Raw genomic sequence first — 288,358 nt, forward strand, 5'->3', positions numbered from 1 at the left:
CAAACTTGAAAATATATGACTTCAACTTGCAGCCATTGAATGGGGAAATGTTATGGCCTAAAACAAATTGTCAGAAGTTCTTACCTCCAGCACTAAGAAGAATGCCTGGAAGGCCCAAGAAAGCAAGAAGGAAAGAGGTACATGAAGTAGAAGGAGTTAGCTCACAAGTAAGCAGAAAGGGAAGAATCATGTCTTGTACACTATGCAAGAAAGTTGGGCATAACAAGAGGACATGTCCAGAGAAGGTAAATTGTTGTTTCTACATGAATTATTATAAACTGTTGTTATTTTGTTAATGCATCATTGTTTCTGCATGAAGGTAAATTGTTATTTTGTTTCTGCATCATTGTTTCAGGTAGACATTGTTGCTGAGGATGGAAATGGAGTTGAGAATGCTGGTGAGGATGGAAATGGAGTTGAGAATGTTAGTGAGGGTGTTGCTGCCAATGCCCATGCTTCAGAGGGTGCCAATTCCAATATTGTTGCCAATGTTAATGCTACTGGCAATGCCAATGCCAATGCAGGAGGGAGGACTAATAGGAAATCAAAAGGAAAAGAAAAAATATCCAATCAAACAACACTTACTGTAAGTAATTTTTTATGTATGATTGTATAAATTCATTTTTGTGTATGTTGTGTTTGATTCATTTTTGTGTATGATTGTATAAATATTTCTTAGGCTCAGAGGGCCCCAATTGATGAAACACACCAAAAAGACAAAATACCACAAGGTTTTGGTGTATTTGTATCCCCTACTAGTGGAGAATCTTATGTCATGGTTAGTTAGCTATTTTGCTAAATTTCAATTGAATTGGTTACCATTTAAGTTTATTTTTAAATTGAATTGGTTATATTCAAACAGCTACAGAGAGGTGCACCTATTAGTTTGAATGATTACGGTGTACCACCAAAGAAGGATGGATCTGCAGAAACTTCAAAGAAAGTGGGAAGCCCAACAAGAACTAAAGCTGCAACAAAGAATTTGGGAGTTGCTACTAGGTCACTGAAAGTGGGAAGGCAAACAAGAACTGAAGTTGGAACAAGAAGAGTTGCTACTAGGTCACAGAAAGTGGGAAGCCCAACAAAAACTGAAGCTGCAACAAGAAGAGTTGCTACTAGGTCACAGAAAGTGGAAAGCCCAACAAAAATTAAACCTGCAACAAGAACTGAAGCTGTTGCAACAAGAACTGAAGTTGCTGCAACAAAGGATTTGGGAGTTAGACCACCAGTGGCAGCAGGAAGAGTTGCTACTAGGTCACAGAAAGTTTCAAGCCCAACAAAAACTAAAGCTACAACAAGAACTGAAGCTGCTGCAACAAGAACTAAAGCTGTTGCAACAAGAACTGAAGCTGCTGCAACAAGAACTACTACTGCAACAAGAACTGAAGCTGCTACAACAAGAACTGAAGCTACTGCAACAAAGGATTTGGAAGTTAAACCAGTGGCAACAGGAAGAGTTGATACTAGGTCACAGAAAGTGGGAAGCCCAACAAAAATAAAAGTTTCAACAAATGCTATGGAAGTTAAACCAGTGGCAGCAGGAAGAGTTTCTACTAGGTCATCATGTGCACCAGTGGCAAGTCAGACTAGGTCTAAGACCAATAATAATGGGGGTTGTCAGAAATGATTGGAAGGATTTTGGTCTTATGTAATTTTGTTTTGGTTTTTTCTGTCAGATGCTATTGTTTTTTTGTTCATGTTCATGTCAGAAATCCTATGTCTTGCAATCCAAATGCTATTGTTTCTTGCAGTTAAAACTTAAATTCAATTGTTTCTTGTACTTAAATTGTTTGTTATTGCACTTGTGTATGTTATGTCCTAATGTAGGTAACATTGCAGTCCAAATACAAAAGAATTCAGGTGCACTCTAAATGCACAACAAATTCAGTTGAAATCAACGTGCACTTTAAATGCAACTATAATGCACACAATTAGAAAACCCAAATTCAGACAAAAATCCAACCAAGCAAAATACACAACAAGAAATTTAATTAACATTACCAAATTCACATTACACATTCTTCAGTAGCTTACAAGAAATTTTGAAACACAACAAGTAACAAATACACAACAGTAACAGTCAAGAAGAAGCTCTTCTTCGCATTAGTCTTCTGATGGTTCTTCTTTAACTCCTTAAACTTCTTATTCAACTCACCCAATTCCATTTTCAGTTCCAAGTTCTCATCTTTCAACAATTTATTCACCATTCGCAACTCATGTTCTTCAATTTCGTCAGCCCAAATAAAATAACCACAATGATTAGGACCAGGAAAATAGGGACAACCAATATATTTTCTCCCTAGATTTTTGACACTCCTAGAAACTTTCATGATAGCAGGATGTCCACAAAAACAAGTGTATGACGTCACTGAATATGAAGAATTTGGAGAAGAAGTTAAAGCACACTTTGAAGAAGACATTTAATTTTGAACCCTAATCAAAAATTTGATTTTGATTAATAAATGCACAAATTTGATTTTGAACCCTAATTTGAGAAATGAGAAAGAGTGGGAAATGCACAAATGTAGGGGATTAAATTGTTTCAAATTGGAGAAGGTTTTGTTTATATGGGTCACGTGTTTTAGGGTGTGCAAAGCTGAGGTGGTTAAAAATGCTGAGTTGGTCGAAAATGCTGGGGTGGAAATGCTGAGGTGGTATGCCTAGTGGAAAATACAAATAAAACGAAATTGAAAAAACAATGACACATCATCACTTAACTGACAGAACCTAACAGATTGCTATTTTTGTGAAATTGGGCATAGTACATTGTTACGTTTGTGAAAAAAAATTCTATGTTGATACAAGTGTTAATAGGACCTAAGTACGTTGCATATTTCTGTATTTAGACCTATCTGTTGTTAATAGTTGTTTAGCAAGTTGGGCATGTTAGTATAGGTTGTAGTTGATATTTAGAATTTGTTTGGAGTTGAATTGTGATCAAATACAAGTTATCTGTGTAGTGGGGAAATCGATTGGTATTGGTATAAACCCCAACAGGTACTACCTCGCATGTGGCCTTGATGGGAATCGAACTAGTGACCATTGGGGAGCTAATGTAATACTAAGTGTGTTAGCTCACAAACAATCAAAAGAATCGCTCTTTAACCAAGAAACGATGAAATAACTTTATAAAATCAATAAATAGTCTTATCACAACCCTCCTAAGCCTTTAAATAGGCATCCTAACCCTAAACTAAACAAGCGGTGACTTTCCAAAACCAATCCTACCAAAATAAGTAAAACAATAACTTTATTTGTGTAAAACCCACGATAAAGCCCACAGCGCAACCCGCGCCTATGGCCAGACAAAACTGAGCGCGACCCATGCTGATTCTACTATAACATTCACTCGCCTTGAGCGCGACTTGTGCTTGGATCAAGGCAAACTGAGCGCGCCCCGCGCTCGTACTCCTCAGAGCCAATATTCATACGTTGACGACCGTATCATATTCATCAAGGTATTCTTCCGCAAGCATCTGTACTGCATCATTCCCTCCTGGTTGGAAGGAATTCGTCCTCGAATTTAAAGCATCCTTATCATCAAACGAATCACCACAAAATGGAATGAGATGTCGAACATTAAAGACATCCGAAGTCCGGATATAACTAGGCAAACGAAGGTGATAGGCATTCGCGTTAATCTTTTCAATCACCTCCACAAGACCAATCTTGCGATGTTTCAACTTATTATAGTCACCAATGGAAAAACGGTCTTTAGTAAGGACAGCCCAGACAAAATCACCCACCTCAAAATGAACATCATGACGGTGGCGATCAACAGTATCCTTGTACTTTGCATTGGACTCTAGTAACTTCTGACGGACAGTAGCATGAGTATCCTGAAGGTCTTGAAAGCAATCTCGAAGCGAGAGCATGAATAGGTCAGTAAACCGGGGAATAGGTGCCAGATCAGCCGCAATGCGAGGATTAAACCCATAGAGAACCTGGAAGGGACTATACCCCGAACTCCGATTAACCGAACGGTTAAAGGCAAACTCGGCTTGGGCAAGATGAGAATCCCACTACTTGATCTTAGTACCCACCAAAGAACGTAACAGATTACCTAAGGACCGGTTAACAACCTCAGTCTGGCCATCCGTCTGTGGATTATAGGCTGTACTAAATTTCAACTCAGTGTGCATCATTTTCCATAAACAACGCCAAAAATGACTAAGGAAACGAGTATTCCGATCAGAAACAATAGAGGTAGGCAAACCATGTAACCAATAAACATCGTGAAAGAATAACTGGGCAACACTGACAGCATCGGTAGTTTTCTTGCACTCAATGAAGTGCGCCATCTTAGAGAACTGATCTACCACCATAAAAATAGAGTCGTGACCCCGTTGAGTACGAGGAAAACCAAGAACAAAATCCATACTGATATCACACCATGGACGACTCAGAACAGGTAAAGGCATATAAAGTAGCATGGCCCTTTGAGACCTCGCAAATATGACAACGAGCAACAAATTTGTGAACATCTGTGCTAAGACCTGGCCAAAAATAAGACTCAGAGACGAGCCGTAGTGTCTTGTCACACCCAAAGTGACCCTCATTATGCAATTCAGTGATGAGGCGAAAACGCAGGCTGCAGGCAGGAACACAGAGACGCTTACCCTTAAACAAAAACCCCTCCTGTAGAGAAAACTCAGATAACTGGCCCTCCTGTATAGCAGTCAGAATGGGTGAAAAATAGGGATCACAAGTGTACATCTCGGGAAAAGAGTCAAACCCAAAAACCGAAGTACGCAAGGACACCAACAACAAAGAACGCCTGCTAAGAGCATCCGCCACACGATTTTGAACCTCAGATTTGTGGCGCAAGACAATGGTAAAATCCTGCAAATAACTAGACCAGCGCAGTTGTCGGGCACTGACGTTATCTTGGTTACCAATATGCTTGAGTGCTTCATGGTCAGTATAAAGGAGAAATTCGGAGTGAATCAAATAATGACGCCAATGTTTAAGTGTATGAACGACGGCATAAAATTCTAACTCATAAGCACTGTAGTTCTGTTTCGCACCTGAGAGTTTCTCACTAAAATAAGCGATAGGGTGAGTATGCTAACTATGAAGAACCCCAATACCAACCTTAGAAGCATCAGTACACACTTCAAAGGGAGATGAAAAATCTGGCAGTTTAAGAATTGGTGCCGAAATAAGCTTAGTCTTGAAAAATTGAAAACTCTCTTCAGCTACCTGAGACCAAAGAAACTTACTACCACGCCAACAGTTAGTAATTGGAGCAGTGATAGTACTAAAATGAGGAACAAAGCGGCGATAAAAAGAAGCAAACCCATGAAAACTACGGGCTTCAGTTAATGTCGACGGGCTAGGCCAGGAGCGAACCGCCCCGACCTTAGACATATCCACAGAGATACCTTTTGCCGAAACCACATAACCCAAAAATAGAACTGAGTCAGTACATAAAATGCATTTGGCAACAGCAGCAAATAGCTGAGCTTGGCGTAAGACAGACAACACCGCCTGGAGATCCTGGAGATGAGACGCGGTATCCTTGCTGTGAATTAGGATGTCATCGAAGTAAACCACCACACACTTGCCCATAAATGGCTTCAACACCTGGTTCATGACTCGCATGAAAGTACTGGGTGCATTAGAGAGGCCGAATGGCATGACCAACCACTCATAGAGGCCCTCCTTTTTCTTAAAGGCGGTCTTCCACTCATCACCAATTCAGATGCGAATCTGATAATAACTAGATTTTAAGTCAAGCTTGGTAAAGACGACCGCACCATGTAACTGATCTAGAAGATCATCTAACCGGGGAATAGGAAATATGTATTTGGTAATGATCTTATTAATAGCCCGACTGTCAACACACATACGCCAAGATCCATCCTTCTTGGGAACTAACAAAGTCGGAACTGCACATGGGCTTAAAGTTTCCCGAATAAATCCTTTAGTAAGCAAATTGGTAACATGTCACTGTAACTCAGCATGCTCTTTCGGACTCATCCGATAATGCGGACAATTTGGGATTTTAAAACCATGAACCAAATCAATTTGGTGATGGATATCCCTCATAGGAGGCAAACCAACCGGTAACTCATCAGGAAAAAGGTCTGCGAACTCCTGTAACAATCCCTGCACACAAGCGGGCACTGCAATCTTCGGCGTGTTAGGTTCACACATTAAAATAAACACTTTACTAGCACCAAGCATTTCGGTCTCAAAACTACGCAAAGCCAAACAAGAAGACTTTGGCTCGACTGAGGCTATGGGCACAAGCTCCCGAGTAGGTACTAACATAATTTTAATACCCTCAAACTAAAAACTATGAGTATTCTTCCAACCATCATGAGCAACTTGCCGATCAAATTACCAGGGGCGACCCAATAACAAATGGCAAGCATCCATAGTAACAACATCACACCAGACTTTATCAACATACTTGTAACCAATAAAAAAAGAAACCAAACAACGTTTAGTCACTGTTACCTCTGTGCCACTACAAGAGATGGGACCTTTTGCGACCATATTATTACCGACGCTTTCAAACTGTTGTTGATATACAGCATCTGCGATGAATTTAAGGGTGGCAAATAAATTTTGGTAGTGTACATTGTGGGGCACTAATTGCTACGCTTTTAACAGTTGGTAAAGATATTCCATGTTTTATTTTCTAAAGAAAATAGTTTATATTTTGTTAAAGTTCAATAGCTACGTTTTTAAGCGTCGATAATGATAATATTTATCAGCAACCCTATAAAGGGTAGCAACAGCTATAACATCGGCTACGCTTTCTATTACATCGGCCACACTTCCGTATACGTCGCTGGTCTTCTTTAGGGTAAGTGCGCGCTGATAAATTTTGTCGTTTTTTTTCCCCCCATTTTAGTTATTTGGCCAAAATTTTCACTAAATGCTCCAAAATTTTCAGATATTTCGCGGGCTTATGTTTTAAGGAAAGTTGAAAAATAAATCAACACAAAACCAAAACTTCATCAGTTTGTCTGACGCCGCCGATACAAAAACCAAAAGCAAAAAAAAAGGTTGCAACTTGCGATTTCCTGTCTGTCTCACACCACCAGTAAGTCTCTCTCTCTCTCGCTCTATATATATATCTCTCTCTCTCTCTCTCTCAATTGAGAATATTTATTCTCATCTTCCCCGATGGCGGTATCCAAATTCGATATTGTTGCTCGGGTATCTCACAATTTCTTAAGTTTTTATCTCGGAATTCCTATTGGCAGGTATTTTAATTATTTGATTATAACTTAAATTGTTACTAATTTTGGGTTTTGTTATAGTGCAAATTATGACTACTGGGGTTTGGTATAGTGCAAATTATGCTTCGTGTGTTTTCAGTTTTGGGGTTTGGGGTTTGGGGTGTTTAAATTTTTTATTTTTTTTTGTTCTCTTAGTGTTGGTTATATGATCTATGAAGGGTAGTGAAAATTTAGACCTTTCTAATGTGAATTGTTTGCTTCATTTTGCTATAATGTGGGGTTTGTTTTAATGGAGTTTGTTTAGATGGGGTTTGGTTAATTTTGGGTTTTTTCTTCTTCAATACTCTAAAAATCAAAACTTTCAAGTTTATACTTCAATTGCTCTCTTTGTCTACCTAATACTACTTTGTTTAGATACTTTAGGTAGAAAAGTTAAGGCTTTGTTGCAACCCGAAAATTCAAAAAACAGTTCTTTAGCGGAAAAGCTAAGGTATTTTTGGGGTTTTGTTCTAATCACGCTAGAATTTATTTTTGGGTTTTAAAAAATCCAGAGTAAAAGTTGCTTTTGTGGAGGATAAATCCAGATAATTGGCCTCAACCGGACACTTATCTTTGTACCTATGAAGTGTATATTAGTTTGCACTTTGCTCATACTTTAAACGTTGATGTCTAATGAGTCGATGAAAGGTACCAACACCGGTTGATTCCGACTGAAGTTAGTAAAATACATATAGCTAATGAATAAATCTTTATGAAAGTGGCTTTCACTAACTATGAGTGGTTTATCGATCATAACTAGAAGTCATGTAGCCTTTGCCCGCGCAGGTTTGAGTCCTGCCGTCCACGACCTCCTCAATAGAGTCAATTGTTCTTTCCTTTTATTTAAAGTATAAGTGGTGTAGTACATAGCTTCGAAAATCCCATGCCCATATTTTATTTGATAAGGAATTGTTCTTATATTTTTTTTTCAATTTTTTTTTCTCAGTGTCCATGGATATATATGGTTAGACCATTCACACATATATTGATGTATTGGTAACACATTGCAATATCAAGTCTCAAGAGTGGAAGATTTGATATTTTAAGCCTTAAGATGTTTACAAAACCGAAAATTCAATTCATGATACCTCAAATCTTCTAACAATCTAATGCGCCACGTGGGTCGTCTCTGTCTCGTTCTAATTAATATGCCATTATCAGTCATCTAATCTGTATTTTGAGATAAAGACAGATAAGCATCATTAGATTTATGCTTGTAATCCCAGAATCATTAAAAGAACTTGTTAATATATGTTCCTTTGTCAAATTCTGCACATGCCCACTTTCTATCACACTCTCTTTTTTGTTCCATTATTACTTCTCCCACTCTCTCCCCCTATCTGTTACATTCTTCTCCTTATTCCTATCAACAAAACTACTATTTGGACTATTTACTTCTCTAGATAAATTCCCTTGATAAGTTTTATCCACAACCATTACTGTTATATTTTTCTCATTTCCAAGAAAATTCTCACTGGGACTTGTTTGAAACTAAATTCCCATCATTAAAAGCAAGAAAAGCTAGAATTTTTACTCACTTCTTTGAAAATTCCTTCTTGGGCAGTTTTATTCATACTTGAAAACTGGAATGGCCAAGAAACAAGAGGAGATTTAGTACTACTAAAGCCTTGAACAACAGGGTATAAAAGAGAAGCCTTTAAAGGATGGTTAAGAAACAAAATAGTTAACAAAAGAACAGAAGCTATAACTCCTAAACCAAAACCAGAAAACACTCTACTTTTTGTAGTTATAAACTGTTCTGATAAACCAAGTGACCTTAGAAACTTTTTCAACTCCATTGTACTACACTAGTATGTATAAGCATGTATGTGTTATGTATATAACTCTTTGTATATAACAATGTAGATAAAAATACGGAGATTACTAAGATGGGTTTGGAGTTTGAGAATAGTTAAGTGGTTGGGTTTCGAGAAAAGCAAAGAATGAGTGCGAAGAAACAGAGGTGAATGGAGAAGAAGAAGAAGGTGAAGAAAAAGCCATATATCTCATAAATTATGAGATATATGACTTTTGAACAATTGTTATCATTAGAAAAAAAAATGTAGTGCGGTGATTAACTTGAGTTCGTGCACCCTTGAATGTTGGTAGTAGTGTGCTGGCTTGGTCAATTAGAATGCCCAACATCTTTTCCAACTCTGCGTTTGTTCTAATTGAATATGTATGCCCTCTTTCCTGTTCATGTGTCCCTCACACCCTTATTTTAGAACTGGATTAGATACTAGAATATAAAAGAAGAAGAAAAAATGTACTCATAGGGGTGATGAAATGGTCTCGCGGGTACTCGACTTGGGTCTTTGTATAACTTGCGTACTATATACTACAAGTGGTTCAAGTAAGAGATTCTCTATAGAAAAAAAAAAGTTCAAGTAGGTGATCCAACTAGATTGCAAATAAACTTAAATTGTTTAAGCTTTGAAATCTGGATCATCGTCTTGTATTCTTCGTTTGTTACTTTAAGTGTTCAATTTTATAAATTTAGTCTGTTTGATATATGTCAAAGGGGCTACAAGATATTTTCATTAAATTAGTAATATATACCTTTTCTGATGCACCCATTATGTCTCAGGTTTCAAATATTTGATACAAATTGAGCCTTCACCTATAAGACATAGCATTCAAGATGAGCTTTAAGATACAAATTGTAAATACTATTCTAGATGAGCTTTAAGATACAAATTTAGAATACTAAGATTGCTCATTCTCACATGAAGCACTTTGAGATGGTAGCTTTGCATCTATTCGGCCCATGCTTTTAGTTCTCTTGTTTAGCTAACATGACTAGGTGTTGAAAATGTGAAAAGTTTAAATAATTGCAGTTATGATTTTGACTAAATTTTCTATTAATTTTCTATAATTCTTAGTGTAATTATAGTTGGGTTCAGCCTAGTATTATAGAAAAATTATAGGCACTTAATTAGGAAATTTAGTGCATACTTTATTGACAACCTTTTTTGAGTGTATAATTGTATGTGCATATTGTATCGATAAATTGGAATATATAGCAATAATAAGAAGTGAATGTTAGTGTTTTCTTTTAAAATATTGTTTAAATTGGTGGACAAAAACTAGATTTGTAATTTGACATTGCTACTTTTTTTGTCCATTTTGCAAGTGTAGAAGTAATCTAAGTATTTGATTATGAACTTAAGTTTGGTCCACTTTATAATTTTTTTTCTTCCTTTTTACCATGTTTACAATAAGATCGAAAGCATTCTTTTTTGACAAACTCATGAATGTTAATTGATCTAGGATTATTATATTCTTAGCACCCTCAAACTTGATAACGTCTGATAGTATCATCTATATGGCTAACACGTGATAATGGGATAAGCTTATAAATATTTTGTATGATTTGTTGGTCTGTTTGAACCCTTTGGCTTGTTTGGTTGAGTTTTGTTTAGCTAGTTTTGGATATGGCTAACACGCGATAATGGGATAAGCTTATAAATACTTTGTATGATTTGTTGGTCCGTTTGAACCCTTTGGCTTGTTTGGTTGAGTTTTGGTTAGCTAGTTTTGGATGCGAACACCTTTTGAATTCAAATTGATTTTGTTCAATGTGGGTCAGTGTACCTTAGTGCCTTTAGAGAGCGGGGCGGGGGGGCTCCTTAGTACCTTTACAAGTAGTCTTTTTCAATTCAAGGTTCTTGAGAGAAGCCACTTACATGTGTGTACTGCTATTAACATATTGTTTTCACTTACAATGTATAGCAATTGCACGTAAATATGGACAAGAGTTGGATGAATCTGCCAGATCGGTTTGACACTCAATTTATTGAAGGCGTTGAGGCATTCATTGTGGTTGCTACTGATCATGCATGCATATAGGACTCTTGATGGGGGCTCCTTAGTACCTTTACAAGTAGTCTTTTTCAATTCAAGGTTCTTGAGAGAAGCCACTTACATGTGTGTACTGCTATTAACATATTGTTTTCACTTACAATGTATAGCAATTGCAACGTAAATATGGACAAGAGTTGGATGAATCTGCCGATCGGTTTGACACTCAATTTATTGAAGGCGTTGAGGCATTCATTGTGGTTGCTCTTGATCATGCACAAAACTCTTTGCCCTTGTAAAATCTGCAATAATAGGTACTACAAGCAAATCAGTGAAGTAAGAGATCATTTGCTTGAACATGGAATGGACAAGCATTACACTCGTTGGCTCCATCATGGTGAAGGTTATGAAGAGCACCTTGCTGATGACAATAATGATTATGATGATGTTGGTAGTGATGAAGGAGTTCGTTTTGATGGGTTGGAAGACTTGCTTCACGATTTAAGAGGACCGACTCCTATGGATAATTCTGTACCAGACATGCAATATGGGGGTGGAGATAATTATACTGCCACAACACAACATGCAGATACCTCTTCTGGTCTTAATAGGGGTAATGGCGATGGGGGTAATGGTGTCGATCCGAATTTGTTTGATAAACTTTTGAGTGAAGCGCGACAGCCTTTGTAACCAGGTTGCCAAAAGTTTTCCAAATTAGATTATCTCATGAAGTTGTTCCATCCGGGTGATTTAATCGTTGAGTAACAAATCATTTGATATGATTCTTGAATTGATTAAAGCTGCATTGCCTGCGGGTGAGACGCTGCCAAAGTCTTATCACGAGGCTAAGACATTAATGCGAGAACTAGGACTTAGGTATATTGCTATACATGCATGCAAATACGATTGTGCTCTTTTCTGGGACAAATACAAAGATCTTCAAAGTTTTCCAGTATGTGGTGAACCGAGGTATAAAGCTTCTGAAGGCAAGTGTAAGAAAATACCACATAAGGTTTTGCGCTATTTCCCACTTAAACCAAGGCTTCAAAGGTTGTTTAAGTCAAAGATGACTGCTATAGATATGAGGTGGCACAAAGAAAAATGAGTCCCGGAAGAGAATGTATTCAAGCACCCAGCAGATTCTAAAACATGGAAAGATTTCGACAAGGAGTATGAGTGGTTTTCCAATGATCCTCGCAATGTCCGCCTCGGCCTTGCAAGTGATGGGTTCAACCCTTTTGGTGACATGAGTACCTCTTATAGCATGTGGCCGGTAATGCTTGTGCCTTATAATTTGCCTCCTTGGAAATGTATGAAAGATCCTTTCCTTTTCATGTCGCTTCTTATTCCTGGTCCCAAATCCCCAGGAAATGACATTGATGTATATTTACAGCCTCTAGTAGATTAATTGAGAGATTTGTGGGACAATGGCGTGGAGACATACGATGTTGTGACCAAGCAAACATTTAAGTTGCATGTTGCGTTATTGTGGACCATAAATGACTTTCCTGCATTTGGGAACTTGTCTGGTTGGAGCACCAAAGGCAAAATGGCCTGCCCAAATTGTAACAAAGACACGGTCTCTATGTATTTAAAAAATGGCCACAAATTATGCTATATGGCCCATCGTCGTTTTTTGCCACCACGACATTCTTGGCGAAGACGTGGTAAAAATCTATTTGACGGGAAGGTTGAAAACATACCAAAACCAAAGGATTTGGATGGGGCTGATGTGTTATCACAAGTTGATTTGGTCGAGGAACAAAAACTTGGAAAGAATCCGATTAACAAGAAAAGGAAGCGTACCGAGTTTAAGTTAAATTGGACAAAGAAGAGTGTATTTTTTTATTTACCATATTGGCCATCCCTTGAGTTGCGTCATAATGTTGATGTGATGCATGTTGAAAAGAACGTTTGTGAGAATGTGTTGGGAACATTGTTGAATATTGATGATAAAACAAAAGATTCATTTAAAGCTCGACTAGATTTGGCTGAATTGGGTATTAGAAAGGAGTTGCATCTAATTCCGAATGGTAATAAGTATATCATGTCGGCTGCATCCTATACAATGTCATCTACCGATAAAAAGGCATTCTGCGAATGGCTGAAATCTGTGAAATTTCCAGATGCTTATGCATCAAATATATCTCGATGTGTGAATGCCAATGAGGGTAAAGTATCAGGAATGAAAAGCCATGACTGCCATGTGCTTTTACAACATCTTCTTCCACCGCGGCATGCGTGGTTTCTTGTGTAGTGATGTAGCAATTGCATTGATTGAGTTGGGTGTGTTTTTCCAAGAGTTGTGTTGCAAGACACTGAGGTTAGAAGTGCTCGAGAATATGGAGAAGGATATTGCCGTGATACTTTGTAAACTCGAACAAATATTTCCACCGACATTTTTTGATGTAATGGTTCACTTGGCTGTTCACTTACCACACGAGGGCAATCGCTTGGGACCCTGTGATGATCGGTGGATGTATCCCATTGAAAGATAACATGTATATCATTTGTAACTTTTAATATATACTTTGTTTTGCTTTCAATTAATATAATTTGTTAAACAGGTTTTTACACACTTTAAAACAAGATGTTCCAAAACAAGGCGCTGGCCCGTCGAAGGTTCAATTCAAGGAAGCATACATCGATAACGAATGCCTCACTTTCTGTTCCATGTATCTCCAAGATATTGAAACACGCTTCAACCGTGAAGAACGGAATTTTGATGGTGGCCAAGAGAAACAACCCACGGGGCTGCTTGTTTTCTCACAGAATGTGCGACCATTGGGGGCTTTTAAAGTTATCAGCCTAAGCTTAAAAGATTATGACAAGGCCCGTTATTACGTGTTAAATAATTCTGAAGAAGTATTATCATACCTTAAGTAAGTACAGCTTTTAGTAAGACACAATATATACACATTATTATCATGTTTTCTTATATATACAACATTTTCTATATGTAGTGAACATAGGGCAGAGCTTATTAGGCAAAGTCCACATAATTTGGAAGAGAGGCAGGAACTATATTTTCCTGAATGGTTTGAACGACGAGTAAGTTTTCACAGGAAATACCCCTTGCTGTTTTTCATTATTATTATATTTTCTATTGATTGTTGTTCATTTTGTTGATAGATGCATGAATTGCGATCTCAGAATTCCCCAGAAGCTACTGATGAGTTATATTCATTAGCTTGTTGACCTGATCCTCGTGCAATTTGATATAGTGGCTGCATTGTGAATTGGATCAGATTTCACACGAAGGATAGAGAAGTAAATCTTCGAACACAAAATAGTGGTGTTGTTGTCGAGGGGTGTCACCAATCAAAAGAGATTGATTTCTATGGTGTTTTAACTGATGTCATAGTTTTAAACTATTTATCTTCCAAGAAAGTTTATCTTTTCCAAGCAGTGATTGGTGGGATGTCGGCAACGGAAGGAGTGGAATACAAACAGATGGCCATGTTACTAGTGTTAATGTCTCACGAACTTGGTACAAAGACGACTGATTTGTGCTAGCTACCCAAGCAGGTCAAGTCTTTTATGTGAGTGATACTAAACTGCGTGGTAGTTGGCAAGTTGTCCAGAAGATAAAGCCTAGAATGTGTATGACGTTGCTGAGAGAGAGGAAGAGATTGTAACAAGGCATGGCGTCGCATTTCAAGAAGAGGAGCAGGATGCAGTGGATGGCATTGTCCAACACGATCAAACACTTGAAGAAAGTAATAATGATAATATTCAAACGGAAGAACTTGCACCTGTACTTTTGAATAGGGATGATTTGATCCCAACCGGTTGATTGATGGATGTGGTCTTGACCAATATAAATAGAACCCAGATGGATGATCATTTCATTGTTGATGACGAATCTGATGAAGAAGATGATATGCTCATAAACTATTGTAGTTCTGAAGAAGAGAAAGTCATATCAAATGATAATGATACTGACATAGATTAAGTTTAAATGTGTTCTCTAAAGTGTTCTCTATGTTTTGAATTCCTTGTTAGTAATGTCAGTAGCGACTTCCTATCTACTTGTTTGTATTTGGTTTTTTGTTTTTTTCAGTTTTAGTGTCAGGCCACACTTAGGAGAATTGAATGCAGCTTTACACTTGAAAAATGATTTCTGCTAATTTTCTGCTGGTAAGTATATATTTCTTTTACAGTCATGGGCCCAGGTAGAAGAACCACTAGAAGCTCTAATGCACAGCCTCAGCCTCAGCCTCAGCCTATGCCAAGCTCCCAATCAGCAGATGCTTCTCTTGGTGGTATGATATCAATTTTTAGTCCATCTAAATTATAGGTTATATTGAGTTAAAGACTTCCAACTTTTCTCTCCATGTATATTTTTTTGTAGTCATGGAATCTGGCGGTCGTACTGCAAGTTCTAGTACACTGCCTCAGTCTAGGCCCAATGTTTCTGTAGGATCGTCTAGCGGGTTAGGTGCTGGTAAGACAATTTTTTTTCCATACAAACAGCACAAATGGAAGAGGTAAAGCAAATAAGAAGTAAAACTTTTTTTGCTTTTAGACGGTGAGTTTTTTTTTTTTTTTTTTTTTATAAACAGATTTTCGACACCATTACTCCCCACTAAAAAAAGAGGTAAAGCAATGAACACAACTCTAATCAATCATAAAGCAAGGACAGCTAAGAAACCGAGAATTGAGATTCCACCAGGGAGGTCAAAACCTGTAGGGAGTTGGAGTGAACAATTTGCTTATGAAATTGGCATAATTTGCCGCAAGTATGCACCTCTAACAGTTCAGAACTAGAGAACGGTGAAGGAGGAGTTCAAGTCAAAAGTTAATACGATGCACGAACATATAATGGTAATAAAATATCATTACTAGTTATATTGTTTTTTTATTTATTTATTTTAACATTGTATTGCATGCATAACTTGTTTGCAGAAGAGCTTTGACATTGATATCCATCTGCTGCATGTAGAAAGGGCTGTTAATAAGTATCTAGGATAGCGCCTCAAAGAGTACAGGTGTAGGCTGCACAAATATTACAAGGGTCTCCCAAATGACCAACGTAGATGGAAGCCATATGAGGGGATGGTCACGCAATGGGATTGGGAATTGCTTTGTGATTGGTTTGAAACAGAAAAGTTCAAAGTAATTTATATGATTTTTTGTAATTATCTTTTATTGTATTTCTAACTAAATATTTCCTATGGTAGAAACTCAGCACAAAAAACAAGGCAAATCGTGGGCAGAAGAAGGTTAATCACCGTGGTGGTTCGAGGTCCTTTCTAAATCACCGAGCATATAAGGTAGTATAAATTGTTTATTATTTTTTAGTAGCCTTCTTTTCATCTGTTACTTTTTCTACTTCAAGATTTTGTATCAACATATTGATGTATCTTTCTAAGCTTGTTACAGGTTAATGCAGAGACTCAACAAGAGCCCGGAAGAATTGAATTTTATCGCATGATGTACTATAACCCAGGCAAAGGCTGGTCTGGCCCTGTGGCTCAAGAAAATTATGTAATGACCAAGTTCGGTTTTTCTTATTTGTGTGCAATTTTAGTTTTATGAAGAGCATATTCATTTAATACTTGTGCCATATTTCAAATCATAGGATAAAATGCTGGAGATGCAGACTCAGTCCCTACAAGAAGGCTCTACCTCTATGACTGAAGATGAAATTGCTGACAAAGTATTAGGTACAAAACCTGGTTATGTCATGGGTCTTGGACACGACGTGGATCCACCGGCCATCCTCCGCCATAATAATCCAGAGGTTGAAGACCTTAGGAGGAGAGCTGAGGCAGCTGAGAGACAGGCTGAGGAGTATGAGAGACAAGCGCAAGAGCTCACAACTCGCTTGCATGAAAATGAGGGTAGAGTTGAGGAGCTACAAAATTGGAAAACGGCTTCTGAAGCTAAATTGGAGTTTCTCATGGCGCACATTGGGGCCTGTTTTTCTGTGGTATGAATTTACATACAAGTGTGGTGATCTTTATCTTTGTCTACGCTATGAAAGTGTATTGAGGTCTAATAGTGGTCCTAGCTTTTAAGAAAGCGGAGCGGGGCCAATTTCTCGTACTTGCTCAGTGTAGTGTGCCCTCCTTTTGTCGAGTGCCCCCCGCCTCCATCGGGTCATTGGCCTACCAAGCACTTGCCTGCTGCTTCCCGCCTGAGCCCGCCAAGCCGGGCGGAGCTCGTTATCCCATCGTTCTCTCTCAGGCCCCCTCCCATTGCTCTAGCCATAAGCTATGGCAGCTCCAGCCCGCACCCATGGGGATGCCCCCGCAAAGCCGAGAGCGGGCTCGATGGTCAGCCCTTATTCAATTCCGTTCACGGGGTCTTTCGCTTTTGCCGATCTAGAGAGATACTACGAGTCTTCCGTCCCCAGATTCCATCGCCGCGGGCTATCCGGGTTCACCGGTACTACCAAAAAGTCTCATGCTTACGCTATCATATCGATGTAAGTATTATCTCGACCATGAAGACCCCGGTCATGCTTCTAGTTTCCATTCCCATCATCATATTGATGATAAATCTCCGGTGCTCGCCATAAGAATTTGGAGTCCTTATCATGGTGAAGGTTAGGTAACGCTGTGATTCTTGCTCAAAACAGACCAACGCTGCTCGAAGTTATTGGCTCATCCGACCCGCAGCATTCATGAGTCGCCGTTCAACCGTCCCTCGAAGCCGTGGTCGAAGTGCCATGCATGGTCCCCCCCGCCCTTTCTTTCTCTCGGTCCCAAGAAAAATAGAAGTGCGCCCCCTACGCCCGGGGGCGTAACAACCCATAAACGTAGGGCGCTTAGATGTTAGTTCCATCAAGGCCAAGAGCAAACGTAGCCCCGATGGAACTACATTCCACTGTGACGGTACAGAATTCTATCTAAGTCACTACACCCAACAAGTCTTCGGCCCCCGGGTATCTTCTTCTCAGGTAGTGTACCGTAGTTTGCTCCCTAAAGACTAAAGAAAGAATGGATAAAAGTGGTTGTAACACTCATTCGAACTGGTACAATGAGCACCATCGCAAGAATCTACAATGTCATGATCACATTGGTTACCCTTTTTTCTTTGGTAGTTCAATGGACGGTCGCCCTTCCAACAAGAAAAGGTATAAATATGGAAACTTCTGCCATTTGGATCGGAGAATTTATGGAGGAAATAGGGTTTTAAATTTCCAGAAACCGCACGATTATATAGCCAAAGGGAATACGCCGCTCCTAAAATCATCCCAAGCGCTGCAAATGTGGCTACTAAGCTATTTCTTTGGGAAGCTCCTACTAAGATGAGAAATTCCCCGATAAAGCTGCTAGTACCAGGTGAACTCATATTGGCCAGTGGAAAAGAAGGATATGGTAGAGAGATTCGGCATGGTGCTCACTGAACCTCCGTAATATCTAGCAAGTCCAGTTTTATGTCGGTCATATATAACACCAACACATAGAAAAAGGGCTGGAGGAACTGGTCCATGACTTGACATCGGTGGAATGCCACCTCCAATTCCCTGTATGTTCGATAGAGCCAAAGATTCTCCCCCGATCGAGTACGCCGATTACCCCCCGAACCGTTCAAGATAGTTACCACCTATCATACGGCTTTCTAACTTCACTTCTTTTTCTTTTAGCTAGATAACACTCAGTCCTAGCCTCTTAGCTAGGTAACACTCAGTCTTACAGCCTCAAGCAATTCATGAAGACACAAACTCACAGAATTATACGTAAAAGTATATACAAAGTTCAAGAGTTTACCTGGTGTTAAGCCTCGACATATAAAATTTTAATATGCTCTTTTTCTCAAGTGCAATATGGTTGTTGCAATAGTTCCTTAGCAGTTCTAGCATTACTAGTTGGAAACTTTGAAATGCTTGGGAAAAACATTTCATGTGTGCCATGCTTTTTAATATATATGGCCTCTAGCATTCTTACTAGGTAGTAGTGCTCTTTACTTTAGTTCTTCTTTTGTAGAGTAACACCCACTCTATACTTAATTTCTTATATTGTTTCAACCTAATTTTTGGTTTGATGAGTTGAGTCGTTGAAGTCTCCATTGAATAGTGTCTGACATGTTTCTTTATAACATTGGCTAAGAAAGCAATCGGGCCTTTTAGAACCGTTCTACGACAGATGGAACTTTTTCGTTGACCTAACTTTCCAAAGGAGCGCACCTACTTGAAGGAAGGACAAAGAAGGGGTTGGGGGTGCTTCTATCTAATCTCTAATCCGGTCTTACCCCGCTTTGCTACAAATTGATTGGATGCCACTTATCACTATAAGGCCAAGGACGTCTTCAGTTGGGTTAACCACCCCGATGGCTTGGAGGCTTGGAAACCTCGTGGTTATGAGCTTGAGTTAGTTGAATAATTAAGTTTGCCTGTTGCCAGACTTCCACTCGGCGTTACTGCGGTTCTCGACCGTGATGGTCGTAAGATATGTCGGTTATTACCAACATCGACCCTCGAGCAAGGTTAGCTCGGGGCTAGATGCCTTGTGTTCCAACCAAGTGCCTTCCCAGGGCCAGACAAGATCTCGGTCCTCTAGGTGAGGTTTGGTGGCCCTTCTGGACGCTGCTGAAGAAGGAACAAAGGCAGTGGATGCCACCGGGCCAATTCAACACGATCACCGATGAAGCTAGAAAGGCATAGCCAAAGTTCACTAGGATGAGCATAGCGAAGTCGTGTTGTCAATGGATTTCCTTTCGCTAGAAAAGCAGGATGGGGGCTGTAGAATGCCTTTCCCTGTCTGAGGAAAACGTGAAGAATTGCCGTTCCGCCCCCTGTCCCCAAAGATGGGTAATATGTTCTCATACAATGTTGCTCCAATCTGACCTAGTCGGCGAAGCGATCCCATTATGCGAGAACCGGGAGGGGGCTTTCGATTGGGTTGGTGTTCGTCGGTGAGATTTGAACATCGGTCAGTCCAACTCAAAACCCCGTTGGGTAATTCTTCCCCAGCCCCTTCCATTAAGGGTGTTAACCGGCTTCTCTCCTTTCAGTCGAGCCTCTCCTCGATTCATTTTAGTAAATAGCGGAACCAAGAAAACTGGAAACAAGCTTTTTCTTTCAATAGCCGGCCAAATGACTACAGGATCATCGGTCTACTCTACCTCAATTCACCATAACCTTTATGTGAGATAAGGGTCTATGGTGGTTGGTGAGTACGTAGTTGTATATGCTTGATTGATGTGTAAGTACATAGGACTAAAAGATAATTGTGTGGATGGTGTGGTGCTGTTTTTTAGCTTTTGAAGGAAGTAATATACATACTTAGCAAATAGCGTGTCAGAGAACTCAAGAAAGAATGGTCTGCAGTGGCCTAGGACTTTTCTTTTGATAATTGGCGGTTGGGTATATTTTGCACCATTCTAGAAATATTAATTGGAACCATACAAACTTTGGAAACTTTGGAACCATACAAACTCAGGTATCACTCGACCAAGAGTGGTGATGAGTTGACTAGTTTGAAGGATTATGTGACTAGGATGAAGGAAGGCCGAATGACATCTATTACATCACCGGGTGAAAGCAAGAAGGTCATGGAGAACTCTCCTTTCCTTGAGAAGCTCAAGAAGAAGGGTATTGAGGTCTTGTACATGGTTGATGCTATTAATGAGTATGATGTGGGTCAGTTGAAGGAATTTGAAGGCAAAAAGCTTGTCTCTCGCCCACAAAGGAGGGTCCGAAGCTAGATGAGAGTAAGGACGAGAAAAAAGAAGAAAGAGGAACTGAAGGAAAAGTTTGAGGGTCTCGCAAGGTGATCAAGGATGTTCTAGGTGACAAGGTCGAGAAGGTGATTGTCTCGACCGTGTTGTGGATTCTCCCCGCCGTTTGGTCATCGGTGAGTATGGGTGGACAGCCTAACATGGAGAGGATCATGAAGGCTCGTGCACTCGTCGATTCAAGCATGGCTAGCTACATGTCTAGTAAGAAGACCATGGAGATCAACCCTGAAAACTCTATCATGGAAGAGCCGAGGAAGAGGGCTGATGCTTTGATAAGAATGACAAGTCGATTAAAGATTTGGTTCTGTTCTTTGTTTGAAACTGCCCTTCTCACTTCGGTTCGGTCTTGATGAGCCCAATACTTTCGCAACCGGATTCACAGGGATGCTAAAGTTGGGTCCGAGCATTGACGAGGGCAAGGTTGATCTTTGGTTTACACCGACATGCCACCATTGGAGGATGTTGATGCCGAGGGAAGCAAGATGGAGGAAGTTGATTAAGTCTTCACCTATCTCATTCTTGTACTTGACATTTAGTATTTTTGGATATTTGGTAGTTTTCTTTCTTTACATTGGAGTGTTGAAACAATAGTCTCAATGTCGTTGATTTTGGATGGTCTCATTAGTGAAAAAAAAAAAAAAAAAAACTTTGGAAGCTAGTTTCATAGTTAGAAATCAACACAGGTTCTTAGCGAGTTTTTCTCGAAATGACTAAATAGAATATTGGTTATTAGTTATTAGTTGTGTGGAATTGAAAATCATTTTTAAGCGTATATTTTGTCACTTAAACTCTACTTGCCATTTCTTGGTGCCCTCATATATAACTAATTTTCTTTTTTGGAATTGCAGAATGGTTCAACTTCGTGAGTACTTTGCAAAGATGGACTGTTGGGGTTGAAAAGGATCGAAGACGATCATAAATGCAATACTTATCCCCAGAATTTTGAATGATATATTTTTTTTTTTTTTGCAAGCTTAGGAAGGATATGTGATTATTGTAAACATACTAGCGAGGCTATGTGGAAATTATTTTGGATATTGTGACACTTTTCTACATTTGGAGCTTATGAAATTAAATATTTTGTTAGTTAAATGTTTTTGAGTGTGTAAAGTTTTCTTTAGGCCCTGTATGAAAATTGTAAATTAGGAAATCATATCCAGAGAAAAGATCTCTCCAACACATGCAAATGGTTGCAAATATAAAAGTGTAATTGCTACGCTTTTGAAAAGTGTTGTAAATACATAACTCATTTTACATGCAAATGGTCCTTTTACAACCCTTACAAGCGTTGCTAATACTATCTAAAGAATAATATCAGCGTATGCAAATAGTACAAAAAATAGTTATTCACCAACGGTACTAAAGCGTAGCAAATAGGAACCCATCACCAACGCTTGTAAACCGTAGCCAAAATAGACAATCAACAACGGTTATGAAAACGTTGCAGATATGGAACCTTTTGCAACCCTTAAAAGCGTCGGGAAAAATTAATTAATACAAATCATCAAAATAAGAAAAGAAAATAATCAGCGACGCTTTTATTACATTAGCAACGCTTCAATACGTAGTTGAAGCATATTCTTTTTGCTACGCTTTTATTCGTCGTTGGTTATCATCTGCGTCGGCATCAATTGCAACTACACATCGATGCTTTATAAACCGTTGCTAATAAGCTTTTGCAACGCTTTGGGTTTCTATTGCTACGCTTATAAACGTCGCAAAAAGACTCATTTGTTGTAGTGTGCCTTTCTTCAGCCAAGAGAGAGAATAAGGCGTCTGATGTTTCTCAGTGGCCAAGTTAAGCTTACGAACAGCTTCAGAAGAGATGACATTCTCACAGCTACCTGAATCAATAACCAGCTTACATACCTTCCCTAGAATGGTACAAGTCGACTGGAAAATATGATTGCAGAGCCAACCATCACCCTCAGTTTCCTTAGGAGTAAAACACAGTCGGCGCACCACCAGAAGTTCACCCCTGTCACTAGTGACTATTTCTTCCGGACTGTCATCCGAACCCACATCAAAGATGGGAGCCCCAAGAAAACCACCCACGGGATCCTCATCAATATCCTCATTCTCGGCAAACAAAATCTTGCCAGGAGCAGGTGGTTTGGAACATCGGTTAGCATAGTGACCCATTTTACCACAACAAAAACACTTAACTGCATTAGCGCCACGACCTATAACTTCAGGACCCTGCGGCCTAGTGATAGGAACATTAGGAGTACGGGGAACAAAACCACTACTCCTGCGGTTCTGTTGTTTTTCCAGAATTAAGGCACGTTGATGAGCCTTAGAGACCGAAAAAATATCAAACAAGTTCAAGGCATCCTGCAGGTTAGAACGGAAACCCCCAATATAACAGACCACTAACTGATCATCAGACTCTGTCAAATCTACACGAGACAATAACTGATAAAATTTTTTGGTATAGTCATCCACAGATTTTGCACCTTGATGCAAGTTTTGAAAGCGTTGATATAGTTCACGCGTATAATTGAAGGGTAAAAAATCGGCACGGAGATATTTTTTAAGTTTTCCCCAATCAACAATTTTAGATTTACCTCTTCGGTGACGAGTCGCTTTCAACTGTTGCCACCAAGCCATAGCACGACCACGAAAACGAGTTGCCACAAACACCACCTGTTTGTCGTCTGGCACATCTTTGAACTCCATAACCTCCTCCACAGTCCCGAGCCAATCAATCAGATTGTCCGGCTATAAGCTGCCATGAAACTCAGGCAAATCAATTTTCAAACCCGATTCCTAGCATCTATTCTCCCTGTGTTGCAGAACACGGGGAAAATTATCATCCTCTTCCAAAACGGCAAAGGGGTTATTATCCTCTGCCTCCAGATCGTCCTCCACATGCGGTGGTGCACAGTCTTGTGGTTGGTCGGGTTGCCGATTAAGGGCCTCGACCTGGCGGGTTAGCGCTGCTACCTGCCTTGAAAGTTCGGCCATGCGGTCACAAGCATACACATCGTCCAGAAAAGCTTCTCTCTGAGGTCTACCACGTCTTCTTGCTGCTTGACGAGGCATATTTAGATCGTAGCTGAATCTGATACCAACTAATGTAATACTAAGTGCGTTAGCTCACAAACAATCAAAAGAATCGCTCTTTAACTAAGAAACGATGAAATAACTTTATAAAATCAATAAATAGTCTTATCACAACCCTCCTAAGCCTTTAAATAGGCATCATAACCCTAAACTAAACAAGCAGTGACTTTCCAAAACCAATCCTACCAAAATAAACAAAACAATAACTTTATTCGTGTAAAGCCCACGATAAGGCCCGAGGCGCGACCAGCCTATGGCCGAACAAAACCGGCGTGACCTCGCGACCGATTCTATCAGAACATTCACTTTCGCCTTGAAGCAACTTGAGCTTTGATCAAGGTAAACCGAAAGCCACCAAGGCCATACTCCTCAGAGCCAATATTCATACGTTGACGACCCTATCATATTCATCAAGGTACTCTTCCGCAAGCATCTGTACTGCATCAGGAGCAAACCCAAGGCCAGACCAGTTGTGCTACCCCTCAAGGTTAATTGAACGGTGTTTTTTATGATTTTTTTATAGGGGTGCAATACGAGGACTTTCCATGAGGTCACATATCCTAGTACTATTCTCACCCAAACACACTTAACGACTAATCTGCATAAAACAGTATGTGCCGACTAGCAAAGTCGGTAAAACCTTTGGGTGAAAATACTAGAGGTCTGGAGTTCGAACTCTGTAAACATTAAAAACTTACTGATCTCATTTAAAATAGACTTACCAATAAAATAAATAATAAAATAAAATATGCTTAAAACACTATCTATAGTTTGCCCCCACAATTTATGAAGCGAATTGCCCCACAATCGAGATTGAAGCGAATTGCCTTATTACTAGATATATGTGTCGTAAAGAGTTCACATGCATGGTCACAACTTTCCTTTTGTTATTTAATAGAAGATGTAAACTCGAACGCAAGCTTATGCTTTGGATCTAAGCAATAGCATTCTAAGAAGGTTCACAAATCATAAACTTAAACGAAAAACACGAACGATTCTCTTTCTAAAGTAGATGCCTCCAATATTATGAAAAAGAAGTAAATTGACAACTTTGAGACGGGCTGTACAAATGTCACCCACAAAAAACTCTTTGCTTTTGTGAGTGTTGTTGGTTTCTTTTTTTTTGTGAGCTTGTTGGTTTCTAATAAGTACATTTCATTCAAAGAGGAACGTGCACAACTTTATAGTTGTCACCCACATTCTTCTAATGCACCACTAAAAGCATATACTATATAACACAAGTTTAAACATTGAAACTATTTTAAACGGAAAGCTTGTGTAGTTGTGTAACAGTGGTTGTAAAGCTGTATTTAAACATTTTAATTTCAGCTGACGTTAAACATAATCTTGAACCCTAAGATATCCTTTAGGACCAAGATCTTCCACTGTTCCACATAATATCACATATGCACATTAAATATCTTTTTATTTACTGCTTTGAATTTCGTCCGCAAGGTTGCGCGCTTTAAGAAACTTTTTCTTACAGGCATAGTACAAATGCTGTGAAATATTGCAAAACTTGAGAAACGGGCATTTTATCTGTTTAGCTTACAAGTATCTTTCTTCTTCAATCTCCTCATGTCGCATATCCAGATCTTCTTCCGGACAATATATTAACACCTAGACAATAGACCTCCTAGCTAGGACAGCCTGTAATAAGAATTGAAACAAAAGTCCATAAACTCAGAATTGATATATATATATATATATAATACACAAAAAAATTAGGTTTGAATTTGTTTTATAAGTGAAGTTTTATTTACTTATTTATTTTAAGTTAATTTAAGTAACTATTTTTTTAGAAAAGGATATATATATATATATATATATATATATATATCCTTTTCTAAAAAAATAGTTACTTAAATTAACTTAAAATAAATAAGTAAATAAAACTTCACTTATAAAACAAATTCAAACCTAATTTTTTTGTGGTTATGAAGCACTCACCATAAAGATCATTTCTACAAAATTTCAATTAATTTGGAAATCCCTAACATAAATAAAAATTGTTGTCATCTTTAAAAAGAAATCTAACGGTCCAGAAATGTTAAATTTTTGGAATAATTCTTTACCAATTAAAGATTTTCAAATGAGCTGAAATTTTATAGAGGTGATCTTTATAGTGAGTATATCATATCAACAAAACATTGGGGTTGAATTCATTTTCTAGATGAAATTTTACCTACGTACTTATTTTAAGTTAACTTTTAAGTAGCTACTTTTTAGATAATATATGACTATATATATGTGCGTGGGTGTGTAAGTGTGTGTGTGATGATTTTTCCTAATCTAAAAATACAAATATTTTGTTGATGATCAAAGAATAATGTGAAGTATTGGATCAAGAAGAAAAAGAGATCTAGAAGATGATGAGTTGAACCACATTCTTTAATTGCTGCCTACGTATCCTATGAAGAGGAATCAAACTCAAAACGTAGTTCAACTATTCTATTTATAAGAATATATTAAGTTTTCTTATAATTACTTGTGAATTAAGTAATTAGTGTTTAACTAGGAAACAATCTCTTGTTAAGTCTTATCCAGATTCTTCTAGAAGCTCATGTTTCCTAAGTCAATAAGATAAGTCTCCTTTATATTGACATGAACAACAAGGAAACATGTTCAGGTTCGGATTGGGAGTTGGAGTTCCAAACTTAGTAGTTTTGGATTTGGTGTTCCTACTCAGGAGTTGGTTCTCCGAGCCTACAACTCCAACTAGTTCCGAACCTCCAGTTTTCCAAGCCTACTACTCCAACCAATTCCGAACCTCCAGTTCTCCGAGCCTACTACTCCAACAAGTTCCGAACCTCCTCTTCTTATTTCACTCCTGAACCTAGAAGGTGAGTTAGTCAGAACCTGGACTTAAAATGTGTTATGGTACTTCCTACCTACATTAAGACTATACCCGAGCGTTAAGAAGATGTTGTCATGTGTCACATATTCATTTGCTAAAATATGTACACACAATATATATACAGCAAGTCAGTAACAAATATTCTCCGTTGTACATAACATTATGCCTAGCATTTTTGTGCACTGAAGCATATATAATACAAGCATTTTGTTCAACATATATGCATCGAGCTCACGAGAGCCTATATGCCAGTGTAAAGCTGGTTGTTCCATGAGTACTTATCCGCTTTCTTGAATAAATGGCAAACATATACTTAGATAACAAGTTGAAATTGATATGTAAACTGAAAGCATATGTGGTGCCATTGTTCTGAATTATCCAAAACTCCATCTATCATCCATAAATGGACTCCCAAGCAAAAAAGAATAAGTGTAAATGCGCCGATTGAATGATTTTCTAAATTAAACACATTGTAGTTTGCAAAGAAGCTTCACAAAGATCAGCAATCAAGAAACTAAACAAGAATAAGAACAAAGATCGAATTGAAATGTCTTTTTATTAATTGGTAACAATGGTTACAAGTTTTCTCTCTTTCTCTCTGCTCTGGTTTTGTTGGTTTTTCTTAAATGAAATTGGAATGAATCTTTCTTCCTCTTTCCAGTCTTTATATAGTGCTGTGATAATAACTTTATCCAATCATGTAATGCCACGTGTCCATTCTCTTCTCTTCCTCCTTTTCCCGCTTTTCCTGCAACATACAAACTATAATGTGAAATATCGACAGTCACATTGATATTTCTTATTAATCACCATATTTGGGCTGGAATATTGGGGTGACGATATTTGCCCACGACATCGCCCCCTCTCGAAACTTTTAAATTTCGACCACGAAAAATTTGAATGTTTCGAGAACCAGAACCAATTTACCAATTTTGAAATTCAAAAAAAATCAAGTGGTTACAGCTGGAAACAAATCAGTTACATCGAAATTATAAAAACCTTATTTTGTTTTCTCTCTCTTCACTTATTTGCGAAAAACGTAAGAGAAAACCCAAACCCCACCACCATTAACATCACCTGTAAAGCTTAATCTTGGTTGTATTTGCTGTCATCGTCACCAAATCTTTCTGTACATTCATCAGGTTAGTAAAAAAAGTAACTTAATAAGCTACACACCAATCAAACTTTACCGTTATCTTTAAATTTGTTGAATAATCTCACCTGTTTCTCTTTCCCAATTATTATACTTAAGGCTTAGCCTTTGAGCACTCACATATTATCTGTGTATCTCTATACTAATTAGACCTTGAATTATAATTTTTGACAATATGGCTAGGAGAAAAACTTGTGTTAACTTTATACGCACCCTCTCGGAACAATCCTGGCTTCGACGTTAAGAACGTATGCGTTTGAGACACAGTTCTTCACTTCGAATCCCGACATTATCATCCAGAGATCTCGATACGTGTTTAATAAATAATATATTATATAATTATAATAACTATAGTGATAGTAGCTCAGATAAAGGATATAATTCTAATAAAAAATTTATTGTTTCTAGTGATACCGACATGTCGAACGAAAGTATTGAATCTGCAACTCGAATCATCTAGTCTTCCTCGGCTTCGTCATCACAAAGAACTGAGACTGACGAACCAGAGTGGCGTCCCACGTATTTGGCTGATGGCTTAGCATGCCATCCTTTTGAGACTGTGATCTCGGATTCTGAGCACGAAGTCATGGGCGATAATAGCATATGGAGTAGTGGTTTGAACCCTTGTTTTCCAAAAAGACCCAACTTAGACATAGTTAAAGCTGCCTACCAGATACCAGACACTGTCCACCTTCGACATTATGCTGGAAGTATTAGAGGAACTAGATGCCAAAGTGGCGATCTTCAAACAATCATTATTACTGTTGGGCAATTGGCTGCTGGTTTGCGCCTTCCCTTATCTGACCTCGATAGAGAGGTATTGAACTATCTGACCATCTCTCCTGGCCAAGGCATAGGCAATTTTTGGAGACTGCTGCACATTTGCAATTACTATAATTCTCACCTTGCATCCGATGTACAAAGATCCCAAAGAATCCGTCTTATCAACATTCAAAAACATTATACCTTTGTTGAACGTATGGAAAAGAATAAAAATGGTATATCAGAGCCTAGTGTCTATTTTTACCCCAAAAAATGAATAAATCGCGTAGGCATCATAAGGACAAATCGAGACAGTGATTTCAGATGGCCATTATATCCTATCATTATATCTAGGCAATGGGAGTCATTTGCTTCTATTGTTGTTCCATCCTTGGCACATCCTGTCTTTAACATTAAAGGTACATTACTTTACGATGCCCCATCCCTTAAACCCATCTTTCAACCCTCTATTTCAGACCTGTTATCTGACTGGTCTATCATTGTGACCTTGTTTTAGTACCAAGACCAGCCCCGATGAGAAGTTTTGGAGAATCCACTAGAGTAATGGAGCTTTTAAAAGGCACTGATGAAGAAATCACTGCTCGAACTGGTGCTGATAAATATGGCAATCCAAAATTGAATATCGATTTTCCAGATATCAACAATTATGTCGCTCCTCTATATTTATTAAAAAGTACCATCTTTCGAGGTCAAGATTCTTTTTCTCCCCAATCTATTATGTCATGCAAAACTATTCCATGTCCCTTACAACCTTGTTCATCTGAAAAAGTATTAAGAAAAACTTTTGATTCTGCTGAATTGCCTACTAACACTCCTCGATGTTATTTTGATTATATGCTTAATGGTTTTAAAATGACTGAAGATATTTTTCACCAAATCAAACAAGAAATTCCCGATTTCTATAATTATCCACTTTTGCAAGATGTATTTGATCATTACTGCTTATTGTACACAGATATGGGCTCTCGTATTCCTCATGCTCAAGACAAATCAACCAAACACCTGAAAAGGTTTCTGCTAAAAACAACAATTGGCAGCTCCTCCCAAGCTCCTACTCTTTCTCAAGAACAACCTATCGATACCAATCTTCATCAAAAGAAAAGAAAAGAACCTGGTTCTACTGATGCACCATGAACCTCGAAGGTACCAAAAACTGCCAAAACTACCACTACAGAACCAACTGTTCCTGTGCTTGCCAAATCATCCACTTTACTAACCACTCATAAACCAACTGTTCCACCCACAGCTTCAGGTTCCTCTTCTTCTCCTCCTGAAGTATTTGTCGCTGATTTCATCCTTCGAAATAAGCAAAAAGTTCTTAAATCTGCTTTTGTATTCTCTGATCCCCCGACCCTTGGCCTCAGAAAAGCACTTGTCATGAATACTATACTCCCTCGAGATAGATCATCGATGGCTGAAATTGGCACCACCAAACGCTTTCAAATATTGTGCTCCTCCCTCGAAAAGGTAAGGAAACACCTTTGGTCGTATTCATGTCCCAATTTGCTCATTATGTATAATGTGTTCATGAATCATATCCTTATTTCAGGTTAAAGTTGCTACTGTTAGCCAATTTGAGCATGATATGAGTACCTTCCACCTTCTCCGGGAAGATAATGATAGACTGAAACAAGAGAAGGAGAGAATACAACATTCGTTGGAAGAGGAAAAGAAAAAACATGCTTTCACTTTCTCCCAGCTCAACTCTGCGAACGCCGAGATGAAGAAATTTATCGATGAGAATACCACATTGGTTTCAAAGTTTAAGAAAGCTTATGAGGACCATGTTGTAAGCCTCGAACAAGAAAAAATCAAAACAGCTAATCTCGAAGCAAAAACAGCTAATCTCGAAGCAAAGACAGCTAGTCTTGAGGCAGAAGTTCAGAAGGCTAAACTTGATTTGGTTACTGCTGATACTCATATGAAATACTGTGTTACCATAATGAGGAGTTTCAGACCATATCTTCCTGCTAATGTTATCATTGAATACAACCTTGATTCTGATGATGAGAGCGAGATGCCTTCTGACATTGCTGCCCCTGACCTAGAAAAAGACATTGTGGACTCTGCTACCCCTATTATTGAAACTGTTGATACAACAATGAGTACCCCACCTTTCAATCCATAATCGCTTATCAGTACACCCAGCTGTTTGGATGGAGTCGAAGTGCGGACTACCCTCAACACCCTTCTTGAAAGCAAGTGCCTTGATGCAAAGCTCACCCATAACTAGTCTTATTTCTCTGATACCTCTTGATTGTAATATTGATACAATGAACTAACTGTCTCTCTAGATCTCTTTAAACTCCTTTTGAATTATGGAAATAGATCTTTTTGCTTGTTATAAACTCATTTTGTATGCAATACATTTGATATTTATCATTCATGAAAAAAGAAAAAATATAATTTTCGATACCACTCCTAACCAAAATAATATTGATACATAATGTATATTGTGAAAACTACTCAAGTTTCGATACCACTCCAACCAAAAATAGTATCGATACTTAGTATATACTTTGAAAATTAAAAATCAAATTTCGATACCACTCCAACTAAAAGCAGCATCGATACTTAATATATATTTTGAAAATTAAAAATCGAGTTTCGATACCACTCCCACTAAAAGCAGTATCGATACTTAATATATATTTTGAAAATTAAAATCGAGTTTCGATACCACTCCAACTAAAAACAGTATCAATACTCAATATATATTTTGAAAATTAAAATCGAGTTTCGATACCACTCCCACTAAAACCAGTATCGATACTTAATATATATTTTGAAAATTAAAAATTGAGTTTCGATACCACTCCCACTAAAAGCAGTATCGATACTTAATATATACTTTGAAAATTAAAATCGAGTTTCGATACCACTCCCACTAAAAGCAATTTCGATACTTAATATATACTTTGAAAATTAAAATCGAGTTTCGATACCACTCCCACTAAAAGCAGTATCGATACTTAATATAGACTTTGAAAATTAAAATCGAGTTTCAATACCACTCCAACTAAAAGCAGTATCGATACTTAATATATACTTTGAAAATTAAAATCGAGTTTCGATACCACTCCCACTAAAAGCAGTATCGATACTTAATATATATTTTGAAAATTAAAAATCGAGTTTCGATACCACTCCCACTAAAAGCAGTATCGATACTTAATATATACTTTAAAAATTAAAATCGAATTTCGATACCACTCCAACTAAAAGCAGTATCAATACTTAATATATGTTTAACATCGATATACCTCCATATATACCTTTGCTTTTGAATCATAATTTTCTGACCTGGTATCGAGATGAGAATCTACAGATCACCAGCCTTTTTTGCTTACCTTTGCACCCTTTGCCATGCTTTAGATAAAAGAAATAAATATTTATATTTTGACAAATAATAACTCTAACCAACTGGCTCAAAAACCAATATCTGTTGAATTAAACCATGTCATTAAGCCTTATTTAATTATCATTCAAACTTTAACTGTTCTGCGCACAAACAACGAAGAGTTACTTTTTCATTACTGTTCCTCGTTTTCATGCTCACATACCACTAATATTCCTCGTTTTCTTGCTAATCACCATTAAATTATCTAATTTGTATAAACTTTTATCACTATAAAAACCCTTTAAACATCTAACTTTGAATCATCTCTTACATTCCCTACTGATCAATCCACAATAGCTTAACTGACTAAAAACCATGTCTCTCATCTCCCTCTTCCTTATTATCTTAGCCATTTTTATGGTTTTGCCTGATTGGCCTCCTCACTGGTTTGACTGTCCTACTACAGATTACTCTGATGACGAAGAAAAAACAAAAGAAGAAACAGAAGAAGAAAAAACAAATGAAGAAGAAGAAAAAAAAAAGAATGTGATGATGAATGGTTGAGAGATCCATACTGCTATGATTATGTTAAAGATGACGATGGGTCTTCTATCACCTATGATGATGAGGATGATGGTGAAGATGGTGATGATGAAGATGAAAATGAAGATGAGGATAATGATGACGATGAAGATGATGATTAGCCTTGTTTTCTATATTTTAAGTTTTTATTTCAATTTGTAATAGGTTGTTTAGCCTACGCTTTTTTCCCCTTTTAATAAAATATTATTGCACTATCTCGTCCACTGGCATCCTTAATTATTAATAAATGCTTCGACTTTCAACCTTGTATCCATAATTAAAAATCAACGTCAACATTCGACCCTGACATCGACATCGTATTAAAATATCACTTATAAAGACATACCTTACTTTCTCCTTATTCTGTAATTTGGTATCGACCACTCAATACCACACATTCCATACTTTTTGTCACCCCGATCTTGGTCTGAGTTCGCATTGCTGCTCATAAATGGATTTTTTTACCTGAACTCGCCTTGCTGCCCATAATAGTAATTTTTTACCCAAACTCGACATTGCTGCTAAGAACTGGATTTTATTGACCTGAACTCGCATTGCTGCCAAGAACAGGATTTTTTTACCCGAACTCGACATTGCTGCCAAGAACTAGATTTTTTAACCCGAACTCGACATTGTTGCAAAGAACTGGATTTTATTGACCTGAACTCGTATTGCTACCAAGAACAGGATTTTTACCCAAACTCGACATTGCTGCCAAGAACTAGATTTTTTTACCCGAACTCGACATTGCTGCCAAGAACTGGATTTTATTAACCTGAACTCGCATTGCTGCCAAGAATAGGATTTTGTTTGACCTGGTATCGAGATGAGAATCTACAGATCACCAGGATTTTGTTTGACCTGGTATCGAGATGAGGATCTACAAATCACCAGGATTTTTGTTGAACCTGTTATCAATCATATGATTCTAGAGATACAGAGATCTTATATATTTGTATAAATTTTGATTTTGAGAATGACTATATCTTTATTGAATGTATAACCTTGATTAAAAACAATACATCATGATACTTGAAAAAGTCTTTATTGATAAAATGCTTTCAAATTGCTTACATTTTAAGGCTTTGGTAATATTACACCTTCAGCCGTTTTTAAGTAGTATGCTCCATTGATCTCGACCTTGTGAATGATGTAAGGCCCATCCCAGCTTGCTGCTAGTTTTCCAGCCCCTTTTTCTTTGGTAGCTTGGGCGACCACTTTCAAGACCAAATCCCCTTCTTAAAAATGCATTTCTCTTACTTTCTTGTTGAAGCTTTTCTGAGTTGCCTATGATAGGTGTCGAGCCTTACCCTTGCTTGATCCCTTGTTTCCTCGAGATTGAGAACTTCTAAAGCCATTCCTTCATCATTTTGACCATTTACTAAGATTTTGGTTCTGGATGTCGACACCACCAGTTCAGATGGAGTTACTGCTTCCATGCCATTGGCCAAAGTAAAAGGTGATTCCCCTGTCGCCGTTCGAGGTGTCGTTCTATAAGCCCATAAAACGTTGTTTAGCTCGTCCACCCAAAGACCTTTCTTGTCTTCTAACCTTTTCTTGATATTGTCCATAATTGTTTTATTTGTTGCCTCGGCTTGCCCGTTACCCTGAGCATAGTATGGCGCAAATGTGAAATGCTTTATCTTGTAAGATTCCAAGAAAGCTTTCACCTTCCCACCCTCGAACTGTGGCCCATTATCTGATATAATAGCATAGGGCAACCCATATCGACATATGACTCTTTCAATAAGGAAATTTATGACATCCTGCTCTTTGATGTGCTGCAAAGCGATGGCTTCTACCCACTTTGTGAAATAGTCTGTGATTGCCAACATGAACCTTCTTTTGCCTCTTCCTGGCGTTAGTGGACCAACAATATCCATACCCCATAGAGCAAAAGGCCAAGGGTTTGAGACACAATGTAACTCTTCAACTGGCACATGTATTGCTTTCCCATGAATTTGGCACTGTACACATTTTTTCGCATATCGAAGACAGTCTCTTCACATCTGAGGCCAGAAATATCCCTGCCTCGTGATTTTATTTGCCAGTGACCTACCCGCTGTGTGGTTTCCACATTTGCCTTCGTGAAGCTCGGCAATGATTAGTTGCGCTTCCTCAGGCGATATGCATTTCAAATGTGGACCTCCCGGATTCTTTCGATATAACTCAAACTATAATGCCACGTGTCCATTCTCTTTATATAGTCTTTATATAGTGCTGTGATAATAGCTTTATCCAATTATGTAATGCCACGTGTCCATTCTCTTCTTCTTCCTCCTTTTCCCGCTTTTCCTCCAACATACAAACTATAATGCGAAATATCGACAGTCACATCGATATTTCTTATTAATCACCATATTTGGGCTGGAATATCGGGGTGACGATATTTGCCCACGACACACATGTATTTGACTGATTTCCCATAAAAAATGTTTTCAGAGAACCGAATTCCTGCAACTAACATTACAGTTACTGCAACCGTCGATATAAAACAGATCACGCACCCAAATCCTGAAAAAAAGTTCATAACTATGAAGATGTCAGGACTATTAGCTAAAAATGTGGCCTAATCGACCACTGTAAGGAACATTTTGCACAAGGGGCAGGCTCAAAGTTTATGGAAACCATTGAGTGTTTTTGCAACTACCACCAGGTCCACCATCTTCTCTGTGATGTTCAAGTTTAACTTATAAACCAGCTTCGGACCAATTTTAAATTGGTGGCATGGACCTTTGAAACTTTTATACAGTATAACTGCGTTTTGTGAACTAGGATATACATGTTCACCACTGATGAGCAATAACTCTGGAACGATCTTTAGTTTTATAAAAGTGAGCTTCAACGTCGAGTCCTACTGCCCAATTTCCGAAACATCATTAGTTGCATATGAACTTGACTAGAACACTTGAAGCAGAAAACAATACAGAAGTATATATACATCAGTATTATAGGCTATGAACTTCAATACAGTGGAGGAGTGGTTGTCGGGTCCATTTGAAAAAGTTGGTGCCAAGGGATCCACCATCCTTCCCTTCCACACAAAGCCTTTTTGGTTTACCAATTATTTTTTATGTCTTGACGAGCTTTCTATCTATAAATCTCCTTCAGTTCAGTTCCCAATTCCTCTCATTGGGTTTTCTTTCCTTTTGCGAGGTTATTATACCTCGCAGAGGATAAGAAAACCCATTTTTGCAGGTTTATGCTACTTTATTCTTCCACGTTGTCCGAGTGAGTTCATCACCCTCTTCTTAATGCATCTACTTTTATGTTTCATTGTCGAGAAAAACTATGATCCAGGTGTGTAAGTATATATAAATTTGTTTGTACTAATTGTTTACCTTGTGTGGTCATTGAGTTTTTTGCACAAAAATGCATTCGCGTGTAAATTCAGTTTTAGCAAAGAGGGTATGGAATTACTTCAGGGTCGCATATTTTATGATGCGAAAGGGTCTCATCTCAAAGAGGAAGTTGATCATGGATATCAATTTGATGATGAAGAGAGGGAAACTCCTAAGGAAGACCATAGGCAATCTCAAGTTCCATCATCATCATGAACACCACTCCAGAAATGCAACACGTGGTCGCTTTGGCCTACAGGAATACGAGTTTTCTTGCAGTGATAGCCCCAATCCTGTTTTTTACCACGTGGCAAAACGCAAACACCATTTCTTCCCTTGCATCAATCCTCCTCCTACTGATCTTGAAGAGCATCCAAAGACAGTTGTTACGTTACCAAAGATAGAATACTCCCCAGAGCCAGAGTACTCCTACAACTTGCCATTTAACGTCGCCCATGGAGAGAAGTCTGTGCCATCCCCATTCTCCATTAGAATTTCGAATTACTCCTCTGAAGAAGATGAAAACGAAAATGAGGAAGAAAGTAACCAAATAGACAATGATGCCGAGGAATTCATCAGGAGGTTTTACGAACAACTACGGGTCCAAAGTCGTACACAGTTACTACAATATCAAGAGATGCAGTACCAGCAGATGCTTACAAGAGGAACTCTACCCTAGTCCTCATTAATCATGCACCAAAGAACTCTTTCTTTTTACAGTGGAAGAGAATAATTATGGTTTTCCACTTTTTATTTCCTTGTGAAGTGTATCATTTGTATAATCCATCATTGTAATTCTTTTGATTTCAAAAAGTTTTCTTCCTGTTTGAACTCTACCCTTCCCCCACGCATTGTACTGATTGTTTAGTTTGAAAATTGAAACTGCGTAACAAACGTCTCTTTGAATTTAATGGTTCGTGTTGGTAACCTTCACAGCTGCTAAAGTGGTATCAAGGCCCACGAAGAACCCTTATTAGAATCTACACACTCCTACTGTCCTACAGACTACAGTCCTACTTTCATTTTGTTGTAAGCAATAAGCATCAAGGTTCCTTTTGCCGTTGAGACATGATAACATCATTGTTGCCAAACTGAACATCCAATGCCCGGTTGTAAAAATAATATATCATTTGCTCAAGACTTGCCGAATGTGTGAGCAACAAAGCTTTAGACTCGAGCATCTAATGGAAGAACTTGTAAAACTAGGACAGTATCTTCAGGGTTTGAGCAGTAGCTTCGAACTTCATCTAGCTCCTTGCCAAGAATATAGCACCGCAAAGGATTGTTATCTCACCAATGTTTTGCTCTCCACAACGGCTTCCAACTATTTCAAGCCCAGTTTATTTAACTAGTTAGTCCTACTGCATTTATACCTGGATCAGTCAACGAATATATATATGCCAAGTGATTTTGAGTCCCAAGCAGCCATGGTTCTTCTTCATATGTTGGAACTGTCAGGGCATTGATCTTGACCCAGCAGTCCAGGACCTTAAAAGGGAAAGTCATTGTAAAAGACCTTCCTTAGTATATACACGTGCCTGAAACGAATAATACTATACGGAAATCAAATAGAATAGTTCATAGTATAGGTCATTACCATACTCTACTTTTAATATTCTCTGCAATGGTAGAGTAGGTCTAATGGTTTTATCGAAAAAAAAAAAGAGTAGGTCTAATGGTTCTTGTGATCAAGTGCTTTGGATGTGTATGTATGGTACTATGATTACTGGGTTGTGCATTGCACTAGCTGGGAACTCTAAGCATTTAGGAAATGCTGATGACGCGATTCAATATTCAGAATGCGATTTTCTTCCTCAACTAAAACCAAATGAAGATGGCACGTATTTCAAGTACATACGAAGTGCTTCATAAAACAGGGGGAACCAGACTATTCACATTGCAGAAGCAGAGATTTATTGAAATGGTCAATAATTTTGAAAAACGGATTTAGGATATTGATTGGATAAAGATTTTCAAGGGGACCTCATATAATCATGTATAAAACATTTGATAAACCCATCGTCGATGCTTATTGGAGATTATTGTTCCCTCACACAATTGTATCATGAGGTGGCTAAAGAATCTGCTCATTGGTTTATCAGTAATGAATCCAGGCGCAAGCAGAAACAACATCCAAGGTTGTTTGGATTTGAAGCCACGAGGAAATATGCACACATCTCTGTTACCACGTCTATTCAACCCGGCTTGCCCATGCATTCTGTTCCAGCGGATGCTTGGCTGCCTTGATCACAAACTAATGTTTGGTATTCGTCCAACGTAAGCATCTGCATCCACCATTCTTAATAGTTCTCGAACACCTTGTGTGTCAAAACCTCTTAATTCCTTTGAGACAAACTATCTCCTTCCACTTAACCTATTTTTTACTGCACCCGTACTTGTTATGGGCATTAATGCACACAGCACATTGTTGATCCTTCATATTGCGATGATAGGAAATCAATCATTACAAGAGACTCGCTACGACTTGCTTTTTGTCAGAATACGCAACTACCACATGCAACGTCATCATGGTATACCTTTTCCCAAGTTCAATAGAGTTGATCCAGCCAACTTTGTGTCTGACTCGGTGCTATTCAGCCCTCACTTTCCAGTGAAGTTTATATTTCTAAAACTTTGAAGGCATTGATCATGGAGAGACACAACTACTGTTTTTAAAGACAGAAATGGTGATGGAGAAATATAGAAAATAAGCAGGTAACAGCTGTGTATGGTTAGAAACTGATTTTCAACTCTTGGTGCATTTTTGGTGTTTTTTTTTCTCCGTCTTCTCGACTTAGTAGGATAGTTAGCTGTTTCACTTTTGTTCTAAGTAGTTGTAGTAACAAAACCACCTTTCAAAAGCTTCTTTTAACAATCCTTACATTTTAATGTCCTAGTTCTTCTTTGGTTGCTTGCCAACTCTTTCCACCTCCAGAGTAGCGACCTTATACTTTGTTGGAAATAAGGTTGGATAGACGCCCACCAAGATAAGGATAAACCACTGAGTATAGGACTCTATCCTATCAGATATTAGATGAGTATAGGACTCTATCCTATCTGATATTAGATGAGTATAGGACTCTATCCTATCAGATATTAGATGAGTATATAACTCTATCCTATCGATATTAGATGAAAGATAGGACTCTATCCTATCCATATTATTGAGGAGGTGGGAACCTCTATAAATAGACCCCCACCTCTCACATATAAATGATCCGAACAACAAGAAAAAAGCTCTCTCCTTTAATGGCGACCTCCAACATTTTCTAAAGTAGAAGCCGGTAATTTGTGGAGATTCCATAGGTGGTATCCTCCCTAGCCATTGTCGGTTCTTGGTTCTTGGTTCAGTGAAAAAAAAAGGTTGCTTCCCCGTTCGTGGTTGGAACTTGACTCAAGCAAAGTTAAGAAGAAGAAGATCTTGAGTGTGTCAAGAACATCTTCTCCTGTAGATCAAAAGCTTGGAACTTCAAATTGAAAGCTGTGACCAAGGTACGATCTTATGTTTCATTTAGCGGCTATTTTATGTATGTGGTATAACGTAATTGTATATATCATAGGAATCATGCATGAGATATCGATAAAAATCCTACATTGGCATCGAGCCAGTTTTCCATGGTTTGCATGCTTTTGTTTGGTTTTTGATCTTGTGATCTACAATTTTTGAAAAAAAATCGCTTTTTTCAAAATATTTTAATTAATTTTAAATAATTAGGTTGTTTAAAATTAATTAGATATTGCTTAATTTTTTTGCAAAATAAATTATTTATGGGAAATAATTAGTGGAAATTTTTTTCTAGGAAATTTTTTTTCTTAGAAATTTTTACATGGAAATTTATTTCTGAGATTATTTCTCTAGAAATTTTAGGATTTTTTCACATGTATTTTTCCATGATTAAAAATTGACATTAGGATGTTTATTTTTACCATGCAGTAATTATTTGAATCTGGATTTTTACTATTGCATGTATATAAAATTGTTTGTTTTCTATCAACGGTCATATGAAAACTAAGGCACAATGCCTAAGTCACATAGACCCGAAACTTGTAGGAAAACTTAACTAGATCTTGGGAGACGGGCTTCCAAGAAACGCATGACTGCAAAGCAATATAGGAGAGCTTTGAAGCGTACTGTCTTGAAATCTGATAAGATAGAGACAGAGCCACCATCACCGAAATATACACCAAAAAGAGCCCCCAAATCTATTCAGATAGGAATGAGGCTCGACCACTAAATCTCTCCTACATCGATTATGGGGCGATGCTAAGGAACCAAATCCATATGATGTGTCATCGGGTTTTTATTTTCCCACCCTCACGGGAAACAGAGGAAGTGGCTAATAATTTTCGAATGGTGATAGTGACTGAGGATGAGGATGACTCCCACGGCACCCGGAAGCTTCTATGTTCATGGTTGACTAGCTCTGTTTAGTTCTACATTGTTTTTGAAAGATAGGAAACTCTTTTTTTGTAGAAACAATTTTATGAAATGGAAATTTAAGTAGTAGATTTTTGCATATTCTATGTTATTGATAGTCAAATGCATTGATTTTATTTAATGGCTAGAATCATGCTAGTAGATTATCATGATCATCTCATATGTGAAAATGTGGATTACTTAGATTTAATTTAAGAGATGATTCTTATTCAGTAGTATCTTATTTTTGGAATCCAAACTTGATAGAATGGCACCCGATGGAAAATCCCCGTTCACGATGCTACGAAAAAGGACTTGTTAAACGATAAAATTACGAACTTTGGTCTAGGAAAGTTAGGCTAATTCGCGATAGGAAGGTCATTGATGTAATAACGAGACGATGCGTAACCTACCGGTGAAGGATTAACACAAGCCGCTTATATTTTTGCTTTGTACTTAAAAAGTACAATGAGTATACAAGCAAAGATAATGTTGCCCGAATTGCCATACTTGGCACCATGAGGAATGACTTCATGATGCGGTATGATGGCCTTGGATCGGCAAAAGAGCTATGGGAAGCGATAAAAACGGACCTTGGGGTGCGACTACTCATCGCGGTGAGGAGGCTACAAATGAGCTTTGACAAATTTATCAAAGTCTGCCCCATACCTCTATGACCTGACATTGCACGCGGTGATGAGAAACATGGTTCTTTGAGTTAGCCCAAGCGGGGCCGAGTCTGTCAAATGAACAACAAATTCAAGCGTCATTAGGTCTTTACCTAAAACTTGGGAACAATTTCGCCTTATCTTGACGATGACTACAAGATATCACAAACTTTGCACAGTGCAAAGGAAATGTGAGCTTGAGGAACAAAGGCTTCTCAATGAAAAGCCCGTTGTTCAAACCGAAGCAAATGTTGTCAACTCCAAAAAGAGGAAGGCTCCTTGGAACAAGAAAAGTGGAAAAGGGAAAGGCAAGGAAAAGGCCAAGCCTAACCCACGACAAAAGAAACCTAGGAAGTCGATAGACATGACTAGTGTTGAATGCTTCCGTTGTCATCGGATGGGACACTATGCTAGGGCATGTCCTTCTCCCCGAGGTGAGTTTTACTTTAAGAATGCTTGTCAATGTGATAAGTATCTTGTCATCTTTGTCCCGATTCATCACAATATTGGATTGTAGATTCAAAGAAATGACGACACCACATAAGCCTGATAGGTCCCTATTTGAAGATTTCCTGAAACTTCCACAAGGAACTTCGGAGAGTCCACATGGGAAACCAAAGTGTTCTTGATGTTTTGGGCACGTGGCACTTGTAGGTTGGATTTTGCGAGTGGGAGATCCATCCTTATTGAAGAAGTACTCTTTGTACCCTCAATTAGGAGAAATCTTTTATCGGTTTTGAAATTACTTCAAGAATCCTATGTGTTTAATTTTTCCCGAAACTTCGCTTGAGATATCTTTAAATAACAGTTTGATAGGTCATGCTTATTTAATGAATTCTTTTATGACATTACACTTAGCACAAACTGAAGTTTTATGTCTAAAATGGTTGGTTGCCAATTGTGGCATGCTAGACTAGGACATATTGGACCTGATAGGATAGACCGCTTAGCAAGGGGAGGGTTATTAGGTAACTTAACCTCTGTTAAAATGGAAACCTGTGAAAGTTGTCTTCTTTGGAAAAGCCACCAAGAAACCTTTTGGGAAAGCCCAAAGGGCAACTTATCCTTTACAACTTATTCACTCGGACATCGTGGACAAATGAATGTAACGACAAGGCATGGGGCTTTGTATTTCATTACCTTCACGGATGACTATACACGCGCATGGGACCGTGTACTTGATGTCTCACAAATCGGGCCTTGGACTATTTTAAAAGTACAAGAACTTAGTTGAGAATCAACTTGATAGGACAATAAAGGCCTTAAGAACCCACCGCGGGCGTGAATATCTTTCACGATGAGTTTAAGGAACTCGTGAAAATAAGGGTATAGCTAGACGACTAACTATTCCTTATACCCCTCGCCAGAATGGTGTCTCTCGAGAGAAGGAATAGAACCCCTTTGGACATGGTTAGATCTATGATGGCTCGGCTAACTTGCCTATCTCATTTTGGGGTGATGCATTGTTAACGGCGGCTTTGCATACATACTTAACCTAGTTCCTTCAAAAACTGTTGACAAAACACCTATGAACTATGGACCGTAGACAACCCGTTTTGAACTACCTTAGACCATGGGGTGTCGGCCTTTTTGTCACTTCTCAAAATCGAGAATTTGGAAAGTTGAGTGCTCTGGAAAGAAGTGTATCTTTATAAGATACGATTGAGACTTCTAAGGGTATGTCTTCGTGGGGAGGATACTCGAGGGGCATGTCACGAAATAGAAGCACGTAACGCCGATTCTTAGAGGATCAATACCCAATGAGGGTGAGGGTTGATAAGGATATACAACTTTACGAAGTTGATAACCTTATAATGGCGATGAACAAAGCGAAGATGAAACTTTCATCAACCCCGATTCTAGTAACAATGGCATTGGTCAAATGATTGATCAATCCCAACCTCGTAAAGAGTGTTAGAGGCCATATCCCCAAACGTCGGTTTGAGATTGAAGGGGAGATAAATATGACCAATGCACTTACGAAAATATCGATGAACCTAAAACGTTCAAGGAGGCTATTTAAGGTCCAATACAAGTAAGTGGATGGAAGCTATGAAGGAAGAATTGGAGTCGATGAAGAAAAACAAAGTATGGGACTTAGTTGATCTACCTCCAAACAGGAGATCTATTGGGAACAAGTGGGTTCTCAAGATCAAGAAAAAAATGCGGAAGGAACATAGACAAATTCAAAGCTAGGCTTGTTGCAAAAGGTTACACCCAAAAGAAGGAATAGACTATGAGGACACCTTCTCACCAAAGGTAAGATTTGCCTCCATACGTCTCCTCTTGTCAATGGTTGCCCATTTAGATTTAGAGCTTTACCGGATGGATGTCAAAACCTGCTTTTCTCAATGGAGAATTACAAGAGGAAATCTATATGGATCAACCCAATGGTTTTTTCAATCAAAGGGTCGAGAACACAAAGTGTGTAAACCGAACAGATCCATATATGGTTTAAAACAGGCCTCTAGGACGGTGGAATCGAGATTCCATGAAGCAATGCTTCAAGACAAATTCGAAATGGTAAATGAGGACCATTGCGTATATGTCAAGACATCTAAAAAATGGTTTTGTGATTCTATCTCTATATGTGGATGACATTTTGTTAGCGGTAACAATAAGGCATTGATAAATTCCACTAAGGAGTGGTTGTCATTAAACTTGAAATGAAGGACATGGGTGAAGCAAGTTATGTCTTAGGAGTTAAAATAACTTCGTGATCGGCCCAAACGCTTGTTATCTTTGTCTCGGGGAGACATATATCAAGAAGGTTTTGGAAAGATTCAACATGACCGATTGTAAGCAAGTGGATCTCCCAAGAAGTCTACGAGAGTCTTTGAGTTCTAAAATGTCTCCCAAGAATCCCTTGAAAACTCGGGGCTATGAAAAATGTACCATACTCAAGCCTTGATCGGAAGCCTTATGTATGCAATGTTGTGTACAAGGCCGGACATCCGCTATCTTGATTGGGTTAGTATCAAGGTTCCAAACAAATCCACGGGGTAATTAATTTGGAAGGTCAGTCAAGAAGATAATGAGGTATCTAAAAGGCACCGTGGACTACTCACTTGTCTACCAAGGGAAAGATCTTAAAAGGCGATTGGGTACTCCGATGCCGACCGGGTGGAGACCTTGATGAGAGGAAGTCAACTTCGGGATATACCTACATAATGAATGGAGGTGCTATATCCCTGGAGCGAAGAAAGCAAACTTCCATAGCACTTTCAACTATGGAAGCCGAAAGTATATTGCATGTTGCTCTGCCACACAGGAGGTTGTGTGGCTCAGACGATTCATCAAACACTTGTCAGTGTTCTCAAGAGCTGCTGAACCAGTTCACATCTGGACTGACAGCATGGTTGCTCTTGCATATGCTAAAGATCCAAAGTACCATGGAAGAACCAAGCATATAGAGTTAAAATACCACTACGTACGACAAATGATATGAAAAAGAAAGTGGTTCTACAACATATATCCACCGATCGGATGGTTCATGGATCCACCGACCAAACCTATTCCAAAGGAACTCTTCCTTTGCACATGTAAAAATGCTTGGGTTAAAGAGGATGTGATTATGTTAAGAACACTTTGATGGTTTAATGAATAAAAGTGCATTCTTTCCGGATCGATTGCATTCTCATTATATCGCTTTATCATCTCATATGTATGTCGGTAGGGTTGGTGGTTCACTCACATGAGCAATCAACTTCCATTTTAAACGATTGGGAGTTTAGCTTGACAAGTCACTAAACCTTATAGGAAGGGTGGACCTAGTCTTGAGAGTCATGCCCCTTCTTATAATTGGATAAGAAGAAACAACAGCTTCATAGGGAAGATTACGTCTAAACCTACAAACGGGTTGTTGCCAGTGGGAGCATAGTATCCTTGGAATTGTCATTAGGGATGACAACACTTGCATGGTATGAGTGGACATCTGAGATATCTATTGTTGAGTAAACAAATTAGATACTCTTGCCATGACATGTTTTCACACAACATGTGTATAGTTGACCACTTTGAGCAAGAAAAGAAATATCCCTAAAATTCTTGCTATGTGAGCTCTATTGATATATTTTTTGTTTAAAACATATCGAATGGTACCCTCCTTGAACTTTTGACCTTGTCAAGAAAATAAGAGGACTACTCGTAACTTTGGTTTGCTCCCCACAAGCTCTTTTACTAAAAGGTATTTGGATGCATCTTGGGAAGTTGGTAGAACTCGGCGACAATGATGACTTCATGTGCAAAAGGGTAAAAAACTGAAGGTTTATCACACAATCACTGGGATTCTACGGCGCCGGACAATTGATGATAATTGTGAATCATGTGATACGTTTTTGACTTTATGGTGTGGACTCATGGGATGAGTGCTATTTGTCAAAGTGATGAAACAAAATGCAGATCTTGGGGTATACACACACTCTCCGGATATTAGGTTTTGGATTCATCTTCTTTAAGATCACTTTCATGGTAGATCAACGTGGTCGCTGCTTTTCATTGCGACTTGCTACTTCACGAGATATCATGATACGTGTCTTTAGGGTCACACGAACCATTTGCCGTGTGAGACACACAAATGGCTAAGCATTCTACTTAAATGCTTCTCTTAGAAACCTTCTTCGCCGTTGTTGGCGAGTGGGAGATGTTGGATAGGCGCCACCAAGATAAGGATAAACCATCGAGTATAGGACTCATCCTATCCGATATTAGATGAGTATAGGACTCCATCCTATCGATATTAGATGAGTATATAACTCTATCCTATCGATATTAGATGAGTATAGGACTCATCCTATCGGATATTAGATGAGTATATAACTCTATCCTATCGATATTAGATGAGTATAGGACTATCATCCTATCCATATTGAGGAGGTGGGAACCTCTATAAATAGACCCCCACCTCTCACATATAAATGATCCGAACAACAAGAAAAGCTCTCTCTCCTTTAATGGCGACCTCCAACATTTTCTAAAGTAGAAGCCCGGTAATTTGTGGAGATTCCATAGGTGGTATCCTCCTAGCCATTGTCGGTTCTTGGTTCTTGGTTAGTGAAAAAAGGTTGCTTCCGTTAAGTGGTTGGAACTTGACTCGAAACAAAGTTAAGAAGAAGAAGATCTTGAGTGTGTCAAGAACATCTTCTCTCGTAGATCAAAAAAGCTTGGAACTTCAAATTGAAAGTCGTGACCAAGGTACGATCTTCTGTTTCCGCTGCGCTATTTTATGCATGTGGTATAACGTAATTGTATATATCATAGGAATCATGCATGAGATATCGATAAAAATCCTACATACTTAGTCAAGTTGAATTGAGGATTGCAAGATATTTCGGTTTAAGCACCAAATGACCCTTCAGACCTGATTTGAAGTGAATTTTGAGCCCGCATCAGACGACTCATATTAAACCCTCTCGCAGCCCTCCCAGCGAAACCCGTCCCCATAAGAAGTTTCTCCTGAGACACTCTACGATGGTGGGGATGAAGAAACTCTATGACGGTGTGAAGCACCTGCTTATATAAGATTGACTTGCTCTTATGAATTTTTTTGATGTGCTAAATGTATTTATTATTCATCTCAATAACCAAAAACCGATTCGGTTGGTATTAGTTTTGAAGCTCTATCTCTCTTATTGGACTATGTTTCGTAGTATTGGAGTCCCTCTTAATCAAACAAATGATGAATGTGGAAAAAATATGTGTTCATTAAATCGATGAGATTCATGAAAGCAACAACACGGTAACACCTAGTTTCTCTTCAAGTAATTTGATACTAAGTTAACATTATTAGGAGAACATGATAGATTTGCCAAAAAATAAAGGGAAAAATGGTAACAGAAAATTAGAAATCAGGGTACTGAATTCGTATGAACTCCATGGTGCTACCAAACTAAAATTAAATCCATAGATATTACTTAAAGTTGAAACTTGATATATTGAATTGAAGTAGACTAACATGTACAATGCAATGCTTAAGCAATAGATACAAAATAGCCAACCATACAATAAACAATACAAACAAGGAGAAGCTCACCTACCTCCTGCCACTAGCATTTCAAGAACCACCAAATTCCTCTCTACTTCATAATTCCCTCCTCCATGACTCATCCCGTGGCCAAAATCCATCATTGGTGGGATATCCACAAACAGGATAACTATAATTCCCTACCGGATAACCATACGGCCCTGTCGGTGCACCATAAACCAAAGGAGCCGAAGGAGGGTAATAAAACTCCGCCTGCACAAAATGAGGAGTTTCTGGCAAAGGCTGTGGGTAAAATACACCTGGTGACGGACAGTAAACTTCAGGAGGAGTTGGCAGTGGCGGAGGATAAATAAGTGGCTGATGAAATGCAATACTTTCGATCTCCGGATATAAACTCCCAATCTTATTAAACTGATCATCAATTACCTTGTAGGAGAAATCCAAAACGCCATTGGGTTTTCCATCTGTAGTCATGACCTGATAACTAACGTACCTAACAGTTCCATTGCATTCTTCTATCAACTCCTTAATAGGAACTCTAACTTGTCCAATACTTTTATCTCCAAATATTGCAGAATCGCAAAGCATATCGAATTCAAGAAAAAGATCATGCTGATTATCTAGGTGTAAGGCAGACAGGTCGAGTTGAATAAGGTGGTTCCATTCAGGATTTTCTTTTCCTTCTCTATCGATGGGCGTTTTATGTCGTTGTGGAGGAGTTTGAGTTTTACTTGTTTCTTTTCTGGTGCTAACAATTGACACTGATGAGTAGATTGAGAGCTTTTGGAAGAAATTGAATGCTTTGATATCTTTGCAACACATCACCTTTACTTCCATGGACGTAGGTGCCATGATTGTACTATTTCTCTCTTGCTGAGATGTGAACGTCAAGATGAGGGAAGGTATATCAGTTACTTAAGACTTATCAACTTAAATAAATACTCGTTTTTTTAAGAGTGGAACTTTGTTGTTTGGCGTGTGGATAGTTAGATACTAGATCAAATCAAAGTCACGTTCCTGGTTCTTACTGGTGAAGGTTCCATATTGGTGAAGGTCATACTCCACGTCAAATGGAGAACAAGTACTCTCTCGGAAATTCCACGCCAAAATAATGGAAATATTCATTGAAATTTGGAAGTGCTAGTGACATTTCAAACCGAATTGGTGTTGAGAATTGTCAGCGTGGCTTTTTAAAGGACTTCATGGATGAGACTCGAGAGTCGAGATTCTACCGGATGCAGATAGGTCGCTTCAATTGTCCACCTGTCCAAGTGATCGCCGCATACGCGTTTTATAGACCTACTGGATGTACACAACTTAGAATGTCGTCATGAGAAAACACGCATGGCTTTCTTTGTCTACAGAGGTGATAGAGTTCAAACACATCTACGGGCAGACCACTTGGGTTCTCTGTATAGTACTAGTATGGATCTTACGGATCCTTGTGTAATGTTGTTTTATCCTCTTGACCGGTGAAACACATTCAAAACATGTAATGGAGGATAGAGGAACTATAGATCTTTAAATTTATGGAAGCAGGGGAGGCCATAATCCAAACTAACTTCAACTTCCAATTAAAAAAAAATGCTCTCTCGCTTTTCTAACAACCTGCGAAATGCCAATATCTAGGCTGTATATGTGGCGGCATCTAATATCACCTGATTCTAAAAAAACTGACACACTAAATTACCCTAGTGCATATATATTATTTTTTATAGGACCCTAGTGCATATATAAAGTAAGACGAACCATAACAACCCTTGTTCATGTCCTGGGACATGACAGAGAGATGCACAACCTAAATAGGTATCTCATCTGAAATTCTCTTGTTGGGCTCTTTAAGATCCAAGTATAATAAAGAAATTATAAACAGCGTAAAAGTTACGATACTCCACCCTAAACTAAACACCACATTAACACTAGAGCACTAGTTTCCAATTCTACATATTACGCCAAGTAATTATCATCGAGCCTTCAATAATCAGAAAATCTAATCATTGTCCTGTTATGAGAACAAGCAACCTTCTTCCTCAGGGAACAAGTCCATTGGGTGCTTATTTCTGCTTCCTGGAGTTTGGATCGTTTTCCTTATTTTGGCTACAAAGTTCCGCAGCACATTTGGCTGCCTTATTAAGTACAGTCGATACCCATAAAGCACTAGCAGAGAAATGTTCATTGTTTACAATCACCTCGCCGACACGCCCCACTGTTTGCTCAGTAGCAGAGATGGCCATTCTTGTTTGCTCAGTAACTGCTCTACCCTTCTCTGACATCTTGTATTTCTGGTCGAGGACTTCCTTGGCCTTGCTCAAATTTTCACAACCTTTTGAAGTCATTGTTTGTACAATAGAATGCGCTATTGGAATGAAGCCCTGCTTCTCATTTTTCTGTACATGTATGCCATGATTTGTAATCTTAAAATACTACATACTACATTGAATCTTTCATGTGAATCTACAACTATTCCAGCCTACGGCTCTAAGAAAGTACAGAATAAAATCAAGTGGAGAGGACTAATAAATTGCAGTAAACCAAAATGCAGGTTGGTTTCAATATAAAATTTGTGTTGATCTCACTAATTGTCAGACAAAAGGGAACGTGTGTACCAACTAAATAAGGTGGTCGCAAACCCGTACTTACTTATCAGTAATAGATGGTGACATCCATATTGAACTGTAAGACTACTAGAACAAACTTTGATGGGGTCTTTCCACTTGCAGAGAAAAACGATTTTGAAGTTCAGTCTTTTTCGACAAGAAATATGCAGTAAGAGGATTTCCCCATCATGAGTGGTTAGTGTTTACAGCAAATCAGTTGTCACTTTTCACACCGACCTCAAACTTTCCACTAGCCTAGCACATAAGCATCAAATGTGAAAGCAAGGGATGGCGCTGCTATTCTTAAGAAGAGAATATGGGTGCATACCATCCTAACTACATCTGAACTCCCCAACCTTAGACCTATGACCCTGTATTCAGCCGAAAAACTGAAAGAAGTAAATGGACACAGTTTGCAAACATCAACTGAGCTGCGTTGCAAGTAAGATTACTGTCAAGCTAACTCTGTTTAGATATGTAGCTGATAAGTTACTTTTCCTACTTTTACAAAAGGTGGAATAGGTTTTGTTTGGATCTTAAACTAAATTTATTTTAAGAAAGACAAGGTGTGTAGAAAGTTGCTACATTTTTTTCTTTTTAAATGACTATATTAGAATGTTCCACTCTCTACTTTCATGAAATAAAATGTACAACGTGAGTAGTCTCCAGGAAGTACAAAACTAATAGACTTGTTAAAATTTCAAGAAACAAAGATTTTTTGGGTAATTTTAGACCTGCACTCCCACCTGAAATAGACTTGCTCCCCCCCCCACCCCACCCCCCCCCCCACCCACCCCAAAAAAAATAAAAATAAAAAAATAAAATGACAAGACCCACAGATGAACACGCCATCAAAGTCAACTTGCCGTGACTGATATCTAGTGGTCAAGGCAGTTGAAATGTCTTCAATACCCTTTTTGAAATTACCCAATGACCACTTGACCTAGCATGATCTACAACTAAAAACTTGATATCAGAAAGCCATGTGTTTTAATCTCATTAATCCCATCCAACGGCCAATAACACCCCTTGGGAAATGACAACCACTACCCTTCCTAACCAAACGTTAAACTACCACAACATATTCCTACTTGAATCAAAACAATAATCACACGTGTCGCAATGTAATAAGTTTTGAAAGAGTTGTCGCACAGTCAAAAGGTCATTTGGGTAATTTTACAATGAAAAGGTCATTCATGACATCTCAACTGCCTTGACCAAAGTTAAAGGTCAATGCAGGTTGACTTGGATGGGGCGCTAGTCTAGGGGGTTTGTCAAATTTCTCTGAAATTAAGAGGGAGGGGGGAGAGAGGGGGGTGAGTATGTCTATCTCTGGTTATTAATGGGTGTACAGGTCAAAATCCCTTTGTGTTTTTTTATAGTTAGAACTTTATTTCCTTAAACCTTAACTTTCCCTTTATCACCGGTAAAGGTGGGAATCGAGCCCAAGACCATGGGCCCAACTTCCCAGGTCTTGACACTAGGCGACCGGACACCTTCCAAACATAAAGATTTTGAAAAAAGTTGATTCCTTGAAAAACACATCTAAACCAACTTGCATGACTTTGTTTTCGTGCAAGTTGCAGCAAAAAATTCAAGGCAAAAAGCAGGCATAGAGAAATGAAAAGAGTAAACACAATACCTTCGTCCTATCATGCATGTTATAAGAGACAGGAGGAGACTCTATACTTCGTAATGGCAATATACGAACACGATTGTCCATAATGAAAGCACCCTGCATATAGGTGGAGTGTTTGCTCAAACAAGTTGATCAATCTTGAAGAACCAAAAAAATTCATAACTAATGGCATATGAAAACATCAAGCCTTTATGAAGACAAATCAAATTTTACTTTACATTATCAGAAAAGAAAGCTGAATATAAAACTGAAGGCTGGAGGGAAAAGGTTTCAAATGGCTAGCAGAGTATGTTCAGCAGTACATGTCATTGTTTTGTTCATGTATCATCAAAAGTTCTTGAGTCTCACCAAAGGATGTTAGGCATCACATGACTTTATGGATGAGACCAGTTTATGAAGAGAATATCCTCCTCATATAAGTATTCCAAACTATGTGGAATTGACAACATGAATCCTGTATAGACTGATCCTGCTAAGATTTATCATTTCACCATCAACTTTACTGTACCATGAAGCTAGAAACTTCAGAAGGAACAGTACTTCTGCGCAGGAAATTCTCCAACTTTAAAAGATTCTTACCCCCCAAAATTAGCATTCAGACCACATTTTGGTGGTTTCACTTTATGAGTCAGGTTGTGCATCAGCCATTCAAAATTGGTACAAACACTTGCACTTATGCGCACTCCAGGCCTAGGTTTTGGTATACACAGTTTACACTCGCTTATTTGGTTATTATTGAAAATCCCATCACGAGGCAGTACACTTTGTCTTGACGCTTCACCACGAGGTTTAAGCCTTGATGAGTCCAAACTTATGTCTCGCCTATTCTATACACTCTTTGCCTACTTCGTTCTATGCCTGCTAAAATATTCAGACTAACTTATCCTGTGTATCAATATGCAGATGGGATTGTAACCCACAACTTGACAACCCCGAGATAGTCTAGCCTGTTCTAGACACTCTTTGCCTACTTCCATCTACGCCTGCTAATTCAATTTAACTTATCCTGCATATCAATATGCAGATGGGATTGTAACCCACAACTTGACAACCCCGAGATAGTCTCGCCTATTCTAGACAATCTTTGCCTACTTCCTTCTGCGTCTGCTAAAATATTCAAACTAACTTATCTTGCGTATCAATATGCAGATGGTATTGTAACCCACAACTTGACAACCCCGAGATAAAATGCATTACAATACAAAGAATTAATTGAACCCCCCCCCCCCCAACACACACACAATCTTAGCGACCATTAAAAGAAAAGAAATTATAACAAAACAACATGGAGCTGGATGGAATGAACAAAACCATAGCCGTCATGTTTTATTACACATGTTTTCTGCATCATATTCCAAATTTATCAGATCAGTAAACCTAAAATCAAACAATTTCTAGTTCCAGCTAGCTTAATTGGTAAAGTCTATAGGAGCTGTTAGCAGACCGTGAATTTAAAACCCATCATCAACACCCATTACCCATTAAGATATTCAAAAGATACTAAGTGAACTCTCCAACATGTGAGCCAGTGCGCATTCATCATTACTACCAATCAGAAAAGTGAGCATTCATAATCACTGCCCCGTTTAATAACAAGCAAGCATCACTATTTTATTAACTACATAAGAAATATAAGGATTCAAAATAATAAAATAAATATGTTACAGAAAATCATGGAATTTAGGGTGGGTCGGTGGGGGTGGAGGAAGTACAGAACATTATTAACTTCACAGACATCACAAATTCACAATATAAGAAATGCTGGCTATAGTAACTTTTCGGAAACAGAAAATGCAAACAAGTGCTTTGATCTTCTGAATGATATCTTCTGAAGTAACTTTGGAATGATATTGGAACTAATGGTTAATTCTTTATTTAGAGCAATTCCAACTTACATTAAGAAGAAGAGCTGTTTGCAGAGCAAAAGGTTGCCTGAAAGTCACATAAGCCAACTGTGACTGATCTTCTTTTCTGCCCATAATCAAAAGAATAATCATTAAAATAGAGAAACGACATAAACAAACTGAAGATAAAAGAAAAGGTAAAGAATATAGCCAACCTCTCTAGTAGGATCTTCTCTACTGTGCCACAGTATAAGAAGAAGGAATTCAGATCACCGAGGGTCACCTTGGGGGAAAGGTCAAGTACCTGTACAGTTTGATCCAAAACAGCCATAAAGGGTCACAGCTCCTACTGCACCTTACTTGGACCTTCACTTTCAATGAAGAAGCATTTATAGCAGAACAGGTGAGAATCCTTTGATAAGAAGATTCTGAGAACCAGTTAAAGCTGGAGAATAAAGTGGTTTCAAAGATTATTCTTGTCTATCCTCTTGAAAGTCATTGACATAAGGCATAAAGCCAACTTAGTTTAGCTCAACAACAATTTCCTTACATACAGCATATCAAATATCCAAATATGTTGTTGTTTTTCGGTCACCTACATAAATTTGCAAATTGTATTTTTCCTATGATATCTGCCAACCCAAATGAAACCCTGCTTACAGTAAATTCTAATCTCGAATTTGTGTGTGCTACCAACTAAGCTAGCATTACCAAGTTACTGATCTCCTTAAAAAAGCAAAAAATAAATAAAAGTGTGTGTGGTCTCATACATGAGGGGCACATAAAAAATTCTTATCAAAATAGACACATGTTCAAATTCCACAATATACATTATTACGTAATTTAATAAGCTCACACCCAGACACCAAAAGTAGCTGATGTAAGAGGATCCAAAGAAGCTACAGCATTGTCGTAAAAGTCCGAAAACATTTCATAAGCTTTTGCTGTATCAATATAAAAAATTGAGGCATATATAAAAAAAATTGAGGCATATATAAAAAAAAATTGAGGCATATCACATACAGTATGTGTTCATGTCGTGTCGTGTCCGACACGTGGATGGGCATCCGACACGGATTATTTCTAAAATACGGTGTCCTGTAACATAATTGCATGTATCCTAACATTTCAATTCTATGGTATATGAGAAACAACATTCTTAAAGACGTAATTGCATACAAGTTTCTTTATACAGCTGAAAGAAACACGAAAATCAAATCTTGATTCAAAATTAACAAGCAAACAATAAACAACAACTTCAATCATTTCCCTAAAAGTTGCTTTGTTATATCTAAGGAACCAATAGCCTCATGATTTATACTTGAAACTAGCTGCTACCCCCACACCACAAGAACAAAGGAAACAAAAAAATTGCTATACAATCATCTACAGCATTCCCAAATATTGGGGTCGACAAACGTGATATGGAAAAAATTGGAATGGTTAAAGAATATTTTCCTTCATAAGAACTGTCCTTGATATGTTGCTACACCTAACAATGGCTCTGAGCGAGCATATTGCTAGTCTCTAGCATTTCTGTATCATCATCATCCATTGGGATCTTACTCCAACTAGGATTTTTCAGAGAGAAAAACTTAGCCCGGTTTAAACTCGTTCCTCTAAACCCAGTCATCCTTGAAGACACCATGGGCATCACAAAAAGTGATGATGCACTGATTGAGTCCTCTCCTAAACCAAATGACAGTGCACAAGCAGTCTGCAAGAAAAGCAATTTTAGCAATAGTGAAACTTCTAGCAAATTCGAAAAGAGAAAGGAAACAAAAATGCCGGCACCCAGCACCTTTGCTTTGGTTACTATGGATGATAGCTTTATCATCATAGCATGCCCAAATGATCTTAGGTCTTCAATTTGTGTATCTTCAGATGGTAGTTTAACCAACCTGTAGAAGTAAGGTGAAAATCACAAATGACTGAGGTAAATTTTACTTTTCACTATAACTTGTAGTACCAAGCGAAACAACGTATTTATAATGTGCATAACTATGATCAAATACAGATAACCAAATAAGAACAAAAGAGCAGAAGAAAAACTGTGTCAAGTTGCAACATCTCTTTTCATTTAGTAACATAATCGAAGGGGTTTAGGCCTTAGCTAAACTATAAACTGTTATATGTGAGCTTCCGAGTGGCCTACTACAGAGTATAGACCTTGGGTGGTTGGCCCAAGGTCTTGATTCCAATTCCAACCTTCACGGGAAAAGGAATTGAAAGGGTTAGGGAATAAAGTTCTAATTATCATAAGAAAAATTACATATATCCCCTTATTATTAAGTTTGTGTTTTATCCACATTTAAACGCGAATTTCTGAAGTTAAAAAAAAAATGAATATACAAAATAAATATTTGTTTTTTAAAATAAATCGCCATCTCATTCATAAATATATATTTACATATAAACAAATAATCGTAAAGATGAATGTTTCCCGTACTGAGAATGTTTGACCAATTTTTTTATACCCGAGCATGGACCAGATAATATTTGAACCCAAACTTACAAACTGGGATAATCCTTCATATGACCTAGTCAAATTTAGTGGTGGAAACGGATATGTTCGGATGCGGATATGCCTGTATCCGAATCCGAATCCGAATCCGAAAATTTATACCGATATTCGTATCCGAATCCGACGGATATTAAAAAAATTATCTGAATCCGATTTCGGATATCCGAAACGGATATTGGATAATATCCGATCCGAAAATTAAAATTAATTAAAATTTTATTTACTTTGAATAATTCATTTTACCACTATAAAAACTAGTATAAATATATATATTTGTCATTTATTATTATTATTTTGTTATTATAGTTTTATATTATTAGTTTATGATTTTATATAATATTTTATACAATAAAAAAATGAATAAATTAATTATATATATATAAACTATTAATTTTTTAAATCGGATCGGATATTATCGGATGCGGATATGTCAGTATCCGAATCCGTATCCGAAACCAGTTTGGACATTAAAAAAAATCCGAATCCGAATCCAAAATTTTCGGATAATATCCGATTTTTTGAATACGAATTCGAATCGGATTCGAATATTTGGATATCCACTTGCACCCCTAGTCAAATTCATCCCTACAAAAACAAACCTGAGATTATATCTGAACTAGTCAAAGAGACATTCTTATTATGTCCAGAGAATGTACAATACCTGTCCGAATCAGCCGTAATAATTGAACACGCAGAAGAAATTGTAGAAGCAGAATCCTTGCCTTCAGAACCTATAATATTTTCAAATAATTTACTCCAAACTTTTATGGTGCGTCTAACAGATAGCTGGAAATTGATTTTCCATAAATTACACTTACAAGCATTTATATCTTTCAAGAAAACAAGTTCTCTAACAATATTTTCCTATCAAGCACACACAACATTGTGTAATAATTTGATTAATAGAAATTGTTCCTGGAATATATATAGAGGGATCCATATACAACATTTTTTGTACAACAGTTTCTACAACACCCTTTTTTAAGTTCTAATACTTTGTGGGTATAATATTATCACCATAAAGATCATATCCACAAAATTTGAGTTCATTTCGAAATCTCTACCCCTTTCAAAAGTTGATTTGAAAATGTGATTTTTTTTAACGGCTAGGATTTAAAATGTTGCAACTTTCTTTTGGCATCTTTATAAATTTCCAAATGAGCCCATTTTTTGCAGGGTTGCTATCCATGATGGAAAGATGACATCTACAAAAAATCAAGTCGTAAGTAAATTTGTAGAGTGAGATATATACCATTGTATAAACTGTTGTATAAAAAGTGTTGTATATGGATCCCTCCCCATATATATGGGTTATGCTACCTTGACATCTTATTTTGACACCTTATTTTTGACATCCAAAACTTAAAAGTGTACTTACACATTGAACTAAGGGCTATTTTTGGTAGATAAGATCTCCTTGCCATGGATAACATCTCCCCCAAAACTCATCTCAATTGGATACGTCCAGTCTTATCAAAAAGAGTGCTAAAATTGTGGACCGTTGGATACATATCGAACTCGAACAAAACTTTTGACAAGGTTAGACATGTTCAAATGTATATATATATATATATATATATATATATATATATATATATATATATATATATATATATATATATATATATATATATATATATATATATATATATATAGATTGATAGATAGATAGATAGATATAGATAGATAGATAGATAGATAGATAGGGGCTGGCTACCTTGACAGCTCTATTTGACAGCTTATCTTGACAGCTCACCACGTCTGTTAGAATACAATCCATCCAACGTCCAAATCTATTTCTCATCTACTAAAGAAATCAGGGTGGGTATAACGGTCATTTGGCGTTTTCTTTTCACAAATTAGATTTTGGAAAGAAAACACACGCCCTCTCTGTTCATCCTTCCTCACCGCTACAACTCCCTTTTCTCTCTCTCTCTCACCAGTGAAGCACCACTCTTTTCAGAGAAAATAGCTCGGCCCAATTCACTTTTTTCAATCAAATATATAATATCCGAAGGTAACAAGGATAATTTCATCTTAAACATCCAAAGGTTCAGATTCAAAAGGACCTCTGAAGAAAGGGATCCAACATCATCTGAAAACCGACCCTATTCTGAGAAATAAAAGTGGACATGTCACGAAGATTAGTCTGTGAAGATGCTGAGAATCCCAAAACCCACCGCCCCCATCCATTTCAAAGCACAAGGGGTGAGTTGGGTCGTCTTGGTGCTCCATCTTATCCATCCAGTCAGGTTAGCATCAACTTCTTGTACATGGGAAAAGTTGGTCTCTTTGTAATCGCCACTACTAGTGCTCTCACGATGTGATGTAAGGGTCTTTAAGCCGGATAGAAGATGGTGAGATGTTGGTGGTATTATCTGTGAATGTAGGTGAATATGATGACTGGAAATCCATGGCAAATAAATTGTTGGATTGAGAGACACTGGGTCTGCTACTCAAGTGTAAGTTTTGTCTCCAATGATAGATTATAACAAGAATGAAGCTTAAACGAATTGAAACTTTGAACTTTGAAGTTGATTAAAAGAAAATGAAACTTGAAGAAATTTCCTTCTTTCAGTTTTGGATTTACTTTTGGCATGTGCTTGTTTATATAACTTTGGCTCGATGTTTGAATCTCTTTCGTCTTCAATGGGTTTTCTTTTCCCGGTTCAATTGATGAGGAGAGAGAGAGAGAGGAGACGGAGGAAGAAAACATATTTCAATTGCTATTTCTTATTAAATTGTAAAATGACCAGTCTACCCCTGCTCTATTCTTTTGTTAACAGAAACCACGATCTGTCCATTGATTTTGTAAGATCTGGATGGTTAAGATGATATGTCAAGATAAGCTGTCAAATGGAGCTGTCAAGGTAGCCAGCCCCTATATATATATATATATATATATGCAGTCAGGCTACCTTGACACCCCTAAATGACTTACCGAATTGGCTTCCCTACCCAAAATTGCTTCCAAAATCAGTTTGTATCTAATTGGCACAGTTTCAATCTGACACTGATTTCGAACAATTTCGGGTATAATCGTCGTGTACACAATCCAGTGTACAGACAACGCTCCCAGAATAAATGAATAGACCCAGTTCTTGTAAGAGAATAGAACTAAAACAACAGAAAACCAAGGGGATACCTTTTGGCTCATCAGGTGCCAGCAAAGAAATGCCTATGAAGACAGATGTCATTCCCAGAATGAACATTGTTGTTCTCAATGTATCAAAAACCTGTTAAAAGCACATAAATTCACAGATAAGCTTGCTATGTGGAATGGAGACAAAGGTTGCACAATCTTGTGTAAGGCAGACATATGCATGTGTGCAGCTAACCTGATACTCCTGAAAGTAGACAAATCCTGTGCAAATGGAGAAAAATGTCCAAGCAATTTGAAACATTGGGACAATAAGGATGGCATCGAACAGTGACAATCCTTCATTTAATCTTGCCATCTGTGGAACCCGGAAACAAAATTTCAAATAAGCAGAGTAGAGCATTAAAAGTATCTGCATCACTAGAGATAAATTTAGACCATGAAAAACTAATTAATATGGCATTACCCAGAATCCAGCTGTACTCAGAAAGAGAAGAACCATAGAGTATGTAAACCAGCTATGTAACTGATAGTCACTGGACATGGTCAATCTTAGCAGGTTAGACCTGAAAATAAGATATGAAGAAAAGCATGAACCACAAAGAAACAATTAATTCGCACTACTAGAATAAGTTGATAAAAGGTCAACAACACAACCAGTCAACTTACAGAGATTTTGCGAACAACACCGAGCATGACCCTATAGCACCAGAAACCATGGCATAAGAAAAAGGTAGTAGCATGCGCCAATAGGAGCTAAGTTCGTGTCCAGAGACAGAAAACAAAAGTTCCCCCCTCCTGCATTTTCCATTATTTAAGTTACGACATGAACTGCAATGGGTGCTTGATCATCTACATACTAAAACTAGAAAGTAACGGAAAACAAAATTGAAAGCAAATGATCTCTTGAAGTAGCATAAGCACATGTACAGCAATTTATACAAACAAAAGTTTTTTTCTCACCTGTAAATGGAGTGATGAAAAACAACAACCAAGAGCAAAACAAGGCAGTAGAGAAGAAATATAACGTTTCTATACTTGTCTACCAATTGCTCCGGTGTGTAAACTGCAAAACAGTGATAATACATGAATATTTTGTCCACATGGTTGACATCCGCAGGTAACGTGCAAGCTACATGTTATGATTTTGACATCTATATGATGCATTCTAGAGAGAGGTAAGTACAATAATTTTATGGGTCAGATGATTATAATCCAATTACATGAATTTCCCCTTAAGAGATCTCCCAGGTGGGATTAAAGGATGGAAGGTGTAATCCTGTATATGTAGCTGTGTTCCACAAGCATCACAGGAGAACATAACATTATCTGTATATTCTTTTCTTCTCTTTTACATTTTCTTTTTTGGTAATCCCTCCTTGTACTCTAACTAGATCTCCCAAGTGGGAACAAGAAATTGGTAGGTACAGTTCTGCATGTGCGCCACATGCATCACAAGGATGCACACATAGCAACATCTGCGCATTCTTTGTTGTTAATGTAGTGGAAAATTGCTAGGACTCAGAAGGGAACTAATAATGTGAGAACCAATCAAAAACTGATTGGCATCAACAAAATACACCAAACAGACCAACAAAACAGATATATTTAACATGAAGGCAAGTATAAGTACCGGGAGATTGGTGGTTGCCAAAAGCAACAAGAAAGATATTTCCAAGAACAATAAAGGCTGTGGCAACCAGTACCCTGCAAAATGAGTAAAGAAATCGTTTAACAAACGTAGCTAGAAAGATGAAACGACAAAAACTAACAAGCTGCTCTGACATACTTCACAGTCACCATCTTATTCAAAACAAAGTAGGCAAATGCAATGTTTGATACAAACTGAACAGATCCCAGTGCCGCAAGGAGTGACTGTTGATGAGTACATGGGAAAAAATATATATTATTACTAAAACCAGCGACAAAGAATTGGAATAACAATTGATGACAAGTGGGCCAAATTAATGTAAGTAATTCTGCATCAGCTTTAAAATATCTTGAATTACTAGACAAGTTAGATATATCTAACTGACCTGTGCAGCATACCCAAAGGAAATGAAATTGAGGCAATTCCCAAAAGCAAAAAACAAAATACCTACATATGAAAATTCAATCATAATTCGTAACTCAAAGAAAAAAACTTGAGTAAATTCCATGTATGCAACAAGAAGGCTACAATTACCAACTCTCCATGTTTGGAAGTATATTATCGGCTTCATTGCAAGTTTTCCATTGGTCCCATCACTGTCTAGTATAGAATGTCTTTCTCGCTGCAAGACAAAAAAGAAAACTTATAACCATTTCTACAAGCAATACTAAGAAAGATGGCAATGCAGGGCAAAGCATTTGTTAAAATCCTACGAACTCATTTAACTATATAGCAAACAATATGCACAATATTAAGTATGTTTTCGACATCAAGTGATAAGCTCATATATACACTTGTAGAACATAAACCAATGAATTATTGTTACCTGATTATGTCCCAATTTGAGAAGATTAGTCCCAAAGTTAATGGCAATACTACCAATGAGATTGATACAAGCACCAATCACCCACTCGCCCATCACTAGAAAAAAACTAAAATGTATTCAGTACTCTTTGCTACATCAACTAAACACAGCATCCTCATAAATCATAATCCACAATAACAACTTCAGCCTCCAACAAATTCAAGTCGACTACCTTTCACGCGGATCTAAAGATCAAAGGGGAGTATTTAATAGCTTGAAACAGCTGGCAATTCGAGTGATGATGGATCTAACGATCAAAAAAAAAATACTAAGTGAAAACTAGTTTAGAGGTAAATTTTATTTTTTTTACCTTTTGGTTAATTTTTAGTTACTAGAGAAAGTGCAGAAGCAAGAGAGCTGATTGGAGAGAAAGAAAAAGAGAAAAATGATTCTTGTTTGTTGTTGTTGGGAGGGATTTTGTTCTTTTGACGTGTTTGAATTTTTTAATATTAGTCAATGAGCGATCGTGTCTGCCGCCGTACTCAACCGTGTAGTTGTACTTGCTTATATATCACATTCTTTACGTGTTTTCTTTTTGGGTACCCTTCTTTTTACTTTTCTTATTTTTTTGGAACTAAGCCCATTTTTGCTTGGTATGCTCAGTTTGCTTCTGCCCTATGAGAAGGTGCCACGTGCATAACTAAAACAGACCCCGTTCCTTCTTTCCACACACAACCCAAACTGTTTTTTGCATTCCCTCTAGCTCCTTCTTCCTTCTTCAATCAATTACTGGCGGCCGACCGCATTCTGATTTATTTAGTCAATGTTGTGTTCTCGTCTCTATCCTTATATGAATTAAGTAACCTACAACTCCTACAAGTTATAAAAAAAAAAAAATCATTTATTATATTAGGGTCGTTTGTTTTTTTGAGTATTTGAATGATAAATGTTGGATGCTAAATGGCCCATCTTCTGAATGCTGGCAATGCTGATGGCTAAATTCTTAAAAAAAATTGTTTGTTTTCTGTTAAAATAACCTGGCTCTAAAGGCTGATAAATCATTCAGACAATTTTACCAATGCTATCTATTTTAAACACTAACTTGATTTATTGTAAAACAAAATATATATTATATTTAATGAGGGGAGATGGATTATGGAATAAAAGAAATGATAAATAAATTTATTTTAAATATACTTTCACAAATATATTTTAACGGTTTATTTTCATATTTTGTTTACTTTCAAAAAATATATATGTAATTCTATTTTTAACAAAGTGGATATCATTCACCCCAAAAAATGAAAAAAAACCCTGACGCCAACATCAAATTTTGAAGAACCTATTTTGAAGTCATAAAGGTCGGATTGAAAAAAAATAAAAAATAAAAATATATATATAAAAATATATATATAAAAATAAAAATAAAAATAAAAACAAATAAATAAATAAAAAAAAAAACGAATAATATTCTTCGCACGGCTCCTATGTGATAAAAGAAAGAAGAACTCATATTCTTTCTTTTTTGGTTATGATCGCCAAGAGTTGAATTATAATCAAATTGCTCTCGAATTCGAGAGGTGAGATCCGTCGAGTTCTTACTTTTTAAAGTAGATGGGTTCTGGAGATTGGGTTCTTAAGAAATTGCAAGAAGGGACTTCCTCGTTTCAAGTATTAGAAATCAGCATTCAAGAGAAACTTTGGTGTTGATTGCTGAAAGTACCACTGAATGTTGAAAGTACCACTGAATGCTTAAACTACTTAAAAAATACAAACAAGTTTAGAACCTCTATATGCTTAAAACTTAAGTTTAAGAGGCCCTGAATGCTGAATTCAAAAAAAACAAACAACTCCTTACTTTTTTTATAATTATGATTGATTATGTATTCTTTGAAAAAGTGATTGGATGGAACTTTTAGGCTTGAGGTTTGAAAAAGTGATTGGGGGAATTCATATTGAATCTAGTAAATAGATAATTTCTAATTTTGTACATCAATTATTTTCTCTTTGTGATTGGTTAGGAATAGGAAAAGCAGGTGCTCTAACACATTGAACCATCAAAGAGCACATCATAGAAATCCCTTTCGTAAAAATAAAAAATGATATCCGTGAAGAAACTGAGGCTCCCTGATGCATTGGACCATACAAGCCAGGTATTACAAATAGTGTAGAACATCAACACATCGTCCTTAGCTTGGATTGTTATTACACTACCCGTACTAATTGTTGAAGACAAGACTATCATTATCTTAAAGAATTTATCGTATGACAATGCAACATTCATATTATTGTTGAACACATGACTATCATTATCTTAAAGTAAATGCCTCTTTCATTGATGTGTTGACTGAACTTCAGGATCGCGGTAGATCATTTGGGTCGCGCTTATGTCCTTGTGGCGTAGTACGACCTTGTAATATACGAGTTGTGCATATACGACCTAGTGGATTGGACACGTGTGTTGTAGTGAATGTTTGAGAACAGAAGGTACTTACACAACCCCCTTTATTCTTTATAGGTTGTTTGTCTCGTAAGGACGAAGCGATTTAAAAGAATAAAGTTGAAATAGTTAACACGTGTCGCACAACTAGTGGGATTTTGAAAATCGAAAATTTTGGAGATTATATGGGAAAACAAATTGTGGATATTGATTCGTGGACCCAAGTCACGCCGTTTTTGTGGGCGGGGCAAGTATATGTAATGATTTTGGGTTTTTGGGTACTCAATCGTTTTTTAGGTGTTGTGCATTTATAAGGCGGTTCGTTTGCCAAGGCTGTTCATTTGCTAGAAGTTGTGGAGAAAGAACCTAACCTAAAAACCTTCTTCTCCAAAACAGGAGCGTGCTTTGTTGAAACTTTTTATTTTTCCTTTTTCATCTGTGATTTTCTTTTGTAAAACAAACTTTGCGATGTCTATTACTTCTAATAGTATGAGTGGTGAGGTGAGGTTAAGTGGATCGAGGGAAAGGGAAATGAGTGGTGAAAGTGGTGGCGTTAGGGTTCGTAGTGAAGATGAGGTGTCATCGTCTTCTTCAATGGAGACGACGATTGAGGAGGTAGTACCCAGGTCGGTGTTTGACAACTTTGGTGATTTGAGGAGGGAGTTTGGGTTGGAGACACCCGACTTGATGATATATTACCTGAGTGGTGAGAAAAACATTTTTGGTTCAGATTATGTTCCTTGAGATGGTTTACCTATGGCCAAATGAAGGCTGGATTGAGGCTCCCGTTCTCAGGCTTGACTTTGGACGTTCTAAACTTTTGTGGGAAGGCACCTTTGCAGTTTGTGGGCAATAGTTGGAGGGCGTTACACGTTCTGAATTTGTTGAGGCAGAGGGGTTACAACATCTGTTTGTCTGATGTGCTAGAGCATTTCTCTGTTAAAATGTCGTCTGCAATGAATTTTGGTTTCCAGGTGATGAAGGGTAAATCATCAGTGATCGTTGGTGTGAGTAAGGAGGAGTGGTGGTGTAGCTAGGCCTCTGTTGATTGTGGGGAATTATTGTCCTCCTGGATATGTGTTGGATAATCGTTGTGTGAGGACTGATGGTATAGGTTGTCATTTGTGTGGGTCGTTTATTTGTGTAGGTCGTTTATTTGTGCAGGTCGTGTAATGTGGGCATGAGTTGATATTACGACATTCTGACTTTCGTTTGTTTTGCAGAAGTCTTCATTCGTAATCTGTATTTATTTATTAATTAACTAATATTTTTTTTAAATTTGTTGGATTGGATTTGGGATATGTGGGTCTGATTTCTGGGCCCAAGTCTGTGTTAAGCTTAGGTTTCAAACCCATGAATATATATTCATATTTTTCTAGAGAATAGGGTTTTTGGATAAAAATAAAATAAAATAGAGGCGGAGATAAAAAAAAACTCGCTTGCTAGAGAGTTGGAGCCCAATGATTCGGACTATGAGGGATTCGTGGAGCTTTTAATTAATGTGAGTAGATTAGTTTTTCTATTTCACGTCTAACTTTACTGTTCAAGGTTTCCGCTCATGTTTTCTGCTCATTCTTCTGTCATTATTATTCGTCATGTCGTTGTTAAAACTTGTTAAATTGTCGTTGTTAAAACTCGGAAATTGAAATTGAACTGTCGAAGAGCTTTATGGGCCCGTTAATGGCGGCGCGAGCCCAAACAAACATTTGTACTGTATATTGTTTGAAACTGTTACACTGTTGCTGTGTGGGTTGATTTCTGATTGGTGGTAGTGGGGGTTGATCAGGTTATGGTGTTGTTGAAATGTATGATTGTTGGTAGATAAAAAAATATAGGTTTTTGGTTTGAACTGTTGATGTTGGTTGTTGATGTTGTTGAGTAATCAAACGAGTAAACAAAACGAGTAATCCATTGAAACAAATCGGTGGGTAAATTGTGGGGTTGGGTAAACTATTGGTGGTATGGGAAGATTGTTGGTTTGATGTTTGGGTGATGTCGGGGGCTGTTGGAGCTTGAAAGGGCGTTAATGGCAGCCCAGAGAAATCGCCCAGTAGATTAGATTAGGCGAACTCTTATTGTTGTGATTTGAATTGGTTAGTTTGATGTGGGTTGTTGATGGTTGTTTGGGTGGTGGAGAGTGTGTGGTTGAAGCTTTGAACAAGCACATTAATGGAGGTCGAAAATTTCCAGATCTAGTTTAGAGGGAGTGGATGGAGTTAAGGGTTTTAGTTTTACCTTTTATTAAAGTCATAGGGTTTTTCAATAGGATCAAAACCGATGTGATGAGGAAGGGAGAAGTGGTGGCTGGAAATTTGGGCTGGTGGTGGAGGAGAGGCTGCTAGAGCTGGTGAGGAAGACGACCGGTTGGGCTTGGGCTTTGGGCCAAAGTCTTTAGCTTTTGTTCTTTGGGCCTTAGATTGTTTTGTTTGGGCTAGTTTGGTTTAAAGTTTTTGGGCCGTTTCAATTTAAATTCTTTGGGCCGAACCCATTTGTGTTTTGGGCCAGTTTCAGTTTCATTTTTACCTTTGTTTGGTTTGGGCCAGTTTAGTTTAAGTTTTATTTGGGCCAGTTTCTAATTTGGTTTTGGGCCGGTCCATATAACTTAATATAGATCCAAATGGGGTCTTTAAATATTTAGACTTTTGGGTTTTGGTTTTGGGTTTTGATTGTGGACTTTTGACTATTTAATTGTGCTACGTTTATGTTGTAAATTGTATGGACAAATCAAATGCTAAAATGGTGCGGAAGCCTGCATAAATTGGTTCGTCATTATCTAAGAAAGATTTGACGTTGATATTGTGCAATTTTTGACACGTGACGAGATAGAAATCTTAAGAGACATAATATTCCTAAAACGCTATAAAAATGTTATGCTTGGAGAAATTGTGACATTATGTGGTATGTGGAAATTGTTGTTATGTTAAATGATATCATATGTTAGGATATCTCTTAAATGCAATATCTTTGAGAAATTGATATAAACACTCCATTATTATATATGTGAGATGCTACTATGAGGTAGTATAGTATTTGTGAATATTTTCCACAGGATTATGGCTTAGTGCAATAATTTATTTGGCACGTGAAAGAATGAAAGTTGTTATGAGATGTATTGAAATATTTCCAAATATGGTGGCTTAGTGCAATAATTTATTTGGCACGTGAAAGAATGAAAGTTGTTATGAGATGTATTGAGATATTTCCAAATATAGTGGCTTAATGCAATAATTTATTTGGCACATGATAGAGTGAGATGGTTATGAGATACTAAGGTATGACACATGAATAAATTACGTAACGAAAATCATAGAACCTAGCTACCACAACTCATGTGATTTGGCCCTTGTGATGGGCGTATGTGATTTGATTGGCCCTTGTGGCATTTCAGTGAATCTGAATGGCCCTTCTGGCATAGCCGAATAGTGGCTTGATTATTCTGTTTGTAAACTTAGAACGAGATGCGTGATATATTATGCCGAATAGTGGCAGTACCCACATAATGACGGTCATGTTAGGGTTACCTGGTATGCGATATCCCGCTTAGGGTAACTACGCATGGAGTGGTGCATTATGTGAGGGGAAGCATATGGATGTACATGTTTGGCATTGGGAAGCGATTGTGGTAGCGGGGAAACTAGGTAAAACATAGAGACGACGTGATTCTAGAGACACTTGAAGAAACTCCAAACAATAATTGTGATGATATAACAAAGTGTACGTTAAAGCTCTAACAAATGATTTATTGTAATTTATGTTGCGTTCATAATGGTTTGCAGAAGGGTGGGTTGAATTGATTATTAATGCAGGTGTGACCCACTTTGTGATTAGGCTAACACCCGTGTAAGTATAGAGTAAGTTTTAGTTTTGTTCTTCTATTATTAGATACAGTTGATTTAGTACAGTTAGAAGCTAAGGCACCTCAGTGGAGGAACTACCTGCCTTAATTATTATAATTAAGAATGTTGTATTAGTCATTGGAAGTTAAGGCGCCTCGGTGGAGGAACTAATTACCTTATGGATTGTGTATATATATGTATAAGTATATTTTGTATTTTAGGGCTACTCATACCAGCATTTTTTATAATGCTGACCCGATTTGCATGTTTGCTTATCGGGTGTGTTCATAAAATAAACATAGTTGATAAGTCTTGACAGGATTAGTATTGAAGAAGGTTGATTGTTGCTTGTGGTTCAATTCGCGTAGCGTCTCATTTCAGGATATGTTTGTTTTCCCTTGAGGTGTAATAGATGTTCAGTTGATACAATGTTTTTTGTATTTTCAATTGTAATTATAATTAAAGAGTTGTTGAAAAAGAAATTTGTAACTAAATCATATTTGGAAGTTTTTGTAATAAAGAGGACTTTTGTTTATTTAAAATTTTTATATGTTTCAAATTATTGGAATAGTTAAATGGATAATGGGTTTTTGGAAGTTGAGAGTGCATCATACTTCGAAAATCGAAGAGTCAGGAACAAATATTGTTTTTCCAATTTTGTCGAAATTCGGGGTGTGACAGTTTTGGCGATATATAGGAAGTTGAGAGAGATGGCAGTTATTTCTGACATGTATAAAAAGGAGTTGGAGGTTGCCAAGGAGGCGTATGACAAATTGGTTGTTGTGTAAGAAGTTGAACGAACTGAAGTACGTGGCGGGGCTGAGGACTCAGGTCGGCGATTTGGCTGGGAAGCCGGCTTTATTGCAGCCATCTCTTGACTCTGCACGGGTGGAGGTAGTGCATTGGATTGTTGAGAGTAAACAATCGCAAGCCATTGCTGAACGAGCTCAAAATGAATACAACGACCTGGTTGAAAGTGGTGATGTATACGTTCTAGTGGATGATTATATGGAGCTAGAACGTAAGTACAAAACCTTGAAAATGTCTGTTGAAAGTGGGGCTGCAGCAGTAACTGTAGAAAGTACTGCTACAGATGGTAGTAGACGACCTAATCTACCCACTGATCTGGGTGCTGCTCCAGCTGCTGAACCAACTGAAGGTGCTTCTACTGATGTGACTATTGTAAGTGGTGATCCGGTTGGTAGATCTGTTGGTGAAGAGGGCTGCAATCTGGACCCCTTGAATGTGGACAATTTATCTCGTGTGAATTAATGGCTTTTTCTTGTCATAAGTTGATGGTGGGTGAACTATTGAAACTGCTTTTGTTGTTGATACTAATAACTTGATTATTTGATGGGGATGCTGAGGTTGTTTACCCAGGATAACCTAGGGGCCTCTAGTGTCTAACCGACTTTGTAGTAAGTAAAGTAGTTAATTTACTTACTTGTTTTGAATTGAGAATATCTGTGAATTTGGTATGAATTTGATTGTTTCCATGGTTTCTTGTTTATTATTCGACGACCTGTCTTGCATAGTAGTATGTCGTATAGTGGTAGATCGCCTGATACTTGTAGGTCATAAGTATTTGTGCAATACCTGATAGATGCGCCTAGTTGACGCCTAGGTTTGTTCGTGCCCATAGGTGTGTGGGTTGATTGAGTGGTTCTTGTTGGGGGAACCTATGATTGAATTTGACTGATAATTAGCCCTTGAGTGGCAATTATAGTTGAATCAAACTTAACCTTTTTAAAGGCCTTAAGTTGACTTGTGAACTTTTGGAGGTACCTTGGATTGGGTTTGACTGATAATTAGCCTTTGAGTGGTAATTATAGTTGAATCATACATAACCCTGGCGTTGGTGCTAAGTTGATTTGTGGTCTTTTTAGGGGACTGTGGATTAGATTTGATTAATAAATAGCCTTTAAGTGGCAATTATAGTTGAATGGGGCTTAACCCTGGCGTTGGTGTTAGGTTGATTACTTTGTTGTACCAAATCGGGCAACGAGTGCAAGAGGCGTGGTATTCATGTAATGCAAGGAGAACACTTAAATGTGAAATGCTGATGAAATTTTATTCATATTGATTGATACATCAGTAGAAAAACTATTGGTAAAAGCGCTTGAGTAAAGCTGTATTCCAAGGTCGGGGAAGCACATCACCGAGTTGAGTTTTGATCCAGTAAGCTCCATTTTCAATGACTTTATGAACTATGTATCGGCCTTCCCAAGTTGGGTCAAGCTTGGTTGGTGCTAGGGTCCTTTTGAAGACTAGGTCGCCAGCTTGGAAAGATCTTGGAACGACCTTCTTGTTGTAAGACCGTTGGATGGTTTAGTGATACCGAGCTAGGGATATTGCAGCAGTCTCCCTGTGTTCTTCTAAGAGGTTGACTTCTTTGGACAAGATGTTGTCGTTTTCTCCTGATTCGACGATGTCAGAACGTGTGGTTGTGATTGTAAGTTTTGATGGTATTACTGCTTTAGTTCTGAAGCAAAATATGATAGGAGAATCGTTAGTACTGGATCGGACTGTTGTTCTGTATGCCCATAAAATGTTCTTGAGTTGATCTGGCCATTAGCTTTTCTTGCTCTCCAGTTTCTTTTGGAGATTTTCTTTGATTGATTTGTTTGTGCCCTCTATTTGGCCATTGCTTTGTGCGTATCTAGGTGTGGAAAATACTTGAGTAATGCGCCACTTTTGTAGAAATGCCTTGACTTGTGTGCCTGTAAATTGGGATCCATTGTCCATGATGAAGGTGTGGGGTAGACCAAATATTGTGATGATGTTGGTCCATATAAATTTGATGACGTGGACTTCCTTGACTTGAACAAGTGGGATCGCCTCAACCCATTTGGAAAAGTAATCCGTTGTGGCGAGGACGTATTTGAGTCCTGTCTTCTTTTGTAGGATAAATGGTCCCATGATGTCTAGCCCCCACATATGAAAAGGCCACGAGTTGGCTATGTTGATCAACTCCTGTGATGGACTTATGTCACACTTCAAATTTCGACAAAATCAGAAAAACAATATTTGTTCTCGACTCTTCGATTTTCGAGGTGTGATGCACTCTCAACTTCCAAAAACCCATAAAAAAAATTTTAAATAAACAAAAGTCCTCTTAATTACAAAAATTCACAAATATGATTAAGTTACAAATTTCCTCTCAACAACTCTTTAATTATAATTACAACTGAAAATACAAAATAAACATTGTCTCAATTAAAATCTATTGCACCTCAAGGGAAAACAAAACATATCCTCAGAATGAGGCTAAGCAAAACCACAAGCAAAGAACCAACCTTCTTCAACACTAATCCTGTCAAGACTTATCAACTGGGTTCATTTTATGAACACACCCGATAAGCAAACATGCAGATCGGGTCAGCATTATAAATAATATTAGTATGAGTAGCCCTAAAATACAAATTATACTTATACACATATATACACAATCAATAAGGCAGTTAGTTCCTCCACCGAGGCGCCTTAACTTCTCACGACTAATACAACATTCTTAATTACAATAATTAAGGCAAGTAGTTCCTCCACTGAGGCGCCTTAGCTTCCAATTCGATAATAATAAGGCATTTAGTTCCTCCACTGAGGCGCCTTAGCTTCAAACCATACTAAATCAACTGCATCTAATAATAAAATAACAAAACTAAAACTTACTTTATACTTATACTGATGTAAGCCTAATCATAGAGTAGGTTACACCTGCATAAATAATCAATTCAACCCACCCTTCTGCAAAACCATTATGAATGCAACATAACTTACAATAAAACAGTTATTATAGATTTAACGTACACTTTGATATATCATCACCATTATTGTTTAGAGTTTCTTCAAGTGTCTCTAGAGTCACGTCGTCTCTATGTTTTACCTAGTTTCCCTGGCTACCACAATCACTCCCCAACGTTGAACATGTACATCCACATGTCTCCCCTCACGTAATGAACCACTCTGTGCGTAATTACCCTAAGCGGGATATCGCATATCATAACCCCCACACGAACGTCATTACGTGGATACTGCCACTATTCGACATAAAATATCGCACGCCTCATTCTAATTTTGCGAACGAGAAAATCAAGCCACTATTCGGCTACGATTGCCCTACACATGGGTCAATCAACATCTCATACACCCTATACAAGGCCAATCATTTCACATACGCCCAACACAAGGGCCAAATCACATGAGTTGTGATAGCTAGGTTCTAGGATTTTCGTTACGTAATTTATTCAGGTATCATACATTTATATCTCATAACCATTTCACTCTATCAAGTGCATGTCAAATAAATTATTGTACTAAGCCACAATATTTAGAAATATCTCAATACATCTCATAACAACTTTCATTCTTTCACGTGCCAAATAAATTATTGCACTAAGCCACAATCCCTTGGAAAATATCCACAAATATTATACTACCTCATAGTAGCATCTCACAGATAAAATGATGGAGCATTTACATTTATTTCTCCAAAAATATTTCATTTAATAGATATCCTAACATATGATATCATTTAACAGAACAACAATTTCAACATACCATATAATGTCACAATTGCTCCAAACGTACCGCATAATATTTTTTTATAGCGTTTTAGGAATATTATGTCTCCTAAAATTTCAATCTCGTCACGCCGTGTCAAAAATTGCATAATATCAACGTCAAATCTTTCTTAGATAATAACTAACAAGTTTATACAGGCCTCCACAACATTCTACTATTTGATTAGTCCATAAAATTTAATATATATAAAAAAAAATATAACACAAAGTTAACGGTCAATAGTCAAAGGGTTGATTGGTCAACAAGTCAAGCCCAACAGTCAACAATCCTAAACCGGTGTTCATCTAAATGGGTCATGACGCAAACTCATATGTAAAACACTTCATCCCATGGTCCTAATCCTACTAAACAAAACAAAGCCCAAAACCAAGGCCCAAGCCTTTATAACCTGTCCCAAAAGTTTAAACAGACTTTAAGACTCAAACTGACCCACTTCAAAATATATGGACTCAGCTCAAACAAAACATAAAACCGGCCCAAAACAACTAAAATAGAAACCGGCCCAAAACAAAAAATAGAAATCAGCCCAAAACAACTAATTGGTTTTGGCCTAACAACAAAACTGAAAATTTCGGCCCAAGGCCCAACCAAGAGGTCGTCTTCCTCACCTCACCAGCAGCTCTCCTCCACCACCAACCTCCACTCGTCCGCCACCCTCATCCTAGCGGTTTTGACCCTCATGAAAAATCTCATCTTTCGATACCATCAAAACCCGATCCCCCCACTCCTCACAATTCGCGGTCGACGCCATTAACAAACTTTGGAAGCTTCAACAACACCATCCAACCCACCGAAACAGTTGGGTTTTGATCCCTAACAAAACCCAACCCTATGCTATACTAAAAACTAGATTCCATAGATCATTCATTAATTATAGAAAAATCTCGACCTCCATTAACACCTTTACAGAGCTTCAATAGCCCCACTCCTCTCCAACACTCAATCACCCTGCTACAACCAACCATAAGCCAACCAAAACTATGCATTATAAAGGTTCAAAATTCAAATAATTATAAAGGTTCAAATTCAAATAATATACAAGACGATTTTTCTTTGGGCTTGCGCCGCCATTAATGGCCCATAAAGCTTCCATAATTCAATTCCAGAGTTTCACAGTTCAACAAATCAGTATGCTAACCTTTAACAATTTATCAATTCAACAGGATGAAAAATATCGACAGCAAGCAGAACAAAATATATACTGAGTGGAAACAAAACGGAAACAAAACTCTGACAGCAGTAAAGCTTTTTCTTCGTACCCGTAGGTTCAGTGAAATAGATTTTAAAAAAATATAACTACTCACCTCTCGTATCGCCGAAAAGAGTATATAGAAAAATTACGCGAGAAAACCAATCCCAAACTAGCTTGCACAATCCACGTCTCCGTTCTTCTTTGTTTTAGCTGTTTAGTTTTTGTTTTAAGAAAACCTTTTTTTTTTTTGCTTTCCAGAGACCTTTCTAAATAATATTACCTACCATATGTTATGTTTAACCTTTTAGAAACTTCCTATTTTACCAACTATGGAATATAATTCTCTATTAAAAGTAGTATATCTATTAAGTACCTTATATTAATATCTTTTGAAAATTTTCCAAATAATTAAAAATCTCTACACAAAATTCAAAATACTAATTTTCCCTCATTTATCTTTCTATCAAAAAGTCAAGCCCACATTTACTAGCCCGTTGACCAAGAAATAAATATCAAATTTCTAAATACTAAATATTGTTACAAAATAATGTAAAAATAATTTGGGGCCTTACAACTTAGGCGGTTGTGACCAAATATTTGACATTGGTGGCATCTAATAACATACTTCTTTGCTTCGATGTGCATGCCCGACCAATAATACCCTTGGGCGATTGCTTTGTGAGCAAGAGATCTTGCTCTTGTATGGTTGCCGCATTCGCCTTTGTGAATTTTATCGAAAATGAGTTGGCCTTCGCGTGGAGTGATGTACCTTAGGTGATGTAACGCCCGTATTTGAAATACGTATTTATTTATTTATTAATTAATTAATTTAATTATTTATTTAATATTTGATTGGATTGGATTTGGGATATGTGGGCCTGGTTTCTGGGCCCGAGTCTGTGTTGGGCTTGAGTTTCAAACCCAAGTATATAATCACATTGTTCTAGAGAATAGGGTTTTTAGATAATAAAAAAATAATAAAAATGGAGGCGGCTTGTTTGCTCGAGCGTTGGAGCGCGACGACTTGGATTATGATGGATTCGTCGAGTGGTTAATTAAGTTGAGTAGTTATTTTTGCTATTTCACCGGATTTATAATTTTCTGCTATACCGACAAGATTCTACTGTCCAATGTTTCTGTTCATTTTTGTTGTTGGTTCTTCTATAGTTATTCGGCGATATTGTCGAATTGTTAAACTAGGTAAGGTTAGTATATCATTTTGCTTAGTTATTAAACTGTTGAGGCTTATTGGGCTGTCAATGGAGGCGCGAGCCCCGAACCTCGTCCAATCCCAGATACTCTATGAACCGTGGTATTGTTGTGTTGTGGGGTTGGGATTATATGATTTTGAAACTGTTGGAACAGTCCAAACTTTGTGGAGCTTTGTCAATGGAGGCGCCAGCCCCATGAATCGTATTGCCCTTTACTTAGGTTGTTGGTTAGTGGGATTACGATTGGTGGTGGTTGGAGGTTGTCATGGGTGCTGTCGAAGCTTTTAGAGGGCGTTAATGGTGGCATTAAGAAAAATCGCCAGTAAAAGTTAGGTGAACTGTGATTGTTGTTTTTTTTTTGTTGATTGAAGATTAGGGTAGTAAGGGGTTGAGGTTTGGGTATTGATGTTCGAATGGGGGCTGTTGAAAGCTTGAAGAACCATTAATGGAGGTCGATGGATTTTAGATCTAGTTGGATGAAGAATCGGGATTGAATGATTTGGGGATTTTGTGTTTGACAAAGTTGTAGGGGTTTTTGCAAGTGAGGGGTGGTGGACGGAAATTTGGGCTAGTGGTGGAGGAAGAAGAACTGTTGACCGGTTGGGCCTGGGGCTTGGGCTTGAGGCTTGGGCATTAGCTTGTTTAGTTGCTGGGCCGAAATTTCTATTTTTGATTGGGCCCGGTTTTGTTTTAAGTTGTTGGGCCAGTTTAGCTTGATTGCTTGGCCTTGGGGCCATTCCATATGACTTAATAGAGATCCAAATGGGTCTTTCAACATTTAGACTTTCGAGTTCTAAGGTTTGGGCTTGGCCAGTTAGGTCCGAACCATTACCTTGGTCATGAGCCCAGGAACCATGCACCTTTGACCTTAGCCACGAACCATGGCTATGACCATGAACCTGTTGAACATGGAAACGACAGTTTGACTTTGACAATGACGTGTTGACTTTGACCTTTGACCGTTGACTGTGGAATGTTGACTTTTTATAGTTTTTCACATATTTAAGAATATGGACAAATGTAGTAATAAAATATTGTCGAAGCCTGTATAAATTTGGTTGTCAGTATCTAGGAAAGATTTGACGTTGATATTGTGTATATTTTGACACGTGACGAGATAGAAACTTTAGGATATATAATATCCCTAAAATGCTATAAAAATGTATGCGATACGTTTGAAGCAATTGTGACACTATATAATATGTTGGGATATATATATATATATATATATATATATATAAATACAATTTTTGGAGAAATAAATGGATATAAACGCTCTATTATTATATATGTGAGATGCTACTATGAGGTAGTATAGTATGTGTAGATATTTTCCCACGGGATTGTGGCTTAGTGCAATAATATATTGGCACGTGAAAGAATGAAAGCTGTTATAAGATGTATTGAAATAATTCTACATATATTTGGCTTAGTGCAATAATGTATTTGACATGCACGTGATATAGTGATAATGTGGATTATATTATAACGAGAAATGTTGAGCTTCAGTACGATTAAGTATACTGGCATGGGATAGAATGAGAATTATTCTGAGATATATATGTATGACACTTGAATAAATTACGTAACGAAAATCCTAGAACCTAGCTACCACAACTCATGTGATATGATTGGCCATTCTGGCGTTTCAGTGAATCTGAATGGCCCTTCAGGCGTAAGTAATTTGATTGGCCCTTCTGGCGTTTCAGTGAATATGAATGGCCCTTCGGGCGTAAGTAATTTGATTGGCCCTTCTGGCGTTTCAGTGAATCTGAATGGCCCTTCTGGCGTAGCCGAATAGTGGCTTGATTATTCCGTTCACAAATTAGAACGAGACGCGCGATATTTTATGCCGAATAGTGGCAGTACTTACATAATGGCTTTTGTGTGAGGGTTACCTGGTGTGCAGCATCCCGCTCAGGGTAGTTACGCACGGAGTGGTTCATTATGTAAGGGGAGACATGTGGATGTACATGTTTGGCGTTGGGAAGCGATTGTGGTAGCCAGGGAAACTAGGTAAGACATAGATACGACGTGATTTTAGGGACACGCAAATAAAGCCTTAATTAATATAATTATGGTACTGTGTTGGTTAATGATGTATCTTTAGATAGATGATTGTATATGGCTTTGCATAAGTGTGGGTCAAACTAATTACTTGGGCAGAGACGACCCACTCTGTAATTGAGCATGAAATGCGGTACGGATATAATATGCATGGTTGGTTATTTGTTTAGTTAGAGCCTAAGGCGCCTCGATGGAGGAACTACATGCCTTATTTATTATGAGTATAGTTTGTTGTGTGGTTAGTGGGAAGTTAAGGCGCCTCAGTGGAGGAACTACCTGCCTTAGTTATTGAACTTAAGGATGTTGTATTAGTCGTGGAAAGTTAAAGGCCTCGGGTGGAGGAACTAACTGCGTATGGATTGTTATATATATTTGGTATAAGTATATGTTGTATTTTAGAGCTACTCACACCAAAGATTTTTATAATATCTTGACCGATTTGCATGTTTGTTTATCGGTGTGTTCATTAAATGAACATAGTTGATAAGTCTTGACATGTTTAGTGTTGAAGAAGATTGGTTGCTGCTTGTGGTTTGTGTTAGTGTTGCATCTCAGGATATGTTTTGTTTTCCCTTGAGGTGATATAGATTTTCAGTATAGACAATGTTTTTGTATTTTCATTTGTAAATTTAATTAAAGAGTTATTGAAAAGAGATTTGTAACCTAATCTTATTCGTGAATTTTTGTAATGAAGAGGACTTTTGTTTATGTTAAAAATTTTATTGGTTTTTAATTATCCGCATATTTAAACTATTTATGGGTTTTTGGAAGTGGAGAGTGCGTCACACCTCAGAGATCGAAGAGTCGGGAACAAATAATGTTTTTCCGAATTCTGTCGAAATTCGGGGTGTGACAGGTGAGGTCTTCCTGGGAATTTTCGGAGCAATCGTCCATTGATGGCGGTATATCTAGGAGTGCAAAATTGTATGGCACGAGCATTCTTTGCCTCCACTGGGAGTTCGCCATATAAAATAAAGTTCAAAAATGGACCGATCCAAGATTGGGTGATCTCGTCTTCGAATGAGGGCTGAAAGTCCGTGAGACTGTTGATACTTTCATGTTGGTAGGTGGGCCTCTCCAGAATGTCAATGTAAACTATTCTGGGACATGCATCTTGGGTCTTTGAGGCTAAGAAAGCCAGGTTGTCTGCATGTCTGTTGTCTTCTTGGGGAATATGTTCCAAGGATAAGTTTGCTCCATTTGTCACATACTCTTTGGTGATCTGTTTGATGATTAATTACGAGTCACTGTAAGCTTTGAGCTTTCGTACTTGTAATTGTTGTGTCATGTGGAGGCCTGTGATTAACGATTCATATTCCGCTTCATTGTTAGATGTTGCAAAATCGATTTTGATAGACTTTTGTAGTTGGGTTCCTTCTGGTGAAGTTAATACTGCCCCCAATCCATTACCGCTGTTGTTGCAAGCTCCATTTACATAGAGGTGCCATGTGTCTGGGGTGGTTACTTAAGGGAGTGAGGTAATGGGCTCGGGTTCCTAGTTGATATCTTCGATTGGGAAGTCAACAAGGAAATCGACAACGACATGACCTTTGCGCGATGTTATGGGGAAAAATTCGATGTGATGTTCTCCGAGTTCTTCAGCCTATTTAGCTATGCGGGCTATTTTGTTGGTGGAACTCAGGACTTGCTTGATAGGTACGTCTATTAAGACCTTGATGCTGTGAGCCTGGAAGTATGGTCAAAACTTACGAGCAGAGTATAACAACGCTAACATTGTTTTCTCAATTTGAGAGTAATGTTTTTCTGAATATGTCAATGTTTTACTGGTGAAATAGACTGGTTTTTCGATTCCCTCGCTTTCGCGAAAGAGGACCGAGCTGATGGCAAAATCGGTAGTCGCAAGGTAAAGCCCCAGTGTTTCTCCTTCATTTGGTTTAGACAGAACAGGTGGAGTTGGTAGGTAGGCTTTCAGGTCATTGAAAGCTTTGTGGTATTCTTCTGTCCATGTGAATGTTGCGCCTTTCTTCAGTATCTAAAGGAACGGTTTGCATTTGTCAGATGCATATGAGATGAATTTGTTGAGGGCTGAAACCATGCCAGATAACTTGTATATTTGTTGTTTGGAGGTTGGTTCTAGCATTTCAAGGAGGGCTCGTATTTGCTCTGGATTTGTTTGAATGTGTCGTTGTGAGACGAGGTACCCTAACAATTTCCTTGAGGCTACTCCAAATACGCACTTTGCTGGGTTGAGCTTCATCTTGTTTTGGCGTAATGTAGAGGTATATATATCTACCTATGACCTGATGTTGAGATTGATTGGAAATGGATGCACTTTTACTTTGGATAAGAGTTGCCTATGTATCAAGTTTCTTGGGTCAACTTGAATCAAACCTTCTATTTATAGGCGTTGAGCTGACTTTCCTTATTTGTTCCAGGCCATAGTCAAGTGTAGATCCATATTTTGTGCTCTCTTGATGATTCGTTATTATTTCTGTTGTTACAAAGTAAATGCCTCCTTCATTGATGCGTTGACTGACCTTCAGGATCGCGGTAGATCATTTGTTTCCATGTATTCGTATTTGATATTTGGACGACCTGGGTTTAGGTCGTGATTACGTCCTTGTGGCGTAGTACGACCTTGTGATATACGAGCTATGCAGATACGACCTGGTGGATTGGACACGTGTGCTGTAGTGAATGCTTGAGAACGGAGAGTACTTACATTATTCATGCCACGCATAAATATCTAATTTGTGGCAGAGTTTTGTTCGTCCAAGAGTGTTGGACCCAATACCAACTCGGACAAGATCAGATGCTTCATTCTTTTCTTTATTCAAGACATTGACATATCTCACATAAGTAAATGGAATAGGACGGAGACGATATTCAGAATTTGTCAAGAGGTTCAAAAGTTTAATTTCTCTATAACCGTTTATTGTCACTAACCACCCGGAGGTTACAGATCCAATGACTTTGTTGTTGGATAGTTTAGAGATGTCGACTTTGTAAATTGTTGCCTCACCAATACAATTGAAACACATGTTAGCTTGTCCAAAAGCCATAGTGTCCATGTTTTGTTATTCTACTAGGTATAACCCGTGCCTTCAGCACGGTTGTCTTTAGGTTTCTTAAAAAAACAAAGTTAATATATATAATTACTCAATATAATTTGTTTAATGTTCACCAAAAAAAACATATATTCCTATAAGACATGTCAACTTTAACATGTGTAGTTGCAGTTTTTGACTTAATTGAATAATTTTTAATTATATTAATATGAGCTCTTATGGTCAACACAGTACATATTTTTATTTAGATACTTTAGTAGGATTTTTTTTAATAAAAAAAATATAGTTAATTGTTAATGATGTTATTATATCCAATTGATCTACATTTCTAGTGGCCATGTTTATTGGTATAGTTTTTTAAATCATGGAATATGTCTAGAAACTTGACAATGGTATATGTATTTTACAAAATAGACCTCTTTAATTAAATATATTGCATACAAAGACACAATATATAGTTAAGGAGCTACTTAATGCTTACAATTTGCAAGCAATGCAACTTGTACAACTATGACTCCCACCAAATATCACCTTCAATAAACTTCATTAAATATGTGTCTACTCTTTGTACAGATAAAAGTAAAAAACTTTGATGAAATAAAATACACAACAATACAATATTAACCAAATATGCATTAAGTTAAACTCATTCAAAGGTCAACCACCCATAAGGTCAAGCTTCAGTGATGATCCTTCAAAAAATGCCAACTTTTACTTATACTTCTAAATTCATTTTGGGAGGTTCATCAATTTCCACAATCCACTTGTATTCGATGGACTATAAGGTTGGTGGTACCTTGTTGTCAAGCCAATGCAAACACCTTATACTAATTTCTTTTGGGCATTCTTGATTGAGACGTGTTTGATGCAACTGGGTGAATACCCATTCCAATATATGCATTAGCTAGGTGTTGCAGTCCTGTGGAAAAGAGTAATGTTAGACTTTAGGAGGCTAAATTTCTCATCTAGGATTATCCGAAAAAAAAGAGCAATTTAACATCGCTCGACTTTAAGCTCGATCAAGTCGACTCAGCTTAGTGAAATTTCCACTATTTGAAAGTACTTATAAAAACAGATCTAGCCATCAACTTAGTCAAATCTCAAAAAGTCTGCACTACAATAACTGTTTTTGGTTCCCAGTTGATTCGAAAATTGTATCGATTTCAAATACCATAAGAATTCTATAATTCATAGATTTTTTCCCGGCTTTCTTGAGAAGAGTCCTAGGGATTCTTATTGTATTGTGAAAAAGAGCTGCATATGTGTACATTTAGTCCCAAATTAGGTATGGGGATTGTGAAAATCTATTTACGCTACCTTCTGAAAATTTTGGTTCTACATGACACCACTCATGAAACCATTTAATCCAACAATGGAGGATGAGTAACGACAACAACACAAAAATGAAATCTTTTCAACAAATTAGTTAGCATATACGATAAAAAAAACATTCATTCCATTTCAAAATCTATAAAGAAAAGAAAATGACCTTTATCTTGGAAACCACTATTGTGGAAGTCACAAACATACCTGTAAAAAAAAGGGAAAATAAAAAGTCTGACTTCAAATAGTGAAGAGTGACTACAATGAATACACACAAATCATTCCCAAACCAAAAATTGGTTTTATAGACATGTTGCCATTGCTAGCTTCTTATATACGTCTAGTCCATATAATATTCTACTACTCAAAAAACCTTAGCAAGAATCATTAACACCTACCATGCTAGCCACTACTTCTTCCACGAACAAATTCTAACTAAATCAGGGTAAACTATTATGCTTATATGATGACCCTCAATGCAATTAAAATTGAAAACGTGTTGACAAAGAAAACAAAAGTACTTCCTACCATTTTCTTGGATACATGCTATATAAAAACAAAGTCAAAACATTTGCAATTAATTTAGGATCATAACCCTATTCATCAATAATAGGTTGGTGCTAACCTCGACCAGACACGGTATGTCAGCACTCAATGCATGAACACTTCGCGATTGTAATCTTAAGCACATACATAAACTATTATTCTTAAAGATGTGGACCTGAAAGTATAAGATTCAACAAAAGTTTAGAATGAACATCCACACAAAAAAAAAATGTTAAACCACAAAAACCACGAAATTACAAAATTGGTCATATTATGAATAAACAAATTCATTCTTCAACCATATATGAACCTCATAAACAAACTAATATAAATGACACCCAAATGCCTCAACCCCACTAAGCTATATGTATATTAGAAAATAACATATTGAGATAAGGAACAGGAGTATTTCTATCCAATATTATCAGGTGAAAGGGAATGCCTGGTGCTCTAGGCTCCCCAAATTGTGTTTTTGATAACAATTTGCCTACGGAGGCCAACCGGTTCAATCATGAAACAATGACCACTACAATTATTAGGAGATGAGATCGAGTATCCCTTGTACAACAATAATCCTCTCTTATTATCTTCCCCTCTCACCCCGCTTAAGCTATTATTGTTTTAAGGTTACCACCCCATGCTTTATGTTGCCCGCCTCCGCTTAGGTAGTATCGCTTGTATGTTTGCCAACCTTTTCAACTACCAACTTGCCTCTCATGAATACACAATTCAGTATGCAAACACGACCACTATATACTATGGCAACCCAAAGGGCATAGTTTTTTTAGTTCAAACCATACTATTTTGCAAACAGATATAATTAAGAAAATCTGACCCATGTAGAAACAACACGACAAACCATGGAAAGTATAGTCTTAAGCATACTGGAAAAGAAAAATAAATATGAAACATAACAAAGTCTATGTAAGGATCAAACAACTGCCGGTTGCAAGACTTTGAGTCTACGTGTGACATAGTTTTTTTAGTTCAAACCATACTATTTTGCAAACATATATAATTAAGAAAATCTGACCCATGTAGAAACAACACGACAAACCATGGAAAGTATAGTCTTAAGCATACTGGAAAAGAAAAATAAATATGAAACATAACAAAGTCTATGTAAGGATCAAACAACTGCCGGTTGCAAGACTTTGAGTCTACGTGTGATTGGAACAATTAAAATTAGAAATAGGATGCCCATACCATTTCTATGGAATAAAATAAAACCTAGAAGCCTATGTTTTCTTACAATGCTTCTTGTCTCGTTTTAAGGCTCACTCAACCAACTTCTTGTGTTTTGTATTCTTTCACGGCTCTTTCCTAAATATATGAAGTCAAAGTAATAAATTAAGGAGGAACATCTAAAATTAATGTCATCTTTCACTTTTGCTTTTTTTTTCCAAATCTTTTGGTAAAGTAAAGGCTATATAGTATGTAATTTTTTCATGAGTAGTATACCTTGTTTAGAAAAAACCAAAGTTTAGAAAAATACTACAAAAAGAAAGAGAAAAAGAAAAACATAATTAAGAAACCGTAACTTAAAATGAGCAAGTATGACACTTCACCCCAAAGAAATCTGAGATCCATGAGAACTGATGAAGTGGGATAAGACGTGCTTCAACTCAAATAAAGTACAGTAAGAAACGAAAGTATATAGTCCAATTCATGCCAACGAAACATTAAAAATCTACCGAGTTTAGTCCTTTCAAAAAGAAAAAAAATAAAAGAAACAGAAAATTAGTGAGTAACTATGCAAGGGTTTGTAACGTGTGTTTTGAATTTATTATCCTTGATAATGCTACTTTTCAAGCTAACACTATAAACTCATTCCCAATTCATATTGTCTTCTACTCAGTCACCTACACCATCAACATTCATAACTACTCTGAAAAATTAGCATGTACTAATTTTTTTAGCTAGATCAAATAATTGCTTATGGATAGTGATGTAAAATAAGTCGTAACTATCACTATTTGAACAATGATGATAAAGATATTCTTAATAGATAAATTCAAACATGCACGGTCTAATAAAATTTCATGTGTGATGTAAGCGAGATACCTCGACAAACGATAGGAACAAAATCGCAAACTACATATTCAAAATTGATATGGCAAAACAATACAACAAAAACTCTATTTAATATCAAACCCCTGGGTGGATATAAATTATTTGCCATGGAGAGAATACCAAAGACCGGTATGTTTCAACTTCGGGTTTTATCTCATCAAATTTCTAACCATTTATTGATTCGCCACCACGACTTGTACCAATGGGATCTCCACCTTGCACAACAAAATCCTCAATAATGCGGTGGAATTTGACATTGTCGTAATAACCTCTTCGAGATAGCTCAATGAAGTTTCTACAAGTTCTTGGAGCATGTTTGTAGTACAACTTCGATAGTGAATGGACCCATGGAAGTTTCTAGTGTGACCTCGGTGGTCCACCTTCTACACATGTTGACTGTACTCAATCCCAATGTGTTAAGATCCAAATCCACAAATGCATGGTTCTGCCAGAGTATAAGTAGACCAACAATGGATGACCTCTTAAGCTTATCAATAGTTTCTCCACAATGTAGCACTTGTACTAAAATAAATAGCATAATACGACAAAAAAAATGGAAAAAATACAATTAGTAAAGTACACACTTTTATATCAAAAAAAGAGAGAATGGGTTAGAGTAGTTAGTTAGGCAACTAAATTGATGCATATTTCATCGGAGTCGTTGCTTGAAAAATTGTCCATATGTAATATTTTAGAAATACATGTAATAAAAGGATGAATCATAGTCCAGATTGCACAAAGTCTGTATAAATAATTGAAGATCAATTTCATCAAATAGATACTAATCAAAGCAAAGGAAGGACTCAAAGACACCATAGTGCTAACCCACAATGATTGCAAATCAAGAAGAGAGAAAGCACAAGTGTTAGTATTCAACACAAACTAATTAGCCCATCTCTCATTTCTCTCTACCTTACTCTTTCTTTCCTTAAGTTTCTAGTTCCAACCAAACCTCAGTAAAAGGCCACTGATTTCTTGTGTTTTTTCTACCAATTTTGTTCCTAATTAAACATATATTTATGTCTCTTTTACTTCTTGTCGTTCTTATCTTTCCCCTATCTAGCTATTTAGGTAACTTCTCTTAGCATATTTCTTTCTCACGTAGTGCTACATCAAATTATGGCAGAGTGGAAGAAAAAATATTTGGCATTCGGCCCACAAACCACAAAAATAATAAAAATCACATGAATCACAACCAATACGCACCCAAAAAAATATATTAAAATGTCGGGCCAAAAGTTATGTGCAATGTAGGAACAAAAATACCCAAATCTATCTGTACACCAGGTTCCCCAGAAAATCGTGTGCAAACATAAAGTCTTATGTTTCTTCCAGAACATCACTACGCATACCAAAAGCAATGGACAGAGGTGACAAATTGTCACAGTGATTTAATCTTCGATGTACAATCCAAGGACTTCCCTGATGTAACTCTCCTTTCCTCCATTAGAACTGAAATTGTTCGGTAAAGGGAATAATGAAATTCCTACTTAATTGGAACAACAAAAAATATAAAAAGGACCAATCATGGAAACGTGTACATCGAAAAACAGTTTTCACATTTATAGTTATGTACTATCTTGAAACTCATTAGAATTTAGAAGGAGCTATGTACCAAAGAAATTTTGAAATTTGGACGAAAATAAAACAAAATCACAATAATTATATCAAATCCCATAATATTGAACTACTTAAATTTAGGGAATACTTTCGCAATTCGTACCTTTTGAAGACCTTTCATGAGATGGTTATAGCAAGTAACTTTTTGGAAATCAAGAACAAATGGAATATCTCACTAAACATGAGAGTGATTGTGTAGAGGCTTATATTTATAGTGGGAGAGTTAAGAGACTCCATTAGAGGCGCGCCGGTTTTCAAGTCAATAAAGAAGAAGTTAATAGAGATTAGAGAGGGAGTTACGACAAAGAGAGTTTAATTGCCCAAGAAGTTCATGGGTCTTTAAAATTAGGCCGGGGTTTCTTTTCTAAAATACATGTTTTACTCTTATCCAAGCCCAAGCCCAAGCCCAAGCCCAAGCCATTCATCTCACTTGAATCCTCCATCATATCTTAGGCCTAAATCCTAATACAATCTTGGCCACCCATTTTTGGAGAAGGCAGTGGGAGAGATGAACAATTTTGGGGCTTTAAACTTGACCTCACCCGACCATAGTAATTAGATGGAGAGCATTGAGGGTTCAAAATATATTGTTTGAGAGAAAACTTTTAGATTTCAAAAGCAATTCAATTCATCCACCTAAAAAAATTCCATTGTATTATGGTGGAAATGGACGTTTCAAAATTTCTTAAATGGTGTAGAAATTTAAATATAACTATTAATACAGCTGTATTTTTTTAGTAATTGATTAACTTTTTTTAATACAATCCTTAAAAGCACTTAATAAATGTCATTAATACTTTTAAATGGCATTGAATAGGAGTTTCAAAATGTTCTAGATCGTATATCTGTCCCAATCTAACTCAGATCCCCACGCGATCCCGATATCTCTTTGTCTTGCCATTGTGTTTTATTATAATAGACGTAAGGGTCTGAAATCGAAAACTAATTGAAGGGAAAGCAAACAGATCGTAAAGAACCTGTTGGAATCCTGGCAGTAAGAGTTCGGTTAGCTGAGGCCGAAAATCTAGAGCAAGAAACAAACAGAGAACATGAATTGTTAAATGAACAATTAGAAAAGATGGACGGTGATGTAAAGAAATAGGCATTAGTAATAGAAAAGCACCTCTTTGAACAATGCCGAAACTGGAGCGAGAGTTTAGCGATTTGTGAGAGGGCGAATGATCCAGGTTTTATACTGAGAGTAGAGGAGCAACGTAAGGGAAAAATCATTGTTGTTTTAATAGCAGTCAGTATTGGTTATTTTGGAAGGCCAAATGAGAGAGAGGAGTTACAGTATCTGTGAAATTAGTCGTTGAGGATAGGCATTTTTATGAGGATGTGAAATTAGTGGGTGTGAAATTAACTCATGCCGTTTCTTTGAGAGCTTGAAAGGTGGGAGCGCTAGACTATACTATTAGTGGGAGATGAAGTTGGATCGTTCGCTCACTCAATTTAATTTATCGTGCTAGAGTGTAGTGTGGTTGAAGCCCAAGCCCATTCAAATTAGATCCGGAAGTCAATGTTTAGAATGTATATATTTGAGAAAGAAAACTCATAAATTAGTCGTTAACTTTGTTTTAAATGCAATAAATAGGAAAGAGCCAAATGGGAAAGAAGAGCAATTTGATTTATGCCCATTATTTTTTAGTAATTGAAAATTTGATAATATTAAGAATCCATGTACAACCAATGCATGCATTGCATTGAATTTGCATTAAAAGAATTCCCTCATCAATTAATAAGGGCCAATGAAATTAAATTGATAATATTAAGAGTCAATTCTCTCATCAATTAATAAGGGCCAATGAAATTAAATTGATAATATTAAGAATCCAATGTACAACCAATACATGCATGCATTGAATTTACAACATTTAATTCATTAAATAAATCTGTTTAAATGCCATTGAGAATTAGAAACGGTTTCAAAATGATATAAGTCATACACGTGTCTCTCTTCAGATCCCCATGCACACCTAACTCAGATCCCCACGCGATCCCGACCTCTCTTTGTCCTGCCATTGTGTTTTATTATAATAGATAATCTTGTTATTGTTATTGTTGTTGTTGTTTTGGTGTTGTTGTTGTTTTTTTTTTGTTATATATATAATGTTTTTTTTTTTTTTTAAGTTTTATATTTCTATGTAACTTTATCATCAATCAATAATTGCCTTTATTATTATTATTATTTTTGTTGTGTTATGTTAAAAATCTGAAATTCACCTATTACGTCAACTTAGTAGAGAACCATGGTTTTAATGTTTGAACACCATTAAAATAATACTATTGATCTCTAAGAGGTGATTATCAACCTAGAAAAATCAAATTTTTCTTTAGACTCTCTGTTGTGTGAGGTCCTCCAATCATGCTGTTCATGGTCATAAATTGGGCGTATAACATTTTTCCTCATCCCCCGTATGTCGCCTCATTTGTCTATCTCATACATCTTTCTTCTCCCCAACACAACCCATATGATTGAGTTTTGTGCTCCGCTATGTAGAAAATAATTTCTTTCTCTCCCAGGGCATGTTTGTTTAGTCCACGTCATTCCATAATAAGATCATATCTAATTCCCTCTATTTAGTTAATTATGACCTCGCCATCAACTCCTACGAGTACGGGACTCTTTCGGATTGATTCTATGAGTTGCTCATTTGTGGGATTTTAAAGCTTACGATCTGTTCGAAGGTGGACTTGTCTCTTACCCTAAATGCTCTCTTCATCACTTGCATATGTCTTATGTTCCAATGTTGGGGTATTCGACTTCCAAGTACAAGCATTCTCAATGATGTAATGCGAGTTTTTTATGAAACTTCCTCCGTGATTTCCAAAACATGATTTGTTGCAATCAACTAATTGTTGCATCGAGAGTGCCAGTTTTTCTTTAATCTTGATGGCAAGTGTTGCTTCTACGGGCAAAGTGTTTGTAACTGCGTAGCATGCACCTTGAAGTTGCATCTTGGGATCGTTCATAACACTGATATTTCTCCAGTCGAAATAAATCAAGTGCTTGAAAAAGACAACTATGGAAAATGTGGTCACTGCTCTAAGTCTCTAACAAAGGCAAGGAGTGTGACTGATATCGTCTAATTTAATTCAATTAGTTTGTTTAATTTGCAAATATCATACGATATATCCGAATATATCTTATATTTAACCATATATAACGATATATCACAATACACATATATTTTGCCAGCCAAAAAGATATGTATCCCTAAAATATCATATATATACCGAAAAATCGGGCCTCCAACATATCCAACAATATGGATATTTTGGGCCTTGCTATGATAAAGTGTATTTGGTACGATTTTAGCATTAGGCAAAAATTGGAAAGAGTGAACTTGTGCTTTGGTTAAATAGGGAATGTTGCTTAAAATAGATATGGTAAGAAAAATGCAATGTAGTGACCATATTTGTGATCACCAATGTGGCATGTGTTAAGAGTCCTAAGAGCACAAAATTTACATAGGATAGGAGCACAGTGACATATATAGCCTGAGAAGAGAAGAAAAAGAAAAGTGGTTGACCCATGGACCATAGGATGTCATGAGTAGTAGAAATCAAGGGTTAAGAATAGATCAACCAAGGGGAGATAACCCATGAAATTTAGGGATTGAAAAAGAGACCAAAAGAGGCGGCCATAAGAGAGAGAGAGTACGACGCGGCTTGTCCTCTACCTTTTCGAAATCCATGACTCCGGTCAGGAAGATGTCCTAAAAATGAATAAGAAATATATCCTCTGGCAAGTTGGTTAAGCCAATCAACTCAAATGTTTTTCTCCCCCATGTAAACAATACACATTAAAGAGATTGACATCTTGATTATGACTATGACCCCTTTGAAGGGTGCTAATACTTGCAAAGTCGGTGGTCCATATTTTTGGGCTGATAGGCGAAAACCAAGTAACTAAAAGATTCTCATATTTGATATATTTTTGTTGGATGAATAAAAGATAATAACAACGTGTGATTCAATGGAGATGGGATGGAAAAGATATGTGTATATAATCATGTATTTTACTTAAATTTCATGAGGGTACAAGTGGATGGTTAACAAGGGCGGATCATGATTCTCCGCCAGGGGGGGGGGGGGGGGTACTATCTCTAATTGTTATTATTATTATTTTGGAAATTTGTTGGGGAGAGGGGGCTATAGCCCATTCGTGGTGATGAACTCGCTAACAGTAAATAAGGGATTTATATGTATAGAGCTCGAGGTTCTGCATACTCATAGTGGTAGCATTTTGCCAAATCCTGGTGAATAGCCTAAGCTTCCCAACACACGAAGGTTACATATAGGTATCGGTGCATCATATCACAAACAATAATTTCAGTCAACAATAACAAGTGCTAGCTAAAGATACTATTACAAGATTTCTAGTTATAGTGAATATATGCATCATGTTCAGCTGCAATATGTTGAACGATATTAGGCAAAGCTGGAAGAGGAGAGAGGATGCTGATGGAAAATTGGGTGGGACAAATGGAGGAATTTCACCAAGTACCTATAACCTAGTAGCTCGAGACATAGTTGTGGCCTCTTGAAAATCATTAGGGTGTAGTGAAGCAGTGTGTTGACTATTGTATCGAGCCAACGCTCGTTGTCCTTCAATTCCTCTATAGAAGCATAACTTTCGTGCATATAGTATTAGAAAAAACTAGTCACTTGTTTGTCACACTCAAACCATATCTTATACATACAACTCATGATTATGTCCCCGAAATACAATGTAACAAGCTTTCTTGCCCATATTTGATATACACATAGTACGATGCAATGGATAACACAAAAACTAGTCATCAACGAAAGAACATGGCATCAAAAAAAAAGTATAAGCCATATTTATACTCAAGTGGGTCATGATAGAGACAATTTTCTCATTCATTACTAAATGGTTTTGGACGATTCCAATATCTACGTATTCCTAATACAAAGAATTACATAATAACTAAACCATTTTTCCAACAATCTACAGCCATATCTCTCTTCCTACAAATAATCCCCTTCATCTATTTCTCTATCCACTCTCAGGCTCTCATCACAAGCTAAGAAAAACAAGGTTTGGTTTTTAAGGGAGAAACCACATTCTAGCATTTACAAGGTCTTCATTGTTTTTCATAAGCAAACATGGTTCTGAGGAGAAGTAAGGACCACTTAATTGGTTTGCCTAGTTATATATTTTTTCAAAATTTAATCTACATTGCTTACTAAACTTTACTTGGTTTGTCCTTCAATGGGAAACTCTAAATGAAAATGAATAATGATGTGAGGAGCATAATGTTATTATTATAATAATAAATTAGTACTCACCTTTACATGGTTTGTGCTACTGCAATAGCGTGGAAATCCCTTGCTTGTTCATATATGTGAATACACAATATCTTGTAGCATACTACTATAAAAAACACTTGAGTTGTATATTATTAATTTGGTTTAGATCTTCAATTATCATATTTATTTTGTTGCATATTAGTATTAAATCACCAGAAATTGCATATTTGCATTGTTACTTAGGGTATTAAGCTTTTTCAAGCCTTTATTTTAATTTCCTATAAATACAAGAACTATTGTGATAAAATATTGAAGTAATAACCTTTAAAACTATGCGGCACTATGTATTGCAAAACATATGAAAATTAACAAAATAAAAAATCCATTATTTTAATTTATAAAACAGGTGATGAACAAGCCGTAAGAAACAAAAAACCAGTGTTTTAAATAATATAAACTACATTGTTTATGGTTTTTAGAACATACGAAGTATGTGATTGAAATGTAATGAGAACATTAACTGCAATAATAAAGTATTTTATGATGAACAAAGTAATATCATTATGATATAACCTTTGAGCCGATATTATAACATACAAAAACGTACACTCACTGTCATAAAATTTTACTAGTAATGGGCTAACTAATCGTGCAAGTTAAACTAGATAGGTATGTTAGTCTAGGAATCCAAATCCTATTATAATTCGTAATACACATCAACTACCATATTTAAGTTTTTTAAACTTTAGTAACAACTAACATTTAGGCTAACTATAATTTACATGATAAAGCAACTGCAACTGTTATGTTATTGACATTAATATCATGATAATCATTATTTCCCAAATATTTTGGTCACTTTGGTGGCTACGAATACTCGTTATAATTATGAAAACTATAAAATCAAATGACATTAGCTATTGTTATAAAAAATGCACCTGAATTTTATACCATATCTTAAATATATTAACACGTGACAAATATGTAAATATAGTATTGTTTTGAAAAATAATAATTACAAAATATATAAATAAAATGTTATGGTAGAAAATGTAATTATAAGGTGGGTTTGGTTAGATCTAAAGTCCATAACTGGCCCGACCCAAATGGCCAAAAACAAAAGCAAAACCACTAGAGTCCAGAAACATTAAATATCTTTTAATACTTTTTAATTTTTATAGGACATAAGATGATATATTAAATCATCCTTTTTACAGATAAATATGATAACTTCAAATATAAACTTAAACGTTGAAAAAAACAAAATAGTTCCATTCAATATTGAGGGCAAACAAAACTTTTATGTTAACGTACACATTAATTATATCGTACATTAGAATGATTCTAACAACATCTAAATTAATATTGCATGTTTATTAATTTCCAAAATAGTAAACAGATCATGCAACCAAGCGCACTTCAAATTGGACAACAATAAACAATTTGATTTCATTCGAATTTCCTAAATATAATGGAAATAACGGTGATTCAACTCCTATGCTCAGATACCACATACAGAAAAATCATTGTCCATACAGAAAAATCAAAATAATAAAAATAAAAATCAGATTTAATACAGTTACTTTTCTTTTCATTTTTTAATGACAGTTATCTTCAAGTAAGGATTTTACTTCTAAAACTATTTGTTCAGTCTCTTTAACAATTGCCGCAAGTTCTAGACCTCTGTGCATTTTCAAGGTTGTGATTGACATTTCCCACATTTTCTCAGACAAACTTGACAATTTGTTTTAGTTCTCCAAGCTACATCACCAAATCTTCGTTTGTCCTGCAAAATTAGTGAAACATTAAACACAAATACTCATATAATTATTGAAATAACTCTGAATACTAAATGAAAAAATCATCGTCTTTTGAATGTTTCATGTAAGATGTGATTATATTAATGTTCTATATTACTTAATGAACCATTTAATCGAATCATTCTCATAATGATGGTCCATGAGAATGAGAATCAAGCTAAATGAGATTTTGATTTTGAATATGTTGGTTATTTATGCCTCTCGCCATTGGTTAGAAATTAATGTTTTTATACGTTTCTCGTAATTTATGGACATGAGGAGTAACCAGAAAATAAATGTGAGAAACTCGTCCTCTCTTCTACCGTTAGTTAAGTTTAGAAACCCATTATTCTAAGCATTAATTTTAACACGCTTAAAGTTAAGTAATGGTTAAATAAGACGAACGATTATTCTAAGATGACCATTCAAGTGATTATTGATTTTCTATTACCGTTTTAGGATCATGATTGTTACGGATCAAGGTAAGTTATTTTATAGATTCATTATTCATGTTCAATATACTTGTGAAATAACTTATGATTTTGATCTTTAATACACTATTAAAATAAAATAGCAATACATGTGGTATCGGAGTATAGGAATTGAATCACTCTTATTTACATTATATATTGATCGATGAAATTCGAATAAATTGTATAAGCTATTTTTGTCAAAATTTGACTACAAATGACTGTATTATCTGTTTACTAATTTTGGAAATGAATAAACATGCAATATTAATTTAGATGTTGTTAAAATTATTATGATGTATCATATAATTGAATGGGTATGTTAACATTGAAATTTTGCATGTCCTGTAATATTGAACTAGCTATAAGTAAGAGATGGCTAATGCTATGGATTAAAATGGACTCTGAACCTGCAATGGTAGCCTACCATGGGAGATGCAACTGAGATGGAGAAATTGTCGCACCAAGCTTCAGGCCTTCAAATTCACATCCATTTTCAGAGAAGCCAATTTCTCTGCAGATGCAATTGCAAAAGCTGGAGTGTCACTTCAGACTAATGAAAATCTAATCTACGAGGGCAAACCACCTTGGTTACTACACTGGGAGTTACATTTTCAATAGTTTTTTAGATTCTAATCTTGTTTACAATTCAAAATCATGTATTATGTTTTTGGATACTCTAAGCTTGATCATGGTAGGACATCATAGTCCATACCACACATTTTTTGTAACCGTTTATGTTTTTAATATAATTTCTACTTGTCAAGCAAAAAAAAAGTAATATTGAATAATTTGAGTAGGGTGGTGATAAACATCCAAAAGTGTATATTTAGCCCCTTAATAATATATCATTTAGGCTATAATGTTAGTAAATATCATGAATAAACATTATTTATTTGCTTTTGTAGGTTTCAACCTTCATTTAGTGAAATTACAACAAAAATCGGCATTTTAGCAAGGAATATGGTGTAGGTCAAGCCTAGGAGCAAAATGTGGGAGAGTGGTAATCGATTCTTCGTATATGCAAAGAGGCAGATGTGGGAGAGATATACAAGGTATTTTTCTGTGCATCAGTAGACTACATCTGGAAGGAAAGGAATGCTCGCAGATTCTAGCAAACTACCAAGTCAGCGCAAAGGATATTTGAGAAAATGGTAAGGGATACAAGGAACTATTTGCAAGTCTTAAGACCTGAAATCAATGACTCGGCTAGAGCTAGAAATCTTTTTCATAGACTTAACATTGATACCAGATATAATATGCAAAGGCAAATAGACTGTGTTTGGTGCCCACCAATTGGTAATTGAGTGAAAGCCAATACTGATGGCGCCTTGAGTAGTAATGGAGTTGGTCAAGGCGGGGTAATAAGAGACAAAGATGGGCAGGTGTTAGCTGGATTTAGTGTGTGGCAGTGGCGGCATGGCTTCTGTGCTTTTTCAGGAAATCAAAGCAATAGACATATGCTTACACAGATGTATAGTAGAAGGCTACAAAGAAGTGGAGGTTGAATCTGACTCATTGAGAGCTGTGAATGCAATCAACAAGGTGGAGAAACCTCCTTGGTTCTACCTTGATGTGATTAAAGCTATAGACATAAAAAGGTCCAAGTTCACATTTATCTCCTTCTCTCATGCCTATAGAGAAGTGAACTGAGCTGCGGACTATCTAGATTCACTTCATGACGCATCAAATTTTGTTGTACAATTTGTCCCTCCATTAGATCATAGACTACAATGTATTGTAAATGATGATGCAAGTGGACTAATTTATGTACGAAACAGTTCAATCAATACAGGTGAGGCGCCTAACCCTAGATTAACTTTAAAAAAAAAAAAAAAAAAAAAAAAACTAGGAGCAAAAGAGTCCAAGAGAAGCACAAGAAGGTAAAATTCAAGCCTTAAAAGCCTGGTCAAACTGGTTTTTGTATGTGAAAAAGAGAGGGAAAACTTCCAAATTGCATATCGTTTGAACCATAAGTCCGTTTGAGGCGTGTGATCTATCAAAATGATCAGCGCAATGAGCTCTTCGCTATAAGATATCACAAGATAATATTTGATGGAGAAATTTTGATCAAAATTCTATACAGGTCCGAAATCAGCAAAAGTGGGCCCACAATGCCCATCCTTTTTAGGGTTTTTGACCTAATTAGAGTTTCTACCTCCTTTGGGACTATCTTGAGATAAGATAAGAAAAGATAAAAATCAAGGATAGAGTTCAAATAAAGATAAAGATCAAGAGAAGATAGAGATCAAAGATAAAGATAAAGAATTACATTATTCCTCCTCTAGCTTGCTTGCTTCCTATAAAGAATGTATCTAGCCTTGATTTGAGGCATTGTACTTCTCATTTGGAACATTATAGAACCCAAAACAAGATAAAGATCAAGGATAAAAATCAATGGATAAAGATCAAAGATAAGGACCGAAGAGTTACACTCTATCCTTCCACTATTTCGTTAGCTTCTAAAGAATGAATCTAGCCAATATCTAGGCATTGTACTTCCTCTCCTATGTTCTCTATAAATAGAGAAGTGTATTTCTATTGTATTTTTTGTACCTAGTGTCATAGTTTAATTTCATTCTTCTATTCAATCTCCTTTCATTATTGTTATTTGCTTCATTGTTATTTCAATTTCATGTTTAGTTTTAGTTTAATGATCTTAGGCTAAATCCCTCCTAATAAGGGGTAGAATGAAGCCAACGTGAGAACTCCATGAGTAATCTAGTTAGATCTATTTGTATGTGTTTTAATATGTTATTTTCTTTGCTCATATAGAGATAGAAAGTAAAGAAAAAGATGTTAGTGAATTTCTACTTCAATATAAAGATAGAAGTAGTAGGAATTACACATGCCTAACTGTAAGTGATATAGAGATAGAGACTTAAAATTAAGGGATAAGTTCATTCTCATTAGGTTGTAAAACAATTGGTATGAATGATCTTGATAAAAGTTTGATTTTTCTTATTAGGTTGTAAAACAATTGGTAAGTTAAATCAATCTTTGAGGGTATTAGTTTTTGCATTAGGTTGTAAATATAAGAAATTGGTGTTTAAACAAGTATTCTTTTGCAAATAGTTTTAATTAGATTACAAGTGAAGCTATCTCAGATGGTAGAGTTCTACTCTCTATTATTCTTATCCATCTTCATATATCTTAGTTTATTGCTTTCATAGTATAATCAATCCATTATTCAAAATCCCACTCTCATCCCCTTTCTCTTCTCCTCAATGATTTGAATATTAACTTTCACAATAACAAAGAGTGTTCAATAACCTTTACTCCATATTGCAATGATGTTTTAGAGAGTGTAAGGTACAAATAATTTGATTAGAAGTAAGGTAGAATAGTTTAGTTTAGGTGTGTTGAAGTGCATGCTTAGATTGAGTTAATCATAATTTTATCTCTTATCATGTGGTAAATTTGAAAGTTGTACTGATACTCCGTATGTATTGAACAATTTCGCGGGAAATTAATTGTTCAACACGAAGAGACAAAGTTACAACGATCTTTAGAGCTAATGTCATTGGTTTCAAAGATCGTAATTGTTGGAATCATCTTCGTGACGTGAGGTATAAGCTTGATGCTGGGTTAATTGTTACAATTGTTCATCACTTTCAAACTATCCAGTTTAGATGTAGATTACTACAAGATGAGACAAAGGAGAGTTAGTTCCATATGGCCTTTTTTTTTACAACTTGGAAAGAAGCAAAGGGGGGGGGGGACAACAATTTCCATTATTACTTACTCAGACCTGACCATGAGAGATGTTGGTTATGCTATTGGCAGACTAAAAAAAATGGTGAGAAGTTGGGACATTATTTGTATCACAAAGGCTCGGATTTTAAAAGGAGATGTTAAGAAATGTCTAAAATTGACATTCAGGGTTGAAGATTTTGAGAGAAGATAGAACACACTGATGAGTAAATACGAATTAAGTGACCATCTTTGGCTCATTGAAATGTTTGAAGATCATGAGGCATGAGTTCCTATGTACAATCAAACTACTTTTTTTGTTGGTATGAACACTACTTGTCGTAGTGAGGGAATCACTGAGTTTTTTAAAAATCGTATCAAAGATACCACTAATTTAATGAAATTTGTTAAAAAATATGAACAAGCTTTGAAGACCATGGAAGTGAATGAGAGAACAAATTATGAGTTGGAACAAATTAAAATAATCGTATTTTGAGTTGGAGAATTTATATTTTGAAGTATGCAGCCAAGATATATACATGAATGATGTTTAAAAAGTTTAGGACTCAATTTTTGAATGTTGAGTTGTACATATGTTGTGAAATAGATTAAAATTAAACCAAGGATGGTGGTGAGAGTGAGCATTGGGTTGTGCAATGGAATCCTTAGACATGTGTAGGCCGCGGTATTTGTGAATGTAATCATTATGAGTTTGTTGGAATACCATGTGTCCACATACTAAAGATGTTATCAAAACTTGATGTCTATGAAATCCCTGAAAGTATTATTAATAAAAGATGGATGAAATGGGCTAATAGATTTTGGAAGGTAGGAAGGAAGGGTCTCTTTGTCAAGAACAAGTTGATGCCATGAACCTTGGTTATTTGTGTCAAGAAGCAACTAAGTTGGCGTGGATTGCATCTCGAACTCCAACAAGCTATAAAATATTTTTTGGATGGTCTAAGAGAACTCGGTAAACAAATGTCAGAAATTATATCCGATAAAGTTGTTGATGAAGAAGATGTTATAGAAGAATCAGATGTTCCATGTGCTTCAAGGGAGGACCCTTGTCCAGTTCAACTGCTTCTAGTAATTTTAGATCCCAATGTTTCACAAATGAAAGGTAGGAGCAAACAAAAAGGATGGGTTAATAGGAAAACATACCATAAATTTGCATGCTATTGAAGTAGCAACAAACAATAACAAAACGAAGTGTCATTCTTGCAATACTTATGTTGACCATGACAACTGTAATTGTCCTCAAAATGCAACATCAATAAGAGCAAAGTCGGCTCCCCAGGCCCAGAGTGATCCTGGAGCCAGTGCCGGCCCTGAGTTTCTGATGGCCCGAAGCCAACTCTTAAAATATGGCACTATATGTGTAAATTCACATGTCAAAAACAAAATCGATACATTTTTTGCCTAGCATTATTATTTGTTATCTCCTCTTTTTAGTCGAATTCCTTTTTGTTTTATGTAACAAATAAGATTTTATGCATATTTTGACTTCGTAATATGTGAAATAGCAAGTGGAGTTAATAATTGTATTAGCCATATATAAGCTACAATTAAGCCTATAATTATATTGTTCTTATTAGTAAGTGTATATTGCAAGGTGTGTTAAACTGTTTCAGTGGACTCTAGTGGTGGACTGGTGGCCCCTTACTTTGCCAAAATAATGGGGGCCCAAAGCGCTTGCTTGTGTGGCTTTGCCTCAGGGCCGGCACTGCCTGAAGCTGCTACAAAGTGATTGCTTCTTATGGCTATTTCCTAGTGGTGGCTTGGCGACAAACTGAGAAAGGTGTTCTTGTTGACAATTTTTAAGATACGTAGAAATTATTTATTTTTTGCAGATATTTCGAATGCAGAGGATTTGGGACACTCTTAGCTTGCCCCCAAGTCTTAGTTAGATCATGATATATATCTGCAGATGGCTCAACCACCCGCTCTCATTCGGACATCGCAAAATATTTCTGCAAAGGGCCCATCTCATCAACGCTTAGTAGTATAAGTCGAATCATATCCAGGAACAACTAAGCCTATCCTCAAGTTTGATTTGGACATGAGGGTTCAAGGATGGCTCATCCCACTCGCGCTCAGTAGTATAACTCGAAGCATATTTGCAAAGGGTTTTCTCGAACCCATTCGCTCTCATTCGGAAAGCGCAATGACATATCTGCAAAGGTTTTTCTCGAACCCCTCCGTACGTTCTCATTCGGAAAACACAATGACATATCTGTGAAGGGTCTTCTTGAACCCCTCCGCTTAAGGCTTTGGCACAAGGGTCCGAGACAACTCTGTTTGCCCCCACACACGTGCTTTAGCCCCGAGGGTTCGCGGATCCGATCCCACCCTGCTTAAGATGCTGAACAATGTGAGGCATGACTAAGAACTGCTCAGCCTACCACCATGTGTTTTCATAGTATAACAAATGTATATTCTATTGAATACGTCAACAAAATTCTCAAGGTATTGAAAGATAAAAGTGCACTTATATGTAACCCAATACAAATACACAATGCTATATATCATATGCACATAAAATTAAACTGAATAGGGTGTCGGCCGACTCGTATCAAACATTATTAATGGCCACGGTACCCTACACTATTTTAGTACCTGCATCATTATCATCCACAATAAACATCCAGCTTCATTCCAAGCATCCAACACCAACTCTATATATGCAAGCATTGCAATCTCACAAGTAACAATCATATATATGGACCTAATTAAGTACATACTATGGAGTAATGGACTTACCTTTTAGGGCATATATTTTCCAATTGACATGCTTATATAATTTTTCAATTGGTGCACATTTGCTTCTAAAAGTGCTTCTTTGCCCCCATAAAAAGTCCCTTTCATAATAAGGCCGCAGAGATGTTTCAAGATGTGAAATAAAACAATAGCATTTCTAACACACGCAAATTAAGTGACCATGCATCTATGACCAAGAGAGATCATTATATATAACTCCGTGTAATAACACAAGTATCTATCCAATACTTGAGAGCTTCACCAAACATGGGGCAAATCTTTGATGTTCATGTAATAAAATGCCTCAGCTAGCTAGTCAAAGTCTCAAACATTATTTACACATTTTGAAACTTGAATGAAATAAAACAACTACCCACATAATTAATCTCAGAGCAAAATAACTCAGGAACATGGTAAGCCATTTTAATTATAATCACAAGCTCGAAGTGGATATTGATTCACTCACTAATAATTAAAAATAAAAACTTATATACCTGAGTTGGTGTTGTAGATCTGCCATGCATTCAAAAGATAAAAATAGATTAGATAGATAAGGAGTCTCTTACTCATCCGTTTGGGATTTTGATTGGGCCATGGTTTGCAGAAACTTTGAAACCATCAATATATCGAGGAATGGATTTTCATGGCAACGACAATTCTAAACAGAACATAATTCATGGCAGCGAATATCAGGAGTGAAATTAATGCAAATAATGCCCCAAATTCTCCAACAATTGAAAAGAAGAGTATAGTATGAACCTAGTTGATCGAAATCTCAACAAACTCTTGGATTTTGATTCGAATAGGACACATCAACTTTTCATCTTGTAGCCCCAACAAAGGCGAGTAAGAAGTAGGATCCAAAGAGGGTAAGCTTTGTAGCAGTTTTCGATTCAGTGATGAAGTATAAGAAACTAATATAAGGAAAGAGAGAAGCAACACTGCTACACCGTGTTAATAATGAATCTTCTATTTTTCCAAAACTTAAACTCCTTACATCTTGTAAATGGGTTATTCTTGATATTTAGTTAGGAGAAATGGTGGTAGGACAACGGATCTATTTCACTTGTTTGTGTTTCACCAAGTAGATCGATAATTCTTTCACTAGCACAGAGTGATGAAGTTAAAGCCCTTCAGATCTATTTAGTAGAAAAATTGATACGCTTTTCAATGCGGTAGAGAACAATTTTTTATATCCTCTCCCCACATACTTGTATGACCCCATTTCATCCTTTCTAATCTCCTAAGTCGGACCTTCTTAGTTTGATGGGAAAAATGATAAAATAATCATGATTTGAATTGACCGGCTTAACCCATTTGGGTTCCTTACGTAGTACCCCCTTACCGGAGGATCAAGCTGTGTCGTAATTCTCCTTCATTTTCCGCCACCTCCATCCCCCACCCTCTTTCTCTTTTATATCTCTCCACTTTTCTTGCTAGCCCTCCATCTATTTGACCTTGCATGATATTGGGCCAAATTCTATACAAAACCCATAGTTACAAATATATTCCACTGCAAACTATACAATCCAATTAGTTAGTTAGTAGACATACCACCTCACTGGTCATAAAATGTACTATTTTTATTTTATTTTTTTTCCCGATAAAACACATATATTATAAATTACTTAACTAAAATCCGGTACAATGTTCAAATCCACCATACCAGGTGGTAGAGGATCCCTGAAATGCTTGTGGAGAGCCCACTGAGCAAACTCATGTGCCTCTACATTATAGTTTCTATTGACCCATTTAAAATTACAAGATAAAAAACTCCTAGATATCACCAAAATGTTGTCCCTAATAGGCAGTAGTCTCCATTCTACAAAAACATTTTCAATAGTGGATTGTAGAGTCTTAATAGCATTCCAAGGGGGGTCCGAGAGTACACACCCTGGATTCCAAGAAAAAAAAGTACTACTAGTGCTAGCTCTTGTAAAACTTTGACTAACAGCTCCCTAGGTGAATAGTTCTTTCTCAAAACTATTCACCAAGTATGAAGTATGTCCTTAAACAATTAACAAATCATTCATAAACAATTAACAAATCATTCATAGTGGGTTTTGACTATCATTCCATCAGCGTAAAGTTCGTCTTTTCTAGTAGAGGTAAAATAGTCACTTTTTCCACAAAAAGTCTCTCTCTCTTTCTAACCGATTCTTAACCGATTCCAACCGAATCTAACCAATTCTAACCGATTTTTAACCGATTCCGATCATTTCCGACAAATTTTTACCTTTGTCTGAGTAACTTTGTTTTCGTTTCTCTCAAGGTCTTAGTAGATGGTCAATCTAGCTAACAAATTTGTACAAACAAGAACCTAGTTTCACTATTGTAGTCTGTGGTTTTTGAAGGGCGGTAGTTGGGAGTGTGACTGTGCGAGTTGATCCAGCATTCACATTTTCAATACATCTCCATCACTGTTACAGGTACAGTTGGGCTCCGGTTTTGGGTTTCGTTCAGTTTGTCTGTAGTTGTCATTACTGCTACTTTTCAGAGTGGGAATTATCATTGTTCCGTTTTTCAGACTAGAAATTGGTGGATGAGATTGGTCTTTGGGTCTGAATTCATTTAGGTTGGAGGATTGTTTTGTTTGGGAAAGATCTTGTTAGCTTAGTTGTTTATGACAAGGGAAGAAGCGCCATGATTGTATTGAGTGGGAATTGCAGAGGTGTAGGTCTTAATTCAACAAGACAGGAACTAAAAAATGCTATAACTGTAGAAAGACCATCTCTTGTATTTGTGTGTGAAACAAAGTCAGGGTGGAAGAAATCAGGTAGACTAATCCGAAAGCTTGGTTTCTCTGATGCATGTATTGTTCCTTCTCAGGGATTGTCTGGTGGTTTATGGTTACTGTGGTCTGATTTGTGTACGGTAACTATTTTATATAAATCTTCATGGATTATTCACACTGAAATTCATGAAAGTGGGAAAGTTTGGTACTTCTCGGGTATTTACACCAGTCCAGATCCAGTAATTCGCACTACACAATGGGAGCAATTACATCTGTTCAAACCACCATCCAGACAACCGTGGTTGTGTATAGGGGATTTAAATGAGGTGCTTAAACCAGAAGAAAAACGAGGAAGGATCCCTTTCAGTCCTTCTAAAGCAAAGCAATGAATAACTGTGAGTTGTTTGATATTGGATACAAAGGACCGGTGTTTACTTGGTGTAATGGTAAAAAAGGACGGAACAAAACTCATGAGCGCATTGATAAAGCATTGGCAAATGTTGAATGGAGATTATGCTTCCCAAATGACTGTCTTTATCATAAGCATAGTACTGAATCTGATCACAAGATGCTGGTTATTAAGCCAAATACAACAACACCATATCACCCGAGACCTTTTCAGTTTGAGGCCTTCTGGTTAGAAGAGACAGGATGTCAAGAAGTTATTGCTGAAGCCTGGCAACCACCTGTATGGGGGTCCGCCTCTCATGTCCTTACAGAGAAATTGAAGATTTGTCAGCATAAGCTTAAATGGTGGAATAAGAATATTTTTGGCCATCTAGATGTGGTAATTAAAAGGTCTGCATATTAATTGGAGAATATATTAGACAAAATAGCTTCATTACCTAATCCTCCAGATGCTCTATTTCAAGAAGAACTTTAATACAAAGAAGAACACCAGAAACTACTCCGACAAAAAGAGATTTTATGGGCTGAAAAATCTGGTCAAATGTGGTTTATTCAGGGTGAACTTAATACTACATATTTTCACACAGTAGTTACAAGGAGAAGTCACAAGTCTAATATAGTTCGCCTGAAAAAAGCTGATGGAAGTGAGGTTCCTGATAGGGAGCAAATTGGGAACCAGTTTGTGCAGTACTACCCGAGTTATGACAACGAAAGATCCACTCATAGATGATTCCTACCTTGATGTTGTCCCATATGTAATATCAAATGAAGAGAATCAGCAGTTATTAGCACCGGTAACCGATAAAGAGATTTTTTCTACTCTTAAAAAGATGGGTCACTTCAAATCACCAGGTCCTAATGGATTTCAGGTAATTTTTTAACCTTAAATACTGGAATATTGTGGGTGCCCAAGTATGTTCCATGGTTAAATACTTCTTATCACATGATACTTTTGCTCAAAATATAAATCACACTTTTCTGGTGCTCATCCCTAAAGTGGAAAATCCCTTTACACCTGAACAATTTCGTCCAATCAGTTTAGCAAATGTTTCTTATAAGATTATATCGAAGATTATCTCAAATAGAATCCGTCCTCTTCTCAGTAAGCTAATTGGACCAAACCAAAGTGTTTTTTTGCCAAACAGAGATATTCATGACAATGTCCTTTTAGCTCATGAAGCTTTCCATTTCATCCGCTCTCGAAAGAACAGGAATAAGAGAATATATGCTCTTAAAGTTGATATGCAAAAGGCCTATGATCAAATTGAATGGAATTTTCTGAAAGCGGTATTGTTGAGATTCATTTTCCATAATGATTGGGTTGCTAAGATAATGTTCTGTGTTTCTACAGTGTCTTTCTCAGTTTTACTTAATGGGTCTTCTTTCGGGTTCTTCAAGCCAACTCGTGGACTTTGACAAGGAGACCCATTGTCTCCCTATTTGTTTATCTTATGCTCAGAGGTCTTATCTCTCCAGCTTCACCAAGCTCATGCAAGTCAGCAACTCACGGGCCTCAAATTGTCTCGTCAAGGTTGCTCCTTATCACATTTGATGTATGCTGATGATTTATTGTTGTTTAGGAAGTGTGATTTACAACAAACCCATACTTTGAATGATGTGATTGATAAATATTGTGAATTTTCTAGTCAACAAGTAAACCGTTCTAAGTCACAATTTATTCACAACAAGCACCTCCCGCGACTATTCAAGAATGCTTTATCCAGGAGATTAAAAGTTCCAGCAACGACTCAGTTCCCCAATTACTTAGGGGTTCCATCTTTATTGGGGAGATCCAAAACAGATAAGTTTCAACCTCTTATTGAACGATTTCAGTCTAGACTTGCTGGCTGGAAAGTAGCAACACTTTCAAAAGGAGGAAGGCTAACTTTAGCACAGTCAGTACTATCTGCACTCCCAACATATTTGATGGCTTGCACTCTCATTCCTGCAGGTGTGCTGGATCAAATGGATCGCATAAGACGGGTTTTTTATGGGGGCATGATACAAGTCAACATAAATTTCATTATTTTAATTGGGAGCTCGTATGCACGCCCAAGTCTTACGGAGGCCTGGGACTATGAAATATCCAACTACAGAATTATTCTTTGTTAGGTAAGAAAGCATGGCAGCTAATGGAACCTTCTATTTGGGCTTCAAATGTTAAGTCTCGATATTTTTCGGCATCGTCATTTATGCAAGCTAGATTACTATCGACTGCATCACCATGTTTAAAAAATATTTGGAAGATGAAACCTATACTCAGTCATGGTCTTATTTGGAAAGTTGGTGATGGTTTGTCCATAGATGCATGGAAAGACAGGTGGATACCTTCTTTAGATTCCAGTTTCACTCTTCCTCCAAGAGCACCAGAATGCATGTATGAAAGAGTGGCAGACTTTATAAATCCCCAAACAAGACAGTAGAATTAGGCAGTTGTGTCAGCTGTTTGGCCTTCGGGTATTCTTCCAAAAATCCTCTCCATTCTCCTCAGGTTTCAATCCCATGCAGATAGGCAAATTTGGGCGCCACATAAGTCTACCAGCTATATGATTAAATCTGCATATGATCTACTATGGCAACTCAAGAACAGAGACAGAAATGAATTTCCTTTGACAAAGTTGACTTGGAAAATAAAACTCCCCTTCAAAATTAGGTTCTTTCTCTGGCAGTGTTGTAAAGGACTTGTTCCTATTTCTGAGTTACTCGCATCCAAGGGTTTTGTTGTGGATAGCTCGTGTTCATTGTGTAATCATGGTGATGATTCTCAGTACCATATATTCTTGCAATGCCCTTTTGCACGGGCAATTTGGCTGCAATAACAACTACATGCCTTGGTAAATATTCTAGCTCTGTCTTTCTCCCAGTGTTTTCAGAATGTCTTGAAGTCTCTTATATCCTTAAGTAGACTCCTGACAAATGATTATATCATCAGGTTTGGAGCATCTTTATGGTGGATATGGAAATGTCGAAATGAAAGTCGATTTGATGGTTCTCAACCGGATATAAGACGTACTCTGCGTTCGATTAATGCACTAGTATCGAATGTTCTAAATTGGACTACAGTTTCGACGAATCAGTTTCACTCAAGAACTCTTCTTCCAGTATTTTGGAGTTTTCGAAGGAATGGATAGACAAAAATAAATACAGATGGGTCTTCGTTTGGTAATCCTGGTCCTAGTGGAGCTAGTTGTTTATTTCAACGGGATGATGGTTCTTTCATTTGTGCAGGGTCTGTTCCTATTCCTTATGCAACATCTTTGATGGCTGAAACTTTTGCTATTAGAATAACACTGCGCTTAGCTTCACAACTTAGAATTTCTCTAATAGTTGTTGAAATGGGTTCCAATTTCCTATGCGGCGATCTCCTTAATCATCAAAATAGCCAAGTTCCATGGGAAATTAAGGGAATTGTGGAAGATATATGGAAATTGATAAGTGGAATTCCACAAACTTTGATTAAACATTGTTATCGTGAGTGTAACTCTGGAGCAGATTGTCTTGCAAGAATGGGACCGACATGAGCTCAACAAACAGATTGGTCATCCTCTCATCAACTACATAATGAAAACTATCCTTTTCTCCCTGTTTATAGTGAACTTTGGTTCTCCACACCTCCATCTTTTCTATGTAATCTTTATATATATATATATATATATATATATATATATATATATATATATATATATATATATATATATATATATATATTATAGCTCTACCCTCTTCAATTGAGGAAGCGTTTCTAGAGTGTCTACGTGTCATGGCTAATTAAGAAAAAGTAGGAGATAAAATAGGAAATAAATATTTATCTTTATCCTTAGATATATACTATAGTTATACCCTCATTGAGACTCCAGTTTTTTCTAAACTCTATTACTAAATATAAAAAAGTATGATATAAATAAGAAAACAATCCCATCTAGAGTTTCACAGAATCTCCAACTTTTCCTAAATAATATAGCTAATTATGAAGAAAAAAAATAGGAGACGAAAAATTAAATTGCTAAAAACAATAATTTCTATCGAAAACGATTTTCCTAAAACCCTTTCGATTTGATGTATCATCCACTGTGTGATTTAGACATTTATTCAGTTAAGGATTCAAAAAATCACAATTACAACCACAATAATTACGACATATTCCAATTCCTTAGATATATATTATAGTTATACCCTCACCAATCTATTTTTTGGAACACTCGTAGGGACTCAAATTTTTTCTAAACTCTATTACTACTTATAAAAAAGTATGATATAAATAAGAAAATAATTCCATCTAAAGTTTCAGAGAGTCTCTAACTTTTCCTAAATACTATAACTAATTACCAAAAAATAATCTCATCTAGAGTTTCACAGAGTCTCCAACTTTTCCTAAACAATATAGCTAATTACGAAAAAAAATATGAGACAAAAAACTAAATTGCTAAAAACAATAGTTTCCACCGAAAACAATTTTTCTAAAACCTTTTCGATTTGATGCGGCATCCACAATGAGATTTAAACATTTATTCATAGTTAAGGATTCCAAAAATCACAATAATTATGACATATTCCAATTAAATTTATAAATTTATAAATTTTCAACACTATATATATTTTTAGAGAATTACTGATATATATATATATATATCAGTAATTCTCTAAAAAGTAACTATTTAAGTTAACTTAAAATAAGTACGAACGTAAAACTTCACCTACAAAATGAATTCAAACCTAATTTTTTGTGGTTATGAAACACTCACTATAATGATTGTCTTCCCAAAATTTCAGTTCATTTGGGAAGATAATTCGGCGGAATAACGAGATTCAATTAAAGTGAACGTTGGGCTTAAATAAATTATATATCAAACCAAAACAAATTACATGTGAAAAATTAAATTATACAAAAAATAATATCACAAAATATATAATAGAAAATGAAAAAAAAAATAACGGCAAAACAATAATGACAAATATTTTAAAACATATATAATATTGAATTAAACTAACATCAAAGAACAATTAATGGAGAACCGAAAAATGGATGCAAATGCATCGAACTAACCTCAGATAATATTTAACGAGAAATTGGAAACTTGATGTAAATGCAAGCATTAAACTAATCTTAAAAAATAATTAATAGAAAATCGGAATATGGATACAACTGCATTAAACTAACCTCAAAGAATAATTAACGGGAAAACAAAACTTGGAAGCAAATACATCAAATTAATATCAAAAAATAATTGTCGGGAAATCAGAAACTGGATGCAAATGCATTGAATTAACCCTCAAAGATTAAATTAATGGGAAATCGAAAACTGGATGCAACTGTATTGAACTAACCTCAAAGAAAAATTAATTATAAATTGGAAACATGATACAAATGAGTGGAACGAACCTTAAAGAATAATTAACGGGAAATCAGAAACCGGATACAATTGCACTGAACTAATCTTAAAAAATAAACTGGATGCAAATGTATTGAACTAACCTCAAGAAATACTTAACGAGAAATTGGAAACTGGATGCAAATTCATTGAATTAACCTCAAACAATAATTAACAGGAAATCGGAAACTAGATGCAAGTGCAACCTTATCAAATAATAAACGAGAAATCGGAAACTGTATGCAAATGTATTAAACTAATCTCACAAAATAATTAATCGGAAATCAGAAACTGGATGCAAATGCATTGAACTTATCTCAAAGAACAATTAACATGAAATTGAAAATTGGATGCAAATGTATTGAACTAACCACAAATAATAATTAACGAGAAATCAGAAACTAGATGCAACCACATTGAACGTACTAACCTAAAAAAAAATAACGGGAATCGGAAATTGGATTCAATTGTATTGAACTAACCTCAAAATATAAATAACGAAAAATCAGAAACTGAATGCAAATGCATTGAACTAACCTTAAAACATAGTTGGATTATATGTTGTGTTTTGCATTTAAAATTGTGTTTATCTTATCTCTTTCTGTATGATTGGTAAGTCCTTGCTATTCAAGTAGCTTCAATATATACGAACTTCGCCTTATTAGTCAATCTCACAAAACTTCAATCAAACTTCTATTATTAAACAACCAAATGAAGTTGAAGGATTTTATCAAATGTGAGTTTTTCTTTAATAGAGAGTGAGGTTTTCACATTATAAGAAATTTGGATAAGTGATCAATATAATATTAATATGTAATAGTTCTGCATATTTGCAAATATTTTTTAGAATAATTAATATAACAACACCCGTTCGTAGATAATCTTTGCAGATTTCACATAGTAAGTCATGCATAATTTAAAAAATAATTAACGGGAAATCGGGAACTGGATAATCTTTGATGATCCAATATAGTAAATCAAACATAATTTATTTTTTATGTCATGTTTGCAAGGACACTACAGATGGATCAATAGAAGTTTGTATTACACACCACATTGGATAATTAAAAGGAACTCGAAAACTAGATTCAAATACATAACTAAGCTAAAAGAGTAATTAACTGAAAATCGAAAATTTATGCAAATGCAATAAACTAAACTCAAAAAGTAATTAACTAGAAATCGAAAATTGGATGCAATTGCATTAAACTAACGTCAAAGAATAACTAACGGAAAATTAGAAATTGGATGTAAATCCTTGAAAAATATTTAATGGGAAATCTTAAACGGTATGCAAATATATTAAACAAACCTCAAATAATAATTAATGGAGAGCCAAAAACTGGATGCAAATGCATTGAATTAAACTCAAAAAATAATTAACAGAAAATCAAAAACCGAATGTAACTGCATTGAACTAACCTCATAGAATAATTTGTGGGAAATCAGAAACTAAATGCAAATATGCATTGAAATAACCTCAAAGAATAGTTAACGGGAAATCAGAAACCGGATGTAATTGCATCGAACCAACCTCAAAGCATAAATAATAAATTGGATGCAAATGCATTGAACTAACCTCAAGAAATAATTAAGGGAAAATCGGAAACTGGATGCAAATTCATTGAACTAACCTCAAACAATAATTAATTGGAAATCGGGAACTAGATACAAATGCAATCTTATCAAATAATAAACGAGAAATCGAAAACTGGATGCAAATGCATTAAACTAATCTCACGGAATAATTAATTAGAAATCAGAAACTGGATGCAAATGCATTGAACTTATCTCAAAGAACAATGTATTGAACTAACCACAAATAATAATTAACGAGAAATCGAAAGCTGGATGCAACTGCATTGAACTAACCTCAAAAATTAAATAACGGGAATTGGAAATTGGATACAACTGCATTCAACTAACCTCAAAATATAAATAATGGAAAATCAGAAACTGGATGCAGATGTATTGAACTAATCTCAAAGAGTAATTAACGGGAGATTGGAACCTGGATGCAAATGCATTGAACTAATCTCAAAGGCTAATTAACGAAACATCAAAATTGGATGCAACTGTACTGAATTAACCTTAAAGAATAACTAACGGGAAATTATAAAGTGGATGCAGTTGCACTGAACTAACCTCAAATAATAATTAACGGGAAATCGGAAACTTGATGCAACTGCATTGAACTAACCTCAAAGAATAATTCATGAGAAATTGGAAACTGAATGCAATGTACTACATTGAACTAACCTCAAAGAATAATTAATGGAAAATCATAAACTTGATGCAAATGCATTGAACTAATAACCCTAAAACATATTTGTATTATATGTATGGAGAATAAATGTCTCAACAAATATAGTTTTGCATTTTAAGTAGTGTTTATCATAATTTTGTTATTATGATTAAGAATGTCATGCTATTCAAGTAGCTTCAATATTATCTTTGTCACATTGAAAATTTTCACAAAACTTCAATCAAACTTCTATTATTAAATCTAACAACAAAAAGAAGTCGATGAGTTTTATCAAGGTTTGATGCTTCCTTTTTATAGAGAGCGGTGCAAGAAATTTGAATGACTGATTAATATAATTTTCATATCTCATAGCTATGCATAGTTGCTAATATTTTTTACAATAATTTAATATAACGACACCCGTTCGTAGGACGGGTTCGAAGACTCCAGTTTTTTCCAAACTCTATTACTATTTACTAATTACGAAAAAGTAGGATATAAATAAAGAACCAATCCCATCTAGAGTTTCACAAAGTCTCAAACTTTTCCTAAACAATATAGCTAATTATGGGGAAAAAAATATACAAAAAACTAAATTGCTAAAAACAATAGTTTCAACCAAAAATGATTTTCCTAAAACCCTTACACTACTAAAAAAAAGGGTTTTTATCTCGGTTCTAAAATTAGCCTTATCTCGGTTCTGCTGATAAGAGAGATAATATGTCCTGTAAATGAGATAATATGTCCTGTAATTTAGGTACTAACTATGAGTATAAATCTGTTATCTCACCTCTTACTTAACCGAGATAAAATATATGGATTTTACCACTGGTGGATAGGAACTGATATAATAGGAAATTTCATTTATCTCACCATTGTGGAACAGATATAATAGAAAATTTTATTTATCTCACCATTCTAAAACTGATATAATAGGAAATTTAATTTATCTCACATTGAACTGATATAATTGATATTAAACCAAATATCTCGGCACTCAAATGATATAATAGCTATTATACCAAATATCTCGGCACTAAAATGATATAATAGCTATTATACCAAATATCTCGGAATAAATTAAAGAAAACAGAAATCCTAAAAAAAAATAGAAGTCCAAAAAAAATTGAACTCCCGCTCTACAGTACTCTTTATCTCGATCAGGAATATCGATATCATTCACGAACTCATGATAATGGCAACTGCCATTCTAATCCCAAGTATCTCGCTCTTTGCTATCGGTTCGTTTATTTTTAATCCCAACTATCTCGCTCGATCTCCACTATATATCTCTTCAATTCGTGTATTTTTAATCCAGCTATCTCGCGCGCTCTCCACTATCCGTGTATTTTGCCCTCTTCACCTCTCGCACGACTCAGAAATAATTCAAGTTCCACTACCCATTTCAACTCGCCAGGTTTAACAACTCTTACGGGTTTTCGTGTACTAAAATTATCTTAGATTAAGCTAGGAGATTATATAGTGTTCAAAACTAGTCAGATTTTTGAAAATTCATGTATAAATAAGTTAGTGCCTAACCTTTATAAACTGATTTGCAGTTTTACATCAGCTATTCATTCCTTGTTAAAACAAATTGATCCGAGGAGGTTCTCGGGTCAGTCCTGTTTTGCCTCAACTTGATTTGCTTTTGAGCAGGTATTACTCTTTATCTTTTTTCGATAAGGCCTTATTGTACATAGCGAGCTTTTTTTTTTTGTATCTATGACTATATCAAGCTAGTGTTATTATTTAAGGTAACGTGATTGCACACAAATAGTCGATGAGAGTATGAGACCAAACAGATTCTTCCGATTAACTGAAATTGAACTTATTCCACCGGGCCGGATTGTCTTCATTATTTAAAATAAGAATCATTCATTCTATTTCCAGTTAAATGCATGCCTTTTCCTTGGTATTTGAACTTCGCGCTTCAGAACACCCAATCGGAGTTAAGAATAGATCCAGGCAGCTGTAGTATTAGAACAAATAGTGCTATCGATAAGCTTGTTAACGAAGTTGCCCTCCATAAGACGAAACGAACTTTGTATCTAATAACATGATTAATGTAAACATTGGTCGCTAGTGGAAGCAATGAGGCATTGATGTACAAATGGTCGGTCACCCGAGAATTTAGAGTTCGGCCACCCAAAGTCAAATACTACTTTTAAATGTCGAAAGCTACCTTTTGCACAACCCCTAGTCTTCTTATGTGGTCTTGGATTTCGCACCACACAATGAGGCTATGGTTCTTTTTTTTTGCAAAGTATCGGACCCTTCATTTGATATTCAAGACAACTCTAATGTCTCTGATTATACTTTTATATATAGGCTCAGACAAAGTGGGGAAGCAGATCCTGGAACTTGACTCTAAACTACTTGTAGGACTTGTCATTTCGGGTAACAGTTTTACATTTGATTTTTTTCATAATAGTTTTATTGTAGCATCAATGATGGATTTCAAACATAAAATCTTCATTATATGGTAGTAATCGGTTTAAGTACTTCCAAGAAATTAATGTTTGAATCAGTAAATTGAAAACTTATATTTGAGATGGAAATTGGACTTATGAGATCATCCCCAATGGTAAATCTTAAGCATAATTCCAGTGGTTCATACTTGCTAGAGACCTATGCCCGTACCATCTTGCTTGAGAAGAGATAGTGTAAGAAATTTAATCCACTTAAGACACACATTAACCAAGAGAACCGCCGAGATGGTAATGATTCAAGTTGCTACCGGATAGCCATGGTGTGTTCTTGGAGGTACCTGTGATGTCACTGACTACCAAAACAAGAACTGAAATGAGGTAGTACCCCATTGCCAATGAAGCCCATGACAAAGATTACCATGGCCAAAGACTGATTCTTGCGGTGCCTCTGTGAAGAAGAATTCCAAGAACCCCACCAAAGGTGAACAAGTCACCAACCAAGAAACAAGTATCTTGCAAAGCCACCTAGAAGAATGTGATTGGTAATGGATCATTGAGTCAAGTAGACTGAATGAGTAGCCACCCTCTTTTCGCTTGACTTCAACCAAAGCTGCGATTGCCATTGCAATGATAGATAGTACCAACCCAAAGTACCAATTAGTTTACAAGTGAGATATTCCCATCTCGGTTTTCGTTGCTTTCCTAGCAAATGGGATGATGAGATGGTCATAGAGCGGCGCGAGGATTATGATGAATAGAATAGGGAAGACAGGAAGGGAGGCAGGTGGAACCTTCAAGGATCCAACCTTTGTGTCCATTGTCACTGCTTGTTCCACAGAGAAGGTGGATAGCTGGGCTAGACAGCAGTTAAACATGATGGTGCAAGCAAAGATGGGAAGAATTTTGACCAATACTTTAACCTCTTCTACATCCTCCACAGAGCATTCTAGTACACGGTAAATAGGCTTGTTTTTTCTCGCTTTTTTTGAAAAACTTGAGACCTTGGGTAAGGGAGTGAGTTTGAAGATTTTCTTTCGTCTTTCGTTCTTCTTCTTTCCCCCGTGGCTGTGTTGGGTACATTAGGTGTGTGTTCATGCTTCCAATTGCATTACTTGGACTCTTACTTAAGCATGTTGTGGAAGTTGCTTGCCCGGTAACACCTATTCCAAAGGAAGTGTGGCATCATTATTACTTGAAGAAGGATGCAACTTAAGCAACATGGTATGCACAAAATGGTAATGGTTTCGGTAAGAGCTTAGTAGAAGAGCAAGATTTGTTCAGACGATCTCAAACGTTAGTAATAAGGCGGTATTGTAGTCTTACACTCTTACAACATGATGTAGTACTAGCTTTGAATGAGGCTTACCTTGGCTATGGTTGTTAGAGGACTTCCTGTAGGAATCTTATTATTGTAAGTAGTAGAGCCAGCAAGGAAGATAGGTATTGACGGCAATATTGTCACAGGTTGAGATTCAAAACCCCATTCCCATCCTTTATTGTCTTCAATCCATACAACCAATGTTATCGCTCTCAGCGACCCAATTTGTGATTACCGGGGTCCGTGACCGATGGATCCGAAATAGGATATCTGGTGGAATGGTAGGCATTCTAGCAGGGGCCGTCCACATGAACTGGGTAGGAGGGGGATGAACACCGTGAACCGAGAGCCGACAAAGGAGGGGATGAACATCTTATTTGGGAGCAAAGAAGATTACCCTTTCTGTAATATGTTTGCTTTCATTAATCTTCTCATTGGAATATCAGTAGTTTACCTCATTTTGCTTGGTAATTCATAGCTTTGCAATCTATGTTACTTTATTGCAATCTGTTAAAATTGCAACCCTCATAAGTTTAGCTTTCAGGGTAAACTTCTGCCCTTGCAACTTGGTTTTACGTAAGTTGAGAATGCAAGGTTTTCGTCATGAAATTTTGTATTTGGGTAGTAGAACCATTTGATATGCTTTCTCAATTGTAAATAGGTTCACTCTTGTTTTTTCAGCTTGTTTATTGCCATTGTTATATCCTAAGTAGTGAATTAGCGGCTAAACATTTTATTTGCTAAATAGTATGCCTTTGTTTTGCTGACAATCAAACCTATCATGGAAAAATGATAAAGTCAAACTCTTTAAGGTGTTCATTTTGGCTTTGTAGGTTTTGGATCATCACTTTCAGTTAGAAGATTCTGGAGATAGCTAGCTTTCAAGGATTTGGAGATTCTTTTAGTTTTCTTAGGTTAAATGTTATTGAAATCACCTTTTGGCTAGTGATTACTTTTATTACTTGACGTAGTTATTACTTTTATTCGTATTCGACATATAAGACTTTTTTCTTAGTAAATAAATTCTTGTAAGGAATTTATGTATGCCATATTGCTTGTATTAATTGTTTTGATGATCAATGTGATGGTGGTAAGGGAAATCTTATACTAATACTATGTCCATGCAAACTATGCGGGAATGTCAAGAAATTGTTGAAAGTTATACTACATGGACATGGCATGTTGATACAGGTCAGTTTCTTCTCTCTTTTATTTCCTTGGAGGAAGACTGCAAAAAAGCACAAGAAAGCTATGCCAGGCGTGAAGGAAGACTGAAAAAGCGCTTTGCCGCACCCCATATGGCTTCTACTCCCTTCAGCTTCATGGAGCCCTACACAAAACTATACTACCAAACAGGCAGAGGTCTCAGCCTCTTAGGTATGTTGTTGTAGTCCTAGCATCCTCCTAATCTAATAATTTACTCTTTGCTTCACAAAGACTGGTATTAGAAGCGATATACTAATGCATAACTTTTCGGTGTTGCCTATAATGCATGGTTCAAGCCGATCGAGCCCGGAAGTCTGTCAATTTAACCTCTAATCTCGCCTTGCATGAGATGTGGCCTCAGATATTGATAGCATTTGAAGTCGCGGTCTTTGGGTCCATGAGAATTTTTGGCTTAGGTACATCGTATTTCGTTCTCGATTGCCTATTGTTGGAAAATGACGGTTTAAGAAAGAAGAGTCACCGAAATCAAAGACTTCTTATATTTTCAATAATCTTCCGGCCACGCACACCATTGCAACGGGGAGGTACCTACTTTTTGTGCAAGCGAAAATTTGTCTAGTCGAGGATTTCAACCGTAAGCTGCTGCGGACCGCCAAGCCGCCAAGATGGTAAATGTTTCTACAAATCGAAGCACCATCTACCTCATCCGTTTCGAGCCATTTATTGTTGCTTCTTTGAAGTTCGCCGCTTGTGGCGCCCTTGGGATCACAATCTACTCAAGTTATTCCTTCTGTGGCACCAAATGTTGTTGGAGGTCACTCTCCTATGGCATCTGTCACTCCCTCACATGCTACGATCACCGGGAATGGAGTTTCTATTGTTGTGCTGGCAAACACTACATTGACATATTGACCTGTTTAGTCCTCTTGAATTTTACACACTGTTGGAAGTGAATTTTGGATAATCGTAGTTTGTCAAGCTTTGTTTATGGTTTGGTTTCGGAATACTTCGTGAATTTACTTCCTCAAGATGTTGCAAATTCTCGCCGATGTAGCCTCTCGCTCGGGATCCGGAGGTACTTTCGGTTAAACTCTCTTATCGGATGCCTTCTTATGCCGAAAAAGACCGATTAAATTATCTGTTTCCCTTTGCGAAGTCAATAAGTATACAAAATAGACAAGCATCATTTGTACTATCTTCTTAGGGATGGTATATGGTTTCATATGGATCTTTTTATTTCTCTACTTGCAATGGAGTTTAAAGCACTTGATCCTATTAATCTAATAGTTATAGTGATTAGTTTGCTAATTTAACTTGCAATCGCGTATCATGCTGATGTTTTTACTTTTAGCAGGAAGCAAAAAAGGGTATGGCAGTTGCTGGAAAAATAAATATTCCATAAGAGCGAACTTGTGTTTCTTTGCCAATATAGTACTCCATCATGTACTCTGCAACTTCTGCCCATACTGGCGTTGCAATAGCTTTAGGAGAAGCTATTTGAGAGAGTTTGTTTTAAAGTACTTTGTTCTAGCCGAGGAGCGATGAACCGCAACTTCTTCGAATCGCTTTTTTGTCAAGTTTGGGTTATGGAATGGCGATCTAATGGAGTTGCGGTGGATAAGGCGCGTTGTGAATCCTGTAGGTTTTGAGGTTGCTGTATCACAAGAACTGAGTGATACTAGAGAGATGATTACTAGTATACATGACAGAGTAGCAGAGACTGTTGCAACCATGCTACTCCACTGGAGGAAAAGTCAGTTGATGATGAACCTTTGGTTTATGCTAGTAAACAGGTGCTTGCTTAGGATTCTCCTTTTATAGCACTGAATTAAAAATAAAGTAGAAAATACCTTTTTATAGTTGACTTGTACAGACTAAAAGAAGTTTTCGTTATGTATCCTTTTAGGAGGCAAATATTGCGTTTAAAGAACTTTTGGAATCTGCGAATGTTGAGCCTAATTGAGCCGGGAACAGTATATTTATCTCTTCCCAATATTTCAGTTTCTAGATGTGCACTTTGATTTAATGATGAAATCAAAATATTACAGCCATGAGAGTAATATTTAATGACAAAAGGGCGTGAAGCAGATGAAAACCCATAACTCTTCTTATCTGCCCAAGACCAAGAGAGGAAACAAAGGGCAAGTAAACTCGAGCGGCTACCTCTAAAACCCTAGTACTTCGTCTCCAAAATCTTATCCATAAAAAAAAAAAGAAGATGGCGTCTGCTAATGCCCTCACCACTTCATCCATCCTCCAATTCCCAACTCAGGGAAGCCTTAGTAATAGGACAAATCAGAGGCAGAAGCTCAATTGTAGACCATTTACTGCGAGAAAAGCAACCAGGTTTGTTGTACGTGCAAATGCTAAGGAAATTGCTTTTGGTCAGGCTTCAAGGACAACTCTTCAGGCTGGAATTGATAAGCTTGCTGATGCCGTTGGTGTTACCCTTGGTCCTAGAGGAAGGAATGTTGTGTTGGATGAATATGGTAGCCCAAAAGTGGTGAATGACGGGGTAACAATTGCTCGGGCAATTGAACTTGCAGATCCTATGGAAAATGCTGGTGCAGCTCTCATAAGGGAGGTTGCAAGTAAAACAAATGACTCACCGGTGATGGGACAACGACAAAGATCTCTGTTCTTGCACGAAAATCATTAAATTAGGGTATTTGAGTGTTACATCCGGTGCAAATCCTGTCTCGATTAAGAAAGGAATTGATAAGACTATACATGGTCTAGTGGCAGAGCTAGAGAAGAAAGCAAGCATTTAATAAGGTAAGCCTTCACAATGATGGTTCTTCATTTTCTTTTTCTTCTACGCTTCTCTTTGTTTCTCGTCATCAGTGATATCGTAATTACTTGTACTTTTGTATTTTAGTACTTGGGTCAAAGGAAAAAAGCAGGGAAGCCGAGGAAAGACGCATTAAACAAAAAAAGTCTCGAGAAGAATTCACGAAAATGCTAGAAGTAAGACGGATAGTACTCCCAAATCTATTATTTTCAACAATAAGATGGGAAACTAATTGATACTTTTGCTTGACAGGAGTCCAAAGAACTAACATCGTCTACAAGATGGAGGTTTGTCTTCTCTCTTAAGTAGCACTGATTTTTCGTGTTGATAGTGAAGTTTGCTATAAAATTGAAACCTTTCAACGTATTTCATGCTGTTATTCGTATTTTGAGACGGTATAAGCAGAGTACTATTTAAATGTAATGTCACTTATAACGCTCTATATGAATTGTTTCATTATTATCTAGCAAAGCAATATCCATGTTTGAGGATGACGAGCGATTCAAGGCTATTGAACGTCCTAGAGATCGCGAGGATCTTTTTGAAAACTATTTGTCGGAACTTGAGAAAAAGGCAAGTTTTACTTGTTATCAAATTTCTCTATGTTTGAATGATGTGATTTCTCCTCATGTGGTCTTTAATTCAGTATATTCCACCTATCTAAGTTTTACTTTACAAGACATCTTCCATCGCTCCAGGTCTATTGAAGGTCATATGTTGTGTTAAGTTGCATGTTTTCAAATTTTCAAACCCATCTTATACTTTGTGTTCTAGTCTTTACCTTACTTTCTTTATTTACTCAAGTCATTTGGTATTCCTTGCTAATTTTGAGTCACAAGACATGCTTTTTCATCCACTTCACCGACAATCTTGTTCTAAGAAGGTTGAGAAACAAGTGCTCACTTTTATTCTCATCGACATAACCGAACAAAGAAGCAAGCGCAGCCTTGTCCAGCCGAGTCCAATCATCGGACAAGAGCAAGTTTAAGCTATTATATTTTGAAACGGAGGATAACGGTGGATTAAGCCCGCATTGCAGGGAGGAGAGCGCAAAAAAATAGGAAAATGTACCTCACCGATGTATTTTCTTGGTTTTCCCCTGTTTACCGGTTGGATCAAGCGATCAATTCGGTGGCAGCAACAAAGGATCCCCGATCTCGCTTTCCTTAAAAATTGGACGGATTTCAGCCATGTGAAATATCCGAGCTAAAAAGCAGGCACCCATGTATTTTCTGTTTATGGTCGGTTACGCTTACTTGATCTTTGGGAAATGGTACTTTTTGGATTGAAAGATTAATTCGTATTCTTAGCCTTTCGGCCGTTTTCTTAATCTTTTGGAATGGTATCTGAAATCTTCGGTCATTATTATCATGATGGTGACAACTTCTTTAAAAGTGCAAGCTACGTAATAGAAGTTCTTTGTCTTTGGACCTTTTTAAGAAAAGGATAAACTTCGAGTATCGTGGAAGCTCGAATCTTGACTAAAAGGGTGGAACTATACAAGTTTGAAACCGAGTATAGAGAGGTTAAATTTTTTTAAATAGGCACTCCTTCTATCCTGTATAGATAAGTTCATTCTCACATTTGTTCTCGCATAGCGGTGTTGGCACAATTCACGAGATGACCGGTGAGATATGCACAGAAATGCAAGCCGTGAGTTTACCTTCACTCTTCATCTTGGATTTCATAGTCTTATGAATTGTTCCACATCATTGACTATTGAACTGGAGCAACTACATTTTTACTTGATCGCTACGTATTTACTTATATAGATTGATGAACTATCAAACAAAGAAACACAATCCATGCCTCCTACTCAACCTCCCTCCTCAAACGGTTCGAAAGTAGTAGCAAAAGCAGTGATTCCTTCAAAGAATCCAACTTAGAAACGATTTCCACTACCCATTTCAACTCCACGATAGGTCGCAACTTCACCGCTTTGCAAGACGGAGTGAAGCCGATGATCAAAGAATCAATCTCGCAGATGGATGAGGGGTGGACTGAAAAACCGTCATCTCCGGCATCTCAAGAAAGAAAGACCATCGAGGCAGTAACAATCTCTTTATTTTGCAAGCTTCACGTATTTTTGTATTGACTTACGGATTAGTTGATAACTTTTCTTGTAATCCACTTTGTTTCTAGTGTATATACTTTGTCTCCGCTATTTAAATTGAATGTCTTTCAATCTTTGAGACTCATTATTTCTTTTATCCGATATACCACTCGGACTCCGCTGAAAATCTCAAGGTACTTTATTTGCAATATGCAAAGTTGGAGGAGGATTATGGTCTTCTTGGCGCGCAATGAAGGTCTATGATCAAGCTGCAAAGATCGCTGTTCCCGATAATGAGAAGATGAGCATGTATGAAATTTACATTGCTTTCGTCTTTGCAGAGATCTTTGGTGTCCCCAAAATAAGAGAGATCTATGAGGTAACGCCTATTCACTTCTACCTTATTTAGTTGATGCAAACATCTTCATGTATCTTCTTTGAATATTTTGCTAATATTCGATGTCTAAAAATGTAAACCAAACTTCAATTTTTTCTTGGGCCTTGTCATGGTAGGTACTTTGTGACACAAATTTCCTAGTTCCATAAAACAAACCTGATAAATATTCATGAAATTTGTAAAGCATTGCCTTTCATTCATTCATATCATATTGCGTGTTGGGATTTCGCCAATTGCCCAAGATTCAAAACAGCTCCGTCCCAACAAACCCCCGTGGTAGTTTTCAACTTTTCATATTGCATTGGGCTTTGGCCCATGGCCAAAGCTCTCTCGATATGCTTGATCTGTTTCTTTATCTTGAAATCATGTTTGCTTCTTTCTTGCATGTGGTCGGTGCATTATGGTGTGGGTGTCAGTCTTTTGCTATGACATTTTTCATCTTGCTAACTGTGACTAATAGTGTTTTTTGTATTTCTTACAACAAGCAATTGAATCTGGGCTACCGGATAAAGATGTTAAAGTTATGTGCATGAAGTATGCCGAACTGGAGAAGAGCTTAGGAGAGATTGATCGAGCTCGAGCAATATATAATTTCTCGTCTCAATATGCTGATCCAAGGTAAATGCTGATTTTTGGACTAAGTGGCACGACTTTGAGGTGCAACATGGTAACGAGGACACATTTAGGGAGATGCTTCGGATGAAGCGCAGTGTGTCTGCTAGCTACAGCCAGGTTTGTTTATACTCCATTTGGATCTGTAACATAAACGAAACAGAAATTTGCTACGATGATTTAATTGGTAAGCATATCCTTGTTAGCGTCGTGGCATAATAGATTCGATCTCATCGTAAAAGAATAGGATCAGATTATCCACCACGGATGATAATGAACACTATTGATGGTCCCAACTCCCATCCATCTTAATCCCTTTTTTTTATCCCATCACTAAAAAATACATTTCCCGGCAGCAGAAGTGAGTAGAAATGGATGTTATGACAATCTTTCTCATGACACCTTTCTCCTGAATTGCTCCAGTTATATATTTAGGGTGGATCGGATCAACCATTATGTTCGATTCGACTACATAGGTTTTAAAATCGGTGTAAAGGCATCTTCCTTGTCGGATATCTTTGATTCCTCGACTAACCTTCTTTTCCTCACTGTTTTCATCTTCTTGCGCATTACATTTTATTCTCCCGAGTATCCGATGCAAAAAGACCGAAATTGAACCCGAAGAAACTGTGGACACTCACGAAGCGTCTTTGGGGTTCCCAAAGACGAAATGGCAGCTCTAGAAAGGCAATTTGCTCAAGAATCCAATAACACAGCATCCAAAGATGGCAGTAGAAAACTAGGGTTTGTGAGTGCTGGAGTGGAATCTCAAACGGGGGTAATATGAACACCGGATGGTGGAAGGAAAGTTACAGACAATGTTGAAGACATTGATTTGCCTGAAGGTAGTGATGGCGAGGACGATGACAAAATTGAAATTGCGCACAAAGATGTTCCTGCTGCGGTGTTTGGCGACTTGGTGAACAAGGTGGAAGAAAACAATAAGGATGGAGATGAAGAAACTTATAGTAAGCTTGGTGCCCTTGAAAGAATCAAGAGGCAGAGACAGGGTTAGTTCTTCTATAAGGCAAGTGTTATTGCAAATTTTGGTCTTATCTTGCTGAACTACTTGGTCTCACAATCGATATGTTTGTATTTCATGCTTAGAGTATGTTTTCTCCTGTAAACAAGCTTTAAACACCTGGAACACTGTACTGCGTTGCATTACAAGTATCTGTTAACTATTTATTTCTTACTTCCTAACCACTAATTATTGATTAATCACTGGATGGTTGATGTTGTAGTTAGCAATTAGAATGCAAGAATCACATGAAAATGGTGTTTGAATATGAAGCATGTGAACATATTTTTGTTTCTGATTTTATATGAAGTATATTTTTTCAGTTTCTTAAATTAGCTTTGTGATCGTGGGTGGTGGGTATGCATCAAGTGGAGCCTCTCGCCCAAAATGTCCAAAGGCGATGAATACTTTATCAACACAACAGTGAGTCATATGTTCATACCCATCAGCATTTTGTCGTTGATTACTTATGCAATTTGGTGTCAGAATTTTTTCTTTTATTGTAGATTTATGTTGGAGGATTAGATCCAAGTGTCAGTCTTGAAGATCTCAGGCAGACATTTCCTCAGTATGGAGAGACTACATCTGTGAGAATTCCTGGTGGGAAAGGATTTGGGTTTGTCGAATTTGCCAACAGGTATGGGGAATTATGTCAGCATGTATAATGAAATGCAAATCGATCACTTGCCTATGGTTTAATTCTTTAGCTAACAAGTGATCTGCCATTTCTTCATTATTCTTGCGTAAATGTAATGAGGAGGCATTCTTTGAAGCTTCATACAACCGACGGAATACCTTAGGTTTGGGAGTCGTGGATTCTCAAAAAAAATTAGTAGGAAATTCAAAGAAGAACCATCTCAGAAGGAGGAAATTCAATAGGAACCATCTGTCTCCTTTGCTGAATATATAGAGAAAGGTTAAAAAAATGTTTTATTATAGTTCGAAGAATAGTAGTTGATACAATATTTGAGTTTCTATAAATAAATGATTGATCACTAGTACTCTTTGAAAGTTAAGATCATGTTTGACATTGTTCTTTCTTATCTTAATGAAATAAGTTCTCCAAAGAATTTACTTATGTTGGGTTGCTTTTGTTAATTGGTGTTGATGTTTATGAATATGCAAAGGGAATGTGGTGGTTTGGGACAAATTTTTATTTGCTGGTTAATTGTCATGAGCAATACCAGCAAAAAATGACAAAGGGTGAGATAAAAGGTTGTCCAACAATCTCCCTTTCCAAAAGAATTTATCACGGTTATTTTTTGATATTATCTCGGTTTCAATAAAAAAAACATCTCAGTTTTCTTCTATACTAATTGGTTTCAATCAACAATTTATCTCGGTTTTATTCTATATAATATCGGTTTTATTTAGAAAACCGAGATAATATATTTAGATAAGATGTCAGACTTCTGAGATAATTTAGTAGTTTATTATCTCGGTTTTGTAGAACTCTATTACCTCAGTGGATTTTACCTCGGTTGTTTTTTTCTAGAAAACCGAGATAAAAACTCTAACATCTCACCTTTTAGTTGAGCTTATAAGCCCTTTTTTTAGTAGTGTTACGTGACAAATAATAGTTTCCACACTAATCTCAGGTGAAGTTCAATATAACAAAGTTTCTTTCTAGAAAATGACAATGAAACTATGAAAAAACAAAGAAAAAAATAAATTGAGCTGCTTGAACATTTACTTTATGCATTTGTTAACCACACATGTGATTGGAGAAAAAAAATAAACTAATCATAAAATAAGTAACAGTACGGGTGTACACCCAAAACAAATAAAATTGTATTGTATGCACTATATATATGGGACTAACAAATAAAGTTGGATCAATTTTATGTGTCATCCACTGTAGGATTTAGACATTTAGTCATAGTTAAGGATTTCAAAAACTACAATTCCGACCACAATAATTACGACATATTCCAATTAAATTTCTGAATTTTATAATTTCCAATTTTAGCGGAATAACGAGATTCAATTAAAACGGACATTGACTTAAATAAATTATATAACTATTTATTTAGTTAAAGTGGACGTTGGGCTTAAATAAATTCTATACCAAACCAAAACAAATTACATGTGGAAAATTAAATTATACAAAAAATAACATCACAAAATATATAATAAAAAATAAAAAATAATAATAATGACAAACTAATAATGACAAATATTATAAAATATATATAATACTGCATAAAACTAACGTCAAAGAATAATTAACGAGAAACAGAAAACTAGATGCAAATGCATCGAACTAATCTCAAATAATATTTAACGGCAAATCGAAAGTTGGATGCACATGCAAGCATTAAACTAATCTTAAAAAGTAATTAATGAACCATCGGAATATGGATACAACTGTATTAAACTAACCTCAAAGAATAATTAACGGAAAATCAAAACTTGGATACAAATACATCAAACTAACATAAAAAAATAATTGTCGGGAAATCAGAAACTGGATGCAAATGTATTGAACTAACCCTCAAAGATTAAATTATAATGAATTCGGAAACTGGATGTAACTGTATTGAACTAACCTAAAAAAATTAACTATAAATTGGAAACAAGATGCAAATGCGTGAAAATAATCTTAAAATATAATTAACAGAAAATCGGAAACTAGATGCAACTACACTGAACTAATTCCAAAAAATAAATTGGATGCAAAACATTGAACTAACCTAAGAAATAATTAACAAAAAATTGGAAGCTAGATGAAATTCATTGAACTAACCTCAAACAATAATTAATGGGAAATCGAAAACTAGATGCAAATACAACCTCATCGAATAATAAATAAGAAATCAGAAACTGTATGCTAATGTATTAAACTAATCTTAAAAAATAATTAACGGGAAATTGAAAAATGGATGCAAATGCATTGAAGTGATCTCGAAGAAAAATTAACAGGAAATTGGAAATTGGATGCAAATGCATTAAACTAACTGCAAAGAATAATAAACAAGAAATCGGAAACTGAATGCAACTGCATTAAACTAACCTCAAAAAATAAATAACAGAAAATCAGAAACTTGATGCAAATGCATTGAACTAATCTCAAAATATAGTTGTGTTATATGTTGTGGGAATGTCTCGATAAGTATAGTTTTGTATTGAAAACGGTGTTTATCTTATCTTTTTTCTTATGATTGGGAACACCTTGCTATTTAAGTAGCTTCAATATGAACTTCTTCTTATTAGACAATCTCATATAACTTCAATCAAACTTCTATTATTAAATAACAAAATGAAGTTGAAGGATTTTATCAATGGTGAGTTATATTTTTTTAATAGAGAGTACGTGGGGTTTTCATGTTATAAGAAATTTGGATGAGTGATCAATACAATATTTGTATATAATAGTTTTGTATATATAGTTGCATATATTTTTCAGAATAATTAATATGATAGAACCCGTTCATAGATAATCTTTGAAGATCCCACATAGTGAGTCAGGTATAATTTAAATAATAATTAATAGAAAATCAGGAACTGGATAATCTTTGATGATCCCATATAGTAAATCAAGCATAATTTATTTTGATGTCATGTTTGCAACTAAGGACACTACATATGGATTAGTAGAAAGTTGGTATTACAAACCACATTAGATAATTAAAAAGAAATCGAAAACTTGATTCAAATACATTTAACTGAGCTCAAAGAGTAATTAATAGGAAATCAGAAACTTTATGCATATACGATAAACGAAACTAAAAAAGTAATTAACTAGAAATCGAAAACTGCTGCAACTGCATTAAACTAACGTCAGAGAATAACTAACGGGAAATTTGAAATTGGATGCAAATCCTTGAAAAATATTTAATGGGAAATTGGAAATGGTATGTAAAAATGCATCAAACAAACCTCAAATAATAATTAACGGAGAATCGGAAATTAGATGCAAATGCATTGAACTAACCTCAAAAAATAATTAACAGAAAATAAAAAACCGAATGCAACTTTATTGAACTAACCTCATAGAATAATTAGCGGGAAATAAAAAAACTAGATGGAAATGTATTGAAATAACATAAAAGAATAGTTAACAAGATATCAGAAACCGGATGAAATTGCATTGAACTAACCTCAAAGCATAAATAATCAAAAATTATAAACTAGATGCAAATGTACTGAACTAACTTCAAAGAGTTATTAATGAGAAATCTGAAACTGGATGCAAGTGCAATAAACTAATCTAAAGATTAATTAACAAAACATCGAAAAATGGATATAACCGCACTGAACTAACCTCAATGAATAATTAACGGGAAATCATAAATTTGATACAACTGCATTGAACAACTCTTAAAAAATAATTAACGAGAAATAAAAAAAACTTGCTGCAAATGCATTGAACTAACTTCAAAGAACAATTAACGGAAAATCAGAAATTAGATGCAACTACATTGAACTAACCTCAAACAATAATTAACGGAAAATCAGAAACTAGATGCAACTGCATTGAAATAAAAAATTGGATGCAATATCCTTGATGAATATTTAACAGAAAATCGGAAACTGGATTTAAATGCATTGAAATAACCTCAAAGAATAGTTAACTAAAAATCGAAAACCAGATGTAACTGCATCGAACTACCCTTAAAGCATAAATAATCGGAAATTGGAAGCTAAATGCGAACTAACTTTGAAAAATAATTAACGAGAAATCAAAAACTGGATGCAGATGTATTTAACTAATGTCAAAGAGTAATTAACGGGAAATTGGAACTTGGATGCAAATGCAATGAGCTAATCTCAAAGAGTAATTAACGAAACATTGAAAACTATATGCAACTGCATTAAGTTAACCTTAATGAATAATTAAAGGGAAATCAGAAACTTGATACAACTACATTGAATTAACCTCAAAGAATAATTAATGGGAAATCGGAAACTAGATGCAACTACATTTAACTAACCTCAAATAATAATTAACGTAAAATCGAAAACTTGATGCAAATGCATTGAACTAACCCTGAAACATAGTTATATTATATATAGGGAGAATATAATATCTCGACAAGTATAGTTTTGTATTTTAAGTAGTGTTTATTATAATTCTTTTATTATAATTGGGAATGTCTTGCTATTCAAGTAGCTTCAATATCATCTTCGCCACATTGGGCATTCGCACAAAATTTCAATCAAAATTCTATTATTAAATCTAACAACAAAAATAAGTTGATGAGTTTTATTAAGGTTTAGTGTTTTTTTTTTTTTTTTTTTTTTTTTTAGAGAGTGGCACAAGAAACTTGAATGAGTGATTAATATAATTTTCCTATTTCATAGCTCTGCATAGTTGCTAATATTTTTTTAAATAATTTAATATAACGACACCCGTTCGTAGGACGGGTTCGAAAGCTAGTATTCTTAGTATGGACGCTACTGGTGTGTGTAGATACCGTTTGGTATAATTAAGTAATTAATAAATTAGTTTGGTTAAAAAAAAAGGCTCCCTTATACCATGTGTTGTTGTCTATTTTGGCCTTAGAATAATTAAAACATTTCATTTGTCATATTTGGTCTCTGTAGGGGATATGGTAATTTCCTTCTAATTTGACTTCAATTGTTTAATACCCTTAACACATGGTCCACAACCACTCAATTTTGTTTGTGCAAAGAAAAGAGTGATATGATAAACCTATCCCATTATTCCTTGCATGCTCCTCCAATTATTAAAAACCATATGGAATGTTTTAGAATTTATAGAACATGTAACATTTTTTTTTGATTTTATCGAAGAGGAAAAAGGGTGAAACGAGAAATACATATAGATAGCCTTTTTCAAAAATTACTATATAAATTAATAAAACAAATACTAATTATCTTATCCAATTAATTATATTATTTAGCCCAATAAAGTAATTAACCTACTAGTAGTTGTGATCATAAACTTTAAAATTAGGTACTCTATTATTATGTAAATTACCTTGATTGATGAGTGAATAAATTAACAATTGTTTGTTTACGTAAATAATGATTACTTAATAGTCAATAAAAAGAATATTTGTTGTCATCACGGAAAAAAACTAAAAAGTACAAAAGAAGCAAGCAAATCAGCGCATGGACAAACTATTTAAACTGCCTAGCAAATTTGTAGTGCTCACAGTACAACGGCTCATCCTGGAACAAATTTCTGGCTCCGCCACTGCCTACTATCTCCCTCCACCAAAATCTGAGTAAATCCTTTACTCTGAGCAAGTCTGACTGCCATCTCCGCGGCTACTAGTTACAGTTATTAACTCTCTGAGCAAGTCTGACTGCCATCTCATGTGCTATAACAGTTATTAACTCGCTTATATTCAATTTCATTTTAGTTTTAATAGTATCTTTTTAATATTTAATACATACACCTGTGCAACCATTGCAGCTCTCCTCCAAGAGTGTATGGTCAGGTTGCTTCTTTGGTGGGTCAGCAACTTGTCACATTATTCATAAAAGTTTCAAACTCACTTGATCAACAACGAGATACTGCTGCAAAGACAGTTAAACAATGAAAAGAACGAGATTTACTAGGTGAGGATTCTCTTGATACTATACTACAAATCTACAAATCTACAATAGGTATGTATATATCTGAACTTTTTCCAACTAAGTCGCTTGTGTTTTGAAGTTTTTATGTACCGGGAGCTGGCTTTCTCCCCTTGGTGATTTTTCTCTCTGAAATTTCGTCTGATTGTAATTGGCTTTATGGTGCTTTTCATACATCAACTCCTTTCCGAGGACGACATAGCACCAATATATGATTTGCTGATTGTTGAACCGCTGGAGATTCGGGCGTGCTATAGGAGCACTGGTTTTCGATAATTTGATTGCTCAAAAATATAGCAGCTCCGGGGCAGGGCTGAGAGGTAACAATTTTATAACACCCCGGTTTTTTCTTTTGTTTTCCTAGTATAAAAAATAATAATAATAATAATAATAAATAATAATAATAATGAAAATAGATAATGGATAGATGATAACTATCAGTTAAGGATAAAAGTCCCGTAAGTAATAGATAAGGGTTGTCCTTGTTTTTCGGAAGTTTTCTCCGTGTAGAGTTTTTTGGGGAAAAACACAAATGATAGTTTTAGGCAAAAAACAGGATTTTTCCGAAAAGAAGAAAAGGAAGTTTTTTCTTGTAGTAGGGCCGATAATCGGAGAGCCTTCTGGTGTGAGTAGATTTTCATGGATTTTTAGTTTATAAAATCCTTGTTTCTTGTCGATTTCTTTTAGGTTGAAATCATCGGTTGTTAAAACTTAAAACTCAAATTTGATATTTAACTGTTGAATCGCGGATAATCGCGGCCTTAAACCGGTTGAAGCTTGAACAAGTTGTTAATGGCGGCGCAAGCCCCACAGCAAGATTTCGGCTTGTGTTTCGTTTTGACTCTTTTTGTTTGTGGTATTGAAACTCTGAACTCGGAATTAGCTGTCGAAGCTTTATGGGCGGTTGAGGGCAGTTAAAGCCAACCTATAGAAATCGTCATTGTTTCTCTGTTTCTCTGTTTTCACTTTTTTTTTTATTTACTGTGGCTTGAAATTTGTTGATGGATGTCGGGGGTGTAGTATTTGAAGTTGGTTGTAGAGTGGATTGGGTGCTGTCGAGATTAACATTGGTGAAGTGGTGTTGGGGCTGTCGAAGCTTTGCATCCGACACTAAGGGCGTCGCCTGTCGTTTGTTTTTTTTCGATTTGTCAGCTTGAATGGGGTGTTGGTGATGGGTAGCTAGTGAGGGTGCGTGAGGGCTGTCGAGTGGAGCTTGTAGAAGCCATTAATGGCGGCCAAAAGTTTACAGATCTAGTTTTAGTGAAGTTGGTGAATTCAAGAAATTGAGGGTTTCGCGTTTGTTAAAGTGGTGGGGTTTGTACCCTCTTCATTTTCGGTTGGTTGGAAATGGGTGGCGATTGGAATTTGGTGGTGGCCGGTTTTGGTGGCTGGAGGAAGAGAAATGATGGAGAAGATGATCGGCTGGGCCTTGGGCCGGTTTTGGTTTTTGGGCCTTAGCTAGGTTAAGTTGTTGGGCTTAGAAGTGTTTGGGGCCATTTCATTTTAAGTTTTGGGCCAGTTCTTTTTGTATTAGACTTTGGGCCTTTGACTTTGGGCTTTTGGGTTAGAGGAGTTTGGGTTTGGTTGACTGCTGTTGACCCTTGGCAGGTCGACTTTGACTTTGACCAGAGTTGACTTTTGACCAGGGTTGACTTTGACCAGTTGACCCAATTTGACTTTTTAACTCGGATTATGATTTGGGTTATTAGGATAGGTCTAGGGCTATTAACATGCTTGGCTTTAGGCTAAGACTGTTATATATACGTGTGTATGTGTATTAACTACTATGTGATATTTCAGTTTTTATGATATGCAACGTTATGGCACTTAGACATTAATCTAATTAATAACGCGTAAACCAGATATATGAATCAAGATACTTTTTCGTTCTCTGAAATAATATATGCAATAAAGTTCTATAATGCGTAAACAAAACTTACTGCACTCTTTTAGAACTCTCTACGCCTCAGGTTTGGAATTTATTTTTATGACTGTTGATGTCATATATTAGGTGGGCATTTATTGAATGTGCCATGAATGACCCGGGTATTCATTGAATGTGCCATGAATGACCGTGATTGTTTGGGACCCCCTGAGAGGAACTAAGGTATTAAGCCTTGGGGTTAGTGGTATTGATTTGATTATCTTGAGTGTGTTTGGGCTTACTTTTGAATACCTAATATAATATCTACATATGTTATATAGAAGTTCTAACTTCTTTTCGCGGGATGGTAGGACTTAATAACATTTTGTCTTGAGGGGCCCCTACCCTTATACAAAGAAATGATATCGGTAAGTTTTAATTCAATGATTTAGATATTAAAACGAGCTATTAGAATGAGTTAATATAATGAAAGTTTTGCTTGGGAAGAAACTATGCCGATTGAAATGACGGAACTACCTGTCTTCCAAGCTGAGAATGATTAAGTTATGGAAAACGTGATTGTTTGGATAATTAAAGTATGATAATGTTATATGTGATTAGTCTACTCATACCAGCAAATTCCATTTTGCTGACCCATGTTTGCTTTATTTTGGCAACGTGGGTGTGTTCTTGGGAACATAGGTAGAATGCAGTGGAACCGCGGCGTTTGATTTGGATTTGATCTGGAGCAGTCCGTTAGTTCTTTTATTAGGTCTGTTCTTTTTGGAAGTATGTAATAACGTAGTTTCCTATTCATATGACATGAAATACGATGTTGAAGACCTGTTATTCTTAGAGTGGTTTGATGTTTTATTGGGATGGAAGATAGACTTTTTATAAAGTAATAAAGAGAATTTTTGGAGAATACTATTGTTGTTAAGTTGATTCTTTATGATGTGGGTTTTCGGGTTTTGACATGTGTTATATCCACCCCGTCATAGCCTGGGTTTTTAGACAATTGAACATAGTGATGTTTGAGATATTTATATTTTAAATATTTTTTTTTTTTTAATTGTTTAGAAATTTGGGCTTTGACAAATTTTCAGTAGGCATGATTATGTTTTCTGATATTCAATCCTCCCTCCCCCCCTACACACACAAACAAAAGCTTCTTATGAGCATGGAAAGATTGTTTCTATGGAGTGACCATGATTCTTCTGAGGTTCATTTGGGAAGAGTTCTACAGATATTTAGAGAATTTTTGACAGATCCAATTCTAATTATTTTTGTCATTGATGAAGTTGAATGTTCTTTAACAGGAATCTGAAAATAACATGATTTGTCTAGAAAAGTAGAGAACGAAAAATTGCATTAGTTTAAAGCCATAAATCATATTATGTATGAATCTTCTTGTTCTTCTTCCTAAACAAAGAAAGGAGGGAGTGACCATTTTTTTTGGGTAGGACTGGAAGTGTATATTTTCCATGGTCCTGGATGAGAATCCAATGATTGCACTTACGGATACGTATGCGACCAACTTGATTAAATTGCTTTACGCATCTGTAAAGAAGGCCGTCCCTGCTACAGATAATCGAAAACAATACCACACAAAAGCTCAAAATGTATCAGAAACTGATTCATTTTTCAATTCAGCTAAAAGAAACCTTGAGGCTTTTCATTTTTCACATGTTGATACATGTTAGTTGTATTGTAAATGATGCACACCCCCGGGCAAAATGTGGTATTGCAAAGTCATTGCATCTATAAGGTTGTACATTCCATAATGAATTTTGTCACATGTCATAGTTGCTTTGCAGTCAGTCCAATTATCCATGACCTCTCATCTGAGAAAAGTCAGTTAATGACTTCTTATTGGCTGGAAATTTTCTAAATTAAATTAAAAGATACTCTCTCTTTCCACCAGTAAAAGTCTGTATAGTATCATTTGGTAATCCATGCAATGATGCATTGCCATTTTTGTTCCTCTCATCCTGTAGAGCCTTGAAGCAAAGCAGCTCTTGTTCCCAACTTAGTTACATGATTAACTTTGACGCTAATGTTTTGTTTAAATGCCATCTGGTAGGAACAATTGGAAAACAATAGACGGGACATAACCCATGCCATGATGAAATGCTATCCACAACTCTTGCAGAAATTTATAGCTGACAAAGACAGAGTACAATCCTTGGTAGAGAATATTGTGCATCTGAAACTTGAGCTTTATTCATTGAAGAGATAAGAACAGGTTAGCCTCTTGCCACAATATATCATTATGTATGGATTACAACCTTCTGATACCTGCCTACTTGCTATTTCTTGCATAAAGGCAATCATTTTTTGTTCCACTGATAGTCAAGGAGAATTGCAAGATTTTTCACGTGTTAAATTGAAGGAGCTGGAGGACGATCTTCTAGCTAAGCTTAGACCTGCAATCGAAGAAGCAGCGGTAAGTCCCTTGTAAATGAGCAATGTCGTTGTTTGTTATGTGATTCTATCAATTATGACATATTTGTATTTTGCAGGAGGGGGATGATGAATGTTCTCTTCTAAGAAATTTGAAAAGGCTATACGAACTGCAATTGAAAAAAGTCAGTACCCATTGAAAGAAAGTATTTATGGAGATTTTGTCAGGATTCTTGCTGAATACAGACATATGGGTGGTGAGGTATGTACATAAGCCTCCAAAATATTTATTATTTTGTTTTGTAGATATGATCTTTTTTATTGAGTGTAACAAAACCAAGGTTTATGTGACAGCCAGCGAAGTTTACTCCACACTATTTTTTTGTTTCAGGTTGCAAGTTTTCTGCTTCTCAACTGAAATATTTTTTAGCCACCCCTCCTGAAGTCCAGAACGAGAGAACTTTGATTGCTTCATATTTGGTCGTTATTCTTATTTTCTTCCTGCTCTTTAACTTTGACTATGCTTACGTTGTTTGACTTTTTGAGATATTCTTAGTTCTGATTTCAGTATCACTTGTTTTTTCCCCTTCTTAAGGTCTGCATTATAATTTCTGAACTCTGGGTCATGTTCAGAGATTCAAAGTATTCTTCGGCGAACTTAGAAATATTAAGGTTTTGCCCAGACTGCCTACTGTTATGAAGTTTTAAAGACTTTGTGAAGAGCAGCTCAAAATTTCAGGTTAATAACTTAATATCTATTTCTTATTTCTGTTTTTGTTTCTTTTTTGGTAGATATGTATAACACCCTGTCTTTTCATTGCTTTTCCTATAATAATATTAATATTAATAATAATAATAATAATGTAAGTAGATAAAACAGAGATAGGATATTCAATAGTTTCGGATAAAAACCCGTAAGTAAGTAAAACCCTTGTTTTTCGGGAAGGTTTTAAAAACTAGAAAAAAATAGAGTTTTCTCACGAGAGTTTCTGGGGGAAAAACACAGCGAGGGTTTATAAAAAAAAAAAAGGAGAGTTTTACTGAAAAGGTTTTGAACGAGGAAGATTATCTTTTCGCGTGACAGTAGACGTCGGGCTTTCGGGGTTTCGCTTTCGGGAAGCTGGAACGGCTTTAAAACGGTGAGTAGTCGGACGATCTTTTTAAATATTTGTTTTCTGCTACCGTAATACTGGTTTCTTTTTTTTGATTATCTTGTAAACTCTGTTAAAGGGTGTCGACTCTGTTAATGATGCCGACTCTGTTAGATACCATTTTGAAACACTGCAGTAAATAAACTAGGACGAATTTTGGCATTTAAACTGTCGAAGTCTGGACACTGGTGGTTAATGGCGTCACCATCAGCACCAAACCGTCTTTTTTTATTTTTGTGTTTGAAGTATGATTTTATTTGATTTGTGGTGATGTTGGATTGGTTAGTGTTACAATTGGTGATAGATGGGTTGTTGGTGTCGCTGTGGAATCTTCTTTGAAGCTCGGAGGAGAGCTTAATGGCGCCGACAAAACCAAATCGTCCTGAGTTTTTGTTTGAATTAGTGTTTGGTTTGGATTTTGTTGGGACATTGTTGTTGGGTTGAGGTGAATGTGCTGGTGGTTGATTTGGGTGCTCAGAGGGGGCGATTGAAGCTTGAAGGAATAGTAATGGCCGTAGATCGTGATTTTCTCAGTATAAGGAAATCGCGATTGGTTAGTATTGATGTGTAGGTAGGGATGTCCATTCTGCCCGAAACCCGAAACCCGCCCAAAACCCGAAAAAAAACCCGCACCGAACCCTACCCGAGCCCGACAAAACCCGAACCCGAACCCAGATCGAAATACATAGGGTCGGGTTTGGTCACACTATCTAAACCCGGACCGACCCGATCCCGAACCGATAATTTGGCCCTAAACCCGTTAAAAGGGTTAAAAAGCCCGAAACCATATCCAGACCGAACCCGAACCCAAAACCCAATTATATAGGGTAAAAATGCCCGACCAAAACCCGAACCCGAACCAGACCATAATTCCCAACAACTATATTTTCATTTGTTATCTATTTATCTTCAACAAACTTTTTAGTCTTTTGCTTTCATTACTATTTACTTTTGGTCTTCAAGACAAATTACCTTTGACCGTACCCTTACTACTCTTCTCTCTCTTCCCTCCAACAACTCCCCAAGAACAAAACAACCCAATCACACGTTCATGATGAAGAGATTGGTGGGTTTGATGGTGCTGCTAAGTTTGCATTCACTCAGAAAATTTGCAAACCCTCCTCAAATATCTCTTTCTAAATGTGGTCACCAAGGTTTAAGCAAATCAACAGTCGATTCACACCACCACAAAGAAACCGAAACTCCCAAAAAGCCATCAATCTTATTGTCAAATCAATAGGTCAGATTCACACCACCACAAGAAGTCGAAACTCCCAAAAAAACCATCAATCTTATTGAGTTATTGTCTTGGAATTGCTTGCTGTTTGGTTTACTTTTCTCTTCTTTTGCTTTTCAAAAAATGCAATCCTGTATGTTTTGAATCTTTGATGACTGTTGGGTGGCTTTACGATGTTAAAGTTAAACAGATCAAATCCAATAAAAGAAGATGGCTTTTGATTAATTAGATGAAAAATAGGTTTTTTCTTGAGATCTAATAACTGAAAATGACGTTCCTGATGAAGAGATTTAATATTCTTTTATTTCATATATTTCGGGTTTTACCATACCCGAAACCCGAACCCGAACCCGACGGGCAAAATATAGGTTAGGGTAGGGTTTGGTCACATGTATCCAACAAAAATACCCGAACCCGACCCATGAAAGAATAGGGCGGTCCGGGTAACCCGATATTCGCTCAAAACCCGAAAAATCGGGTTCGGGCGCCTGGCCTGCCAGCTTGACATCCCTATGTGTAGGGGTTTGGAAAAGGAACCCAACCGCGGGGTTCATTAGTGGTGGCGAGTGGCTGAGTGGTGGTGGTCGGATGTGGAGGTTCCGTGGAGGCGTTGGTGAGGAAGATGAAACAGATGGAGTCCTTTCTTTGTTTTGGTTGGGCTTGGGCCGAATTTCGTGGGGTGGGCTTATGTTGTAAAATTTTGATTTTATTTTTGGCTTAAGTTTAGACCATGGGCCTTAGGCTTTGGGCTTTTGGTTAGAGGAGTTTAGGCGGATTGACCCATGTATGTCAGATTGATCGAGTTAGTTGACCGACTTTTTTTGACCCGTGGTTGACTTTGACCAGTTGACCCAAAATTTGACTTTTTCCTAAAATTATGATTCAGTCTATTAGGATAAGTCTAGGACTATTAGCATGTTTGACTTAGGCTAAGACCTTTCTAAATTATATTTGTGTACGTGTAATTACTGTTTTGTGATTTTTAAGTCTTTTACGATACACCACGTTATGGCACTTATACATCAATGAAATTAATAACGCGTAAACCAAAAATAATTGAATCAAGATTTTACTTCGTTCTCTGAAATAATATATGCAATAAAGTTCAATAATGCGTAAACAAAACTTACCGCACCCATTTAGAACTCTCCACGCCTCAAGTTTTGGTATTTAGTTTTATGACTGATGATGTCATAAGTTATGTGTGCATTTATTGAATGTGCCATAAATGGCCCGTTAGCGTTATATAAGGGTATTCATTGAATGTGCCATGAATGATCCGGGTATTCATTGAATGTGCCATGAATGACCAGATTGTTTGGACTGCCCTAAAGAGGAACTAAGGTATTCGCCTTGCGGGTTAGTTGTATTATATTCCTTGAGTGTACGGGAATGTAGGGTTGTGTATTCCTTGAATGTGGTGGGAATGACCCAGGGCATTTATTGAATGTGCCATGAATGGCCCGTTAGTGATATGATAGGTATTCCTTGAATGTGGCGGGAATGACCTAAGGTATTCATTGAATGTGCCATGAATGACCGAAGTTTTTGTGCCCAAAGAGGTCGTGAAATATGTGTATGAAAGCCCGAGATGGCTATGATATTGTGGTATTCAGTGGGAGAGAGGCACACGGGGAATGTGTGATTTGGCAAATGTGTGGAGTGCAAATCGTGGAGTAGGTACTAAAAAGGGTGGGTGTATAAGAAAATTAATTGATTAATTGATAAGAGAAAATTGATTTGATTATGGCGCGTGCTTGGGTTTACTTTTTGAATACATATAGGATATCTACATATGTTATATACAAGTTCTAACTTTCTTTTTCGCGGGGAGGGTAGGACTTAATAATATTTTGTCTTGAGGGACGCCGGTCCTACCCTTATATACAAAGAATGGATATTGGTAAGTATTAAGTCAAGTTTTTAGATATTAAAACGAGTTATTAAAATGAGTTAATATAATGGAAGTTTTGTTTGGGAAGAAACTATGCCGGTTGAGATGACGGAACTACCTTTCTTCCCAGCTGAGAATGATTAGGTTATGATAGAGTTAAAGTGTTAGTTGGATAAGAAAAGATTTGAATGTTTATATGTGGTTAGTCTACTCATACCAGCAAATTTCATTTTGCTGACCCATGTTTGCTTTGTTTTAGCAACGTGGGTGTGTTCTTGGGAACATAGGTGGAAGGCGATGGAACCGCGGGCGTGTGATTGAGATTAGTGCACCGGAGCGAAATTGTTAGTTTTCTTTTAGGTCTGATTCTTTATTGGAAGAATGTAATAACGTAGTTTACCTTTTGCATGACATGAGAACATGGTAGTGAGGAATTTTATATTGAGAGTTTGTTTGATGTTTTATTTGGACGGATGATATCTTAATAAAGCAATGGCGGATAATTATTGAGATTATTTTAATTTAAGTTGTTTCTTTTATGACATGGCTGTTAGGGTTTTGTATGTGTAGTATCCTCCGTCATAGTATGGGTTTTTATACAAGTGAACCTAGTGATGTTTGAGATATTTATATTTCAAATATTCACTTTGTTATTGTTTAGAAATTCGGGCTGTGACATTTTGGTATCAGAGCCTAGGTTAGCTTAGTGTTAGAAAGTCTAAGTGATCATCGGATGTGGAATATGGGTTATAGTATTGAGAGTTTTGGATATATGTGAATATTAATGGGAGTTTTGTTTGAACTGTAGATCATGGTTGAGACACGTAATGGTAATACTATTGGACTGCGCAGTGAACACTCCAAAGTCTGAGATGTCGAGGACAGTTGAATCGGTTGTCGCAGCTATCTGAAATAACCATCATGTTCGGGGAGATCCTTTTGCTAAAAAATAAGGAGTTTGGTACTCTTGGTGGGCGCGTGATTTATCGGTGTTAGGAATGCGATTGCAGTGAGTCTTGGATTCAAAGTTGTGAAAATGTATTTGAGCGTATGTAGCTTAACTTGAGATTCGAGCGGGAGTTAGCGACTCACCAACTTGATGATGCCGCTAGGTTTTGGTGGCGAGCTCTCACCCCTAGTCCGACACTAAAACTTTGACTTGGGAAGACTTCAAAATTAGATTTGAGAGTAAGTTCATTCCCCGAGGCAAGAAAAAGAGCAATTGGCTCAACAGTTCTCGAGTTGACTCAAGACAGAAGTCGGTGGATCGGGTATGTGACCAAGTTTAATGAGTTATCGAGGTTTGCTCCCTATCTTGTGAATCGACAAGAAGAAAACCAAAAGTTCATACGTGGGTTAGAGAGTCACTTGTCCAGCAAGTTGATTCCTTTTGATAGGGACACTTTTGATCGTGTGTTGGACTTGGCCTTGAGATATGAGGAGCAGAATGCAACCCTAAGAGAGTCGAGGGGGAAGAGGAAGTTTGGTGAGATACCAGTTGTTGGTCCTAGGCCTTTTGAGAGCAGGCAGCCGAATAGCTTTAGGCCTTATGATATACCTCAGAAGGGTCCGTTTCAGAGACCACCATCCCAGGGGTTTCAGGGAGGATTTCATCAGCAGGGTGTATATCGACCCCAGGGAGGATTTCATCAGCAGGGTGGTTATAGGCCACCGGGGCAGACTGGAGGCTATAGACCTCAGGGGAATGAGTGGCAGAGGCAGGGTCCCCAACTTCGGTCGTCGAGCTCCGCTTCTTGAGTATCGACCAACATCATTACTTTTACCCGCACCAAAGACCAATGCTCGAGCCATAGTTCCTATTGAAAGGGCTTCTTTGGGAGTAAGCAGTAAGCAGTGGGGCATTTATCTCGTTATTGCCCTACCAAGCAGGGTAATCGGCAGAACAAAACACCAGCACCAGTCACTCGTGCTAGAGCCTATGCAACTATGCCAGGACCTGGGAATGTTGAAGGTACCTTTAGTTCATCTCGGTTTACATTCGAGTTTTGTTTGATTCGGTGCTTCACATTCCTTTATATCTCGTCGGTATGTTGAGAAAGAAAGTTTTAAAACTACCCTTTTATCTAAGCCCTTGTGTTTTGAGACACACGTTAGGAGGTTCTCATTACCTTATATGACGAAAGTGCAAAGGTTTTAAGTTGTGTTTCTTAGACCATGTCTTTATGGTAGACTTTGATCGTGTTGGGGTTTGAGGGTTTCCATTTCATACTTGGTATGGACCGGTTGACGCGTTATCATGTTACCTTGGATTGTGCGAGGAGGAGGTTATAGTGAATACACCGCATGCCGAGGTTGATTCACACGTGTTAGTAAGGAGACTTCGGTGATGTCTAGTTTCATGTGCTCTATAGAGATACCCACGAGAGATATATCGGTGATGTGGAAGTAGTGAGAGACTTCAAGATGTTTTTCGTGAGATTCCGGGGTTGCCACCCAAGAGGAGGTGGAGTTTCAGATAGACTTGTTACCGGGACTGCACCGGTTTCAAAGTCGGCTTCTGAGGTTGGCACCTAAGCTATTGGACAAAATGAAAGTGGAAGTCGAGGAATTACTCAAGAAGGGGTAAGAGTTTAATGTTTAGTGTTTTTGTTTTTGGCATAACCATATCTTTTGAGTATATGGGTTTGAATCTTTTAAGGTGTGTATGACCGGGTTCATAATGACCGAAAGCAACTCACCATGGGTGTGCCGCTATTTTGTTTTAAAGAAGGATGGTACTTTGAGGATGTGTATTGGCTTCAGGGATTTGAACCAGGTGACTATAAAAAATAAGTATCCGCTTCCTAGGATTGATGATTTGTTGGACTAGTAGAAAGGGGCTAAGATATTTTCAAAGTTTGATTTAAGGACTGGTTATTATCGGATGGGAGTTGAAGAAAGAGTATTCCTTTGAATCGCATTTAGAACTTCGGTATGGGTTGTATGAGTTTTCGTGATGCCTTTTGGGTTGATTTAATGCACTTGCATTCTTTATGGACTGATGAATCGTATTTTCGAGGCCCTTTTGGATAAATTTGTGATTGTTTTCATTGATAACATTTTAGTGTATTCACAAAACACGTAAGAACATAAGATGCATTTGAAAATAGTGATCTGAGGCGTTAGAACGCGAAGTTGTATGCTAAGTTTAGCAAGTGCCATTTTGGGAAGAAGAAATTAGTTTCTTGGGACATGTGGTATCTAGTGAAGGGGATTACTTGTAGACCACGAAAAGGTTCTTTGCGAATGAAAAAGAATGGAAACAACCAACCAATCGCTACGAGATTAGAAGTTTCTTGGGGTTAATGGGATATTATCGGAGGTTTATTGAGAAGTTCTCGCTATTGCGCAGCTTAAACTCCACGAAGTTAACTAGGAAAGATGTGAAGTTTATGTGGACTAATGATTGTGAGAAGGCTTTCCTAGAATTGAAACAAAGGTTGACTACAACTCCAATTCTAGTAATCCCGACTAGAGGTGGAAAGTTAGTGGTTTTTACAGATGCTAGTGGAACTGGTTTGGGTTGTGTGTTAATGCAAGATCATAAGGTGGTGTCGTATGCTTCACGACAGTTGAAGATACACGAGAGACGTTATCCTACTCATGACCTGGAGTTAGTGGCAGTGGTTTTTGCTTTGAAAGTGTGGAGACATTATTTATATGGTGAGAAGTTCGAGCTTTACACGATCATCACAAAAGTTTGAAGTATCTTTATTCACGAGAAAGAGTTGAATATGAGACAAAGAGATGGATGGAGTTCATAAGTAGTTATGACTTCGAGATTCAAGATATCACCCGTGCAAGGGCAATGTAGTTCGCGAATGCACTTAGTCGATTGCACAGGTGTTTTGACCACTCTTATGGTGCAAGAGTGGAAGAGTTTAGAGACTATAGTAGCTTATGACGTCCGGACTACACCGGATACGTATTTAGGGGTATATATGCGGTTTGGAGGTTAGGCGGTGATATTCATGAGAGTGATTGCCATGCGACCACGAGACCGATTTCTTTTGAAGTCGGTTAGATGATCCGGTCATTGATATTTTAGATGATTGTCCGTCTGAGCGGGTGGGCTTGATTCCGAGGAGGATTGAGATTTCATGAGAGATTGTGGCGTACCGGATGATGCAGAGTTAAAGAAAGGAGATATTATATGAAGCTCATCGTTCTCGGTTTACGTTCATCCCGGAGGAACGAAGATGTACCAAGACTTGAAGAGGACCTTTTGGTGGGAAGGAATGAAAAGAGATGTCGGAGAATATATTTCTCGGTGTTTAACTTGTCGCCAGGTTAAAGCGCAGAGCATCGAGGCCTTCGATTATTGCGACCATTAGAGATACCGATGTGGAAATGGGAGCACATTTCTATGGATTTCATTGATGGCTTGCCTAAGTCTCGGAGAGGTAATGAATCTATTTGGGTTATTGTTGATCGCCTAACGAAATCTGCTCATTTCATTCCTATTGACGCATCGAAAATACTGAGATAAGTTGGTTTCCCGCACATTGGGGAAGTGGTTAGGTTACATGGGATTCCAAAGTGAGTATTGTTTCGGATCGAGATCCTTTGTTCACTTCGAAGTTTTGGAAGAGTTTTCGCCGCGCTATGGGCACTAGTTTGGCGATGAGTATCGCTTATCATCCTCGCATGGATGGACGATCGAGAGGGGTGAATCGAGATATTAGAAGATATGTTACGGTCTTGTGTAATGGATTTTGGTGGAGGATGGGAGGAGCATTTACCTTTGGTGGAGTTTGCATATAATAATAAGTTTCCAAATGAAAGCATCGGTATGGCACCCTTTGAGGCTTTGTATGGCGTCCCATGTCGATCACCTACTTGTTAGGCGATGTGGGAGACCGAAAGTATTGCTTGGGCCCCGAGATAGTGAGAGAGACATCCGAACAGTTAAAGTCATTAGAGAAAGGATTAAGACAACACGAGTAAGAAAAGTTATGCGATTTGAAACGGGTAGAGTTTTTACGAGAAGCGATTTTGTGTTTTGAAGGTTTCCCCATGAGAGGAGTTATGAGGTTTGGTATGAAAGGAAAGTTGAGTCCACGATATATTGGACCATACGAGATAGTAGCCTCCGTTGGTAGTTTGGCGTATCGTCTTGCTTTGCCGCCTAACTTAGCGATGATTCATGATGTCTTCCACGTGTCTATGCTACGGAAATGTGTGGAAGATCCTATTGAGGTTGTTCAGCCAGCAGAGCTAGAGTTGAACGATGATGTAACTTTTACAGTGAGGCCTATGACGATAGTAGATAGGGATGTGAAACACCTTAGGAGGAGGATTGTAAACTTGATAAAAGTGCGAAGGAGTGAAAGGGAAAATGACGTGACTGAACTTGAAGATAAGATAAAGCGATGCATGCACCCGAGCTTTTCTTTGACACTCTACCTTGAATCTCGGGACGAGATCCTTTTAAGGTGTGTATATTATAACACCCCGTCTTTTCATTGCTTTTTCTATAATAATAATAATATTAATAATAATAATAATAATGTAAATAGATAAAACAGAGATAGGATATCCAAAGAGTTTCGATAAAAAACCGTAAGTAAGTAGATAAGTTTAAAACCCTTGTTTTTCGGGGAGGTTTTAAAAACTAGAAAAAAATAGAGTTTTCTCACGAGAGTTTCTGGGGGAAAAACACAGCGAGGGTTTATAAAAAAAAAAAAAAGAGAGTTTTACTGAAAAGGTTTTGAACGAGGAAGATTATCTTTTCGCGTGACAGTAGACGTCGGGCTTTCGGGGTTTCGCTTTCGGGAAGCTGTTCGGTTTTAAAACGGTGAGTAGTCGGATGATCTTTTTAAATATTTGTTTTCTGCTACCATAATACTGGTTTCTTTTTTTTGATTATCTTGTAAACTCTGTTAAAGGGTGTCGACTCTGTTAATGGTGCCGACTCTGTTAGATACCATTTTGAAACACTGCAGTAAATAAACTAGGACGAATTTTGGCATTTAAACTGTCGAAGTCTGAACACCGGTGGTTAATGGCGTCGCCATCAGCACCAAACCGTCTTTTTTTATTTTTGTGTTTGAAGTATGATTTTATTTGATTTGTGGTGATGTTGGATTGGTTAGTGTTACAATTGGTGATAGATGGGTTGTTGGTGTCGCTGAGGTGGAATTTCTTTGCCTCGGAGGAGCTTCAATGGCGCCGACAAAAAAAAAATCGTCCCGAAGTTTTGTTTGAATTAGTGTTTGGTTTGGATTTTGTTGGGACATTGTTGTTGGGTTGAGGTGAATGTGCTGGTGGTTGATTTGGGTGCTCAGAGGGGGCGATTGAAGCTTGAAGGAATAGTAATGGCCGAAGATTGCGATTTTCTCAGTATAAGGAAATCGCGATTGGTTAGTATTGATGTGTAGGGGTTTGGAAAAGGAACCCAACCGCGGGGTTCATTAGTGGTGGCGAGTGGCTGAGTGGTGGTGGCTAGATGTGGAGGCGCTGGTGGAGGCGTTGGTGAGGAAGATGAACAGTGGAGTCCTTTCTTTGTTTTGGTTGGGCTTGGGCCCGAATTTCGTGGGTGGGCTTATGTTGTAAATTTTGATTTTATTTTTGGCTTAAGTTTAGACTATGGGCCTTAGGCTTTGGGCTTTTGGGTTAGAGGAGTTTAGGGCGGATTGACCCATGTTAACAGTTGACCAGAGTTGACTGTTGACTTTTGACCAGGGTTGACTTTGACCAGTTGACCCAAAATTTGACTTTTTCCTAAAATTATGATTCGGTCTATTAGGATAAGTCTAGGACTATTAGCATGTTTGACTTAGGCTAAGACCTTTCTAAATATATTTGTGTACGTGTAATTACTGTTTTGTGATTTTTAAGTCTTTTACGATACACCACGTTATGACACTTATATATCAATGAAATTAATAACGCGTAAACCAAAAATAATTGAATCAAGATTTTACTTCGTTCTCTGAAATAATATATGCAATAAAGTTCAATAATGCGTAAACAAAACTTACCGCACCCTTTTAGAACTCTCCACGCCTCAAGTTTTGGTATTTAGTTTTATGACTGATGATGTCATATGTTAGGTGGGCATTTATTGAATGTGGCATAAATGGCCCGTTAGCGTTATATAAGGGTATTCATTGAATGTGTCATGAATGACCCGGGTATTCATTGAATGTGCCGAAATGACCGCATTGTTTGGGTCGCCCTAAAAGTGGAACTAAGGTATTCGCCATGGGTTAGTTGTATTCCTGAGTGTGTCACGGGAATGTAGGGTTGGGTATTCCTTGAATGTGGCGGGAATGACCCGGGCATTCATTGAATGTGCCATGAATGGCCCGTTAGTGATATGATAGGTATTCCTTGAATGTGGCGGGAATGACTTAAGGTATTCATTAAATGTGCCATGAATGACTTGAGTTTTGTGCCCAAAAGAGGTCGTGAAATATGTGTATGAAAGCCCGTGAGATGGCCATGATATTGTGGTATTATTCGGTGGGAGAGAGGCACACAGAATGTGTGATTTGGCAAATGTGTGGAGTGCAAATCGTGGAGTAGGTACTAAAAGGGTGGGTGTATAAGAAAAGTAATTGATTAATTGATAAGAGAAATTGATTTGATTATGCGAGCGTGCTTGGGTTTACTTTTGAATACATATAGGATATCTATATATGTTATATACAAGTTCTAACTTTCTTTTGCAGGAGGGTAGGACTTAATAATTTTTTCAGGCAGGACGCTGGTCCTACCCTTATATACAAAGAATGGATATTGGTAAGTATTAATTCAAGTTTTTAGATATTAAAATGAGTTATTAAAATGAGTTAATATAATGGAAGTTTTGTTTGGGAAGAAACTATGCCAGTTGAGATGACGGAACTACCTTTCTTCCCAGCTGAGAATGATTAGGTTATGATGGAGTTAAATTGTTAGTTGGATAAGAAAAGATTTGAATGTTTATATGTGGTTAGTCTACTCATACCAGCAAATTCCATTTTGCTGACCCATGTTTGCTTTGTTTTAGCAACGTGGGTGTGTTCTTGGGAACATAGGTGGAAGGCAGTGGAACCGCGGCGTGTGATTGGGATTCGTGCCTGGAGCAGTCCGTTAGTTTTCTTTTAGGTCTGATTTTTTATTGGAAGAATGTAATAACGTAGTTTACCTTTTGCATGACATGAGAACATGGTAGTGAGGAATTTTATATTGAGAGTTTGTTTGATGTTTTATTTGGACGGATGATATCTTAATAAAGTAATGGTGGATAATTATTGGGATTATTTTAATTTAAGTTGTTTCTTTTATGACATGGCTGTTAGGGTTTTGTATGTGTATATCCTAAAATCATATGCGGGTTTTAAACAAGTGAACCTAGTGATGTTTGAGATATTTATATTTCAAATATTCACTTTGTTATTGTTTAGAAATTCAGACTGTGACAATATGCTAACTGTTATGACGTTACAATCATCTTATGCATACATTTGTATTTTTTTGTCCCTTTCTTTTTAGTGAAAAATATGTAACTTGAGAATATCTCCTTCGGGCCGAACGTTTGAATCTTGATTCTGAGCTTCCGCATTTCCTATTACTCTGATGTCTTATTTGTATTGTTTATTGGTTTCTGAGGTGTAAGTGTAGCACGTCAATTGCCTTACAGCCCTTACTCTAGGCATAAGCCTCAACATGACACATCTTCTTATTCATTTTAAATGATTTTGAGAACATACTTCAAATACTAATCTTGTTGTCAACATATATACATAATAGTGGGTTGTGTGGGCCTCGTGCCCAAAGTGATCCTGGCCCATATACAAACAATCAACAGCCTTTATCGACTTTAAAGAAGAATGTTTAGTACATTCTATGATGCTGTAAACCAACCTAGGGAAGCAGCAGACCATCTAATTAAACATGGTAAAATTCCCCACGTCACAACCTGAAAGAATAGATAGATACATTGTTGCCATGACTCAAGCGAGGAACTTGTGATGATATATGGGTTGATTATTTGTGAAGATGGTCCCCAAACCATGGAGATCATCCTCACTGGAAGTAACTCATTTGAAGGTCTAACAAGAGCAAAGAGAGCTGTAAAGTACAAATTCTAGACTGTTTGATAAGTACGAAAGTTGAAAACAACAATGACAAAGGGTTGGAATTTTCAAATGAGCTGATTTTTTTGGTGAAGATGACCTCCGAGGTGGGAGATCATTTCCAAATAAAGTCATCAGTTAACTCATCTTAGTATACAACATAGGTGTGTCTGCGTGTAGATGCAGATGAGATGGAAGATGAAGATCCAGATAGTGAGCATATTGAAAAAACAAATCGAGTTGCAGTCTTGATTGGAGCTGCAAAGTTGGTTCTGAATACTTTATATCACTATCGAAATTGCTTTCGTTGCTTGGGGAAAAGTTCTTTGGTGAATTCTTGATTGTTGATCGTAATAAGTGTTTGTAGAATCTCATTGTTCTCTTTTTTCACAAATTTTCATTTAGGATGGACCAGAGACCATTTCGCACTTTACAATGCATGGACCTATTATTGCTGAGTTTATCAAGGATCTGATTAATGCTCTGAAGAAAACTTCAAATGATGTTGTTCCTAAATGTTCCAAGAAGTGTTAAAACGGGTAAGACATATGAGAATTTCGTTTCTGACCAAGTAGCTGGGATGACTTTTTTCCCTGATCATTTTCTTTTGTCTTGCTTATGTGAAAATAGTTCTGCATTTCCGTTTGGTGCTTATGAGCCACTCAAGGTCAATATTTATATTTGTTCACTTCTTCCAGCCACATTTCAACATGTGGGTCGCAAGTTCGTTGGTACAATCTTGTACTTTATAATTATGTATGGATACCATGTCATGCTCTGGATGGGCGACAAGACAGCTATCCTAGAAACTAGTTTTGCACACACATAAGCACTTAGTACTTGCTTGTTCGTCAGATCTAAACAAATCTAAACAAATTGATTCTGGTTTCAAGAGCTCTTTATTTGTTCTTTCATATCTCTTTTCTAATGTTATGGTAGTTGAGGCTTTATGGATTGGCACAACAGCTTGATGTTACTACATACTCTCTTTCCCAAATGGGAGGAGCAGGGAGTCTTTAGGTTACTTCAGACAATTAGGCTTATTGGGCAGTTGAAATTTGCATGTATAGAGGACAATTAAAACTAGAAGAGAGTTGATGAGATTGCGAGAAAGCGAGTTTTCTTCATGTGCACTCACACTGTTGATTATACAACACACCCCCCTCCCCCCAAGCCTTCACAAGCTCTTTTGTTTCGCTTAGGTATTACTAGTAAAATAAACAGACATCTTATGTAGAAAACGAACTACAGGCCAACCAGAATTTGAGTACTAGTACTTGTGGTTGTTGGTTCTCTACTGGTTGAGCTTTATTTGTTGTCCTTGCAGAAATTATCAGTTTTCCGCTGCTTATCATTTACATTTTTTATTTTATTTTATTTTAAATAGCAAAGTAATTGCTTTCGGCATATACATTAGGTAGGCTGTATCCAGCTAAGACCATTTGAAACCTGAAAAATAGATGATTTTCCCAATAGCAGATCGATATCTGTCTGTTTTTTTTTTTATTGATAAAACGTGATGTGTATATATATAATCATAAAGCCAAACTTGAGATATCCCACTCAGATACAACAAAAGGAAAGACAAGTACAAGAGCGATACTAGAAAAAGTTACAATTGTGAGAGAAAACTAAAACAAAAGGATGCGATCATGCATGGCTGAGCAAGGAACCCCATCTGAACATAAAGTCCCCGAACGATGTGTCTGTCCAATCCTCCCAAAACTTCAACCATAGAAAGATGAACCCCTTGATTGTATGATTTCCATTTAAAGATTTGGATTCTTATTTTGAATTTTTGGGTCATTTATTAAACTCTGTCTTGGTTTGAATTAGGCGTACCAACGGGATGTCGTGGAACTTTCCAGTAATGATGATAAGGCCTTGGGATTTAAGTCTTTCCCAAATTGCAAAGATTTGGCTGCTTGACTCTCTGGAACATTCATAGGTGCCGCCCAAAACAAACATCGATCAAATATATTAAAGATTGTCAAAGATGGCATTTCATTTGCCTTCATGGAGGCCTGAAATTTTTTGCCTTTCTTGGAAGGAGTGGTACTACAATTTGTATCTAGAGTCCCAGCTTCTGATGTACTCGAGATGTAAGGTAAATCTCTTAATTGCCATATGTAAGAATCTTACCAACATTTAGATACTATGCACTAATACATAATTCTTTGCCAAGCAGTCCAAATGAAGTTGAGAAACAAACTCAAACTGTGAACACTGATGAAGATCCTAGCGGGTGGCACCCGTATTACACATTTGTTGGCCATTTGCGCCAGAAGTATGGAAAGAATGATGGATTTCAAGGTACACTTCGAAGTTTGCTTACATTCAATGAAACACTTCTTATAATTCTGTGTTTTCTGAAGCCAATTCCCCCCTTCAAGGTTAATATGTTTCCTTCTATTATTTTCTTTCTTTATTTTTTAAGAATCCAATATTGAGAAGCACATGGACCCACATTTCATACTCGTAGTGTTGTGTTTCATTTAACTTCTCTTAATATTGACAACTTAAATGAGAATGGTGAGTCTGATCACCCCATAAGCCCATATTCCATTTTCTCCAGCTTATAATTAACAGAATGTTCTCCTTCAACTTTTCGAGGCATTGTTTGTTATAATGCAAAATATTGCAGTGCATATCTTAGTAACAGTAGTGCTTATTCCATTGAAGTTTGTGGCTAGGTTGTTGCTACAAATTTGGGAGTAAGTCCTGACTCATCATATCAGGAACTCAGGATTTTATAGCAGTATTCTGCCAACACACTATCACACCCTCGTAATTCTGACCCATGTTTTACTCAGGGATCTTCTGTGATATATCATGTAACGCCCAATATGTGTCCAAAAGAATGCGTAGGTTGATTTAATCCACATTGTTTAGTGCAGTCGGTTTCGGGTCCACATATAATGTCAAGTGAGTTTACCTATTGATGGCTTGCTATTTCCTACTATCTAGGTGCAATGCTAAGATAGGTACTAGACTGCCTAGCTGAGGTTGCATATAATGATCTATAGACTGTTGGTTCAACAATACTTTTTGGTATTTCAGTCACGGTGTGACGGATGTAAACACGCGCACAAGTTAATTTAACAAAATCAATAACATAAACAGAATTAGTTTTTTTAAGAAAAATCTGCTGAATAAAATAGGATTAACGAATTTACATTTCTGAAAACACCTTTGATGATCAACATGAAAACTCCAGTTCTAGTATCTGAGTGTCTCACCAACCGTATTTACCTTTCATGCATTGTATGAAGTGAAATGCATGTGTGCAGCTGTTTATGTTTGTAGTTTTATCTGGAATTGTGAATCTTACAAGTTTTTTGCAGTCGTGCAGGTGCTTCAGATGAGTGAAATATCCAGAGTCAGAGCATATGTATGTTTTAGAACGTAAAACTCAGTAGTAGCTTACCGACTTGCATGTAATCTTCTCAAAATGAGCACCAGATTGCTCCATTTAATTGTGGCTTATATCTTGGAATGTGGTATCTAAATAGTTTTGTGAACATATTGGTCATGGCTTATAACGTCTTCTGTAAAATTATCTGAGAAATCCATCTTTTTTTTACTTCTTTTTTTGCGTGTTAATAGTCGATGATGGGAAAAATAGCTAGAAACTAGAAAATATTTTCTATTAACTGGTAGCTGCGCCTGCCTAGATGGTAACTAGTATCTTTCAGTTTCCCCAAAGGAAAACGACTTAGATTTCTTTTCTTCTTTTCTCCAATGGAGTCAACTTCTTGTTGTGTACGTGATAGGAAAAACGTTTGTGGAGGCATAAATTATGATCACAAATACGAAATATTAATTCATCTTTTAATACAAAGCTACAAATCTCCTGAATCTCTTCATTTCTTTGCCATTTCTCGTACAAATGCAAAGGGCCAGTTATCTGTCACCAGTCTCTGGGTCACTCTAGGGGTGTAAAATGGGCCGGGTCGGGCCAGCCCGGCCCTCAAATCGTAAAGCCCATATGATTTGAGGGCCGGGCTGGCCCAGCCCCCTTATGCTATGAGGGTCGGGCCTGTGAGGGCCAACACTTAAATTATACAGCCCTTGCCCTCACCCGGCCCTCTTTTAAAAATCAAGCGGGCGGGCACGAGGCCGGCCCATCTATGGGTTATTGTACTTACTTGTCATTATTCAAACTCTTAATACTGATTGTGTCGGAATAGGCCACTCTTTTTCCCTTTATAAATTACATAATACATAAAAGCAACGCAAGTAATAAACGAAATCTTGCTGCGTGGTGGTTATGGCAAAAGAACGCAAGTGATGAAGGAGACAAGGTGGGTTGGTGCATCCATAAATTTGCTTTGGCGAATATGTTTGTGCGTATATTAGCGATGCTTAGAGTAGTGGCTTTAAGTTAAAATCACTTCACTTGTAGCATTTTTCTTACATAAGTTATGGGGCAATTTAGATGAAGCCGCTAAACTTCCAAATTCCTCCCTAAGAGTATCATCATTAAATAAAAATACTAACTACCCTATGTAATAATAAGTAAAATCTAAAAATTTTACAACTAAAAATTTAAATTTTCTTACGTACTATTATGTAATAAAAAAATTTACATAAAGCCACTACGTACTAAAAATTTACATAGTGGCTTTAATACCCTATGTAATAATACTAAAAATTTTCTTACATACTAAAAATTTATATCAACCACTATACTTGAAATTTACATTTCTATCCTATGTAATAATAAGTAAAACTTAAAACCCTAAAGGTATTATATGTAATTTTGTTTAGAAAATCTAAATATTAATGAGGGCCTTAATACGGGCTTTGTGGGGGCCTTAGAGGGTCGGGCCGAGGGCCGCCCTCATGTTTCCATATCTAGGCCCTTACCCTCCCCTCAAAACATGAGGGTCGGGCCGGCCCTGCCCTCAAATTGCATGCGGGCTTAAATTTGAGGGCTTTTTTTGTTCATGGGCCGGGTCGGGCCGGGCGGGCCGAGGGCTTGAGGGCCGTTTTTACACCCCTAGGTCACTCTGCACTATATAAGGGCTTTAATTGAGATAGGCCTTTTTAAGAGCTTAATATTAGATTTAAAGACCGGCCCAAAACATCCGACTCCTCAACTTAACTAATTTCCCGCTCCAGTAAAGACTTGGGTCGGAGATGGAAAATTTCAGAGAAGACGAATTATTATTAGATAATAATAATATGAACGATTCCGTTTCCGAAAACCTGGACGAGAACGGCTTTCCATCCCTTGATTCTGCAAAAAGTTTCTCTTCGGATTTCTATAGCAGTGGGACAAACTGGTCGTGTTTAGTTACGGAGAATGCTGAGTCATCAGAGGAGAAGAAGAAGAAGAATAAGAAGATGAAACAAACTGATCTTTTTCAAATGTGGGGGTTTAAGAAACCGGATACATCTAGTGCCTCCACTTCCAAGAAGATTCAAATGAAGACGGACGTTGGGTTTCCTAGTCAGCAGCGTCGTGTCTGCCCGTTTTACAAGAAAATTCCTGGTGACTTTTCCTCTTATTATGTGTTTTATATTTCATGTCAACATGTCCCTATTTCCAGAATCGCATTACATTCTGCCATGTATAAACAGATACATCGTGGAATGATGAATGAAGTCAAGATGATCGTATTTGTAACTAATTAATAATATCCTATGTTACACGATGCACACACATATTGTATGTGACACACCTCAGTTTTTGGTATTTGGCCGAGTCGGGGACTTCGTGTTCATCTAAGATAAGGACACACGTATCTGCGTCAGTGTAACTTGGCTATTATTTAATTAGTCACCTTATAAGCCAACTCTATCAAGCTATACACTTTATATTTGTGTGATATGAATATGATGAGTACTTAAGTAACAACAGATTATGAACCAATCCTACACGACATACAAACGAATAACTAGTTCAGGGATGCTGAGATTCTGGAGGGGGGGAGAGGGCAGGAGTAAGCTTAAGGAGTTAAAACATCTTACTTTTTCTGTTACTACGAAACTGGTGTCTGAAGGTAGTTCCAGGAGAGCGAAGCTTAAGGTGTTTTCATCAAACAAAAAATCCTGTGTTGGATCTGAGAGGTTTAGGCCTCAGAGGCCAGTACTCTGATAGGAAATAGGGAGTGAATGTGGTTATCCTTGAGAAATCAAGCTTAAGGTTTTTCCTAGAGGAGTGATTGATAGTATTTGATGTTAAGTGGATTGGACTTTTTGAAGGGAACTATTTGCGATATAAATATGGTGTAGGTGTCGAATCGGCTATAATATCCTATTTTGTGCATATGCATTTTTTTACAGGGGAGCCTCACATAAGGTGGTGTCTGGGGTCTATTAATATGGGCCTTCTGTTGGTAGAGATCTCATTGAGTTTCAATTAGACATTACTTAGCGTCTCGCGTCTCTTGGTGCATTGGAGGAGATTTTACTGTGCTGAGATTTAGTAGTGACCAGAATGTTGGGTGTCGTATTGTTCTTGATATGAGAGAGTTTGTGGATATGGTTTGCTGACGTGACTGGCTTGATCTTTCTCTCAGTGGTGGTCAACTCACTTGGTCTGATGCTTAACAGATTTTTATTTAGCTCGACCAATTTTTATTTATTTATTTATTTTAATGTAGAATGAGAATACAGTTGGCCTAGGCTATCACCTTTTTTTTCGTATTCACTGTTCATTAAACAGCCTAGGCAGGTGCCAGGCATCTAATTTGTGAAAGATTTTTTTTTTTGCTCGATAAGTTACTGTTCTACTAGTAATGAGAAAAGAAGACATAAAAGAATACAAGGGGTAATAGAAAAGGAAATGTTAGAAGGCTACAGTGCCCCCTAATTACTAGTTCTTAAATCTAAAGTTGGTTATTTGGGAGTCCTCCGCATTATATATTAGTGGAGGCCTACCAAAATGATGTTTACTATTGTTCGGCCATAGAATGACTCCACGATTGGCTAGAGCATCAGCAGAAAAGGCGACTCCCTCCATGTAGAAGAAATGATAACATGATTCAAGGATCCAAGAATCTGAGATTATCGAAAAAAAAAAAAAAGGATCCACGAATCTGTGGCTCCATGTACTCTTTAGTTCCCAAGGGATCTCCTTAGTCTTTACAACCAAAAGCATGAACTGCAGCAGTAGAGTCAACTTCTATCCATAGGTTTCAGCCACCCCTCATTTACAGCTCTTTCTGCACCTGCAACTATAGCATAACACTAAGCCATAAAGCTTGTAGGTGGTTGGATGTGCCTTTACTAACAGCTCCCAATACGCCAATACTTGGGCATTTTCATCTCTAAAAATGACTCCAATACCTGCAGGCCCAGGGTTTCCTTTGACTGAGCCATCTGTGTTCATCTTGATAAAGTTCAGGGAAGGGGTAGCCATTTGCATTGGTGAAGAAATCAGTCAGGGTGGCTAGGTGGGTCGACTAATCGGTCTATGTGGGCTTGTTGCCTTGTCGGGTCAGGAAGGATCAAGATTGTTTTCTTCTTTTAAGAAAAAAGTCAAAAACAAAGGAAGCTATAGAAAACCAAGAAAGGCTGAAAATTAGTTTTAAAATCTATGCTGAACTTGAAATTTTTGCTGACTTGGTCTGTAATTTGGCTGGTGTTCATTTTCTTGGAGGGAAATGTTTATAGTGTAAAGAGTAATTGATAAAGTACATAGTTTAATCCAATGTAATTGAGACCTTGTTATGCTTGCAGGGACGTCCTTCACTGTTGACGCATTCCGGTTTGGCCTTATTGAAGGATGCTCAGCATATTTTCTCAGCCACTTTCACTATGATCACTATGGTGGATTGAGCAAGGGATGGTCACATGGCTCGATCTATTGCACCCCTCTTACTGCTCGCCTCTTGAGGATGTGTCTTTCGGTAAATCCAACGTAATGACTCTATCTGTCTATCATTCTCCATCCTCCTTGCAAATTGGTTTCTAATTTCATATTTTATCTTTATTTCAACTTTAAATTTTTGAAAATTGTTTTTGTTCCAATAATGCAATTGCAGATTCATATATCCTTTGGAACTAGATGTGGAACATAATATTGAAGGGGTCAAAGTGACAATGCTGGAAGCTAATCACTGTCCAGGTGCAGCTCTGACACATTTTCGCCTCATCGATGGAAGATGTTATTTACACACGGGAGACTTCAGGGCAAGTAAGTTGATGCAGTCGCATCCTCTTCTTGCATCCCACCGTGTTAATTTGCTTTACCTGGATACAACTTACTGCAATCCGAAGTACAGGTTAGTAACATTTTGGTTCATCTCACCAACATTTTGTTTATTATAGTCAAACTCTAATTTTTTTAGGCGGATTGGTTTTCAGGTTTCCTTCCAAACAAGATGTTTTGCACTTTGTTGTGAAGATTGCCAGACAAACTCTTAAAAAGCAGCCAAAAACCCTCATTATTGTTGGGGCATACAGCATTGGGAAAGAATGTGTATATTTAGCTATTTCGGATGCACTAGGGGTATGGCATTCATACTCACTATTTTAGGCATGATATTTTTTCCCCAGTGCTTTCATCGTGTTTTGTTAGGATGCATTTAGTATCATAGTAGGAAAGGGCATCAAGCAAATGTGATGATACTTTTTGAATCATCTTACAGTAGCGTTCAGAGCTGAAAATTTACTTGGACTTAATCTAGTGAGATCACACCTAGGATTCTAAAGTATTAGTGTTTCTATAATTCCCAGTTCTTTTGACAAATTGGTGATCTTTCTGAAGAGTTAATATCATTATCATTGTTTTCCTGTTTATTTTTGTTGTAGTTTCTTTTGTGCTTCCTGTAGGTAGAGAACCAATATTACTACAAAGTTCAAGGCACTGACATGGAAGCTTATTGTATGAATTAGGTTAAGATACATACAAATGCATCGAGGAGGAGGGTTTTACAATCTTTTGGTTGGCCTGAACTTTCTGGGAAATTATGTTCACATGGGAAAGACACTCCACTTCATATTCTTCCTCTTTCAAGCCTGAGGCATGAGGTTCAAACTCATTTAAGTGTTTATTTAGTAAAAGACTTAAAGTTACAGTTATGATTTACCTACTGAAGGTTTTTTTTTCTTACATTTATAGACATTGAAGAAGTATTTAGATACCTTCGCTTATGAATACACAACACTTTTGGCTTTTCGGCCAACAGGTGAAAAACATCTCATCAAAACATGTCGACTTTAATTCTGAATCTGATTTATTGTTAAAGTTTGGTTGATATTTGTTTTTAAGTTATCTACATTTGTTTAGGCTGGACATATTCTGAGACTCTCGGGAATCAGTTGGATTTGATTCGACCTACTTCTAAAGGAAATATTACAATTTATGGTAAGTTGATTGTTTAAGAGCTAATAGCATTATATGTAGTTCCTTTTGAAATTCTTAATTTTTCTGGAGTTTTAACTCTGTTTTTCTGTGTCCCCTTTGCTGCACTACTTTACAGGTGTTCCGTATAGTGAGCACTCTAGCTTCTTTGAACTGAGAGAATTTGTTCAGGTCTATTGACAATGCCCATCTTTACTTGTAGTATGTAGCGAACTTGAATATCTCTTAGATCATATATTCCGCAAAAAAAAATAAACTAAGATAAGAAATTGTGTTTTGCAGTTCTTGAAACCGGACAAAATTATTCCAACGGTAAATGTTGGAAATGCTGCTAACAGAGATAAGATGCAGTCATATTTCAGAGAATGGATGAAATCATAAAGCTTTTAGAAGCCTCATAAATCAATATAATCACTCTTAAGATTAGGAGATCTCCAGGATAAGTATTGCCTCAATTAATTAGCCTCATATGGCCGTTTTAGATTGAGTTTTTATGAAGAATGATTATTCGACTGTTAGTTCTCCTATACAGGGTCATGCGTCTTGCTGATGCTTATAAAAGAATGAATAAACTTGCTGCCGATCGGTGTATTTGACAGTGGACCTCATAATCTGCAATCCTGCTTCGAAGAGGCTTTTCTGATTGCTTGAGCTTCTTTTTGTTCTCAATACTGTTTTAAGTATTGGCTTTGTTTCGTTGTAGCTATGCATTTTGTGTCAGAGTTGTCTTAGTTCCATGTACTTGTAAACCTCAATTGTGACTGCAGAAGCGGTGGTACAACATCATAGTAAAAACGTTGGTGAGATGTCTTTATCAGGAAGCGATCGTTTTTGGGAGGAGTGGGGTACATGGGACAAAAGGTAGTTTGGTAGGTTTATGTTCGTCTGTCCTCACCTATCCCTCTCTCTCCTTCCTTCCTTCCCTCTCCCTCTCCCTCTCAACCAAACCCTAACTGTCTTGCTCTCCCCACCCACAAACCCATCTCTCTCTCTCTCTTCTCCACTCTCCGCTCACGCCCCTACTACTTAGCAGTTATCTAGTTTATGTATGCCAGAAACTTAGTTTTTTGTAGTGTACTACTGCAACAAATAGACAAGAAAACAATTGTTAATGAGCTATCTGGAAGAACTGTGGAAGTTTTTTGGAGTCTGTCTAGTCTTTTGAAGGAGGTTCAACATCTCCAGAACTCTTTTCTTTTTTGTAAGGTCGTCTTTTGTCCAAGAGAGCTGATTGTTTGTGCTCATCTTATGGCTGAATCAGCCAAGTTTAATGTTCAATTAGTATGCAATGCCTATGTCTATAAAGGCAATTTTCAATCGAGTCTAGGACAAGTTGTAACCTTTTTGATGATGTGTCAAAAAAAAAAAAATAATAATAATAAAAGACAAGAAAACTGAAGAATCAAGATAAGAACAAGCTTATTAACACCGGTCTATTACAGATTTTATGTAGATGTTCAATTTGAATATGGAAATGAATTTCTGAGGTCGATTTGTTGAAGCCAAGGCACGCTTTAGACACAAATCCTAATTCATAAAGCAACTTTGTACTAGGGCATACAATGTGGTATTGAATAACGCCAGCTTTGACCATTGTGATACCATGCCCTGTATTCTGTGTATGGAGGCAAACATCTTTGTATTTGAATGTAACATAACCATCACCTCGAATAAGGATATGTGAGTTTCTTCTTCCGTTAGATCGTGATGAAGATTAACCCAGATGAGTGGCAAGAGGCAGTCCAAGAATTACTGGGATGTGCTAGTTGCCAATAAATTCGTATCGAACTTGCAAAAGTACGCAAAGTTACCATGATTCCGAATTTCCAATATACACATCATATATGCCTGGCCCAATTATCAGTGATGTTAGTCAGTTTTGTTAATAAAAAAATAGAATATCTCGTGATTTCACTTTTTCATTTCAGTTTTAATTTCAATCTAAAATCTTTCTCCAATTTTTCTACTTTGGGTTAACTAGTATTACCTCCATTAGATGAGCTAATTAGGATTTCTCCTTCCCCCACTAGATTTCAACACCATAAATTCAGTTGTTGTTATCTACCTTGTTGACATTATCGAGATTCTTGATTTCAACACCATGTATGAGTTGTATGACCCTTCCACCATCATGTTCTTTGTCCACAATCACATTATGATTGATCTTGGAATTGGAAACAACATGATCAACTTGGCTCTCAAAGATAACATGAGTTCATTGACATTGTTGAGACTGTTTATCGTGGAGCGAAGAAAGGTTGTAATTCACTCTCCTGCTGGTTTAACCAAGGTCACAGTAAGGTAACTATAAATTGCAATATGGTTCTTGTGACATTTCAGGTGTGCATTATACTTCTAAGGTGCAACTATTAGCTTCAATTCTGAAATGGTATTATTTGTGAGTGTGAATAATATTCTTCCATAGGAATTATTGTGTATGTAGTCAGAATATAAAACTCTTCTTTGATCTGGATGTAGTTGGTTTTGTTTTGGTTGGGCTTCTAAAAGGATTTTGGGCCACTAGGGTAGGATGAATCCAATTAGCCTGTACTAGGTGGCCTTCTTTTGGCCATGATTCAATATATTTTGGGCTAGGGGTTTTAAAAAAAAAAATTGAAAAAATTAAAAACTACATGGGTCAAGTGCGGTAGGAAAAAAACGACACCTAAAAAAAACGGGTCATCCAAATCCAAAAAAGTGTGTGTGTGTGTGTGTGTTTTTTTTTTTAATTTAGAAACCGTCTTTTTTCAATGGATCTGATGTAGTGCAATCTCTTTTATCTATTGTTTTTCCTGATTTAATCTCTCACTTTCAATGCTATTCAGAATCCCACTTCATCTCACTTTCTTCCCTTCACTTTACCCACCTTGAGAAGAAAAATAAACAAAGCAACAAAAATTTCTCCTTAACAATTAATTAAAAGTCTCATTAGTAAATGCGCTCGACTCTTAGTGTTCTTTAATTAAGTTCTCTTTATATAGTGCATCTGGAGTACATATACATACACAGAAAATGGCGGAGAGATGGGAAGACTTAAACTGTGATTGTCTAGCACTGGTATTTGAGAGAGTGGGACTGAAGCACTTGATGTTGGATGTTCCACTTGTGTGCAGGTCATGGTACAAGGCTCACTTAAGTCCTAGGCGTTGGAAAAATCTTGATTTTCGTTTTGATGACTTTTCGTTTGGTTAATCTTATACCAACTTGATAAAATTTGCTGTTAGTCGTAGCTGTGGAATTGCAACCATGGTTACACTTCCAAATGATTGCACCTTTGAAGACTTGAACTATATTTCAGAGGAGTAAGTAATTACATGTCCAATATTTTATAGTGTCTAGAAAACTTTGCTTTTTTGTGCAAATCTAATCACTTATGTGGTACAAGTAAAATTATTGTTCAAATTTCTAATTTATTATAACTACTTACATAGTTACATAGAATGTTTACTTTATTTTTTAGTGTCACAGTAGGCTCAAATTGTATTTCTTTTGTAGGTGCAAAGCATTGAAAGTCTTAAGCGTTCCCTACTTCGATGCAACTCCATAACAAAGGCAGTGTATCCTAGAACTTATAGCTAAACTCAATTATTTGGAGAATTTGAGGATTTGTGGCTTTGAATTGAGTGGGGTTGAATTGAACGAGATAGTTACTCAAATTGAAATTCACTGCAGCAACTTTGTGGGACTCTTTATCAATTCTAGTATTGATATTGAAGAGGCAGCATCAATTGTTATGAATCTACCAAAAATTAAGTATGTGTCTTAGGGTTGTCAACGAGCCGGACCTAAATATGACACACTTAGGTCCAGCCCCGGCCCGGCCCAAATTATATTTGATATTTTGAGTCCAAACCCGGCCTAAGTCCTATTGGACAAGTTCGGATTCGGGATTCGGGCCAGGCCTAGGTCTTTTTAGCAATATATGGGAATTGTTAGTTTTGTCTAAAATTTGTAAGTGGGAAGAATCAAACCCACAACTCTTGTGTGGCAGGCACAATACTAACCAATATGGTTTCTAATTTTCTATGTCAACTTCTAATAAATATAATAGATATATTAATAATATTAAATATAAAACACATAAACTATTATAAATTTCGGGCCGGGCCATTATCGGATCGGACATAGGTATATCTAGACCTAGCCCAATAATCTTATCGGGCTAAATTTAAAGTCTAAGTCCTTATCTTATCGGTTCGGATTCAATCGGGTTTCGGGCTTGTCCCGGCCATTGACAGCCCTAATCTGTATTTGAGGAATTGTTCTCTACCTCGTGAGTCGGTGAGTGTCTCATACAAATATTGAATGGATGCAGGTATTATTTGATGTTAGGGACTGCATTGGTTTCGATGAAGATGATGAAGAGATATTGAAGCTAGCTTCTCATATCAAGGATTTCAGGCCTCAAGGGTCAATGCTTTACGATTATTATGACGTTATGACGTTGATTACTATGAGACAGGTGCAGACTTTGATTTCACTGGCTATCGCTCAGATTAAGCTTTAGATAATTATTTTGGTATAATTATGTTTGTTAATAGTTATTTAGGAAGATTGCATCTTTTGCTCAAGAGTCATTTACTGATGTCCGTCTGGCAGTCTGCGTAAGAGGTGATCAGGTGATGTAATTCTTGTTTAAGTATATAAAGATGGTTTTGTTCTTGGCTAAAAAAAGTTGGAGAATGCTTGCTAATTAAATTCAGATTAGTGGCTCTTTCTTCTCTGTTTTCTAAGGCACGCCAAATTTGTTTCGTTCTGTTGATGTGCCAATTGAGCGACCTAACATTATGCAGTTGGTGTGTTCTTTAGTGGTTCATTTGTATGCAAAATATTTTTACCAAACAATGCTAAGGAAAAAACTTATATCTGATGTATCAAAAGTTCAAAACTTCAAAGTAAAACCGGACGGTCGGTCATTGAAATGCACAAAAAACAGAAAGATGAATTGGAAATGCACGTTTTGTAGCAGAGATAAGACTTGTAGCCACGTAAAACATGCCCAACGCAGACTGCAAGAATAAGGCTGTCTTTGATAAGAGCTTTGGCAAATGCAAATTTTGCCACCATTTGCTACTGGCAAATTTGCTATGTTACAATTGCAAATAATTTGTGGCAAATTAAATTTTCCATTGCTTGATGATACTGTGGTAAATATCATTTGTCCTGAGTTGCAATTATTTGCTGCTGTTTGATTGTCCAAATTTACCACGGCAAATATTTTATTTTTTCATTTTTTGCCTCCCAACCAAATACCCAAGAAACCCAGAAACTGGCAACCACACTTCTCAAACCCTCGATTTCGCGATTTCATTGGCTCCGAATGTTGAAGATTATAGTGGGAGTATTGCCAAGGGGATTGCGGCTGGGTCGGGGCAAGTTATTATAGGGATATTATGGTGTGGTTATGTTATTGTTGATAGATTGAAATGGGGCGACGAGTTTTTGAAGAGAAGGATGGAACCTTGTAAGGAGGAGTCTGAAGTTAGCCGTGAAACTTTAAGGAGGATTAAAAGGTTTGAACTTATAATATATTTGTCCAGCATGTGTTATTTGAATTGAAAATTTTACTGCTTAATTAATTTCATTGATTTGCAAATAGGTTTCTGACAAAGATGTCTGAGAAGAACATCTCTTTTGGTACTGACCATTTCTTTTGGACTACACTACTATTCGAAGAAAGTGCGTTGGAATTGAGTTATTAGCTACAACGGGAGAAATTTTCTCGGAAAGAACGAGAGAAGAAGCAGAAGTGTTGAAAGAAGGTGGAGAAGTTGAAGAGAGATTGATAACTGAGCTGAAACTTGGAGTGAAAGGCTTGAACAAGCCAAAGCTAGGTGCAGGCAGGCTATAGTTGTTGCTAATTCATTATGATGTGCTTAAATTTTGTAATACAGAACAATAATATTTGGGATTGCATAAAGCATTTTGATGTGCTTATTATAAATGTTACTGTTGTTACACAAGCGCGCCCACTTGCAATTTTGTTCCGTAAGTTGATATGATGCATTGATGCAGATACTATACCACCAGTATAATGCCAACTTTTGTCAACAACAAATTTAGCTCAACTCATATGATCATCAATCAACATCAACAACAAATTTTATGATCATCAAATCCAAACGATGTGGCCACACCGTTTGGAATTAGTCCCAAACGGTGTGGACATGCCGTTTGGGACTAAGTCCATACGGTGTGGTCATATCGTTTGGATTTGAACTTGGATAAAAAATGACTTGTCTGTTTTTTTGCCCCTTGACCGGTGTGGCCACACCGTTTGGACTTAGTCCCAAACGACATTGCCACACCGTTTGGGACTAATTCCAAACGGTGTGGCCATATCGTTTGGATTTGAACTTTGATAAAAATGAACTTGTCTGTTTTTTTGCCTCCTGACCGGTGTGGCCACACCGTTTGGACTTAGTCCCAAATGACATGGCCACACCGTTGGGACCTAGTCTAAACAGTGTGGCAATGTCGTTTGGGACTGAAATTTGCCGAACCTCGATTTTTTTTTTCTTAACTTCCATATTCAACTTCCAACAATTCTAACACTTCCAAATTCAAAACCAAACACATAAAATGGAATCGCATAACATCAAATTCAAGTATTTTGAAATAAAATGGAATTACAAACACATAAAATGGAATCGTATAACAAAAGCAACTGTATAATATACAATTTATACAGGCATGTCAGACTTTTATAAATCAACCGTAAGTATAAGATCTGGTGTTTTACAAAAAAAATCCAAAAGAAATGCCTTAAACCAGACAAGTGCGCGTATCACATGTACCATAATAGCAAAAATCCAAAAGAAATGCCTTAAGCCACTTGAAGGTTGTCCAAAAGCCACTCCCCCCTAAGATCTTCATCATCAAAACTCAAAAAGATTTCACCCATGTTTGGGTTATTTCCAAGGAATGTCATTCCACGCTTAAAATTTTCTTTAGACAACTCGAGACCTTTCAAGGCATCATGAACTTTCTGCATCATGCTAGGAGGTCGCTTCAAATTGTCCGCCATTGCCTTAGCAACTTCTGCAAGATGTTCGAATGTCTTAGCTATCTTCTCGTCGTTCACATCTATGCGTGGTTTTTTTTTCTTTTGCCCATTCAAATTTTGACGCGGTGATTCTTCTTCCACATTCACTCCGGAGCCTTGGGTAGCATCTCCAGTATTGTCAACATATTCATTTACATTAACGGGGTCATTATCATCAGTTTCATTTATTAAATTAAATACATAACATAGTTATTAGCTTAGTAGTATCTTATCGCATAAAGGAAAACCACAGATAAAAAAAACATTTTGCTTAACTTACCATCCAATATAGGTATATCATCAGTATCATGTGCATTAAAGTTTCCACCTCCATTTGCAGAATCGTTTCCATATATAAAGTCAAGCATCTCATAGTGTTGAAGTCACTTGGTTTTATAACTTGCTGCGGCTGGGTGGGCCTATAATGATAATGTGATCACTCACTGTAAGTCCTCTAGGAATCTAGCTTCCCTTTAATGACAAATATATTAAAGCAAAATATATACAAAATGGCTAAATCAAGATCATTTACCTGAATATACCTCTCCCATACATCGGCATCAGCCTGAATGTACTTAGTTTGATGGTTAAAGGAGAAGCCACTCTGGGCTAGTAACTCTGCAGCAACTGTGTAGGCACCCTTTAATGTCCTTAGCCTAGAGCGCACATTCTTCCATTCCACGTTTTGAGAACCAGAATTGGTTACGACACTTGCAACTTGATCTAGAGTATCTTTCTTGGAAATATTAGAATTCTGAGAACCCCTCCCTAGAATAGTAATGATGTCAAACAAAGTTCCGACAAGGACCTTGTCCATTCCATCGTTCCAATGTATTTGATGCTTTCCCTGAGGAGCTTTTGGAATTGGCAGAGGTGGGGGTGGAGGACGTGGTGCTTGGCTTCTAGCATTGTTATGTGACACTGTTCTGAATATAATAAACCAAAACAGATTAATATAATAATCAATGTTCTATATCGACACGAAACCAAAATGTAACAATAAACTTCGTAGTATAGGACTTGAAACCAAAACAAAATTTAGATAATCATATACAAATCTAATCAAAGAGTTACTAATATAAGGAAGGCTATAAAGAACCATACTGTCATATAGAATAACAAAAGTCATAAGCCAGAATAATACAAGCATCCCAGAGGCAAAACACATCATTCAACATTGCCAAAACAACAACAACAAAAAACATAAAGTTAAACCACTATTGCCAACAACACACTAGTTATTCTTCTCCATTTCGTTCATCTCGACGCTCCCACATGTTCGCCATCAACCCATCTCTCCACGCTGTTCAACCATCACTCGGAGTCATGGTTATCCCTGCATCATCGCCTACTTCTCCATTTCCTTCCTCTTCAATATTTGCTCTTTCTTCTTCCCATATATCATCATTATTATCAAGCAAAAGGTTATGCAACCCACAACATGCACAAATTATCTTTGCTTGTGTCTGAACGTCATGGTGGGGAGTGTGCCTAAGATACGCAAATTTTTTCTTCAACACACCAATTGTCCTTTCAACAACATTCCGCAAAGATGAATGACGGAAGTTATACATTTCTTTTGCATTTCGGGCACCGTTGTATCTAGAGTTACGTTGTTGGTCACTAAGATGATATCTTACAGCTCGATATGGTGTAAGGAAGTGTGGAACTAGCGGGAACCCAGCATCGGCGAGATAATACTTACCTATGTGAAAAAATTAATTAGAATGATTGCTAAATTTTAATAATACTAAAAAATAGTTGGGATTTGAAATGTTTTAAGGATACTTACCATGTGGTACAGTTAGTTTGTGCCCTGGCCGACTCACTACATTTCTCAAAAAAACCACCATCATCATGGCGGAACCCTCCCACCCAAGATAAGTACATAGGTGAATCTCATACCAAATGTACATGCCACTAAGACATTCTGAGTAACCTGACCCTTTCGATTACGATACCTAACTTGATCTTGAGGTGGTATGTAAGCTTCAAAGTGGGTGCCATCAATTGCACCCACAACATCCTAATTAATATACCATCATCAGTAAAAGAATTACTAATTAACATTATGTGCATTAGATATATAGCTAACAAACCTGGAAAAAATGGTGCCAATATTTAGGTGGTCCACCACAGTCGGCTGGAGAGTTTTCCATGGTAGCAGGTCGTACCTCATCCCTATGTAGCCTAAGCAGTGCATTTAAGACTCGGTGGAAGTATCGGTTAATTGTTTCAGTTGATCTAAAAAACTGAACTTCGAAATTCCGATTCCTTAAGTCGTGCCCAACCGTGTGTAAGAAAATGGCTACTTGTTCTTCAACCTTAACAGACTGACTATCAACTAACCCATACACCCGCAATCGAGTGCATAGACGTTCAAATGTGAATATTCTCATTCTCAACTGTTTGTAGCATATACGGTCGCTACACTTGAACATTCGCGTGAACACAATGTTTCTTTGAGCATCCCAATTTCTAATGAGGGCCCTAGAAACTATAAGCCTTCGCTTATTTCTCCTATACCATTGGTACCACATCATAGCCTGCATGATTGTTAGCATCATGGTAACCGCAGCAAACCTACGCTCTTCGTCAGTCGGCATTCTACCTAATTAAATGGACAGTCATGCATGAGACCAATAAGACAAAACAAAAACATGGAAAACCCCGATTGATAAAAATTTAAAACCCGTCAAGTGTGATTTAAAATATGCAATGGTTGTTAATCTTAAGAAAGTATAAAATAATCTTTAGTGGTCAAATAACTATGACAAGTTAAAGAAAAGAAAAGATTGAAAAAACAATGATATTGACTGAAACTTTAGTGGTCAAATAACTATGGACAATGTCAACATTTCTATAGTATATTGATAGCAAAAATTTTGTACCATGTTGTATGCCACATTGCCCAGCGTCATGTACATGCTACATATAACATAAAAATTAAGACATCTCGAGTAATCCCGATTAATCCCCGACCGAGTAGACCTACTCGCTACTCACTCCTCCACCGAGTAGCGGTTTAAAAAATCGCCCGAGTAATCCCGATTAATCCCCGACCGAGTAGACCTACTCGCTACTCGCACCTCCACCGAGTAGCGACTGAGTAGCGATTTAACTGCCCAGAGAAATACAGTAGTTTTTTTTTTTTTTTGGGTTGAACACAAGTAGTTTGTTCTTAACATCCTTGTCGTGCACTGGATGAAAGTCATAACTAATAATTAACCAAAATTCTCACACCCCCATTTCATAATTACACTTAATTAACCAAAGTAGCAGGACCCAAATAAAAAATACTTCAAAATTGACTAAAATAAAGAGATGGGTACCAAAATTGAACAAGAAGGAACAAGCTTTTTATCTAAAAAGTTGCCAAAACATTCTCAATACAAAATATATATATATTTTCGAATAGATAAACAAGAAGGAGAGGAAGAGAGAGGAACGAACCTGTTAAGGAGAGGAAGTGATTTCTTCCTTGACAAAATCGCAACTCACTGGTTAGATTTTGAAGAAGTTGGGTTGGAGAAGAAGAAGTTGGGTTTTTTTTTTCTTTTGGTGCAGCATTTTTTTTTTTTTTTTATTTATTTATTTTGGTGGCAAATTCATGTGTTTTTTGGCGTTGCAAAATTTACACAGCTCCCCCCAATGCAAAATTTGTCATGAAAATGGTGGTAAATCAGTGGGTGTGGCAAATCTTTTTTGCATTTGCAACTGGGTTAAGTTGGTATCAAACAGTGGCAAATATGAGATTTTTGTATTTGCCATGATTTGCATTTGCAACGGCTCCAATCAAACACAGCCTAAGACTCTTTAGACTCGGAAAACTTCACACTATCCTCCAACTATGGGTAAAGGTAGTCATTTATTTGTTGCAAAATAATGTGGGATGTGACACCCGCGTATTTTGTCTTGGTACTGTATCTCGACACTATATGATTGTCAAGTTTTCAAAATTCTCTCTCCATCGAGTAGGCAATTTGTGATCTCCCATTTGCTCAATTCAAAAACACTTCTCCCACAAAAGTTAAAATAAATTCTTTTTTTATTAATAATTTAGAAAAACCTTTCTAATATCACTTAAATTATATAATTAATTTCCGTTTTTGTTTCTTTTTTGGCAGATATGTTTACTGTTATGACGTTACTGTTATGACTGTTACAATCAGCTTATGCATACATTTGTATATTTTTTGTCCCTTTCTTTTTAGTAAAAAGTATGTAACTTGAGATTCTTAGAACATCTGCTATGGCCGAATGCTTAAATCTTGATTATGAACTTGTGCATTTGCTATTACTCTGATGTCTTATTTGTATTTTTTATAAGTTTTTGAGGTGTTAGTTTAGCACTTCAATTGCCTTACTCTAGGTATAACCCTAATTAAAAATTTTGGGTGGATCACCCCCAATTCCCGATTACACCCTCATTGCATTACAAGAGTATCTCATTTACACCAAAATCTCGATCTATCTCAACAGTGAGGGAGTAGAGAAACCCTCTCCTGTGGGAAAAGCAACACCTTTCCACCCTCTCCCCACCATTTCCAGATCTACCCACTGGTTTATACAACCCAAACCTCACTGTTTCTCTCCCCCCATTGCCCAAATCCATCCAATCTCAGTAGATCTAACCCCTTTGAGCTATGAAGAAGAAAAAAAAAACCTCTCTTTTCTCCTTTCTCTTCTTAGTTTCTTGTTCATAGTCCAAGATTTATGCATTTTTTTGGCATGATTGGAGTTATTGAGGAGGGAATTCTCTGGAATCCTCTTCTTCTTTTGCAACTCCATACTTTTGTAGTAGATATAATAGATCTTAGTCTTTTAGTGTTGGTGTTTTGGCTGGTGGCTTCAAGCGTACTCCTTTTTGTTTGTATGATTTCCCCTTTTGTGATCTTAAATCTCGGTTTGATTCGCTTGTGTTTGTCTCACTTTTCCTCCATATTTTGTTTATGCAGGATCCAATCCTTCCTACTTCCCCATCCAATGCTAAGGTGGATTGATGCCTTTAGGCCGCCGCGTTTCAACAACGCACTTGGTGGGGTGTTTCTTTTGGGAAATACTAATCTGATTATTTAGACCTTCGGGTTCTTGTTATGGACCTTTGGGTTATTGTTTTGGACCTTTTGGTTTGTGCTTTGGAAGGAAGAGGGTTGTGGTTACTATATCAGAAAACGGGCCCGTAGGACAAAATTGTGTTTTAATTTCACTTCTAGTTTGGTTCCGCAAATAATTAAGGCTCAAGGACAACCCGGGTTGACCACTACTGAACCTTTATTTAAGTTTTTATCAGTTAAATCAAAATCAAAATGTTGTGGCTATTGGGGAAAACTCCCACGTGACTTTTCAAGCACACTCACATTTTATGTTAGGACTAACATGAAAATTTTAATTTATTTCATGTTATACACATGCATAGTGGTGTTTGCATGTTTGTTGAACACATGCATATTGGTGTGTGCATGTGTGGTAGTAGTGTTTGCATGTTTGTTACACACATGCATAATGGTGTGTGCATGTGTGGTATACACATGCATAGTAGTGTTTGTATGCTTGTTATGCACATGTATACACATATATAGTGTTTGTATATGTGTTATACACATGCATAATGGTGTTTGCATGTTGATATGCACATGCATAGTGGTGTTTGCATGTGTGTTGTACACATGCATAGTGGTATTTGCATGTGTATCGGACTACTACTCCAAACTTAAAAATATCATCAACGATAACAATATCGAAATTGAGATAAATCACACAATTGATTAACACAAGATTCGAGGATTTGAAAAAGAAATTCAATTGTTGTTCAATTGTTTGTCGAACCAGTGCCGAAATCGACCCAATTATTTTTCAATTATCAATAATCTAGAATTGAAAAATGAGAAGAGTGTTTGTCATAAGAGAATAAGATGTTTTCTTATATCTTAAATCACTAATTACAACACACAAACCAACTAACTCAAAGATGGAAACAACTAGATCTCAAAATTTTTTACAAGTTTCTAGTTGGAGTTTTTTTTTTTTTTTGCTAGATGGAGAAGAAGATAAATATTTTCTCATATCTTAAATCACTAATCACAAGTTCATAACACACAAATCAACTAGCTCAAAGATGAAAACAATTAGATCTCAAAAGTATTTTACAAATTTCTAGTTTGAGTTTTTTTTTTGCTAGATGGAGAAGAAGGTCATAATTGGTATTAAAAAAATAATAATTTGCGGATGTCAGCCCGAAAATATCCTTATAGCGAAATTATTAGTGATAGATGCTGATGTTAGTCCGTTTTTGTCCTAAAACCGTAATTATTGGTCAACCATGCCTAAAACCGAAATTATTGGTTAATTTATGTGTTTGGGCCTAAATTTGTGTTACTGTATCGACGGAGTTGACGCGATTGAAGTTTGGTGTCGATAGGTGACGATTGCCGTGGATTCAAGATTCGATAGGGGATTGAAGCTGCCTGGAGAAATTGTTGGTTTTAGTTTGGCCAATGTATTTGCTATCTTTCCTTGTAATTTTCTTTGGCTGTGTGTTGTTTGTAAGTTCCGATTCTTATGAATAATATAACAGCAGTTCCTATATATATATAAAAAAAAAGGGTTTTTTAGACTTTGGTCCTAGCATAGTTGGTTTATTAGACTTTGGTCAAGAAAAGCTTGAATATTTGATTTTAGTTTTAGTTATGTTTGTTCACCATTAGTCAACTCAGTTGACTAACAGTCAACTTAGTCGTATGTAAGCAGATTGACAGCGTTGACCATTAGTTAACTGACTAACGGTGAACAAACAGAATTAGGACTAAAGTCTAATGGTAGTTAGCTCTTTGTTAATGGTAGATAGTTAATGGTAGATAGGTTAGAGTAAAAAGTAGCCATTAAAGTAGCTTCTAGATCTAGTTTTTATTTAATTGTTTTTAATTAAGTTTAATTTCAAATCCAATTCTTGTTTTAGATTAAACTATTAGAATCATTACTCTTAATTAGTTTGATTAATAAAATAGCTAGTTGTTAAATTTCGATTCTTGTCATTTACATTTGTGTTAGATCTGATTCATTTATTACTTGTTATTCAATTCTTAGTTATTAATTAGATTTTAATTATTGTTTAATTTAGATTAGTAAATTTCAATTCTTTATATTATGTTTAGTTTTAATTTAATCGAAAATGATTGCGTAATGATTCTCGGCTAAACCTCCATTAGAGGGGGTTGAGAAGCCTTGATAAAAGCTTGATTCCGACTATCGTAGAATCGTCGTAATTTCCTTTCCACTCTAGAAACGATTAGTTCACCATGAGAATGGGTTTAATCGCTCACATGCTAGTTATGAATTGGTAGGAATGCCATGTGTACTTAGAGATTAGGAAGAACCAATTGTTTTCTGGCGATTCAATTCGGATTACGACGATTAAATGGATTAATAGGATTAAGTCGAGTTAAGGTGGAATCAATCCCCCTCTAACTCCTTATCATAGAATCAACGTAACATTCCCTTAGTTATTTTGATAACCGACTAGTTGCATCTTGTGGTTAGTTGCATCGTAGTCTAGTTGCCTTTTCGTAAATCTCTCATTAGACCTTAAGTAGAGTAATTACACGTGATAACAAGCATGCGGATGGACTAGGAGTGGAACGAATCACTCTACTCCACTATATCTCATAGGATTGAGAGTAGAAACTTTGATAAATTAGACACATAAGATTAAGATAAGCTTAGTTTTACTTACGTTTAGAGTTTCATCGCTTTATTTCGTAGGTAAAACTATTCAATACCTCTTTTCTTGCAATATCCAGAGAACGTGCAGACATGTGAACCCGATGTCGCTCACTTTCTCCTTCCCAATGACGTTCTTACCAATCCACCGAAGCTTTCTGACCCGGTTGGTTGGTTCGTTTCAGAGATGATATTTGTCGCAATGAGAGAAATCATATTATATTGACCCTCCATAAGGGTGTTGTTCATCAATGCAGGAACTCCAGTATACTGGGACTCCTGCACTGTGGCTTCTTGGTTTTGTCAAGGCATAATGCCTAAAATTTCAGCCAATTTCGCTCTCGATAATTCTCTCCTAGTCCCAGCCACTTTCATGAACATTTTCTAACTGTCCAACTCTCTCTTCTAATAGAACTGCTTGACCAAATCGGGCCATGTGTCGAGTACCACAACCGATTCCAACCCCCTCTTAATCATCTCGTCACCGTAAAATGGCGCGAAGCGGTCGGCCATAAACGCTTGTTCCGGCAACAACCTTCGTTTTTGAGCCATGATATCTTAGAACGATTTGAGGGTTTAACTGGACTGTGGGAATGGAGTTTGAGACTCCCTCACTAACAAAACAGTAGTGGTAGCGTGGCACTTCCAAATTCTTTGAGATTTTGGGTATTTTTCGGTGGTGGGAATTTTTGGGATTGGTGGTGGAGTGTTTTAGAGAAGAATTGAATGTGGAATTATATTGTGGGCGTGGGTGTATTAAGGTTTCTTTTTATTTTTATTTTTAGTTAGGTTTTTGAATTTGGTAATGGCGGAAATGGAAAGAATCGCGATTCTGTTTGATTCGGAGGAAGGAGACGCACGTGCGTGCGTTGGGCCCAAGCCCAAAATGATTTTCTGATTTTTGTCGATTTTTTGCACAACTTTAAACTAAAATTCCCGCTTCGTTACCTGTCCGATTTATGCGAATGAGATATGAAAATGATCAAGAGAGAATTTCCAATCTAATGATCCATAAAATACTCTATTCCAACCGTGGGTGACATATAAGAAGATGACAAATGCCTCGAAGTGCGTGCATGATGTAAGTCATGCGAACGAATGAAATCTAACTTAATAGAAAACGTTAACCTGAATCGTAATACAATTAAACGGTCTAACCAACACAACTGGAGAGTTGAACAAACCAGGATGGAACGAACACCCCACTCCCAAACAAATTTTAGACACAAAGTTGAGAAAATTTGTTTTAAAAAGTGGGTCTTTTAAAGTCAGATTCCCGAGACTTATTAACTTACTATGTTTGTGATTTTAACAAATTTTTTTTATTTTTTATGAATAAAAGTTAATATAAAAAAAACAAGAAAGCAATAAATGCATAATTCACACCATAGAAGAACATGACTCAAAAACCGAGAAAACATGCAAGAGTGGAAAATGTGAATTAAGTTGACCGTGGACTTAGGATCCGGTACTTATAGCCACACACTCCATAAGGAGGGTCCGGTTACCTGAATGGTGCACATATCAGTATACGAAAGTGATAGGAAGTACACCAGACAACCAAATGAGTTGTTTATAGTCAGATACGTGAGACTTTAACAAATAACTGGATATATATATATTAATACCCTGCAGTTTCCATATATCAACAACCTAAAGAGTTGTGGGTCTTTCCAGAAATAAATAACATGGAATGCACCCCCAAAATAATCAGGCACCAAGATTTCCTATGGCACATCCTAGTGGAATGAAAACGAAGTCTGATAGACCTAGAACGTAATCGAGCATGCACCTTCTTATTCATCTTTGAACGAGAGGTTGTCCAAGTGAATGAGTACGAAAAAATGGATGGTTGTGGAAGATATGGTGGATAAGGATAAGTATTAGAAGGAAAGAATGGAAAGAATGAGAATGTGGGTTTAGCACAAAACTCATTCATGGTGTAGGTAGGAACTGTCTCAATTCTGAAAATGTAGGTGTCATGTGCCTTTTCTTCAGGAATTATATCCGTATTAGGCGGATTTAGAAAATCATTAAGCACAGAAGAAACAAGAGGGTCAAGTGCAAACTCCAGGTTCCTTTGAAAAGGTGTAGGATGGGGTACATTGATGGAAGGGGAATGATGTGAGGTGGGTGAATGGTTATCAATAGGAGGGGACTCTCTAGGTGGCGAAGAAGAGTTGTAAAAGAGTTGAAGGAAATCTTCCTTAATTCCCTCCACGTCCAAGGAGTCCTTATTAAAGTTGGAACGTCCAAAGAAAAGGAATTTGTGCATCTGATTATTTAGAAACGTGGTTTTGACATAATCATGAGCTAAACTTTCGATCATACTAACCTCTCTATCGATATTGGTATCAGGAACCTGTGTGATCGGTTTAAATACATTGACCTCAGCGGAAAGATGGCAAAAAGATAAGGACATCGAACCATTGTGGCAATTTATAAGCGCGTTGGCAGTTGCCAAGAAGGGGCACTCTAAAATGATCGGGACAACGTCGTTAGCGACTTCTGTATCAAGGATAACAAAATCCGCAGGATAGTAGAAATCTTGAACCTTAACCAATGCTTTTTCCACGACACCCTTAGGATACTTGATAGACCTATCAGCTAATTGCAATGTCATTGTTGTAGGTTGCATTTCTTGTAGACCTATTTGTTTATATAAATAATAAGGGAGTAAGTTAACACTCGCCCCCAGGTCTAATAAAGTAATGGTCATTTGAGTATCTCCTCAGGTGCATTGTACAGTAGGACGACCAGGGTCCTTGTACTTAACTATTCTATTATGTTCTAATAAAGTTAGAACCTATTTAGTGAGAAAGGCGTCTTTTGGAATATTTGTCCTACTCCTAGTAATGCACAACTCCTTAAGAAACTTAGCGTGGTGTGGTAATTTTTTAATTGCGTCGAGGAAGGGTAGGTTAATCGTTAGATTTTTAAAAACGTCCCTAATCTCGTCAAAGTTTGTATCTCTTTTTAACATAGCTAATTTCTGGGGAAACGGTGGTTTCTTACTATGTTTAGCGTATGGTTCTACTGGATATCTAACCTTTGCTTTTTGCTTCTTAGGTTGTGGTTTAACTGGTACCTCTACAGGGGTAGGATCTTCAGTTTCTGTTTTAGTATCTAGTATAATATCTGGTGTAGGAAATCCTTGTGGGGTAACTATAGACATAGTTACTTTGTTATCCACCACTCTGCCTGATGGAATTTATCTCTCATACGTTTGCAATTTCGTTACTAGTATTACCGTTTACTTCAAAGGCTGTGTTTGGTGTTTTAGGATTAGGTATTGCTTGTCCTGGAAACACACCTTTGGGTTGTACTTTCTCTTGAGCTAACTGCTATAAGGAAAGTTGGATGGCTTGTAAAATCTGTTGTTGAGATTGCATAAAGGTATCAAAATGATCCGGTTGTGGAGTAGTATTTGCTACTGGTTGTGTGACAGGAACTATGTCACGTTGATTATTAATGGGTGGATTTTGGTAGTTATTATTTATTGGAATGATACCTCTATTAGCATTATAATTATTATTGTTATAATTATTATAATTATCCTGACCTTGTGCTTGACCTTGTCGTGGTTGAGCTTGGTTATAATTGTTTGTTTGCCTAACATTTGGGTTAAACAACCTTGAAGGTTGTTGATTATTCCGCCAACTGAAGTTGGGGTTTTGTCGCTAAGCTGCGTTAGGTTCGCTATTAATGGAACAAACGTTATCTTGTTGTGATTGTTGTTGCTCATAAGCGAAAAGACAATAGGAGTCGGGATGCTCTGGACTCAAACAGAAATTACATGGATTGGAGTTGACATTCATAACGGGGATAGACATTTGTTGAACAGAAATAGCCTCTACCTTTTTAGTTAGAGATTGGATTAAATTTTTAAGTTCCGGATCGGGTTTCATCTCAAACATACCGGCGGCCTTTACTGTTGTAGAAGAACTAGCGTTGCGGGAGAGATCGTCACTACTCCCCAAGTTATTATTATGCTTAGTCTGATCTTCTAAAAATTTATAAGCCTCTGAGGCTCCTTTACTTAAGAAACTACCCCCATTCATTATGTCAAGGACTTCTTTATGGTGGTGTAGAAGTCCCTTGAAAAAGGCACGAACTAACGTGTCTTTCGCGAGGTTATAATGTGGACACTCTATAAGTAGATCGGTGAAACGATTCCAAGCCTCTGAAAATGATTCATGAGGATTCTGTCAAAAGAAATGAATCTTGGAAAGCATTTCATCGGTCTTTAGTGGGGGGTAAAAATGTTCCATGAATAGTTGAACAAGTTTAGCCCACGAGTCCACAGAATTAGGCGCTTGGGCAGTTAACCAAGATGCCACCTTATCGGCTAAGGAGAAGGGAAATACCCTTAGTTTAATTTGTTCAACACCTACTGTAGGATGGTGGAATGTAGTAAGGACTTGGTCAATCCTACGCATGTGCTGATAGGGTTTTTCATGGTCTAACCCATGAAAAATGGGTAACAAATTAAATATATTTGGGGGGATTCAGAAATCCCCCATTTGGTTTGATAGAACGATGCAAGATTTAGGGCTATCGTTCAAGGCTTTATAAAAGTCAGAGAGAGGAGACTCTCTTTCTTCAGCCATTACTTCAGGTGGTGTGTGTGGTATGCTAGCTAGAGGTGTAGTGAGTGGTATATTAGAAAGACTTGTTTGTTGCCGTTGTCGGTTAATTACGTTAGGTGTTTTTCTTCGGCCTGACCTTAATCTCATGTAAGGCTAAGACCAATATTAATGAAACACAACAACACTCCAAACAATCTTGATATGTTAGTATGAACCTCTAACAGAAGATGCGAGGTGTGGAAAAAAAGAGTACCTGAAAGCCTCCTTGCTTCGCTTATGAATAACGTCTTGTTTACGCGTGCTCAGTGTATATAACAAGTTAGAACACTGAAAACTCAAGAAATGGAAGTTCAAACAAACCCGGGAAAATCGGGTAGTTTCAGCCAGGAGCGGCTTGTGCGCGCCGAATATGCCCATGCAAAGCGCAGGTTCTTCGCCAAAAAAAGTAGGATTCCAGTGTGGGCGCAATGGTGCTCAAGTTGGCCTTGGTAGAGAGCAGGTGGCGCTCAAAGGGGGTGGGATTCCAGTGTGTGGGTGCAGGGGTGCGCTCCACTTTGGCTTGCCGAGTAGCGCGAAAAGCTCTCGAAAGTAATTTTTCAGTAGAAACTTGCAAAGCTGAAACAGACAACCACATTGAGAATCCAAACAAGGGTGGGTGGGTTATGGGACTTTGAAAAACTATCAAGTCTACAGAAAACAATACTAAAGAGTACTAAGATGGCAGCGGCACCATTTGATAAACGTAAAATTGAATAATTTACCTACAAAATGAACGATGAAACTCAATGCAAGTGAAACTAAACTTAATTACGTGTTACTATCAAAGATTTCTATACTCTTAATTCTATCGAAATAGAGTGGAGTAAAAAGTTCGTTCCACTCTTAGTTTTTTAGCATTCAAGTTTCCTAAATTGACTAATCTATTCAAAGTCTAATGAGAGCAATGGTGGGAATTATACTACAATGTGAATTAAAACTAGACATAATATAAAGATTATAACTTTATTAAATTTAACTAAACAATAATTGAATTCTAAATTAATAACTAAGAATTGAATAACAACAACTGAAATTAGATCTAAAAATTTTAAATGACAAAATCGAAATGAACAAGAAATAACTATTTTATTTATCTAATCAATGAAGAACTATGATTCAAAGAATTCATCTAAAACAATGTATGAAACTAATTAATTTAACTAATTGAATTCAAAAACTAGATCTACAAGCTATTTTAATGGCTACTTTCTATTCTAGATTCTCTAACTATCCCTTTCTTAAGAGCTAAGTCTTGTTTTATGTAAAGGAGGAGACCAGATCCACAATTTCGTGTATGGGCTGAGGAGCCATGTTTTGGGCCGGAAAGTCGAGCCCAAAGCCCAATTTCTCCAGTCTACAGAGCCCGTTTCAGCTAGCTTTGACTTCAGTAGACTTTTCGTCCACTTCTGCTCCTCTGATTGGGTCAAGGCTTGGACCATTGGAAAGCTCTTTCTGATCCGGTCGTTTTGACATAAGGTAGGCCCAAATCCGAGGCCTGAGTCCAAAGATATAGTCTTCGGAAATTCTGCTGACTTGTGCACTGTTTTTGCCTGTGTTGACTTTTCAGCTTTTGACCGGGCTTTATAAAGGCTTTGTCTCCTTGAATCTTGGCCTTTATCACAAAAATTCTTAGCAACCAACCCTTTGCTCTTTTATATCGCCAAAGTGGCACGTTTCTGCACATAATTGAGTTCCATGCCTGAAATATATAAAAACACGTAATTAGCATTAACTCTTATTTATTACTCGCATAATTGGTCTAAAAGTAGTATTATTAAGGGGTTAAAACTACAGTTTTGGGCTCTTACCAGTGGGCGTTACCGTCGTGATCGTGTCTAAAGTTAGAGCTTTGAAGTTGGATTAGGGTTTTGTATATAGATTAGGGTTTGAAGTTTGATTAGGGTTTGGTTAGGGATTAGGGCTTGAAGTTGGAATTTGAAGTTTGAATTTATATGTTTGAAGTTATTTTATATGAATTTCAAATTTGAAGTTATGTATATGAATTTTAATATGAATATGAAAATGTGCGTTTGAATTTCACGTTAAATTTGAATATGAATTTGAACGTGAATTTGAGTTTGAATTTGAATATGGTTTGATGTATATGAATATAAATTTGAACGTGAACGTGAATTTGAATATGAATTTGAACGTGAATTTGAGTTTGAATTTGAATATGGTTTGATGTATATGAATATGAATATGAATTTGAATATGGTAGTTATGTATATGAATTTTAATATGAATATGAAAATGTGCGTTTGAATTTCACGTTAAATTTGAATATGAATTTGAACGTGAATTTGAGTTTGAATTTGAATATGGTTTGATGTATATGAATATAAATTTGAACGTGAACGTGAATTTGAATATGAATTTGAACGTGAATTTGAGTTTGAATTTGAATATGGTTTGATGTATATGAATATGAATATGAATTTGAATATGGTTTGATGTATATGAATATGAATATGAATTTGAAGAAAATCAAAAAAATTAGTTTTGCTTGGATTTTGGTCCAAACGACCCAGTCAGGTCGCAGAGAAGTGTTCAAAATGATCTCTTCAGACCGCTCAACATCTCTCTAAATGACCTCTTCAGACCGCTGCCCTTTAGACCTAAACGACCTCATCAGATCGTTTAGGTATGCATCCAAATAATTTGGTGTGGTTGTTTAGGTCTATAGGCAAGCAATCTGCTGATCAGGTCTTAAATGTGTATTTTATTACCCTTACATTATTGCATTACAGCCCTTATTATGTATAATAAAAAGATAACTCATAGCTTTATTGCCTTTTTCATGTTACAGAGCAATTCATACCACTTATCATAAAAGCTGCGTCTTAGCACCAAAAGGAGCCTTATTTATGCTTATTATAAAGACTCGAAGCTGCTATGAAAAAGTGCTGAAAAAGTTAAAGTCCAAGTCAAAGGTCAAAGGTGAAGGACTCAGAACTAGAGAACTGAAAGTCACGTCCTTAACTCAGAAGACTAAAGATGGATGTCCTTGATACAAAAGAAGTCTTGCTCTAAATCCTAACTTGATCAAGAAGAAATGAAAAAGCAAAAGGAAAAAGCAAAAAAGAAAAGCATAAAGCAACCTTGGTAAGGTGTCTTAATTGTAGAGGGAGATGGCAAATCAATTTTTCGTAAAAGTAGGGGTATAAGAACTCAAAAGTAGGATGAGAGAATACATCTAGACTTATTCTAGTGTCATGTAAAAGTAGTGTAGGATTTAATTTTCAAGTCATTTACATTCAAGTTATTTTACTTTTTGTTCTTCATTTCAATCAAGTTATTTATTTCAAGTTTTGTTATTCATTTCAATCAAGTTATTTCTTTCAAGTTGTGTTCTTCATTTCAATCAAGTTATTCCTTTCAAGTTTGTGTTTTCAATATTTCAATCAACAAAGTCTTACAAGTTTTCTTCAATGCAACTAGAGTTAACAAAAAACAAGTCCTAAACGCTAAAGAAATCTACCTTTCCTCCTTCAAAACTCCCATTCATTCAAGCTCTAAACAATCTATGGTGAACCCCACTCGAATAAACTTTGAACTCACAACAAAACTACAAGATTAATCTGCATAGGTCGTTAAGGCCAGATTTGTCGGTGAACGATATTTGGGGATCATTTTTGATGCTTTTATGCGACCTGGCTGGGTCGTCTGGACCAAAATCCAAGCAAATTTTTTATTTGATTTTGTTAATTTCATATCCAAACCAAATTCATATACGCACATAACTTCAACTTCAACTTCATATACATAAAACCATATTCAAATTTAGATTCATATACACACATAACTTCAACTTCATATTCATATACATAAAACCATATTCAAATTCAAATTCATATATGCCTTCATATACATAACTTCAAATTCATATACACACATAATTTCAACTTCATATTCATATACATAACATACATAAAACCATATTCAAATTCAAATTCATACTTCAAATTCATATACAAATGATTCTAACTTCAAATTCCAAATCCTTTAGTCGTTGTCTTCATCACCATCTCTATCTTCGTCGTTGTTATCATCTTTATCATCATCCACGATCAGTCCCCAAATATGCGTTTTTATTATCTTATAATGCTTCAATGTAGTCAAAATATATGATTAATAATGTAGAAAACTCATGCTCTTATCACTTTTTTAGGATACAACCCTATTATGGACAAAATACCTCAAAAGACGTATTCTAGAGTCAAAAGGAGCCTAAAAGGGACCTTATGGAACAACTGGGAAAAAGTGCTAAAAAGTCAACTGCCAAAGTCAACGATCAAAGTCAGCGGTCAAAGTCAAATTCAACTCAAGGGTCCGAAAGCTCAAAAGCTCAGGAAACACTCCAAGGCTTCAAGGACCAAGTACTCAACCCTTTGCAAGACAAGGACTAAGCATAAAAGTCTTAAAAGGCCAAAGAATCAAATTCCCAAAGACATGGGCTTGGGCCCAAAAGGCTTGACCCTATTTACTCAAAGAAGGCACAAGAAACTTCTAGATTAGGTTGCTTGTTAGATAAGAGGGGCAATTATGTAAATCTCTACACATATATAAGTGTAGAGATTCCCACAAAATATGTATGTTGGTTAGGGTAGTTTAGTTAGGAGTAGTGTAAGTAAGTAGGAGTAGGAGATCATAATTAGTTAATTATTTTTATTTACTTTTAATCATTGTTTTTCATTTTCATTACTTTAAAGCTTGAATCTTTGTTGAATCTAGTTGCTTTTCTTCCATTCAAAGTTTTTAATCTTGTTTTTCATACAATAGTTCTTCAAAACAACTTCTATTTCATTCATTCACCCAACCAAAGTTGGTTATACTCATTTGAATCAATAAAATGAGTATAACTTGCTAACCAAGTTACCTTTACATATCAATCTCTTCATGTTTTTCCATATAAAACAACTATTGTTTTCATGTTTTAATCATCAAAACAATAATAGCTAGTTCTTAACATTAGCATACATCAAAAACCATAAAAAAAAAAAACAATAGAGAAATCAAGAAAAATTGGGGTTTTCTCCATCACAATTCTATTCACATTAGATCTAAGATGAACCACTTAACAACCCCTATACCCTACGACTATAGATTGTCAAATGTCGCCGCCATCATGGATCTACTGATATAAGAAGAAGAGTGAATCAAAAGGGGAGTATCTCTCTCTTTTCTCAAAATTTCTCAACTTGTTTTTCTTATTTTCAAGTTTTCTTTCTTGTTGGATCTTACTGACCCATTTTGTTTATGATTTCAGGTCTTACTCTGAGTTGAAAACAACTTTGGGAAGCAACTGGAGGAAGCCACTCAAAAGTTGCTGGAGTACCGGCTGTGACAGTCTGCTGATCAGCGCCTCCCAAATGTGCGTTTTATTACCCTTATATTATTGCATTACAACTTTTCTAACGTTTAATGAAAGACAACTCATAGCTTTTATTGTCTTTTTCTGGTTACAAAGAAATTTAGACCACTTATTATAAAAGCTGCGTCTTAACACCAAAAGGAGCCTTAATCACGTGTATTATGAAGACCAGAAGCTGCTATGAAAAAGTGCTAAAAAAGTCAAAGTTAAAGGTTAAAGTCAAAAGTCAAAGCTCTCAACTCAGAAGACCAGAGATGGAGGTCCTTAGCACTAAATATGGCATTCTCCAAAACCTATCTTGATCAAGAAGAAATCAAAAAGCAAAAGAAAAAAACAAAAGCATAAAGTAAAGGGTGAGGTGTCTCAAATGTAATGGAGAAGGCTAAATCAGTAAAAAATATAAAGTAGGGGTATATAAATGATAAGAGCCCAAAACTATAGTTTAAATCCATTAATAATGTTTATATTTAGCCAATTATGTTATTAATAATATAGATTTATCATTAATTATGTGCTTTTGAGTATTTCAGGCTTCGGAGTTGAATAAATGTCAATTTGTTACTAATTAGGCGCTAAAAGGACCTAAAGTGATTGCTAGAGAAGTTCCATAAAGAAAGTCTAAGTTTAATGGAGAAAAAGCCCAAGTCAACACTGTTAAGTGAAAGTCAAACCGGATTAGAGAGCTGAAGAAAAGTCAACAGAACTTCAAAAGGCCATATTGTTTGACTTAGGCCTCGGATTTGATCCCATTTTATATAAAAATGACCGGCTCAGAAAGCTCTTTCCAATGGTCCAGACCTTGACTCACTCAGAGCAGTATAAGTCAGTGAAAACCTGTGCTACAGTAACACAACCAGAATTAGAAGTCTTGGATTCAACCAATTGTGTTATGGACTTGATTTATGGGTCCATAAACTAACCTAAAAATCCATGCACGAATTTGTATAATTATATAAGAGAATAAAAACCCTAAACTCTCTCTCTCTCTTCCATTAGTTAGAATAAATTAGGCTTCTCTCTCTTTCTCTCATCTTTAGTTTTAGTTTATGAGTTTAGTTTGTAGCCACCATTGATTCAATTCAAGTTATCTTTAATAAAGTAGTTATTCATTATGTTTTCTTATTTCTATTATTATGTCCATGATAGTCCCATGATTCATAGCTAAACTCCCTCTGATTTTTCTCACAAGGAATGTGTCAAAACACATAACACTCTAATTTTTCCACTCAAGTTTGCTAACTCCAGTGTGCAGTAGGCACATGTTTCCTCACAATCTCAATGGCAATCCGAAGAAGCCGAGGTTGATTAAACATATCTACCACTTACTATCACACCAACCTATTCCTAATTGAGCTAGATGTCTTTATTAGGTGATATAGGGCATAGGTGTTGGTTAAAGAAGGAAGGAAATGGATATTCAAAAAGGCAAGTCTGAGAAAATAGAGTCTTCATATTATGTAACTAGAGAAAACCTTGTTCTTTTGCTTCTACACTTTGTTTCCATTCTTAGCCTTTTTATTTTGGCTTTTTGACTCATTTTATTCTATTTTTGGAGTTTTTATTTTATTTTTATTTTATTTTATTTTCTTTGGATGGAAACTTCCTTTCTTTTTCTTTTCTGAAGCAACTAACTAATTTTTGTTTACACAGGTTTTTCTCTTCTCTTTTCTTCACTCATCCTATTTCTTATACTTATCCAGATAGGTAGGCTGATTTTATTTTTTATTTTGTTTTATTGGGTAAAAGATTTTTGGTTTGTGAAAAGGCTAATGAAAGGTTCAGTGGGGCGACTAGCAGATAATAAATTTCATATAGGTGTGAATTTCTAGCTATACCAATCCAAAGAGGGCCTAAATTCTCGCTTAGGATATGGTATGATGATCAAGCAAGTGGATGTGTGATTTCTCTACTCGGAATTTACTTCTCCCTTGTGTCATCACTCAGATATTTCACTCTTATGAGGCTTTTAGGCTAGATGCTCACATGATATGTATTAAGTACTCTAACTTAGGTCTCAGAAAAATACTGCCAAGTACAATCAAAGATGCTCATGCAAGATGTTCGTGAAATGATGCAATGACTATTACCTATATATTAATCTAAGTTTCAAAAATTAAATCCTAATTCAAATACTACGTGAGATTTCTAGAGTAACATAATCATGGAGAAGGGAACAATACCATTATCACTAAGTGCCTAGTATAAACATTATTTATGATTTTTTAATATTTTATAAAGAAAAGTGTGTAATCTACATCCTAAAAGTGTCTAATTTCTTCAAATGTTTCTATCTCACCCCCAAACAATCAAACGCTTTGTCCTCAAAGTGTAAAGAGATAAGGAAAGAATTTACCATATAAACGTGGCAAAAATTGGCAGTACCTGTAATAGAAATATTATAAAGATGATATGATAAAGCACAATTAAACTATTACGTACTAACTAAATTGGAGTAAACATGACAGGCAATGGGTGGCAAAACGTTTTGAAATGAAATACCAAAATACATCCACCCCCAAACAAAATTGGAAAAATCTTTTTAAGTTTCAAAAATTTTGTTTGGCCTATACTCCAGAAAGGTGGTATTGTACAAAAACTTAGGTCTTTTAAAGTCAGATTCCCTAGACTTAATGCATGTGATATATATATATATATATATATATATATATATATATATATATATATATATATATATATATATATATATTAACATGCAGTTTATCATATATCAATAATCTAAATAATTGTGGATCTTTCTATAAATAGTTAACACAGAATGCACCATCAAACATAATCAAACACCAAGATTTCCTATGACGTGACTTAGTGGAATGGGAAGGAATCTGATGGATATAGAACCTAATCGAGCATACAATTTCTTCTTTTTCCTCCTACAAAAGGGAGGCCAAGTGAATGAGTGTGAGAAAATATATGGTTTTGGAAAATATGTGGGATGTAGATAAGTTTTAGAAGGATGGAATGGAAAAAATGGTTGGATTCTATGAGGGATTAGCTCAGGTGAATGGTGGTCGGGTGGTGCTCTAGGTAGTATTTGAGAGGGTGGATCATCACAGGCTCTTAGAAACTCATAGAATTCCCCATCTAGCTTGGTCGCATTCACATAATTATGGTATTCATCTCTATCTTTGAGGAATTTATCTATCTCGTCTATTGTGAGATTTACTCCATCTCTCATAGGGTCGGAAGGCAAGGTGGAAAATGCTTTCTCTATTTCAATTATATTCAAGGAGTCAAAATTGTGATCTTTGTCTTTTTCCATTAGAGGGGTATCTACTAGTGTGGGGACGAAAACGTCAGCCACACTAATATGAGACACAAAACAGTAAATGGACTTCACTTCTCCTTTTATAGGCAAACCTAGTTGTCTCTGCTTTTGTCTAAACATGTTAACTTCCATAGAAAGATTTGCAAAAGAAAGAGTCATTGAGCCATCCCGACAATTGATTTGGGCGTTGGCGGTTGCCAAGAAAAGATGCCCTAATATGATATGAATAAAATCATGAGCATCTTCTGTGTCGAGAATAACAAAGTCAACAGGTAAAAATCCTGAACTTTAATGAGAATGTTTTCAACTACGCCTTTGGGATACTTAATAGAACAATCGGCTAACTGCAAAGTCATTTTGGTTGGTTGAAGTTTTGTTAGACCTAGTTGTTTATATAAATAAAAGGGAGTAAGTTAACACTTGCCCCCCAGGTCTAATAAAACAGTTGTTATGAAGGTATCATCTAAGGTGCATTATCCAGTAGGACGACCAAGGTCTTTGTACTTAACAATTCCGTTATATTCAGATAAAGAGGGATATTATTCAATTAAGAAAGCTTCGTGGGGAATGTTGGTTTTCCTCTTCTTGGTGCACAACTCTTTTAGAAACTTAGCGTGTCCAGGTAGACTTTTTATAGCATCTAGAAAATGTAGGTTTATAGTCATATTTTTAAACACTTCCCTAATCTCATCAAAATTCTCATCCTTTTTAGGCACAACTAGTCTCTGGAGATATGGTGGTTTATCTCTATATTTAGCATAAGGTTCGAAAGTATTATTAGTCTTTGCTTTATCTTTATTTGTTTTCCATCTAGGTGTCCATATTGGAACCTCTACAGGTGTAGGATCATCAGTTTCTATTATGGGGTATTGTAATCCTTTTGGTTGTGGTGGGATTGGAACTTCTACAGTTGTAGGGTCTTCAATTTCTATGGCAGTATGTTGTATGATTTCATTTTCAGCTTCTATCTAGGGGTGATCTTTAGGTGTAGTTACTTTGTTATCAACTACTTTCCCTGAACGAAGGGTAGTAACTGCCTGTAGGTCCCCTGGGGTTATATTACCATTACACTGAATACTGTTTATTTCAAAGGCGGTGTTTGTTGACTTAGGATTAGGCACTACTTGACCTGGAAACACGCTTGTTTGGTTATTATTTTGGTTAGGAGACATGTCAATAACCTTTTGGCACAAAAACTGCATCATTTGCATCGTTTGTTTCATCATATTAGAGTTTTGATCATTCTGATCTTTCATCAAGTTGGAGTTTTGTTACATAATTTGATTTTTTTTTCTAACAAGGTCACTACTACTTTGTCTGTAGATGGTTGGACCGGAATTAATGCTTGTTGAGCGTTCATGTCTTGATGTTAATAATTCTCGGTCATGGGCACTAAACCTCTATTCTGGTCACCTAAGTTTCCTTGTCCTTGATATGGAGTTAACTGGTTGAAGTTTGATGGTTGTGGTGGTGGTTGTGCATAGACAAGAGGACAATAGAAGTCGGAATGCTGAAGACTAAAACAGACATTATAACGAGTGGAGTTAATGTTCATGACTGGAGTGGGCTGTTGTTGAACAGAGAGGACATCTACCTTTTTAGTGAGGGCATCGATAAGAGTTTTAAGCTTGGAATCATGTTTAACCTCAAAAGAAGAAGGAGTGGAGTGGGAAGAGTCATTATCTCCCCAATTGTTGTTCCTCTTAGATTGATCTTCTAAGAATTTATAAGCCTCCAAGGCTCCTTTACTAAGAAAACAACCCCCAGTCATGATATATAGAACCTCCTTATGACGATGAAAAAACCCCTTGAAGAAGGCATGAACAAGCGTGTCTTTCGCAAGATTATAATGCGGGCATTTAATGAGAAGATCAGTGAAACGATTCTAGGCAACTGAAAAGGATTCATGATGATTCTGGCAGAAGAAATGAATCTTTTGAAGTATTTCATCTGTCTTCAGGGGTGGATAAAACTGTTCCATGAACAATTGAAAAAGATTAGCCCATGAGTCCACAGAGTTTGGCATTTGGGCAGTTAACCAAGACGCCACCTTGTCGGCTAGGGTGAATGGAAACACTCTAAGTTTAACTTGATCCGAACTTATGCTAGGATGATGGAATGTAGTGAAAACTTGTTCTATCCTACACATGTGTTGATAAGGCTTCTCGTGGTCTAAACCATGGAAAACCAGTAACAAATTAAATATATTAGGGGGAATTTGAAAATCCCACACTAGGTCTGCAAGAACGATGCACGACTTAGGGCCATCATTTATTGTTTTATAAAAATTAGAGAGGGGAGTCTCTGGTTCTTTAGCCATTGATGCAGGTGTAGTGTGTTAAATTATAGATAGGCGTGTGGTATTGCATTTACAAAAAAACAAGCCTGATTATACTAGAATTAAAACTCCTCTGATAGAAGAAATGAGGGGTGGAAGAAGGAGTACCTGAATGCCTTTTTGCTATATGTATGAATAACGTCTTGTATACGCAATCTCAGTGTATTTAAGAAGTTGGAAACACTGAATAACTTAAATGAAGAAAGTTGGAAGTTAACCTGTAAAAATTGGGCTACCTCATAAAGGGGCGCGGGCGCGCTTGGAATTAGGCTAATAAGGGCGCGTGCGCGCTCTTGTCTGACTCGATGTCCAGTGTTTAGAGGGTGGGAGCGGTCAAATGATAGGGTTAATATGGAGTGGGAATGAGCTCCAAAAACTTTGAAATTTTTACAGTAGTTTGTTAAGACATCCAGTAAGTCGCCTGTAAAATTTTAGATCAATCGGAGTTATGAAAGTCCTTCTACGGCCCTGCAAAATTTGTGAAACAGTTTTCAAAAACAACACAAACAACTGAATGGTTAACCAATCAAAACAGAGCTAAAAATTGCCAAAATTTTATTAGAGAATCCTGACAGATCATACGTGTTCCTGTAAAACATTTAGAGTAATTAGAGTTCTATAAACCCTCCTTATCGGTTGTTGTTCCAGAAATTAAGTGTTGCAAAATTGCAGAAACACACTAGAAATAATCCACTAGTTAGGTGGTCAAAACAAATAAAAAACACTTCAAATTTATACTGTAAACTCCTGACTTATGATAGATACTCCTGTAAAAATCTTAGAATTTTTGGAACTTCCTAAGTAACCTTACTCGTCAGTATTTCCCAAAACTTACGGTTTGGAAGCTGAAATGTAGCACTGTAAAGATGGTAATAGTTCACTAGGTAAAACAACTAGACAAAATCTGAAAATATTCCAGTAAATCAACAACACCGTTAATATTATGCCTGAAAAATTTCAGAATTTTTGAAAATTTAGAAATACCTTTACTGCAGTGTTCTTCATTGTGAATCCGCAGACACAAGGGAGGGCGGGCGCGCTCGGAACAAGGCAAAATAGAGGGCGGGTGCCCCTGTGCCTAAAATAGTGAACAGTACCAAAAATGCAAGAAAAAAAAAAGAAAAATTAAAAGGGTGGGTGGGTTGAGAATTGGGGATTGCCCCTTGAATTCAACTAATTGAATTCTTGTCCTGAATGAGTTTAAGATGGCAGCGACGCCATTTGATAAAGGCAAATTTATGTAAAACTAACTATCTATGTGTAAACACAAATAATCAATCAATTAAATAAGTGCTTAGATCAATATTCCTACTCTCAAATAATAATGAAGTAATATAGAGTACAAATTTGTTCCACTCATAAACTACCAAGATTAAAGTGTAGAAGTTTAAAAGGAGTAAAAAAGCCAAAATAAAAAGGCTAAGGATGGAAACAAAGTGTAGAAGCAAAAGAACAAGGTTTTCTCTAGGTACATAATATGAAGACCCTATTTTTTCAGACTTGTCTTTTTGAATATCCATTTCCTTCCTTCTTTAACCAACACCTACGCCCCGTATCACCTAATAAAGACCTCTAGCTCAATTAGGAATAGGTTGGTGTGATTGTAAGTGGTAGATATGTTTGATCGACCTCCGTTTCTTTAGATTGTCATTTAGATTGTGAGGAAATGTGTGCCCACTATACATTGGAGTTAGCAAACTTGAGTGGAAAAATCAAAGTGTTATGTGTTTTGACACATTCCTTGTGAGAGCCTACTTAGGCACGCTACCCAAAAGTTTCAGAAATGGACCTGCCATTTCATTTTATATCATAGTTCATTGTATAATTGTTTATCTTAAGATGATTTGATTAATATGCATGTATTAGTTTAAGTTTTAGAATGATCATCCTTGTTTAAATACTAATGAGATGTATAGATTTTGAAAAAAAATTAGGGAACAATTACTTTTATTTCTTAGTCGTTGTAGTATAAATGAAGTTTGTGAGTACCTTATCTAGAAAACTCTCACAAGGTTATAACTCGTCCACTAGGGAATTCTTAGTGGTTTAAGGCCTTATTGCATATGGTCAATGCAGTCGCACTCAGCGAAACGAGACTAGTTAAAAATACATTTTTGGCCACTTACTTTAATTTCACATATTCGCTTGAGGACAAGCAAAATCCTGTTTGGGGTTGGTTTGATAAGAGCCCAAAACTGTAATTTAAACCCTTTAATAGTATTTCTATTTAGCAAATTATGTTATTAATAATATAGATTTATCACTAATTACGTGCTTTTGAGTATTTCAGGCTTCAGAATTGAATAAATGTCAATTCGTTACTAATTAGGCGCTAAAAGGACCTAAAATGATTGCTAGAGAAGTTCCATGAAGAAAGCCCAAGTTTAATGGAGAAAAAACCCTTAAAAAGCCCAAGTCAACACTGTTATGTGAAAGTCAAACCGGATTAGAGAGCTGAAGAAAAGTCAACTGATAAGAGCCCAAAACTGTAGTTTTAACCCCTTAACAATCATACTTTTAGACCAATTATGTGAGTAATAATTAAGAGTTAATACTGATTACGTGTTTTTATACGTTCAAGGCTTCAAAGTCAATTATGTGCAGAAATGTGCCACTTTGATGAGATAAAAGAGCAATGGTTAGTTGCTAAGGAGTTCTGTGATTAAAGGCCAAGATTCAAAAAGACAAAGCCTTTGTAAAGCCTACTCAGACCTTGAAAAGTCAAAGTCCACGCGGGCAGAAACAGTGCACAAAGTCAGTAGAACTTCTAAAGACTGTATCTTTGGATTCAGACCTTGGAATTGGGCCTACCTTATGTCAAAACGACCGGCTCAGGAAGAGCTTTCCAATGGTCCAAGCTTTGGCCTAATCAGAGGAGCAGAAGTGGACTAAAAGTCTATTGAAGCCGAATCTAACTGAAGAGCCCTTTTTGGACTGAAGAAATTGGGTTTTGGGACCGATTTTCCGGCCCAAAACATGGTTCCAAGCCCATGCACGATTTTGGATCTGATTTCCTCCTTATCAACAAAGAAGACTTAACTCTTAAAATATCTGGGAGCTTAGGATAGAAAGTAGGCATTAGAATAGCTTCTAGATCTAGTTTTAATGGTTTTTAATTAAGTTTAGTTTCATTTTCATTCCTTGTTTTAGATTAAACCTTTAAAATATTGTTATTCATTTGATTAGATTAATAAAATAGTTTATTATTATTCAATTCGTTTTTTTTGTCATTACATTTATAGATATAGTTTAAATTATTGTTGATATCATTTCTTGATTATTAATTAGATTTCAAGTATTGTTTGTTAAATTAGTAAAGTTGGAATCTTGATATTATGTTTAGTTTAGATTCATATGGAAATGATTGCAGAATGATTCTCGGCTAAACCTCCATTAGAGGGGATTGAGAAGCCTTGATGAAAGCTTGATTCCGATTATCGTAGTCGTAAATTAAGAATTTCTATTCCACTCTAGAAACGATTAATTCACCATGAGAATGGGTTTAATCGTTCACATGCTAGTTATGAATTGGTAGAAGTGCCATGTGTAATTAGGGATTAGGAAGAATCAATTGTTCTGCGTAACACTTCAATTCGGATTACGACGATTCGTCGTTAGTAAGTTAAGTTGAGTTAAGGTGGAATCAATCCCCCCTAATTCCTTATCATAGAATCAACGCAGCATTCCGTAGTTAATTAGTCATATCTTGTGGGGAGTTGCATCGTAGTTTATCAAATGGAGCCGTTGCCATCTTAGTTCACTTTTGCATTGTTTTCGTAGTATAAGTACTCTTCTTAAAGTCCCATTTCACCCACCCACCCTTGTTTGATTCTAACTGTGGTCGTCCGTTTCAGCAATTGAAAGTTCCTCGAAAAAATACACGGGCGCACTGCGCCCCCAGGAGCGCCACCACGCCACGCTGGAGCCCTGAAATAATTTCAGCCAAAATCACTGGAACTTGAAGTTTACATTGAGTGCACCTGCGCCCAAGGAGAGATGACACCAGCCCTTCGGTGAATTTTGCCGATTTCCACAGTTTGTTTCAACTTCGATTTTTCAAGTTTTTCAGTGTTCTAACTTGTTATATACACCAACACGATAAACAAGACTCTATTCATAAGCGAAAGCAAGGACCTTGTCAGGTATTCCTTTCTTCCACACCTCACATCTTCTGTTAGAGGTTTATACTAGTATATTAGGATTGGTTGGAGTGTTGTCGTGTTTAGTTAAGTTTGGTCTTAGCCTTGTATGAGATTAAGGTCCGGTCCGGTCAACAAACACCTAACATAATTACACGGCAACGTCAACAGGCACGCCTATCTAGTATACCACTCATTGCACCTCTAGCTACTATTCCACATACTCTACCTGACATAATGCCCGAAGAAGGAGAGACTCCTCTCTTTGACTTTTATAAAGCCTTGAGCGATAGCCCCAAATCTTGCATCGTTCTAGTAGACCCAGTGGGGGATTTCCGAATCCCCCCAAATATTTTTAATTTGTTACCCATTTTTATGGTTTAGATCATGAAAAACCTTATCAGCACATGCGTAGGATTGAACAAGTTCTTACAACATTCCACCATCCTACGGTGGGTGCTGAACAAATTAAACTCAGGGTATTTCCCTTCACTTTAGCCGATAAGGCGGCGTCTTTGGTTAACTTGCCTGCTTAATTCAATGGACTCGTGGGCTAAACTTATTCAAATTGTTTATGGAACATTTTTACCCACAACTAAAGATGGATGAGATGCTTTCCAAGATTCATTTCTTTCGACAAAATCCTCATGAATCATTTTCAGAGGCTTGGAATCGTTTTACCGATCTCCTTATAGAGTGTCCACATCATAACCTAGCGAAAGACACGTTAGTTCGTGCCTTTTTCAAAGGACTTCTACACCACCATAAAGAAGTCCTTGACATAATGAATGGGGGTAGTTTCCTAAGTAAAGGAGCCTCGAAGGCTTATAAATTTTTAGAGGATCAAACTAAGCGAAATAACAACTGGAGGGGGGGGGGGGGGTAGTGACGATATCCACCGCTTCGCTAGTTCTTTTAATATAGTTAAGGCCGTCGGTATGTTTGAGATGAAACACGATCCCGAGCTTAAAACTCTAATCGAATCACTCACTAAAAAGGTAGATGCCATTTCTGTACAACAAAAGCCTATCCCCGTCATGAATGTAAACTCCAATCCATGTAGTTTCTGTTGGAGTCCTGAGCATCCCGACTCCCACTGTCCTATAGCCTATGAACATGCTTGTTCCTTTAATAGTGAACCTAACGCCCTTTGGAGACAAAATCCCAACTTCGGTTGGAGAAATAACCAACAAGTCACACCTCCAGGGTACAATAATCAATATGTTAGGCCAACACACAGTTATAACCAAGCTCCACCACGACAAGGACAGGGTCAGGGTAATTATAATAATTATAACAACCAAGCGCAACCTCGACAAGGTCAAACACAAGGTCAAGGTAGTTATAATAATTATAATGCTAATAGAGGTATCGTTCCGGTAAATAATAACTATCAAAATCCGCCCATAAATAATCAACGCGAGATAGTTCCAGTCACACCACCCGTGACCACTACACCCACACAACCGGATCGTCTTGACACCTTCATACAGGTGAGCCAACAACTCTTCCAAACCATGTCTCAATCTAACCAACAGATTCTACAATCCGTTAATAATTTAAGCCAACAGTTAGGCCAAGATAAAGCCCAACCCAAAGGTGTGTTTCCAGGTCACACGATACCTAATCCTAAAACAACAAACACGGCCTTTGAGGTAACCGGTAATACTAGTAATGAAAATGAAAACGTAGGTGAGCTAAATGCCATCACCACTCTCCGTTCTGGCAGAGTGGTTGATAACAAAGTAACTATGCCTATAGTTACCCCACCAGTAGCCCCTACACCTCCTACTTTACTAGATACCGAAATAGAAACTGAAGAGCCTACCACTGTAGAGGTACCAGTTACAACACAACCTAAGAAACAGAAAGCCAAGGTTAAACATCCAGGTGATACATATGCTAAATATAGAGAGAAACCACCGTTTCCACAAAAATTAGCCATGTTAACTAGGGATACAAATTATGAGGAGATTAGGGACGTTTTCAAGAATCTAACTATAAACCTTCCCTTCCTCGAAGCTATTAAAAAGCTACCACACCATGCTAAGTTTCTTAAGGAGTTGTGTACTACTAGGCGTAAGACCAATATACCAAAAGACGCCTTTTTAATAGAACAATTCCCAACTCTATCTGAACATAACGGAATTGTTAAGTACAAGGACCCTGGTCGTCCTATTGTACAATGCACCTTAGGAGATTCCTATACGACGACCGCGTTATTAGACCTGGGGGCTAGTGTTAACTTACTCCCATTTTATTTGTATAGATAAATAGGTCTAGAGGAGATGCAACCCACTAAAATGACGTTGCAATTAGCTGATCGGTCTATTAAGTATCCTAAGGGGGTGGTTGAAAACGTGCTGGTAAAGGTTCAAGATTTCTACTATCCGGTTGATTTCGTCATCCTCGATACAAAAGTCGCTAACGACTCTGTCCCGATCATCTTAGGGCGTCCTTTCCTGGCAACTGCCAATGCGCTCATAAATTGCAGCGATGGTTCGATGTCCATGTCTTTTGGCCATCTTTCTATTGAAGTAAATGTTTTTAAAACAAAGACACAGTTACCCGATTCGTCTATTGATGGAGAGGTTAGCATGATCGAGAACTTCGCTCGAGATTATTTTAACAACACGTTCACTGATAATCAGATGCCCAAATTCCTTTCCTTTGAAAGTTCAGACTCCAACATTTTCATCCCTACACTAGTCGATACACATATTATGGATGAGGACGAGATAGATGACTTTCTCAAAGATATAGAGGAATACCATAGTAAGGTGGATATGAACAAGCTAGACGAGGAATTCGATGAGTTTCTTAGAGCAGGTGATGAGTCACCTTATCAAGAACTACTTTGCACAACATCCGCCTCGACTCCCCTCCTTCCACCCTTTCAAAGGAATCTCGAGTTTGCACTCGATCCTTTTGTTTCTCCTGTGTTTCATAATTTTTTAAATCCTCCTAGTAAATAAATATTTCAGAAGGACAAACCATTTGACACCTTCATTTTCAGAATTGAGACAGTCCCTACCTACACCATGAATGAGTTTTGTGCTAAACCCACATCCTCATTTTTTCCATGCTTTCCTTCTATAACTTATCCATATCCACCATATCTTCCACAACCATTCATTTTTCCACACTTATTCACTAGGACACCCTCTCGTTCAAAGATGAAAAAGAAGGTGCATGCTAGGTTACATTATAGGTCTATCTGACTTCGCTTTCATTTCACTAGGTTGCGTCATAGGAAATCTTGGTGCTTGATTGTGTTTGGGTATGTTTTTTGTGATATTTATTTATGGAATGATCCACAACTATTTTGGTTGTTGATATATGATAAACTGCATGTTCATACATATGTTTAGATAAAGTCTCGAGTATCTGACTATAAACGACTCAATTTTTGTGTTTGGTGCATTTTCTTTCATTTCCATATATTGGTGAGTGCACCATTCAAGTAACCGGGCCCTCCCTATGGAGTGTGTGCTGTAAGTATCGGATCCTAAGTCCACGTTTAACATAATTCACGTTTTCCACTCTTGCATGTTTTCTCGGATTTTTGAGTCATGTTTCTCTATGGGGTGAATTATGTCCTTATTGCTTATTGTTTTTCCTTATAAAAGTAAAAAAATATTAAATAATAAACATAGTAATCTAGGAAGTCTCGGGAATCTGACTTTAAAAGACCCACTTTTAAAAAAACAAATTTTCTAAACTCAACTCACCGAAAGACGCAGGGAAATGACCCATCGGGAGCTCAGGAGCCACCTCTTGAGCGTGTGCCCTCCGCTACCAGTAGCGACGTGTTTAGGGATTGTATAGATTGATATTTGATGTTGTTATTTATTATTGTTGTTATTTATTTTTAATGTAAGTTTTAAATTTCGTAGATTTGAATTTTGTAGTGAAATATACTTTGAATGAAAAAATTAATATAATGTGGTTATTTTCATTGTGCGTGGTTGTTTCATATTGATCCCACCTTCCCAAATTGTTTTGGGGTGGTATTATTTATTCCAGCATGATTTTTATATGACCCTCATTTTTAGAATTTATTTCGGAGTTAGGGTGAGAATATTGCCGATATGGGCATATCTATGAATAAATATTGGGTAGAATGAAATCTCGATAAGTTAGGTAGTTTTATCCTAAATTCAACCTAAAAGATACTAGGGTTGTTTTTAGAATAAAAAATATGAGTTGTTTCCGTTTTCGGGTTTGAAAATTTTAGTATTTCCAGAAATTGCCGTAAAAGCTTTTTGGCAGCTTCCCGATTCGTTTTAGCAACTTAAAACCTATAAAAACTTCATTCATTCTACACTCACGACCCACACTACACCTAACTTCCATCTCTCACCTTTCACTCCCACGCTTTCCGTTGTTCTTCACCATTTTCACAAATCAAGACCTCGGAGCGCACTTTCTTCTAGCCATTGTCGAAATTTTACAATCGAAAGTGCACCTGCCCCAAGTTGAGCCTTGAATCGCTAAAAACACTGTAAATCCAAAACACCCGAAGCGCACTGCTTCAAGCCGAGCGCACTTTGTTCCGACCTCTGTAGACCATAAATTTCCAGTTTTCTGCGGGTTATTCCTGGATCAGTTGTAGCTGTTCCAGAGGGTCGTTTTGAGATGATATCTCCTACAATAATACCATTACAGTCTTTCGAAGATTTGTTCCAAAACACTACTTATGGTGCTTGGTTTCGCGAGGTGATCACATACGTAGGCTGGGAACCGCTTATGGTAAGACCTGATGAACTTTATTCTCCAGCACTTGCATCTTATTTTTATGATAATTGCATTTTCTTTGAGAGACTGGATGGAGAACTAATGGAAATTACCAGGTTCTTGCTAGCATTTGTTCTTAGACTTGCTATGCCTGCTGAAATACAAGACCCATGGTGCTATTGGGTAGATAATATGCATGTCTACACTTATGAGTTTTTGCATGAGTCGTATGGGGCAGGCATTTTCCGTATCGAGGACCAAGGGGAATATAACGTCGCCTTTGGTAGCCTGTCCATGAACATAGGAACTGTTATGTTTTGGATCATGCTAAACATTTTAGGGGAATGACGTTTTTCTTCTGTGAATGATGCCACTTGCAGTGTCTTCCTTGCTTTAGCCACGGGACGTATGTGCCATGACCTTCCCAGAACCTTGATGTCTAGTTTAGCACGAGCCCATAGCATGAGGCATAAGTACCTTCTTATGCTTGTTCTAATTTCCCGTATTATGCTATGTTTCTTCCCTATTTTTTGTATACGTTTCACGGATTGGATTACGGTCGACACTGTGCGACCCACCAATAGTATTATTTGATCTTTCCTTGCAATGACTTGGCAAGGGTGGAGGATACAACCTCATCAGGTTGCACCCTACACCCCGTTAGACCGAGTGGCGCTTAATAGGTTAGCAATAATAGATGATAAATGGCGGGAAGCCTGGCAAATTATCATGGCATGGCAGGACGCGAAGGAACCTCACTTCTTTATAAAAGAAGAGGATGAAGAATAAAAGCGGGAGATAAGGTCAGTTTTTTAATTCCAGTTAGTGTCTGCTTATGTCCCAAGCAATTTTATTCTTGTTAACCCCATAATGGGTGGAACTCTTATAGAGTTGCGTTAGTTTTTTTTATTTCCTATATTAGTATGTTGTTTTGCAGATGTTCCAGAATTTCACGCGTTTCCATGGTATTTTCTACCTTCTTTATTTAAATGCTTTTAGGACAAAGCATGCTTCTTGTTTGGGGGCATAGAAACACGTGTAATTAAGGTATCTGTTAGGATATAGATATGTATAATATGCATTTGTTTTCAAGTTAAAAATTTCAAAAATATAAATAAATAAGTTTATGCTATACACTTAGGAATATTGGTATTGTTTTCTTTCTCTATGCTCTTAACAATCTAGAAGTCTCATGTAGCTTTTGCATCAGAATAATCGTTAGAAACTTAGGTTAATATGTAGGTAATAATCTTTGCATCTATCTATAAATATATTACATGAGTATCTATGATTGTTAGCAGTAAGTTTTTGAAATCTAGGCTAGAGTACTTATTCTACAAATCCTGTGAGAATATAGCCTAAAACCTTATATGAGCGAAACATTTGAGAAATGACACAAGGGAGAAGTAAAATCTGGATAGAGAAATCACACGACCACTTGCTTGATCACTAAACCATATCCTAAGCGAGAATTTAGGCCCTTTTTGGATCGATATAGCCAGAAATTCAAACCTATGAATTATTAAACGCTAGTCGCCCCTCTGAGCCTTTCTTTAGCCTTCCATAAACCATAATTCCTTTACCCTGTTACAAAAACAAAACAAAATAAAAAATTCAACTTACCCAATCTAGAATAAGTCTGAGAATAGAATGAGTGAAGAAAGAAGAAGAGAAAAACCTGTGTAAACAAAAATTAGTTAGTTGCTTCAAAAAAAGAAAAGAAGTTTCCATCCAAGGAAAAGAAAAAGAAAAAGAAAAAGAAATAAAAACTCCAAAAATAGAATAAAAGGGAGTCAAAAGCCAAAGAAAATAAAAAGAAAAATATGGCTAAGGATGGAAACAAAGTATAGGAGCAAAAGAAAATAACAAGGGTTTCTCTAGTTACATAATATGAAGACTCTACTATCTCAGACTTGTCCTTTTTGAATATCCATTTCCTTCCTTCTTAAACCATCTCCTAATCCCCGTAACACCTAATAAAGACCTCTAGCTCAATTGGGAATATGTTAGTGTGATAGTAAGTGGCAGATGTGTTGATCGACTCCGGCTTCCTTGTGTGTCATTGAGATTGTAAGGTAAAGTGTGCCCATCGACACTCTGAGTAGCTTAAACTTGAGTGGAAAAATCAGAGTGTTGTATCTTGACTATTATTGTGAGAACCTACTTAAGGACGCTATTCCGAGTTACAGAAACGGACCTGTTAATGCATTTCATAGTATTACTCATTGTATATATGTTTATTCGTAGATGATCGATTATTATGCATATATTAACTTAGGTTTCGACTCGATATTTCTGTATGCATTACTAGTGAGATGTATAGATAATTGGGAGCATGAATAAGGAAACAATAGTTTTATTTCTTAGTCGTTGTAGTATAGATGAAGTTTGTGAGTACCTTCACTGGAAAACTCTCATGAGGCTAGAACTCGTCTACTAGGGAATTCCTAGTGGTTTAAGGCCTTATTGCATATGGTAAATGCAATCGCACTCAGCGAAACGAGTAGTTAGAACTCCATTTTTTGGTCACTTATTCTAATTTCTCATATTTGCTTGAGGACAAACAAAATGCTGTTTGGGGGTGGTTTGATAAGAGCCCAAATCTGTAGTTTTAACCCCTTAACAATCATACTTTTAGACCAATTATGCGAGTAATAATTAAGAGTTAATACTGATTACGTGTTTTTATGCGTTTCAGGCTTCAATGTCAATTATGTGCAGAAATGTGCCACTTTGATGAGATAAAAGAGCAATGGTTGGTTGCTAAGGAGTTCTGTGATTAAAGACCAAGATTCAAAAAGACAAAGCCTATGTAAAGCCTACTCAGACCTTGAAAAGTAAAAGTCCACGCGGGCAGAAACAGTGTACAAAGTCAGTAGAACTTCCGAAGACCGTATCTTTGGACTTAGACCTTGGAATTGGGCCTACGTTATGTCAAAACGACCGGCTTGGGAAGAGCTTTCCAAGGGTCCAAGCTTTGGCCCAATCAGAGGAGCAGAAGTGGACTAAAAGTCTGTTGAAGCCGAATCCAATTGAAGAGCCCTTTTTGGACTGAAGAAATTGGATTTTGGGCCCGATTTTCCGGCCCAAAACATGGCTCCAAGCCCAGGCACGATTTTGGATCTGATTTCCTCCTTATCAACAAAGAAGACTTAACTCTTAAAATATCTGGGAGCTTAGGATAGAAAGTAGCCATTAGAATAGCTTCTAGATATAGTTTTAATGGTTTTTAATTAAGTTTAGTTTCATTTTCATTCCTTATTTTAGATTAAACCTTTAAAATATTGTTATTCATTTGATTAGATTAATAAAATAGTTTATTATTATTTAATTCTTTTTTTTTGTCATTACATTTATAGATATAGTTTAAATTCTTGTTGATATCATTTCTTAATTATTAATTAGATTTCAAGTATTGTTTGTTAAATTAGTAAAGTTGGAATCTTGATATTATGTTTAGTTTAGATTCATATGGAAATGATTGCGGAATGATTCTCGGCTAAACCTCCATTAGAGGGGGTTGAGAAACCTTGATGAAAGCTTGATTCTGATTATCGTAGAGTCGTCGTAATTTCTATTCCACTCTAGAAACGATTAATTCACCATGAGAATGAGTTTAATCGTTCACATGCTAGTTATGAATTGGTAGAAGTGCCATGTGTAATTAGGGATTAGGAAGAACCAATTGTTCAAGCGTAATGTTTAATTCGATTCTGACGATTAAAGTAGTTAGTAAGTTAAGTTGAGTTAAGGTAGAATCAATCCCCCCTAATTCCTTATCATAGAATTAACGTAGCATTCCGTAGTTAATTAGTCGTATCTTGTTGGTAGTTGCATCATAGTTTATAATTTGTAAATCTCTCATTAGACTTTAGTTAAGATTGATTAGACTTAGAAAACATTACATGTGAAAGAACTAGGAGTGGAACGAATCATCTACTCCACTATATCTCAATAGGATTAAGAGTAGAAATCTTTGATAAATCTAGTAACAAGCAGTTTTAGTTTTACTTTCGTTTAGAGTTTCATCGCTTTATTCATTAGTAAAACTATTATTTATTTTACATTATATCATCAACAGAACTTCAAAAGGCCATATCTTTTGACTCAGGCCTCGGATTTGGTCCCATTTTATATCAAAATGACCGTCTCAGAATATTCTTTCCAATAGTTTAGGCCTTGAATCGATCAAAATAGTATAAGTTAGTGAAAACCCGTGCTACAGTAACATGATCAGAATTGAAAGTCTTGGATTTAACCAATTGGGTTATGGACTTGATTTATGGGTCCATAACCTAACGTAAAAACCCATGGATGATTTTGTATCATTATATAAGAGAATAAAAACCTTAAACTCTATCTCTCCTTTCCATTAGTTAGAATAAATTAGGGTTTTCTTTCTTTCTCTCCTTTTTAGTTTTAGTTTTTGAGTTTAGTTTGTAGCCACCATTAATTCAATTCAAGTTATCTTTAATAAAATAGTTATTCATTATGTTTTCTTCTTTCTATTATTATGTCAATGATAGTCCCATGATTCATAACTAAACTCATATTAGAGGGAGTTTGAATGAAGCTTTGAGAGGACTTGATTTGTTAGTATAGATTTGTTGTTAGGGTTTAAATTTAGGTTTTTCTTGACTTAGAGATAAGAAGAGTTTAACCTAAACTAGAGAATAGTGAGTTTGCCATGAGAATGGGAACAAGTTTTCTCTCATGCTAATTAGTTTATGACTAGAGATAGTATAAAGTAATTAGGGGTCATTAAAAGTCTAGTCTTTATATTTTAACCTTGTGTGAGAATATCTAGACTAGGGTTTTCTATACAAATCTATGCTAGCATGTTAAGAAATTAAAAAGTTGATTTCAATCTCTCTCTAGGTTTTTCCATATTTGATTCATCTATATTTAATTACTTTAGTTAATATTAGTATAAGATCAATTGATAATATTATCTCGTAGTATAAATTCTCAACATAATATTACTCTCACCATTGTTTTTTTGTGTTTGATTAATTGGATTCTATTTAGTCTTGGTAGTTTACGAGTGAAATGATTCCGTACTCTATATATTGCATGAATATACATGTGAGAGTAGGAAATAAATAATTGATACCGTAAGAATAAAGTTAGAGTAATCTAGTTAAGTTTTTATGGGTTATCAATAAACTAAAAGTTAGGGAGAGAGAATGCACCTAGACTTAATCTAGTGTCACGTAGGATTTATTTTTCTAGTATTTTTTCATTCAAGTCATTTTACTTTATTGTTCTTCATTTCAATCTTGTTATTTTGCTTTGTTATTCAATCAATCAATCTTCTTTTTGTTGTTCTTTGTTCCAATCTTTCATTTCAATCCTTTCTTTCAATGTTTGTGATATTTCAATTTTTAAAACAACTTAAGCTTTCAATGTTCTTCATAAACTAGAAACCAATACAAGTCCTAAACTAAAAGTCTACCTTCCTTTCTTCAACTCCCAACATTTAAACTATAAATAATCTATGGTGAACCACATCAAAATCTTCGAGATACTCCAATATACACTACTTCAAATGGCGCCACCGTCATGGATTAAAGGAGAAAGAATACTTGGTTGAGCATCTAAGGAGGAAGCACCATTATCACCTTTTCACTTTTTTTTTTTTTTTTTTTTTTTTTTAATTTTTTTTTTGATTTATTTTGTTATTTTTCATTACTGACTTACTTTTCTACAAATCTAGGTTCAAGATAAATATACTGGAGAGGAGCTGAAGTTATAGCTGAAAACTGACACAACTTGGCCAAAATCCGTCGCAACCAAGCCACTTGCTTTGCGGGCAAATCGACCATTCTTTACCGGCGGGTGATCGAGGCCACGTCGACACCAAATGGCCCAGTTTTTTCCAATTCCAGTTGTTTTGAGATTTTTATTTGAACCCCAGACCCGGATTTTGCAATAAAGTAGTATAAATCAGTGGAACTTGTTTGTAATAGATAGAGATATAAAGAAAAAAAAACAAAAAAAATATAGAAAATATGAGTTTTGATTGATTGTATGGATGAACTTGGGTGAATACTTGGTTGAAGTTCTAAAATTACCATGATATTAGAGTTTTCATTGCTTTGAGATGTTCAAGTGTGCGAGGCGAGTCGTGAATCATACGCTCGCACACTTTGAATCAACTTGGTAATAAACACTCTAACTAAGTTAGCTCTAGTTTTTTTTTTTTTTTAAAAAAATAATCTAGAGGTTATGGTTGACCTCAACCTGTATTAGAAGAGAAACGGAGATACATAGTGCCTATTCTATCATCCTCTATTATAAGATGTAAGTTTTCATCTAGAGGAAGTGAAAATAAAACAACGCCTTCTTCTGGCGATCTATACATTTTTTAAAGGTAGTCGGCTACCCGATTTCCTTCTCGAAAGATATGACTAAAAAAGCATTTAACAAATGAGCGAATAATACTTCTAATATAGGCAGCCATATTAGAACAATACCATGGGCAGCGCTCACTCCCATTTAAAATGTTTATGGCCCCCAGAGAGTCAGAATTGACTTCCAGATTTTCGATACCCAACTCTTGGGCTTGCTTAAGCCCAACTTCAATGGCTTGTATTTCCTGATATATGACAGAGTTCTTTGACGAGCAACCTGCATAAGCACGAACAACATACCCCAAGCCATCTCGTATAGTCCCTCCATACCCACTTCCATTTTGCTGGACCGATCCATCAGTATTGAGCATGAAAGCTCCCTATTCCGCTGACTTCCACCTACACCAAAGAACTTCCTGTGGTTTGAAGTTCATTTGCAGCCCCAGCCTAGTAGCAAGAGATCGAAGGGAGTAAGAGTCTCTGACATCTGATAGATTTTTCTGAATGTAAAGCTTCATTGTGGCCATAATCCTTGAGATTAGCTATTGGGTCGTCAACAAGATGTTCTTCTTCTTCTGTCTGTTCCTTTCGCACCATAGTTCGTGAACAGTGGCTCCCACAAAAGCTTTAAAGATATCGACACAGGTGGTGTTTTGCCGATATAACCTGAAAATACTATACCATTCTGAAGTAGAATCTTTTACCAGCTCCCCTAGTCCAAGATTGTTTTTCACAGATGCCCAGACTTGTTTAGAGTAGTGACAATCGAAGAATAAATGCTTTGAGTGCTCAGAAGATATACCGCAGAGACTGCATTCTGAGAATTGCAAGGTCTTCTTCTGTATCAACCGATCTAGAGTGGGAAGGCAATTTGAGAGCAATTGCCACAATGTAAACGAGAATTTTGGGATAGAGAGTTTCCCCAAACCACTCTGTACCATTTTACCTTTGGTCTCTCTTTTCGCAGAACTGCATACGCTGATTTTACTGAGAATTCACCCGAGCTACTCGGTGACCAAATAACCTCATCCTTGTCTAGATAACAATTCACTTCAGTACCCAAGATGAGATTTTTCAAGGAACTGTCCGTAATAGATGTCACTAGAGAGGACCAGTTACCTTGATGCAAAATATCACTCATTTTTGCATCATTTGGCAGCGCAAATGAGTTTCTCGCAATTGTCGATTCCCAAAGCAGCTGACTTGAGCACCATGGGTCGTGCCAAAAGAGGGTGTTAGTCCCGTCAGCTATAACATATCGGACATATTTCCGAGCAATGTTCCGATGCTTCAGTATCCCCCTCCATACCCAAGAGCAACTTGCCGGTGTTTTCATAGTCCAAAAGAAGGATTGCTTTATCTGTTGGCTCCATGTCCAGTTTGACCACAGTGATCCATCCTTCTCAGCTAGTCTGAAAATCAGGCTGCAGTAAGTCGCCTTATTCCAAGTTCTAGCATCTATCATACCCAGTCCACCTTGCTCTTTAGCATACCTCAATACTTCATGGTTGGCATGATGCATCTTCCTTGTCATATTGGGACCAGACCATAAAAAACGGTTGCAAATCTTAGATACATTGTCCAGGACTTTCTTTGGTAATACAAAGGTTTTTGACTAGTAGACTTGAAAGGATGAGAGAACTGACTGGATAAGTTCAAGTCTAACGGCCCTTGACAAGGATATATTCTTCCAATTTGAGATTCGTGAAGTCAATCTCTCTACCATAGGTAGACAATCTCGTATACCTAGCCTTGAAGAAGTAAGAGGTAGGCCAAGATATATAAGAGGCGGAGATATAAGGGGTATACCCAAATCATTAGCCAAGTCCAATCTTGCTTCATGAGACATACAACCAACCAACAGAGATGATTTTGCTGAATTGATATTCAAACCTGTGAAGAGTGAAAACTGTAGAAGAATTTCCTTTATTGCAAGAATAGAAGCCATATCTCCTTTGCAAAAAAGAATAACATCATCCGCAAAAAATAAGTGAGAGATACTCAGCCTCCGACATTTAGAATGCGGATGAATATGTCCAGCATAGAGAGCTTGATTTAGAAGGCCAGAGAGCACCTCCATCACCAGGACAAATAGATACGATGAAATAGGGTCGCCTTACCAAAGTCCTTGTTCACCTTCAAAGAATCCTTCAGATGTTCCATTGATGATAATGGAATAAGAAGGGGGTGGTGAAGCACATCGATAGCCATTCTATAAAGAGAGGAGGGAAACCAAATCTCTGCAAAATCATTCCCATAGCTTCCCAATTGACTGAATCAAAAGCCTTCTTTATGTCTATCTTGATTGCACAATTGCTGGTGCCATATTTCTTGGTGTAACCTCGAATAAGCTCATGCGCAAGTATAATGTTATCTTGGATGTTCCTGCCTGGTACAAAGGTAGACTGAGCCGAAGAGATTAAGAGTGGCATATATTCCTTCATCCTACTTGTTAGAAGCTTGGCCACACATTTGTAAATAGTATTACAACAAGCAATGGGCATGAATTCATCAACCTTTGAAGGTGCAAGATTTTTTGGAATCAAGCAAAGGAGAGTGGAGTTTATACCTCTTGATATGGACTTTTGATTGAACATATGCTGAAATGCAAGAGAGAAGTCTTCACAAACAATATCCCAGGCTTTCTTAAAGAAGAAAGCATTAAAACCATCAGGCCCAGGCATTTTGTTATCATCCATAGAAAAGAGTGCTTGATTTCCAAGATATCAATATCCTTGATCAATCTAGTTGCACTCTCAGGGGGCAACACCTGAAGATTAAGCTGCTCCAGAATCCGAGGGTTACATGAATAAGAAGTACCCAACAAATTTCTATAGAAGGATATGAAAGCCTGAGCTACATTAGCCTGGCCCTCCTGCTGATTTCCTTAAGTATCCAATATAGACCAAATGTTGTTCCTAGTCTTCTTTTCCTTTACAGCATTGTGGAAGAAAGCGTTACCTTTGTCACCAAAGGATAACCAGTCAGTGTTGGTCCTCTGCATGAGGTCATACTTCTCCATAAGCATAAGATCGCAAACCTCGGATCTACGGATCCTTTCTAGATTAGAAAGATGAGAATCAAAAGGTCGCTTTTGCATATGCATTTGGATGTCTTCTAGATTGGCCCTGGCAGCTACCACTTGATTTTGAAGATTCGTGGAACTAAATCTAGGCCAGCTTTTGAGAGCTTCCTTGAACATCTTTAATTTCTTATAAAGCATGAAAGATGGATTTACTTGTCTAGGGATAGACCAGCACTTTATAAGAGTGTCCTTGAAAGAAGGGCTTACAACCCAGTAATTACAGAACCTGAACGGTGCCCTGCATGTATAAGAGTTGGAGATCGAGACAACTATAGGCGTATGGTCAGAAAGACCTTGCAGAAAAAATTCCACTCCAGAAGATGAAAAATAGGTAGCCCACAAGGAATTGATAAGACACCTGTCTATCTTAGACCATCTCCGCATGGAACCAGAACCATTGTTAGTCCAAGTAAAGAACCCGCCACTGGATTTATGATCATAGAGACTTACAGTGTTGAGACAATTTGAAAAGAGAGTAGTTTCCCTAGGATGCACCAAGTCAGTACCAATCCTCTCATGAGAATAGAGGACATTGTTAAAATCACCAGCCACACACTAAGGACCCGAGAAGGATGTGTTAAGACTGATGAGATCTTGCCAGAGTATCAACCTTTCCGATCTACTATTACTTGCATAGACTGCTGTAAAATGAAACATCTGTGCTAAAGCAAGGATGGTGACCTGAGCATGTATAAATTGATCGCTCTCCAAAATCTTTTGAAGCCCAAGAATTGAAGGGTCCTATGAGAACCAAATGCGTCCAGCAATTGCACTGGAGTAATTATGTTCAAACTTCCAAGATCTAGTTAATTTAGATAATCTTTCTAAACTAGTTAATCTATTAGATTAGTTTAGTCTTAGTGTAGTTTTGTGTTTTGGGCCCTTGAAGGCAAAGTTGTTTATTTATCAAAAACCCAAACTGTGGGTTTTTTAAGTAGACTTTTATTGTAACTTAAAACAGGGAAAAACCCGAACGGTCGGGCCTGATTCTCAGATCATGCGCCAACCAACGTTGCCTTCTCCTCAAACAACGTGTAAGCACGGCTTGAGAGGTAAATTCTAAACCTCCTCGAAGACCATATAAGAGGATACCTTGTGTGTTCAAGCATGCTTAGGTGATTATTTGAAATTTGATTTCCGCACTGCAATTTACATTCACGGATATGGATGTGGTGTACTTTATATCTCCCCAAGACTCAACTCTAGATTCCATTGTAAAGGAGGATAAAGCAGGAACTGTGTATCCAAGAGTTAGCTGATCTATGAATAAAGGTTGGGGTATCTTTAACCCCTAGCTTCTTCTAAGAAAAAAAAAAAGGCTAAACCCGAGCCACATAACAACCATTGGGAAGTCATTCCCCAATATAGGTAAATTAGACGATGCTTGATTCTTGAAGCCCTAGACATAAAAAAAATGAACTAAAATCAATCAACTAGAGCCCAAAGTAGTCACACTCCTCCAGAAAAGAACAAAAATATAGCCACGAGGATTTAGATTAATCAGTTACCAGATTCATCGTGAGTGAAATTCTTGGTAGCACACCACTTGGTGAAGTGACTGCCTATGATTCTGAGTCGTGTAGTAGAGCCATCCTAGTCTTGTGCCCAATTGTTCTGTTGAATAGGGCATAGTAATTTATAGACCATGCAAATATTTTCAAAAATCTAAAAAAAAGAATTTATACTGTTTGTGAGTCATCATTGATTGATCATTCATGTCTTATAAATATGCATCGCAATCGTCATGGAATTACAATGCAAACCTAGAACCTTGTTCTTTTTGTGGTAGTCCTTATCACTAGTTATCTCATTGTCCATCATATACTGAATTCGAGTCTACTACGGGAAATCCTTACGATTACGACCTTCAATTTTCAAACTTTCCTAGTACCCCATATACTCAAGAGTTTTCTAATCATGTCGACAATTCATGGAGTTCCACAATAAATAGTAAACCACCATTCATATATCCACCTGGTCAGACAGAGTACGATTTTACCCCTAAATCTTCCCACCAGTCTAGAACCTAACCGAAAAAAGAAACAAGGAGTTACTATAACAAAGTCAATTGCTAAAGCCCATCCTGATACTCATGACCAATTAAAAACCCATCATCCTCCACCTAACTATCATGTGAATTCAAAATATTGTGATGATGATTATATGCCTGAAGCCATAGTTTCTCTCACATGCCTTAACACATCATCACCCATAAATGAGAAAACTCCAGTAGAAGAAACTCAAGAGCATGTATTGGACTCAACACATTTGAAAAATGGCATTGAGAAATTTTATGAAGATCTAGGCAGAAAGGACAAAAAAAAAAAAAAAAAAGAAGTGCTTGGAAAATAGGGAATAAAATCTATGGTGGAAAGTGGATTTCAATGTAATTTGGCCGTTAAAGACTTATCAATGGAACAAATTTGTGACATCATTACTATTGCAGAAATGAACCACAATCTTGTGGAAACACCAAAACTAGATGAAGAATTTCCTGAGTCCTCGAGATCATGTGAAGAACCACCACCCAACCATCACCATCCCAATTTAATACCTATTGAAATCCAACCTCCATTCATAAAAAATCCACCAATTTATGAGGATTGCACCACAAAACCATTTCAAAGAAACCTTAAATTCACACTTAAGCCAATTGCCTTTGAGATCATTCATAATTTTCTAAATCTTCCCAGTAAAGAGACTTTGCCCAATATACAAACACATGAGTCCATCATTTAAGTTGTTGAGAAACCTGGTATGTCATATTCCCTATCAATTGAGCCTCATGAAGGACGTATACTACCAACCTCTCGCTCTTTTGGACAATTCAAACATGAGGGGTTATTGCATAAGTTCAATGATGGGTTACATAAGCTTTCTCTTATCATTGTGCATCTTACACTCCAAATGCATCATTTCATTCTGTTTGGGGGTATATACTTTTATATGTTTTTCTATATTGATCCCCAACTATTTTGATTATTAGTATATAGTTAATAGCATATCATCCATATTATGCATAGTCTTGGAGAATCTAACTTAAAACGACCGCACATATAGTCTTGAATATCTGACTATAAAAGATTCATGTTATGTCTTCTTGATGCATTCCATGGGAGTGCATCCTTAAGGTAACTGATTCCTCATCTTGGAGAGTGTGGTTGTAAGTGCCATAGCCTTAGTCCACGTATATCTCGCATATTCTTTGTAAGTGTGAACCTGTGAGTAAGTGTGAACCTGTGTACCGATTTTTTTAATTGCAAGCACCAATTCTTTTAAATTGGAAGAGCGAACGAATTTAGTCCCTTCTCAAAAGCCCTAGGTCGTAACTATTCTTCTTCAACCTAATGAAATGAGCTTCCATCCTAACTTTGTGACCTAATCAGAGTTATAAATAAGTCGTTGGTATTTGAAGGTGGAGGGTGGACGCATCTCTTCTTCTAATTTGTGAACAAATTATAGAGATTCTCGGTAGATTGAAGTGAGGTAGACGCCAATTTAGTTATGGTATGTTTAAATAAACCCAAAGTTCAAATTTCTTTTATGTTTTAGTGTTTATTGGTAGAATTAGTCGTGTTGTGATTAGTTTCTATAAGTTTGAAGATATGGGGCTGTAAAAATTTTGACCGAATTCGCTACTGCTTATCTTTGTGCTTTATTGAGAATTTAGGAGGATGGTAATCTAGCATTGCCAAATTTCTTCAGTAAGGCAGACACTAAAGTGATAGACGTGATCGACAGGCTCTATAGAAAAAAAGATGTAGATCAGGTTGGTACATTGATTTGTAAGACAAAATGTATAAAAGATTTCTTACCAAATATTTTTTTAACCAAACTTTTTCCCCTGTACTGTAGATTTTGATAGATGATACATGGATCATTCACACCCAAAATAAGATAATGATATTGTGGGGTAGAATAAACTCTTTTGCTGCTCGTGATTACCGCATAATAATATTGGCTCTTACAAAGTCATACATTCAGGTCGTACACTGATCTTGCATCAGTGCTGCTTTTTGTTTTTCATGTTTTTTCTTTCGTGTGTTATCTTCCTCTACTTGTTTGTACTAAGTTATTCTTTGTTTTACCTTCCTCTACTTGTACTAAGTTATTTTTGGTTTTATGACCACCAACCTCATATCCAGGCACAACTCCTGGAAATTGCTAGCCATAACCGGTAAAAGGAAGTGTGAGGCTGTATGAGTTGCACTAAAGAGCAATGCAAGATAAGGATTTTATATGTTGTTTTGTAATGATAGAGCGTTCAGATGCCATACTATGTGAATCAAAATGTATACTGAGACCATGAATCTAAACTCGAAGGATGTCAAACTATTGCATTCTTATCCATCTTGTACAGTTGTGGGTATGTTTCACTTGAGTGCACAACACACTCTGCCTCCATACCCTTACCCCTTGCGCACAGTTGATCCGTTGTCAGTATTTATCCTTGTAGTAAACACCAAAGGAAGAACTGCACTTTAGGAGGTACACCACTGCGCCACGCCATTGAGAAAAGCTTTGGAGTTATAGGTTGGGGTGCGTAAGGAATGCTGCTGGCCAGAAGATTGTAATAGGATTGAGAACTGAAATTGCCATTGCTAGACAACTTCCATACCCATTTCTCCTCTTCCATCGAAGGGGTTAACCCTGCAAGAGTATCCAACATGTGAATGACGCCACCTATATGCCACTCCCTTACTCCATCTCTGTTTGTTTGCTTCTTTAATTATCTTTTGGGTGTTGGGGATAAATTGAAGTGAACATTATTAATTGATTTATGGTAAAGATGTAATAGCTTTAACTGCTACATCAATATAATTGCTTTTTCACTTGCAAATACAATTAGCATTTTAGTTGTGACAATTTCCTTACTGATTGTCACTTTTAATTTTTTCGTTATATGAAGGTTTTGATTATTAGAGAGAAGCTTGCTGAATTGTATGAGTTAGAGGAGCAGTGGTCAAGAGTAGCTCAGATGCTCAGTGGAATTGATCTGGACTCTGGAATCAGGTAAGGCACAAAAGCATCTTCTTTTGTTGTATCTTTGAGTTCTGCTAATACTTTTATCAATATTTGCAGCACTCTTCAACTTTTTAATCTTCTACTTCTTCTCTTTCAGAATGATGGATGAGGCATACAAGCTCTCTAAAATTCATCCAAATTGCTTGCCTTTATCTTGAGGTACTTAATATCTACCTACATATATGTGGCACATGTGTCACTGGCTCATGCCTTTCATTTATAACTATGGTTGTCTATACGTTATGGCAACTTTTGCAGACTGAACTCTGGTTGATCTTTAAGATGAACCCATTCTACATAAATCTGGTGTATATTTTATTGCCTACATTAAATTGTTCTACTTACTTGACATGGCAGGACGATGATGCTGTGAATGCAGAAGCGTTTATTAACAAAGCCTCATTCTTGGTCAGCGGTAGCCAACATGAAGTATTGAATATATAGTAAAGGTGCATGCAGTACTTGGGTATCATATTTGGGGTTGGGAAAATGAGAGTAACTTACTTTAATTGTATTGTATGTCTTTTGTATGTTTGTTATGCAAGGATATTGAATTTGAAAAGGAAGTTCTTGGATTTTAAAAAATGCTTAGTTTCAAATAATCTTTTTATGATGTCTACCTAAAAGCAGCTTAGTTTATGTTTTCAAACGCCACATTTGATAGAATTTCAAGTTTGAGGGGTGACTACTTGTACCAATGTACACATAATGACCTTAAATTGTCGTGAGTCTGACACAACATTTGGGTTGACCATGGGAATGTGGCCCATGTCACCGTGTTAGGAGCATGCTAGGGATTTAACTCAGTACTTGAATCATGCTTTCTTTGTGTTATATTATATTTGATTTTGTTGGACTTTAGTTCATGCATAGTGCTGATTTTTATAACCATGAATAATAAACAGTCTCGCTAATAGAGTTTATGATTCATTTAGAATTGTGTAGAACTATTTTTGTGGCTTGTCGTTTCAAATCCATTTTATGTATACCTTTGTTGTTTCGAATCCGTTTTACAAACCATTTTCACTGCTGTCTTTGTGATTTAAGTGAGCATCCTACGGAACTACTGAAATGTTCAGAACTAGTGCTTTAGTACTATCAATTGGTCGTCCTTTGTTGTGAGTCAGTGCACGTCGAGACTTAAAGCGTTGACATGTTTGGGCATACCAATGCAACTATGGAAATGGTCATATCGTCTGTATAGGATTTTGTCTTCATGGATATGACTGTAAGGAGCTTGAAATTTGGTGAGCTTTTCTTTGGGTGGAAGACTGCGAGTTTCTTCAGCTGTTCTACTTCATACAAAAAGCTTTTAGTTTCTATTTCTGATCACTTGTAATCGTCCGACTACATTGCACAAAGTATTGGCAATTGCGTGAATTCTTCACTACTATGACTTATGATGGCACGAAGTATATATTTACTTTCTTATAGTCAAGGAAATGTCTAACTGATTATACTTTTTTTTTCCTCATTTTACAAATCCAAATCAATGAAATTGAGCTTGTGACCCGAGTAGCAAATACAAGGATTTGGACCATGACCCTATTGCAGAGATGTGTTTCTTATTTATTTTATTTTTTTATATGTTAATTTTACATTTCTTCAAAAATTAATCACAATGTTGGTTAAAATAACTTTGTAGGTTTTTGAAAAGGACGGAAGTGGTCGGGTACTAGGCTTGGGTAGTGGTGTCTCCAAGACCACTCTTATGGCTGGATCTCCTTATAAGAGGAAAGTCGAAGAAGCGGAGAAGTCAAAATTGGAACTAAAAAGCCAAATGGATGATTTGAAACATGAGGTGATTGAAGGGAAGAGGGTACAAATGGAGATGCACATGAATGCATTGCTCACTATGCAAGGAAATAATCAGGGAGCACAAACAAAAATTTCTAAGAACTTTACATCTGATCAGGTATTTGTTTAAACTTAAGATAGCTTGGTAATACATACAATAGGTGCATTTTTATTATTTTTTGTCAAAGCTGGTCACAAGTGTACGTAATGTCTAACAATCTTGCTATGGGGCATCACACTCAAGTTCATAGGTTACCTAAAACATTTTTATTAACTTAAGCTCAGTAGGTTCTCTGACCAATAATTGACCATTGGAATTGGTGTCCTTTGCGTATTCCTTTTTGTTTCTTTAGGCCATGAAGATTCGTAAAAGCATGACATTGTTAGTGTTGAACAAGGATATCCAATTGCATGAGATTCACATTGTCTTTGCAGTCTATATTGGTATGAAACTGATGATGGGAAGGATGAAGTGCGTGAAGGGTTAGACTTGTATCGTGAAGGCACGATGAAGAAGATGGGCGTGTTCAAGTCCATGTTCCTATTTTAGAGTCAGATGCAATTTAAACTTTCCTTGTTTCAACTGAATGACTTGTATTTTCCTTTATTAAGTTGATTGTTTTTGCCTTTTCTTTTGTTATGTTTATTTTGTATGTGCACTTGGAATTCTATCTTTCATGAAGAATAGAAATGGTGATTTTGAAGTGTAAGATGGTTATGGGAGCTTTGCTAGGTGATTGGTAGGTCTCTGTTGATTGCGAGTGAACTGACCCAAGAATTTAAATATCAATATTTAAAAAAAAAAAAAAAATCTGCCACGGTTTAGAACCGTAGCAAAAACATCATCTCCCACAGACCCAAACCGTAGGAACAAGTAACCTTTTGCCACGACCCACAATTATAGGAAAACGTGATCTTTTGGCACGGCTCAACACTGTCACTATTGGTAGGCTTTACAGATGGTCATGACTGTGGGCAGACCATTCCCGACGCATAAATAGCCCACGGTCTTGCGACGGTCCAAAATCGTGGGAAAACGGTTCTGGACCGTGGGGTAAAACCTGTTTTCTTGTAGTGTATATATGTTTTGAAAAATACAAAAACCCAAAAAGATATTTCATAGTAGAATAATTATCATTAGTATATTAAACCATGCATTTCTCGTTCTATATTAAACAACCCACACCCCAAACTTATTTGGGGGTGGCATATTTTCAACATGAAGAACATAATACAGGTGTATCGCCATTTTTGCTCATGTTTCTATGATAATCTCTTTCCTTACCTTTTCATACTTTGAGGACAAAGAAAATTTCTATTTGAGGGTGGTATAGTAACATTTTGCAAAAACTAGGCATTTTCTATATAGTAGATACAATTTTATATTTCTTCCTTTCTAATTTTTTTTTTCGAAAAAGACCAAAAATATTTTTCTGTTTAGTATTAAAAAGTTTTGTTTCCTTTTCTATGATGAATAAAAAGTTTAGAAGTCTCATTATAGCAATATAGTAAGGATTCGTTCTTCGTACTTAGACTAATATACGTATAATAGTTTCTGCATCTTTTCATGAATGACATGCATCATCATTTGTTTGTATATAGCAGTGACTTTCTGAGACCAAGGTTAGAACAATTAAGTTCCATATCCTGTGAGAATCTAGCCAAAAGCTTCATCTGAATGATTATTGAGTGATGACACAAAGGATGTCTGGATAGAAAGACCACACATCCACTTGACTGATCACCACGCTATATCCTAGGAGAGAATTTAGGACCTTTTTGGATCGATACAGCCAAATAAACGTTAAAAACCCAAAAAGATAGTTTTTCCTCTAGTTACCCCCCTTGAGCCTTCACCATTTTCTAAAAAGCATTTTTATTCTTCACCAAAGATTCTAACCTATTACAACACACAATAAAAAGCTTACCCAGCTGACGAGTTAAGAATTGGATGGATATCAGAAAAAGAGAAGAGAAGACCTTGTACAAAAACTGACTAGTTAGTTGCTTCTAAAAGAAAAAAAAGAGAAGAAAAGAAAGACACATAAAAAACCAAAACTCCAAATTCAAAATCAAAGAAACAAAAGCAAAGTTAGAACTCTTAAAATTCAAAATCATATGAAGTCACAAAGCCAAAGGGCTAAAAGAATGTATCACAATTCAGAAGCAAAGAACAAAATGAGGATATTCTTTAGTTACAAGTATCTTGAAGACCCAATTTCTCAACTTATCAGATTTTGTTTTTTCTTTCCTTTTTCTTTCTAAACCATCACCGTAGCCTCGTAACTCCTAATAAAATACCTCTAGCTCAATTAGGAATAGGATGGTGTGATAGTAAGTGGCAAGCGTGATCAATTGACCACGGTTTCTTTGGGCATCATTTGAGTATGTGAAGAATATAAGTGTCCGCTGCACTTGAGAGAATGAACCTTAAGAGAATCTATTAGAGAGTTGTGATTGCAACACACCCCTGTGAGAACCCACCTTAAGGACGCTCTCTAAAAGTCTCATAAATAACTCTGTTTTTGCATTTCATTGCTTATGTTTTTCACATTTATCTTTAGATGGTTAAATTACTATACATATGTTATTCTAAGTTCAAAGAAGCTTGTCCTTATTCCCCGCTAATGATTTGTATGGACTTTTGAGAATAAATAAGGAAACAAGACCCTTTGTACTAAATAGAAGAACTTTGTGAGTACCTTCACTAGAAAACTCTCACGAGGCTTAAAGCTCATCCACTAGGCAATTCCTAGTAGTTTAAGGCCTTGTTTCATATGGTCAATGCAATTACACTCTGCAAAACGAGGTTAGTATAACTTATAATAAATCACTCATGTGTGATCTTAGTTTTTTCTGTCATCTTTGCTTGAGGATAAGCAAGATGCTATTTGGGTGTGGTGATCAGCTCCCAAATGTGCATTTTATTACTCGTACATTACTACATTATAGCCCTTTTTATGTTTAATGAAAAGACAACTCATAACTTTTATTACCTTTTTCAGGTTACAGAGAAATTTAGACAACTTATCATAAAAGCTGCTTCTTAGCCCCAAAAGGAGCTTTAATCACGCTTATTATGAAGACCAGAAGCTGCTATGAAAAAGTGTTAAAAAAGTCAAAGTTAAAGGTCAAAGCCCTCAACTCAGAAGACCAGAGATGGAGGTCCTTAGCACTAAATATGGCATTCTCCAAAACCTATCTTGATTAAGAAGAAATCCAAAATCAAAAGCATAAAGTAAAGGGTGAGGTGTCTCAAATGTAATGGATAAGGACAAATCAATAAAAAGCATAAAGTAGGGGTATATAAACTAAAAGTTAGGGAGAGAGAATGCACCTAGACTTAATTTAGTGTCATGTAGGATTTATTTTTATAGTCTTTTTCCATTAAGTCATTTTACTTTATTGTTATTCATTTCAATCTTGTTATTCTGCTTTGTTATTCAATCAATCAATCAATCTTTTTTTTGTTGTTCTTTTTTCCAATCTTTCATTTCAATCCTTTCTTTCAATGTTTGTGTTATTTCAATTTTTAAAACAAGTTAAGCTTTCAATGTTCTTCATAAACTAGAAACCAATACAAGTCCTAAACTAAGAGTCTACCTTCCTTTCTTCAACTCCCAACATTCAAAGTCTAAGCAATCTATGGGGAACTACATCAAAATCTTTGAGATACTCCAATATACACTAGTTCACCCGCCTGCGACTCGCAACCACCCGATTCAACCCATGACCTGCCCCACCACTTTGCTCTACCAGGACAAACCCTTGGCTCGATCAGATTGAATGCTTTGTTCAGTTTATCTCTCTGCTTAGCTCGTATTTGTTCAAATGTTAATGATTTGAAACTAGTTAGATTTCCAATATTTAGATTTCTTCAAATTCAAATATATATATATATATATATATATATATATATATATATATATATATATATATATATATATATAAATAGAAATAAACAAAAGAAAATAAAAACAGCTTAGTTTATTGTCATTATTAGATAAAGTTTAAGTTTTTTTTAGGAAAAAATCATATTTTGCTTTTATCATTATTAATTATGGATAATTAAAAAAGTTAGGATAATATCAACTTGTTTAAATATAAGGTTTAGGATAATATCAAACTTAGGCTTAAAATAGGAAGTATTTGTCTTTTGGTTTAAGTTTTTAAACTTACCAAATGTTGGATATTTGATTAACTTGGGACATTTAAATGCGCTAGGCGAGTCATGTAACATTACGCTCACGCATTACAAATCAACTTGGAAATTAAAAATTCAATCTTTGACATTTCTTGTTATATTTTCATAATCACATAGTTAATAGTTAAATCACGTTTAGTTAAATAGTTTAACTTAGTTACTTTTCACTTTATTTTTTTCGTTAATTGAGCCCCCGAAGGCAAATTTGTAAACTTATTGGCTTTGCCACCTTTCCAACCCAAAATGTGGGTTTAGTTTAGAAATTTTGTAACCGAAATAATGTAAAGCTCGAAAGGTGGGTTTGACGTATCAAGACACCCAACACTCGGTCAAACCCCACCACGTCACCTCCATCCCCAAGTACGTGTACGCACACTTGGGAGGTAATTTCTTCACCTCCTCGCAACTCCCTGTCAGAGGATACTTGGTTGTTTACAAAAGCATGATTGCGTGATTCCGTGTTAAAATTCAATATTGTATTTACTTTACGCGCTTAAGGCTAAACCTGAGCCATAACATAACAACAAGTGGGACTAATCCCCACTTTAGTTAACGGATGTTGCGTGATTCAAATGCTACATTGACTAAAAAAAAATTTAAATGAACCAAGCAGAGCCAATATAGTTAGATTTTACTAGTCTTGCAAACGTGCATGAGACTACGCTCAGGCAATCAAAAGCTTAGCGCAACTAAAACAAAGTCACGTAAGAAAGCACGTTGTTCTTGACAAATTTCTATCTCTTGTACCCTACTTTCTAAGATGGCCGATGAAGTTGTACAAGCTGAAGAGCCTCTCTTTAACTTCTACACACCATTACAAGATGGCCATCCGTTTTATATAAGACTCACACAGCTCACCAGCGATTTCCACATACCACCAAACATGTTCAATCTCTTACCCATCTTTCACGGTTTTGAACATGAGTTACCGTACGAACACCTACGCCGGATACATGAGGTATCCAATACTTTCAATCATCCGAGCGTTTGTAATGATCAGGTTAAACTAAGAGTGTTTCCCTTCACTCTAGCTGGTAAGAGCCACGCATGACTTCTTTCTCAGAAGACTGATTCTTTTATTTGATACATGGGAAAAGGTAGTGTTCTCCTTCATGAAGAAGTACTTTCCACCGAAGAAAACAAAAGAGATAGTAACCAAGATACAGTTCTTCAGATAGAGTTCGAGTGAGACATTCTCCAAAGCATTGGATAGATTCTCTGACCTACTCCATTCATGTCCTCACCATAAACTAGAAAAATCCACTCTTGTCCAATGTTTTTTCAAAGGTCTTCTCCAAGAACACAAAGTCACATTAGACATCATGAGTAATGGAAACTTTTTGGATAAAGGTGTTACAGAAGCTCTAACCTTTCTTGAGAACCAAGCAGAAAAGAGTGCTCATTAGGGCGACACAAACAATTCCAGAACATCCCAGCCCAGTACATCTAAAGCCAATGGTATCTTTGAGGTAAAATCCGATCTAGAGATTAAAACACTAATTGAAACCTTCACAAGAAAGATAGATGCCCTCGCAACCAAACAAAAAGACCATACTTCTCAACTTGTCATGAACATAGATAAAACACCATGCACTTTCTGTTTCAATTTAAATCATATATCTACATATTGTCCCTTGCTCAACAACATCGCATCACTTTAACCCGAAGAAGTCTGTGCTTTCAATGTACCAAATGCACCATGGAGGCAACACCCAAATTTTACATGGAATACTAATCCACAAATCTAACCACCTCTAGGGTTCACAAAGCATGTCAAGCCACCAAATACATTCAATCAGTTCAGACAAGGACAAGGTACCTACAACAATCAGAATAAAGCAATGATTCTATCCAATTTTAACTAGAATTACCAAAATCCACCAATCAATAACCAAAGAGACCTAATTCTAGTTATCCAACCTGCTAGTGTCCCATAAGACAAAACATCCGAGATGATGCTATCTTTGATGCAACAACAATCTCAAATCTTAGTCTCCATACAATAATCTCTAAACCTATTAACTCAAGAAAAAGCCCAGAAATGTGTGTTCCCATGCCAGGACAAGCAGTTCCCAATCCTAAACAAGCAAACACAGCCTTTGAAGCTACAAGTGATCCCAAATAATCACTATCATAAGTTACAGGCTACAAATGTAGAAGAAACCCTTCTCCATGATCATATCTATGAGGATTAAATCCTCTTTTCCATTATGTATTTCCAGTCAATTCATTCTTTTACATTTGCTTCAATGGAATACTTCATATAAGGTAACCGGACCCTCTACTTGGAGTGTCTAGTTGTAAGTGTCGGAGCCTTGCGTCCACGTATACCTTGCATATTCCTTGTTAACACTTTTTACTCGTAGTTTGAGTAGTGTATTCCTATGGAACGAGTATGCATTTTTCTTTTTCTTTATTTTACTTTCTTTTTAAAGAAAATAGATTTTCTTTGTTATGTTTTATAAAACTTTTTGTTTTTCCTGTGCTTATAATAGAGGATTCTCAATATAACACTAGTCATGTGATTTTCTAAAACATGGGCAATGGATTCTACACACACTAACCCCTAGAACAACGTAGTCTAGGGGCGGTTTGAGATCGATTTTTCTTATTAAAGGTCGCCTATATCACCGCGCTAATCACATGGGTCAGGACATTTATTTCTTATGCAGTAAATCCCCCAACTCACGTAACTGAAGCTCAGTCTGTCTGGATTGGGTTTGCCTCAGAGCCGACATAAAAGTTGCGTAAGATAATCTGTCATGGTTTGTTTTCAAAACTTAGCCTTAGAAATCACGACTTTTGCATGAGTTATCTTTATATATCTCTATATAGTTTTTCAAAAACTTGAGGATATAAAAATTTAAAATCTTCCATCCCAGAGTAACCAAAATGATACTGGATAAACGTATGATTTTATCTTTTTGAGTAAAACCCTCTATATGGTTAGAGAACTTAAAAAAAAGAAGTGAAGAAGTGAAGAAGGATGGTTGTGGTACAAGTGAAGAAGGAGGCTCCTGTCAACTTTCTCACTGATCCGAATGAGGGAAGATCAACACTTTGGCATGCGGATGTATTAATCTATAGTTGGTCTGAAGGGAAGCATGCATGTGTTGATGTAACTGGAGCCACTCCGTTGGTAGGGCTTGGGAATGGAGTATTTGAGATGGGAGAAACAACTAATAGAGCAGCAGCAGGGAAAATTGATAAATATGAGGATGCTTGTAAGGCTAACCATCATTGTTTCATTCCGTTCAATTTTAACACTTTTGGTTTCTTAGTACAATAGTCTGTTGAGCTCCTTAAAAGGTTGTAGAAAGTTATGGATAATAACATAATGACAACTAGTTCTAACGAGTTTGTATTTAGGAGGATAGGATTTTCCATTCAGAAAGGACTTGCAGCGCAACTTGTTGCACGCTTGTCCTAATCATTTGTAAAACTCGTTATCATTAAAAAAAAAAAACTCGATGAGGCGTCGAAGTCTAGAATTAAACAAATGGTGTAACCCAAAGTAAAACCATTATTTGTTCAATTCTATCTTTTATGCACCTCTCTATTATTGTCTCGAGAATCTGATGTTAAAAGACTTATTTTGTACAAAAATTTCAAAAATTCTTTTCCCCCTCCCTATCTAAAAGTCTTACAAACTTTTCAAAAATGTCTAAAAATAGTTTTTCTCCACCGAGTAGTACTCAATGAAGACGTGTACCAACCCCTTCTGAAGTTTTTATAGCTCTTCCAGTTGATATAAACTTGATATTTGGAAAAGAGTTCACGATACAAAACCAGGTCAAGGAAAAAGTTCTTTCGCACGCAAAAGACGTGCAGTTAGGGAAAACTGGTGTACTGTCAAACACCAGATTGCCTTGGCCTTCAACCTTTTAGCGAAGGTTCAATTTTCGCAGTTTATACTTTCTTAACACCAGCAAGTCGTCAACAACTTCTACATGTCATCCCACCATCTGGTTGGGAACGATTCATGTTGTGTTCAGCCTTAGGGATCTGACTATAAACGACCTACCTTTTTACAGCTTTTCAAAAATTTAATTAGACAAAAAATAATAATTAATCTTTAATTTCAAAGTTTGTAAATCCAAAATAATATTCCATTTTCCTTTGGTCTTATAGCTTTCTTTTTGATTAATTCCACCATTCGTACACCTTGCTTTCAAGTTTGACACTTTTTTTTTTGTTAGAGCTCATTTGTGTTTAAAACTTATGTCATCTACGCACTTCAAGGCATTTCTCCATCATCCTTTGTGTCATGCACCCTTGGATGATAGCATGTGATATACCGTTGGATTGATTGTTTTGAGTTAATCGTTTTGGTAGCTCATTGGTCCAAATTGGACAGGTAACGAAGCGGGAATCTCCATTTTACAATTTTCAAGAGTCAAAGGACAGAATTGGAATTATTGCAATTCATATGGGCTCGGGTCCAAAAATTAAAAACCTAAAAAAGGGCACGTGCCTACTTCTTTCCTACCACATGCGTCCGCCCCCATCGCTTTTCGTCTTCCCCAGCCAAACAAAACCCTAGCCACCACAACTCGACCCGCGCCTGCCTCTAAACAGGTCGCGTCTGCCCCTCCACCCACCAAACACCACCATAAAAAAGTTCACAGTTCACTTCATTTTCGACCACAATAACAAATCTCCACTCCTATTTCACCAATTCAAAGCCAAAATGAACCAGGTCACAAAAATCGTTCAGGAACAAAATTTTGTACACCTGTTCGATTCCGTTCTTTTTGACACACATTTCAGAGTAGAGATAAAGAGAAGACATTGGGAGTCTTTGGTAGAGTTGGTACATACAACTTACTCTCCCTCACTCACTCTTTCATTTTATAATAGTATGCAGCGAGCGGCGAACGGTAAGGTTTTCTTTACGTTTGCTGAGGGTACATTTGAGCTTATACCAGAGGTGGTGAGTGAAGCCATTGGGATTCCATTGAAGGCTTACACTTAGGCAGAACAGTCTCTAGAAAACAAGACTGTGGATGTTCTGATCGTCGAGATGCTTCTGGAGGGTAAGAAGAACCCCACATCTCACTGTGCTTATCAGAACTCGCGGAAGAGGAACTAGTTGGCAGTTTCGCAATGGATAGCCTACAATCTTATAGGCTCAGCCAAACCCTCTGACATCAGTAAAAGTATTCTACACATTCTTTGGATTTTGCAAGAGCAGAAAAATAGTTTTTGCGTAGTTCATTTCATTTGGGAGAAGCTTCGTAAAATCCGTAAGATTTATGCTTCCCTCCCTGTGATTGCAACTCTTATCATGTAACAATGGGATTTTGAGCTTCCTTACGACATAGTGGAAGTCGAGTACGCTATGACAGGTCCCATCTATGCCCATTGTGTCCAGCTATATTGGCAACTGACAAGTTGAGATGGTGGGAGTTGGGTTTGTTGTTCATCTTAGATCCAAAGGTTGGAGGATGGTTTTGATGGGGAAAAACTCTCTCTAAACTCTTCTCTCTTTTTCTAATGGTGGAAAACACTAGTTGAATGAATGGGGTTTTAAAACATAAAATGAAAACAACTTTGATTGAAGAGAACTTGTAAAGAATGAAAACTTATAGTGAAAGAAGACTTGATTAAACTTGAAATAAGAACTTGAAGACAACAATGGAAATTAAGAATAAAACAAATAAAATAAAATAAAAAAACTTGAAATTAAAATTAGGTTACACTACTCCTACCAAACAAAATGGTTTAGACTCTAAAACGTTGGATAAGAAATTCTTTACATCGCTTTGGTTTATATAGGACACCATTTATAATTATACCCTTCCTTCTAGAAACAAACTCATTGGCTTTTGACCTAAGCCCATATACTAGAAGTATTGAAATTGGTTTTAGGTCCCTGGGTCAGTAGCTTTCAGTCTTGAGTCCTTGACTTTGACAGTTGACTTGACTTTTGACTTTGACTTTCTGGCACGGTTGCTCCCAAACTGGAATCTTCCCAAGCAGCATAAATAGCCATCATTTTTGTGCCAAAATACACGTATTAGGAATATGTATCCTAAATGGTCTGTATCCTGCAAATGGTAGCAAAAGCTATAAGTTATCTGTTCATTAAACATAAGAAGGGCATATATTAAGCATTATAAAGGTAATAAAACGCATATTTGGGGGCTGATAAACTACCCCAAAACAGCATTTTGCTTGTCCTCAAGCAAAAGATGAGAGAGAAAAAACTAAGATGACAAATGTGTGATTTATTATACTAGTCTCGTTTTGCGGAGTGCGATTACATTGACCATATGCAACAAGACCTTAAACAACTAGGAATTTCCTAGTGGACAAGCTTAAGCCTCGTCAGAGTTTTCTAGAGAAGGTACTCACAAACTTCCTTTATCTAGTACAAAGGGTCTTGTTTTCTTATTTATTCTCAGAGGTTTATACATCTCATTAGCGGGGAATAAAGAAAAGCTCCTTTGAACTTAGAATAATATATATACAGTAGTTTAATCATCTAAAGATAAACGTGAAAAACATGAGCAGTGAAATGCAAAAGTAGAGTCATTTCCGAAACCTTTGGAGAGCGTCCTTAAGTTGGGTCCTCACAGGGTGTGTTGCAATCACAACTTTCTGATAGATTCACTCAAGTTTTGTTTTCTCAAGTGCAGAGGGTACTTATATTCCTCACATACTCGAATGACGTCCAAGGAAACCGGGGTCGATTAATCACAATATCCACTTACTATCACACCATCCTATTCCTAGTTGAGCTAAAAGTCTTTTATTAGGAATTACGTGGCTAAAGTAGTTGTTTAGAAAGAAAGGGAAGGAAAAACAAACTCTGATAAGTTGAGAAATTTGGTCTTCAGGATATTTGTAATTAGAGAAGAACCTCGTTTTGTTCTTTTCTTCCGAATTGTGATTAATTTTTGTAGCCCTTTGGCTTTGTGACTCCATATGATTTCGAATTTTGGGAGTTCTAACTTTGCTTTTGTTTCTTTTGAAATCGGCTCCTTTTGATTTTGAACTTTTGGGATATTTCGATCTTTGAATTTTTTCTTTCATTTCTTTTTCATTTCTCTTTTGAAGCTTCTAACTATTCTGTTTTTGTACAAGGCCTTCTCTTCTCTTTTTACATTTCTTCCAATTCTCAACTCATCAGCTGAGTAAGTTTTTTATTGTATGTGGTAACAGTTCAGGGATTGATGGCGAAGAAATAAAAAAGCTTTTAGAATTTGGTGAAGGCTCAAGGGGGGTAACTAGAGGAAAAATTATCTTTTTGGGTTTTTATCGATTATTTGGCTATATCAATCCAAAAAAGGCCTAAATTCTCTCCTAGGATATGACTTGGTGATCAAGCAAGTGGACGTGTTATCTCTATATCCGGATATCCTTGTGTCATCACTCAATAATCATTCAGATGAGGCTTTTGGCTAGATTCTCACAGGATACAGAACTGAATTGTTCTAACCTTGGTCTCGGAAACTCACTGCTATATACAATCAAATACTGATGCATGCCATTCATGAAAAGGTGCAAAAACTATTGTATGTATATTAGTCTAAGTTCGAAGAACGAATCTTTACTCTATTGCTATAATGAGACTTCTAAACCTTTTATTCATCATAGAAAACTGAAAACAAGACTTTTAATACTAAACAGAAAAATATTTTTGGTCTTTTTAAAATATTTTAAGAAAGAAAGTAATATAGAAAATATATCTAATATAAGAAATGCTAAAAAAAGAAGCCTAGTTTTTGCAAATGTTACTATACCACCCCTAAACAGAAATATGCTTTGTCCTCAAAGTATGAAGAAAAGGAAAGAGATTACTATAGGAACATGAGGAAAAATGGCAGTAACCAGTACTCTGTTCTTTGTTATGAAAATAAACCACCCCCAAACAAATTTGGAGCGTAGGTTGATAGATATAGAATGAGAAATACATGGTTTATCTAAAAGGTAAAAAACGTACTTATTCTAACATGAAATACTTAATATTCCTGTAGAATTATAAAAAGATGGGAAATGCAAATATGTAAACAACTATCTATATGAAATATGTGTGTGTGTGTGTGTGTGTGTGTGAGTGTGTGTGTGTGTGTGTGTGTGTGTGTGTGTGTGTGTGTGTGTGTGTTTTTTTTTGAATCCTATTTTTCTCAAAAGGTATCTCTACCCATATAGAGTTATGTGTGTTGTAGGATTTACTGCGTAGAACGTAGTGGGATGGTTTATTTGATTGGACAATAGTGGATGGTGGAACTAGGTCTCTTTGTAGGTACTTTGTCCTTGTCTGAATGTAGTTGGTGGTTTGACGAACCCTGGAGGTGGTTGGGTTTGTGGCTTTGGGTGTTGCCTCCATGGTGTATTTGGTATATTGAAAGCATAGACTTCTTGATGGTATGTTGGTGCGCAAGGGACAATTGGTATCTATGTGGGTTAAGCTGAGACAGAAAGTGCATGGTGATATGGGCGACCCTTAATAACACATAACTGATCCTTAGACCACCCTTAGAAGAATGGAGATTACATACTTCTAAGGGTTGGTCTATGTAGAATCCATTGCCCGTTTTGTTTTTATTTTCGAAAAATCACATGATTATTGATTTATCGAGAACCTTCTATTATGAGAACGGAAAAAAACAAACATTTTTATTAAAGACAGAAAGAAACATTTGTTTTTGGATTTTTGGTTTTTTGTTCCTAAATTACTATGACAGAGAAATATAAACTATAAAACTACTAAGAAAAATCACTATGACGAAAGTGATCCTCCCAATAGAAGGTGCTTGAAATTAAGTGATTCTAATTGAGAACCTGTGTGGGGTTTTGCTTGCCCTAGATTGTGCACTTCCTTGTTTTGCAAGAAAGCAAATCTAGTGAAGAGGACTAGCTCTATTGATGGATAATCTAGTATATCCTCTCCTAATATCTAGTTAGCCTTATTTTGTAACTATTCCAACCAGAGAGAAAGACGAAGCTCGAAACAATTAGAAATCACCCATAGAAGGAAAAAGTTTTTGAAATCAAGGGCTCCAGCTACAAACCATACCATGGTATGGCATGCCTATGGAAGACGAGACATGCTAAACAACCATGAGAGACAACTGTAAGACACCTTCACACAATCCCCATTGCCCTCTGCTTTGTTTCACATCTCTTTTTTATAAAGGAAAGACTACTAAGTGTCAAAGGTGAGGATGGAATGACAGAACTTATGTAAGACATAAAACTGGGAAATAACAGAAAACAGGTAAATGAAAATAAAGACAGGAATTGTAAATGACAGGAATAGAAAAGCTATTCTAAAAAGAAGTGTAAAATAAAGAAAAGAAAAATTATATACTTGCTCCATAGGGGTACACTACTCAAACTACGAGTAAAAGTGCAAGCAAGGAATATGCAAGGTATACGTGGACTCAAGGCTTCGGCACTTACAACTACACACTCCAAGTGGAGTGGTCCGGTTACTTTCATGATGCACTCCCATGGAATGCATCAAGAAAACATAACATGAATCTTTTATAGTAAGATATTCAAGACTATATGTGGGGTCGTTTTAAGCAAGATTCCCTAAGACTATATGCATATGATGTATGATATGTTATTAGTTATATACTAATAGTCTAAACAGTTAGGGATCTTTATTAAAAAACATATGAAAGCATTTACCCCCAAACAGAGTGAAATAATGCATTTGGAGTGTAAGATGCAGAATGATAAAAGAAAACTTATGTAAACCATCATGGAACTTATGCAGTAACTTGTCATTGAATTGTCCTAGATAGTGTGAGTATGGTAGTAGTTGTTCTTTATGAGGATTAGATGATGCTACATATGGCGAACTGGGTTTTTCAACCACCTGAATAAAGGGATCATCATACGCTCTCAAGAACTCATATTCCACCTGATATGAGCCCAAAACTATAGTTTTAACCCCTTAATAACATTACATATAGACCAATTATGTTTATAATAAATAAGAGTTAGTATTGTTTATGTACTTTTGTGTATTTCAGGTCTTAAAATCAATTATATGAAGAAATATGTCACTTTTGCAAGAGAAAGGAGCAAAGGTTGGTTGCTAAAAAGTTTTATGGTTAAAGCCCAAGTTTCAAGGAGAAAAAGCCTTTTTAAAGCCCAGTCAAAGTTGAAAAGTCAAAGTCAACGTGGGCAGAAATAGAGCATAAAAGTTAATAGAATTCTGCAGGCCGTATCTTTGGACTTAGCCCTCAGAATGTGGCCTATTATATGTCAAAGCGACCAGTTCGGAAAGAGATTTCTAATGGTTCATGCCTTGATCTAATAAGTGGAGTAAAAGTGGATGAAAATGCTATTACAGTAATTTTTAGTAGAGAAACCCTTTTTAGACTTAAGTAATGAGGTTTTGGGCTTGATTTAGTGGCCCAAAACATAACTCCAAAGCCCATTGATAAGAGCCCAAAACTGTAGTTTTAACCCCTTAACAATATAACTATTAGACCAATTATGTGATTAATAATATAGGTTTATCACTAATTACATGATTTTGAGTATTTCAGGCTTTAGAGTTGAATAAATGTAAATTTGTTACTAATTAGGCGCTAAAAGGAGATAAAGTGATTGCTATAAAAGTTCTATGAAGAAAGCCCAAGTTTCATAGAGAAAAAACCCTTAAAAAGCCCAAGTTAAGCTGTTAAGTGAAAGTCAAACCGGATTAGAAAGCTAAAGAAAAGTTAATAGAACTTCAAAAGGACATATCTTTGGGCTCAGACCTCGGATTTGGGCCCATTTTATATCAAAATGACTGGCTCAGAAAGCTCTTTCCAATGGTCTAGACCTTGACTCGATCAGAGTAATATAATTTGGTGAAACCATGTGCTACAGTAACATAATCAAAATTAGAAGTCTTGGATTCAACAAATTGGGTTTTGGGCTCGATTCTTCGGCCCAAAACATGACTCCTCAGCCCATGCACAAATTTGGGGATCTAACTCTTCTATATCAAGAGACAAAAGCTTAGCTCTTAAGCTATCTAGATCTAAACCTAGTTCTAGTTCATAAAATTTAGTTTTTGTAATATAGAATTAGTTTTAATTCATTAAATTAGTTTATATAGATTAATTTAGTTAGTTGTCAATTTTATTAGTTGTTAGAATAAGTTTTGAATCTTAGAATTAAATACTTAGTTTATATTTCAATCTTTAATTTCGAATTCAATCTTGCATTCATAGATTTAGTTGTTTTAAATTGATAATTAGTATTCATAATCTTAGTTCTAAATTAGTTTAAATTTCAATTGTAATCCATTTTTGAATGTTAGATTATTGTTAATTTAGATTAGGAAAGTTTAATTAGTTATTCAATAATGATAGGTTTTTATTGTTCTTGGTTTAGAAATGATAGTATGATGATTCAAGGCTAAACCTCCATTAGAGGGGGTTGAGGAGGCCTTGATGAAAGCTTAATTTTTGTTAGCTTAGAAATGGTCGTGATAATCTATTCAATTCTAAAGAGTAATTAGTTCACCATGAGAATGAGTTTGATTACTTCACATGCTAGTTATTATTTGGTAGATATTATCATGAATAATTAGGGATTAGATTTACTAGTTTGTTATGCGAAAGCATTGAAATTTGGATTGCGACATTTCTTTGTTAGTTGATTAATTCGAGTTAAGGTGGAATCAATCCCCCCCTAAGTCCTTATCATATTATCAATTTAGTATTCCGTAGTTAAATTATCATATCTTGTTAGTATAATTTCCATCATAGTATAATTCCCACATTACTCTCATTAACTTTGGATAGACCGATAATCTTAGGAAACGCTAATACTAAAGAACTAGGAGTGGAACGAATTCTCTACTCCAACTCTATTGCGATAGCATCGAGAGTAGAAATCTTTGATAATTAGCATCGAAAATAGTTTTAGTTTTACTTGCATTTAAGTTTAATCATTTAATCATTTTACCTTTATCAAATAGTGCCACTGCCATCTTAGTTCCCTTTAGTATTGTTTTCTTTAGTATTGTTTGTCTTCCCAAAGTCCCACCCACCCTTGTTTGTTCTAACATTGATTGTTGGTTTCAGAACTGAGTTTTTCCTCGCAGGAATACACGGAGCGCGACCGCGCCGTTGGTAGGCAAAGTTCGAGTGCGACACGCGCCTAAAATACAGGACATCAGCCAAGGTTGAGCGCGACCCGCGCCCTTGGTAGGCAAAGTTCGAGCGACCCGCGCCCAAAACACTGGACATTAGCCAAAGTTCGAGTGCAGCCCGCGCCCTCCCAAGGCTTAACCAGAGCGCACCCTGCGCCCTATTCTGAACCGCCCGATTTCCACAAGTTAGTTCAAACTTCCATTACTTAAAGTTATTCAGTGTTTCTAACTTGTTACATACACTGAGCTCGAGTATACAAGACGCTATTCATAAGCGAAGCAAGGAGGCATTCAGGTACTTCTTTCTTCCACTCCTTGCATCTCCTGTTAGAGGTTTATTCTAGCATATCAGGATTGTTTTGAGTGTTGTTGTGTTTAGTTAAGATTGGTCTTAGCCTTGCATGATATTAAGGTCAGGTCAAAGAAAAATGTCTAATGTAATCAATCGTCAACGTCAACACACACGCCTATCTAGTATACCACATGCCTATCTAGAAATTTATAATTAGAGTTTCATTTGCATATTAATTAATTGTCCTAGAATATATATATATATATATATATATATATATATATATATATATATATATATATATATATATATATATATATATATATATATATATATTAACAATTATGGCATATCAATATGTAGACGAGAAATCATGTGATTATTATGAAAACCCTTCACCATGTTCATGCTGTGGTAGTCCTGACCATTGGGCTTCTCATTGCCCATCATATCAAGAGTTTGAGCCTACTATAAGATATAATAATAATTATGAGCTTTAATTTTCAGATTTTTATAGTAACCCACACAATCAAGAGTTTCTAGTCATCCAAACTATTCATGGAGTTCCACCAATAACAATCAACCAGCCATTAAACCTCAACCTAACCCATCACAGTACGAAGTCAACCAGAGTCTCTCAAACGCCATATCCCAAGAAGGACTCATATCATATCCAAATGCCAATAACTATGACTATCACACACCATACCAGCAAGACCCTTCCACCATGCCAGAAATCACCCACCCATCTAGTTCGCCACCCTTCCCAGACAAAATTTTCCAAACTATGCTTCAGAACATAGCCCAGATGATTTCCATGATCTCCTCACCTAACAAAGAACTTTCAACCTTGCCAGAGATCGACACACAACTAGAACAACCTTCCCATGACCTTCCCATTAACCATTATGTTGACTCTACACCCTACTTGGATGAGGAAATTCTTGAAGACGACTCTTTAGGACATGTTTTGGATGACCACTCCAATTTGAGAGATGCCACCGAGGAACCTCCCATTGATCCATCTGAAGATGAATATAATGATGACACATTAGAAGATATTTATAAGGGTGTGACAGAGGTTTAATTTGATAAGTATTGGCATTCTCTTAATATAGACCCTCCTGTTGAGCATGTCCAGGCTTTTCTGTTTGCTAACCGCACTCGGCTGGATGATTCCTTGACACATTTAAATGATGCCATTGAAGGTACTTATAGTGTTTTAGAGGAAGAGGGTGAGAAAATACAAATTAACAATTCTAATCTAAGGCATGAACAACTTAATGTGTAAGAAAAAGAGGAAGTTACATCTTTAGAGCAATGTGAATCTCAATTTAGTTTGGCAGCTGAGGAAATAACAATGGAAGGAATAGATGACTTTCTTAAAGATAAAGCCACGAACCACAACCTTGTGGATTCAGCCAAGCCAGATGTAGAGTTCTTAAGAGCGTGTGAGGATCCACCAACTGATGAACCACCAACTAACCACCAACCACCTGAGTTACCACCTCCTAAAATCCAACCATCTACCACAACTAAGCCATCCATTCACCCACCATTTCAGAGGAACCTCGAATTTGCACTTGAGCCTATTGCCTCAAAGACCCTCTATAATTTTTTCAACCCTCACAGTGAAGAGTGTTTGCCTAGCACACAATCCTATGAGTACACCATTCCTGTAGTTGAGAGCCAAGCTTTGACTGAGTATAGTGAGAAACCTAGTTTGTCTTATTTTTCTGCATTTGAGCCTCATGAAAGACATCAGGATCCAGACTTCATTCCTTTCTCACCTAAAGTATTGCTAATTCATCTTTTGGGTCATTCAAACTTTTTAACACAGCTACAACATGATGGTTTGCATAAGTTTTTTGAGGGGTTGCATAAGTTTTCTTTTATTCTTCTACATGATTGCTTCAAATTACACAACTTCATTCTGTTTGAGGGTGCATTTAGTATCATGTTTTTATGGCTATATCCCAAACTCTTTCAACTACTAGTTTATAGTTGGACGTGCATCATCTATTCTGTGCCACCCCAGTTTCTTGTTTGTTTGGGGGTGTGCACCGTCTAGGGGAATCTAACGTAAAATGACCCCACATTAAGTCTACGGGAATCTGACTTTAAAAGACCCACTTTTTAAAACAAATTTTCAAAAACCTATTTTCAAAAATTTGTTTGGGGGTGGGGTGCTTGGTTTTTCCATTCTTGATCACTCAAATTCCTATTCTTATCCCTTCCTCATCTGGTAGCTAGATTTATTGTTGTTTGTTGTGTTGATGTCGTTTTTATTATTTTTAGTAGTTTGGATGTTAAGTTGTTAAATTCAGTAGTTAAATTTGAATTTGGTAGTTAATTGTTATTTAAATTTCTATTTAAATTTAATTTAGTTCTTGTCTAAGCATGTGATGATTTTTGCATTAATCCCACCTTCCCGAATTGTTTGGGGGTGGTATTATTCTTTTAACATTGTTTTTATATGATCCACAATTTTAGCAGTAATTTTGCGAAGATTGTTGGGAATGTTGCTGATATTGGCATGGCTATGATTAGATATTGTGGTAGGATGAAATTTCAAAGAGTTAGGAAGTTGCTATTCTAAATTCAATCTAAAAGATATTAGGTTTGTTTTGGAATAATGCATATGGGTTGTTTCCGTTTTAGGTTTTGAAAATATTTTGTTTCCGACAATTGCCTTAAAGATTTTTTGGCAACTTGTCGATTCATTTTAGAAACTAAACCCTATATAAACTTCCTTCATCCTCCACACAAAACCTACACATCTCACTTTCATCTCTTACCTTAAACCTCCAAATTTTTCCTTTTATTTTTCCCTTCATCCTGCTCAGAACACACGGAGCACGACACGTGCCCTAGCAAGACCAATTCTGAGCGCGCCCCGTGCCCAAAACGCTGTAACTCGATTTACACCTGAGCGCGACCCGCACCCTTCCAAGGCTAAATTTAAGCACCACCCACGCCCTGACCTTCGTAGCCACGAAAAATTCTGATTTTTTGTTAGGTTTTCCAGGGTAGGTTGTAGCAATTCTAGAGTGCATTTACTGAAATGAACTCTCCTACACTCATACCGGAGAAGTCTTTTGAAGATTTGTTCCAAAGTGACACCTATGGTGCATGGTTTCGCGAGGTAATCATACAAGTAGGCTGAGAACCGTTAATGGTAAGACCTGATGAACTTTATTCTCCTATACTTACATCTTATTTTTATGATAATTGTAAGTTCTTTGATAGATCGGATGGAGAACAATCACCATTGAGGATGAAACGATGGAAATTACCAGGTTCTTGTTAGCCTTTGCTCTCGGACTTGCTATGCCCGCTGAAATACAAGACTCATGGGCCTATTTGGTAGATAATATGTACCTCTATAACTATGAGGATTTGCATGAGGATTATGGGGCATGAATCTTTAAGATAGAGGACCAAGGGGACTATAACGTAGCCCTTGGTAGCCTATCCATGAACGTGGGCATTGTTATGTTTTGGTAATTCTAAACATTAGAGGGGAATGGCGTTATTCTTCTGCGAATGACGAAACTTGTGATATTTTCCTTACTTTAGCTGGGGGACGTATGCTCTATGATATTCCCCAGACCTTAATGTCTAGTTGAGCACGAGCCCATAACATGAGCCATAAGTACCTTCTTATGCATGTTTTAGTTTGCCGTATTATGCTATATTTCTTCCCTGTTTTTTGTGCCCATTTCACGGATTGGGTAGGTCGACATTGTGTGACCCACCAACTGTATTATTCATTCTTTCCGTGCCATGACTTGGCCGGGGTGGAGGCTACAACCTCATTTGGTTGCACCCTACACCCCATCCAATCAAGTGGCGCTAAAAAGGTTAGCGATTGTAGATGATAAATGGTGTGAAGCATGGCAAATCATCATGGCGTGGCAGGATATTAAAGAACCTCATTTCTTTATAGAAGATGAGGAGGATGACGATTAAACTGGAGAGAAGGTAAGTTTTTAGTTTCAGTTAGTGTCTGCTTATGTCCCAAGGAAGTTTCTTCTTTTAACCCCATAACAGGTGGAACTCTTATAGAGTTGCGTCTGTTTTTCTTTTTCTATATTAGTATGTTTTAACCTTGTTTTACAGATGTTCCAGAATTTCACGCGTTTCCATGGTATTTTTCTACCCTTTTTATTTCAATACTTTGAGGACAAAGCATGCTTCTTGTTTTGGGGGGGGGGGGGGGGGGATAGAAACACGTGTAATTAAGGCATCTGTTAGGATATAGATATGTACAATATGCACTTATTTTCTAGTAAAAATTCAAAAATTTCAAAAATATAAATAAAAAGTTTATGCTATACACTTTGGAATATTAGTATTGTTTTCTTTCTCTATGCTCTTAATAATCTAGAAATCTCACGTAGCTTTTGCATTAGAATAGTTTTTAGAAACTTAGGATAATATGTAGGTAATAATCCTTGCATCTTTCTATAAATATATCGCATGAGTATCTATGATTGTTTGGCAGTAAGTTTCTGAAATCTAGGCTAGAGTACTTATTCTACAAATCCTGTGAGAATATAGCTTAAAGCCTTATATGAGTGAAACATTTGAGAATGACACAAGGGAGAAGTAAAATCCGGATAGAGAAATCACACGTCCACTTACTTCATCACTATACCATATCCTAAGCGAGAATTTAGGCACTCTTTGGATCGATATAGCCAGAAATTCAAACCTATGAATTATTTCCCGCTAGTCGCCCCTTTGAGCCTTTCTTTAGCCTTTCATAAACCGCAAATCCTTTACCCTGTTACAAAACAAAACAAAATAAAAAATCAACCTACCCATTATAGAATGAGTCTGAGAATAGGATGAGTGAAGAAAAGAGAAAGGAAAAACCTGTGTAAACAGAAATTAGTTAGTTGCTTTAGAAAAGAAAAAAAGAAAGAAAAGAAGTTTCCATCCAAAGAAAAGAAAAGAAAATAGAAATAGAAACAAAATAAAAACTCCAAAAATAGAATAAAAGGAGTCAAAAAGCCAAAATAAAAAGGCTAAGGATGGAAACAAAGTGTAGAAGCAAAAGAACAAGGGTTTCTCTAGTTACGAAGTATGAAGACCCTATTATCTTAGACTTGTCCTTTTTGAATATCCATTTTCTTCCTTCTTAAACCATCTGCTAATCCCCGCAACACCTAATAAAGACCTCCAATTCAATTAGGAATAGGTTAGTGTGCTAGTAAGTGGCAGATTTGTTAGATCGACTCCGACTTCCTTGTGTGTCATTGAGTTTGTAAGGTAAAGTGTGCCCACTGAACACTGGAGTAGCGAAACTTGAGCGGAAAAATCAGAGTATTTTTGTCTTAACATTTCATAGTATTACTCATTATATATATGTTTATTCGTAGATGATTGATTATTATGCATATATTAGCTTAGGTTTCGACTTGATCATTTTGTATTCATTGCTAGTGAGATGTATAGATAATTGAGACATAAATAAGGAAACAGTAGTTTTATTTCTTAGTCGTTGTAGTATAGATGATGTTTGTGAGTACCTTCACTGGAAAACTCTCACGAGGCTATAACTCGTCCACTAGGGAATTCCTAGTGGTTTAAGGCCTTGTTGCATATGGTCAATGCAATCGCACTCGGTGAAACGAGACTAGTTAGAACTCCATTTTTGGTCACTTATTCTAATTTCTCATATTTGCTTAAAGACAAGCAAAATGCTGTTTGGGGTGGTTTGATAAGAGCCCAAAACTGTAGTTTTAACCCCTTAACGTTACAGATGTTAGACCAATTATGTGATTAATAATATAGGTTTATCACTAATTACATGCTTTTGAGTATTTCAGGCTTCGGAGTTGAATAAATGTAAATTTGTTACTAATTAGGCGCTAAAAGGAGCTAAAGTGATTGCTATGAAAGTTCTATGAAGAAAGCCCAAGTTTCATTGAGAAAAGGCCCTTAAAAAGCCCAAGTCAAGTTAAGTGAAAGTCAAACCGGATTAGAAAGCTGAAGAAAAGTCAATAGAACTTCAAAAGGCCATATCTTTAGGTTCAGACCTCAGATTTGGGCCCATTTTATATCAAAATGACCGGCTCAGAAAGCTTTTTCCAATGGTTAGGACCTTGACCTGATTAGAGCAGTATAGTTGGTGAAACCTCATGCTACAGTAACACTCCCAGAATTGTAAGTCTTGGATTTAACAAAATGGGTTTCTGGCTCGATTGTTCGGCCCAAAACATGGCTCCTCAGCCTATACACGAATTTGGGGATCTAACTCTTCTATATCAAGAGATAAAAGCTTAGCTCTTAAGCTATCTAGATCTAAACCTAGTTCTAGTTCATAAAATTTAGTTTTTGTAATATATAATTAGTTTTAATTCATTAAATTAGTTTATATATATATATATTAATTTAGTTAGTTGTCAATTTTATTAGAACAAATTTTGAATCTTAGAATTAAATACTTAGTTTATATTTCAATCTTTAATTTCGAATTCAATCTTGCATTCATAGATTTAGTTGTTTTAAATTGATAATTAGTATTCATAATCTTAGTTCTAAATTAGTTTAAATTTCAATTGTAATCCATTTTTGAATCTTAGATTATTGTTAATTTAGATTAGGAAAGTTTAATTAAATATTCAATAATGACTTGTTTTTACTGTTCTTGGTTTATAAATGATAGTATGATGATTCAAGGTTAAACCTCCATTAGAGAGGGTTGATGAAGCCTTGATGAAAGCTTGATTTTTGTTATCTTAGAAATGGTCGTGATAATCTATTCAATTCTAGAAAGTAATTAGTTCACCATGAGAATGGGTTTGATTGCTTCACATGCTAGTTATTATTTGGTAGAGATTACCATGAATAATTTGGGATTAGATTTACCAATTTGTTATGCGAAAGCATTGAAATTTGGATTGCGGTATTTCTTTGTTAGTTGATTAAGTCGAGTTAAGGTGGAATCAATCCCCTCCTAAGTCTTTATCATATTATCAATTTAGTATTCCGTAGTTAAATTATCATATCTTGTTAGTATAATTTCCATCGTAGTATAATTCCTACATTACTCTTATTAACTTTGTATAGACCGATAATCTTAGGAAACGCTAATACTAAAGAACTAGGAGTGGAACAAATTCTCTACTCCAACTCTATTGTGATAGCATCGAGAGTAGAAATTTTTGATAATTAGCATCGAAAATAGTTTTAGTTTTAGTTTTAGTTTTACTTGCGTTTAAGTTTCATCATTTATTCGTAGGTCAAACTACATTTTACCTTTATCACCCATACACGAAATTATAAACCTAGCTCTCTCCTATATAAAGAGGACTAAGGCAAAACTCTAACTCTCACCCCTTTCATATCTCTCACCCCTCTCATATCTCAACCCTTAGTTAATTAATTTATCTCTCTCCCATTAGTTATTGAATTTAGTATAAACCTAGTTTTATGGTTTATTAGCCTAGTCACCATTAATCCAATACAAGTCAATTTTCAATACAATTATTCTTTTAATTATGTCTTTTTCTTCTTCTTATGTATTCCATGATACTCTAATGAACTATAGCTAAACCTCCATTAGAGGGGTTTGATTGAAGCTTTGATGAAAACTTGATGTGTTAGTATAGAATAGTTTTATTAAAGAGCTTCAATTCTAGAGGGTAGTTTATTCACCATGAGAATAGGTTTCAACTTCCTCTCATACAAATTATTAGTTGGTTAGAGATGCCATGAATAATTGGGATAAAAAGACCTGACATTTATGTTAAACCTTGTGTGAAAACATAAAGATTAAGATTTGCAACAAACTCAATACTAACATGTTAGTGATTAATCAAGGTGGATATCAAATCTCCTTAATTTCTTCTCATATTCAATCTTATTATTCAATTGTCATAGTTTAAATTAGAATATCTTAAATCCTAGATTTCACTATATTAGTTATAGCCACAATAATTAAACTCATCATATTGGTTAATTGTTAAATTAGTGAAATTGTTACGTTCTAAGAAACTAGGAGTGGAACGAATATTTACTCAAGTTATTGCATGATAATTGAGAGTAGAACTTTGATCTAAATGTAGAATAATTTAGTTTTCTTATTCCTAGCAAAATCACTATTCGTTAGGATAAAAAGCTGTTATTTTATTATTATCAAGACCTTAGATTCTATTTCCTTTTTTTCTGGCACTCCAATTAATGCAGGGCTCTTCTCAACTAGAATGATAGTCTCGGGAATTTGTATGTTGGGCAAAGTCTCTTTATTGAGAAGGTTTAGAAAATTATGAATTATTTTAAAGGCAATTGGCTTAAGTGTGAGCTTGAGATTTCTTTGAAATGGTTTAGTGGTGCAGTACTTAGAATTTGGTGGATTTTTTATTAATGGAGGTTGGCTTTCGAGAGGTGTGATAAGAGCCCAAAACTGTAGTTTTAACCCCTTAATAATCATACTTTTAGACCAATTATGTGAGTAATAATTAAGAGTTAACACTGATTACGTGTTTTTATGCATTTCAGGCTTCAAAGTCCATTATGTGCAGAAATGTGCCACTTTAGCGAGATAAAGGAGCAAAGGTCGGTTACTAAGGAGTTCCGTGATTAAAAGCCAAGATTCAAGAAGATAAAGCCTTTCTAAAGCCCGTCAAAAAGCTGAAAAGTCGACGCTGGGCGTAAACAAAGACACAAGTCAGAACTTCCGGGGCCGTATCTTTGGACTCAGACCTCGGAATGGGGCCTACCTTATGTCAAAATGACCGGCTCGGAAAGAGCTTTCCAATGGTCCGAGCCTTGATCCAATAAGAGGAGCAGAAGTAGATGAAAAGTCTATTGAAGAAAACTGCAGCTGAAGAGGACTTTTTGGACTGAAAGAATTGGGTTTTGGGCCTGATTCTCTGGCCCAAAACATGGCTCCAAGCCCATGCACGATTTTTGGATCTGAATGTATAAAAACAAAAGCTTAGCTCTTTGTTAATGGTAGATAGTTAGACCTAGATTAAATATTAGATTAGTAGCCTCCATTAATTAATTCTAGATCTAGTTTTCCTTAGATTTAATTAGTTTAATTTAATTAGTTTCATATCTTGTTTTTATTTAATTCCTTGAATGATTGTTCATCATTTAATTAGATAAATAAAATAGTTATTCTTGTCAATTTCAATTTTTGTCATTTACAATTTATTAGATCTAATTTCAATTCTTGTTATCATTCAATTCTTAGTTATTAATTAGATTTCGATTATTGTTTAGTTAAATTTCATAAAGTTAGAATCTTTGTAATATGTTGTATTCAATTTCAATGGGAAATGATGGTTTGATGAATCAAGGCTAAAACCTCCATTAGAGGGGTTGATGAAGCCTTGATGAAAACTTAGTTGTATAGTGTAGAAGTGTTGTAGAGTCTATTCCATTCTAGAAGGTCGTGTTTCACCATGAGAATGGGTGGACGACCTCACATGCTAGTTATAATTGGTAGAAATGCCATGTTAATTAGGGATTAGAACGAGCAATTCTTACCGTAAGAACGTAAGAATTGGTTTACAACAGTTTATTCTAGGTGATTAAGTTGGATTCGAGGTGGATTCAATTCCCCTCTAATTCTTTATCTAGATTCAAGAACATTAGTATTTCCATATAATTCGTAGTGACATTCAACATAATGTTTTTCATATTGCATCGTAGTATAATTCCCCCTCGTAAAACTCTCATTAGACTTAAGACCGACTAATTAGATTAGAGAACATTCCATGCTAGAGAACTAGGAGTGGAACGAATTTGTTACTCCACTCTATTTCGATAGAATTGAGAGTAGAAATCTTTGATAAATTAGACACATAAGATTAGTTTTAGTTTACTTACGTTTTGGATTTATCGTTCATTTCGTAGGTAAACTATTCATTTTATGTTTTATCAAATGGCGCCGCTGCCATCTTAGTTACACTTTAGCATTGTTTTCATAGAATAATTAGTCATTTTTAAGTCCCATTTCACCCACCCACCCTTGTTTGATTCATACTGTGGTTGTTCATTTCAGCATTGAAAATTTCCGCAAAAAATTACCGGAGCGACACGCCATACACCGACCACCGCTAAGTTATTGGAACACGGAGCCGACCGCCCATACCGCGCTAAGTTATTGGAACACGAAAGCGACCAGCCCTCATACCAGAGCGCGACCAGCTAAGTTCTTGGAACACGGAGCGACGCCTATCTATGCGCAAGCACTACTCTAAGCAAAATTTGCGGATTTCCACGGTTTGTTTTGAACCCGATTTTTCAAGTTTTTCAGTGTTTTAACTTGTTATATACATCAACACGCAGCGTAAACAAGACGCTATTCATAAAGCGAAGCAAGGGCCTTGTCGAGTATTCCTTTCTTCTACACCTCGCGATCTCGGTTAGAGGTTTCTACTAGTATATCGAGAATTGTTTGGAGTGTTGCATGTTTAGTTAAGTTCGATTTAGTCTTGCATGAGATTAAGGTCCGGTCAAGAAAAAACACATAATTACACTCGTCGCCAACAAAGAAGTCTATCTAGTTTCCCACCCACTACACCTCTAGCTACTATTTCACACACACCACGATATTATGGTGAAGAAAGAGACTCTCTCTCCGACTTTTATAAAGCCTTGAGCGATAGCCCTAAATCTTGCATCGTTCTAGCGGACCGATTGGGGATTTTCGAATTCCCCAAACATATTTAATTTGTTACCCGTTTTTCATGGTTTAGACCATGAAAAACCTTATCAGCACATGCGTAGGATTGAACAAGTCCTTACAACATTCCACCATCCTACGGTTGGTGCGGAACAAATTAAATTAAGGGTATTCCCTTTCACCTTAGCTGATAAGGCGGCGTCTTGGTTAACTACCCAAGCGCCTAATTCTGTGGACTCGTGGGCCAAACTTGTTCAGCTATTTATGGAACATTTTTACCCACCCATTAAGACGGATGAAATGCTTTCCAAGATTCACTTCTTTCGACAGAATCCTCATGAATCATTTTCAGAGGCTTGGAATCGTTTCACCGATCTCCTTATAGAGTGTCCACACCATCACCTAGCAAAAGACACGTTAGTTAGTTGCCTTTTCAAAGGACTTCTACACCACCATAAAGAAGTCCTAGACATAATGAATGGGGGTAGTTTCCTAAGTAAAGGAGCCTCGAGAGGCATATAAATTTTTGGAAGATCGGACTAAAGTAATAATAATTGGGGGTAGTGATGGCGATTACTCCCGCTCGCTAGTTCTTCTTCAACGATTAAGGCTACCAAGATGTTTGAGGTTAAATCAGATCCCGAGCTTAAAACTCTAATTGAATCCCTCACAAAAAGGTAGAGGCCATTTCAGTACAACAAAAGCCTATCCCCGTAATGAATGTAAATTCAAATCCATGTAGTTTACATTTGGAGTCCGGATAATCCCGACTCCCATCGGTCCCATAGCCTATGAACATTCTTGTTCCATTAATAGTGAACCTAACGCCCCTTGGAGACAAAATCCCAACTTCGGTTGGAGAAATAACCAACAAGTCACACCTACAGGGTACAATAATCAATATGTTAGGCCAACGCACAGTTATAACCAAGCTCCACCACAACAAGGACAGGATCAGGGTAATTATAATAATTATAACAACCAAGTGCAACCTCGACAAAGTCAAGCACAAGGTCAATGTAGTTATAATAATTATAATGCTAATAGAGGTATCGTTCCGGTAAATAATAACTATCACAATCCGCCCATAAATAATCAACGCGAGATAGTTCCAGTCACACCACCCGTGACTACTACACCCACACAACCGGATCGTCTTGACACCTTCATACAAGTGAGCCAACAAATTTTCCAAACCATGGCTCAATCTAACCAACACATTCTACAATCCGTTAATAATTTAAACCAACAGTTAGCCCAAGAGAAAGCCCAACCAAAAGGTGTGTTTTCGGGCCAAGCGATACCCAACCCTAGAGCGGCAAAACACGCCTTTGAGGTAAACGGTAATACTAGTATCGGAAACTACAACCGTGGTGAGCTAAATGCCATCACCACTCTCCGTTCGGAAGAGTGGTTGATAACAAAGTAACTATGCCTATAGTTACCCCATCAATACTCCCTACACCGATATCGAACTAGATACCGCGAAATAGAAACTCAGAACCTACCACCGTAGAGGTACCGGTTAAACCACAACCTAAGAAACAAAAGCCAAGGTTACACATCAAGTCGAGCCACACGCTAAATATAGAAGCGAAAACCACCGTTCCCTCGAAAATTAGCCATGCTAACCGGGGATACTAACTTTGAGGAGATTAGGAACGTTTTCAAAAATCTAACGATAAACCTTCCTTTTCTTGAAGCTATAAAAAAGCTACCTAACCACGCTAAGTTTCTTAAGGAGTTGTGCACTACTAGGCGTAAGACCAACATACCTAAAGACACCTTTCTAACTGAACAGTTCCTAACTTTATCCGAAAATAATGGAATTGTTAAGTACAAGGACCCTGGTCGTCCTACTGTACAATCCACCTTAGGAGATTCTCACACAACGACCGCGCTACTAGACATGGGGGCTAGTGTTAACTTACTCCCGTTTTATTTGTATAAACAAATAGGTCTAGAGGAGATGCAACCTACTAAAATGACATTGCAATTAGCTAATCGGTCTATTAAGTATCCTAAGGGTGTGGTTGAAAACGTCTTTGGTTAAAGTCCAAAATTTTACTACCCAAAACGACTTCGTTATCCTCAACCACGAAGTCACTAACGACTCTGTACCTATCATTTTAGGGCGTCCCTTCTTGGCTACTACCAACGCATAATAAACCGCGATGGTTCGATGTCCTTGTCTTTTGGCCATCTTTACGTTAAGGTAAATGTTTTCAAAAGAGGACCACGATATCGATTCATCTACAAATGGAGAGGTTAGCATGATCAAGAGCTTAGCTCAAGATTACTTCAAAAACATGTTTTCGGAGAAACAAATTAACAAATTCCTTTCCTTCGGAAATTCCGACTTTAACAATAACTCCCTGGTAGTAGACGAAATCGAAGAAGAATTCCTGCAACTCTTTTGCACCGCTTCTTTACCACTTTGCGAGTCCCCCCTTGCCAACAACCATTCATCCCTTGATGCTATGACGGAAGATGAATTTTTCAATCTCTATCCCAGTGATCCTTTTGACCCACCTATTAAGGAATGTCTTGCATATATCAAGATTTCTGATGATATGGACTTGAGAGCTCAAGCTGGGAATCATTCACCTTCCATCGCCAATATTCTTCACCCTCCACCTTTTCAAAGGAACCTCGAGTTTGCACTCAATCCTTTAGTTTCTCCTGTGCTTCATGATTTTTTAAATCCACCTAGTAAACAAATACTTGCCAAGGATAAACCACTTGACACCTTCATTTTCAGACTTGAGACAGTCCCTAACTACACCATGAATAAGTTTTGTGCTAAACCCACATCCTCATTTTTTCCATGCTTTCCCTCTAAAACTTATCCCAATCCACCATATTTTCCACAACCATTAACTTTTCCACACTTATTCACTAGGACACCCTCTCGTTCAAAGATGAAACATAAGGTGCATGCTCGGTTATGTTATAGGTCTATCCGACTTCGCTTTCATTCCACTAGGCTGCGTCGTAGGAAATCTTGGTGCTTGATTGTGTTTTGATATGTTTTCTGTGATATTTATTTATGGAACGATCCACAACTATTTCGGTTGTTGATATATGATAAACTGCATATTCATACATATGTTTAGATAAGTCTAGGGAATCGACTTTAAAAGACCCAAGTTTTCGTAAATACAATACCAACTTTTTCGGAGTATAGGCCAAACAAAATTTTCAAACTTAAAAAGAGTTTTCCAATTTTGTTTGGGGGTGGCGATTTTGGTATTCATTTCAAATCATGTTGCCACCCTAAGCCCATCATGTTTTACTCCAAGAGAGTTTGTGTTAGTTAGTACGCACCGGTTTAATTGTGCTTCATATTATCATATCATCTTTACAATATTTACATTCACAGTCGCGCAAATTTTGCCACGTTTCTATGGTAAATTCTTTCCTTATCTCTTTACACTTTGAGGACAAAGCGTTGATTGTTTGGGGTGGGATAGAAACATTTGCAAAAATTAGACACTTTTAGGATGTAAATTACGACTTTTATTTATAAAATGTTAAAAATTATAAAAATTAGTTAGTTACATAATTTAATTGTGCTATTGAATTGTTTCATGAATCCCCTTCTCCCAAATTGTTTGGGGGTGGTATAGAAACACGATGTAAATGTTAAGCACATATTAGGTTGTATATTACGTATTATTTGTCTTAAAAAAAATATAAAGTTTGTGCTATACACTTAGGAATATTGGTATTGGTTCTTTCTCTATGCTCTTAATAATCTAGAAGTCTCACGTAGCTTTTGCATTAGAATAGTTTTTAGAAACTTAGGTTAATATGTAGGTAATAATCTTTGCATCTATCTATAAATATATTACATGAGTATCTAAGATTGTTTGGCAAAGAAGTTTAAAATCTAGGCTAGAGTACTTATTCTACAAATCCTGTGAGAATATAGCCTAAAGCCTTATATGAGTGAAACATTTGAGAAATGACACAAGGGAGAAGTATATTCCGAATAGAGAAATCACACGTCCACTTACTTGACCACTATACCATGTCCTAAGAGAGAATTTAGGCCCTCTTTGGATCGATATAGCCAGAAATTCAAACCTAAGTATATTTTCCGCTAGTCGCCCCACTGAGCCTTTCATTAGCCCTTTCATAAACCACAAATCCTTGACCCTGTTACAAAATAGAACAAAATAAAAAAAATTCAACCAAATAGATAAGTCTGAGAATAGAATAAAGAAGAAAGAAGAAGAGAAAAACCTGTGTAAACAAAAGTTAGTTAATTGCTTCAAAAAAAATAAAGAAAAGAAGTTTCCATCCAAAGAAAATAAAAATAAAAATAGAAATAAAATAAAAACTCCAAAAAAAAAATAGAATTAAAGGAGTCAAAAGCCAAAGAAAGAGGGAAAAAAAATATGGCTAAGGATGGAAACAAAGTGTAGAAGCAAAAGTAAATAACAAGGTTTTCTCTAGTTACATAATATGAAGACTCTATTATCTCATACTTGCCTTTTTGAATATCCATTTCCTGCCTTCTTAAACCATCTCCTAATCCCCGCAACACCTAATAAAGACCTCTAGCTCAATTAGGAATAGGTTAGTGATAGTAAGTGGCAGATGTGTTTGATCAACTTCGGCTTCCTTGTATGTCATTGAGATTGTAAGGTAAAGTATGCCCACTACACACTGGAGTAGCAAAACTTGAGTGGAAAAATCATAGTGATTTTTGTCTTGACTTTTATGTGAGAACCTACTTAAGGACGCTATTCAAAAGTTTCAGAAACGGACCTGTTACTGCATTTCATAGCATTACTCATTGTATATATGTTTATTCGTAGATGATTGATTATTATGCATATATTAGCTTAGGTTTCGACTTGATTACTCTATATGCATTGCTAGTGAGAGGTATAGTTAATTTAGAGCATGAATAAGGAAACAATAGTTTTATTTCTTAGTCGTTGTAGTATAGATGAAGTTTGTGAGTACCTTCATCGAAAAACTCTCACGAGACTATAACTTCGTCCACTAGGAATTCCTAGTGGTTTAAGGCGCCTTGTTGCATATGGTCAATGCAATCGCACTCGGCTAAAACGAGTAGATAGAACTCCATTTTTGGTCACTTATTCTAATTTCTCATCTTTGCTTGAGGACAAGCAAAATGCTGTTTGGGGGTGGTTTGATAAGAGCCTAAAACTGTAGTTTTAACCCCTTAATAATCATACTTTTAGACCAATTATGTGAGTAATAATTAAGAGTTAACACTGATTACGTGTTTTTATGCATTTCAGGCTTCAAAGTCCATTATGTGTAGAAATGTGCCACTTTAGCGAGATAAATGAGCAAAGGTCGGTTACTAAGGAGTTCCGTGATTAAAGGCCAAGATTCAAGAAGATAAAGCCTTTCTAAAGCCCGATCAAAAGCTGAAAAGTCGACGCGGGCGTAAACAAAGACACAAGTCGGCCAGAATCGCTTATGGCCGTATCTTTGGACTCAGACCTCGGAATGGGGCCTACCTTATGTCAAAACGACCGGCTCGGAAAGAGATTTCCAATGGTCTAAGCCTTGACCCAATCAGAGGACCAGAAGTGGACGAAAAGTCTGTTGAAGCAAACTGCAGTTGAAGAGGACTTTTTGGACTGAAAGAATTGGGTTTTGGGCCTGATTCTCTGGCCCAAAACATGGCTTCAAGCCCATGCACGATTTTTGGATCTGAATGTATAAAAACAAAAGCTTAGCTCTTTGTTAATGGTAGATAGTTAGACCTAGATTAAATATTAGATTAGTAGCCTCCATTAATTAATTCTAGATCTAGTTTTCCTTAGATTTAATTAGTTTAATTTAATTAGTTTCATATCTTGTTTTTATTTAATTCCTTGAATGAATGTTCGTCATTTAATTAGATAAATAAAATAGTTATTCTTGTCAATTTCGATTTTTGTCATTTACAATTTATTTGATCTAATTTCAATTCTTGTTATCATTCAATTCTTAGTTATTAATTAGATTTCGATTATTGTTTAGTTAAATTTCATAAAGTTAGAATTTTTGTAATATGTTGTATTCAATTTCAATGGGAAATGATGGTTTGATGAATCAAGGCTAAAACCTCCATTAGAGGGGTTGATGAAGCCTTGATGAAAACTTAGTTGTATAGTGTAGAAGCATTGTAGAGTCTATTCCATTCTAGAAGGTCGTGTTTCGCCATGAGAATAGGTGGACGACCTCACATGCTAGTTATAATTGGTAGAAATGCCATGTTAATTAGGGATTAGAACGAGCAATTCTTACCGTAAGAACGTAAGAATTGGATTACAATAGTCTATTCTAGGTGATTAAGTTGGATTCGAGGTGGATTCAATTCCCCTCTAATTCTTTATCTAGATTTAAGAACATTAGTATTTCCATATATTTCGTAGTGACATGCAACATATTGTTTTTCATATTGCATCGTAGTATAATTCCCCCTCGTAAAATTCTCATTAGACTTAAGACCGACTAATTAGACTAGAGAACATTCCATGCTAGAGAACTAGGAGTGGAACGAATTTGTTACTCCACTATATTTCGATAGAATTGAGAGTAGAAACTTTGATAAATATAAACATATAGGCACATAAGATAGATTTAGTTTACTTACGTTTTGAGTTTCATCGTTCATTTCGTAGGTAAACTATTCATTTTATGTTTTATCAAGGTGTTAACTAGGGGGAATGATGGTCGGGTGGTGGTTCTTTATATGATCTTGAGGATCAGGGAACTCTTCATCTAGCTTTGGCGTTTCCACAAATTTGTGGTTCATATCAACAATATAAAAGATATCACAAATTTGTTCCATCGATAAGTCTTTAATGGCCAAGCTAAAATTAGATCAGCTTTCCACTATAGAATTTATATCCTCTTCTCCAAGCACTTCATTTTCGTTGTCCTCTTTATCTAGTACTTCATAAATTTTTGCAATGTCATCGTCCAAGTTTGTCGAGTTACTCTCCAACACATGTTCTAGATTTTCTTCTACCAGAGTGGTCTTATCCATGGGTGTATTAAGACAAATGGGAGAAACTATAACTTTAGGCATGTAATCATCATAAGAATTGGAATTCACACGATAGTCAGGTGGATGGTGATGTGGTTTTAATTGGTTTTAAATATCAGGATGGGATTTAGCAATTGGCTCTGTTATAACAACACCTTGTTCCTTTTTTTAGTTGGGTTCTGGACTGGTGGGAAGAATATTAGTCTCAGAGGTGGTATCGATTAAAATAGATTGGAGAGAACAAAAGGTCTTTGCTATTTGTTGTATTTGAATTATTTGCTCGACCATTGCTTGGTAAAGTTGGTTTGTGATAGATGGTGGGGTAGAATATTAATTTGAAATGGATGGTGATATTAATTTGAAATGGATGGTGATATTAATTTGAAATGGATGGTGATATGAATGGTAATGATTCTAGGCTAAACCTCCATTAGAAGGGGTTGAAGAAGCCTTGATGAAGCTTGATTTGTGTTAGCGTATAATAGTCGTGATTTCTATTCCATTCTAGAAAACGATTAGTTCACCATGAGAATGGGTTTGATTGTTTCACATGCTAGATGTTAGTTGGTAGAGATTACCATGAACAACTAGGGATTAGGAAGAACCAATTGTTATGCGAAAGTAGTTCAATTCGGATTACGACGATTCTTCGTTAGTAAATTAAGTTGAGTTTAGGTGGAATCAATCCCCCCTAATTCCTTATCATAGATTCAACCCGTAGCATTTCGTAGTTGAATCATTATAATTAGCGTATCTTGTTATTTGAATTCACATCGTAGTATAATTCCTTTCGTAAAACTCTCACTAACTTTGGTTAGGTCTGATAATATTAGAAAACATTGAATGCTAAAGAACTAGGAGTGGAACGAATCTTTTACTCCACTCTATTTCGATAGATTCGAGAGTAGAAAAATCTTTGATAAATAAACACACAAGTTCAGTTTTAGTTTTACTTGCATAGAGTTTTATCTTTTATTTGTGAGTAAAACTATTCATTTTTATCGTTTATCAAATGGCGCCACTGCCATCTTAGTTCCCTTTAGTATTGTTTTCTTTAGTATTGTTAGTCTTCCAAACTCCCATAACCCACCCACCCTTGTTTGATTCTAACTGTGGTTGTTTGGTTTAAGAACTAAATTTTTCCTCGTAGGAATACATGGAGCGCGACCCGCGCCCTACTAAGGCAAAACTCAAGCACGCCTGGACCTTGAGTTTTTACCTGAGCGCGACCCGCGCCTTGCCAAGGCAAAACTCGAGCGCCCCCCGCGCTGAAGCGCCTAGAACTTGAGTTTTTACCTGAGTGCGACCCGCGCCCTACCAAGGCAAAGTTCGAAGCCAGCTAAAAAGCGCTGGAGCTCGGTTTGACTGAAGCGACCAGCCTACCTAGGCCTATTCTGAGTATGACCTGCGCCCTCTACTGAAACTGCCCAATTTCCACAAGTTTGTTTCAAACTTCCATTTCTTCAAGGTTTTCAGTGTTCTAACTTGTTATATACACTGAGTTCGCGTAAACAAGATGTTATTTATAAGTGAAGCAAGGAGGCATTCAGGTACTCCTTTCTTCCACACCTCGCATCTCCTGTTAGAGGTTCATACTAGCATATCAGGATTGTTTGGAGTATTGTTGTGTTTCTTTAAGATTGGTCTTAGCCTTGCATGAGACTAAGGTCAGGCCGAAGGAAAATGCCTAACGTAATCAACTGGCAACGTCAACAAACACGCCTTTCTACTATACCACTCACTACACCTCTAGCTAATATACCACACACCACACACCACACCTGAAATAATGGTTGAAGAAAGAGAGTCTCCTCTCTCTGACTTTTACAAAGCCTTGAACGATAGCCCAAAATCTTGCATCGTTCTATCAGACCCAGTGGGGGATTTCCGAATTCCCCCAAATATATTTAATTTGTTACCAGTTTTTCATGGGTTAGACCATGAAAAACCTTATCAGCACATGCGTAGGATTGACCAAGTCCTTACTATATTCCACCATCCTACGGTTGGTGCTGAACAAATTAAACTGAGGGTGTTTCCTTTCACCCTAGCCGACAAGGCAATGTCTTGGTTAACTGCCCAAGCGCCTAATTTTGTGGACTCGTGGGCTAAACTTGTTCAACTATTTATGGAACATTTTTACCCACCACTGAAGATCGATGAAATGCTTTCCAAGATTTATTTCTTTCGATAGAATCCTCATGAATCATTTTCAAAGGCTTGGAATCGTTTCACCGATCTTCTTATAAAGTGTCCACACCATAACCTCACGAAAGACACGTTAGTTCCTGCCTTTTTCAAATGACTTTTACACCAGCACAAAGAGGTGCTTGACATAATGAATGGGGGTAGTTTCCTAAGTAAAGGAACCTTAGAGGCTTACAAATTTTTAGAAGATCAAACTAAGCGTAATAATAACTGGGGAGGGGTAGTGACGATATCTCCCGTTCCGCTAGTTCTTCTACAACAGTTAAAGCTGCCGGTATGTTTGAGATGAAACTAGATCCTGAACTTAAAAATTTAATCGAATCTCTCACTAAAAAGGTAGAGGCTATTTTTGTTCAACAAAAGCCTATTCCTGTCATGAATGTCAACTCCAATCTATGTAATTTCTGTTTGAGTCTAGAACATCCCGACTCCTATTGTCTTCTCGCTTACGAACAACAAACATTACAACAATATAACGTTTGCTCAATTAATAGTTATCCTATTCCTAACGCCCCTTAGAGATAACACCCCAACTTCAGTTGGAGAAATAATCAACAAGTAACACCTCCAGAGTTTAATAATAAAAATGTTAGGCAAGCAAACAATTATAACCAAGCTCCACCACGACAAGGTCAAGGACAAGGTCAGGGAAATTATAATAATTATAACAATAATAATTATAATTCTAATAGAGGTATCTTTCTGGTTAATAATAATAATTATCACAACCCACCCATTAATAATCAACGTAACATAGTTCCTGTCACACAACCAGTAGCAAATACTACTCCACAACCGGATCATTTCGATACCTTTATGTAATCTCAACAACATATTTTACAAGCCATCCAACTTTCCTTACAGCAGTTAGCTCAAGAGAAAGTACAACCCAAAGGTGTGTTTCCAAGTTAAGCAATAACTAATCCTAAAACAACAAACACAACCTTTGAGGTGAACTGTAATACTAGTACGGAAAATGCAAACGTAGGTAAGCTAAATGTCATCACCACTCTTCGTTCTAGGAGAGTGGTTAATAACAACGTAACTATGACTATAGTTACCCCACAAGTAGTCCCTACACCGGAGATTGAACTAGATACCGAAATAGAAACTGAAGAGCCTACCCCTATAGAGGTACCAGTTAAACCACAACTTAGGAAACATAAAGCAAAGGTTAGACACCCAGTTGATCCATACGCTAAATATAGAGAGAGACCACCGTTTCCCCAGAAATTAGCTATGTTAAACAGGGATACAAACTTTGACGAGATTAAGGAAGTTTTCAAAAATCTAACGATAAACCTACCCTTTCTTGAAGCAATTAAAAAATTACCTTACCACGCTAAGTTTCTTAAAGAGTTGTGCACTACTAGGCGTAAGACTAATATTCCTAAAGACGCCTTTCTAACTGAACAGTTTTCAACTATATCAGAACATAATGGAATCGTTAAGTACAAGTACCCTGGTCGTCCTACTGTACAATGCACCTTAGGAGATTCCCACACGATGACCGCATTACTAGACCTGGGGGCGAGTGTTAACTTACTCCCGTATTATCTATACAAACAAATAGGTCTACAAGAGATGCAACCTACTAAGATGACGTTGCAATTGGCGGATCGATCTATTAAGTACCCTAAGGGTGTGGTTGAAAACGTGCTTGTTAAGGTCCAGGATTTCTACTATCTTGCTAATTTTGTTATCCTCGATACAGAAGTCGCTAACGACTCTATACTGATCATTTTAGGGCGTTCTTTCTTGGCAACTGCCAATACGCTCATAAACTGCTGCGATGGTTCGATGTCCTTGTCATTTGGCCATCTTTCTGTTGAGATAAATGTTTTTAAAATGATGAAATAGTTACTAGATTCGTCTGTAGATGGGGAGGTTAGCATGATCGAGAGCTTAGCTCAAGATTATTTTAATAACACATTTCCAGAAAACCAAATGCATAAATTCCTATCTTTTGGAAGTTCAGATTTCACCGATGACTCCTACTTAATGGAAGTCAACACCATCTTCGAGTCTACACCTATTGTAGACCCTTCTGTTGCTCCATCTATAGAGTTTGAAGACCTGCTACCTAAGCAAGTATTCATTACACTCCAGAAGCATTTATCGATATTCCTTCCACCCCGGTGCTTAAACCTTTTCCTCCTGAGTTAAAGTATATTCAACTTGATTCGGATGGTAGTCATCCGGAAATAATATCTTCTCTGTTATCTAAGGAGGAAGAGACACGTTTGATCAGGGTGATTAGGGAACATCGTTCTGCAATTGGTTGGTCCCTAGCCGACATTAAGGGAATTGACCCTAATGTGTGCACTCATCGTATCCATTTAGAGGATAACGCAAAGACTTCTTGTGAACCTCAGCGTCGTTTGAACCCTGCCATGAAAGAAGTGGTCAGGGAAGAAGTCTTACGGTTACTCGATGCGGGTATCATATACCCAATCTTTGATAGCGAATGGGTAAGTCCCATTCATGTAGTTCCTAAGAAATCAGGGATTACCATGGTACGTAATGCCAAGGGTGAATATGTTGCCACGCATGGTCCTATGAAATGGAGGATCTGTATTGATTCAGACGTTTAAATGCCATGACACGAAAGGATCATTTTCCTTTACCCTTTATAGATCAGATGCTTGAACGCGTCTAGTCATCATGCTTTTATTGTTTTTGGATGGCTACTCTGGCTATTTCCAAATTATTATTGATATTGATGACCAAGAAAAGACTACCTTCATATGTCCTTTTGGAACATACGCCTATAAACGAATGCCTTTTGGCCTTTGTAATGCTCCTGGTACCTTCCAACGGTGTATGCTTCATATATTTAGTGACATGGTAGAGCGTTTCATGGAAGTATTCATGGATGATTTTTCTATCTATGGAGACACTTTCATTGACTGCCTGTCTAACCTGTCTAAAGTTTTGACACGATGTGATGAGAAGAGTCTAGTGATGGCATCGAAGTAGATAAGGCCAAACTAGATAAGATAGCGACTCTACCTATACCATGGACTGTCCATGATATTAGAGCCTTTCTAGGCCATGCAGGTTTTTATAGGCGCTTTATCAAAGATTTTTCAAAAATAGCTAAACGATGCTCAAAGGAATTATACAACTACTGAAAAAGAATTCTTAGCTGTCGTTTATATTTTAGATAAGTTTTGTCCTTATTTGGTTATATCTAAGACTCTAGTTTACACGGACCATGCAGCCCTTAGGTACCTTCTCGCAAAGAAAGATGCTAAGCAGAGATTAATCCGATGGATTCTTCTCCTACAAGAGTTCACATTAGAAATAAAGGACAAAAGAGGGGGCGAAAATGTAGTTGCCGACCACTTCTCTAGACTTACAAACGACGATGATAATGATTATGAGTCCATACCGGATTCTTTTCCTGATGAGCATCTGTATGCTATTTTTTCCGCACCATGGTATGCTGACATTGTGAATTATTTAGCGTCTGATGTTATTCCTTATGATTGGTCAAGAAATAAACGTAAGAAGTTCTTGGCCAGAGTTAAGCTATACTACTGGGATGAGCCCTACTATTTCAAGTATTGTGCGGATCAGATTATTCGTCGTTGTATTCCCTAATGGGAATATAATGAGGTTATCTCATTCTGCCATGACAAAGAGTGTGGTGGCCATTTTAGTGGTATGAAAACAGCTGCTAAAATTTTTCAATGTGGGTTTTATTGGCCTACTCTCTTTAAAAATGCCCAAGTGCATTGCAAGACCTATGTTCGTTGCAAACAACTTGTGTGAATCACGAAGCGTAATATGATGCCATGAAATCCAATCATGGTGGTAAAAATATTTGACATTTGGGGCATTGATTTCATGGGTCCTTTTTCAGTTTCCCACGGTTTCATTTATATTCTAGTTGCTGTGAATTACGTGTCTAAATAGATAGTGGTCATGGCTTGTCGTAGCAATGACCATAAGACAGTTGTGTTTTTTGTTAAGGAATACATTTTTTGTCAATTTGGCATTCCTAAAGCCATCATTAGTGATGGTGGAACACATTTTTACAACAGAATTATTGCATCTTTAGTGAAAAAGTATGGAGTTACACATAAAGTAGCAACTCCGTATCATCCACAAACTAGCGGACAAGTAGAATTTTCTAATAGGGAAATCAAAAAGATATTAGAAACAACTGTAAATCCTGATAGGAAAGACTGGTCAAAGCGTCTATCTGATGCCTTATAGGCATATAGGACTGCTTTCAAAACTCCTATAGGTATGTCTCCCTTTAGACTTGTATTTGGGAAACCTTGTCATTTGCCCGTTGAATTGGAGCACCGTGCTATGTGGGTTATAAAAAGCCTTAACTTCAATTTTGATGAGGCGGGTGTTAAGCGCAAGTTGCAATTGAATGAGCTTGAAGAAATCCGTATTGATTCTTATGATCTCGCGAAGGACTATAAAGCTAACATGAAACATGTTCATGATAAGCAAATCTTACGCAAAGAGTTTGTGGTAGGTCAAAAGGTCTTGCTTTATAACTCCCGTCTACATATTTTTCCAGGGAAATTAAAAACCCGTTGGTCTGGTCCTTTTCTGGTTACTGAAGTCACCCCTCATGGGGAAATCACCTTGGTAGATCCCAATGACAATAGTACATTTCAAGTCAATGGCCAACGGTTGAAACATTTTCACGAGCTATTGTCCCCTGATGTAGAGGAAGTCCTTTTACAGGACCCTGTCTATGAGGACTGACCTTTGTTGGTTGGTGTACTTTCTTTCATTTCCATATATTAGTAAGTGCACCATTCAGGTAACCGGGCCCTCCCTATGGAATGTGTGACTGTAAGTACCGGATCCTAAGTCCACGTTTAACATAATTCACGTTTTCCACTCTTGCATGTTTTCTCGGTTTTTGAGTCATGTTCTTCTATGGTGTGAATTATGTATTTATTGTTTTTCCTTTTTCTTATATTAAATCTTATTCAAAAAAAGTAAAAAAAAATATATATATATCAAAACCATAAAAATGGTAATCTAGGAAGTCTCGGGAATCTGACCTTAAAAAACCCACGTTAAAACAAATTTTCAAACTTCATTGCCACAAATTTATTTGGGAGTGGGGTGTTCGTTTTTCTGTCCTTGATTGTTCAACTTTCCATTTGTGTTGTTTAGGCCGTTTAATCATATTCCGATTCCGGCTAACATTATCTATGAATTTAGATTTCATTCGTTCGCAAAACTTAAGTCATGCACACACTTCGAGGCATTTTCCATCTTCTTATATGTCACCTACGATTAGAATAAAGTGTTTTATGGATCATTAGATTGGAAATTCTCTCCTAATCATTTCCATATCTCATTTGCATAAATCAGACAGGTAACGAAGCGGAAAATTTAGTTTGAAGTTGTGCAAAAAATTGAAAAATATTCGAAAAATCAAATTGGGCTTGGGCCCAATCTCGCGCGCACGTGCCACGTACGTGCTTCTCCATCTTCAAACCAACAGTCGCGAGTTGTTTTCATCACCGCCATTAACAAGCTTTAAACCCTAGAACCAAGAAAAAAAAACCTAACTTAACCCACGCCCAAATTCATTCCCACCCCAAATATTCTCCAAACTTTTCGCACCACCATCCCCAACAATTTCAACCACCGAAAATTAGAAAATTCATAAAAATTTGAACTGTCGTGCAACCACCACGCCACCACCATTTGTTTTTAAGTAAGGTTGTTTCACATTGTTTCCTACACCTTCTACAAACCCTCAAATCAGTTCAAACTTTTTTTTCTTTCCAAATTAAGCTAAGGTTAGGCAGACCCTCACCTGTATTGATTTAACTGTTTTGTACATAGATTTGCCCACTTGCGTCGTCATTTACAATACATTGTAATCTATGATCTAAAGGGGGAACAAAATGTACAACGGAACTAGATGCGTCATGAAGAGAAGCTAGATAGTCCACAGCTCGGTTCACTTCTCTATAAGCATGAGAGAAGGATATATAAGTGAATCTGTCTCTTTTCATCTTTATAGCTTTAAGCATGTCAAGACAGAACCAAGGAGGTTTCTCTAGCTTGCTGATTGCATTCACCGCTCTCAATGAGTCAGACTCGACCTCCACTTCCTTGTAATCTTCACCGAGACATCTTTGCAGGCATATGTCGATAGCTTTGATTTCCTGGAACAGCACCGACAGTAAGCCTCCACTGCCACTGAACCCAGCTACCACTTGTCCCTCTTTGTCTCTTATAATCCCTCCTTGGCCCGCACCGTTACTGCTCAAGGCTCCGTCTGTGTTTGCTTTCACTCGGTTGCCACTTGGAGGTCTCCAAACACATTCGGTTTGCCTTTGCTTCTTGTATTTGGTTTCAAGGTTGAGTCGCTGAAATAGGTTCCTTGCTCTGACCGTATCATCCATTTCTGGTATTAGGACTTGCAAATAATCCCTTGTATCTCTGACCAATTTCTCGTATATCCTCTTCGCTGATTTGGTAGAGTGCTGAAATCTGCGTTCATTCCTTTCCCGCCAAATATAGGCTGCAGCAGCGCAGAAAAAAACCTTGTATACCTCTCCCACATCTGCCTGTTTGCATAGCCGCAGAATCGACGACCACTCCCTGTTAGTTGTTCTGTTATCAGTGACAATACCAAGAAGTCGTTTGACTCTAGAGATGATCTCCTTGGAATACGGACACTCAAAGAACAGATGTCCTGAAAATTCCCGGCTGTTATTACATAAGCAACAAGATGAAGAAAGTAGGATTTTCCTTTGCCCCAATCTGTCTTGAGTCGGGAGACTTTGCGAAAACAGCTGCCATATAGTGAATGAGTGTCTCGGTAACACCCACTTACCCCATGCCAGCTTGTGCCATCTTTTCTTGTCCTTGACTGGTGAGAGGGCCTGATAAGAATTGTGTGATGTAAACAGCCCCCTTGGGTGAGGCGTCCACACTACCTGATCCTGTGCAAGATAGGTATTGATGTCCACTGCTCTAATAACCTCCCGTAAGGTGTGAGACTGCATTAGGTTGACCACTTCATTCCACTCTCCATTGGAAATGATGATACTCACCTTTGCATTCAGAGGAAAGTCCTATTCTGCCTTTGCTTCAGCGTCTTTGATCAGAGGTGATCTTTCACACCATATGTCATGCCAAAACAGTGTTTCTTCCCCTTTTGTGATTGAATATTTGACAAATTTCTTGGTTGTGGTTCTATTGTTCAAGATACTTCGCCACGTCCAAGAACAGTCTCTAGGGACTTGCATAGTCCAAAAGTAGTTGGATTTGATGTGTTGCTTCCATATCCAATCTACCCAGATGGATTCTGCTTTCGGGACTAGTTTGAAAATCAGCCCACAATGTGCACCCACATTCCATCTATGTGTATTCATCACTCCCAATCCACCTTCCTCCTGTGATTGACAAACTGTACTCCAGCTTGCCTGGTGCAGTCCTCTCCTATTATTCGTACCAGTCCATAAGAATTTAGCGCAGATACTTTCCACTTGCTCGAGTACTGTCTTGGGAAGAATGAAGGTTCGTGCCCAATATGTGTGGAAGGACAACAGGATGGACTTTATTAACTGTAGTCTGCCCGCACGCGATAAGACCCGTGCTTTCCAATTAGAAATCTTTTGAGTAATCATCTCTATCAGGGGTTGACATTCCTTGATGCCCAGGCGAGCAGAGATAAGTGGAAGACCAAGATATTTCACTGGAGGTTTAATCAACTCAACCTCTAAGATAGTGGCCAGAGCAATAGCCTCTTGATCATTAAGTCCTCCCACAAGAAGTGATGTCTTGTGCTTATTGATTTGTAACCCAGTTGCACTTCCGAAGATGTCCAGACATTCCTTCATGGCTTGTATGGAGGCGATCTCTCCCTTTGCGAACATAAGAACGTCATCAGCCAAAAGCTAGGTGGGAGATTTTCGCTTTCTTACATTTGGAATGGTACTGGATATCTCTACTGTTGAGCTTTTCCTTGATCACACAACTGAGAATCTCCATAACTAGCACAAAAAGATACGGAGATAAGGGGTCTCCTTGTCTGACTCCTCTGCCTCCATTAAAATATCCTTCCGGTGCACCATTTATCATGACAGAATAAGAAGGAGAGGAAATGCACATGTCTATCCACTGATACATGTTGTCCGGGAAACCGAAGGTCCTGATCATTGCCTTTATAGACTCCCAACTGACCATATCATATGCCTTCCTTATGTCCACCTTAATGGTACATCGAGGAGTGTCGTGCTTCCTTTCATATCCTCGAAGAAGCTCATGCGACAGAAGAATATTATCCTGTATGGATCTGCCAGGAATGAAAGCTAATTGGTTAGACTGCACTAACGCATCAATAACTATCTTAATACTATTTGCAATAACCTTTGAAATACATTTGTATATAGTGTTACACAAGGCTACCGGTCTAAAGTCTTCAACTTTTGTGGGATTGTTGACTTTAGGGATAAGACATAAAAAAGTGGCGTTAACTCCTCTAGGAAACTTGCAGAATTTGAAAGCATTAAGAATAGCAAGTGAGAAATCATGACCGACTACTTCCCAGCACTTCTTAAAGAAAATAGGAGTGAACCCGTCTGGCCCTAGGGCTGTGTTCTCTTTCATCTCAAATAGAGCAGTTTTTACTTCTGCTACAGTAACTTCCGCTTCCATGATGTCCTTCATGTGGTAAGAGATTGTATTTCGGACTTGCAGCTGACTGAAAAAGTTTGCATCACTTATCTCCTCTGCTTCAGTTCCCAGAAGGCCAGTGTAATACTCGATGATAGTCTTGATCACCTCTGCCTGTCCTGTGATAGCAGTCCCTTGAGAATTCTAGATAGCCCAAATCCCTGTTCTAGCCTTCTTTTCTTCAATGGATTTAAAAAAAAATGATGTACATTTGTCTCCTTCTAGCATCCATTCACTGTCTTGCTTGCATTTAATCTCCGAGATTTCAATACCTGCTAATTCACTGTATCTCTATAGAGCTTCATGTTCCTTCTGTCCCAACCAAGGGTCCAAAGGCTTAGATTGGAGCTGCCTTTGAATATCATATAGGTTCTCTCTGGCCTGCTAAACTCTTCCATGGATGTTTGAAAAGTTATTCCTTGCCCACGGCTTCAATCTTTCCTTCAGAAGCTTTAATTTTTGCATCAGCACATACATAGGATTGGAGACAATACTACTCGTCCACACTTCTTGGAGGATAGTGTGGAACTGCGGCTGTTCAAGCCAAAAGTTCTTGAACCTGAAAGGTGGCGCCCTCCTCTCGAAATCATTCCAAAAGAGAAGAATCGGCGAGTGGTTAGAGACTCCGTGGGGCAGAAATTCTGCCATGGAATTTGCAAATTCATCTTCCCATAGACTATTAACCATACATCGGTCAATTTTGGTCATTATTCTGCCTTTTCCCTCTACTTTATTGTTCCATGTGTAAAAAAACCCATTGAATCTCAGATCGGATAATTCTGTTTTGTGCAAACAGTCTACAAATTCCTCTACTTCTCTAGGATGCATTGGACTCCCACCCATTCTTTCTTCCGCTTTGGTGATGTTGTTAAAGTCTCCTGCTATACACCAAGGCAAATTCACTGAGCTTTTGATGATAATTAAGTCTCTCCATAGCTGCATCCTGAGGTTTTTGATATTTCTGGCATACACTGCAGTTAAAAGGAACTCTTCATTGGTAGGTTTGAATCTCCCCTTGTAGTGAATGTACTGGTCCGATTCCGATATCTTATTCAATTCCATCAATATAGGTCCCAGCATATCCAAATACGCCCCGAAGGATCCTTATTGTAATTAGTCATATGCTCCCATAGCGGACAACAAGTGGTCCTAATGAGATCATATTTATCTTGCCTGACTTTGGTTTCAAGCAAGCAAAAAACACTAAGCTTCTTCTCTATTCTAACCTTGTTTATTTCTCTCGCTTTTGCAACCTCGTTTGCACCTCGCACATTCCAGAAACACATAGGAGTCCTCATCGATGATTCCTATTTTTGGAGCCTCGAGGTCTGCCCCTGTTCTTCTTGCCACTGTTGCAACTCCTTGGGTTTGAGTCCTTCTGTTTACTGACATCCAGCCCTTTTCTACCACATTGTTTCCCCGATCTTGTTGTAACTCCGTACAATATTTCCACATTCGGAGTAACAGGGTCAGCCACTGCCACCTCCTCAAGCTGAATACGATCATGGAAATGCTCCGTCTCGACTTCAGAAGCTTCTAACTCCGCAGAGTCTATCACATCAGTCAACAGATGGAATCTGCCTGATTCTAGATTGTATAGGGCTCTATCCTCAGTGTCCATGCATGAATCGAGTGGTTCAGAGAGAGTTAATTCATAATTGATAATGTCTAGATTCATCCCATCCCTTCTGCTTCCCTGTTGGACTTCGTACTCAGCCCTAGAGGACTCCCTGGTGTCAGTTCCTAATGCTTCTCCATTCACTTCAGTTGCGATCTGAGTATCGTCCGCTTGCCCATACTGATTCTCCTCTACTTGTTGCTGCCTTTCAGGAGCTGTGCTATTAGAGACTGGTAGTGGTCTAGGTCTCCATTCATGTGCTATCTTATTTCTCTTCAGTCTCCTTTTTTGGTTCTTCGACATTCTTCCCCTGTCCTCCTGAGGTTCTTGGTCTACTGGACCTTTCCCTCTGTCATTTGTTGAGTTTACGTTCTCTGTAGAATCTTGTGCCACTGAGTCGTTCCCTTTTGCGGCATTCCTACACTCAACAACTACGTGTCCTACCAACTTGTAGTGGTTGCAGAACTTAGGAATTGATCCAAACTGAATTTTCTGCCAGAATTCAATCCCTAGTTCAGGCACTTCCACAAATATTTGGTCCGGAATTGGATTGGCTAGGTTGATATCAACCAGCACACAAGCATAATATCCCTTATTCCTTTCCAGAGAGTTTAGATCAACACGGATTGGACTACCAAGTCCTCTTCCCATACTCATGAGTATTTCCACTTCCCAGTACTCAAAAGGCAACCCTGGGAATTTAACCCAAACAAACGCAGAAGTTTGTCGATGAGTTTCTATATTAAAATTCGGTGTCCACTTAGTGAATCTAACCAATTGGCTCTGCACATACCAAGGACCACAACTAAAAACCCTATTATAGTCCTCCTCATTAGAGAATCTGAACAAAACATATCCTTTCCCCAAAGGTGAGAGCTTGAATGTTGCAGACAGACCCCATTCAGAGCTGACTACCACTCTAATGGTTTCTAAGTTCAGAGTTTTAGCTTCCAGCCTAGCAATTAAAGCAAACTTGCAGGCTTCAATGCCTCTTTCCACCGCATCTCGAGAAAGTTTAATAGCCGGTTTATCACCTATGCGTGTAGGGAGAGGAAGAGTTGTGATGTCTATTGTTTGTTTCATCCTACCTCGAGCTATATCAGCATACGAGTCCTTGTTAGACACAGAACTGTTTCTAAGCGCGCCTTGTCTAGATGTTTCCACTCCGACAGCCTCAGACGGTCTAGTAAACCTCACTTGATGTCTATCACTACCAAGACCAAATGGAACCGAAGCCATAGAGCTCAGAGAATCCTGACAACAAACAATATCTTGTTTTTTCCTCCTGTGAACTCACACTGTATCCAGTGGAGGGTTTTACCAACAGAAGGAAGAGAGGATAGTAACAAAAGAGATGTGCTTCCACTATTGAACGCTCACTATTGGCAGTGACGGATTTTACCAAAAGTGGAAACAAAAGGCGCTAAACTAGATAAGAAACTTTTGAAGAAAGGTTTTATTCCTATTTTCGGTAAGAAAGGAGGGTATAGGATCAGAGGGCCACTTATGTTATCTCACTACCTGTCTCTCCTAAAGCTGTCCCCATTAGAGATAATACCATGACCCTTTGCCAACTTCCAAATCAGTTCAAACTTCCAATGGCTCAAAGACGGAGAATTTTGCCGGAACAATCGTTTACGGCCGACCGCTTCGCACCGTTTTACGGTGACGAGATGATTAGGAGGGATTGGAGTAGGTTGTAGTACTCGACAGATGATTTCTATCACTCTGATTTAGTGGAACAATTTTATAAAAAGAGAGAGTTGGATGGGAATCGAGTTTTTGTTAAGGTGGCCGGGACACAGAGAGAAATATCTACAGGGTTGTTGGCTGAGATTTTAGGCATTCTACCTAGACGCCATCTCGATGCCACATTACAGGAATCCCAATTTACTGGGATTGAGCCCTTGATGAATGCGACAATTTTTGAAGGAAACTACAATGTGAGCTCGCATTGTGTTCGCCAGTCGTCACTGCGAACCAACCAGCTGGCTGTAGCTCAATGGATTGGTAGGAATGTCACGGGAAAAGAGAAGGTAAGTGACATCAGTTTAAACTGTCTTCACATGTTATGGATACTCTCAGAGCAGAAGTATTAATTATGTATTATTGAGTTTTTGATTAGTGATAACCGTAAAAAGAATAATTTTACCTACGAATAAAAGATTGAACTCTTACGCAAGTAAAACTAAAACTGTACGAAGACTGTGTTTAGCAAAGATTATTCTACTCCCAAATCTATCGAAATAGAGTGGAGTAAAAGATTCGTTCCACTCCTAGTTCTTTAGCATTAAATGTTTTCTATTATTATCAGTCTATCCAAAGTTAGTGAGAATAATGGTAGGAATTTATACTACGATGTGAATTCAACTAACAAGATACGAATAACGAAATGACGAAAATACTAAGGTTTGAATCTAGATAAAAAATTAGGAGGGATTGAATCCACCTTGAATCCAACTTAATAAACTAGCATAGATTGTTGTAACCAAATTCTTACGTTCTTACGATAAGAATTAGTTGTTCTAATCCCTAATCATTCATGGCAATCTTTACCAACTAATGACTAGCATGTGAGGAAGTTCTACCCATTCTCATAGCAAATCTACTACCTTCTAGAGTGGAATAGACTCTTACAACGATTCTACACTACACAATCAAGTTTTCATCAAGGCTTCATCAAACCCCTCTAATGGAGGTTTAGCCTTGATTCATAAAACTATCATTTCTCATGGAATTCAAGCAAGACATCATATAAAGGTTCTAACTTTACTAAATTGAACTAAATAATAATTCAAATATAATTTAACAACTAAGAATCGAAATTAGATCTAAGTACTTAAATAAATCAAAACCGAAATTATTAAGAACTAACTATTTTATTTATCTAATGAATAATAAAACAATGATTCAATTGACTAAATTAAAACAAGGTATGAAAAAACTAATTAATTGAAGAAAAACTAGATCTAGAACTATCTCTAATGGCTACTTACTACCTAACCTAAGTATATATTAAGAGCTAAGTCTTGTGTCTTAAAAGGGAGGAGACAAGATCCACATTTTCGTGCATGGGCTGAGGAGCCATGTTTTGGGCAGGAAAATCGAGCCCAAAACCCAATCTCTTCAGTCCACAGGGCCCTTTTTAGCTAGATCTGACTTCAGCAGGCTTTTCATCCACTTTTGTTCTTCTGATTGGATCAAGGTTTAGACCATTGGAAAACTCTTTCCGACCCTGTCGTTTTGACATAAGGTAGGCCCAATTCCGAGGCCTAAATCCAAAGATACGGTCTTCGGAAGTTCTACTGACTTTTGTGTGCTCTTTCTGCCCGCGTTGACTTTGACTTTTCAGCTTTTGACAGGGCTTTACAAAGGCTTTTTCTCCTTGAATCTTGGCATTTAATCACAGAACTTCTTAGCAACCAACCCTTGCTCTTTTATCTAGCCAAAGTGGCACATTTCTGCACATAATTGACTTTAATGCCTGAAATACATAAAAACCCGTAATCAACATTAACTCTTATTTATTACTCGCATAATTGGTCTAAAAGTCTTATTGTTAAGGGGTTAAAACTATAATTTTGGGCTCTTATCAATTAATATGATTAGGGGAGTTGGGAAGCGTATTGCACCTCTCCCCATTTTGATAACAAAGATCATGATGAGTTTTAGAGCAACTCCGAAAATTGAGCGGACTATGATTAAGATGCATACGAATGTTGTAGCATATACGGACTGTGTTCAGAAGGTTTGGAGGTTGCCTGAAGATAGGGTAGTTGAAGAGGATGAGTCGGAGACTGACTCAGAGGATGAAGAGGACACGACATGTTTTGATGTCGATGCCTTAGAGAGGTGTGGGTCTGATGTAGAATGCATGTCGGTACTTGATAAGAGCCCAAAACTGTAGTTTTAACCCCTTAATAATCATACTGTTAGACCAATTATATGAATAATAAGTAAGAGTTAATACTGATTACGTGTTTTTATGCATTTCAGGCTTCAAAGTCCATTATGTGCAGAAATGTGCCACTTTAGTGAGATAAAGGAGCAAAAGTCAACAGAACTTCCGAATGCCATATCTTTGGACTCAAACCTCGGAATTGGGCCTACCTTATGTCAAAACGACCGGCTCGGAAAGAGCTTTGCAATGGTCCAAGCCTTGACCTAATCAGAGGAGCAAAAGTGGACGAAAAGTCTGTTGAAGCCGAATCTAGCTGAAGAGGCCTTTTTGGACTGAAAGAATTGGGTTTTGGGCCTGATTCTCTGGCCCAAAACATGGCTCCAAGCCCATGCACGATTTTTGGATTTGGATGTATAAAAACAAAAGCTTAGCTCTTTGTTAATGGTAGATTAATTAGTAGAGAATTAGGGTTCATAGCTTAGAATAGAAAGTAGCCATTAGAATAGCTTCTAGATCTAGATTTAATTATTTTAATTAAGTTTAGTTCCATTTAAATTATTGTATTAGATTAAACCTTTGAATCTTGCTCTTAAATTTGATTAGATCAATAAAGTAGTATTCTTTATCAATTTCGATTTTGTCATTTCCAATTCTAGATCTAATTTCAATTCCTGTCCTTATTTCATTTTAGTCATTAAATTAGATTTCATTATTGTTTAAATTAAGTAAATTTCGAATCTTGATAGTATGTTTAGTTATAATAATATGGGAAATGATGTTTTGATGACTCAAGGCTAAAACCTCCATTAGAGGGGTTGATGAAGCCTTGATGAAGACTTAGTTGTTTAGTATAGAATTGGTTGTAGAATCTATTCCACTCTAGAAGGTCATGTTTAAGCCATGAGAATGGGTGGGCGACCTCACATGCTAGTTAGTATCCGTAGGAATGCCATGAACACTAGGGATTAGAACTTCGAAATTCTCGCCCGTAGAACGCGTGAGAATTGAGATACAACATTCTACGCTAGGTTGTTAAGTTGGAGTCGAGGTGGATTCAATTCCCCTCTAATCCTTTATCTAGATTCAAAACAATCATATTTCCATAGCATTAAGTAGTTTAAATTCAAATAATCAATTTCATATTGCATCGTAGCATAACATTTAAGTAAAGCTCTCATTGACTTAAGACTGATTTCTTAGACTTAGAAAACAATCCATGCTAGGGAACTAGGAGTGGAACGAACTTCCTACTCCACTTAGTGCAATTTGCATCGAGAGTATAAGCTTTGATAATTGAGACTCGTAAAAGTCCGGTTTTTAGTTTACTTACGGATTGAATTCATCGCTCATTTCGTAGGTAAACTATTCATTTTACATTTATCAAATGGCAAACCGCCATCTTAGTTGCACTTTAGCATTGTTTTCCTTGTAGAAGTAATCATTTTAAGTCCCATTAAACCCACCCACCCTTGTTTGTTTCATCTTTGTGGTTGCCCATTTCAGCTTTGACAAATTCGAAAAAATACCGCGAGGCCCACGCTTCAAGGAGAGCGCGACCAGCTAAGTTCTTGGAATTTGACTTTACACCGAAGCGACCGCGTTACTAACCAACCAAGCGACCAGCTAAGTTCTTGGAATTTGACTTTACACCGATCGCGACCACGCCGCTAAAAACATCAGAATTTGAAAATTACTTTCGAGATGAAGGCCTTGGCCACTATGTTAAATTTTTTCGGTTTCGGCGATTTTGATTCGAACTTTGATCTTTCACATTTTTCAGTGTTCTAACCTGCTCTATACACCGAACAAGCGTAAACAAGACGCTATTCATAAAGCGAAAGCAAGGACCTTGTCGGTATTCCTTTCTTCCACACCTCGCGATCTCCTGTTAGAGGTTTATACTAGTATATCGAATTGTTTGGAGTGTTGCATGTTTAGTTAAGTTCGACTTAGTCTTGCATGAGATTAAGGTCGGCCGAACAAAACACCGAACGTAAATACACAACAACATCAACAATCAAATCTATCTAGTATACCACCCACTACACCTCTAACTACTATTTCACACACACCACCGATATAATGGGGAAGAAAGAGAGACTCCTCTCTCGGACTTCTACAAAGCCTTGGCGATAGCCCCAAATCTTGCATCGTTCTAGCAGACCCAAATGGGATTTGAAATCCCTCCAAATATTTTTAATTTGTTACCCGCTTTTCATGGTTTAGACCATGAAAAACCTTATCGGCTACGCGTAGGATTGAACAAGTCCTAACAACATTCCACCATCCTACGGTTGGTGCGGAACAAATTAAATTAAGGGTATTCCCTTTCACCTTAGCCGATAAAGGCGTCTTGGTTAAGCTCCAAGCGCTTAATTAATTGTGGACTCGTGGGCTAAACTTGTTCAGTTGTTTATGGAACATTTTTACCCACCCCTAAAGACGGATGAGATGCTTTCCAAGATTCATTTCTTTCGACAAAATCCTCATGAATCATTTTCAGAGGCTTGGAATCGTTTCACCGATCTCCTTATAGAGTGTCCACATCATAACTTAGCGAAAGACACGTTAGTTCGCGGCCTTTTTTCTAAGGACTTCTACACCACCATAAAGAAGTCCTTGACATAATGAATGGGGTAGTTTCTTAAGTAAAGGAGCCTCGGAGGCTTATAAATTTTAGAGGACCAAACTAAGCGAAATAATAATTGGGGGGGTAGTGACGATTACTCCCGCTCCGCTAGTTCTTCTTCAACAGTTAAGGCCGCCGGTATGTTTGAAATTAAACACGATTCCGAGCTTAAAACTCTAATCGAATCACTCACTAAAAAGGTAGATGCCATTTCTGTACAACAAAAGCCTATCCCCGTCATGAATGTAAATTCAAACCCATGTAGTTTCTGTTGGAGTCCTGAGCATCCCGACTCCCACTGTCCTATAGCCTATGAACAGGCTTGTTCCATTAATAGTGAACCTAACGCCCCTTGGAGACAAAATCCCAACTCCGGTTGGAGAAATAACCAACACGTCACACCTCAAGGGTACAATAATCAATATGTTAGGCCAACGCACAACTTTAACCAAGCTCCACTACGACAAGGACAGGGTCAGGGTAATTTTAATAATTATAACAACCAAGTGCAACCTCGACAAGGTCAAGCACAAGGTCAAGGTAATTATAATAATTATAATGCTAATAGAGGTATCGTTCGGTCAATAATAATTATCAAAATCCACCCATAAATAATTCCGTGGAAATAGTTCCAAATACACCACCCGTGACTACTACACCCACACAACCGGATCGCCTTGACACTTTCATACAAGTGAGCCAAAACTTTTCCAAACCATGGCTCAATCTAACCAACAGCTTTCTACAATCCGTTAATAATTTAACCCAACAGTTGGCTCAAGATAAAGCCCAAACCAAAGGTGTGTTGCCAGGTCACGCAATACCTAATCCTAAAACAACAAACACAGCCTTTGAGGTAACCGATAATACTAGTAATGAATATGAAAATGTAGGTGAGATAAATGCCATCACCACCCTCCGTTCTGGCAGAGTGGTTGATAACAAGGTAACTATACCTATAGTTACCCCACCAAGAGTCCCCTACACTTGCTATTTTACTAGATACCCGAATAGAAACTCAAGAGCCTACCACCGTAGAGGTACGGTTACAACCGCAACCTAAGAAACGTAAAGCCACGGTTAAACATCCAGTGATACCATTGCTAAATATAGACAGAAAACCACCGTTTCCACAAAAATTAGCCATGTTAACTAGGGATACAAATTACGAGGAGATTAGGGCGTTTTCAAGAATCTAACTATAAACCTTCCCTTCCTCGAAGCTATTAAAAGCTACCACATCATGCTAAGTTTCTTAAGGAATTGTGTACTACTAGGCGAAGACAAATATACCAAAAGACGCTTTTAACAACAACAATTCCAACCTTATCCGAAAATAATGGAATTGTTAAGTACAAGGACCCCCGGTCGCCCTATCAGACAATGCACCTTAGGAGATTCCTATACGACGACATCACGTTATTAGACACGGGGCTAGTGTTAACTTACTCCCATTTTATTTGTATAGACAAATAGGTCTAGACAAGATGCAACCCACTAAAATGACGCGTTGCAATTAGGCTCGATCGTCTATTAAGTATCCTAAGGGTGTAGTCGAAAATGTCTTTGGTAAAAGTTCGGGATTTTTACTATCCTGGGCTGATTTTGTAGTCCTCGATCTGAGAAGTCGCTAACGACTCTGTCCCGATCATTTTAGGGCCTTTTCACGGCAACCGCCAATGCGCTCATTAATTGCCGATGGTTCAATGTCCATGTCTTTTGGCCATCTTGTCATTTGAAGTCAATGTTTTTAAAACAAGGACACGATTACCCGATTCGCCTATGGATGGAGAGGTTAGCATGATCGAGAGCTTCGCCGAGATTATTTCAACAACACGTTCCTTGATAATCATATTCCCAAAATTCTTTCCTTTGGAAAGTCGGACTCAAACATTTTCATTCCTACACTAGTCGATACACATATTATTGATGAGGGGCGGGATAGATGACTTTCTCAAAGATGTAGAGGACTACCATAGTAATGTGGATATGACCAATCTAGATGAGGAATTGATGAGTTTCTTCGAGTAGGTGACAATTCACCCTATCAAGAACTAACTTGCACAACATCCACCTCGACTCCCCTCCTTCCACCCTTTCAAAGGAATCTCGAGTTTGCACTCGATCCTTTTTTTCCACAATGCTTCATAATTTTTAAAATCCTCCTAGCAAACAGATACTTCGAAGGACAAACTATTTGACACCTTCATTTTTCAGAATTAAGACAGTCCCCACACACACAATGAATGAGTTCTTGCTAAAACCACATCCTCATTAGGTACAAACCGTCTTTCTCTACAACTTATCCATATCCACCATATTCTCCACAACCATTCACTTTTCCACACTTATTTACTAAAACACCCACTCATTCAAAAATTAAAAAGAAGGTGCATGATAGGTTACTTAATAGGGTTATCCGACTTCGTTTTCATTCCACTAGGTCAATTGCGTCGTAGGAAATCTTGGTGCTTGATTGTGTTTGGATATGTTTTCGTGATATTTATTTATGGAATGATCCACAACTATTTCTTTGTTGTTGATATATGATCAACTGCATGTTCATACATATATTTTAGATAAAGTCTCGAGTATCTGACTATAAACGACTCAATTTCTGTGTTTGGTGCACTTCCTTTCACTTTAATATATTGTTGAGTGCACCATTAAGGTAACCGGGCCCTCCCTATGGAGTGTGTGGCTGTAAGTACCGGATCCTAAGTCCACGGTTCACATATTTCACGTTTTCCACTCTTGCATGTTTTCTCGGATTTTTGAGTCATGTTTCTCTATGGTGTGAATTATGTCTTTATTTGCTTAATGTTTTTCCTATTAAAAAAATAAATAAAAAAAAAAAAAAAAAAATAATAATAATAAATAAATAAAATAATAATAATAATAATAATAATAATAATTGTTTTCATTTTTAGATATAGATATATATCTAAACCCAGAGAACTAGCAATCCAACAAGTCTTGGGAATCTGACTTTAAACGACCCATGTTAAAACAAATTTTGTGTTTAAAAATTTGTTTGGGGGTGGGAAATCAGTCTTTCCATCCGGATTGCTCGAACTTTCTATTTGTGTTGCTTAGGTCCATTAGTAGAGTTCATTGGGGTTGATGTCATCTAATTTAGTGTTCATTCGTTCGCATAACTTACGTCATGCACGCACTTCGAGGCGTTTTCCACTATCTTATATGTCACCCACGGTCGGAATAGAGTGTTTTATGGATCATTGGATAGGAAATTCTCTCCTGATCATTTCCATATCTCATTCGCAAAAATCGGACCGGTAACGAAGCGGCAATTTTGATTTGAAGTTCGCGAAAAAAATCGAAAAAAATCAAAAATTTCGATTTTGGGCTTGGGCCCAACCCGCGCCCACCGACAGCGCGACCGCGCCCTTACCTCCACGAACAGTTCATCGTTTCTTCCTCCATTCCGCCATTAACAAAGCTCCAAAACCTAAAACAAAATAAAAATTAAAAAGAAAATACAATAAACCCACGCCCAAAATCAAATCCCAACCCAAATCTTCTCTAAAACAATACCACCACAACCCCCACCGATTTCCATCACTAAAACCCACCGAAAATTCATAATTTTTGTGCTGCGCCGCCACCACTCCACCACCACCACATCACATTTCAACCCTCACTCCATTCCAAACACTAGATGGCTCAACAACGCCGAATTTTACGGAGCAAGTTTTCATCGCCGACCACTTCGCTACCGCTTTCACGGTGACGAAATGGCTAGTAGAGACTGGAGTAGTTTGTGGTACTCGACCGAAGCCTTCTACCATGAAGACTTGGTCCGACGGTTCTACAACACCAGGGAGTTGGAGGGGAGTAGGATTTTTGTGTTGGTAAGGAAGAAGAGGAAGGAGTTGACCATCATCGATCGTTGGTGAGATTCTAGGCATTCCGCCTAGAATCCATCTGATGCCACTTTACAGAGCCCCAGTTTGACGGGGTAGAGCCTTTGATGGGCGTGGATCGTCATCAATGGGAGCTACAATACAAACTCCCATTGTGTTCGCCCGGTATCCTCGGGACCAACCACCGGTTTGGCTACAGCTTTCGATGGATTAATCGGAATGTCCTAGGGAAGGACAAGGTCGGTGACATCGGTCTGCCTGCCCTCCACATCTTATGGGTACTCCAGAGCGCGAGTCACGATTTCTGTATCTTGGAGTTTTTGCTGAAAGCATGATTAGGGGTCGGAAAGTCTTTGGCACCTCTTCCTGTGTTAATTACCAAGATCATCTTTGAAGATGAAAGCAGCTCAAGGCCCGATAGGATTTACATTACCCCCACCGTAACCAGCGTATCTATAGGGAGTGTGTCCGCGGATATTGCCCGGATAGGGAAATGAGGATGAGATAGAGGAGGAGGATGAGGATGATTCGGAGGAGGATGAGGAGGACATGACTTGCTTTGATACGGATGCCTTCCGAGAGGTGTTGGTCGATCGCGGAATGCATGGTCAGTACTTCATAGGGGAATCGTTCACTAAACACTATCTGTCTGCAGACCTCCGGACTCGACAGCGACTATTCATCACAACTTCGAGATCCGCACCCCAGAGAGGATGAGAGATGGGAACAAGGCTGAGATGGAAGATGGAAGCCCAAGTTTAGAGTGGATATGCTTGCACGCTTCCCACCTCATACTGACTCGCTCGAGGACACAAACGAGGGCATGGCGTCGTCGGCGAAGGACGATCTGCTGCTGGACCTTCGACCTCGAGCCCAAGAGCCACCACTAGAGAGTGTGCCGCCGCCACCGATGGGCGAGGTGTTTAGAAAGTGTGAGGATTGATAGTGGTTGTTGTTTTATTTTATTTTTGTTGTTTTATTGTAATGTAACTTTTATTTTCGTATTTTGAATTTTGTAGTGAAAGGTACTCGAATGAAAATTTTAATATAAAGGGGTTATTTTCAAGATGTGTGGTTGTTTCATATTGATCCCACCTTCCCAACTTGTTTGGGGGTGGTTTTATCAATTCAAGCTTTATTTTTATATAACCCTAGTGTTAGAATTTATTGCGGAGTAAGGTGAAAATATGGCCGTTTAGGCATATCTATGAGTGAGAATCATTGTAGGATGAAATCTAGATTAAATAGGTACATTCAATCATAAAATCAACCTAAAAGATACTGGGTTTGAATTAGAATCAAGAAAATGAGTTGTTTCCGTTTTAGGGTTTGGATATTTTAGGATTTCCGAAACCGCCGTAAATACTTTGTGGCAACTTCCCCGATCCGTTTTAGCAACTTAAAACCTATATAAACTTCATACATTCTACACTCACAACTCACACTACATCTAACTTCCATCACGCACCCTTCACACCCGCGATTCCCACGTTTAGCCTCCATTTTCGCCAAATCAAGAATCCTGAAAATTCGGCTACGCCCTTCAGAGGGGAGGCCTTCGCGCCCTACACCTACGAAAAAATTTTGCTCGAGCTTCAGCTTCAAGTCAAAAGCGCCGACTTCGCTCAAACACTGGAATTCCAAAATACAAAGAGCGCGACTTCGGCGCCCTAGTTAGGCCTTCGCCTTCAGCGCCGCTCCGTGGACCAGAAAAATTCCAGTTTTCCGCGAGTTGTGCCCGGTTGTTTTGCAGCTGTTCCAGGCGTAGTTTTGAGATGACATCTCCTATAATAATACCGAACAGTCTTTGAAGATTTGTTCCAAAGCACTACTTACGGTGCTTGGGTTTCATGAGGTGATCACATCGTTGGCTGGAACCTCTTATGGTAAGACCGGCTGAACTTTATTCTCCAAAGACTTGCATCTTATTTTTATAATAACTGCATTTTCTTCGAGAGACGGATGGAGAACAAGTGTTCTCCATCAACATTGACGATGAACCAATGGAAATTACCGGTTCTTGCTAGCATTTGTTCTTGGACTTGCTATGCCCGGCTGAGATACAAGACCCATGGTGCTATTAGGTTCGATAATATGCATGTCTACACTTATGAGTTTTTGCACGAGGCTTATGGGGCGGGCATTTTTCAGATTGAGGACCAAGGGGACTATAACGCGTTGCCCTTGGTAGCCCTGTCCATGAACATAGGAACTGTTATGTTTTGGATTATGCTAAACATTTTAGGGGAATGGCGTTTTTCTTACGTGAATGACGCCACTTGCGGCGTTTTCCTTGCTTTAGCCACGGGGGCCGGTTCTATAACCTTCCCGAATTTTGATGTCTAGTTTAGCACGAGCCCATACCATGAGACATAAGTACCTTCTTATGCCTGTTCTAATTTCAATGATTATGCTATGTTTCTTTCCTATTTTTTATACACGTTTCACGGATTGGATTAGGGTAGACACGGTCGCGACCCACCAATAGTATTATTCGATCTTTCCGTGCAATGACTTGGCAAGGGTGGCGGATACAACCTCACCAGGTTGCACCCTACACCCCATCGCACCAAGTGGCACTTAATAGGTTAGCAACCATAGATGATAAATGGCGTGAAGCCCGGCAAATTATCATAGCATGGCAGATCGCTGAAGGAGCCTCACTTCTTTATAGAAGTAGAGGATGACGAAGATGACGAATAACAGCGGAGTGGAGGTAATTTTTAGTTTCGTTAGTGTCCGCTATGTCCCAAGCAATTTAATTGTTAACCCCATAATGGGTGGAACTCTTATAGAGTTGCGTCGGTTTTATTTCCTATATTAGTGCGTTCTAACCTTGTTTTGCGGATGTTTTACTGAATTTCACGCCTTCAATGATATTTTTCCTACCCTCTTTATTTAAATGCTTTGAGGACAAAGCATGCTTCTTGTTTGGGGGGGGGGGGGCATAGAAACACGTGTAATTAAGACATCTGCTAGGATATAAATATGTATAATATGAATTTGTTTTCTAGTTAAAATTTCAAAAATTCAAAAATATAAATAAATAAGTTATGCTATACAGTTAGGAATATTGGTATTGTTTCTTTCTCCATGCTCTTAACAATCTAGAAGTCTCAATGAACATTCAGCGTCGAGAATAATTGTTAGAAACTTAGGTTAATATATAGGTAATAATCTTTACATCTATCTATAAATATATTACATGAGTATCTATGATTGTTAGCAGTAAGTTTCTGAAATCTAGGCTAGAGTACTTATTCTACAAATCCTGTGAGAATATAGCCTAAAGTCTTATATGAGTGAAACGTTTGAGAAATGACACAAGGGAGAAGTAAAATCGGATAGAGAAATCACACGCGTCCACTTGCTTGATCACTAAACCATATCCTAAGCGAGAATTTAGGCCCTCTTTTGGATCGATATAGCCGTAAATTCAAACCTATGAATTATTTTCCGCTAGTCATTCTTAATCGAGCCTTTCATTAGCCCTTCCATAAACCACAATTCCTTTACCCTGTTACAAAAACAAAACAAAATAAAAAAAAAATCAACCTACCCAATTTAGAATAAGTCTGAGAATAGAATGATGAAGAAAGAAGAAGAGAAAAACCTGTGTAAACAAAAATTTAGTTAGTTGTTTCAGAAAATAAAGAAAAGAAGTTTCCATCCAAAGAAAAGAAAAATAAAAAAAATAGAAATAAAATAAAAACTCCAAAAATAGAATAAAAGGGAGTCAAAAGCCAAAGAAAAGAAAAAGAAAAATATGGCTAAGGATGGAAACAAAGTGTAGAAGCAAAAGTAAATAACAAGGTTTCTCTAGTTACATAATCTGAAGACTCTATTATCTCAGACTTGTCCTTTTGAATATCCAATTCCTTCCTTCTTAAACCATCTCCTAATCCCCGTAACACTTAATAAAGACCTCTAGCTCAATTAGGAATAGGTTAGTGTGATAGTAAGTGGCAGATGTGTTGATCGACTCCGACTTCCTTGTTGTCATTGAGATTGTAAGGTAAAGTGTGCCCACTGCTTTAATCGGAGTAGCTTAAACTTGAGTGGAAAAATCAGAGTGTTGTTTCTTGACTATTATTGTGAGAACCTACTTAAGGACGCTTATTCCGAAGTTCTCGAAAACAAACCTCGCTAAACATTTTATAGTACTACTCATTGTGTATATGTTTATTGTAGATGATAGATTATTATGCATATATTAACTTAGGTTTCTGACTTGGTTATTCTTATTCAATTGCTAGAGAGATGTATAGATAGTTGAGCATGAATAAGGAAACAATAGTTTTATTTTCTTAGTCGTTGTAGTATAGATGAAGTTTGTGAGTACCTTCATTGAAAACTCTCACGAGGCTATAACTTCGTCCACTAGGGAATTCCTAGTGGTTTAAGGCCTTGTTGCATATGGTCAATGCAATCGCACTCAGTAAACGAGTAGTTAGAACTCCATTTTTGGTCACTTATTCTAATTTCTCATCTTTGCTTGAGGACAAGCAAAATGTTTGTTTGGGGTGGTTTGATAAGAGCCCAAAACTGTAGTTTTAACCCCTTAATAATCATCTTGTTAGACCAATTATGTGAATAATAAGTAAGAGTTAATCTTCGATTACGTGTTTTTATGCATTTCGGGCTTCAAAGTCCATTATGTGCGAAAATGTGCTACTTTAGTGAGATAAAGGAGCAAAAGTCAGCAGAACTTCCGAATGCCATATCTTTGGACTCAGACCTTGGAATTGGGCCTAGCTTATGTCAAAACGACCGACTCGGAAAGAGCTTTTCAATGGTCCAAGCCTTGACCCAATCAGAGGAGCAGAAGTGGACGAAAAGTCTGTTGAAGCCGAATCTAGTCAAGAGGCCTTTTGGATTTGAAGAATTGGGTTTTGGGCCCGATTCTCGGCCCAAAACATGGCTCCAAGCCCATGCACGATTTTTGGATCTGGATGTATAAAAACAAAAGCTTAGCTCTTTGTTAATGGTAGATTAATTAGTAGAGAATTAGGGTTCATAGCTTAGAATAGAAAGTAGCCATTAGAATAGCTTCTAGATCTAGATTTAATTGTTTTAATTAAGTTTAGTTCCATTTAAATTATTGTATTAGATTAAACCTTTGAATCTTGCTCTTAAATTTGATTAGATCAATAAAGTAGTATTCTTTATCAATTTCGATTTTGTCATTTTCAATTCTAGATCTAATTTCAATTCCTGTCCTTATTTCATTTTAGTCATTAAATTAGATTTCATTATTGTTTAAATTAAGTAAATTTTGAATCTTGATAGTATGTTTAGTTATAATAATATGGGAAATGATGTTTTGATGACTCAAGGCTAAAACCTCCATTAGAGGGGTTGATGAAGCCTTGATGAAGACTTAGTTGTTTAGTATAGAATTGGTTGTAGAATCTATTCCACTCTAGAAGGTCGTGTTTAAGCCATGAGAATGGGTGGACGACCTCACATGCTAGTTAGTATCCGTAGGAATGCCATGAACACTAGGGATTAGAACTTCGAGATTCTCGCCGAAGAAGAACGTGAGAATTGAGATACAACATTCTACGCTAGGTTTGTTAAGTTGGAGTCGAGGTGGATTCAATTCCCCTCTAATCCTTTATCTAGATTCAAAACAATCATATTTCCATAGCATTCGTAGTTTAAATTCAAATAATCAATTTCATATTGCATCGTAGCATAACATTTCGTAAATCTCTCATTGACTTAAGACTGATTTCTTAGACTTAGAAAACAATCCATGCTAGGGAACTAGGAGTGGAACGAACTTCCTACTCCACTTAGTGCAATTTGCATCGAGAGTAGAAGCTTTGATAATTGAGACTCGTAAAAGTCCAGTTTTAGTTTACTTACGGATTGAATTCATCGTTCATTTCGTAGGTAGACTATTCATTTTACATTTATCAGTACTTCATCGTGGCATGCGTTCTCTAAATACTATTTGCGAAGATCTTCGGACTCCCCAGACTGTCATACATCGTAACTATGAGACTCGTGCCCAATGAGAGGATGAGCGTTGGGAACAGATGAAGATAGAGATGGATGCACAGAGCAAGTTCTGAGAAGTTATGCTTGCACGCTTCCCAACCCACGGGGGTTCTTCTTCTGAGGAGGCGTCTGTGAGGCACGAGCATCGTCGCCGAAGGACGGATGGCTCTGGCCCATCGGGAGCTCAGGAGTCATCTCCTTCCCATGTGCCATCCACTACCAGCAGCACGTTCTTTAGGGATATTATGCGTTGATGTTGTTTTTGTATTTGTTGTATTTAGTTCGGATGTTGATTTTTGAATTCCGTAGTTAAATTTGAATTTGGTTGTTAAATGTTGTTTGAATTTTTCAATTTTAATATAATATGGTTATTTTCAAATTGTGCATTTTTTTTATTTTTAATCCCACCTCCCTGAATTGTTTGGGAGTGGTATTATTTACTCTAGCATGATTTGTTATATGATCATCCATTTTAGAAGTTGCTTTGAAGTGATGGTTGAGAAAGTTGTCGATATTGGCATGCCTAGGATAAGATGTGGTGGTAAGATGAAATCTATAAGAGTTTAGAAGTTACTATTCTAAATTCAGTCTAAGAGATATAAGGTTTGTATTAGAATCAAGAATATGGGTAGTTTCCGTTTCTGGTTTTGGAAATTTATGTTTCCGACAATTGCCTTAAAACGTATTGGAAACTTTCTGATTTGTTTTGGAAACTCAAACCTATATAAACTTCATTCATTCTCCACACAAAACTCACATATCTCACATTCATCTCTCACCTTTCACTCCCAACTTTTCCTTCTTTTTCCTTCTCACTTCCGCATTTCAGCACCTCAGAGCGCAGGTGGTGCCCCAGTGGAGCGCCACCTGCGCCCTAGGCATTGTCAGTCAAAATTTATTCAGAGCGCGACCTGCGCCCTACCAAGACTACAAGTAAGCGTACCCCGCACTGAAGCGCCTGGAACTCGAGTTTTTACCTGAGTGTGACCCATGCCCATCCCAGGCAAAAAGTGAGCGCGCCCTGCGCCTAAGTGCCTGGAACTCTAAATTCACCAAGGCGCACCCCGCGCCCTACCCAGGCATAGGTTGAGCGCACCCCGCGCCCTGACCCCCGTGGGCACAAAAAATTCCAATTTTTTGTGGGTTGTTCCAGGATCGTTGCAGCTGTTCTAGAGAGTAGTTTTGTGATGACTTCTCCTATAGTGATAGCGGAGCAGTCTTTCAAATACTTGTTGGGAAGCGAGACTTATGGACATTGGTTCCGCGAAAGGATCTTGCAGTTAGGATGGAGGCATCTACTGGTAAGTGAAGACGACTCGTATTCACCTAAGCTTACTAAATATTTTTACAATAATGTTAGTTTCTATTGTAACCAGGATGGAGAACAAGAATTCTCCGTCATGGTTGATGACACGCCACTAGAATTCAATAAATATTTGGTAGCGTTAGTTCCGGGAATACCAATACTGGATCCTATTCACACGTGGGGATATATGACCGATAATGCATACCTCTATGACTATACATATTTCCATGAGTATTATGGGGGAGAGGTATTTCGTATAATGGACCAAGGGCATTATAACATTGCCCTTGGTAGCCTGTCCCTCAATGTAGGCACCACCATGTTATTCATCCTGATGAATATTTTAGGGGATTGGCAGTTTACCTCTGCCAATAATACCGCTGGTGACATTTTCCTTGCTTTAGCTGAGGGACGTCGCCGATATGACATTCCTTGAGTATTAGTGGCTAGTCTTAAAAGAGCTCAAAGCATGAGGCAAAAGTATCTTCTTATGCCTGTTTTGGTTTGCCGCATCATGCTCAGTTGTCTACCTGAATTCTGTACCCAGTTCATGGATTGGAAAAGGGTTGAAGTCATGAGACCCACCAATTGGGTGGTTCACTCATTTCGAGTAATGACTTGGTTGGGATGGTAGCTGCAACCTCATTTGGTTGCTCCTTACACCCCATCAGACATAGTAACACTCAACAGGTTAGCACATGTTGATGACACACGGCGGCGAGCTTGGCAAGTTATCATGGCATGGTAGGATGCGAGTGAACCTCATCTCTTTGGAGAGGAAGGATGAGGAGGATGACGCTTAAACAGGAGTTAAGGTTAGTTTTTATTTCAGTTAGTGTCTACTTATGTCCCAAGAAATTTGGTTCTTGTTAACCCCATAACGGGTGGAACTCATATCAAGTAGCGTTAGTTTTTATTTTCTATATTAGTATGTTTTAACCTTGTTTTGCAGATGTTCCAGAATTTCATGTGTTTCCATGGTATTTCTCTACCCTTTTTATTTAAATACTTTGAGGACAAAGCATGCTTCTTGTTTGAGGGGGGCATAGAAATACGTGTAATTAAGGCATCTGTTAGGATATAAATGTATAATATGCACTTGTTTTCTAGTTAAAAATTCAAATTTTTTAAAAATATTAATAAAAAGTTTATGTTGTACACTTAGGAATATTGGTATTGTTTTCCTTCTCTAGGCCCTTGATAATCTAGAAATCTCACGTAGCTTTTACATTAGAATAGTTTTTAGAAACTTAGGTTAATATATAGGTAATAATCCTTACATCTATCTATAAATATGTTACATGAGTATCTATGATTGTTAGCAGTAAGTTTCTGAAATCAAGGCTAGAGTACTTATTCTATAAATCCTGTGAGAATATAGCCTAAAGCCTTATATGGGTGAAACATTAGAGAAATGACATAAGGGAGAAGAAAAATCCAGATAGAGAAATCACACGTCCACTTGCTTGATCACTATACCATATCCTAAGCGAGAATTTAAGCCCTCTTTGGATCGATATAGCCAGAAATTCAAACCTATGAAATCATTTTCCACTAGTCGCACCCACTACACCATAATAGGATATTTGCAACACGCACCTTTTTTGATTTGCAATGCTTATTTAGCGTTAGTAAGTTTCCAACGTTAAATAAGCGTTGGTAATGTTGTAAAGCGTTGCTTTATTTGGGTGAATTTCCGGAATTAATTGCTAACGCTTAAAAAGCGTTGGAGAAGTGTTACAAACTTAAAAATTTCGCGAATAGAGGGAAACCAAAAATATCGAAATATAAAACATAATTTTTTTTTTCTCTCCTCTCTCTCTCTCACCGCCGCTTATCTCAAGATCCCTAATTTTCGCACTCCTCAATCAAAGAAAGAAGAAGAAGAAGAAGAATGGTCGATCCCTAATTTTTGCACTCCTCAATCCCTAAATACTGGTTTTCTCTCTCAATTTCTCTGAAATTGAAAACAATGGTCGTTCAATTTCAGTTCCACACTAATCAAAGTTGTTCTAACTGATTGATTCACCGTTTTCAATTTTGAGAGTTTGTTTCAAAAGACATCTCTTTTTATTTCGACGGTTTGTTTTAAAAGCTCAATGTTTTCCAAAACGAAGAAAATTTTCCTGTTTGTGAAAAGAAAACACATCTCTTTCTTAAAACGCACGTCTGTCTCCATTTGTTTTTATAAGAAATTCTGATACTTGGCTTACTCTTAAGGTGTCCTTGGCTGTAAGAGGGATCATTGAAGGTGCATCTCATTTGGTAGTAGAATACTTACATGCAGTAAGAAGCATTTGCTGATGTGTTCTCCACGCTTGTGAATTTCTTTTATATAAGAATTCATGGCGTGAGGGGCGTGGAGAATTTTCAGTTGGCTATTGGCTTTCCTATTTTATGGAAGTTCTTATGTATCAAGTGATATTTTGCAGTTCTTATGTATCATGGTATTCTTTCCTGTTTTTGATGATTTGTTAAATTTATTTTCAAATTTGAAAGATTGTTGTTATTATTATTTGCGGGGGTTCTCAAGAGCAACAAGAAATTCCTCGGGCCATCTTCTTCTTCTTGGTATTCTCCACCAGATTCCTCACATGCCCATCTACACCGGGTACTACTACTACTAATGCCCCAAGACCATCCGATTTCTCCTGATCGCTTAAGGACAAGTTGTTTCTCCTTCCGAAGTCGTAAGTAGCCATCATTCATCTCTTAAAGGACAAAAGGTATCAAATGTTAATTGGACTTTTCTTAACCACATATATACAGATCTCTTTTTAGTCTTATTCAAATTCTGAGAAATTACACAAGACCAAGCCCCTAGTTCTAGACGGCCAGATTGACTAGTAATTTAATTTATCTATTGCCCACATGTTTTAGTTTTATATCTTTTCTTAAAACAAAGATTATAGTGTTCGACTTTGTTATAGCAAGTTTTATCTTGTATATATTATCGGTAATTTCTCAACCGATATGTAGTGTCGAATGCCTTGTAGTGTGGACGAAGTTCATAAAACTCCCCGTCGATAAAGATTCGCATAATCAGTTCTTGCTTTCCCACTCTTGATGGATCTAAATTGAGTAAATTCCCACTCTTTATGGTAATCAGTATCAATGCGTGGAAACCTCTATCCTTCATTGTTTGCTTATATTTCTAAGGGTGGCTTTTAATATAATTCATGCTCTTGAAGAGCTTCTATCCATCTTGCTTTCTCTAATAAGTAATATATTTCCCTTGATTTTCGAAATGATGAGAAGTACACTTACAGGTCTCAAAGTATGTATAAATCAACGAGTTGAATATGTACCCTACAATTGTTGTTGGGTTCTATTCATTAAAAATTAAAATCTCAATCGGAAGTCAAGTATACTATTTGGTCGAAATGATAACAAAATAAACCGATTCTACATTTTCTAGAGTCGTGCAACATTTTACACTGAAATTAAGTGCCTTAAGGTACCTATAAAAGAAAAGTTTCTAAGTTTGTCATACAAGGATCATTCCACATTTCCACCATATGTTATGGTGAGTAGCTCGATTCTCTTTCGAATGGGTTTCTTCAATATGCCTCAATTAACTATCTTTTTTTTGTCTCTCCTTTTTCATTTTCTTTTTATTTATTTTCATTTTGTCTCTACTTTGGTGAATCCTAAAACTATTCTTTTGTTTTGCACAGGGTATACTTGCCTTGATACTTGTCACTCTATCCCCGCTCAAATGTTATTGTTCTTTCTTGTAGTTTTGTTAAAGAGATCAATGTTTTAGACTATGGAGCTGTTGGGGTGGCTACATTGATGATTCTCAAGTAAATTGTTTTACTTCTCTTCCATATGCTAGCTTTCTTCCTAATATATAATTTAACAGCTTATGACTTCCATCTTTGATTACCGTGCATTTTTGAAGGCGGATGTTACATGTAATTAGAATTTGCCAAAAGTGCTAACATGATTATTCCGGAGAAAGGAGATTTTTGGTTAATCCCATTACGCTTCAATGGCCCATGCAAACTTTCAAGGATAAATATTCAGGTACAAAAATCGCAAATTACATTTTCGATTCTGTTTTGAGAACTGAAAAGTAAAAATGCTAACATAAACATGGCGAAAAAAGTAGCAATTCCAAAAGATCATCCTAATAATGTCCATGTCGATACTCGATCTGATGTAGAGTTTTATGGCTCAAGTTAGAAAGACTTCTCTTGATTGGTGATTGACTATGTCTTCTTTTTTTTGTAGATACTTGGAACTATATTATCTCCTCAAGATACCGAAAAGTGGGATCGGATTGATTCAAGCCAATGGCTTGCATTTAGACGATATTCTTGGTCTCATAGTTGATGGTTATGGCACTATTAATGGATAGGGTACAAATTAGTGGTCTAATTCATGCCGCAACAGCCACACAAAGGTAACCGGCGGTTACGCCCCATTAACATGTTTTGGAATAGTACGTTCGGCAATTTTAAAAGCTAATTGTCTCAAATTTTGCTTTAATTTGCGGGATTGCACGAAAATGGCGTCAACGAGTAAGTATTTATATGTTGATTGGTATATGTTAAGCATCTAGTAATATTTGTTAATAAATTCGATAAAATCGCTGAATTTTGTTGTTAGGCTATCAAGTTCATATTCTCGCTCCAATAGTTATCTCAAATATTAACCGTGGTCCCGGGCATGGTATAAGGTAAGGATATTCATTCCATTGATCAGCAATCAATTGAAGTTGTAATGACTCCGACCCTCAAAACACGATTGAAGTATGTATTTTGAGAATCTATTGGCCGGTTAGACTGGTAGGCTCGTGATATCTGATTTGCCCTTGCCGTATGCCACAAAATTATGTGGATTGGTGGTGCGGTGTGAACCGGTGGTTTGCGGTGTATGGTGGTTGACCGGTGGTTTGCGGTGTAATCGATCGTAAATGCAAGAACCAAGTATCGATCTGATAAACTTCGGCTACAAAATCTTCTCTATCCTCGAAAAGCAAGTTTCGTTTTGGATACGATGATCAAAATAAGCTTTGGATTCCAAAACAAATATCTCCGGCACATGAAACCATAGCTCCTACAACATCTACAAATGATAATTGTGTTTCATCAATCAAGAACCAAAGAGGTAAGATCTGTGTATTAAGCATAGACGAGGTGGCATGCGGGGAATTCTATCGGAAAAGCATTAGCTTATCTTGAACAAGCATTGAAAAAAAAAAGTCTAGAAACCCGTAAGCAAGAATTGCATATTACTTTGACGCTGCAAAGCGGGGGCGGGGAGTTGGAGGGATATTTACTGCTATGCTTTTTGGTACGAAAGGTGATAATAGGCCTATATTCAAAGTCGAAGTTTACATGGAAGTTTTGGTTAATCAAGGAAAAAGATTATTTAAACCTGCATCTTCTTCTTCTAATGGAAGTTTGTTACATCGCTTGTTTCGGACAGGTTTGCTTACTAACAAGTTGGAGAAGATTATGAAAGAAGCATTTTCGGATAAGAGTCGTAGTCTAACTTTGAAAGATACATTGAAGCCGATCTTGATTCCCGTTACGATCTTCGAAGTTCGCCCCATTTGTGTTTTCTAGAGCTGATGCTTTTTGAGTCGAGAGAGTTTTGATTTTAGGCTATGGGAAGTTTGCCGAGCTACCACGAATCGAACCGGGCTGTGTTTGAACCGGTTTTAATGAAGTCCGTTGATGGGCGTAAACAAATGTTTAGCAGTTGAAGGTGGATTAACTATGAGTAATCCGTTGCAGGTGCAATTACGCACGTATTGCATAACAAGCAAGAGTTTCCATTCGTCGCGAGGGGTTGAAGATTTAATGGTTTTGTCATTAGGGAGTGGTCAATTTCTAGAGGGTAACTATAACTATGAGCAGGTCAAAGGGTGGAAAGCTAAACAAATGGCGACCTATGGCTCGAAGTTTCGGTGATAGGGCTGCTGATTTGGTTGACCATGCCGCTGCTATGGCGTTTGGGCGAGTCAAAGTGGTAGTTACGTCCGGATCCGGTACACCTAAAATTCGGTTATCGGTAATGCCTGCATTGTAATTCAACCAAATACGAAAGCAACTGTTGATTGACTTGATTCACACACATGCTTGGTTTTAGTTCCGTTTGCTTAATCTTGTTACCTAAATAAAAGGCGTTGATGTAATGTAAACTAGTGCCACTTGGTTCTGCAATTGTCATTTTCATTGGCATACTTTTCACCATTGATTTGATTTGTTTCCGTGAATTTTTACAAAGGAATTAAATGGTGCCGATATAAAAACGCTTTGTACAAAGTACTTGAGCATTTTGCCTTAAACCGGGGCGTTCTCCCGGTGATGGGTGTACCGGACTAACTATCTATCATGTCAAAGCCACTTGCGGTACTACCCGCTATATTATTGGAATTTTCTGTCTTTTTAAGCTAATCTTACCTAGTGTTCTTTATTCTCTCAGATAGAAATATCGCCTTTGCAAAATACTTGCCTAATCTCCAAATGATGGTAAGGGCCATGTTTCCCAATCGCGTGTATTTCAATGCCTAATTACTAGCAAATGGGCCTAGACATGTTGAATTTTGCTGACCTTAATATGTAAAAATGTATTATGTGTTTGTGCTTGATGTGTTTGTGGTGCAAATGGAAACCGATTTACAAGCCGGAGGCCCTGGAGCTAAACACAAATATGAGGTAATATACTATAAGATTAAACAAGGTTTTGCTTTTAATTGTTGAAATATTATTGAAGTTACCATAACATTATATTTTGCTCCCATTGCCGTTTTTATGGGTAATTCTCATTGATTGATCTTTAAACTATAATCCATCCTTTTTAGTCGCTAATCTTGGCGTATCCACGGTAAGAAGCAAAATATTGTAGCCCTATCATCTATTTGGGTTTTGAATCTCTATTTGGGTTTTGATGTAGAGGTGAGAATCCCTAGTCCTTCTTTACTATTAAGCTCAATCCACTATACCTTAGATTATCAGTATTTAGCTTTTAAATTGGTTTTAATCCCCTTATTGTCCACTTCATGATCTTTTCTTGGTTGACTATTTTATCTTAATGCTAGGATCTCTTTTGGAGCATTTGTGGAAGTAAATGGGCGTAGGGTTTTCAACAACGCAAGCTGTTATCTCTTATTTAGGATCATAGTATGAAACTTTTTTTATGGTGAGAGTCCAACAATAAGTTTGTGAGGTTTAGAAAATCTCTCAAAGTTGTGAATGTATATGGTTGGATTAGTTTTGTACTTTATCAGTTTTTTTCCCATATATATTATGGTTTCTTTGTAAAATAGTATGAAAATGTATTGTGTACAGGATAAATTTAGCTTAAATAAGAATTTATGATTTATGTATATGGTGCAAGAGGGGGTGTAGCTGGTCGCTACAAAATATGAGAAATTATTTTTTTTTCATCAGCAACCCATTAGCAACGGTTCATAACCATTACAAACGATTTTTAAATTAATTTTTTTTAAATTAAGTAACAACTTTGCAACGGTTAAGAACCGTTGGTAATATTTTTATAAATTACCAACGCTTAAAAAGCGTTGCAAATATTTTAAATTTGTGTACAAAATAGTTATAAAAAGTGTTGCAAATCATTATTGCAACGCTTAAAAAGCGTTGGAAATTTATATTTGCAACGCTTATTAACCGTTGCAAAAATTTCCAACACTTTACCCACGCCATATTTGCAACGCTTAAAAAGCGTTGCGAAAATTATTCGCAACGCTTTTTTGCCGTTGCAAATAGCCTGTTATGGTGTAGTGACCTCTGAGCCTTCTTTAGCCTTTGAAATCGCAATCCTTTACCCTGTTATAAAAACAAAATAAAAAAATATATCATCCTACCCATTCTTTGAATGAGTCTGAGAATAGAGATGAAGAATAAAAAAGAGAAAGACCTTTGAAATCAAGAATTTGTTAGTAAGAATAAGAAAAGAAAGTTTCCATCCAAATAAAAAATAAATAAATAAAAGAAAATAAAGAGTTAGAACTCCAAAAATAGAATCAAAGGAGTCAAAAGCCAAATAAAAAGAAAAAAATATGGCTAAAGATGGAAACAAAGTGTAGAAGCAAAAGTAAAGAACAAGGTTTTCTCTAGTTACATAATATGAAGACTCTATTATCTCAGACTTGTCCGTTTTGAATATCCATTTCCTTCTTTCTTAAACTATCCCCTAATCCCCGCAACACTTAATAAAGACCTTCAACTCAATCAGGAATATGTTAGTGTGATAGTAAGTGGCAGATGTGTTTGATTGACTCTGGCTTCCTTGTGTGTCATTGAGATTGTAAGGTAAAGTGTGCTCACTGCACACTGGAGTAGCAAAACTTGAGCGGAAAAATCATAGCGGTTTTTGTCTTGACATTTATGTGATAACCTACTTAAGGACGTTATTCCGAGTTTTCAGAAACGGACCTGCTAGTGCATTTCATAGTATTACTTATTGTATATATGTTTATTTGTAGATGCTTGATTATTATGTATATATTAGCTTAGGTTGCGACTTAATTATTCTTTATTCATTGCTAGTGAGATATATAGATAATTGGGAGCATAAATAAGGAAACAATAGTTTTATTTCTTAGTCGTTGTAGTATAGATGAAGTTTGTGAGTACCTTCACTGGAAAACTCTCACAAGGCTATAACTCGTCCACTAGGGAATTTCTAGTGGTTTAAGGCCTTGTTGGATATGGTCAATGCAATCGCACTTGGCGAAACGAGATTAGTTAGAACTCCATTTTTGGTCACTTATGCTAATTTCTCATATTTGTTTGAGGACAAGCAAAATGCTGTTTGGGGGTGGTTTGATAAGAGCCCAAAACTGTAGTTTTAACCCCTTAACAATAATACCTTTAGACCAATTATGCAAGTAATAAATAAGAGTTAATACTGATTACGTGCTTTTATGTATTTCAGGCAATGGAGTCAATTATGTGCAGAAATGTGTTACTTTGGTGAGATAAATGAGCAAGGGTTGGTTACTAAGGAGTTCTGTGATTAAAGGCCAAGATTCAAGGAGAAAAGGCCTATAAAAAGCCCGGTCAAAGTTGAAAAGTCAAAGTCAACGCGGGTAGAAACAATAAGACAAAAGTCGCCAGAACTTCAAGACCGATATCGTGGGACTCGGACCTCGGGTGGGCACCTTATGTCAAAACGGAAAGGGATTTCCAATGGTCGAAACCTTGTCCCAATCAGAGGAGAATAAGTGGATGAAAAGTTTATTGAAGCAAAATCCAGCTGAAAAGGCCTCTATGGACTGAAGAAATTAGGTTTTGATCTCGATTTTCTAGCCCAAAACATGGCTCCTCTGCCCATGCACGAAAATGTGGATCTTGTCTCCTCCATTCGAATAGAGAAGACTTAACTCTTAAGAGATAGTTAGGTTAGGTAGGAAGTAGCCATTAGAGCATAGTTCTAGATCTAGATTTTAGATTCAATTAAATTAATTAGCTTTTTATTATCTTGTTTTAATTTAGGATTTAAATTAATTGTTATTTATTTATTAGATCAATAAAGTTAGTTGTTCTTCATAATTTAGTTTCATTTTCTATTAAGTATTTAATTTCAATTCATAAATTTAGTTATTTGTCATTATTAGTTTCAATCAAATCTTGCATGAGTAGTTTTCGTTTGAATTCAAACCAGTAAAGTTAGAATCTTTATACCATGTCTTGTTTAATTCCATGTGGAAATGATAGCATAATGATTCTAGGCTAAACCTCCATTAGAGGGGGTTGATGAAGCCTTGATGAAGCTTGATTTGTGTTAGCGTAGAATAGTCATGATTTCCATTCCATTCTAGAAAACGATTAGTTCACCATGAAAATTGGTTTGATTGTTTCACATGCTAGATGTTAGTTGGTAGAGATTACCATGAACAACTAGGGATTAGGAAGAACCAATTGTTATGCGAAAGCAGTTCAATTCGGATTACGACGATTTTTCGTTAGTAAATTAAGTCGAGTTAAGGTGGAATCAATCCCCCCTAATTCTTTATCATAGATTCAACCCGTAGCATTTCGTAGTTGAATCATTATAATTAGTGTATCTTGTTATTTGAAATCACATCGTAGTATAATTCCCTTCGTAAAACTCTCACTAACTTTGGCTAGGACTGATAATATTAGAAAACATTGAATGCTAAAGAACTAGGAGTGAACGAATCTTTTACTCCACTCTATTTCGATAGATTCGAGAGTTGAAAAATCTTTGATAAATAAACACACAAGTTCAGTTTTAGTTTTACTTGCATTTAGAGTTCATTATTTTATTTGTGAGTAGAACTATTCTTTTTATTTGTGATAAACACAGTCTTCATTCAGTTTTAGTTCAATTTTTACGTTTATCATAAACTTAAACCAAAGACTAAACTTCCAAAACTTAAACTATTTTGTGTTTAACCTAATTAATTTTTTTTGTGTTTTGTTATGAATTACTTATATGATATTATCTTAATCTAAACATGCATAAACAATAATTAATGAAAACTAAACCTAAGCACGCTACTAAACTAAATTTTTAATTTTTAATCTTGCTGGTAGATTACTAATTCATTTTAAATATTAAAAACTTTTAATTTTTAAAATGCATTTTTAATTTAATTTTTGGTTTTTGAAAACTTAAAAACTTGTAAATCTATCTTCTTTTTATCTACTAACAGTTAAATTAAAAAAAAAAACTATATTATGAAATATTAAAGTGGACTTACATATGAAAATTCTAAGCCAATAGAATCTTCATCTGGAAAAAACGAGGCGCGGGGTGGGTCCAAGGAGGCCCGGTCGCATGTCTTTCGTGTCCAATGGGAAACGGTTAGCAGGCACGTGTCTCACGCAGATGTGGGGAAACGTTTCGTGGGCGCGAGTGTGGCAGGCGTAGGCGTGTGTCCTTTTTCTCCGTTTGCACTTTATTTTCTACAGCAAGTTTCGAAGGGTCTCCTCGTGCTACTGTCGGGTTCCGTTTGCGCAGAAAAATACTAGAAACACACATAAATGAAATATCAGTAGCGAAAATTATATTAAAAACTAAAAAAAATTGAAATGAAGATTGAGAAGAAAGGTTTAATGGTTGATGCTTTTCTCCATCTTCCTCTTCCCATAAGAATCCATGATGGTGGCGCCATTTCAAGAAGGTGATTTGATAGTGGCGAGAAGGGTGTCGAAGTTCATCTTAGACTCTTTGTTTAGAGGAAGGTTTGTGATGGATAAAACACTAGCTTTTCTAACTCTTCTCTCCTATTTGGCTTTTGGAATTACTCTTAATCTTAACTTGTATTGAAATGATTTAGAACTTGTATTGAAATAATTAGAAAACTTGTATTGAATTGATTAAAAACTTTGGTTACACTAAAGCTTAAAACACATGAAAATGGAAAATAAGGAAATAACAATTTAATTTAAAAACATTTAACCTACTCCTAATGACCAAAGATTAGATCTTGGGTTACACTACTCCTACAAACCAAATGGTTTGGACCTTAAAACATTGGATAAAATTTTCTCTACATCTCTTTGGTTTATATAAGACACCATTTACAATTATACCCTTCCTTCTAGAAACAAACTCATGGGCTTTTGACCTAAGCCCATATATTAGAAGTCTTGAATTTGGCTTTAGGTCCCTGGGTCAGTAGCTTTCAGTCTTGAGTCCTTGACTTTGATAGTTGACTTTGACTTTCCAACACTGTTGCTCATAAGCTGGAATCTTCCTAAGCAGCATAAATAGCCATCATTTTTGTGCCAAAATGCACGTATTAGGAATATGCGTCCTAAATGGCCTGTATCCTGCAAATGGTAGTAAAAGTTTTAAGTTGTCTGTTCATTAAGCATAAGAAGGGCATATTTGAAGCAATGTAACGGTAATAAAATGCACATTTGGGGAGTTGATCAAAGTGCATCACAAAAGATAACCGGACCACTTTACTTGGAGCGTGTGGTTGTAAGTGTTGGAGCCTTGAGTCCACGTATACCTTGTATATTCCTTGTTAGAACTTTTACTCGTAGTTTGAGTAGTGTACCCCTATGGAGCAAGTATATATTTTTATTTTTCTTTATTGTACATTCTTTTTAAAATAGCTTTCTTTTCCTATCATTTACTTTCCATTTCCTACTTTATGTTTTTTCCCAGTTTTCTGTCTTACATAAGTTCTTCTTTCAATCTTCACTTTTGACGCTTGAGTAGTCTTTCCTCTATAAAAATGAGGTGTGAAACAAAGTAGAGGTGAGATGGTGATTGAGTGGAGGTGACTTATATGGTTGCTTTTCATGATTGTTTAGCATGCTTCGTCTTATATAGGCATGCCAAACCATGGGATGGTTGGCAACTTGAGCCCTTTTATTTCAATTTTTTTTTCCTTCTGTGGGTGATTTCTAGTTGTTTCGAGTTTCATCTTACAATCTAGTTGGAATGGCTTTAACTAGGGCTAAATAGAAAGTATGAGAGGAGAGGCTAGATTATCTAGAAATATAGCTAGTTCTCTTCACTAGATTTGCCTACTTGCAAAACAAGAGGTGGAAGATCTAGGGATGCCAAACCATAGGATGGTTCGCAATTTGAGTTACCTAAATTCAAAAATCTTTTCCTTCTATTGGGTGGATCACTCCCCTCATAGTCATTTTTCTTAGTAGTTTTATCTTTTTATGTTATTGTTTTAAGTAATTAAGGAACAAAAACCCAAAAAGCCAAAAAGAAAAACCCTTCTCTCGCCCTTTCATAAAAGTTATTGTTTTTCTTGTGCTTATAATAGAGTTTCTCGATACATCAATAGTTATGTGATTTTCCAAAAACAAAATGGGCAATGGATTCCACATATACCAACCCTTAGAAGTACGCAATCTCCATTCTTCTATGAGAGGTTTGAGGATCAGTTATATGTCACTAAGGGTCACCCATATCACCATGATATTCGTACAAGACATCTTACGTCTTGCATAGTAATTCCTCCAACACATATAACTGAAGCCACAGTTTGACTGGATTGGGTTAAATAAAGAGCCGACATGAAAGTTGCGTAAGATCACCTGTTATGGTTTGTTTTCAAACTTAGCTTTAGAAATCATAACTTTTGTATGAGTTATCATTTTAACACGTTTACATAATTTTCAAAACTTGAGGATTTAAAAATTAAAATCTTATGCCCCAAAGTAACCAAAATGATACTGGATAAACATATGATTTTATCTTCTTGTAAAAACCCTCTATATGGTTAGAGGTACCTTTTGAGAAAAACGGGATTCAAAAATAAATAATAAAATAAAAATAAATTAATTAATAAAACACACACACACACACACACACACATTTCATGTGTTT

The 288,358-nt window shown here is 36.8% G+C and overlaps 7 protein-coding genes, 4 long non-coding RNA genes and 3 pseudogenes across 24 annotated transcripts; 7 read left to right on the plus strand and 7 right to left on the minus strand.

Annotated features, from left to right (window-relative positions):
• The first annotated feature begins 19,437 nt into the window (after positions 1-19,437).
• On the plus strand, positions 19,438-21,263 carry LOC147516060 (heat shock protein 90-3 pseudogene; annotated as a pseudogene).
• A 5,908-nt stretch (positions 21,264-27,171) lies between these two features.
• On the minus strand, positions 27,172-53,987 carry LOC147516061 (protein vip1-like). Of its 3 annotated transcripts, none has more exons than XM_086588756.1 (4): positions 53,212-53,987; positions 53,048-53,123; positions 51,156-51,248; positions 27,172-27,397 (listed from the first exon to the last, which is right to left on the minus strand). In XM_086588756.1, exons 1-4 carry the CDS (start codon positions 53,325-53,327, stop codon positions 27,338-27,340), a joined length of 345 nt encoding a protein of 114 aa, XP_086444882.1. In that variant the 5' UTR covers positions 53,328-53,987; the 3' UTR covers positions 27,172-27,337. The 3 variants fall into 3 exon arrangements, with proteins under 3 accessions (XP_086444882.1, XP_086444880.1, XP_086444881.1); XM_086588754.1 differs by lacking the exon at positions 27,172-27,397 and adding an exon at positions 46,842-49,303; XM_086588755.1 differs by lacking the exons at positions 27,172-27,397; positions 51,156-51,248 and adding an exon at positions 46,842-49,303.
• Positions 35,622-36,684, plus strand: LOC147516062 (uncharacterized). Its single transcript, XM_086588753.1, has one exon. The coding sequence runs from the start codon at positions 35,880-35,882 to the stop codon at positions 36,525-36,527; it is 648 nt and encodes a 215-aa protein (XP_086444879.1). The 5' UTR covers positions 35,622-35,879; the 3' UTR covers positions 36,528-36,684.
• A 211-nt stretch (positions 53,988-54,198) lies between the features above and the next one.
• Positions 54,199-61,600, minus strand: LOC147516063 (magnesium transporter, putative (DUF803)). 4 transcript variants are annotated; one of them, XM_086588752.1, is made up of 14 exons: positions 61,447-61,600; positions 61,098-61,192; positions 60,806-60,893; positions 60,657-60,718; positions 60,410-60,495; positions 60,254-60,327; positions 59,584-59,686; positions 59,290-59,418; positions 59,087-59,186; positions 58,859-58,978; positions 58,666-58,756; positions 56,182-56,251; positions 54,798-54,897; positions 54,199-54,713 (listed from the first exon to the last, which is right to left on the minus strand). In XM_086588752.1, the coding sequence occupies exons 2-14, from the start codon at positions 61,188-61,190 to the stop codon at positions 54,489-54,491; spliced, it is 1,341 nt and encodes a 446-aa protein (XP_086444878.1). In that variant the 5' UTR covers positions 61,191-61,192; positions 61,447-61,600; the 3' UTR covers positions 54,199-54,488. The 4 variants fall into 4 exon arrangements, with proteins under 4 accessions (XP_086444878.1, XP_086444876.1, XP_086444874.1 ...); XM_086588750.1 differs by having other exon boundaries at positions 61,098-61,203; positions 61,447-61,593; XM_086588748.1 differs by having other exon boundaries at positions 61,098-61,203; positions 61,309-61,587.
• An 18,161-nt stretch (positions 61,601-79,761) lies between these two features.
• LOC147516064 (uncharacterized) lies at positions 79,762-81,489 on the minus strand. Its single transcript, XR_015213572.1, has 3 exons — positions 81,381-81,489; positions 80,922-80,962; positions 79,762-80,351 (listed from the first exon to the last, which is right to left on the minus strand). It is a non-coding gene; the product is annotated as an uncharacterized LOC147516064 (long non-coding RNA).
• Positions 81,490-101,043: 19,554 nt separating this feature from the next.
• LOC147516065 (uncharacterized) lies at positions 101,044-149,284 on the plus strand. 5 transcript variants are annotated; one of them, XR_015210914.1, is made up of 11 exons: positions 101,044-103,004; positions 130,650-130,719; positions 132,031-132,192; positions 132,274-132,393; positions 132,470-132,612; positions 132,742-132,830; positions 132,946-133,089; positions 146,103-146,236; positions 147,534-147,804; positions 147,886-148,010; positions 149,042-149,284. It is a non-coding gene; the product is annotated as an uncharacterized LOC147516065 (long non-coding RNA). The 5 variants fall into 5 exon arrangements; XR_015210912.1 differs by lacking the exons at positions 101,044-103,004; positions 130,650-130,719 and adding an exon at positions 127,827-128,403; XR_015210915.1 differs by lacking the exons at positions 101,044-103,004; positions 130,650-130,719 and adding an exon at positions 127,827-128,403 and having other exon boundaries at positions 149,050-149,284.
• On the minus strand, positions 112,378-113,712 carry LOC147516066 (protein NRT1/ PTR FAMILY 4.6 pseudogene; annotated as a pseudogene).
• LOC147516067 (uncharacterized) lies at positions 117,574-118,127 on the plus strand. Its single transcript, XR_015213573.1, has 3 exons — positions 117,574-117,630; positions 117,707-117,741; positions 117,922-118,127. It is a non-coding gene; the product is annotated as an uncharacterized LOC147516067 (long non-coding RNA).
• Positions 149,285-150,753: 1,469 nt separating the features above from the next.
• On the plus strand, positions 150,754-155,830 carry SNM1 (DNA repair metallo-beta-lactamase family protein). 4 transcript variants are annotated; one of them, XR_015210918.1, is made up of 10 exons: positions 150,766-151,194; positions 153,387-153,567; positions 153,692-153,931; positions 154,014-154,158; positions 154,545-154,679; positions 154,771-154,837; positions 154,939-155,016; positions 155,132-155,184; positions 155,296-155,456; positions 155,533-155,830. XR_015210918.1 is itself a non-coding variant. In XM_086588757.1 (9 exons), the coding sequence occupies exons 1-9, from the start codon at positions 150,840-150,842 to the stop codon at positions 155,392-155,394; spliced, it is 1,353 nt and encodes a 450-aa protein (XP_086444883.1). In that variant the 5' UTR covers positions 150,754-150,839; the 3' UTR covers positions 155,395-155,830. The 4 variants fall into 4 exon arrangements, 2 of the variants coding, with proteins under 2 accessions (XP_086444883.1, XP_086444884.1); XR_015210917.1 differs by having other exon boundaries at positions 155,546-155,830; XM_086588757.1 differs by having other exon boundaries at positions 150,754-151,194; positions 155,296-155,830.
• Positions 155,831-157,767: 1,937 nt separating this feature from the next.
• LOC147516069 (uncharacterized) lies at positions 157,768-160,985 on the plus strand. 2 transcript variants are annotated; one of them, XR_015213575.1, is made up of 4 exons: positions 157,770-158,315; positions 158,509-158,766; positions 159,329-160,526; positions 160,613-160,984. It is a non-coding gene; the product is annotated as an uncharacterized LOC147516069 (long non-coding RNA). The 2 variants fall into 2 exon arrangements; XR_015213574.1 differs by having other exon boundaries at positions 157,768-158,315; positions 158,509-160,526; positions 160,613-160,985.
• A 39,801-nt stretch (positions 160,986-200,786) lies between these two features.
• On the minus strand, positions 200,787-203,316 carry LOC147516070 (uncharacterized). The gene is made up of 4 exons (XM_086593154.1): positions 202,866-203,316; positions 202,356-202,585; positions 201,579-202,247; positions 200,787-200,909 (listed from the first exon to the last, which is right to left on the minus strand). The coding sequence occupies exons 1-4, from the start codon at positions 203,314-203,316 to the stop codon at positions 200,787-200,789; spliced, it is 1,473 nt and encodes a 490-aa protein (XP_086449280.1).
• A 203-nt stretch (positions 203,317-203,519) lies between these two features.
• Positions 203,520-204,101, minus strand: LOC147516071 (uncharacterized). The gene has a single exon (XM_086593155.1). The coding sequence runs from the start codon at positions 204,099-204,101 to the stop codon at positions 203,520-203,522; it is 582 nt and encodes a 193-aa protein (XP_086449281.1).
• Positions 204,102-252,843: 48,742 nt separating this feature from the next.
• LOC147516072 (uncharacterized) lies at positions 252,844-254,871 on the minus strand. The gene is made up of 3 exons (XM_086593156.1): positions 254,241-254,871; positions 253,863-253,971; positions 252,844-253,735 (listed from the first exon to the last, which is right to left on the minus strand). The coding sequence occupies exons 1-3, from the start codon at positions 254,869-254,871 to the stop codon at positions 252,844-252,846; spliced, it is 1,632 nt and encodes a 543-aa protein (XP_086449282.1).
• A 25,100-nt stretch (positions 254,872-279,971) lies between these two features.
• LOC147516073 (patatin-like protein 6 pseudogene) lies at positions 279,972-281,092 on the plus strand (annotated as a pseudogene).
• Positions 281,093-288,358: the final 7,266 nt, after the last annotated feature.

Source organism: Coptis chinensis, chromosome 2 (assembly GCF_015680905.1).
Source record: "Coptis chinensis isolate HL-2020 chromosome 2, ASM1568090v1, whole genome shotgun sequence".
Lineage (NCBI taxonomy): Eukaryota > Viridiplantae > Streptophyta > Magnoliopsida > Ranunculales > Ranunculaceae > Coptis > Coptis chinensis.

Coding starts and splice junctions, on each gene's coding strand:
- LOC147516062 (XM_086588753.1), top strand. CDS start 35,880: ATGCATTCGCGTGTAAATTCAGTTTTAGCAAAGAGGGTATGGAATTAC.
- LOC147516072 (XM_086593156.1), bottom strand. CDS start 254,871: ATGAAGGAATGTCTGGACATCTTCGGAAGTGCAACTGGGTTACAAATC. Junction 253,972..254,240: donor CTGTTCTTGGACGTGGCGAA/GTATCTTGAACA, acceptor TATCTTGCACAG/GATCAGGTAGTGTGGACGCC. Junction 253,736..253,862: donor ATGGCACAAGCTGGCATGGG/GTAAGTGGGTGT, acceptor ATGTAATAACAG/CCGGGAATTTTCAGGACATC.
- LOC147516061 (XM_086588754.1), bottom strand. CDS start 53,327: ATGGCTGTTTTGGATCAAACTGTACAGGTACTTGACCTTTCCCCCAAG. Junction 53,124..53,211: donor GAGAAGATCCTACTAGAGAG/GTTGGCTATATT, acceptor GATTATGGGCAG/AAAAGAAGATCAGTCACAGT. Junction 51,249..53,047: donor AAACAGCTCTTCTTCTTAAT/GTAAGTTGGAAT, acceptor ACCTATATGCAG/GGTGCTTTCATTATGGACAA.
- LOC147516070 (XM_086593154.1), bottom strand. CDS start 203,316: ATGCCTGGGCCTGATGGTTTTAATGCTTTCTTCTTTAAGAAAGCCTGG. Junction 202,586..202,865: donor AATGATTTTGCAGAGATTTG/GTTTCCCTCCTC, acceptor TTTTTTGCAAAG/GAGATATGGCTTCTATTCTT. Junction 202,248..202,355: donor TACGAGATTGTCTACCTATG/GTAGAGAGATTG, acceptor CAAGTCTACTAG/TCAAAAACCTTTGTATTACC.
- LOC147516063 (XM_086588752.1), bottom strand. CDS start 61,190: ATGGGCGAGTGGGTGATTGGTGCTTGTATCAATCTCATTGGTAGTATT. Junction 60,894..61,097: donor TCAAATTGGGACATAATCAG/GTAACAATAATT, acceptor TTTGTCTTGCAG/CGAGAAAGACATTCTATACT. Junction 60,328..60,409: donor AATAAGATGGTGACTGTGAA/GTATGTCAGAGC, acceptor CTCATTTTGCAG/GGTACTGGTTGCCACAGCCT.
- SNM1 (XM_086588757.1), top strand. CDS start 150,840: ATGGAAAATTTCAGAGAAGACGAATTATTATTAGATAATAATAATATG. Junction 154,159..154,544: donor CTATTTCGGATGCACTAGGG/GTATGGCATTCA, acceptor TGTATGAATTAG/GTTAAGATACATACAAATGC. Junction 155,017..155,131: donor AGGAAATATTACAATTTATG/GTAAGTTGATTG, acceptor ACTACTTTACAG/GTGTTCCGTATAGTGAGCAC.
- LOC147516071 (XM_086593155.1), bottom strand. CDS start 204,101: ATGCGGAGATGGTCTAAGATAGACAGGTGTCTTATCAATTCCTTGTGG.